The sequence below is a fragment of the Marmota flaviventris genome, chromosome 11 (genome assembly GCF_047511675.1).
Source record: "Marmota flaviventris isolate mMarFla1 chromosome 11, mMarFla1.hap1, whole genome shotgun sequence".
In the NCBI taxonomy this organism is placed as follows: Eukaryota; Metazoa; Chordata; class Mammalia; order Rodentia; family Sciuridae; genus Marmota; species Marmota flaviventris.
In genome coordinates, this window is record NC_092508.1 from 25,458,761 (window position 1) to 25,720,104 (window position 261,344).

General features: G+C 35.9%; 2 protein-coding genes and 1 non-coding gene across 4 annotated transcripts; 2 read left to right on the forward strand and 1 right to left on the reverse strand.

Annotated features, from left to right (window-relative positions):
• Nucleotides 1–21,573: 21,573 nt before the first annotated feature.
• Nucleotides 21,574–135,185, reverse strand: Cps1 (carbamoyl-phosphate synthase 1). The gene is made up of 38 exons (XM_027941798.2): nt 135,060–135,185; nt 120,210–120,319; nt 117,145–117,289; nt 116,141–116,230; nt 114,022–114,078; nt 111,283–111,375; nt 108,211–108,300; nt 106,286–106,414; nt 105,608–105,714; nt 104,635–104,773; nt 103,881–103,958; nt 101,725–101,823; nt 100,605–100,700; nt 97,507–97,696; nt 96,378–96,535; nt 94,486–94,614; nt 91,335–91,479; nt 89,481–89,691; nt 87,855–88,053; nt 84,360–84,536; nt 80,887–81,005; nt 62,458–62,599; nt 60,948–61,013; nt 60,417–60,480; nt 58,182–58,363; nt 51,612–51,806; nt 51,123–51,190; nt 49,468–49,543; nt 44,854–44,931; nt 42,386–42,493; nt 40,681–40,770; nt 39,183–39,353; nt 36,674–36,748; nt 33,951–34,049; nt 24,703–24,762; nt 23,858–23,970; nt 22,420–22,549; nt 21,574–21,672 (listed from the first exon to the last, which is right to left on the reverse strand). Exons 1-38 carry the CDS (start codon nt 135,183–135,185, stop codon nt 21,574–21,576), a joined length of 4,503 nt encoding a protein of 1,500 aa, XP_027797599.1.
• Nucleotides 80,476–80,582, forward strand: LOC114098002 (U6 spliceosomal RNA). Its single transcript, XR_003583664.1, has one exon. It is a non-coding gene; the product is annotated as a U6 spliceosomal RNA (small nuclear RNA).
• Nucleotides 135,186–210,492: 75,307 nt separating the features above from the next.
• On the forward strand, nt 210,493–244,669 carry Lancl1 (LanC like glutathione S-transferase 1). Of its 2 annotated transcripts, none has more exons than XM_027941907.2 (10): nt 210,493–210,614; nt 210,832–210,928; nt 214,073–214,190; nt 227,187–227,394; nt 234,870–235,005; nt 235,568–235,714; nt 238,401–238,583; nt 240,224–240,400; nt 240,830–240,902; nt 241,518–244,669. In XM_027941907.2, the coding sequence occupies exons 2-10, from the start codon at nt 210,848–210,850 to the stop codon at nt 241,592–241,594; spliced, it is 1,200 nt and encodes a 399-aa protein (XP_027797708.1). In that variant the 5' UTR covers nt 210,493–210,614; nt 210,832–210,847; the 3' UTR covers nt 241,595–244,669. The 2 variants fall into 2 exon arrangements, with proteins under 2 accessions (XP_027797708.1, XP_027797707.1); XM_027941906.2 differs by having other exon boundaries at nt 210,493–210,588.
• Nucleotides 244,670–261,344: the final 16,675 nt, after the last annotated feature.

A 261,344-nucleotide genomic window follows, 5' to 3' on the forward strand; every position in this document is an offset into this window, starting at 1 on the left:
TTACTTACACATGCAGATATTTTACTTACCTCAATATGAATTTCTTTTAAGACTAAATTTGATTAATTATTTTTCTAAAATTATGTTTCAAAATAACACCAAAAGAGAAATAAACTCTAAACAGAGCAATTATTTTAAATAAAATATTTTTCAAAGGCTTCTTTTCAACAAAAGCATCAGTCCTGGACAACTCCACAGGGAATTGATAGCATTTCTTAATTTTTTTAACCCCCAATATCTCATAGGTTCTATGTCATAGCAAAATAAACATAAAAGAACAGGCTGATCTCATTTATCAATGTGGATATAAAAATTCTAAATAAAAAAAAAAAGAAACCGATGCACAATTTCTTAACATGATTGTGCTGAATAGGAAAAAAAATAGAAGCAACTTTTTAAAATTAGCAAAACAATGAATCTATCAGTTCTCACTACTATTATTTATAATTCTTTCAGGAAAACTAGCTGAAACAAATCAAAGTAAAACATAAAAAGGAAGTAAAAATTTCAGCAGAAAAAGGAAAATAATTACTTACAGATGAAATCTTACAAACGCCAAGAGAAACAACTGAAAATAACAAACAATAAATGACTTCAGTAAAATGTCTGGGTACAAGATCAATCTATGAGAATAATGGCTTCAATACACAAATAAAATGTAAAACTGGGAAAAATATGTTATTTATAGAGGAGATTTTGAAAAAATAACCAGGAACAAACTTAGGAAAAGTACAAAACCTGTATGCAAATTTCATACTTAAGGTTACTACATTCTACCTGTGTGGAGTAATATTTAAATGTTTCTGAAAAACTCAAAAAGACTAGAGTAAATGGAAAACAATTCTGGTTCTTCGACGCCAAAGCTTCATGAATTAATTTATAAACTTAAAGTGACTCTAATAAATTAAAAACAAGCACTACAGTGGAGAAAGGATAGTCTTTTCAGTAAACAGACCTGGGAAAGCTATAAATCTTACCTTATACTTTGTACCATGTGCAAAAATAAATTCTAGATGGATTGCAAATGTAAATGTGAAAGAGAAAACTGCAAAGTTCTTAAATGAAAAACACAGGTGTGCAATTCGTAAGCAGGCAAAATTTTCTGAAGTGTCCACAAACTATGCTCTCCAAAAAGTAAAACCACTAAAATTCTGATAAAAGGCAAACTAGAGAATGTAAGACATTTATTTGTAACAGATACACAAAGATTCAACTGCATTCAAAAAAGTGTTCAGATGCAGAATAGATAAAAACAACTACTATCAGTAAGGAAAAAAGAAGATCACCTACTGGAGGACAGGTAAAATATTTAAGCAAGCAGTTCACAATAGTTATTTCCATGACCAGTAAACACGAAATGATGTTCAGCTTCGTCAGCCAACACACACATGCAGATTTAAACAATATTGCATTATCACCAGCTTCGAGTCTGGACATGAGGTGTTCCCCAAAAGCTCCTGTGTTCACATGGGAATATTGACAGGTGAAATGACTGGATTATAAGAGCTCCAACCTAATCAGTCTATCCTAGTTCCAATGCACTGACTGGGTGGTAACCCAGGAAGGTGGGGCACGACTGGAGGAGGTTGGTCTCTGGGACCTGGAATTGTGCAACTTCCCTGCAGTGCTCTTCTCTCTCTCTCTCTCTCTCTCTCTCTCTCTCTCTCTCTCTCTCTCTCTCTGCTTCCTGACTGTCATGAGCTGAGCAGCATCCCTCCCCCCTATCCTTTCACCATGACATTCTGCCTCATCTAGGGCCTGGAGCAAAGGAGTCAGCCAATCAGGGACCTCCGAAACATGAGCCAAAATAAACTTTTCCTCCTGTAAGTTTTCCTTTTGGGGTATGTTGGTGACAGCAACAAAAAGTTAACACGCCACACTTCTGCCACCATAGCTAAAATCCCCCCCCCCCAAAAAAAAAAAAACAAACAAACAGAAAAAAGATAATACAAATGTCAGGTGAGAGTATGGAGTAAATGAAACTCATCTGATGCTAGTGGGAATGCATGCCGGCAAAACAACTCTAGCAGCATCTACTAATCTGATCACATGTGCACACTCTCTGACTCAGCAACTCTCCTTCCAGATAAACATCCCACAAAGATAACACATATTCCCCAAAGGCCATGTTCAGGGATACTCATGGGCACCCTATTCAAAAGAGCCAAAAACCAGTAACAATCCAATGTCCATCCATGGAAGAATGGATATATAAAGGATGGGATATTCATACAAAATACTGTGATTTGACAATAAGAGTAAACAACCTACAGGTATCCACAACAGCATAAATGAAATTTATGAATTTTTTGAGCCAAAAAATAAAAAAGCCAAATGTAAGAGAGTATATCATGTATAATACTGACCTCTGAAAGAAGTGACAGCTAATCTAGTGCTAGAGCAGGATAACAGTCAATCACCCTTCTGAGGAGATGGGGACCACAAGGGGCTTTCCATGGAGCAGGTGACTTTCTGTTTCTTGATCTGGGTGAGGATTTCATGGTATTTTCACTTTGTGAAAATTCATCAAGTGGTACAGTATTGATACATGTATGCCTCTGTATGTAATTATATTTCAAAAACAAATTTTACTAAAGCAAAATAAGATAAACTTTTGATAGAAAAACTAACAGTAAGAATTTACTGGTAGCCAATGAAATTTGAAGAACAATTCCAAGAACCAGTCTTTTTATGAAATCATTTTTAATAGGTAGAATAGTTTAAACTGGTCACTGTCTGTTTCTCCATCAAGATCAAATATCTGCCTATGTCTACCCTGCTCTATTTTCCTAGGAGATTGAAAATCTCTGCATTTATCATCAGACAAGCCAAGGATTGGGTTTAACAATGCAGGCACCAGCCAGAGCATGGCAGGAAGGAGGAGGAGTAAGAGGTCAGGAATGTATTCCCAAGGCTCATACCCCTGCTGTGCGGAGGCTGTGATTTTGCAAGTAGTTGCATTCATCAGTGGAGCTGTGTCTAGCCTCTTTCCTGGCTACAGGCTCCCTGGATTATGGCAACATGAGTCCCTCTCTTATCTCTTCAGGGCTACTGGTATCAAGGTCTTCCCACTGTTACTATTGCCTGGGTGCTTCATGCATGGCCCCCCATTCCCTAAACTTTGCTCAGTCCTGTGCGTGTACTACATTAAGTCCTCTTCAAATAACTCTTTGACATTACTATTTCCCACACTGAAGTCTGACTAATACCAGCTATCAATATGAATAGAATTGGAGTTCTCATGAATAGAGAGAATATTGGAACAGATTCAAAAACTTATAGAAATTTAGGATGCTATAAACATGGCATGTGCATCAGGGAAGTTACAAAATGCTATTTCAGTTTTTCCATCTTTAAAATATCATTCTAAGAAAAATCTCCAACATCCCCCCATCCCTGCTGTAAAATTATACCAAATTAAAAAAAATTACTAAAGACCAGTATGATGTTTCCTGAAATCAGGTGGAGACCAGGGCTTGAATCCAGGCCATGGATGTGTTAAATAATTACATTGTAGTCTCAATAGGATGGCTGGATCTTCGCAACAAATACAGAAGTCAAATCTGAAATATTATCGATTTTCTGTTTGGAACAATGCAGTTAATATTTTTTTCCCTTTTAGTGAGATTGTCAAGCAGCTTGAGGAAACCACTGTTGAGAACCTTAGAGGGAATAATGATCAAGCTCTTAGTCCCAAGGCAAGCCCTCTCTTAAGAAGGTCCAAGAACCCAGGTCATGGAAGACTTTTCTCCTGCGCAACTTGACGATGAGAAAAGTCAGTCTTCTTCCTTCCCTCAGGAAGAGACCAAAGAGGAGAGGTGACACATCCTCACACTGATCTTATGTTGTATTGTCATCAACCAAAAGTGGCCTCAGCAGATTATTCTGATCCTGTCACCTAATCACTGTCAGAAAGTATGGCTTAATAAGACCCACTCCAAAACTTTAATAATCATTTTGGCAGACCTCCAAAACTTAATTAGCTTATACTTAACGACTTTGTATCATAGTTACCAATTCATTTAGTTACCTAGGTGTATCTTTTATAACCAGTCTATCTTGGAGATGTACTAGGAAATGACTTTGACTCATATCAGGCATTCTGTTGTTGCCTTGATATTTTTATGCTACCATGAACAATTGGGAATGCCTGCTTTGACTATTCTTTTTCAATATAAAATTATTATGACCACGTTATATAAATTTTATATAAAACTTGACTCTCTGGCATAGAATTTGGGGAACTTGAGTGCCCTTATATTAATTTATTGGAATAAACCTGACAGAAAAAAAAAAAACGCATTAGAATCACATGGCTTGTCAAATGTGCTACCCAATTTAGATAGCAATTAGAGGTGAAGTGCCGCAGTCTGGCTGGGCACAAATCACGAGCCACTGAAGCAGGAACAAACTTTATTTTTAAAACGCAGGAAAACACTTCACACAGCTCCCGGGGAAATCCTCCCGAACACGCCACGAGGCTTGTCCAGGAACCCCCAGCCGGAACTATATCTCCCGGAAATCCCTCCTCCTGCACTTCCCCAACCAATGGGAACTCTCGGGGAATCCCCGGAAATCCCCACGAGAACTCCAAAATAGTGCGAGAACTCAAAAGTTGCGGCAGAGGCGGACAGGCAGAGGCGCCTGTCAATCAATACTCAGCCGTGGCTCTCAGCATCTCCCCCTTTTTGTTTAATTAAACAACAAGCAATGTGGCTTAGGGACCGTGCCTGTTAGGCAGTCCAATTCAACATATGGTCCTTACCCGTCATCGGATGAACTGACCTCTAGGCGTCAGCCTCCTGTCTTAGGTTGGTACCACTGCAATTGGATCATACCCGTCACTGACTACCGGTCCAGCATACAGCCATACTTGTGGATAGGTCTATGCACCAGTGGGGGGGTGAGGTTCTTTGCCTCACCTCTGTTGGCCCCCAAATTTGGCCTTGGTGCCAGTGGGGGAGTGAGGTTAATGTGGCTTAAGGACCGTGCCTGGTAGGTTGTCCAATTCAACATATGGTTCTTACCCGTCATCGGAAAACTGACCTTTAGGCGTCAGCCTCCTGTCTTAGGTTGATACCACTGCAATTGGATCATACCCGTCACTGACTACCGGTCCAGCATAAGCCATTGGCCCCCAAATTTTAGACCATCACTAGCAGAAGGGAGGAGGATGCAAAATGCCATGACACTAAGCCAATTGAGGGCTCCTTTGAAAAATTGTACCACCGGTGACACCATCAACAAAAATACTCCAGCACTACCACAATTCGCTGTACCAACAGATAGTTCACAATGCATACAAGTGATACATAGTCCAGGCAAGGTCTGCAAGCAATTCAAAGCAGAGGAATCTGTCAATATGTCCATTTCCTCCCAAAGTAAATCGACTCCTTGATTGAGCATTACTTGTGGAGTTATTATTCATTGATGCATCAGTTTTTACAGTTTGTTGTGATAACTATCGAAGAAGCTGTAGTTTGGTTTTATCTTTGTCTTCACCGGCACTGGGATGAAGATAGGAGTTCTGGCAATGATGCTAAGAAAAAAATTATGTAACATTCCAACAGGCACTAAGAAAACAATTTTTTGAACAATTTACATTATCCTGAACAGAATTATGAAATAAGTGATTTGAGTTGATCTACTCGTATTTGAATTTTTGGTGGACGGACTATGGTTGAGGATAATAGAACTCCTAAATAATTAATTGGAAAATTTAATTGTACTTTATCTATTGCTATCTCTAGATTATAATTTTTTAATAAATTTGTAAGTGTGGCATAACATTCTAGCAATGTGTTTTTATCTTTGTGTGCTAACAATACATCATCCATATAGTGAAATATTTGTAGTTTAGGATTTTGATTTCTAAGTGGCTGGATTGCTTTGTTAACATAAATTTGACACATAGTTGGGCTGTTAGCCATCCCTTGAGGGAGTACTTTCCATTCATATCTCTGATCAGGACCTTCATGATTCAGTGCAGGGATAGTAAATGCAAAATGTGGACTATCCTCAGGATGAATTGGAATTGAAAAAAAACAATCTTTAATATCTATAGCTAAAACGTACCAGGTTTTTGGCAAAGCAGACAATTGAGGAATCCCCGATTGAGCAGGTCCCATAATAACCATCTCATTATTAATGGCTCTTAAATCTTGCAATAATCTCCATTTACCAGATTTCTTTTTAATGACAAAAATGGGAGTATTGTAAGGAGATACGGAAGGTTGTATATGTCCCTCCGCTAATTGTTGTTTGACCAGGTCATGGGCTGCTTGTATCTTTTCTTTAGTCAGGGGCCACTGAGGAACCCATACTGGTCTATCTGATTTCCAAGTAATTTTTATTGCCTCAGTGACCCCTTCTGAAAACCCAGTCCATGTCTATTTATTCCCTGATCTATTTGAATGGGTGCTGCTATGCCTTGTTCTCCTAATCTTTTTTCTTTCCTGAAACCTTGTCTAGCCCTAATAGTGGGCGCATTTGGATTGATGTTATTTGTTAATGTCAAACCTAATTGATCTAGGACATCTCGTCCCCATAAATTTATAGGAAGATGATCCAATACATATGGCTGTATAGTTCCTTCGCATCCTTCAGGATCCTTCCAATCTAATACCATTGCACTTCTATGGGGATTAGTTGCCACTCCTAGGCCTCGAAGCGTTTGAGTGGCTTGTTGTAGCGGCCAATGTTGTGGCCATTCTTGACGAGATATGATGCTAAGGTCTGCACCTGTATCCAGCAGCCCATTAAATACATGTCCTTGAATATTTAGTTTGAGCATGGGGCGAGAATCTAAATTTAAAGACAGCATAGCCCAATCTACACCTGTGGAGCCTAATCCCCTGGAACCTCTTTCTATAGTACTACTGGAAAATTTATCATGTAGGCTGGGTATTATTAATAACTGTGCTATTCTATCTCCTGGTGAAATTACTGATATACCCTTTGGAGAACTAGCTATAATTTTTATTTCACCTTCATAATCGGGATCAATTACCCCGGGACTTATCATAAGTCCTTTTAGCGTAGAAGAACTGCGTCCTAACAATAAGCCTACTGTTCCTTGGGGAAGAGGTCCTTTTACTCCTGTGGGAATGATTTGAACTCCCATCTCTGGAGTTAGTACTGCTCTGGCGGAGGCGCAGATGTCCAACCCTGCGCTCCCTCTGGTTCGTCTGATGAGAGATCTGATGGATAATGCGTCCTGGGCACTACCTTGATGGTGTTTCTGGGTTCCTCCAGTGCCCCGTACATTTGTGGTCGTGGGCCCCGGAGCATTGGGCCCCCCTGTCCGTTTTTTGGCAATGGAGCTCGATGCCTTTCTCCACGATATCGTGGGTAAACACTTGGTCCTTGTCTGTTTTTTGATAACGGAATACCCTCTATGGTGGTTTGAGAACGGCATTCATTAGCCCAATGTTTCCCTCTACGGCATCGTGGGCAAATACCCGGTATTCTATTCGTTTGATATCTAGCTTTGTTAAACCCTCCTCCTATGGGGCAACTCCTTTTAAAATGTCCTGTTTGATCACAATTATAGCATGTTTTTGGCCTGGCATCTAAAGCCTGTTGTACTGCTGCCAAGACTTGCCCTTGTTCATTAACGTCTCTACATAATTTAATATATGTGTTTAAATCTTCATGTCTCCATGGTCTAATGACCTCTCTGCAACAACGATTTGCTTGGTCATAAGCCAGTTGTTTTATAAATGGCATTGCCTGTTCTGTATCCCCAAAAATTCTGGAAGCTGCTTGAATAAGCCTATCTACAAATTCAGCGTAAGGTTCATTAGTTCCTTGTATTACCTTAGATAATTGACCTTGTAAACCTCCATGCCCCTGTAAAGTTTTCCATGCCCTAACCGCATCTACAGCAATTTGTGCGTATACGCCAGGATCATATTCAATTTGTTGCCGTTGACCCTCATAAGGTCCTTTTCCTAACAACATATCTAGATTTCTTTGAGGGTAACCGGCTGCTGCATTTCGCCTAGCTGTCTCCCTGCAAAATTCCTCATTGGCAACCTTCCATAACAAATATTGTCCTCCATTTAGCACAGATTTACACATACTAGCCCAATCTGCTGGCGTCATGTCCAAGTTGGTAATGGATTCGACCATGCTTACAGTGAACGGTGCTTGAGGACCATAGGTTGTTACAGCCTCCTTTAACTGCTTCACTGTTTTGAAATCTAAAGCACGGTGAATTCGCTGCCCTCCTGCCTGCTCAAGTACAGGGCATGCTAATCTTTGAGGTCCTGTCTCAGGATCCCATCTATCAACTACGGGGTTTGAGGGCCACTCAGCTATCTCCATAGGGGGTGCTGTTGGTTGAATTACGCCCTCTGGTGATAGAACGGTGTTAGTAGCAGCCTCCTGTTGTAGCTTTTTCCCTAATACCTGTTTCTCCTCTAAGCTTTCTTCCTTTAAATTTTCTTCCTCTGTCTGACTAGCTTGAGAGACCTTCTCTTTTGCTTGATCTAAAATGTCTTTCTCCATGGTCTGAACCTCTAACAATTTACTTAACACTCTTTCAGTTTGTTTTTTACTAATTTCTAATCTGTTATAAAGATAACGCAACCCAATAAGATAACACAAAACAAAACCGAAACAGAATGAAACAAAAACGGAACAAAAAATCGTTGTATCAATTTTCCTATTTTCTTGATATGTGCATTTGTGGTCTATTTCTATCTCTTCCTCAGGGGCGAACAACTTCAAACCTTGAGCCAACCATTTTTCCCAATCTGCCTGATAAAATTCTAGGGATAGGCAGCTTGAAACAAACACAAAACAAATCAAAACAAGAACACATTGTTTTTTAAAATGGTCACCCATTCTCTCGCCTTCCCTTAGGGGCAATCAATTTCACTTACCCCGAAGCTTCAGACGTTCCCCGTACGGGCCACCAAATGCCGCAGTCTGGCTGGGCACAAATCACGAGCCACTGAAGCAGGAACAAACTTTATTTTTAAAACGCAGGAAAACACTTCACACAGCTCCCGGGGAAATCCTCCCGAACACGCCACGAGGCTTGTCCAGGAACCCCCAGCCGGAACTATATCTCCCGGAAATCCCTCCTCCTGCACTTCCCCAACCAATGGGAACTCTCGGGGAATCCCCGGAAATCCCCACGAGAACTCCAAAATAGTGCGAGAACTCAAAAGTTGCGGCAGAGGCGGACAGGCAGAGGCGCCTGTCAATCAATACTCAGCCGTGGCTCTCAGCAGTGAAGAACAGTCCTGACCTGAATTGACTTTCTTATTTCCAGGTTTTTGCCAGAGAAGATATTGTCAAATTATTGGATTTTCAATATTTTAGAATTGTTTCACAGGAGATGAAACTAAAAGGATTTCGGTTACCAACATTGTGCATCAAGTAACCTGCTTCCTATTGCCCTTAGAACAGCATCAACCTGGTTACTGAATCCAGTTCCGGCCTCAGCTTAGCATCTCTTTATTTCATTCACTGTGCTCCAGCCATACCAGCTTCTTCACTATTTCTCCAACACACTCCAGTTCTTTCCTCCCCTGAGATCTTATGATATTGCTGTTCTCCACATCTGTAAACCTTACTTCTGAGTCTTGTATTGACATCTCCTTGGTGTCATTTAAATGTGCCTGCAATGCCATCTTTCCAAGAGGCTGCTCCCTCCCCACTGTGTGATCCTGCTGCACTGTCTCCTCTTCAAACCAAGGTCAGATATTTACTCATCACCTATTTTCAAAACAGGCTGTCATCTAGGACACATTACCCATCTTGTCCCCAAGTCTGTCTCCAGTATGAAAGAATCCAGCACATAGCAAGTTCTCAATATACATTTTATATATTTCTTAATTGAATAAATAAATGATGCTATGTATGTATGTATGTATATGTATGTGTATGTATATATATATATATATATATATATATATATATATATATATATATATATATATATATCTTTGTTTATTTGTTTTTTTGTTTGTTGTTGTGGTTTGTACTGGGAATTGGACCCAGGACTATTTTATCACTGAGCTACATCCCAGCCCTCTTTATTTTTATTTTAGAGCAGGGTCTCATTAACTTTCTGGAGGACTCACTAAGTTGCAGAGGCTGGCATCAGACTTTTGGTCCTCCTGCTTTAGCTGCTCAGGCCACTGGGATTATAGGTGTGCACCATCAAATCCCCCTTTTTATTTGTTCTGTTTTTATCATGTTGTGCTGTATGCTTTTCTGTAAATCATCTCAAATCCTATGTGAATTGACCTAAATTGCAAAATTTAACAACTGCATAAAATATACATGTTTGTTTATTACTTACAGGCAATATTCTGAGGCACCTCAGGATCTCTTCTCTGTGAATCTTTCAAGTGTTTATCCCCAATCAAGACTAAGGTAACACTTAAAGTCCTTTGGCTACCATTCAGCATTGATAAAAATACTATCATATGGTATGTTCTATTTATTTCATAACATAGATCCTGTAAGATTTTCGGCCCTTATGTATTTGTATATGTTCTCCACAGCACTCAGAATATATCTGCCATATAATAGATCCTCAATAGACTTTTGTTAAATTAATTGATAAACAAATAGCTAAATTCATATGGCTCAATAAAAGGGTGAAACTGTGCTTAAAATGTCTAGATAAAATCAAAAATAGTTCAATCTTAATATTCTGGAGATTCACCTATCAAATGAACGGGAAATTAGGGATTTCTTTCTTTCTTTCTTTTTATTTTTTGTACTGTAAGGGGAAATTTTTTGTTTTTCATTTTTTTTTTTTTTTTGCAAGAACAAAGAAAGCATTGATGATGTTCAATTACATAAATATTAGGAGACAGTCTATGCCATGCTTTCAGGATGCAGAATTTCACTAGGCACAGATTCGTCAACTATGTGAGGCTTTTGTATTGATTCTAAAGTGCTTTTTGGATGAACTTTGAAAGCCATTTGCTGAGTGTGGGATTTTGTAGGCTTGAGGTTGTCAATAAATGTGTTTTGCTGCAATTAATAACTATATGCTCTTGCACCTGTGGAGAAGATGAAGTGTCTTTCTAATTTCATGTTCAGCAATAAACATGAGCAACTGTCTGCATGATTCCTCTTTTGATTCCAGCTGCCAACAGCTTGGAATGCTTTGAGTCCGGCTACCTCTTCATTCCCTCATTAGCTGGTGTCCCCATTTATTTTTCTGCCTAAATGGGTACAGAAGTCATTTTGTTTAGCTCATTCGGATCTGTTGAGAAAGATACCAGCAAATCAACACCTGTCACTTTTCAGTAAATCCTAAGAGGAAATGGGCTTTGTAGCAGATTTGCCTTGGCAGGGAACAAAATGCTCAAGGATTGCAATAAATGACTTGATTCTATGAAACTGCCATCTCCTACTTTAAAGTGGGGAATAAGCATCAGTCTATTATGGATGTAATTAATCCAAATCACTTATAAGACAATAAAATTTAATTATGGGTTCCTAGAATATAAGAACCTACCAATTATTGTTAATAGGCTTTTCCTTGATTGTGGCTAGTGAGTCAAAATTGTTGAAGGCTATTTCTCCAACAGTTAATTTTTTTTTTAATAAAATCACTCTATTTTTAGTTAAGTAGCTCTGGGTTAGCATTGCTTTATAGTGAACCAAATACTTAACTAACCTCGGTTTAGCTACTGTATTTTGGAAAATAATTAAAGATCTAAATATATGGATGGTTTTTATATAATTGGCATTTAGATACCTTCTATCTCTATTATCTGTGAAGAGAAGTATTTCCCTCTTATCTCTGAGCACCTGAATATCCGTTTCTGCATTGATTTTTATATATCTCTGTGTTTGAATGTGCAAACGTCGCAAAATATTTCAAAGTTCATTCTGATTTTATCAGATCTTACAGTAGGTCAGTTTTTTTCAATCGCTTGAATGTGTGTTAACAAGAATATTATGGAACTAAAGACCCTTGTGTCTACAAAGGGTTAAGTTGTGGTCAGAAATGAGTAGTTGATTTTTTTAAAGTACCTTTAAGATTCAATATTTATTGAGTTTTTGCTATGTAACAGGTACTTTTCTATAGCAGTCTACATGCATTATCTTGTTTATCTGTAACACAATTCTATAAACTAGCTGTTACTTCCCCCAACCTTATCACTGACAAAACTGAAACAGAAGGTTTTTGATAGCTTGACAAAAGTTATGTGGCAAGTCATTGTTAGAGACCAACTTTAAACTCAAGAACTTGGATTTTAACTATTATATCGCAGTCTTCTTCCTTGACACCAGGGTGAAAGAAAGTGTACACAGCATACAGGCACTCATTTCTTGAAGGCATGTCACATACTCATTGTCGCAAAGAGCTCTGTGATTGATACCCAAAATTCCTATCTGTGTGCATGCTGTGTATGGATGCCTCTTTAGAAGAATATGTCCAAGGTGATTTTTAGAGCCATGAGTATAGTCTGTTATCTAGATCTAGGTATGCAACTATATCAGAAATGCCCACCTATCTTCTAAACCTCATCCAAATAGATATTTCCAGTAATGATTCTGCTTTGCCTTTGAGTCAGTCAAAATTATTATCATCATAGTCCTTGACCCATGTTGACTTTAAAGTATCACCTACCCTCTGATAGCAAAATATTACTTTGTACTCTGGAGGATCTAATGTGTCTTCAAATGAAGAAAATGCTGTTCTTACACTGCAGATGAGATTTACACTGTGAATGGTGTTTACAGCAAAAATGGTGAGTATGTAAGGACGACTTCAGGCTCTTGGATCAATTGTTATTTGCAAATGGTCCATTTGGAGTTACCCGTGTGTGATTAATTGAATATGGCTATTAATTCTCTGCGATTCCTCCAATTGAGAGATAGAGTTTAGGTCCTCTTTCCTTGGATCTTAACTGTCCTTCGTGATTAATATATCTAACCAACACAATGCAGAGAAGGATGCCATTTCTGGGAGTTCTTAGACCACAGCATAAAAAGACTTCCACTCCCACCTGGGTCCCTTGACATGCTCACTTGAAAAGAACCCAATTGCCATGTCTCAGCCTTGAGGCAGACATATTAGAAAGATGAAGGGAAGGCACTCTGGTTATCATGGTAATCACCACGGCTGGGCCCAGGCTTCCACCGACTCTTTACCTGATGGTACAATACATCCCAGTGAAGAACCTTGGATTCTCCAGACCAGCCAAACTACCAGCTTAGTACCACAAAATGACCTCAGCCAGTGCCACAAAAGAAGAAGAATCAAACTGACAAGTCTGGTCCAAATTTCTAATCTACATAACTATGAGACATAATAAAATGGTTATTTTAGGCTAATAACTACTGTGGTACTTTGTTATGCAACAGTGGTAACCACAAAAGAGTATGGTATATGGTTTTGTCTCAAGGAAATCAAACCTGACATTCTGATCCTATCATCACCCAAACACAAAGACAAAAGGCCCATGGAGGTCACTTCATATTTATAGCCAGATTTCACTTCCGTGTTTGGATCTGCCTAAATAACTCTAGGCCTCTGACTCTAACTGGACCCTCAAAATACATCTCCCGCATATTCAGGAATGAGCCCGTGGAAGCTGGCCACTCTCTGGTTTATCTCTCTATCCTTGGGTCCAGTAAAAGGCCTTCAGCTTCCTCTGGGTCCAGCAAAGGCCTTCAGATTCTGAGTGTCACTTATATTTTCATGAACATCTTCACAAGGACCCCAAAACCAGGTCCCATAAGTCAATGTGCAGAGCAGCCACCTCTTCCTTCCGTTTGTGCGTCTCTCCCACATTCCTCCTTCTGTGTGGCCTCAGGCAGTCACTGCCCCTCTCTGAGCCTCCACCTCGCATCTCAATACTGTAAGCATTGAGAACACATAATTAAAATAGCAGCTTAGTATAAATAGAGTAAGTGCTAAACACATATTCACCTTTATTTTTTGTTATTATCATTTAACCTAAAGCAATAAACTCATACCAATAAGCACCTGTGTGACTGACAATTACAACACCCTATCACACATTCCCATTCCAATCCACATTCCCTTTGAGTTCATTCAGGACCACATCTGCCACAACCAAAGCCTTCTAATAAAAGTAACCACAATGCCCAGAAAACCACAGCATATCCTGGACATGGTATAATGGCCAGCCCCATCATGCTCAGAGACTCTTACCAAACTCACTAAAGCCATTTCTGTGATCCAATTGTGCCAATGAAATTACTCTTTACAACATTATGACTTTGTTCCATAATATATTACGTTTGCTGGACATATCAAAGTTAGTTTTATTTTATAGTATATTGGAACATTTCATTTTATTCCAAGTAGTATAATACTAAGAAAGCTCTTATATATTCAATGAAGAGTCATAATAATTCATAGTTTTATATCCCTAGGATGCTTTTATATATAATTGACCCCTAAACATGTCATTATTCCATCAATTTTACTTTTATATTGATAGGAAGTCAATGATAACTATTAGGACTTCCTTTGTTACAGTTCATTTATTTACAGTATCTAATAGATACTTAATAAGACACAAACATACTGATAAACAATCTCTTTCCAGTCTTTAAACCTAAACATACAGTTGTCTACTAGATATCTTCATTTGAATATCAATAATAATAATAATAATAATAATGGCTAGCATTACTTTTTACACAGCACTGTTCCAAGTTCATAATTTATATTTCCTCTGTCTAAACATCACAATGCCCTTATGGGTAGGAGTTTTTCTTCTCACTGTAGAGGAAACTGAGATATTGGAAATTTAAATAACCTGCTCAAGATTATACAACTACCAAGTGTCAGAGCCTGTATTCAAATCCAAGAAAACTAGCTGTAATATCTGGCATTTAATGACTGACTGTGTACCATTTCCATTCTGCTATAATGAACACTGAAATGTACAGGCCCAAACATGACGTCATTTTTATCCTACTCTAACTTCCAGCTCTCCAGGGCCAAAAAAAAAAAAAAAAACAATGTGACCTCTCACCTATTTTTTTCTAGTCTATAATGTGAAACTTGGAATTTGAATACCCACTTTCACTCATCCAAGTACATCATAGCAGTTCTTCCCCTGAAAACATCATTCCTCAAACTGGATTTCTCTTCTCTCTCTCTCTCTCTCTCTCTCTCTCTCTCTCTCTCTCTCTCTCTCTCGCTTTCTCTCTCTCTCATTGGAATAGCCTCCTAGTTTCTGTGACTCCAATTCTGGTACATTCAATCTATTTTGCAGTCAAAGTGAGTTCTCCCAAAATGGAAACACACCTTCTGACTTAAAACACTTCAACAGCTTCTTGTACATTTAGTGAAATGTCCTAGCTCCTTAACGTGACCTACAAGACCCTTATGATTTAGTCCTGTTTCCCTGGCCTCACCATCAAGCATGTATGCTCAATATTCCCATTATACTCAGTTTCCTAAAACTAAAAAGAGAGGAGAGAAATATAATCCTTCTGATCAAACACTTCTCACCACAATGATATTTTAGTATCAAAGTGTGTGGGCTCAATCATTTTGAACAGCAACTATAATTTAAGTTCTGCAAACACAACAGTCAATAAGACAAACATGTCTCTGCCTTTCATGAACTTGTATAAATACCAGGGACTTATGATTTGCTCTCAGCAATAGGTGTCAATTTGAAGAAAAGGGATGCTATGATATTTGGAATAGTGACCACCTTAATAGAGCAAAGAAAACTGTCATTGATTAAAACCAACTCATCACATTAGTATTAATATTATGAAGACAGTAACCAAAAACAGTAACCAGAATCTTTGTGTCTCATGTATTTCTGAGGATATCAGTTTGAAAGCAGCTTTCCAGAGCCAGCATAGTAAAACCCAATAGGGCAAGCCAGGGACCATTCCAGGAGGAAGCAGTTCACAATGTACCACATGTTTGCATTCTTAAATTGCTGGGGCCCCCAGATCCACAGATTTCAACAGAACCAGACATTAGACTTAGTGAGGCATATCTAAAATGAACAGGACTTTGCGCAGGACATAAGGCACGTAATGATGTAGCACAAGATGATTGTTTGCTCTGGAGGCCTCCCCAATGTTGAGAAAGTCAAGTCAATGTTGTTTATCTCATTTTGATCCAATGAATAAAATTTAAGCCTAATTTACATCAAATACTTACAACCTATGCTTTCAAAAATATCTACAAATTCCCACTCACATTTTAACTGGAAAACACCATTTCCCCTGCAGCTCCCTGTATATTTTAATGAGGTGTGGAAAAGGAAGTGTACCAAACATTGTACTTTATGTCCCCATAATAGGAAGCTATTTTTTTTTAAAAAGAATCCATATACAAATACTCTTGAATAAAAAGATTAATATTACAATCCAATTAAATTATTCCATATTGATTTCACTTGCAGTATTCTATCAGGAAATGTTTAAAGCGCTATGGAAAGCGCTTAGGATACTTCTGTTACATTAAAGATCCCAAAATCCTGCCATATTTCAGCCTTCCAGGGGCTTCATAGGCAGGTAGAAGAGAGATTGCTAAAGAAATTACTGAACTCCCTTAACTTTCAGACAGGAAAACATAGTTATCTGGGCTCTAGATACTAGAATATATCCTTGATTAACAAAATAAAAATTTCAAGTTACTCCTCTCCTTTGATGACATGTTTTAAACTTGTCCTTTATTCCTTTTCTGCATTTCGAGGATATCTTGTCTCAAGGTTTTCATTATGGCTGCCCAAGGGCACTGAGCTTTGTGTGGGAAATTGTCTACAGAGGACACAAGCATCTTTGACTGTTTCCTGAGATGGCTGGTGTTGCTGCTTTGATGAACAAAAGCTCCTCCCTGTGGTTTGTGTTTCTTCTAGGAAATACCTTAAAGAAATAATTTGGTAGGCTGGTAGTTTCAGGAAAAAATGGACCTTTACTGATGCTGGGAAAAGCCCTTTTTTGTGAGCAATTAATAATTTCCTTTATGGATTAAGTCCTTTATAAAATAAAAGTTGCTAAGACTCAAAAATCATCTTTAAGCAACAAAAAGCATGCACAAATGGTACTAATTTGGGCTTGCAGAGAATTTCTTTTCCATTGCTGGATTGATCTCAACAGCTGTAGGTACTTAAATTCTCTTTCAGGAGCCCTTGCACCCTACATTATGCACAAGAGAAGAAGTAGAGACAATTATTACTAATCTTTCACAGAGCCCCGGGAGCCACTCAGAGGGAGCACAGACAAACTTCTCCTGCCACATTCCCTCCATACTCACCAGCCTCAATAGTGTCTTATAAAATAGCATAGTAATAGTCGTAGGAAAAATAGAATTTTTATACATAAGAACAAAGGGGAAAAATGGTAAGAGAAAGAAGGGAGAGAAATAAAGTTGAGCTAGTCCTTTTCAAGTTAAGTGTGTTTCAAATGATATGTAATGAAAGGTCTTTGTGGGTTTGATTGGGTGTGTGTGAGCATTTATGGCACCTGTGCCCGCAGGGGGCCGCACCAGCAGCCAAATGGTAAGGCTGGTGTGTAATTACAGAGCACTTAACTGCATTCAGACATGGTTTGTTTCTCTGATAATTTCCACTTTCATTGTTCAAGAGGTCTGTGGACACTGTAGAAGCTGAGGTTCAAGTACCTGCAGCTGTTGAGATAAGTGAATGGTGTAGCCCTTTCAAAAGTTTCCAACAGGAATGCTGCTGGCGAGGAAAGTTTGACAGAAGTACACTTAAACTATTCTACTTACCTTTCCAAAGTCACGAAATCCTCAATCTATAAATGGATTATTCTTCATTCCTCCTCTTCTTTCAGAACTGGCAGAGCTCCTGCTCCCTACCCAACCGCACCTATCTTCCTTGCATGCTGTTAAATGCTCCTAGGGGAAAAGCTTCTTGGATTTACTACTGGGCTTTACAGACACAGTGGCTGTGTTGTCTGCGCTGGTGATATATTACAGATTCAGACATTTAAAAACACGTGTTAACCTGTTTATAGGAAAGAATAAATGTATTCCAAAAAGGACAGTGCCTCACCAGAACTGAGCACAAGTATGTTTCTTTCTACTTTCTTGCATTCATTTTTCACCTCTGACCAAAGTTCTTGAATGTTTTATTATTTTTATTGAAGTCTTTTTAAAGTTTGAAACATTAGAAGACAGAAAGGAAACAAAAACAACAATTAACATAATTCTATTTTCACTATCATGAAAGGGGTGTATCTGGTCTTTGGTTTCCCAAAGATTCTTGATTACAGCCTCAAGACAGTGTTCGTATAGAAACCAACCAGGTTGCTGATTAATTATTATTAGCTTCTGATGTTACTGAATTTTGCAAATATTCTGTTCAAATTAATATAAAAGGTAAGAAACTTTATTAAATCCCCACAATACAAAAATTAAATATCACTTCAGATATTTGGAAGTTATTTCAAACTGAGTTGCATTTCTAAATTTGTCCCTACCAGCCTGTTTACTTTTGGTCAAAATGCAATCTTTATCTTTCTCTGTGAGTGTGAGTATGTGTGAGAGTATGAATTTGTGTGTGTGTGTGTGTGTATGTGTGTAAGAGAGAGAGAGAGATACATAATTATGACAGTGCTATGGTTTGGATATTATTTAAGTGTGTCTCCCCAATGGAGCATGTGTTGGAGACTCGGTGTCCAGAATGGTAGTGGTAGGAAAATGGTGTGGGCCTTTAAGGGGTGGGTCTTAGTGAGAGGTCCTTGGGTTAGTGGGGCCCTTCCCTTCAAAAGGAGTAAGGTATTTCTTGTGGGACTCTGCTTGGTTCTCTTGAGTGTGAGTTGTTATATAAGCCTAATCCTGACCCTTGGGTCTCTCTGGCTTCCTATTTGATCTCTTGCTCACATAAGCATTCCAACTGATGCACAGAGGCCCCCAACAGAGTCTAACTGATTCTAACATCAGGTCCTTGAACCCAGAACTGTGAGCTAAGAAAATCTCTTTTTTTTAAAATAAAGTTAGCCTGCCTTTGGTATTTTGTTAGAATAAAAAAACCTGTACTAGAGAAAGAAAAAGAGACACAATAAAGCAAATAAGGTAAAGTATATACAAACTAAACAACAAAATTAAATACTTTAGTTCTGAAATTTTTAAGTCCAAAATGTTTTTCCAAAATAAAAAGATTTAAAACTTTTATGTTGTTTAAATATGCACAGCTCGAGAGTCCAGCCCCAAATTCTATCTCTAGCCCTTTATCTGCACGTGTATCTTGAGTTCCACTCACATCAGATTACTTGTATTTCCCTTAAATGAATGTCCTCACCCTGTAGTTTTCAACACAGTGCAACACATGAGCTCATCTCCCCAAAATGCTTTTGTCTGATATCATCAGGCAAGATTTCTTTTTTTGCTATGAGAAATTGTTTCTTTTTATTTTTATCTGATCAAAATATAAGTTACCCAAAAAAGGCTGTATTTTGTGTGATATTAAGCATGTTACTTAACTTCTGTATGCCTAAGTTTCCTTGTTCATAATATAGAGATAACAGCACCTACTCATAGGGATATTTTGAGGATCAAGTTCTTATACTGTACTTAGAACTGCCTGAGAAATAGCAGGTGCCACATGTTAATTATTACGGTGGTGGGGTGGTGTTACTGGTGACAAGTAGTATAGTAAGAGAAAAGTATTAGAAAAATTGGAGTAGGAGGGACATGGCTATCCTACATAAAGCACATCAGAAACTCGTTAAGTATCTTCAGGCAAATGTATGAATAACCAGGAATTACACTTTTACAATTACAAGGAAGAAGCCATTAATTTCTCATCCACAGTGGTAACAGGGAAGAAATGGAGAAAACAAATTTGAAATAGTGTCATATAGATCTATTCAAAATGGTCAACAATTGACTTTGGGATGAGAGACAATGAATAAAATCTATATAGCATCACTATCTTAGGACTGTCACAAAGTCACATAGCCTGATAAGTCCAGGATACAGCATCACTGTGCCCATTGGCACTGTCTCCATCAGTCAATGTGTGTCAGCCTCTGATTGGGTTCAGTCACTCTTTTCTGTGTTACACAAAACTTCTTATAGAAGTTTGTTATACATTGGTGACAATATTTAGTCAGTGTATGGGCGAAACTACACATTTTAAAGGATCCAGATCAAAGGTGGTGTATAACAACATGCCTACATTATAAATTTTATATTGACACCAGAGGGATAAGAACCAGGTATGGTGGCACATGTCTATAATCCCGGCTACTCAGGAGGCTGAAGCAGGAGGATTACAGGTTCAAGGGCAGCCTAGGCAACTTGTTGAGACCCAGCCTCAAAAACGAAACAAACAAACAAAAATTTAAAGGACTGGGCATGGAGTTGAGTGCTTTGTCTAGGATGTGTGAAGTCCTGGGTTCAATCCCCAGTATTGCATTAAAAAGAGAGATAGATAAGGAAAAACAAAAGATGGAAAACTAATAACAAAAGCTCCTCTATTTTCAACATTAATTTGCTCATATCCTCTATGAGTTAGTATAGAAAAAAATAAGCAATGTGATCCTGGCCCTAAGCTCTGTGTTATCATTGAAACGAATTGATTTGTATATATCAGTGTAATTAAATGAATAAATACAAGACTATACTGGCAATGTCTCTTAAGAGTATTTTATTTAAAAGTTCACAATTAGAGCACTTGTAATAACACAAAACATTTAAAAATGACAAAGGCTGCCCAGAAGAAGGACTTTTCTAGTATGTAAAAGGAATGGTGTCCCTGTGTTTAAAGTGTGTGGAATTCATAGTGCACTGTGGGACTCAGTAGATCGACAGAATCCATTATCTGAAAGGAGTAAGCAAGAATTCCAAGTCATTCCAAAATCGGATGAGAGGGTGAATGACACAAATCTACAAATTTCATTTTACCCACGTAAAACTCCAATGTAAAACAAACAAACAAGTACTTAACTATCTCAGTGTTCTCTACCATCAGTGAACGTACTCCAAAGACCAAAACAACTAACCAGTATCCTGGAAAGAAATCCTTAACCTAAAGGCCTCTGTCACATTTCTTGAATTCAGTCACATGAGAACGGAAAATGGTATTTGTGGATTAGTCAGATAGGTGAGAATTATTATCAAAAAGAAGCAATACATAACATCATGATGAAGTGGCTCATAAATTAAACCTACATTTTATGTTACCAAATTTTTATAGTATTCTGCATTATTAATGTGTCCTGAGTGTGGCAGATACTATTTAAAAACAATGCCAAGGGTATGTTTAAAGTACTGAGAATTCAGAAGATAGAACGGCAACTTTTTCCTGCCATGATTGTCATTAATCAGCACCATAAAATGTTAACTGCAAATAAACACATAGGTGAGCCTAGCCCACCCAAAACAGGTGTTATTAAATGGATGAAAATCTCACAAAGAATGAGTTACTTAAAAAGGACTCTAATCAAGTTTTGACAATTAAATTGTGAAAGATATGAAATATTAAGGCATAACAGGGTAAACTGAAATAAAGTCTGGTATCAATATTCATCTCTGGAAAACAAAGTTGGGAATCAGTTCATTTTGATAAAACAGGGCTCAGGTTGATTGAAGAATGGGACCGGGCTTCTGCTTCCTTATGCTGCTTTCCCAGCACTGTACTGCCTGTAGTGGAAAAGACTCTTGGAGTCCACATTGCGAGATTTCTGAACAGCTTCAGCAAAAAGTTTGGTCACCTGCAAATAAATGATAAGAATCTTAGCAACCCACATGCAATGAAAGTGAATGTTCAATGAATAAGAAGTGAAAAGTCACAACTGTGTGCTCTCAATTTCTAAAGGGATATAGGATGAAAGGAATAAAAAATTTTATTTCATGGAGATTTTTCCCCATTTCTCAGATGTCACTATGAATAAGCTTATTTCTCCACCCACCCCCAGGGATTGATATTGATTTAGTATGTGTGTGTGCACACACACGTTATGTATATGGTGGGCAGGAGGTTAATGAGTCTCAAGTCTGTGAGTCTACCTATGATAAATTTGGTGGGTCATGTCTAAGTAAAACTGAATGGACCTTATGCAACCATTTTCTGTGGATTGGACAAGCACTTGTACCTTCAATTATTTATCTGTTGCTTACATGTGGTCACTTTCATTGAGAAACAGTGGAATAAAATTTCAACCTTTATTCCATACCCCACTGTCACTTTTTATTCAAAGGTTACTTGTATAAGGAATGAAGTAATGAAAGAGCCATGGTTATTCAAGAATTTTAATGATCTCAATTGCTTGACCACCAACTGTCCCATTAAAGCCATGACCTACCATGTTACTACCATTATCTAAGCTCTATTAAAAATTCCAATCTATTCTGAACATTGCAAGGAGAAGGAAAGAGATGTGCATATACTGATTAACATTCTTAGTGTGGGACCAAAAATAAAACCTATGTGCAGCCTATACCCAAAGGAGAGAACATACCTGAAAATTAGTGAGGAGAGCTATTCCACTGTCAACAGCTGTCCTCCGAATCACATAATTATCATGGACAAACTTAGTGTTGTTGTTGGGGAGGTTAATCACTAGGTCAATGCTGCCATCTTTAATAAGTCTGGAAGAATAAACAAAATAAATTAAAACTTGCAATGTATATTGTATAATTTGTTTTTAAAATACTAACATAAATGATTCTCTTGGTCATTTAAGTCAATGTCATACTGAATTGACTGCCTCCTGCCTTCCTCTATTCCTAAGTAAATTTTCAAACTCATTTGGGGATTATAACTCTTTTATTGTGTTCTTGAAAAAGTTCAATTGAAATTTTAATTAATGAGAATTAAAATCTGTTTCTATTTAAAAATGCTATCTGACCATAGTAAGAATTGATAATTTGATACATATTTACTTTTTTTTTTTTTTTACAAAGTGGTGATCTCTGCATCAATGAAGGCCTTCCTATCCCACAATCCAAACTCATATTCCATCTACTTCACTGCCTGCTTCCCAGGGCCTCTCAGCAGATGGTGTAAAAACACAGGTAACCTGATTTTGAATTAAACTATTTCACATTTTGTTATGGTGCTGCTACAGACACTACTAGAGAGTTAAATACCAAAAGCATAAAGTAGTACTGATTATTGTCTTACAAAGCTCTAAAGAGAGGAATTACATTATCTTGGGAAGCCTGTGACGGTCTGTACATGATGCCATTTTTTATTAATTTGATAATAATTTATAGATTGGCTTTCTAAAAGCTTGGACAAATAGTAGCATGTATAAGATTTGGTATTATGTAGCCAGTGGGTAGGTTGTAATATCCTGAAATGGTCTGCCATGCACTTAGACCACATAGTTTAGTATTGACATGCTGGTATTCCTGAAGGCTCACACAATGTTCTGAAATAATATCTTACAAAACCTAATGGTGATGTGGTCTAAGGCATGATAACAATGTGATCAGGCAATGAGCACTTTAGAAATCTGACGGATGACATTACTACAATGCTCACTAAAGTATTTTTCATGAAGCAAGGGCTCAATAAATTGATCCACTGATGCACAACATCAGTGAAATGTAGATGATTAACCTTACACTTAATATACATGAGTTTGACATGAAATAAAGTACTGCAAGACATTCATTCTTGCTTTCATTTTTCTGTCAATAAAATGATCCTACCAAGAAGTATTTGAAAGATGTTTCATAATACCATGCACTCAATAGACAAAGTGTGTTCTATAGTATTTGAAAATTTCATAAGTGAAATTTTACTAGCATCCACAAATATATTCATTTTTAAATTGGTTGATTAAAAGGATTTTTCATAGGCTTATAATTGTAAAGTAACTCATTCACATTATACTCATTCCCACAATTAATCCTCTATGTCACAAACTCAGAAAATAGTTCAGTTCTTACTTTCTGATGGAAGACAGGCTGGGATTCTGTCCTTCCTGAGATGGCCATGCCACTGGGGTGGCGGGGACATTGTTGGCATTGAGCCAGTCTGATGTGGCTTCTGTGGCAAAGAGCTGCATTCAAAATGAGAAATCAGTTACTGTGTCATAGTCAAAGTTTTTGTAGATCAAGGAAGCCTACTAAGATATATGTATCATTTAAAATATAAAGAAGAAATTGATAAGCAGGAAAAGTAATATGGCACCAGTAGTAGAGACTGGGACTCAAAATCTAGAGGCATAGACACTTTAAATACTTTTAAAATATTTGCAGTAAAAAAAAAAAGAATCTTAGCTGTAACTGTTTTGTACAAGAGAAAAATATAGAATTATTCATGGCTTAGGACTTATTTTTATCAGGTCAACAAAGCCCCATGGTCACAGACCCACCCTGAGCCATGAGAATAATTTTGCTTTACTGAAACAGGCTTTGTGTACAGGTATTCACTGCAAAGAAGTTTTGCCTGTAACTATAACAGCTGGAAACTATGACCTCAGATGGAAACAGGAAAATAAAAAAGAAAACTATGTGGAAATGCATTGGAACTTTGTTCCAATTAGGCTTCAGCTAAACTTGCTAAGATTTTAGCTGACAACGTCTATTGAGTTTGTGGTAATTTTGTTAAAAAACTAGTCTTTCTAATCTTTTCCTTCTATTGAAGTTTGGAAACTACCAAGTGAGTTAAACCTATCAGGTTGAAAGGAAACATCTTAAGTGATTTATTTCCCTCTTTCTACCGTATTTGGTTTTGTGGGCAGATATCAATGCAAACCAAAAATACTGAAAAGAATAATAATATAGCATACCTTGAAGCCTTCATTGTGTAACTGCTCAGCCACACCAAGGAATCTTGGACGGAATGATTGCTGAAATGGAATTTAATAAGATTCACTCTCTAGATGCATATGCTCTTTATTTAAATATATTCAATATGGCAGTCCCTCACACTGTCAGAAAAGACAAAACCACATGTTGCTGGGTACTTTATATTAAAGATGACAGGGTTTTTTTCCCCTTTTATTCACCTATACTGAGTATAAGTTCTTATTAATTTTCCAACAGATGAAATTTCAACCTCACTGATTTGTTCTATACTATTACAAAGTCTCCCTATTGAATCCACTTAGTCTTTGACTATAGGTTTAGATCCCCCCAATTCTACATGGATCCTTTCCCATGTCAGGGGCATGTAAAAGACACCTGGGTTAGGATATGAACACCAAGTCTTCCTCTTGAGTTGTTCTGCCTGTCCAGCCTGCTCTAATTGCTAAGTTTTAATTCCATGCTGCCTTCAATAACTCAGCCACTGTCCTGGTAGCTCAAGTACAGGTCCTGGAAATAGCTCAATCATTTGTAACTCAATTTTGCATTTACTCTGAGGCAATAAAATTTTGTGATTAAAGAATGAGCTCTATACCACACATACAGAGAGAGAAAAAAAAAATAGAGCTCTGGAGTCTCTAAGCTGCATATCGAATTTTAGCTTTACCATTCACAAGTAACATGTGCTTAGAGAAGTTAATATCTTTGAGCACTCATTTCTAAAACAGTGATGACAATAATATTTCTACTTCTTGTGGACTTACAACTTACTAACAAATTAAGCCCAAGTTTTCAATTCTGCTTATATTATAAGAAAACCAACATAGGTATATTAAAATAGGTTGAAGTCATAATCTAAAGCTTATATATCCTTTATATTTTTTCATATATATGACACATATTTTTAAATGCTCTAATCATTCACCTTTTACTTTTCTCAAAAGAACAGACCTCTAAAAATATAACAATTATTCAAAGTTACCACAAGTGGTATATTTGTTGCTCAATTTAATTTTTTAAGTGCCTCAAATATGGGACAATTGGACAAATGTGCTAAACTGCACGACCTTGAGCAACTTCACCTCTCTATGATATATTCTCCTCATCTCTTAAATGGAAATAGCAACAGTACCTTGTCACAGGGTTAGTGTTGTTTTCAATAAAGTAATTGTAAATGGTACATAAGTGCTAATACTACAACTTAGCACAGTGACAGGCCCAATAATATTTCTCAATAAATATTTATTATTATTATTATTATTATTATTATTATTATTATTATTATTGAAATCATTGTTTTTTCCAGTTTCTTATATGTTAGATTTCTTCATCTACCTCCTCGTTTCCAAGCCTGGGATCTTAAAGCAGCTGTTATACTAGTAACAGTTACACTGCTACCCAAACGATATCACATATACACATTTTACTTCCACACAGGTTTCCCTAATGTTCCAACTCACTGTTCAAATACTTACTAGTAGTCCATTGTCCTTTCCTTCCCAGGACCCGAGATAGTTTCCAGGTCCTACCTTCCCTGGACTTCTGCCCATTACCATCAGGGCATTCCCACTTCTAAATATACCACCCGTGTTTAAGAGCTAATCTTTGCAAGACAGTAGTCAGGATGAAAGGAAACAAAGCTAAGTGACATATCTAAAGACCAGTCCTTGATCTTGGTTTCATTAACATGGATGTCTGAGCACCTGTCCTATATTATTTAAAGTCATATTTAAAACATATCCATTCTTTATTTTTTATTTTATTTTTTAAAAAAAGAGAGAGAGAGAGATTTTTTTTTTTTTTTTTTTGGTAGATGGACACAACACAATGCCTTTATTTTTATGTGGTGCTGAGAATTGAACCCTGGTCCCACGGCTAGGCCAGCGCTCTACTGCTGAGCCACAATCCCAGCCCAAATATCAATTCTTAAATGGGACCATTTTGCTGGTTTCCCTTGAAAAAGGTTTTAAACAGATGATGTAATTTGGTTACCTCAGTAAATATCTTAAATCATACTATAAATGGTTGAAAATCATGGACATAATCTTATTTCAGAGAAACTAGGAATTGCGATAAAACCTATCAAGATTCTTGTACAATATTGATAATGTTCAGTGGATAAAACCTTCTCGTATTTATATGCAGAGGTTCTCTGAGAGTATATTTAAATCCTAGGGAAAGACTCCAAAGATTATATTCAAATACAAAATTCTTTCAGATTCTGATGCTCTCAATCCCAGAACTGAAGTTTTATGAAAGGAAACTATTGGCAAATAGAAAAGATAAATGCAACAGGATGTATCTCAGCTAAGGCAGGCTAAGGGGTTATTCATGACAGTCTTCTAGAATATGAATTGAAACTATGCCCAGGACAATCATTTTCCATATACAGTTGGGACCAAGCAGGAATAAATGAGCTTGGATACAGAATCTCATGGCTAAACATTTAAAAGAGTAGAATAAAATTAGACAAGTAAAATTAGAGAATAACTCTTAGTGACATTAGGACTGTTTAATGAGTTATATGGCAGACTCATAAAAAGAAGTCAGGCAGAAGAAAAGAACAATCATATGCTAAAGTATGATCCTTCTGGTAAAGGAAGGAACTGAACAGATGACATATTTAGTTTTGTTCATGGTCTAAAGTCTCTTGATTTACAGGAAATATACATGAAATATTCAAAATGAACCTCTGAGTTTTGTTAAACTCCTAATATGAAAACTTATATTGTGAACTCTGGCTAAACACAGACCAGATGGAACTTTGCCCAAAATCAGATTAGGAGATAAAACATAAAAGTGTTCAGCAAACTTATTGAATAAATGATACATTAATCATGAACTTAACTATTAATCCCTTAGACTTCCTTAACAAAAAGTCACTGAAAATATAGTGATAATAATAGTGAATAATGACTTTATTTATTTATTTATTTGAAATATTAGGAATTAACTCAGGGATACTCTACGTTAAACTACATTCCAAGTCTTTTTTTTAAGACAGGGTCCGTCTTTTTCTTCGATTAGGTGCAGGGTCTCTGGTCTAATTCATATGTCCTTGATCCAATTTGAGTTTTGTGCATGATGAGAGATAGGGGCTTAATTTCATTTTGTTGCACAGGGATTTCCAGTTTTCCCAGCACCATTTGTTGAAGAGACTATCTTTTCTCCAATATATGTTTTTGGCAACTTTGTCTAGGATGAGATAACTGTATATATGTGGGTTTCTCTCTTTGTCCTCTATTCTGTACCATTGGTCTATAAGACTTCCTTAACAAGACTCATATAGGGCAAGTAATATAATCAAGAATCAATAAATGGGATGCATTCAGACTAAAAAGCTCCTTCTCAGCAAAAGAAACAATCAGTGAGGTGAAGAGAGAGCCTACAGAATATCACACACATTAGATAGAGTATTAATCTCTAGGATATATAAAGAACTCAAAAAACTTAATAGCAAAAAACCAAATAACTCAATCAATAAATGGGCCAAGGACCTGAACAGACACTTCTCAGAAGATGATATACAATCAGTCAACAAATATATGAAAAAATGTTCAACATCTTTAGCAATTAGAGAAATGCAAATCAAAACTACTCTAAGATTTCATCTCACTCCAGTTAGAATGGCAGCTATCAGGAATACAAACACCAAGGGGTTAGGGTTATGGCTCAGTGGTAGAGCACTAGCCAAGCACATGAGAGGCACTGGGTTCAATCCTAGGCACCACATAAAAATAAATAAATAAAATAAAGGTCTTGTGTCCAACTATAAAAACTAAAAAATATTTTTAAAAAGAATACAAGCAATAATAAATGTTGGTGAGGATGTGGGGAAAAGGGCACAATCATACATTGCTGGTGGGACTGCAAATTGGTAGGGTCAATATAGAAAGCAGTATGGAGATTCCCTGGAAAACTGGAATGGAACCACCATTTGACCCAGATATCCCACTCCTCGGTTTATACCCAAAGGACTTATAAACAGCGTACTACAGGGACATAGCCACATCAATGTTTATAGCAGCACAATTCACAATAGCTAAATGTGAAAGCAACCTAGATGCCCTTCAGTAGATGAAGTAAAGAAACTGTGGTATATATACACAATGGAATATTACTTAGCATTAAAAGTGAATAAAATCATGGCATTTGCAGGTAAATGGATAGAGTTGGAGAATATGATGCTAAGTGACATAAACCAATCCCCCAAAACCAAAGGCTGAACTTTTCACTGATATGTGAACGCTGATCCATAATGGGGGTGGGGGTGGAACATGGGAGGAATGGAGGAACTTTAGATAGGGCAAAGGAGAAGGAGGGGAAAGGTGGGAAAGATTGTGGAATGAGATGGACATCATTACCCTAAGTACACGTATGAAGACACGAATAGTGTGACTCTAATTTGTGTACAACCAGAAACATGAAAAATTGTGCTCTGTATGTGTAGCATGAATTGAAATGCATTCTACTATCATGTATAACAAATTAGAATTTAATTTAAAATTAAATTTAATTTAAAAATAAAAAAATAATGACTGAGTCCATCTTAAGACAGAGTCTCACTAAATTGCTAAGGCCAGCCTTCAATTTTCCATTCTTCTACCTCAGCCTTTGTAGTTACTCACATTCTAGGTGTGTGCCACCATGCGCAGAAAATAACTTTTAACTATGTTTCTAGAAGGCTATTTCACCAGTAAAGTGGTTCTCAAAGCAGACTTTGAGAATAGCAGCAAGCATTACCTGGAACTTATTAAAAATATGAAAATTTAGGCTCCACCCAGATTTATTGAATCAGGAACTCAAGGAGTATATCCCAACAATCTGTAGTTTCTGCATATTAACATTTAGAAGTGGAAAAGAAGGGAGGCTGAGTGGACGATCCTTCACTCATTTTGCAATTTAAGGTCAAGATGCATTAACCTCAGCCAAAGTCACAATGAAAAATGTTGAGGGAGGAGCACTAGAATGCAATTTTTTTCTTTGTCATTTTAAAGTAAAATAAGTCAGCAAGGCCTCTAAGGTCTGCAGACACCAGGCAGAACCTCATTATGGAGCTGTTTCAGTGCTGTCCCCCAAGTGGAAAAGATAAATATCCAACATGACAGTATTGGCAGTTCCCAGCCAGGGAACCACTCTGCCTTCTGGTCTGGGGTGTTGGCTTCCATAGACACATTATAAACTTCTATCAAACATGTATTGAACACTTGTGACACATAAAACAGCCTCTCTACAAAAAGAAATTACAGCTGTCAGCTTGCATCTGAGTAGCCTCAGATTTAAAAGCTGATTGAAAATACCTGTGTAAGAAACCATTTGTTACTAAAGGTGAAAAGTACAGGCTGATTTATTTTCTTGGAAATGTTTATAAGAAGGAATCCCTTTAAAAGTGAAGCACATATATATTTCCTCCAATGATCATTTTTCCATTAACCCAACTGCTAGCTGAAGAAAAGAAAGCCAAGTTAATACTAAGTAATGCCTACAGATTCTCCAGGGACATGGGGACTGACAACTCTATGGTTGTTCCTAATGATGCTGTATTGAAGATAAAAGGTTATTCATGTCACTGGAGTTGTCCTTTCAAATAAAATGCTTGCTTTGTGTTTCTGAGCAATGCTGAAGCGCAGATGTCAGGTTGGTGCTTGCCATTTCACAAGCATCAGTGAATAGCCCAATCAGAGGGGGAAAAAAGCAAGTGCTCTTGATCTACTCCAGAGTGAATCATTTATTGTTAAAGGGTGTTCCAGAAAACCTCAAAACAAGGCAGATTGCCTACTCATAGAAACTAAAAATAAGTTCTGATGTGATGAACAGTGGCTGGAACTACTGCAGGAAAACCAAGCATGATTTTGTTGCCACATAAACCTATATTAAGCCTTTCTAACTTTTGAAATGCCTTGGAATATGACAAGTCTTGGTAGAGACTTGAAACAGTTAAGTTGGCGAGGATCTCTTGTCAATATGTGAATCCTGACTTTTTCTCTAAATCCTCGTTAGGCAAGATTGATATGATGATATTACGAATATTTCATACTTCCCAGGCAATTTGGCCCATGGGATTTAATTTGGAAGGGCAGAAAGAAATAAAGAGTTTGTAAAGGAGTAGGGTGGAAAAGAGGTGAGAATTTAATATTTAGGACTGCCACAGATAATGTGTGTGCACACACGCGCGTGCACACACACACACACAAGCACACCCAATCTACTTATTAAATATTGAGAAGCGGTTTTTGAAACCTGCTAGTAATAAATGCCTATTTAAAACATGTAATAAGTTTAAACACTAAAAAAAAAAATGTTTCCTGGCTGAGAGACTCTTTTTCCTCTGCTTCATGTTTATCTGTTCCTACAACTATCTCTTGAAACCTGCAGTAAAATTAATAAGTCAAGGTACCTTCACTAAATCCTTCTACCCATACCAGGAATTTGTCGGGGGTGGGGGAGAGGAAGACAAAGGAAGCCCTTTACATCAAATGGGATATTGATCATCTTCCCCATTAATAATGAAGAAATAAATTATCAAATTAACTGCAGCAAAGTTGGGTACCAATGTTCTTCTGTAAGTGAAGTTCACAGAGCTTCATATTAAATGAATGATTCCCTTAAGAAATCAAAATGTAATCATGAACTTGTTCTCTCAGAACTTTATTACCTAACTCATCTTCAACCATATACTTTCCAATATATTCACTAGGCCCAAGCTCCATTTACATTTTAGCAGTAGTATTTTATGATCTTTTCAGTTTTGACATTATATGTTTGAAAAAAGTTTATATATATATTCTCTAACCAAGTAAGATCATGGTCAGTAAAGTGCTTTCTAAAAGGAACAGTGTATCCTGAAATATGAAACTTGGATTACTTTATCTGTATCTGCTATGAAAATTGGATAAAAAGATGAGATAAGATTTGGTTCCTTTCTAGCTAAGAAGATTTCTGGTGAGTTTTATGGCCATTAACTTTCTGGTTAGAATATTCTGTCATGTTTTTCAGTTTAAATTGTCTGATTAAGCACTTTTTAAAATCACTATGAAAGAAAACCCTCGATCTAGCAATAAAGAGACTATACATTAACTGTTGGAATGGAAAGTTTTCCTTGCCTCTCATATAAAATAAGTTAAAAAATGAAACTTGTCTACCTCTAGAGATTTACAGTCCAGTCCTGTCAAATTTTTCCACAGTTGTAAATATTTCATTAAATATAATTTTAGCAAATATTTCCTTAAAACTTGGTTTTTGACTTTATACTTAAGAACATATTTTTAAATTCCTAACATTTTGTATTTATACACAGACAGAAGGTCCTTTATGACAATTCATGTAGATGCTAGAATACTGATATTCTTTAAAACTGACATCCTTTAAAAAGAATGCATTGAAAGGTAGAATTCCAATGGACAGAATCATACTGCTTTAAGAAAACAATTTTTCCCCTTAAAATAAAAAACTCCCTTTTTTCCTACAAAGCAAAATTCTGTTCACTGATGCCAAAATCACACAAATACTTCATAGGGATCAAATTAATTTTGGCTTCACATTTCCCTGCAGCGCTGGAACCAAACAAGGCACAATTTTTTACATCACTGCCTTCTTAAACTGGTATTTTAAAATGTTAGCACTATTATGATTAGTCTGAAGATCAGGGCTAAGGGCATGGTCTCCTTTGAATGCCCCCAGGTCTCACATTAAACTTTAAGCCATAACTGGAAGTTGGGCAAATATTCTCATACTTGAGACTTAATAATACTTAATATGCGTTTATAACGTGATGAGTCGCTCAGATGATGTGATTTGTCTCTAAACTGCCATTAAGCTTCACAATTGCAAGTCATCTTGTTAGCCTCTGCTCTAACTATTCACCATCACCCTTCTGGCACCTTTTTTTTTATTTTTTATTTTTTTAAGTTCCTTCTGGCACCTTTATGAAGCAAAATCGCAAGTTACTCTTTGCAGAAACTTCTCTAAAACCACTACTTGTCCAGTCTCCAGAGTCTCATTTACTAATATTAAGAAACCCTAATGAGACGGCATTTATAATAATCACCTACTGACTTAAGAATACCTGTTACTGTTCTAATTATATTTTTATTGATTTTTTTAATGTAACCACACAGGGTTTGTACTTATTAAAAGCATAGTGGGAATGTTATATAAGGCCATCCATCATTTTTATAGGACCCAAGAATTACTAATCTCAAAAAAATGACCATTGAGAAGCATATAGTATTTTTTTCAGGAAATTTGCAAACATAATGATTTGTGCACTTTTCCAATAAACATTCCAAGGGATAATAGACTTTTCTGTGTGCAATTTTATCCTAAGATTTACATTTGACTTGAAAAAATAAACTGATAATGCCCTTTTCATTGTACATGATATTTATAATAATTTCTCCCTGATTTGACCTTGAAAGCTTATCAAATACTAATATTTTAAGAGCTTCCACAATATACTATGGAGTATTTCTTAAGTTACTGCCCTGTAAGAATGTTCAATCTGGGAAGTTAGAGTGAGAACATTTCTCAAATAATTTTCCTTTCTTCAAACTTGAATCTTTGTCATTTAGCAGACATTGAAATATGAAGGACTGGGCATATGCAGGACTGAATGAGAAAGGAAAGAAGGAGGGAAGAGAGGAAGGAAATGGAAGGAGAAAGAAAGAATATTCAAGAAAGAACAAACATGACTTCAATTTGATAAATGTTGGGTTTGAAACATCCAAAAGAGGTAGACAGATTGTTGGAAACATGAGATGATGGAAGAGAAAGAATTAAAGGTGTTACTTACAGCTAGAGAATAGATACTATAGACACAGAGGAGATGGCAAGGGAGATGGTCAAAAGAGGAGAGAATGGAGTGCACTCTATTGAAAGCCTATGTTGAAGGGCTAAGAAGGAGGAGCCATAAGCAAGATATACAAAAAAGGCCATACCAAGGAGTAAGAGAGATTGCTGTTGTTTTAAGGTACCTGAGTGCCTTTTAGAACAAATCCTCCTTCACTACAGACATTTCCTTTCTTTTTATCCTATTATTTTATTTTTGAATTGGCTACTGTAACAGGAAAAGGCAAAAACCAGAGAACAAATAGAATAACAAATGTCCATTTTTTTCTATAAGTTGGTATTTTCTTTAGTGGAATGTGAAACAAGTCTCCTCTCTTCTATGCCACAATTAATGTCCCAGGCACTCTGTGCTACCCCGGGAATGTGTACAGCTGCACACCCTTACCTGGATTCCAATGAGGATGCCTTTCTGAGGTATCTTAAACCCTGTGGAAAGCATTGCCTTCAGGAAGGCTGTATGAATACCTTCACCAAAGCAAGCCACCTGTTTAGGAACAAAGGAAAAAATAAAACAGAAAGAAAATAAGGGTCAACTGCACTTACCAAAACAAAGAAAAACAAAACAAAACAAAATACAAATGGAATGCAATTTACTCATAGACTTCTTTCTTAGATTTTTATCAATGTTGCCCAAAGACCAGGCAATCTGAATCCAGGGATTAAAAGGCTGGCCAAGGCAGATGTATCTTATGTTTTTAATTAAGCATAATGAATGAATAAGCAATTCTTTCTCTATTCAACAACACTCAGTGGTACTGGATTCTACTGTGAGTTATTTGGATACAAATCATAGCTTCTGGTCCATAATGTGGTGAGTTTCCAAATGTTAATATGACTTAATGTTTAAATAACAGTATATGTCATATATACTACCCAGCAGCGCATGAATTCACAGGTCAGTAGTAGAAATGACTAACTGCTGATCAACTGGTTAGGAGTCATTTCATACAGCTTATAGAAAAACCTCCTAGGAAATTCAATAGCAGCATGAAAATCTCAGAGGAGCTTGTTCGTTTTTTTATCATTTTCATAGAATGAACCAAAATACCCTGCAACTAGTCCTGAATGCCACAGCCATATGTTTAAAAAAAGATTCCAAACTAACACGTATTAGGACGTACAGAGGTTTCATGGAGGGTAACTGTGCTACAATCTAGCTACAAGTCAAATAGCCACCATAACTAGAGGACAAGTGGTATATTTCAACATGATGGGAGTCATTTCTGCCATGAACATCATCATTTGGCACAGGTACAGAACCACCATTATAGTAAATAACACCAATGTCTGAATTCATTCTTTAAGCAAATGACTCCCTTACTGGGCAAGGATAGTGCTCATAACTATAACCTTCACTGACCACAAGTGCATGCTGCTTTTCACTCCACAGTGAATATTTTAATCAGTCGTGTACTGACCAACTATCTTAAATAATATCACCCTAAGTTAACAGATCAGAAATTTTATTGAAATGAATTGTGGAATCAGTCATAAAGTACAGGTAAAATGACACAGGAGTGGTTTCAGCAATTTTCTGTGAAACAATACAAAGTAGTGAATATTCCAGTAAAGATTAAGACTTGCATCCCCAGTTTACAACCAAGAAAATAAAATGTCCTTTCATTCATCCAGGAGCTGGAGTCTTACATGAACCTGGAACAAGCCATTTAAACACCGAAAAATCTCTCTGAAACATAATCAAGATTTCAAAGCTAAAATTATTATTCTGATTTTAATTATAAAACAGACCTTGAAACATGACACTTGATGGCACTTGGAAATATGACTTTTTCTAATAACAGAGGAATTTTCTCCTTTTTATACTTAATTAAAAAAAAAAAAGGTACAACCAAGAGCAGAGCTCAATTTCTCGTTCAATATTTCAACAATTCCAAAAATGTATGTAGGGAGGCGGCAAGGACATTAGCACTGAAACCAAATTTGTCACACTGGAGAAAATGCATGAAGGAATATAGACCTCTCCCAGGCTGACCCTGGAAAACAGCCCTACTACTACTGACCATAGGATCGAGATGAACCTGAAGTCTCCTTTACCTGACCAAAAATAGAATGTAGTACCTGGTCTAAAGTTAGATTTTTCTCCCCTATTAAATTAAAAGAGGTAGCAAAGGAGCCAAAAGTCCCCTCTTCTAAGAATTCATGTAAAAACAGGATAGTCATTTATTCCTCATTGCCTGCCTTCTTGTCTCACTTGGCTTCTTCTCACATATCTTGCTTGTAACCAGGCAACCATATAAAACATCACGTATTTGTTGTAATTAAATATTCTCCTCTTTCAGGCTTTCCTTAATACCAAGAGAAACAATGACGCCTCACAGTCTGATGTTGCCACTCCGATGTGCACTGATGAGGATCTGAAGGTTGTATCTAGTATGTCTGTCAAGGGCTAGGTGATTCATAAAATGTCCTGACACTGACATGTAGAGAACTTTCCAGAATCTGACAGCTCGCTATGAGAAAACACATTTCACATTCTCAAAGAAACCTTCTATTGACACAGTCCCAACACAAGTGAAGAGGGACATCCAGTGGCCAGTCCCATTATAGTTTATAGAAAATCCCCAAGAGGTTCAAGTTGCTTTAAAAGTGGTCCACAGATTTTGCATGTATTTGCAGATTTTCACACTATGTAGGTCTATGATCTCGTTAATGCTGTCATTCTACATGCTGTCTGTAAAAATACTATGATCTGATTTCATGATAACAAAGCAGGGGATGAAGTGCTGTTACAGAGAAAACTGAGAACCTTAAAATAAAAGGAAACACACAGGGTGCATTTACTGAGAATGCAGTAAACATCTAGAGAAATATTTGAAATTTTTGTAATGTGGAAATAAATGTGCAATGTGGAAATGAATCAAGACTACATATATTATTTTCCCACGTTGAAATATAACTGAGAATTTTGAATGTTACAAAAGAAGTGATTTCTCTTTAATGCAAAATTCTTCAGCACTTTGAGACTCTGCAAGTAGAAGTTTGTGTTTCTCTCACTACTCAGTATCTTGCTTTACTATATTCACATCATAAAACCATAGATTTCAAAGTAGATTTGATGAAAGTACTCATGGATCATTAACTAGTTACCTCTCCAGTGGAAGCCATCTCACATCTCAGAATGGGGTCAGCATCCCTCAACCGGGGCCAGGAAAACATTGGCGCCTGTCAGACAAAACAAGGAGGAAAAATATGTGAGGGAAAGGTACAAAAAGATAAGAGAGGCTAAATACATTTAGTGGATCATCTCTCATAGAATTCATTTAGGCTATGGAAGACATAAAAAGAAATATCTTTGGTCCAAGAATCTGACTTGAAAAATAGCTTTAAAATTCTGTTCCAAGAATTTGTTGAGCTCTTGGCCAAAAACTAGGGTTAAATAATCACAAATTATTTCTGTAAATAGGTCCCCTGTGACCACTCCAGACCAGTGCTTCTAATCTGGACTACACATATTCTTATTGGAGTGATTTCAAACAAAGTCTACTGGGCATTGGTTTCCCCAAACACAGAGTTCAAACACATTTTCTTTTCCTTGATAGGCTTTTGGAACATTCTTCTTCTTTTTCAGATTATTTGAACTTGTAACAAGCCACCTTGCCAGCATTGGCTGTCTGTAAGCTGACTTCTGAGACATTAAACTGTTGTTGACACCTCTTAAAAGCTTTGAAAACATTCTACTTGGGAACACTTTTTCCCAGAACTTTCATATGAACTGGAACATAGGAGTGGTTCATTTTCTTTTATTTTATCAGTGAAATTCACTAAGAACCAAGTTTTTGTATCTTGCATATATGTCCAATTATCTGATCTAGACTATTTCGTCACTGATTCTGTTACCCTTCTAAGTTATCATGGGAATTCTACCTTGGGCTCATTTCACTGGATCATCTAAATCAAATTAGTATATATTCCTGCACTCCAGCTTCCCTATTCTTCTTTCTGTTGATGTCCATCAACCCACTAGGGCTATTAACTATATAAAAAAAAAAATTCAAAATTCATATTATACAATGATAACTAGGAAAAAAGCAAGCTGGAAAATACGGTGCATTTTGAAAAAAGTTTACCCATAAATATTATTTTTAGTTGGAAATTATGCATGCATATTCATATATACACATGATATTTATAAGAAAAATAAGTGACATATTTCTATATCTACAAGTAAACACAAATTTTAAAATTTATATACACTGAAATATAGTTTAAAGTGCCTACTACCTGTTTGTCTCAAACAAAACCACATCTCACACACACACACACACACATGCACACGCACATACAAATAAAATTTTACCAATTTATGTTTATGTCATAGTCTCTAGGAACAAAATGCCACCTTTCTCCCCACATGAAGTAACATTCCATCTTAATGCACTATAAAATCCACAGTATCCTAAGTTGTCAACTTAAGCAAGTTTAATAAATACTCTGATTCATAGCTTCAACTTGAAGTTCCCACTATAAAAATCAGAGGGCAGTCACTTAGCACCCTTAGAAAGAGAAACTTTTTGAAGACATCCAAAATACGTCAAGAGGACCTAAATAAATCACAGAGTATAAATTAATTTTATTGTATGCTTCATTTAATAAATGATTGAATGCTAATTCACAATAATGTGGGGGGGGGCACTAGGGAAGAATAATGTTACCTTTGATTAGGTAGATGGAGTTTATGGGAGAGGAAGGGAGAGGATGTGGGGATAGGAAAGATAGCAGAATGAAACAGACATTATTACTGTATGTATATATAAATAATTACATGACCAATGATTCTGCAACATGTACACTCAGAAAAATGAGAAATTATTCCATTTATGTATGATATATCAAAGTGAATAAATGCATTCTAGTGTCATGTATAACTAATTAAAACAAATTTAAAAATTTTAATAAGAAATTAAAATATACTTATATATTTATATAATATTTATAAATGTTTATGTATCACACTAGTCCTCATGCCTGTCCATCAAAGAAGTTCAAGACCACAGTTATAAATATTCCATGCATGAACATACTGAGGCAATTAGAGAAGTACCATGACTTTATTATTAAAGTACTTTTAAAATATAATTTTAATCCATTACTCTCATAGCATCTCTATAAATATCAAATTCTATCTCAGTCTTTCAAAAGGAAAATTTATGCCATTGAAGAAAATACAAACTAAGAAAGGTGACCAAGGTGGTAAGCATTTAACCATCTCCTCAGGGTAACCACTTTTACAGAAGTCATGACACAATTTAAAAGTGGCACAATTCTACCCTTATCCCAACAAATTATGTCTAGGATTTCTATTTATCATCTAAACTGGTACCATCATGTGTCAGCTGCATAAACATAGTTTATACTTTACTTGCTAGTTAATTTTGACTTTAGGAATTCTAGATGTTGGGGGAATTCTGTAAAGGCACAACAGTTCACATGGAATTTTCTACAGTACAATTGCATCTCATTATTGAAAGGAAGTATAAATCCTCAGTCTGTCACTTTAGTTAGAAGGTTCATAAAGTCACTAGATTTTTTTTATGTCAAACTTCCTTTTACTTCACTGGAACTCATAAAATGACTACTGGATTTTTGAAAACGTTACCTTGATTGCAACATAGTCAGCAGGAATTATGGGACGCTCCAGCGTTGGAAGATGCTGCTCATCAATGTTCTCTCCAATCATTACCTTTGTGGCCACATCAATGAAGTCCACCCCAAGGGTCTTGGAAACAAAGGGGAAAGATCGAGAAGCTCTCAGGTTGCACTCAATCACCTGAAGAGAAAGGAAAATTCAACAGGAAAGAGATGATGAGAACCAAAAATAGAGTATTAATATTCTCCTTGCCACTTGATTCCAACTGTTGTTAACTAGAGCCCAACACTTGTTTAGCTAATCCTGTCCCTTTCTCCCCATTGCTTGGATTTTTTCTAACTGGTTTCCTCTTTGTTGACATCTTGGGATTTTTCCTTTGGACTCTGACTTTTCATCCCATTTCCCCAATTGAATCCCACACACCGCTGATAAATTCAGTTTAATGCAGAGCTCAGATAATGCCAGGCCTCTACTGAAAGGCCTTTTTAAAAATTTCCGCTGGCATCAAAGACTAGTCCATGAGGACCTTCTATCCTCTTGCCTCAATACACCTCTCTGTTTTATCTTATGCCACCTTCCTGGCTCCAGTCCAACTTCAAAGTTTACTTCCCATTTTTTACCTAGAAAAATACCCCACTAAGCTGAACTACTTACTATCTCATAAAATATACTATCTTCTCACCTTTGTAGATGATCTATGTATAATATCCTCTCTAACTTCTTTAATTGTCAGAATCCCAACTATTCTGTAAGGTCCAGCTCATAAGACAAAACCTTCCTGGAAGCCTTTTATGATCTACGCCAAACCAGGCAAATGATATTCAGGCTCATGCACATGTGTGTAAATACACTATCAATTATAATCTCTCTGTTCTTTAACCCCAAAACTACTTTTATTTGTATAACCCCCCACCACAACAACGAGCAGCTACTATACTCTTATATTTATTTACAAATTTCTTTTTTTCACAGTCCTAAGTTACAAAGTTTTGGAGAACAAAGATTATACCTTAAACACTTTTTGTAGCCATCATGTAATGGCATAACTTATTTAATTGGTTATTAATTGGTTAAATAAATAAGTTACTTAGGAATAACCTGGTTAATTTAAATTTTGTCTTACATGTTTACTTTTTATAAATGGATTCCAAAATAGCTTTCTTCTCTGATTAAGGAGAAAGCAGAACTTTAATGAATACATTTATGAATACTCTCTGCATTACTTTAAGATAGCACTGTGTATTACTGTAGATGGTAGAGTATACAGTGATCTCCTTTCCAATGGATCAGAGTGCTTCACAAAGCTGTGACTGACATATCAATGTCACCAAGAGCCTCTGGCTTCAAACAAAATCAGCATTGTAAGCTGTGCAATGTCACTCTCAGACAAGTAGCTGCAGGGGTCTTGGTAGCTCTCTGGCTGGTGCTCAGAGTCTACCAGAGGGACACAAACCAAACTGATCAGGCTCTATGGAAGTACCCTTTCATGGACGTTGATATTTCTTACCAAAACATCATTTCCTTTGACAAGAAACTGGACGTTGAATGGGCCAGAGATGGCAAAAGCCTTTGCAATCTTTCGGGTAGCATCCTTCACCTAAAACAAAAGACCAATGACATGGTGATGAAGAGCATAGCTTAGATTAAAAACCAACAAACAAAAATGTGTAATACCTTAAATTTATATTGCTTAAATTTCTCCTTATGGAGATTTATATCTATATTGATGATGATGATGATAATGATGATGATGACGATGGTAGTGGTAGTGATGGTGATGATGATGATAGGGAACATTATTTGGCTTCTATTAACAAAATAATATGTACTATATAATCATAACAGGCTAGCAGTGGAAAAAGACAAATAATATCACAGGATTATCTGCCTGTCAAATGCCCTTATCTCCTACAATTATATACCCTGATCTTACATACAGGGTTAAATGAAATCCTTTCTGTCTACTTGCTTCAGCGCAGAAACTGCAGTCCAAACTCTATATCAATCTAATGACCTACCTGCTGAGAGGTGCAGGCCCTGAAATTACATGGTACTGCAAAGAGACCAGGGAGATTTCTTTTATGTTGCTTTTCTGTTGCCCTAAACTCTACAAGGGTAGATATTATGGTCAGAAGGAAATGGTGTTTGCCTGTAGGGAGGCCCTGCATGTCTGCATGTCACATATAGGAATTTCTGAACCCAACCAGAGCCAGAAGGTCCCTATGCTAAGAGGGGGCACTAATTTCAAGAAGCCAGAGCACCTTGCTCATTACCATTACAGGAGTAGGTCAGCAACTTAATTGGGTATGAAAGGAAGTGGAGTCTGTGGCACAGTGACCTCTGAGAGATTTGGAAAAAATCTGAGTTTTTTAAGTCATTTATCCTGACATGAGACAGTGAAGCATATTAGAATTTCAGGGACTTTTTTTCTTTTTTACTGCTACTATTAAAACTCATCCTGCTACAAACACATTCTAGAACAAAGTAAAGCCTTCAGGATACAGCCCAATATACAACAGGCCTATGTGGATTCTGATGGCAGGATTGTTGGAAAAAGCCAAGCCTGACTTAATGTACCTGAGATGTATTGAGAGCCCCCCTAGGTGAACACCAGCCATGCATACTGAGTGCTGAGGCAGAGTTTACTTTCTTGGAAAGTTCTTTAAAGAAGTGGCTCTCAAAGATGGGTCAAAAGAGACATATCGGGAATTGCTGATTGGAGATGAGGGTAAGGGTGAAAAATGAAAGCATAGGTTCCAGAAGTTTCCCAAGTCAGACTGCTGCACACCTGCTTTACCACTCCTATCAGCATCACTTCGTATGCTGCTAATCTGTAAGTGGCTCTTAACCACTAAAGTCACCTGCGGCAGCCACTCTCTCAATGTGGTCCCCAGATCAGCAACAACAGCATCACTGGAGGATCTGGTGAAATTGCCAATTTAAGGGTCTCACTCAAAACTACATGATTACAAATGTCAGGGTAGAGTCCAGCAATCTGTATTTTATCAAGCTCCCTAGGTAGTTTGAATGCACACTATGGGCAGTGAAAGAAATTATCTTTAAAGTATTCAGCTAAGGACAAGGAAGTTCCCCTCATTATTAAATTTAACCTAAAGCATGTCTTACATTGCTACCTAATTTTTTTAAACTGAGCTTTTTTATTTTTCTTCATCTTTTGCTATTGCCCTTCACTTTCATTTATAAATGATGACCTTTTCAATGGCTCCTTGGCTGATGGTTTGTGTGGGCAGCATCAGAGTTGCATCTCCCGAGTGGACACCTGCATCTTCAACGTGTTCAGAGATGGCATGGGAGATAACCTGGCCAAAAGAAGATTTTAGAAAGTGCTGTCAGACACCTACTCCAAGGAAGCTGCTCCCTTACCCACCCCTTTGATCCTAACAGATGCCTCCTCACCTGGAGCATTGAACAGTTCCCTTGCTAAGTTTTTTATGAAAACAGGAGAATGAGGTGCACACACACTGTCCAAAGCCCCTGCTCAGTGACAGTTGCCTCCAGAGGCAGCTGAGAGTGCCTGAGAGCTACCTTCCTCTTACACTGCTTAACATGGATATAAATAAACATAAAATAAAAACTTAAACCAACCCATCCTGACTTTTGAGAACAGGACAAGAAGCTACAGCATTGGAAAGGCACAGGGGATACCTTTTTCTTTTAGAACTAGCAAAGAAAAGAAGATAGGAGAGGTGACTAATCCAGCTAGAGGAATGGCATAACTTAGGTGGACTAGAAAGCATTTTAGATCTGATCAAGACATCTGTAAATTGAAGTCTGAGAGAGAAGGAATGCAAGAGGAAAATATTCTTGTCTTCTTTTAGAAATACAGAAATGAAAGCAATGCAAGAATAAATAACCAAGTTCATCTAAGGAGTAAGTGACTGAGTTAGGATTTTGAACCCTTATCTGTCATATTCTAAAGTCCATGGCCTCAATCACTTTCCTGGACGTTAATAATATGTGTATGGGGTGTGTGTGGGGGGGAGTAATGAAGCTGAAAGTGAGGCAGAATAATAGGGTGACTGTAAAAGACTCACATAAATTATATGGAAGATTTGCTTATCAGATTTATAAATGACTTAAATCGGAGTGACATGGAGTCTCCATCTTTCTGTTGTGGCTTTTGAGCACTGTGACCTGGGCAAGGTGCCTTATCTACTTAACTTTGGTTTCTGACAAGAGATAACAATCGTTTTTGTCTCACATAATATTTTTAAAGATAAAAAAATACATATACAATATCTGGCTTGATACTTGACACAGAGGAAGAGTTCATGTTGTGTGTGAGTGTGTGGTGTGTGTGTATGTGTGCACGCGTGTGCATGCACTTGTGTGCGTGCATACACATGATTGTATGGAAAATGGGAGGCAATCATCCCACTTGGGAATAATCATAATGTACTTGAACTTCTATGCCCCATTTTGAGTATGCTAGTTTAAAAACTGTGTGAATAACCTGGAGTATATATAAAACAGAGAGTACAAGAGATACAATAGTCAGCAGCTGAGAGAAGCTAGGTGCTCAATATCCTAGCATCCTGGAGCCAAATTGGATCACCTGAGCAGTACGAGCATAATAACTGAATAAATGCAAATGTCTCTAGGACAGTCTTACAGTCTCCACTTTCACAGTTGTACAATCATATTCCTCTTGTTTACATCTGAACCTTCAAATATTTAAAATGTTGAAAGAGAAGAGATTAAATTTATGCTCTGAAATTCAGGAGGTCAGGAATGACAGAGAGTTCCAGTAATAAATAAATAAATAAATAAAAATAAATAAACTATATATATATCTCCTGACCTTAGGGGAGGGAAGCTGGAATAAATTATCTCTAATAGTGCTTCGAATCAAGATTCCATGCTTCTGTGGTAAATAGACATTAGATGTTTAAAAAGAAAAATAAGAAAACTGCTAATCAGGACCAAAAAAAGAGAGAGAGAAACAAAACATTTAACATCTTCAGTAGTGTTTTGAAATATTTGCAAAACAGAAGATGAAGGCTTTTTATTTTTCCTTGATGACATAGACTTCTAAAACATAGCTTCCTATATTTCAAGATAAATCACAAATGCCTTATTAACACAACTGGCAAGCTTAAGTGAAACATTCTTCATATTTTCATTTCTCCCTGAAGCATGTGTTGCTCTATTAGGGATACCAGATGTGATATAATAAAGTAATTTTATATTATTATCCTATCCACCTTCCTCTGTTTTGTTTTGCCTTTATTAATTCAATAAAAAGGGGGGAGGGTGGGAAACCAAAAGAAAACCAGGGATTCAATTAGAAACTTCAGAAAGAAAAGTATTGGATTTTTTATAATATTCATTGAGACATAAAAGGAAAACTGCAGACAAAAGAAAATGAGAGAGGAAATCTATTCAAAAAGAATGATGAGAAGAGGATGATAATTAATTTTGAGTATCATCAAAGAAAAATTCTAACAGTATGAAACAGGAAATATGATACCCATGACACATCAACTGGTTGTCAGTGAATTTCATTTTTTTTTTTTTTGACTGAGCAACTTCTCCACTGTTGTCAGCTCTGTTTTGTAGAAATTGTGAATTCTTACCTGTGAATGTTTCAAGACTGCTAAGGAAGAAAAAAAATTGATGGGAAGGAAAGGGATAGGGGAGATGAGGATAAAGCACTCACCCTTCCATCTTTCCCAACAGCATCCATTTCTACTTCCCGGGCCCCCTCAACAAATTTTGTCAGCACTACTGGGTGTTCCTGTCAACACAGAAAACACAGAAGAAAAGAACCTTAACTGAAATTATGTGCATCATTGCAAGTAAGTCCTGTAGTTTGAGTAAATATGAAGAAACCTTGCAGAAAACATAAGGCTGAAAACACCACATAAACTCATTAGCCAGTCTGTTTTGTAAGAACAAGGTCATTCTCTGCTTAAGATGAGACCAAGGGTCTTTCTGCAAACTGAACATGTGTTTTAAAATCTCCAATACTGACTTCTAGGCCAGTTAGAGGAAGCTAAGAAGGATACAAAAATGTGGCTTCCTTCTCTGTTACCAGAATCGTGAAAATTTTTCTACTTTATCTATAATTATATATAACTATTGCTTCCAGTTCTTTGTCTCTTCCTACCCTCATTTTTTTGCAACCACTACAACTTTCTAAAAGTTCCTTACATGAGAACTGTGAACGAAATAAGAAGGAGAGTAACATTTACTTTTGTTTTTTATTGAGCCAAAGATGAAATCCTTTGCCTGATGTTGATGTGCCTTATCCAGCTTTCAACATTGCCAGAGGTAGAACCAAACATATTCTTCACTAATTTTAGCACATGCTTCCTTTCCTGGCTGTTTCACATTGCCACTCATTTCCTCCCACACTCATTTTCTCCAGGACAGTGTTGACCATCATTTGCTTTTTCCAGACTAAATGAAGATATTGCCTGATAATCTCCCAAGTTTAGATGCCTCCTACTTCCTCAGTAGAACTCCTAAAGCTCAGGAAATAACATCAAAAACTAATATATGAAATGGCATCAAATTAAAAAGCTTCTTCACAGCAAAGGAAACACAAGCATGAGAGGAAAGCCTACAGAATGGGAGAAAATCATCGCCAGCCTCTCTGTGTCCCATTCTCCTGCAGCCTGGACCACAAGTTGGTTCTTACTAGACTCTGAATCTACCTGTCTCCAAGTCCGTCTTTCTCTTGTGTCTTCTACCTTTTCTCCTCAGCTTCGGCTTTTCATATCTCAACTTGTTCCTCAGGCCCTAGCTTAGATGTTTGCTCTTCCCTACAGCCTGCTCTGAACATCTTGTTTTCCTCTTGAACATAAACACCTTCTGGCCGCCATCATGGGACACATCCTCTTGTGTGTGCGCTAAATTTAACATATCTTGTCTCCTTGAACACTTTAAACAGAAATGAATTTTGTGAAGAAGACATAATAAACAATGTTTCATGCCATCAATAAGCTTCTTCCTTCTTAAAATTTATTATTCAGTGAGGTAAATTTTAATACTGTCTTCTTTTCTGAAGATTATTGGACAGGCAAGTGTTTATTAGCAAAGAGAGAGATTTTTTTCCCATGTTTTTTCCCTCTTTTTAAAACCCTGGATGTTTACTATAGAGGGCCTAATTGAGTTTCGTTGAGACAAATGAGGAGTTTTTTGTTGTTTTATTTTCTATGCCATACAATAACATTAACTCCAAAAGAGAGAGAGAAAGAGACACACAGAGAGAAAAAGCAGAGGGAAGATGTTTTTTCAGTTGTTTTGTCAGTCAGATCCTCTAGCTAAGCCTGAGATGGAGATCCATGTTCAAGTGATTTACTGAAGGAGTTCGAAAGCAAGGTAGGGAAGCAGGAAAAGCTAGCATGTTTGTGGTCTCAGTGAACATGAGACTCAGCCTTACTCCACAGGAAGCTCTGCAGCATGAATTACACCACAGGGTTAAATCCCCTCCTGAAGCCAAGTGTGTCATTGTCTAGGGTTTTGATGGTGGACATGAGATGAGGCATCTTGCCTTCTGGTTGATGAGGCTCTCACTTGAGAATAGTTTCCCAGTGAAGAGTGTAGCTGGGAAGTATGGTCAGCTGTCACAGCAGTGGGGGACAAGAGCTCCCACAGATAAAGGGATTAGTGGGAGCAGGCAATGACATCCACCATCCTGGACAACTGCATAGATTTGTGAAAGAGCCCTATGTTGAGAAATAAAATATCCTAATAAATTTTAATCTAATAATACACATTGTTGCTAGGCACAGTGGCAAACACCTGTAATCCCAGCAGCTTGGGAGGCTGAGACAGAAAGATTGTGAGTTCAAAGCCAGCCTCAGCAAAAGCAAGGCTTTAAGCAACTCAGTGAGATCCTGTCTCTAAATAAAATACAAAATAGAGGTGGGGATGTGGCTCAGTGGTCCAGTATGAATAATAATAATAATAATAATAATAATAATAATACACATTGTTGGTCTTTTTAAAATACTTTCTTCCTTTGGTATCTGGAAACTACATTTTCATGTTTCTTTCTCAGGATCTGTCAGGGTTCTTGATTTTCCACTAAAATATTGGCTTTCCTCTTAGATATTCTCCTTTCTATAGTCCCTTCTTTAGTAATTGCTTCCATCCCCAAAGCTTCAATTGAAATGATAAGCTATTTATTTTAAAATCTATATTCATATCTCCATCTCTAGTTGTGATCTTGATCATCAATTCAAAATCTATATAACCCTCTGCCTTTAAATCATCTCCACTCAGATTCCTCACAGGCGGCGCACATTCAAAAGGTCAAAAATTAAATATATGATTTCCTCCTCTAAAACTTTTTTTTTTCTCCAGTGTTCCCTATCTCAGTAAGTGACACTACTGCCCATCAATTGTCCAAGATAGAAATTCAGAAGTCATCCTTTATCCTCATTTACCCTCAACCTCCATCCACTCACTAATTTCCTTCAATGCACATCCTCAATATTTCTCTCTCTACCTTTACTGCCATTCTTCTGAGCTAAGTCATTGTGTCATTGTCATGTCTACCCTGAGCTACAGCAACAGCCAACTAAACTCTTTGCATGAATTCGGTTTTGCTATATAATTCACTTTCTCTGCACTACAGCAGACTAATCAATATAATCACCACATATTTGGCATCCTGACCATGTAACGAATGCTTTATCAGTTTTGAGAAATTCTATACTCTTTCTCATCTTCAGATCTTTACACATGTTGTTTCTTTCTTCCCAGTCACATGTACAATATAAAACTTGCACCCAATTAACTCTTAACCAACAATCAGACATAATTTTAAAATTCCTTCCTCAGGATCTGGACAGCAGACTTTTACACTCTGCTTCTGAATCCTGTATTTTGTCCATTACGATGCTCATTGATTATCATATTTAATTATAATTACTTGAAATTTTGGTGTTCCTAGCAAAGGGAGCAGAGACCATATCTTTCAACGAGTATATCCCCTGATAATGGGAACAGCGCCAACAAATAGCTTTTACTATATATGAAATGAATACATAAACAGAAATAATGATTGATAGGGGCTGGTTTTACTCTACACATATTGAATTGAGGAACTCAGATTCTGCTGTGGTTTGATGGGGAAACTTGAATTAGAAACACTTCAATCAGGATATTTGTATTATAAGACTTTGGTTCTGTGTGAGTTCTATCAATAAAACTGAGAAAAATATTTTAAAATAATCTAATAAGTAGAAATCCTATGAGATTCAACGTTTCAGGCAGAAAAGAGGGGAACCCTGCTTATCATATACATGAAATCAAATGGTTATAGTTACTGGTCTCTCAAAAGGGGAGAGCTGCAGGACCCCTGGCAAGGATTAACATAGAAGGAACAGTTTGTGTCTCACTCCAGACAGCATTGACAAAAAGTGGGCATTAAAGAGGTTCCCTTCACAGTTATCTGACTTTCACACCAATGTGAATTCTAAACCCACATGGTTTTCCTTCTTTATACTTTTAGCCTCTTCTCATTCTTCATCCTTACCCACTCTCTTCATGACCTAAACATCCATGGGGAGCAACTATCACAGAGAAGAGGAATCTGGCTTCCTGTGTGCAGGAACAATCCATGCCCTTTATTCTTCTTTGAAATGACTCTGATTTCACTTTTCAGCTCCCTCCAAATTCCACTTGCCTAACATGAAACTCTTCTGAGTTGTTCTTTTTTTTTTTTTTTTTAACCCCAAGTAGCTTTTGAAAGCTTTTAAAAGGAAAACATTACTTTCATCCTCCACAGTACAAGGTCTGCAGATCAATAACCCCACTGGGTAAATCTTAAATGGATCATGCCAAGGTAACACCAAGGGAAAAAGCAAAAAACTGTGGGCAGTGAAGGAAGGTGGTGGAATCACAACAAAATTATAAACATTCTTATTAACCCACAAATAAAATGTGCCAAAATGAAAAAAAAAATTTACATAGGGGAATGAGTGAACTTACTGTTAGAGTTGCATGGTTGACTTAGACAAAATCCCCAGGTATGAGAATTAAAAATCAGAAATCCTTTTATTGGTTAGTGATGAGCTGGTTGAGTAAGCCTTGAGGCTAGGAATCCCAGGAATGACTTTATCTGGGTCTAATTCATGAGATCAGGGTGTTTTCCAGCATCCAGCAAAGATGCTTACTTTTATAGATTCCTGAATTCTAAAACTAAGTCTGTTTTGAGGGAAATCATCCCAACAACATTGTGTGAAAAGATAAACAGCATACAAAATAAGATGGCCATTAAAGGAAAGGACAAAGTCACCGGGAAGAAATTGGACACTACCTGAGAGACTCTAGTGGCCTCCTCCAGGAATCGTTTCATCTCATCCTCGGAGAATACCACATTCATGGCGGATCCACTGGGGAAAGAGGGAGTGAAAAGCAGTTAAGTTCTTTTGCCACTTTGGAAATAAAGCATGCTAGACTTGATCAAAACAGCTCCAGACAATCTTCTGGTTCCAGTCTGGACTAAGGTGACTGTCTAAATTAAGACTTTACTACATTGAATTATTAAGCAAAAGTGAAAAGTCACCAGAGTTGGGGATGGGTCCAAAGGGAACCCTGATGGCTCTAAAGGTTGTATTTCCCCAAGGTTCGCTCTGTTTGACTTATTAAAGTTTTGCTGGTTCCAGGTCATTATTAAACCTTAGAAGGATTCAGCCTAGAGCCTAATTTCACTAATCCTGTTTCTTCAGTCAGATGATTCTAACTCACTAGCAAGCTGTCAAAGCAAACCACTCTACTCTCTCTATCATTAAAGAATCAATTTTTAGTAACATTTTCAAATATAATATACAGTACCTGATAGAAGCTTATTCATCTGTGTCCTTCTTTCTAAATACTTAAGAAATAATGTTATCTGAGATCAATTTACACTGGACTTTTGACATTTTCAAAATGGGATGGGAGGAAAGAAGGGGCACTAAAGAATAAGGTGGATAAATCATTTCCCACTTCCTTTTTTTAAAAAAGTGGTATTTATTTACCTTTTCTACCCTGTTATAAATTTTTGCATAAAAAGCTTTAATTGCTTCATCTGCTTAAGACAGGAAGGCTAAGCAAATAATGCTGATAATCCAGAGTATATAAAACTGGAACAAAGGTATAGATTGCAAAATGGGAAAGGAAATGCAATTGTTAACGCTGGTTATTTTTTTTCATTTTTCCCAATCCTTTCTTAAATGCATGTTGTTTAAATTAATTCCCTCAAAGAACTAGTATTCTTAGACTCTGGTTTACACAAAATGACATTTCAATAAAAAGGAAAGTTTTCCACCTCATTTGAAATTTTTCATTATTTTAAAGGATCCCATCTCAAATTCCATTTGCACTTTCAAATTGTGCACAGCAAATTGTGTTTCTCTTATTATCCTCTGTTCGGTGAAGTGGCTCCTTACATGTGGTAACATCTGAAGAGAGGAAGTGATAATTCACAACTTCTCCTTTGATGATAGAATTTAGTTTCAAAGTTTAATATGAAAGATCCTAACTGCCCATGTTCCTCGCTGTTCTAATTCATCTATTTAAAAAAATCTGATCTCAAAAACTCAAAATTGCTAAACAAAACAATATCAAGAAGGTGCTGAAATAGTCAAAGAGAAGCTGTCATTTCTGGGTATCAGAAAATAGATGCTTGCAAGAGACCTTCTAATTTTTGTTTGAATTGTCCTGTTTTCTTATTTGACACTCCCCTCCCCTCACTCAGTTTGGCGAGGAGATGCCTGAAGCTATGCTTCTAGGTATAGGACTGAGGTCTCTCCCTGAAGGAAAATTGGTAAACTGAAGGAACACATGTTGGTCCTCAAGCTGGCTGTGATGGTTTCGAGATTGTGGATGGATTCACAAATTACAACACATCAAAGTCTAGTGCTATCAGCATACAGCATGCATTTCTGTATCTCCCAATGTTTAAATCTGTTTCTGAAAACAATACATTACCTCAATACATAGGAAGGTCTCAACAAGCAGGGGTAGCCCACAGATTTTGCAAATTCCAGTGCTTCATTCTAATTAATAGGAACAACAACAAAAATGTGTGAGTAGCTAAAATATGCAATCAAAATGCAGACTTGTATCTTAGATCAAGGGATAACCTAACTCTTTTTATTCTTTCTCTCAAAAGACTCCATTAAAATGTAAATTGAGCATTGAAATACATAAAATTCCTAGTTTCTAATTCTAAATATCAAGTCTAGTTCAAAAATAGTTTGAACTTCTTTTCATTGTCTGAATCTTAATGAGAATACTGCTATCTATTTATAATCAGCATTTAGAGTGCAATCATGGAAATACAGCAACTTTACAGTAAATTCACTACGCATAATGTGCATCCTGTCTGCCCTCTCCTTAGTATCTTCAGTAGTTAACATTCAGATTACAACTCTCCACAAAAGAACCTTAAAAGGAGACACTTGCTTCTCTCCTTACCAAAGTATTAACAGCTTTCCACGGTGCCTGGGCCACATTCAGTTCATCCAAGATGGCTGAGAAGATGGAGCGATCCTCGGCCCTGTCGATCTGCAGAGGGCTTGTGCCCATGATTTTCACACCATTCTTGTACAGAGGGACTGCAAGGTTGTTTGGAATCTGGCCTCCAACGGATATGATGCAGCCACTACATGCCTGGAAAAGACATTCACATCATCAGCTGCGGCAGTAGCTTCATCATGAATGGACAGCTGTGCTCATAGTGCCACCATTTCTTTACTGACAATCTTCAATCTGAATTTTATGTTTCCATCCCTCTTATGAAGGGATGATATTAAATTATGTCATAAAGAGATAAATGAACTTAGTTTTTACTTTTCAGGCTATCACATCCTAAAATCTCTGCAAGATCTCCACAAAGTTCACATGGTATATATCACTGGCAACATTTGCACCTGTGACGTCTGGAAAAGAAAAACAAGTTGATGAATTTGCACTCTATACTACAATTACTTTCTGGACTACTCACATAATTTCCTAAATGGATACCAATTTCTTCTTCCAACGTGCCTCTCCTGCAACCCCTTCATCCAATCCTTTACATTCAAATTAAACCCCCTACAAAACTGCTTTGCCAAGTTAGTCCTATACGCAGAGTTCTCCAGAAATTCCCATTGCCTAGAGAAATAAAGTACAAATTCATTACCTCAGGTCATTTAAACCTTCCACTCTTGGCTATCACCACCCTTCTCAGCCCCAGAGACTCCACTACTCATTCCCCCCAAGAACGTATATTCCCACTAGCAAACTCTCTGTTCCACCAAAACTTCTTTGACTGTTACTCCTTTCTTCTCTCTTATAGTTATCAAGCCTCTAACCACTTCGTGTTCTACCTCCATCTCCTCTCCTTTCCTGCCACTTTAGCATCTATCCCCACTACCCAGTAGCTGCTTTTAGTTCCTATTTCCTTCCTACTTGCTTCATAACCAGTGCCTGAATCATTGCCCTTCATTCAGATGTTAGATTAGTTTAAATTTTCCTTACTTAAAACCAAATCTCCTATTAGCAGTCTAAAGTTAAGGATTAAAAGATTGAAGATTAAAAAATATTAGCCCACCAAATCTCAAAGTCTCTTAAGATTGATGTTGGAATAATAAACATGAGCCAGTGTGTGATGGTGGGGATTGGATTTGCAGATACAAGACTCTTCCCATCTTGGTTCCCTCTGTTTACTACCATGTTCAACCTAAGGTTCAGTCCTTGTATATAAAATTAGGGTTAGAATACCTTCAGACTTCTTGTGTATAAAATTGGAATCAGATACCTTCCTGCTTCACAAGACTGCTATGTGGATGAAATAGGATAATAAACATTAAAAATCCTATGTACACTTTACATTTATGAATAAATAAAATATAATTATTAATATTTAAACTATCTGACAGTCCATGGATCTTGGCATAATTTATGTTTGCCATAATGACCTGCTAATAAATATTAGTAGAATTACTGAAGTGATAGATATGTGCCAAATACATCTTATCATTATTTGAAATTGTTCTGAAACACTCTTTTAAGGGATAAAGCTAATTTCTCTCTGATGAGAGCAATTACAGTACTGCCTAAACAAACACCCTGCAAGTGAATGCTTTAAGGCATTGTAAACAGTACTGAAAATAATAATCCAACGTTCTGCATATTTATAAGTGTACTTAAGATACTTTTATCATCATTTTAAAATATGTTCAACATACATTCTTGCAAAATCTTTAAAAAGAATTATTCTCTTTACTATAATAATCTTTTTTCTTATTATCATCCTTGGTTTATTAGCAGTGTTGTTAAGATTTTGAGGCTTGAAAACAAATTCTTCAAGTTTTTTATGTGAGACATTTCAAAATAACTTTTAAAAAATAAGAAAAAAGTAGCAAACACTGTAGTTACTTGGTCTAAATGGGAGCTTAAAATTGAATGAAAAGGCCTTCATTAATAAATACATGGATATTTTTTTCAAAGTGGCATTATTATACTGATTTATATTTTCTAAACATCAACTTTCAAAATAAGAATAGGCTAATCGCTGATACTTTTTGTATTCTGGTCAATATGTTTTGACCTTCATGATGACCTTCTAAGGTGACTTTTATTATCCCCATTTACATCCAAAAAAAAAAAAAAAAAAAAACTGAGACTCAATCAGTTGAAATGATTCATTCATATCTCTTCCCCAGCAGTAGAGAGAGGGTGTGTGAATTCAATTCTGCAGACTGAACAACAGGTATGCTCAAGTAAATGACTAAATATTCCAATCTTAGGCTAACTCTACTTGGCTGGCTATTTTCAGAAATGTTTAATATTAGAGGATAAAAGAAAATCTATTGCTAAAGCATTGTTTTAGAAAAGTGATACAAAGAAAATCTTCCAGTGCACAACCAAATCCTCATAGTTGACCTCCAGATATATAGAACATCATTGGGACAATAAATCATGTCCACAGAAATGTTATAGAGTAACAATGTGAAGATGTAGTGCAGGTTTTGCCCACACAGCAAAAGGAGTTCAGTATGAAAACATGCTTATTAGATGAAGTCAAGGTAGGGCAGTTTCATAGGTCTAATCTTAAATTGTCCCTAACTCTAAGAACAGGGCTTGTATGGACATTAGGACAGGAACCTGGTATCCCACACAGGTAAATTATCATCATTTTGATCACTTGTGTCTAAATAGTTGTAAATAATTTACTAAAATAAAATATTCTAAAATTTATATATTGTTCCACAAATTTCTAAAATATTTAGACTTAAAATAATACATTAGGCTCCCAAAGCTCTTATCTAAATTTGTTCTGTGTTTTTTGTTTGTTTGTTTGTTTTCTGTGGGGGTTTGTTTGGTTGGGTGGCGATGGTGGCCCTTGGGATTGAACCCAGAGCATCAAGCATGCTAGGCAAATGCTGTACCACTGAGCTACATCCTCCATCTGTGTATTTTTTTGCTTATCTTTGATTTCTGTTCTATTAAATCTGATACCACCAAGAAAAGTAACACAAGAGTATTTCTGAAACAACATTCAAGCTGAAATCATAGCAGAAATCTATTTTAAGCACTAAAGAATTAAAAGAAAATGTCTTAAATTTATTTGACATCATTTTAATTGCTCCTAGCCACTAATCACTTTGGTCGGTCCTAATTAGATGCAGTATTTTAGGCACGATGCAGTATGAGAAAATTTATCTTACTAGTAGAAATAGCATTTCCTTCATTAAAAATGGCCCTGATTTTTAAAATTTCATGGATGAACTTCAATTTACAAAATTCCATTATTTATACATTTGCCAATGAGGAAGGATTGTGGTTCATATTTTAGTAATTTTAATTTTCTCTTCTTCTTTTGTTTTCCCTTTTACAGTGCTGGGGATTAAAATCACGGCTTCATGCATGCTAGGCGAGCACTCTGCCACTGAGACACATCTCAATCATTTACATTTTAGTAACATGTTTTACATTTTAGGCAGAACTTTAGGGTTATATTTAATTACAATTAAACCAAAAGCTAGAAATGAACCCCAATTCTATTTAGAGTCATACATTCCCTAATGAGTTTTGCCTACCACTAATTAATATCTGTAATTACTTAATTCATTTAACTCCTGTGCCATTATCTATAGGTATATATATATAGAGAAAATACGGCAAAGAAACCGTTAAACAGGGTACATGTTTATAGTCAGCAAAGTAAGCATTATACAAGCAAGAAAAAAATTATTTAAACTGTACTCTAACCAAACAGGGACATCAAAAGGTGTCAGATATATTATCTGATGAGGTTTTCTTTGTTGTTACTGTTTGTTGGTTAGATGGGGTCTTGCTATGTTGCCCAGTGCCCAAGCTGGTCTTAAACTGGACTCAAGCAATCCTCCTGCCTCAGCCTCCCAAGTAGTTGAGACTACACACGCACCACCGTACCTGGTTCAAATCTATCTTTTAATGAACAATGACAAAAGAGACTGAGAAACAAGGCTTGGATATAGACCAATATTATGATTGTTTGTGAACACAACTTTTTAACTCATGAATGTTCAAAGGAATAAAGGGGGGGGATATGAATTTAGGATCAGATCTATATGGTTCCTTTTTGTGGCCTATAAAGATTATTGAATAATTTATCCGTAGCAAATAGATAGATCTAGTAAAAGAAAAGCACCATGTAGCAACTTTACAAACAATGCAACAATTTCAAGCTATTGACCTCAAATACTTTGAGAACACCTTTATCCTTTGTAAGAAATATCCTAACCTAAACTGTAAACCAGGCAAAACATCATCTTACAAAGCATCATAGATGGTTTACACCAACTTCTTGCTTCCTTGACTCTACTCCACATACCAAACAAGCAAACAACAAAAAATCAAATTTAAATCTCTTCTCAGAAAGCAGAACCTATAAACATAACAACAAGGAATAAATGACTGTGCTTAAGGGGTCACTCTATAAAGCAAATGAATGATCTTATGGTCAAAGTGAGTGGCAGTAAGTGGAATTTATAACATTTTACATGAAAAACTAAGAATAAACAGGAGGATACCTCAGCACCTTCTTGCTCTACCTTCGATGAAAGCCTCTTCCACAACAGCCTGCTTCACCTCTGTGGCATGTTATTACTGACTTTCCCTTAATGCCTTATCCATGGTTTTTTCCTTGATACTATGCAAATGACCTTGGTCCAAAATTAGACTGAGACCCAGACCAGAAGACCCATTGTACCCATGGAGCTATGCATCCTCAGGAAAATAGATTGCCCAAGTGACTTAGATGTGTGCTTCTTCCTTGATCAGAGACAGCGGAGCAGCACTACAGAGCCTTTAATGAGGAAGTACACACCTGCCTCATAAAAGGAAGCGCACACACATATTACATGTGTGTATGATAAGGTGTGTACTGTGTGATTTACAACATTTCCTATGAGATAGTCTAAAGAATACATCAGTGGAATAATGTTCTTCCATTCCAACATAACATTGTAAATTACCTCATTTTATATACAGGAATATTACTTTAAATGCCAATTAACTTCAAAGAAAGGGCAGCTTATTTCTTTCTATAGTACTGACTTTGGTTATTCTAGAAGAATCTCATTAATAGTTATATGTAACTGTATCCAAAAGCAATTGTAGAAGTTTTTCATCTTTTCTTAGATGATTTCACAAGGAAATCACAAATCTGTTCCTATTGCCTGTGATGCTTTTTCATATTTTTGAAACAAATATTTGGTTTTTCACATATTTATATCATGAAACTCAGTTTTATTGTTAATATTTTAAAGATAGGGGCTTGATTTTATAGCTGTCCAGGTCTATATAAGGTACTCCAGACATGTTTGCAGAATGTATTTGTTTTGATGCCCACATATGTTTCTGAAATGAATATTAAGGAGCAACAAGAAAAACATTATCAGAAACGGGACTAAAAATAGCCTATATTCTGCATAAAGGAAAGTTGGGCCTAAACACAATTATGATTGTATATATATCATAATTCGGTTTCTCTTTATAATAATAAAATCATCACATTGCTATAGCATGTAGTTTACACTTTACAATATGACTTCTATCATAAACCCAATGTTATCTCCACAGTGCCTGAAAGTAGCATGTTTTACATGCATAGGATGCATTAATAAAAAGAGAGAGGGAGAGAAAGAGAGACAGACAGAGATAGAGAACAGAGAATTCAAATTGCACAAGTCAATTAGTTTTCAAATCAAAACTGGAATTCAAGCATTGTGACTCAATTTAGTACTTTTTTTCTCTAAATGACCATATTTTATACATAAGGATGATTCTCTGTGGTAAGGAATTAACAATAATAACTCAAGACATGACTATTGAACATCATTTTGGAATTTTCCAGTTGCTATTTTTTTAATTGTATGACAACTATTTGTTCTACAGACGCAATCATGTGAATCCACAGTGAAAACACACTCAATAAGATTGGCATGGAAATGGAAAAGCAACTCTAAGAAAAAGGCCTTAAAGGAAGCAAAATCATTCAGAATGGACTCATTGATCTTAAACTGAAGACTAACAACTTTATCAGATGGAACAGGCATTAACTGGTCCTTGGTAAACAACTTATGTCTCTCCTCTGGGAATTGTTCCTCATCAAAACACATCCCATGAACTAGAAAGAAGCTGTTTATAGTTTGTCTAGATGACCAATTAAAACATTCTGCAAAATATTTATGAAAGGCCACCTTGATAGCTAATATGTGGCTGGTACATCTTACCAAGTAAAGTTTTCAATACAGCCAGAATGCTTAGAAAGAAAGAGAATTTTACATGAAAACAATCACTTAATGCCAAGGCCTCAAGAATATAAGGCTGGACTGATTTTCTTTTAGAGTTTCACTAAAAAATTAGGCAACAGAAGACACTGGCAGAAATTTCTCCTAGGGGAAATACAATATAAATCTAGAGACATGAATACAGATATACATAAAATGCATTATATATATATATATATATATATATATATATATATATATATATATATATCCCTTTTTTTTTTACCTCCTGATGGTAGATGTCTAAGATTCTCTCCAAAGACAACTCTTCAAAGTATAGTTTGTCACACTCATCGAAGTCAGTGCTCACAGTCTCTGGATTGCAATTCACCACCACTGTCTTCTTGCCAAGCTGACGCAGTGTTCGGATACTGGAGACAGCACACCAATCAAATTCCACGCTGCTGCCTGCAGAGGCAACAAGATGGGCAAAAGGGGTGAGAGAAGCATGAAGTTGCAGCACAAAGAGAAGCAGAAAAATATATCACCAGTCAGTCCAAGCTAAGGTAGCCAATGCCTTTCAATTCAATTTTTCAAACTGCAAAATATAAATTTCAGACCTATGAGGTACACTATATTCGCAGTAGGAAAACCAAGCACTAATTAAACAATCATGAAAATTTTGGCTTGTTTTATATCCAGAATTCTACAATTGATGATCTCCATATTTGAGGAGCTCGATGTTAATAGGAGATAGTTTCAATGGTAAAAATAACCCTCATGTTCTGAAAAGAAATGTAAAATGAACACAATCGCCTCAATACACAAAAAGAGTTAAGCCAGTGATCAGAATACTTGTATGTTTGCTTCAGTTTTTCCACTTAATCCACTATTTGAGGGCTAAACCAAATAATCCCTGAGTGCCTTGCTGATCTGACATATCTTGATTGATTAGAAAGTCCTGTCCTTTCTGAGCATATCCTTTTAAGCCTGGCAAGGCCACCCCATGCAGAGTGAGTGACCTTCTGTGAAGCAATCTGAAATATAATAATGGCCTAACAGCCTCAAATATCACCTCTGCTGGGATGCCATAGAACTGAAAGTCCTGGTACTTGTCCTAATTCTTTGTATTAATACATTGTCTCCTAAAAAGTCTTGTCAAACTATAGTGTTCCAATAGAGTAATACATTAATTCTCACTATAGAGCAAGTATGTACTTGATTATCAGCTTAGCTAATCTTGCTAGACACTAAGGTTAATGCAGAATTGTTGAATAAATTAGATTAAATTTTAAAACAAGAAAAAAAGGTCCTGAGAAGTGAAAAGTTTAGGCCATTTACCTATAAGATAACTGCTATAGGCTGAATGAATCAAAATTCAGATTTGTGTGTCAGAAAGTTAATTCCTAATGCAACAGTGTTGGGAAAGTGGAACCTTTTGAGATGTGTTTAGGTGGAGACCTCATGAATAGATTAATGCCATTATAAAAGGCCTCAAGAGAGAGTTTGTCCTTCATGCTCTTTTTGCTTTTGCCATTGAGGACAGCAGTTTTTTCCAAAGGACACAGGTATTTAGGATGTGATCATGGAAGCAGAGATCTAATCCTCACCAAATAACTGAAGGGGCTTATTCCTTGATCTTGAACTTTCTACCCTCCAGAATTGTGAGAAATAAATTTCTGTTCTTTCAGTCTCAGGTATTTTGTTGTAGCAGCAGAAATGGAACTAAGACAATAATAGACTGATTAAAAAAAAAAACAGTTTTGGCCTATATCATATTTGGCCAAAGATTGGTAAATTAGAACACCCTGAAGCATTAATTAATTATAAAAACTCAAACTGTACTTAAAGAAATAGTAAGACTACATGTATTTAAATTGTATATTATGTAATTTCCATATCAGAATGCCTTTCAGGGACTAAATATGAAATGCAGTTGTTGGTTAACATCCTGCCCACATAATATACACCTTGTGTCATAGATTTGGAGTGGTTATTAAGCATCTAATTGACTAGAGAGGAAATGTCACCATCTCTGGTGAGTTTGTTTTAATTGGATTTTATAAATCTCTACCTTCCAATGAGACAAACTCTGCATTTGATGTATGCATCAAATGTTAAGTCAGAGACTGTATAAGCAATGTAATTTCTAGCTGATGTATAAGTCTTTGAGGAAAATGTAGATCTTTATGAAAAACTGTTAGAAGAGAAATAGCCAAGTCTAATTAACTCCCCAAATCCAAAGTAGATGTCAATTCAGTTGAAGAGAATGAAAATGATTCAGTAACATGGTAAAATGAAAGGAGATGGAATTTCTAGTTTAAAATCTGTGTTTGAATTCCACTTCTACCACTAAGTAGCTTTATAAGTTTGGGTTTTATTTCTCTGAACCTCAGTTTCCTAATTTTCAAAACATTTACCCTAACAGCATTTACTGTACACAGTTCTTAGAACAATGGTATTAACATTAATGAGCACTATATAAATTGTGAAGTTGTATATACATATGTCATCACTTTACCAATGTGATATGGACCACAGCCCAGCACCATCATTCCATGTTCATCAAAATTGATATCATGCTCCTGAGGATAGAAAACAACAGAAAATATAGAAGTTATTATGTTATTCTTCCATTTAATTCAACTATTTGTCCTGTCTTTTAAATGTGTCTTTCTCATTCTTTCTTTTGTTCACATGAAACCTCTATTAGTCTCTGGGAACCCAAAGTATGGTGTTCTCCAAGTTACTTTTTCATTAAAAAAAAATAGCTGTAGCTAAATATTTGTAAGTGTAAGTCATGAGAACCCAGCATAATGGTATGCTTGTGTGACCATTGTCTTTATCATATTTTCACTGGCTTGATTTCATTATCATAAGAGAGTTCTTAACAGACTATATATAGAAACACATCATTGCATATACCTCTGTGAGGCCCTTTTTATTGCCAAGATAAGTAAATAATCAAAGAAGGAAAAAATTATGTATTCCCAATAGTAGACCAGCTACTAAAATTAGAGCTCTCTGTGCATGGCAGTTAGGCAGTTCCTACCTGACCATTGTAGGTAACATACAGGTAGTTTGTTACTGATGGGTATTCTGCAGCCAGTGTATCAATCTGAAAGAGAAAAGTAATTTATTAGTTGATTGATTAACATGAATTTTACTCCCTATCTCCATTATAACCTTTTTAACAACTGTGGTTTTATTTTTTTGTATGTTGCATTCATATTTACTTAATGCCTAATGTTGTCAAATATAAAGACAGGAAAAGCTATGTATAATCTAATTGTTTTCTAATTATGCATTAAGAGAGAGAGAAAAAAAAATGATGTGATCTAGTTATCACTTGAGCAATTAACAGTCATATACACCCAGGGGATTGCTGGGTCACTACAGTAGTTCCCATGAGCACAACAAAATGATCATGTAGTTCACTGGTTACCAGGAAGATTTAACCTGTCAGCTATTTAAAGCAACTGTCTATGAAATCTAAAATCAGAGAAAATTGCCTATATGTAAGGATGCATTTGGTTGCAAATTAATGTGTAGGATTTGCATTACCAATGGCACCAAGACATGGACTGACACAAATACTATAAAGCATACACTAGGGATGAGAGACAAGGATCTCATTGAACATATTTGGAAAAAGTAAATCAGTTCCACTCTCAAGGGCTCAGCTTAGTGAGCAAGAATTTGAGGCCAACAGGGCAAGCTGGCATAAAGCAGGTGAGAAGAAAGAAAGATAATAATTGCTGAGTGGAAAATATTTAGTATCAAGCTTGAGACCGAAGAGTATACATGTGCCCCCTGAGCACACAGAGAAAAGTCAATGATTTTAAAGGGCAAAAATCAGCTGGTGGTACTTTAAGTGAACACATTCCTTCCATTAAAAACCAGAAAGGCACAACTATGACTGTTCATGTATGACTGTCATGAATACTAGAGGAACTCATTACACCCAGCCCTATCATGATGCATACTGAATGAACCATAGCAACAGGGTACCTGAAGTATCACCTTGTAAAATATTTTTGAGCCCAGCCTGGGCAACTTAGCAAGACCTTACCTCCAAATTAAATTTCAAACTGTAAAAAAAAGAGCTGGGGTGTAGATTGATGGAAGACTCTTGCCTAGTATGTGCAACCCCCAGTACCACCAAAAAAAAAAAAAAAAAAGGTGCCAAAGGAAATAACTATCTTTTCAAAAGGGTCAGCCAGCATGCTAAGGTATTTCAAATCCTAATATTACACTAAAGAAATTTTCTTATGACATATATATTTGAACATAGGTCAAAAAGCAAAGGAAATGTCACTTCTTTTTTATAAATTTATTTAGGTTATAAAAATCAGGTATTCATTCTTTTCTTTACATCTCACTGTTTACTACATCTTTTCCCTTTTAAGCATAAAATAAAGTTGAATAAAATTGATGACATCATGAGCATCAATTGGACAAGTAGGATCATTTTTCAAACCCTTCTTTTTTATTGACAATGACTTTTTGAGTGGTGCCTACATTTCACCATGGAAATCCTGGGAAAAAAGAAACTCCCTTACCTGTTTAACCCAAGGGTGGATATTTTTCTTTAATCTCAGCTCCCTTGTCTGAGTCTCAGTCAGTCCTAGACATTTTGAAATCTGCTTGTCCGAGAAGCCAATCTCCTTTGCCTTTCTCAGGGTTTCTTCTGTAATGGATTCACTGGAGTTGAATGTGAAAGCGATTCAAAGTTAGACCAAACACACAAAAAAAGCAGTAAACGGTTTAATTCCAAAAGCAACAAAGACTCCTTATTTTCTACTTTCAAACATAGTTCACTCATCTTGTGTTTAAAAAATATATAAATTACCCACTAAGTCGCCCAGTCTCTATATTCTTCTGCATTGGCAATGATGACCTCTCTGTGCTCTCCCACTTTCATAGCCTATGTGCCCTCTTTTCTGCTTATTTCCTTAAAAAAAATAGGTCCTGTATTTACTTTTCATATGAATTTTCTTGTTCAGTAATAGAGACCTCTCTGTCTAAATCCAGAGCCCTTTCTTAGTTTTCATTTTCCTCAACCTGTCACCATAGAACCCTTTTGAAGCTTCGTTCCTTAAAGAGACACCTTCTCTGGCCTCTCTGTTAAGTTGCTTCCAGCCTACTTTATTGCTCACAACTATTTGCTGTTTGGGGTTTTTGGGGTTTTGTTTCTTGATTTTCTGATTTTCCCCAAGCCTCTACCCTCTGTTATCTACTTCTCTCCCCCATACAGTCAGCCACTGCTGTGGCTTGAGTTCAGAGCTGGGTGATGACTCTCAAATCTGTGGCCTCTTCTCCAGTGACTGACATGTGCTCTAGGTCATCATGGATGTGAACTTGAGGAATCATCTTTACCCATGTCCCCATCTTGCTTCAGACTGAACTGCCTCTCTATAAACTGCCTCTATTTACTAATATCACACATCTTTCTATTTGAGAAAGTAGTTTGTGGCTTTATAATTATTTTCCTTTCAAGCTAGATTGTCTTCTTGTTTTTCTTATGTTCATTTATATCATGTAGAGCTTGAGTTGCTTCTCTTGGGCTGTAAAGCTTTTGCCATACCTTTTATCCACCCAACTTCTTCCCAACCCTCAGCTACTCCACAAAGGTCAAATAAAACCAGGTCTCATCCACAAAGCTTCTCAGCTTCCTGTCACCCAATGAGAAACTTGAGCTTTTCCTGCCTTTTTTGCTTGGAGCTATGAACACAGTCAGAACTATATGGTTTGGCATGTCAGCATTACCTAGTATTTATATTATTTCTTAACATTTATTGATCAATTAAATATTCCCTACTAGATTAAAATTCCAAGAGGGCAAAGTGTATATTTGATTCATTTTCCAGGTTATTCCCCAAGTCTGGCACATTATCTAGCCCACAGACAGCAATCAATAAATATTTACTAAATGAACAAAAGAAATTAAAACTATTTTTTCATTTTACAGAAAAGAACATAGATGTAAATTTGAAATCAACTTGTAAACAGATTTCAAAATATGCAGAAAAATAATTTGTAAGGTGCTAAGCTACAGAAGAATAAAATACTGCTATAAAACATCTGTAGTCAAATGCCTGTGGTTCACCAATTTCAAGCAATAGTCAATACAATAAAATGTAATTATAATAATTCAATAGTTGATACAATGAAACTAAGATATAATAGTTTGTTATCAGAAGACCTAACTTATACTAAACAAAACGTTTTTGTGGAAATCTATTAATAGAATATTACTGAACTAAGTCTCTTGCATACTTCTCATTCCAATCTTTCATCTTCTTTATTTAATTAATTCATATTCTGAGTTTGGAGGACAATCAAGCTGCTGTATGTAATGGCTATTTCCTGCCTTTCTTGCATCAGTATTAGTTTGGATTTTTGCAGCTCCAGCTCTTCCTAGTCAATTTGCTTGTTCTATTACATAATTCCCTTCTGTCTCAAATCAATGCATTATTTCTCCAAATGCATTTAATTTGTTCTTTTTATTCCTACTTTGAGTGTTCACCTTCTCAAGTTTTTGATAAGCATTCCCTGAGAGAAACACATTTTTCTGTCAAATTCTTGAATACAACCTGATATTATAATTAGTTGCTTATAACATGTGCCATACCCTGGGCTATAAGCTCTAAAACTATTGCTGTCCAATAAAGTAGCCACTAGCCTCAAAGGTTAATCAAGTAAATCTTTTTAAAAACTAAAAATTTAAGTTTACATTCACACTTGGTCACACTACAAATGATTAATAGTCACACGTAGCCAAGAGCTGCTGTATTAGTGTGGCTTACAGAAGATTTTATCATAGAAATTTCTACTGGACAATGCTGCATGAGAAGATACACAACAATATTTGGAACAATGACCTGATCAACTGTGAGTCAAAGCAATTTATGGAGGGATAAGCTATGTGGTGTAATGTAAAGCCAAAGAAAAGAGATAAAAGTGTGAGTGGTCATACTTGAGAAATACTGTGGCAGTAGAGGAGCACGAACAGAGCCATAAAGAAAGTTCAGCTTTGTATAGATGACAGAGTTGATGAATGCACTATAGGCAAGGGCAACTGTATTCACAAGAATTTGAGGGCAACAATGGACATGGCAGGTATAGGAAATACAACAAGGATTGTAGCTGGAAAAGTGCCTGGGAACGGGATGGTGAGAGTGGAATCTCATTCAATGTCACTCTTTCATTAGTGCTTTAATGTTTAGTGACATCAGGCCTGTGCTACCTGTGTGAATGATGGGGAGATAAAATATTGAATTCTTACGTCGTTAGAGTACATTAGGAGACAGACAGATAGCTATTGATGTGTCTACACTGTGAGAGCGCCGTGAGAGAAATGTAGACAAGATGAGGCTCTGGCTAATCTTCCCATAGGTAAGTTTAGAAATGCTTTATCCAAGTAGTGATTTCTGAGTTTCCAAGGGACTCTGAAGCACCCAAGTTTATGATTACCTTTAGTTTTACCAAAAAATAAAAATAAAAAGAAGAAAACAACATACAGGAAAGACTTGTTGTTGCTATCTGTTTTAGAAATGTATGTCTCTAATTTCCTTGCCAAGAAGACGACCCTAAACCCATTGCTCATTTGTTTATGTGCAAGTATGCATTTACTCTCAAACTGGAAGTACACAACAAGTAGACTATTTTTCAATTAGATCTTTGGATGAGGTTCTTTTGAAAAAAAAAAAAAAACTCTAATTTTGAGTTTTCAAATCTGAAATCATATTAATGTTTACATGCACCGGAAAAGGCTACTTATTTTCTCTGTGTTCTATTAATCTTAAAAACAAAGGAATAAAGTTTGGTTTAGATGGGAAAACAGTGTACATGTAACACAGAACATTCTTACCCACAGATATTTTTTCTACTGCTTGCTGAAAAATGTTCCCATTGTTACTGGATAGCAATGAAGAAGAGCAAAGAATAAGTAGATCTTTAATATGACACTGCAAAAACCATCTTTGGCAAAACCCATATCATGTTACTGAAGAGACAACCATTTAACTTAAATGACTAAAGTCTTAACCCTCAAAAACAGTGGTCCAGACACTAAAGACACCTGCATTCAGAAGACCCATCACACTTCTGGTGTAACTATGGACCAGCAGCACCCTAAATACAAGTTCTAGTCCAAGGACAAGAGAAGTTACATATTTTTCTTTAGTTTTTGTGGGATCATGTTTTTCTGTTTGTTATTGTGGGGTTTTATTTTTACTTTTTTTTTTTGGTCTGGTTTTGTTTTGTTTTGGTCATTAATGATTTATTTTAACTTCTTCTTATATGAAATACCAAGCAGTTCTTTAAAGGTTGTTATGTGGCTTTAAATGGACATTGTAATGATACTAAATAAACATAAAGGGAAAGATTAAATCCTTCATATTTCTATTAAGGACACAATAAACAGTCTTTTCAATTACTTGAACATACATAATTCCTCATTCCTTTTTACAAAAGAATTCAATAGATTATATATATGTAGAAATCTCTAACAAACAGTCTTCCTCCTCTACCCACAAAATAAAACTTTGACTCCTGTCAGTAAAGAAATGAAAGAAAAGGAGAAAGAAGGTGGGGGGGGGGACAGGAGGAAGGAAATAAAGATTGATGGATTGTATTGGCCTTCTACATAAAAAAAGTGAATTAATTTTGTGCTAAGCTCTGGTGCAAAAAAGAAAATAGCCTTCTGTCACTAAGACTCACTCAGTTATTACTTTTCCCCTGAGAATCCCCTACCCCAGAGAGCTTTCATTAGTTAAAGGGGTTGACTGAGAAGAGTGACGATAACACAAGGTAATGATCATGATACTTTAGAACAAGGGTGAAGTTATTTCTGCCTGGCCCCCTCAAGCACACCAAGTGAGAACCAGAAACAGATACATCAAGTTAGACCTTCACAGTGCATATTTTAAGCTCAATAACTGATTCTTAGAATATTTTCCTGATGAACCAAAAACTACTTTAACCTTGCCCAGTTTTCAAATAGCTAGATCAATAATACAATATCACATTTTGTCAGTGTCTTGAAAATCAGAATGCATTAAATCAAAATGGTTTATTACCACATTCATGTTCATCTACCTTGACATGGATGCAAACATTGGAAAGGTACATTCTTACAAAATTCAAAGTGGTATATTTTTTATAGCATTCCCCTCGTGATCTCTTTGGTTATTAATTTCTACTCTTTAGATGTATTTGTGAAATAACATAAAGCATTCTGGAACCCTCCTTACTGGGAAACTGACATTAACCCTGACCTATCATAGCAATTGCAAAGACAAGTAAGCTCCTTTCCCAAATTGAGTGCTATGTAATTCTGCAGGGTACACCTAACTCTAAATGAGAAACAGATAGACTCTCTCTGTATTTCCCTAATTTGTTTTCTCTTCTGTGTAATACAAGGATGGCTGGAATATCATTATACACAGAAGAAAATGGACTTTATTCCTGACATTCTAATACAAAATTTTATTTTGTGTCCCATTATAATAAAATAAGAGAAGAGACAGTTTGAAGACACCATTCATTAGCTTTGGGCCAGTGATTTAGATAAGGTTAAACCTCCTTAGAGTCAAATTCAAGATGAATAATCTTAAGTGAACATAAAGTTCACTTGTAAAGTTCACAATGTAGAGATTCAATACCTGATCTTCCTCCACATCTGCCCATATAGGGCAATTCTCCATTTTGTCTGATAAAAAGAACTTCCAACATAGTAAGTTTCTTGTTTTTTGTTTTTCAATCAAGCTAGGTAGAACCTTATTTTAGGGAACAAGACTATAACACTTTTATTTTTCTGAAGGAAAATGAATACCTCAATTTGGAACAAACTCAAAACAGAATAATTACTAAAAGAAATATAAATGTCAGATTTGTAATTCAAAACTGCTTTTTGAAGCATCAATAGGGAATGCACCATTTATATTATATTGTAAATCAAGGGAGCATTATACCAAACTAGTGATCAGATAAATGGAGCATATTGCATTAAAGCACAAAGTTTTTAAATACATATAATAAATTATCCTTCTGTTATGTAATAAGTATTTATATGTCTTATTATTTCATTTAGTTTTACTCTTTTAAACATATGCACATTAAATCCATACTTCAGAACTATATCCTCTAAAATATGCTATATACACTTTTCTTTCCCTACCAGCTTTCCTTGCTTTCAGAGTTCAAGGGCAAATTCTTCAAATGTTAGATATTCATCACTGTATAATAAAACCGAAACAATGAAACAGAGATACACCAAATCATTATTATGTTGGTCTTTTCATAATCTTTAGTTCTTCTCTAGTTAGCAGCACAAAATGACAGTGTGAAATTTTTAGAGGGGGGAGAAATGTCTTAAAACCAGGCAATCAGACTTTTACACACTCTGCCTGTAATCTTTTAACTTTAGACAGCATGGCTCAGCTTCTAGGGCAGGAAGTCTCTTGCGTGTTCTCTGGTTTATAAACAATACAAGCCTTTCTTTCTTTCTCTCTCTCTCTCTCTCTCTCTCTCTCTCTCTCTCTCTCTCCTCTCTCCTCTCTCCTCTCTCCTCTCTCCTCTCTCTCTCTATCTCTCTGACTTCCAATGTAGATTTTGTTGTTGTTGTTTAAAATTCCACCCTGTCACCTCTGAAACTTCCTCCACTCACACTTATTCTTCAATAATAAATGATAAAAGGAAATGGAATAAATTCCCCTTAATGAGGAAATTTTCACCTGGCACAGAGGAGCTGGGGAAATCTATTAGCCGACTGGAGGAACGCCTGCAGCATTGCAATTACCAGGGGAACCAGCGCACTTCACACAGTCCTCTCTTCCACTTGACTGGCTTTTATCTGATCCACCAACTCACAAGAAATACTAAACAAATTTCCCTCCAGATTGCACAAGCTCTAATGTGAAAATGAGCACTCCACTTGGCCTACAATTATGGGGTGGGCTTGCAATTTATTATCTTCTTTTTCAAAAAAAAATCTCCCAAAAGGCAGAACCTGAAAATTCACTAGGTCTGATGCTCAGTAATGACACCTTCTTTAATAAGAAAAGAGGCCTGAGTGAGATGTATGTTCTCTGCCTCACATAGCCCTTACCTCCCTCTCCCTTAAACATTGCATGGCTTCGCTGATTATCTGTGGCATTTCACAGGTTTCAGACCATGCCACAATCACAGTAATTCCATCAGTTAAGCAGCTACTTGTCTACTCATCCTTTCTTGCAAAGAGATAAGGTATAACCCACTTTCTAGTAGAAATGTAAAAGACATTAGTCAAAAAAATAAGTAATGTTTAGAAAAGCAAATGATAAAAATCTGTACAACTGGGTAAATACTACTTATTTCTCTTAATTTTCAAGAGCATCATGGCTTGGTTCTCAGGAGCAATGAGATCTTTGTAGGAATTAAAGGCCTTGAGTTTTTAGTCTACATTTTTACTATTGCATTATAATTATGCATAATAATAATATTCATTGTTACATATCTATACATGTGCATGATATAACAATGTAATTTTTTTCAAAACCATTCCCCAGTATTTCCCCTTTTTCTCCATGCCTCCTTCTCCCTGGTTCATTTCCTCTGCTCCATTCGAAGGCCTTATCATTTTATCTCATATACAGGATAAACAATACCTACACCAATGTTCATGTGAAAGTATGGTAACATGAAAATTATGTACTAGGATCTGAGTCCATTTAGCATCATCAAACAATGCTATAATAATATAAGAATCAGTTTTCAAGAAATGGCATACCTAAAACCATATTTAACCTTCAAGGCTATTAACGACAGTAACAAAATCAAAATGAAAAACAAACCTTATGAAAAGTTCATGTGTGATTTTGCTTTATGCATTTTCATTTGCCTGTAGTCAACTTCAGTTTAAAAATATTGAATGGAAAATTTCAGAAATAAACAGCTTACAAGCTGTCGATATTTTTAAATAAGTAATTTTCAATTTCGTGAATCCTATAGTCATTTTTTTTTTCCCTGTGGTTCTAGGGATTGAACCCAGGGCCTTGCACATGCTAGGCAATTGCTCTAACACTGAACTACATCCCCAATTCCATGTTCATTGTTTTATAAATCATTAATAACCCTAGTAGTCCAAAAATATTGTGACAGTATTTTCAATCTGGCAAAGCCATTTATATGCTATTGAATATAATATTATAATTATGTTCTATGAACAAAAAAATACTAATAATGAGGCAAATAACATAGTACAAGTTAGTTGCAATTTTGAAACTTAATAAATCACATTTTATTTATCCATGATTCTTAATTGAAAAGTGCAAGGACTCTTTCTGTGTTCAAGATTTAAGATGTAAACCACCTGACCAAAAGAATAAATTCTGTCTGTTAGTATATAATAGAGTTTTGTCACATTCAAAAAAAAAAAAGTATGCTTCATCCCCTTTATGTGTGATTTTGCTTTATGCATTTTTGTTTGCCTGTAGTCAACTTTAGTTTAAAAATATTGAATGGAAAATTTCAGAAATAAACAGTTTACAGATTAAAAAAAAGTATGCTTCTAACCAAATAAGTTTTACCTAATTAGACTGAACTAAAAGGCAAAGTCTAGATATGAAATGTTGTTTGTTATTCTTGATTAATATGTTTATTCACAATTCTAAATCCATCCAATGCATACTTGCCCAAAAGTAAAGAGAATGTATTCAGTAAATAAAACCCTGGGATTTCCATGAATATAGGTCCAGAATTTAAATCTCAAGATTAAAAGGCACACTTTATAAAGCCTCAGCAGAAAATTGAGACTGAGCATTTCCATGTGTTACATAAATTTATTTTAAAAAGTCCTATATTTTAAAGCCTCCCTATGATCTTTGTTTAAATCAAGTCATAGCTCCACAGAGTACTTTTCCAAACATCACATTTGTTGTCCCAAGCCATGGATGTATAATATCTGATACATAACTTTCTTTGACTTCTAGAAACTGGACAAATCCTAGAGTCTGGCTCCAACTCAACTGAGAGAAGAACTTGTCAATTAGGTGAAAGAATAAACACATAAAGTGCTTTGTACAAAAGTCAGCAGGTAATGTGTGCTTCGAGACTGCAGATGCCTAAGGAAAAAGGACCTAGAGGAAGGAAAAGAGGCAGAGGAGGACAAGAACAGGAGCTCAGCAGAACAAAACTGGCAAGTCACCTAAATTTAGCCCTGCACCTCTGTTCTTTCTCCTCCCTCTCCTATGTAGCACTCCTGTACCCACACCTCAAGGCAGGGAGTGCCCCCATACTTGTCATTCCTTGCAGATCAGAACTGATCTTTTGGAGAGAATGTGCTCTCAAGCATTTTCTCCACCCTCAGGAGACATGGCTGCCTCCTCTGCTCCTGGAGATGAAATCCCACACTCCATCTCCAAGGTCAGACCTGGGGACTTGCCCCACTACAGGCATCCCAGGTATTAAATAACAGGTTAAAAAAAAAATCTGGGAATCAGTGACTGCTTGGCTAACTTCTCTAGTTCTAGCTCTGGCAGCCTGTTTTGCCTGAATTTAATTTCCATTCTATGCTCAGTTGTTTTACTCATAGCCACATAAACACAGCCGGCAGGGCAGATACACTTTATTCAAAAGAAAAATATGTGTCCATATACATGAATATATATACATGATTTATTATAAATCAAGCAAAATTTTAAGAGGATATCCTATCTGAGGTCTCCATAGCCTTGAAAATTCTGTTTACATTTTCTAAAGGTGACCTGCTTCCTTCCTGCCAGGCTCCCTGTGTTTCCCCACTAGAGTTCTGGAAAGGGCACATTCCTCACAATGCTTCTTCTCTAAGTGGGGTCAACAATTCAGGCAGGGAAACATGCAGCTCACAACTTGACAGCTAAGGAGCAACTGATCTCCGACTGTCTGATTTAAAAGTCATATCTCTAAAAGGAAGCTTTTGAAAAGGGTTAGTGACTAGAAGTGAAGGCAGAAGCCCTGAGCAAAATTCCCTGCCTTCCTCTGCCTGGTGTGACATAAGTAAGACACCTGCCTCAGTGTGACTCAGTTCACCATCCATAAAGATAGAGTGGTATTTTTCACCTATATTATAATAGAAATGTGCTCTAAGGTCATCAGAAAATGCAGATATTTGTACTATAAATACTCTGGTTTCCCCTAGCCCTTTTTTTTTTTTTTGGTTCATCAATTCATATTCTTCAATACAATTGAAAATATTTATGAACATTTCTCACAAAAACTTTTCAGAAAATGCAAAAACTTGAAAACATGGATACTTTTTTCAGAAAAAGCATACGAAATGCGGGCTTGTTCTCAATAGGCAATAAAAGATCTTATAATGCACCTTTGAATAATTTAATGCTTACATGTATATAATCCCTATTTGATAATACAATTAGCTAAATCCTCTTTTATTAGGAAAAAACTTATTCAAAATATTCCTAGCTAAGAGAATATTATCAGAATATTCCTCTTAAAATGTATAACCACTCAACAAAATTAAAACAAAGGAATGCTGATTTATAATATCTTTCAACACAGAGTTAGTCTGTACCTTGAACTACATATTTTCCAATCAACAATTCTGTTCATCCCTTTGAGAAACTAGGAATATTTATGAACACTTTGCATTTTTATGAACATTATGCATTTTCTTCCTTTGCAATTCCCCCACCTTTGCTATGACTGAGAAATCATGATTTTCACTTTCTTAACAATATTTCTTTCTCTCTTAAAATGGTACATTGCCATACAAATATTGTTGTTACTTTACAATAATTCCCAAGAAGATATATGGTAAATAGAGAAATGGAAAACATGTCTGTTTCAGAATTAACATTATACTTTAGAATTATGAATTTCATTCTGGACTCATACAAATTAACAAAAGTTCTGATGAGGAAAAACCTAAAAACTAGACCTAAGTAAAAGTATATTAAGACATTATGCTATTTGGGATTTGCTCTAATGGAATTTGCAATTTAATTCAGGGATGATACTTCCAACTATGTAATAATTATAGAACAGTGAAAAGAAATTTTGTGGCTTCAACTGTTAGAAACAATGGCAAATAGGTAGATAACATGTAGTTTCATGACGGTACTTAAATGCCTTAATTATTTTGTAGTAAGAGTCTTACTTTTATAAAACATAGCATAAAGAAAAATATATGAACAATTTGTCATTTCTTAAATAGGATTCATACAGTTACCTACTTCCACATATTTGGTATTTTGAATCTCCTTTTCCACTCATACCTTCCTATAATCAAATTTGAATTTGATAGACTCATCTAATTCTCTTCTCTAAGCCATGCAGTATTGTTCTTCCTATTTTATTTATTGTATAGGAAATTCTCTCTTTCCTTTGCTCCCATGACAGGGTAACATATTGAAGAAAAGAATGCTTCCCTTGGACTCAGAAAATCCTAAAATCAAATCCTGGCTCTGACATGTACTACCTGTAAAACACTAGCAAGTTTACTTAACATCATAAGCCATCATTTCTGCCATGAAATATGGGGTAGGGACACACAAATTCCTAGAAACTTTTATGTTGAGACTAATACTTGATACATGTGCAAAAGCCAGTCTTCTTTTTAACCTTGGTTCACCTTTCATTTCTTTGTGTCTCTGTTTCTCAAATGTCCATTAATGCATCCTGTTTATGTATAGCTATTAGTATAAGAGTTTAAACCCATTGAAGGCAAATCAATGACCAAGAATTATTTGTGAACAAAGGGTATATACCCGATACAATGCCTTGTACATAATGAGTACCCAATATTAATAATTGACTAGCTAAATATCATATGGTCATGTAGCTCCTAATAAAGAGAAATACCATCAAGTAAATGAATCACTCATCAAGTTAAGATTAGAGATAATCTAATAATTACTGTCTATTAATAGATACATATACATATGAACATGTAATTATTTTAAGGCAACTTAAGATTTTTGTAGCTGTCAAACATAAGAATTAATATATAGAAAATTAAAAATACACGTTTTGTGAATAATCTAGATATCACACTGAAAATCTCTTAAGTAAAACATTAATCTTGTCTGTATCAGAATCATACTCTTTCACACTTTCAACAATTCAAAATTACTTGTCAAAACTATAAAAAAATTTTAAAAAATAAAGTTTCTCAGAATACTAAATATTTGATGTAAAATTTTATGTTATATCTAATTTAATAAATCATTAGTTTAAAAAATTAATGAAATCTTATCAAATATATTATATCACCTTAAATATCCTATCATATGGAACATAAAACTAAATTAAAAATAAAACATGTTTTGACATTAATTCACAGAGGCATAAAATTTCACATAGTAATACTCCTCTTTTGCAGAGGGAAAAAATAACATGTTTGTGTAAGCCTGAGTTTTTAGTTTTCTTTAAGAGCTTTATTATATAAGTAGATTACAGTATAAGTACAACCAGAGGATGGTAATATATAGTAACTGGTGGGACTGTTTTCCTTTAATGTAAAATACTTTATATGCAGTACATTATATATTTAGCTATTTGTATATAAGCCCAGCAAAATAAGAAGGGAGTTGTTTGGGGTTGTTTTTATCTTGTTTTGTTCTTGCTTTTTAATAAAGTGAAAATGAGACTTAAAAATACAGTGTGAGTTGGTAGTGAAACTAACAGACATAAGACCATTTTCTGCACATCAAACCAAGAAGACTCCACTAAAGTGTCACAGGATCTCCATTCCCATTTCTATATCCAAAAAGACAAATGGTATCATAAGCATGACACACTAAAGAGTCATAAAAGTTATCTGATGTGACTGTTATAATTGTGTGTATATACACACACATATTTTCCTAATTTACTTTCATATTTAATAAGGCTGAAGTTGTTAACTATTTCTATCAGAAATTACAAATAACCACCAGAAAGTAAAGGGCTGACCACTCTCTTTCTTATATCTAACAACTCTTAGGTGACAATTTTCTCCTGGAAACTTCAATCAAATATAAGCACAAAACGTTCTTGTCTGATTTTGCCATGCTTCGTGAGCAAGTTAAATAAAAAGTCAATGGAACTACCGTGTGTAGGAGAGGACGTTCAAAGGGAGTGTTCCAGCTAAGGTGACACCTGCATTATTACATCTGCCAGAAGTTTGTGGCTGCAGGGAAATGGCCAACTTTACTGAGCTCAATTTAGCACTTGAATGCCCAAGTGGAACTCGCCAGGCTTGCCCTAGATTGTTTTCCTAAGCAATAGGCATGCCTATGATTTTCAGCACTCACCAATGGGCATAGTTTATCACACTGAACACAGTGATGTTCAGATGGAAATCAGACCCTTCAAAACTCCACTTTACTCTTTCTTACTACATTAACTATAGCAGTAACTGCCAGTGAAGGGGGAAGAGAATATTATCAAAATTTAACAAAAATAAAACCCATGAAGTCTATAGAATATTGGATAAAAGAAATTTCTGCATAATTTATACCCAAACCCATTAATTATGTCAATAATTAATAGATAAATCCAAAACTTAGCTTCCAAACTTATGTGCTATAAACTTCATTTCATTGGTTCTGTGCCCTAGTTTTGAACATCTAAAATGGGTGAAAACAGATTCTTTTTAAACAGTCATCTACAAAAATACCAACATAAATAGCAGCATTGTGCATAAAAACCAGAGAGCAAAATGGACCGTTCCAGGAAAATTGCCCAAATTAAATGGAATGCAAAAGAAGAAACAATCATCACAAATGGCAGAAAATCTTCCATTTGGTAATTTAACATCAGAGGCTGGCTGTCTTTAAGCTAATCACTGGAAGGATTCGAAACTTAATGCAGCTTAGTTTTAGCCAGTAAAAGAGAAAAATTCTACAAGTTAGGCAGGTATAATAACATCCTTGAGCTGAATGTATCAGTCACAAATAGCTAAAGAACCCAAAAACCAAAATAAAATAATTAATTTTAGAATAACAGGCAAAGGATTTAACAGATGTTCAAAGCTAGCAATTAGTACTCTCACAATTTTTTCTTGACTCTGTGTGTGTGTGTGTGTGTGTGTGTGTGTGTGTTTAACATAATGGTTATCTTTCAATCTAAACTTTCTACTCCAAATTGATATTATAAATAAAAATGGAGTGTAAGTTTCTGAAGTCCTATTATAGACCACTCCCTTCCTTCCTTATAACACTAGCAATCCAACTGAGAAATCTTACACTTGTGCTTTTCTATTTATTATGAATATAGTTAAAATATTTATCCTGCGTTCTGGGTCTAAAGTGATAGGACTATCAGCCTTTTATTGACTGCTGTTACGATACTGGAAGTGCCTATTATGTGTCATCTGGTTTCTTCCGGATGTTATCAAATTTGCCTTTCCTTACCAATAATATATATTTTGTGTCTGTATACATATATAGGCACAGTTACATACTTAACATATCAAATATTAGAGGTTAAATATCAAATGTTCCAGGTTCTTGAGTCCTACTCAGATTTGATCTCAGTTTTGTCATTTATTAGTATGTGATACACAAGAAGCTGCTGAATTTATCAGTCATATTAAGAAATTGCAAACTTAATGCTGTGGAAATATTGAACAAAATAGTGTGATTGACACAGTACCTGATAGATAGTCCAAAAATTCAGTAATTATTATCTTACATTTAGAAGATATTTGGAATTACTGAATTGAATCAAAACTCAAGTTTCTATATTAACAGAGTTCTAAACCCATCCTGTTGTTACTACAGAGAATAAGCTATATCAGGAGAACCTAGTTAATGAAGACATTTGAAACATGTATTTGATAAGTGATACCTGTACTTCCATTCTCCAAACTGGGGTTTTTTGCAAGACTAAGGTTAAGTCTATGTGGTAGTGGAGAAAAGGACTATAGGAAATATTTTTATAATTGTTAATATCTCAAAATTAGCATAGTTTTCTTTAAGTGAGTATTTTTGGAAATGTTATACAGGAGAAGCATAAGGTATAGAAGTAAGGGCTGGAAGGATGAATGAGTACAGGAAAGGACAGTTAAGCAGTGAAGACCAATGGATAGAGCTCATGTACATGTTGCAGTTTCACTAAAAATTCTGATAATCTTAATCTTTCTCAAACTCCTTGCTGGATGATCTGTTAATGTGAAGTTAATACATCTTCAGTAAACATTAATCATCTAAATTCCAGGGTAAATGCATGAAAAACTGGAATCCTGCATGACACAATTCACACCAAGTTGAGTAAAGAGAAACTTCTGAACCTTAAAGAAGTCAACTGTAAATGTTATCAGCCTGGTTGACTAATGCCACTATACTAGCTTATAATTTGGGAGGACTACCTAGAATGGTCAACTTGTCTAGCCTGCCTTTGGGCAGCAATAAACAATTTAAGAGGAAAATGAAAACGTCAGTGAACTCAAGTGGGAAAGAGAATTTTTTTTCCTGAAGCTGTCTGAATAATGATTATCCCCTAAATTCTAAAAATGGATATTGCTCTGAAGGTCTCATAAGGGCTGCCATTGCTAAGCTCCTGGAATGGAGACTACAAACTGAGTTCTGGTGTGGGTTCAGAGCCAGGATACTAAGTTAATTATAATATTGCCTACCTATCTTGACCAATCACCCTGAAGAAGATTGGGGTTTCATTATATGTTTATCTCCATCCTTCCAGGAAATGAATCTTTTACTATAATTCCCACTTTTTTACAAGCATAGAAATTAGTCATTTCCATAATGCCTACCTTGCAATAATCATTATTTTATTTGTCCTATATCTGCCTATGGACATTCACATATATTCTAAATATGAGAGTATATTCATTTGGCAGTCAAATTCTAGACTTCATTTCAGATGATTATATGTAAATACAAGTCACAGATTGACCATCAGTGCAAGTGATATTCTCATCCTCTCCTGAAGAATGTTTATTGGATTTTAGAAGAACTTGACATGACTAAAAATTGTAGAGTGAGAATTTTGGTTCATTAGCATAACAGAGTGCTATTAATCTTTTGATAATAGTCTTTGTATCCTAGTTTTCATTACTTCCTTATAAAAATAGGTCTGGCATTAAAAATAGTGGCAATACTTCATAAAGAAATGATACATTTCAAAATAAATAAATAAATGCAAATTATGACTGGTAAAATGAGTCCTCAAATGCATATATTTGAAGTCATGAAATAATCTTCATAATATAAGTGGTATTTTCATTTTCAGGAGAAAAAAGGAAAAGTCTCAGGCACTCATCATGTGCCAGGACTGCTTTATAATTTTAACATCTAAGATTTACAACAAAACTATGAAGTAGACATTAGCAGAAAGGAAGTGAAGCAAGAGGAAGGAGGTAATGCATCCGTGACTCCACAGCAGGCAGGGACCTGCACAATGATCTGTCTGGCTCCATTGCCCCTTCCCCTTATAGGTACAAGGAAGGAACTGAACCACTGTCTAGCATTCTATGTTCATCCTCTAACTTTCTTCTCTTCTCCCAGTGAGATCCCCATTGCCTATTTCCCCAGGGACCCGTGTGAAAAGTGCAAAAGGACATGGGCACCTTAATACAAGAGTGCCCAACTTTGTTTTCCTTTCAACTTCAGGCCCCTATGTGCCATGGTAGGATTGAGACAACTAGCCTCAGTGGCCATCCATTCTTTCCATTTACCTAACACTTCTAAATAGCAGTCATTATCATAATGCTATGTATGCACCAGTGACTCTCCAAAAAAAGAAAAAAAAATGAAGTCAAGTATCTGTGAGATAATGAGTTCAGATATTAGGTTTACTAATGCCATGGATCATCTATTGACTTTCACTCCAAGTTATTGTCAGCTTTTGTTACATAATAGCATTTTAGCCTCCCTGAATCAAAACAAACTTACACAGCATGTAAATAATTTTTATAATCTTTTACATTATTAAAAGCTCCATATATAAAGTGTTTTAAATGTAGATCATTTTGAAGATACAAGAGAAAGGGCCTTTTTTACAAATAAATTTATGTCAGCAAATGGAAACCAAAAACGTCAAATTATCAGCTAATAAATGCAACAGAATGTGGAAGTCAGAAAGATATTATAAATGATCTATGACAGTGAACTGTTCTAATCCTCCAAGGACCTTTTTTACTATCAATATACGCTTATTTGTGCTTAGTTAGTATCTCAACCTGCCTTCTAGATGTAACAAAAACTATTTAATTAAAACATTAAATTTGTCCAAAAATCAGAATATACATCAAGTGGAAATTAAATCATGATAACATCTGTTCTTTTCCACCCCAAGTCTCTTGCACTGTTACATCTGGCACTCTGTAAGTTTCTAGCACCCTCATGTGGTTTAATTGGAGTGATCTCATAGGCATTTGAAATCAGGTGCCTTAAATTGAACAGTAGAACAGGCTATAATTCAACATGGAAGTTCTGCTGGCAGCATAAACCAGAAAAGGAAAACTTAAGTCAGCAAAATTCTAAGATGAATGTATAGGCTCAATTCCTAACTTATTTGCTATATACTGCTTATTTTATGTGATCTCTAGAAAGGATGATTTACAGGCAACTATAGTTAGTTTCATCTCTGTCAGATAGGAATCCCCAATGTTCAAAATCAAGCATTTGACATGGGAAATTGTGGAATAAAGAAATACCTAATTTCGCTTAAAAGTAAAAGCAGGTGCTTTTATTTCTCAGATAGTGTACATCTCAATGAAGCCAATACAGCAACCCAACTATTTTTGTAGTTGCTAAATAGATGAGTCACCCAAGCTATCAGAACTTCCACTGTCCTCAACAACATTGTAACTAATTAAACTTTCTACATTTTCATAAATCATTTGAGAAAAATTCAAATGCAAAAAAAATTTTTCCTTCTCTAAACATATCCCTAAACTGGTTCTTTTCAAAAAGAGATTATCTCAGAGACCTCTTAGAGGGGAGAAACTAAAGAAGACCATACTGTCTGTTCTTAATTTGGAAATGAATGCTCCTCTTATCAAAGATAAATGTTTGAAACATATCCAAGATGTCATAAGCTTGAGATGCCCCAGCAAGCAGTCTTCCCATGAAAAAATTTAGATTTTAAAGTACTGACATTATTAGAATATTCTCAACATGAAATAAAATTTTAAAATAATTGGCTATGAAGGAGATAAAAATGTAAATGAGGAAGAGGTAAGGAGTCTATCAACAGAAACTTGCATGTGGCTTATTTGTATGCTGAACTAGACATTCCACAGTTAAAAACATCAGTAGGATACGAGATGAAGGCATTTTCGCATCAATATATAGCAAATGCATAAGTTGATATCAAAAAGTAAAAGTAGGGGCTGGGTTTGATATCAAAAAGTAAAAGTAGCTCAGTGTTAGCTCACTTGTCTAGCATGTGTGAGGCACTGGTTCAATTCTCAGCACCACATATGAATAAATGAATAAAATAAAGGTTCATCATAGTTTTAAAAACTATTTTAAAAAGGAAATGTAGGCTTCATATCTTGAAAGAATTTATAAAAAGTAGGAATAATATTCATTTAATTGCTGATTAATAAAATTTAAATCTGCATAAGGTTTGGTAATTAAATAACACATTCAGTACTCACTTTGGCAGCATATATACTAAAATTGGAACGATACAGAGAAGATTAGCATGGCCCCTGCACAAGGATGGCACACAAATTCATGAAACATTTTATATTAATAAATAAATAAATAACACATTCATACATGTAACTGATTTTTGTAAATTTAAAGAACCTAATAAAATCATCACTATATGTGCTAACAAGAGTGGAGGTAGAAAATGACTAAAAATATTAACAGAAATCTTTCAAAAAATAATATCTGAAAATTTCCTACTTATCTTCTGGCTATGGCTATTATTTTCCAATGTCAGTACTACTTACCTCATTGAAGCAGAATTTTGGCCAAATGCTTAAGAGTAAGAAGACTATTCGGAAAATGTACAAAAGCCCTGTGGAGGGAATCAGAGCAAGACTGGCTTACCTGTTGAGCCCTTTCAGTGTCTTTTGCATGTTTAAAATGTCACGCATCTTGTACAAAAACCACTTATCAATGAATGTGAGCTTCTCTATCTCATCAAGGGACATGTTGTCTTCCAAGGCCTGCCAGAGGGAGAAGAGACACTTTCTTTGGCAAACATTTATAAATGTCTTATTTGGCTGGAAACAGAGAGCAAACCATTCCTGTCTGTGTTGTTTAGAGAGCCGGAGGCTAACCACCTAGATATGAAGCATGAAACTGACCTCATTGACATTCCTTCCAATAAACCTAAAGATGCTGCCAACTACATGTATGGAAAGCAGACAGAGCAGATGCCTGCCTTGAGCTGTTACAGTGGTGTGTGCTTAGGGCAGTCACCCTAACAAATTCTGGCTCCATATCCTCTTAATTCAAATGGGTTACCCATTATGTATGTTCCAAGTTTGGTACAACTCTTTGGAATTAATAGAATCTCTTGAAACTATAGTTAAATCAAATTGGTAAGAAAATCTGGAATTGATATAATGATTGTTTTGCTTGTGTTTACGATAGTTATATTCCAGCAAATCGCATATTTTTAAGCCCCCGTTCTAGATTCACACAAATATGCAAGAATCAGTGAGAATCCATGGGTTGGATCTGACTTGACATTATTTCTCTAGAACATTGCTTTGCAGAAGACTTCTAACAGAAAATTATTCTGAATCAGTTACTATGACTTTTGTGCTAAGACAAGCATTTTACAAAATCCTAACACTTTTTTTAGAACAATGTAGTAACAACTTAGGTTCTATAGGCAGCACAACCTTTTTCTCAAGTTCTCTTTAGCAATTTCTCAAAAGGAAAATTAGAACTGTGTAATTAAGCAGAGTAGAAAATGCATCTGAAAGAAGAGATAAACTCTTAAAACCAAAACTTTTATATGCAAAAGCTGTCTATTGTTATTTTGTGCATGTAAAGATATATATGTGCATATGTATACACACCAAATATACCCAATGAAAAATAATAACCTTGTAATACTTCAAAACCACTTATTTTAGAATCATATTGTATATTTTTAAACCTCACTAGGAACTATATGTAACTACTACATATAGTAATGTTGCTATTATATTCAACCAAGGAAGTTTAGTTTCCTTAGACCTACTTATTTCTAGTATCAGAGACCATGATTCTAAGTGGTGAAATATATCATGACTCACAATTCTATTGACCAGAGTATGACATCTAAGGGGAACACTCAAAGTCATGTTCATTTCCTAAGTTCATTTATGTCACTTTTACTTAACTTTTCCTGAAACTATAGTCAGAGTTCCCAGGACTACAATCTGTCCTATTTTCCAAGTGATTGAATGAATGATCAACACCATTATCAGGAGGGTAGAGCCTTAAGATCCTTATGCTTTTTGACAGATCATGAGATTGTCATCCAATCCTGAACACTGCAGGAGGACCTGGAATCCTGTTCTCACGGTCATTTTACTGTGAGAAAGAACACCTTCCAGTCACATCCACAGTTTCCAACAGAAAGTAAAATCCCATCAGTCTTGGGACTTCACACACAGCAGTTTTGCCATGTTATGCTGCTGAATGAAGTTCATATTGACCCCAGACACATTCGAGGTTGCTTTACTGTTCTAAAAGTAAAAAAAAAAAAAAAAAAAAATGATGCCCTGAATTCTCCCAAAATCAAAAGAGGTGATGATCCAGTCATCCTGAAATAAGACTCTGCAAAAATCAGACCTCAGAGCAAGTTGCCCTTTTCTAAAATCATGAAAGCAAGCGAAGATTTACACACTTCCTTCATTCTTTTTCCCCCTTCAGCTCTCCACAAACCTCACACTCTTTGTCAAAATCACCAAGTTCCTGGTTGCTGTGGAAATGAACAGTAATGATGACCTCTCACAAACAGAAACCAGTTCCTTCTCCTGGCACTCTGGCAGACAATAATTTATATCTTAGACACTGCACTTCTTGCTTGTACATAGGGTACTCTGTACAGGAACGAAACTCCACACATTTGCCCTGAATTCTCATCCTTTATAAGTCTGTTAGAAAAGAATGAGAGATTTGCTTGAGTTTTACAGCCTGTCTGGGAACTTGGAAATGCTTCCCTTTTTCATCTGCCTCATAGTGGCAGAAACATGATTGCTAGACTTAAAGGAAAAATCCATTTACTATCCTTTGCCTGAGTAAAAAAAAAAAAAATACACACACACACACACACACATGCATACACCCTCACATACAAGAATGTCACAGATTTATTTTTATATAAAAGATGAAAATAGGAACAATAAATGAAGGTGAGACGGCTTTTTAGAATAATCTCTTCTACCAGCACCCCAGAAAAATGCTAATTTTGAACCCCTAACACTGAAAAGTGCTCATCAAAAGATAATAGTATCTCTCAGAATTTCAATAGTACTTAAATATTCTGTGTGTAAAAACCATAAGATCGAGGAGAACACATATTAAACGCAATGAAGGAAGCATCCCTTCCTCTTCTTCCCTTCCCCTCCAGGACTCTCAACATATGGATATACTCATGAAGTGAGTTCAAAAATCATAAACAGCACTTTTCTGTTGCTACAAAGGCAAATTATCATAAAGTCGGACTTCCTCTTTAAAGGTAAAATTCATATTTTCATCAACTAATCCCACATGCACACACACACATAAAATGGTCAGCAGAGCTTTGGAGACGGGAGTATGGTTTGATACTGTTAAAGGATTAATGCCTGTGCTTCTTTAAATGTCAAAAAGCCATTCAGGGATTTCTGACCAGACAGATTCCAGCTGCCCAAGTCACCTTTTATAAAATCAGATGAGCTGAAACTCCAAAAATCTAAGCACAGTAAATATGAAAGGAGATTAATATGGCATTTAATTTGCATAAAAAGGAACTAGAGGATGGAAGTGAGAAATGTGGGGCTCTTTTGTTCTAAAAGTAACACCAATAAAATAATTACATGGAGAAGTCTATAATCATGGAGATTTTTTCATAGTCAGTTGTTGTAGTTGTTGTTGTTTAAACACAGAAAAAAAGCAAATAATTAGGATTATTCTAGGGTCTCAGGTAGCAAATACTCAATGATAGCCTTGTATACATCTTCCTTTCTAAAATACAGTTTTACACATTTTCAAGGAATAAGTAATGAAGGTGATAGGAAAGGACAAGTCAATATTGTCAAATCTACTTAAGAGCATAGCTACTATATATACTAAAAGGAAGGGACATTTTATCTATGTGATAATCCTTTAAAACTGCAATGTGCCCTTAAGTCCAAGCTTAAAGTCAAATTAACAAAGCATTATTTTTCATTAATTACAGAGTATTTCATGAAATCCATGTAGGACTCCAGTCTTCTTCAGAAGTCTCTATTAAAGACAAGTAAAATTTTTCCCCAAATCCATGAATTCCTGACCATATTCTAAAATAAAATAGCTCTGGACCCCTCCTAACATATCACCTTGGCAATGGCATAGATGCGAGTGCTGGATGGTTCTGCCAGCTCTCGTTTGAGATCCAGGTTCGATGGCCACTCTTTGTTCATTGGAAGACGAGAAGTGAAGCCATCTACTGATGGGTGGCACATTCGTAAAGCCTTCTGGAAACTCTCCTCAAAGGTGCGACCAATAGCCATGACCTGTAATGCACATATGAGATATCATAATGAAGAAAAGAACAACTATTTTTTAATTCGTTACAGATATGGGTGCAGAATATTTTTCCCAAGAGGCTTAAGAATGAAAAATAAGTGAGAACACTGCTCAAATTTGGAGGCATTTTTTTTAGTTCCTCTTCCCCTTTCTCCACGGTTTAGGTGTAATGAGTCTTTAACATTAGGTCAGTCTTCTGTCAGAGAATTTAGCTGTGTTCACCTGTACCTGCTTTGAACCAACAGACCTTAAAATAAAGAATAAGTGGCCAGAGTATACAGACCCTTCCTCAATAAGTTCTTGCTTTTATGCCAATGTCCTTTCTGATAGAAAGCAAATAAAGAGAAAACAGACGTATTAAAGCAAAAACAGAACTATTTTTAAATGAGTGTTAGCATTCATGATGGGTTGGCTTTCTTAAAAGTATTAATATTAACAGAACCTTGAGAATCATAACAAATACTAATAGATTATGATTTTAAATATAGATGGAGCCTAAATTCTCCATGACAAATTCAATGTGTCTTTCCACAATATTTACAACTAATAGTACACTAATCAATTAGAAAAAACATGTGGTGATTAAGTTTGAACAAGTTACAAGTTACACCTTGCAACCTACCCAGTAATTTTCATTGAATAAACACTGTTTTTGATACTTTCCATGGAATAATAGATTGCTATGCATTTTTGGACTTCAATTTAAAATAATAAAAGTCATAATGCTGCCTTCAGTAAATTTCCATGAGTCCTCAAATAGATTTGAATTCCCATTAATGTCAGCTTATGAATCATCAAATCAATTGTGTGACAAGATACATACTCAAAATACACTAAAGCAAAACAGATAAACTTTTCCCACTGTTTCAAAATTTAATTAGAAATAAGGGAAGATTCATGATAGCATGGATAAAAAAAAAGTGTTGGTTCAATTCAGATATCAAATTAGCAACTCATAATGATACCTTTAAAAATTAGACAATATATTTATACTCTGTATAGCCCAGGCATGGAAGCATAAAACCAAGAAAATATTTTTAAGGTATTTAATAAAATTTGAAGTATTATCCAGTTAAAATTTAGCCCTAAATAAGCTAGTCCTACAAATAATTCTCTCTATATATTTATTATTCATATTCTAATTTGTACAAAATGGTGTACATAATTCATTCAACAAGAAAGCATACCTATATAATAAAGGCATGTATAACTTTAACCTATTGCTCAAATTTTGTGCTTCTTAATACTTTATATTATTAAAATTTATTTTTATTAAGTAAAAATTTCACCATTTTTCAGTAAAATAATTATCATGGCCTTCCTTGACATTGTTCTCCTACGTTCTCACAGCACCTGTATGTACATACTATTTTTACTTTTATGACAGATTAATTCATATCATATTTGTTTCTGTTTATAAATTCTGAGCTTTCCAACTGAAGATAATGTATCACAATTATCTTCAGTTTATTCACTGTTGTATCCTGTCAGTGTCTTGCTTGTGGTAAGAATTCAGGAAATGTTTGCTAACTGGAATTGAACTAAATGTGAGGTGTTAAATATTCACTGGCAACAAAACTTCCTCAGATAATAAGTCCCAAATGAAAACATTACAAAATTCACTCAAATTCTTTGGCCTGCAAATTTTACTGTGAACATTTATGAAAAAGAGCATTTCCCATGAAGTGTAAACTAAATAACAGTTGTTTGTTTGACTGAAACACCACCAATGCAGTGTTTTCATAAAACTGGAATTCTAATTCTATCGGGCTTTGAGAAGCATGATAGGAAAAATAAGATTTAAAATTAATGTGGAGGTATGAAAACCACCACGTGGTGTTTTACAACTAGTAAGATATTTTAATTTAAAAGGTCAAGTTGTTCCTTATCTTTCATTATCTCAAAATCTTCCATTAATACCTTGAAAATTAAGGAAACCAAAATAGCAATAATTCTGTTTTTATGTATGAATATCATAGACCAATAAAATGCCTTTTTTTTCCTTTCCCTAAATTGGTGATAGACGTAAACTTTATTTCTTGTGATTAGTGGCATGTATTTCTGAATGGCTTTTCTGAGTTGAGGCTACACTTTGTGTTATGTAACAATGAATTCCTATATGGAAGTATATATCATAAATAATCATTGTTTCACACTCAAACCAGCTTAGATACCTAGACATAGATTGTATTTCCACATTGCACAATAGATGAGATAGACATAAAGTAAGACAGACAGAAAGATAAAAATTGAAGCATATGGTTATTCAAAAACTCTCCTCCTATATAACATTTATAAATATAATTTAATGATGATATCAAGGATGGATTACATTTGGGGGCTTTAGTATAACTCTACCTTAAAAGACATCGCTAAATACTTTACACATACTAATCCCAAACCTTAAAAGAACCCTACACCTTAGGTATTGTCATCTCCATTTCATGGATATGATCCTGAGCCTCAGAGTCTTGCCTGAGAGTCTCTAGCTACTAAGTGACAGCTTCAAGAGCTCCACCCAGTAGATTTGGTTTTAAGGTTCCTGCTTTATCCACTATGCCAAACCTCCTCCATGCAAAAGAGAGAAGGCCTTAGTTGGGGGAGGCAAGGGAGTAAATCTCAGAAGCAAGCATCTGAATTCCTTTCCTTCCTTTCACACAGAAGAGCACTGCATCTTTGATGACAGAATAATCAAACACTAACTTCAATTTCTAGTAGTCTAACACAGAACATCATGAAAATTTTTCTAAAGATACTAAAAGGTTAGAACTTTTCCATGTAATGAAAGGAACCTTAATATTTCACTATGCTCCTCTCCATTTATAATGTTTGATCTGGGAGGTCCTTGAGACATCATTTGGTCCTACCCTCTGCTTTATAGATGCGTAAAGTTGAGGTCCAAGGAGATAAAAATACCAATTCATAAGACTGGACTAAAATCAAATTCTTAACCTCAGCTCAGAGATCTTATCAGTGCTCTTTGTTGTCTTATATGTCATTTAACTTTCTTGATTTGGTTATAAAACATATTGTAACTCTGTTTTATTTATATGAACATGCATGTGTATGTATTATATACCCAAAGGCATGGTTTGCCCCTTAATCCAGCAAAATGAACATGTAACAAATGTTTCATACTAAGATCAAAGAGAGAGATGCTCAACACTAAAGACAGAACAAAATTACTGTGTGTTCTCCAATCAAAAACCCAATCTCCAGATAACCTTAGGACTTTCAATGGTGTTAAGGATTTAACAAAATCTCTGAGAACAAATACAAAATAGAGAAGAACACCAAGAACTCACCTCTCCTACACTTTTCATAGAGCTACCAATTCGGCTAGATGTTCCATGGAAACGGTCAAGATCCCAGCGAGGAATCTTGGTAACCATGTAATCTAGACTGGGTTCAAAGCAGGCTGACGTCTTCCCTGATACGACATTCTTAATTTCTGGAAGTGGGATTCCTAGGGCAATCTTTGCTGCAATGAATGCCAATGGATAGCTAAAAAGAGAGAGAAAAATTTTTTGAGGTTTTTTTCTTTTTCTTTTGAGCCATAAGTATTGAAAACAGCCCCAAATATTAATTGATCTTTCTTTAAAATTCTGGTATTATTCCACTTTAGTGCATAAGGCTCTCCTGATTCTATGCTCTGCATAAATATTTAATAACCATTATTTAAAATAATGTAAGTCATGATAAAGTACAGAGGCGCTGCAGAATCCACTTTCTATGCCTTGCAGGCACTTCTACAGCTCCCAGCCTTCACCTCTTCAACCCTAAATCAATAGCTTCCTTGATAAATAAGGTTTGACTTCCACTTGTGTTTAACCTCCACTCAGATGAGAATCTGCAAATGTCATTTTGAAAACAGTATCATACTTATCTGTAGGTAGGAAGACAGTATAGTTAGCTGGTACTAATAAGAACTCTAATGGTAAGGAAAATGGAGGAATTGCAAGTTTGGATCCTAGCTCTGCCTCTGGGAACTCAACTATCTTCATCTGTAATGTCAGTTTTTGGTTATTTTTATTTGAGAATATAATTCATGAACTATAGAATTTAATATGAGTTCTTTATTACAAACAACCCATCTAACAGATGAGACAATTATTGTGCCCAAAGTCAAATAGTCAATGGAAGGACCCAATGGAAACACAGGTCTTGTGACTCCTTGGCTTGTATACTTGGCTTGTATTACACCATGTAGCACTGTGTAGCTACATAAAAATTTATAGAAGTAAATATTTTTGTTCATTTAAGTTCCACATAATTAAAATGCCAGATGCTAAAGATATTAATAGAAACAAAAGGTTTTAATTAGCTTCACCTCCCAATTATGCTTGTTAGCAGTTGTTAAACAGAAGCAAATTTATTTTTTGGTTGCAACATTTACCTGTGGAAAAATCCTACATTTTCAAGTCTCGAGGAGATTTTTTTTTAATTCATTCATTTATCATTAAATAATAGATAGCATTGTATGCTTTTATCATGTTCAACATTGCTAAAATCAAAACAATATGTATCAAAGGCTTGAGTTGAGCAAACTATAATTTTTATATTTTTTTAATACTTGCTATAGGGCTATATTCCTAAAGAATCCAGTTGGACGCTAAAATTAAGGATCAGTGTGCACTTTGCAACAACATCTGCAAAGTGCAATTAAGAAGCAGATTTTTCACAGCCTGTTTTGACCACCCAGATTTGATTAGTTTATGATTAGCCAGCAAACAAAGCCAGCTAGCAATACTGTTTGCTTCAATCTGGCAGCAAGCTCATTAATAACCATGTCTTTAGGGTTCCATAAATGACTTGGAGCTAGCACACAGAAAGGAGGGATATTTATAAATGCCTCACAGTCTTCCACTAGGAGTCCATTTTTCCATTTCCAAAGAATCTGCAAGAGGCATGGTCAATCATTCTGATCTTACCCAGTGGCCTTTGAGGCCAGGGCAGAGCTCCGGGACAGTCTGGCATTCACTTCGATGATGCAGTATTCCATTGAGGTAGGATGAAGGGCAAACTGAATGTTGCATTCACCCACAATGCCCAAGTGGCGAACAACATTGATTGAAGTACGCCTCAGCATCTGAAACTCTGCATTGGAGAGTGTCTGGGCAGGGGCCACAACAACAGAATCACCTGTAAACCCAAGCAGCACGCATTATCTGGTGTTATATTTTAATAGCCAACTTCAGAGACTTAGCAAGCCACTTAAATGATGAAAGACACAGAACAACCCTGGGATTTGTTGGGAAAATAATTATCGTGTGTTTGTGTGTTTGTGTGTGTGTGTGTGTGTGTGTGTGTGTGTTAGAGAGAGAAAGATCAGGTATTCCTTCTGATTCTTGTTTTGTCCATATTATTCTGACATATTCCTCTATTTTTTTCTTGAGATACTGGGGATCAAACCCAGGGCCTTGCACATGTTAGGCAAGTACTATACTCTGAGCTAAACCCCAGCACTCCGATACATTACTCCGAGACCCTACTAACCTTGCCCAAGCTCATCTAGCTATTAAAGCTTTAATCATCTACTTATTGGATTGACATTAGCTTTTTCAACTTACCTTCTCTTCATTCATCTCAAATTGTCTCTCAAGTTCTTCTTTCTATAGAATATTACCTCTCTTTTATCCACTGGCTCATCCATCTATCTTTTGTATGTCATCCCTTTTCATTCTCATTGCTCTCCAATCATAGCCCTTGTGTCTTCCATCTCACCGTCCTTGGTCTCCATTCCTTCTGCCTACAAATATGCTCAGAGGTCCTCTGCTTCAGCAAGCCCATCTCCCAATATCAACCAGACACACAGACTCGTCTCATTCTTTATATGGCCAAACTTCTTGAAAGTTTGCCAATTCTCCTTATCCCTCATTATGATATAATTTCTTACCATATGGTTCTCAAAACTAACTTTGCATTGAAATTGCCTTCTTGGACATCTAAAAACCCAAATTAAATCTTCATGATTGACCTCGTACATCATTTGACACTGCCAAAATACAAAGCTCTTTTATAAAACTAAGTACTCACCTTGGCTTATTAGATAAAATTCTACCCTCATTTCTTCCTAACTCTTCATTTCTCACCTTTGTTTCCAATACTCATCCTTTTTCTCCTCCCCATAAATCTAAGTGTTTCCCACAGTTCAAAGTTGACTCTATCTCTCCTCTTTCTGTAACTATGCCCTTGAATACTGTGTCTCCAACTTACTTCCTTTGTACCAAATGACTTCCAATGACCTTATACCAGCTTTTTTCTTTCTGTGCTCTTGAGTTCCATTTCACATTCTCAACTCCCCTCTCAAAAGTTCCACCCACATCTCAAATTTAGCATTTCTAAAATCTAAGTCATCATCTTTGCCCTCTTGTCTAACTAGTTTAGCTTGCTAAGAAAGCTATTTTTGTTACTTGAGTCTATTTTCTCAATCACTTGGTGACTAACACCTCAATCTGGTTTAAACCTTCATCAACCTCTCTCTTTACCTGTCAACACTAAATTGTATAGATTTTACCTCCAGTCCGTTGCTTATATTTGGTTCTGTTCACAAATGAAATCAGAATAGTTTTTTCTGCCCTCCTTCAGAGGGATTTTATGAAGGTCAAATTAAATGTGACAATATTTGCAATACTACAAGATCGTACATGTGTTAAGTGTCATCATTAGTCTGTCAGCTAGGAATAGTAATTTAAAGAAAAGAAAAGAACTTCATGAAGACTGCTAGGGCCATCAAAGTCAGGAGCTAAAAGCATTACTATAATTCTTGAAGATTCTCTGCCTACCTGTATGAACGCCCATGGCATCAACATTTTCCATGTTACAGACAGTAACACAATTGTCATCAGCATCTCGGACCACTTCATACTCTATTTCTTTCCAACCCGTCACTGACCTTTCCACCAGAATCTGGTTGGTCATAGCAAATGCCTGGAAATTGGTGACACAAGTACCAAAGAGTAAGGAAAGGCACCGGCTTAACAAGGATTTTTAGCAAAATGCTCTGACCTAAATCCTGGTCAGGCCTGAAGTCTCAAACACAGTCTCCATATTCCACCACACTCCAGACGGCATAGTGTGTCAGAAAATCAGTGAGACCAGGAATAGCATCCTGCAGTGAATGTGCTTGATTTACATTATTGAGGCTTGCCATTCAAAGTGCTGATATGACATTAAATCAAACTAATTTAGGAAAAAGAGAAAATAATTGAGCAATCAGGCAGAGGGAAATGAAATTATTTCAGCAGCTAAGCTTCTGTGAAACCAGAAAATGTGATAAGTACAAATAAATGTGGAAAAATAAGTCTAAAGATTCTGGCTTTCTCTAAAATAGCTGAGGATGCTTTGTACAGTGACACACACAATAAAAGTTAGTTGATGTTGATGAGGGGGAGAAAGGAGATGATGATGGTTGTAGACAGTTAGGCAAGATGGCATAAGAAACTTGGGAATTAGAAGAATCATATGCAGCTATTATTATGGCTAATCACTGCTTAAGTGCTTAAATACTTGGAGTCGTATATCATGCATGCCTGATTAGACAGAAATGAATTAGTATAATTATCACTTCATATTTACTGAGTACCCACAGTTGGTAGAATATTGAACCCAAAATATGAAAGAGGCAATCTCTGACCTTAGGACATATAGTGACTGATAATATAAGAGAGAAATGTCCCTTTTTCTGCTAATATATATGATTTAGGAAGGCATGAAAGGGAAGGTACTTTGAATTTTTTTTCAAAATTATTAGTAGGTTGTATAATAACATAATAACTCAATTTAAAATTTTTCATAGTGTATATCAAACCTATTCTTTTTTTAACAACAGTCATTGCTACAGGATGTAGCTCATGCTACTGAAAATGTGATGTTTGTCCTCACAGCTACCCTTGATGAGGTTCTCAAAGTGGTCAGGCCACTCTGTAGCCATTGTTAACAATTTAATAATGATTAATTTGCCATTTGGGTTGCCTTTGAAAAGAAGAAATATAGAAAACAAAGGGTATGAATTTAGGAAAGCTTTCTGCATTCTAATGAAGTAGAATGGATATTTGGATACAAAGAAAATTGAGATGATTTTCACCTGTTTCCTCTATTTTCTTTAAGTCTCAGATTTTATACAAAATGTTAACTTAGGGACCTAAATGTGTTAATGAAGATCCTAGTTGTACTAAGTATAACCTCAAAAATATAAGGAGGTGACTTAGGATGTAAAGTTATGATTAATTAATTTCAAGGTAAAAGTCAGCTTTTCAACAAGGAAGCTCATTCAACAAGCTAGTGATTATTTTAGCAGAATGAAAATCATTGAAAACTATCTCATTCCAAAATTGCCTTATCTTCTGCATAAAAATTTTTGAAACTTAGAATGTTTTTTCATAAGTGAAAAATATATTTTGATAGAGAATAAGTATGTATTGCCACTATTGACAGTAATGATGAGATTGCTAATATTAAGAACATTTGGAACATCTGATAGGCTATAGAAAATTAATTTTTATATATCCACATAAATGTTTTTGCTTTAAATATATGATTCAGAACAAGAACTATTTATATGATTGTTTTCCTCTTTTTTTTTTTTTTTTGGTATCAGTGATTGAACTCAGGCACCTTACCACTGAGCCACATCCCCAGTCCTTTTTATCTTTTGTTTCGAGACAGAGTCTTTCTCAGTTGCTGAGAACCTCGAAAAGTTGCTAAGGCTAGCATCGAACTTGCCATCCTCCTGCTTCAGCCTCCTGAGCTACTAGGATTACAGGTATGCATCACCACACCCAGCTTTTTTGTTGTGGTGGTGGTAATTTTGGTAACATTAGAAAAACTAAATCCAAGTTACAGATTTATAAGCCTGTCATTAGTGTCATTTAAATATTATATTTAATTTTATTTATCTGTACTCAACATATACCATCAATAATTAATTCAAGGGTCTCATTTTGCTTCAATACCAAAAGAAAGTAATGATTAAGCTATAAATTGTTATAGAGCTATTCTCTAAGCACTCCCTAAAATAATCCTCACGATAATCCTGCCAGACTCGCCTGCACACTGCCATGTAAGTCACACAAGCTTCTCGGCTGCCATGTGTTCATTCATTCAAAGTAATTATTGAGCTCCCAGAATTGCCAGACACTGTCCTGTGGAAATAGAATATGGGCAGAATTCTGGAGCAATGTTTCATGTGTTAATTTCTGGATTTCTTTTGTTGTGGTTTGTTTCTTGAGCATATCTTAAGTTCTCAAGATATTTTCTTTAATACTCAAAAAGTGTTTGTCAATATATTGAAGTGATTTTGAGAGAAAATAAATTATAAATGATTAAGTCTCAATTTTGATTTTATGTGTGTATAGTAAGTGACAAAATCTGCTCATTTATTAAATTGAGAGATTTACAGTATATAGAGTTTAGTCATCTGAATTTTAGGTAAACTATGAAAAGAACTTTGCTTCACTTACCGGATATGTGAATTCACGTCACATTATTTTAAAAAATCATGGTAAAATGAGGCATTATATTTTGATTTTTTTCTTAACCACTAAAAATATTTTAGTATTACAAATACTAATGAGTTGGATTAAGATATAGTTGGATTAATTTCCAATCACTGAAGACTTTAAACTATAAAATAAAGACAGATCTTTAGGCAGAGCGACCGTTGGTTTACCTAGAGCCTTAGGGACTCTCAATGTGTCCCGGCATAAATATGTGCACTTCTGTTCCCTCTCAGAGTGTGGTCTTTTCAACCACACTTTTAGAGCATATGATAGTGATTTAGAAATTTTTTAAAAAGGGTCATTTCTCATTGCATAACTTTCTCCAGTGAAAAGGGACTATCAATAACCAGTTCATTTTTTGTTTTGGTTTTGTTTGGGATTTTTTTTTCTTTTTCTTCTTTTGGTTGGTAAGAATGCCATCTATGAAATTACCTACCTTTGTGCTAAGGTCCAGTAAGGTCTCCTTATTGGGACAGATGCCTGAGCCTAAGCCACCCAATGCATAAGCAGAACGAATCATCACGGGGTAGCCAATGGTGTCTGCTGCCTTCAGGGCATCCTCAATCTATAAACAAGAAAAAGAACACCAAACTTGAAAAGATACCACACTCTCACGAAAAAAAGAAGAAGAAGAAACACATCAAGAGCCTGGCAATTTAGGTGAATAAATTGATCTGGGGTGCATGAGTATGGAAAGGTTCTATTATTCCCTCATCTCCTTCTGAAAATATATGTTGCAATGCAAATGTTAAGTGGATTTATAGAATTCTAGGAGACTTCATATGTGTGTGTGTGTGCGTGTGTGCGTGCGCACATTCCATTTTAAAATGTTTATTCCATTCAAAAAAAATATTTTAAAATATTTTAAATCCAATCCTATTTTAAAGGCATTTGCACATAAATGATGTATTACTGATGTCAGGAAGAAGGGAAAATCATTTCAGTATTGCCAGTTTGTATGGTTCTTAGTTTCAGTTGAGGAGATTGAGATGCCTTGGCACTCAACCACTGATAAACCACTTCATCTCTGGCCTTGTGTTTCTCTTTACACACACACACACACACACACACACACACATATATATATAAAATCTTCACTTTTTCTGATAAATCATATTTTGTTCTCTAAAAATAAAACTATGGCCAAATAATCATCATTCATTTGAAACTGGGAAAACATATTGAATTATTGAAATCTTAAATTTTGTGTTTAAATGAAACAAGGTTTTCTACTGCTGAAGCTAAGTTGGTATTACTCCACAATAAGCCATTAAGAACACTGTATAGAAAGAGATTTTTCATTTTTCAAGTTCAGACTGAGAGTAGTCCCAGAAGCTTGGATTTTTTTTAACTTACAGAATACAACATATGGTGGTTATATTTTTCTGTCATGGAATATTATTACACTACCAATGGGAATGTAATTACACCTTTCCCATATGCCTGTTTCTCATCCTGGGGAAGCAAGGACATAATTATATCTGGCAATGGAAGAATAAATGTATGGCAATAGCTTCCCAAAGTGTTCAGAAGAGCTTTCCTGGGATTATTCCTGATTGACAGTACTTGGTAGCATTCTTTTCTGAAACACACATACCCAACTTTTGTTTTCCCAGTTGTGCCTGCCTTATCCCTAAGAATTTGCCTATTTCTACATTGGAAAGTTACATTTAAAACTTCCTGTAGCACCTCCACTTCATGTAACATGTGTCCAAAATAAAAAATAAAGTTTAGGACAAAAACGGATGAACAGCTAATTGATTATTTCCTGGTAACTGGTAAAACCCTATTGATAGGCATAGCATACAATAAAAAAATGAGTAATAGAAAAATCAAAACCATCCTCTTTAAATATCTAAGATACAAATTTCTCAGTCATGAGTCTTACTGACTAGAGACATTTCATTCTAAAATTTTATTCCATTCAAAAAAAATACTTTAAATCCAATCCCATTTTCAGGGCATTTGCAATAAATGATGTATGACTGATGTCAGGAAGAAGGGAAAATCACTTCAGTATTGCCAGTTTGTATGGTTCTTAGTTTCAGTTGAGGAGATTGAGATGCCTTGGCACTCAACCACTGATAAACCACTTCATCTCTGGCCTTGTATTTCTCTTTACATAAAATAAAATATTTATACCTATCCCTAATATTCAACATTGAATGCTTCCAGTAATATACAATGTCTCTGAAGTACTAATACATTTCTGGAAGAAAATACATGCAAGTATAATAACTTTAACTGTTATTACTACACATGACAAATCATTCTCCCTACAATCCAAAATAAATAATGCCTGTTTCCCCAGACAGAAAGATTCCTTACTGATTCCACTGCAAAACTTGGAGCAATTTTCTCATTAATCTCATTTAGCTTGTCTGAGAATAGCTGTCTGTCTTCTGTGGCCATAATGGATTCAACCGAAGTTCCGAGGACTTTCACTCCATATTCCTTGAGCACACCTCTCTTGAATAGTTCCACTCCTACAGGAGAACCAATTATGATTAGTTTCTATAATCTCATACTCTATGTCTCCTTTAACTGATACCTGAACACAATATTCTTAAAAAGAAATCTTAAAATTAATTCCAAAATCTTAAAATTAAACCCAAGCAGTCACTGCAGTCCACAATATAATTGCACTTAGAGAAAAAGTTTGAAATAAAATTTCTGATGCTGATATTGCTTTTGCCACTACTACCCTTCACATTAATTTTAGTGTCCTTATTAACACAAATCATAGAAGTACACTAAGCCTTAAGACTTCAGTATATTCCCATTCCTTCAAAGGTATATTTAGATAATGAGATTCTGTTACTTAAATAATCTCACAAACATGGGTTTCTATCTAGGTTGAAAATATCATCAAAACTGTTTTTATTTCTTTTACTTTGCCATCTAATTTTGGATAAGTCTTTTATGTTTGACATACAAATATATTCCCAATTGTTCACCCCAACGTCATTAGAGATCTTCATTCATGATCTAGCTGCAAAGATTTGAAGCACCCTAAAGAGACTAAGTAGTAAACTCAGCTGATGCCTGAAGAATGGTAGGAGCTGATCTATCTCACCATGAACATATATGTAAAAGTCAGATGTTTCAGGAACAGGTACAGAAGAGCACTTATTCCATGTTGAAACTCATTGTTCATTCACAATACTTCTTACAGCTTCATGATAACAGAGAAAAAACACATCCTAAGATGGAGGGAAGAAACCCAGGAAACCTATGAAAGCTAAAGTTTTCTGTATTGCTCAGCTGTTTTGTGAAACAAATGAATAGTACTCGTCATATCACATTTCCCAGTGGCTGTTTCCTAACTGCTTTGTCACGCATTAAGAGGAAAGGTTTTCAGAGTACACAGAGCACAATTGTTAGATGAGTTCAAACAAAATATGTCACAAGTAGGTATCAGGGTCAAAACTCTGCAGCTGAACTTAAAAGAACTCACCGCAGTTCAGAGCCGTCTGGCCACCCATGCCTAGAATTAACCCATCAGGACGTTCTGCCTTGATGACCTCTGTGACGAACTGAGGGGTGATGGGGAGAAAGTAGACAGTATCTGCTTGCTTCAAGCCCACCTCATTGGTCTGCACCGATGCGATGTTGGGGTTCATCAGGACAGTTTTGACATTTTCTTCCTAAAACAAAACCATCAAGTATTTGAATATATGGTCCAAAGACAATGCTACCCTCAAATGAAGGGTTATTGGGGAAAGAAGATTTGGGGTTATTTTGTGGGCTTGTTGTGGCAATCAGTAACAGTACAAGTGAACAGAAATAAAAGAAAGACAAGCATTTGGTCAAAGACAAGCATTTGTTTATTTAACAACAAAATAAAACCATTTTTTTTTAAAAAAAAAAGTTCTTCACAACGATTACCACAAGTTAGAGGTCTGCAAATACTATTGAGCTTTATGGCTCAACTGACCTTAAAAGAATAAAATAGTTCAAAAATTTTAAAATGAGTAAATAGAACTGGAGGCAACAATGAAGCTGCTTCTCCTTCTATTATCTGTCTGAAAACAATGTTGAGTATACTTTTTAAATGTAGGATAATGTGTTCTCCTCTTGTTAGAAGCACTAGGAGCCATTTGCTGGTTCCCATTGTTTTCTAGATTTTTTTCGCCTGCTATAGTACTTTAACAAAGCACACTATACAACTGTTCATACATATTATATAAAATGAAAATAACTATAGGGCAAAAAACATAAAAACAAAAACCATGTTTATGTTCATGAATGCATATGTGTGCACACCCTCATGTGTATGCATGAAGAAAGTATCTATAGGCCTAACCATTTCTTACACATGGAGGCCTTCAAAACAATTCTTCATTTAGGCTACTAAGAATGATATGTTTATAAATCTGGATGAGGGCAACAGTTAGCAAATTATTATGAAATATGGCCAGATGGTTCTTATCATTTCATGAGTTAGCATGTCAATTTTAGATTCTTCTAAAACGTTAACAAAATATTCAGAAGTATAGAAATCATCCTTGAAAGCCCTACATACATACCTTAAGGGGAGGATCTGAATAAATATTAAGTATATTTTCTGCAACTTTAAATTCAAATAGTCCCTTGATGCATGTAATATACTTTTGATTAATTTATTTAATTTTTATACAAAGACCATGGGAGATATTTCTGCTTTTTAGATGAAGAAATTAAGATTCAATGAGGTTAAATGGCCCACCAAAGGTCATGGCTGGAAAGTGGCAATACTAGGACTCTAATCCAATATTATGACTCAAGTCCTATGCCTTGTCTCAATATGAGTCACCCTTTAGGATTTTAAGAAATTGTTCAGAATGAGAGCATTATTAGTAACAGAAGGTTAGCATGATACATATAGATAAGCAAATATGTCTTGAATGTGGGTTGGAATTTAAATAATTGAATCTGGACTGAGAAAACATCATCAACAGGAGTTACAAAAAGTCTCTCTACTAAAGAAAAGTTCCACACACACAGAAGTATATTTAATTATTTTTCTGAATGTGCTTAACACAATGAATATGATTATTTTCATAAAATTATAAAAAAAATCTCATGCATACATAAGTATTCATTCATTTTAAAACAAATAATTTTGAAATATTTTTAATTAATTTTATATCACTTTTTCTAATTTTTTTCTAATTTGGGTTATAATACATGTGCCATAAGATTTTAATGTTTTTAGTTTATAAATTTATCTCTAATAGCCTCCTAAATGATCATAACATGATAACTAAGAATTCCTATTCTTCAGCTACAGATAGATATAAAATACATAAAAACCCAAACTATAAGCTATTAAATTTTTATAAAACTCCCAAATAGCATAAAAATTGTAAACCATTTACAAGTCTTCTAAAGCTTGAACACACTCAGATTGTATTACAATCAATCTAAACCAGTGGACATCCTCTGATTATCTATCTAATAAGAAATTAAATCATAATACAATGAAGCAAGGCATCTTTCTAAAAATATTAACAAAAAATATGTGCCTGTGCATATACATCCATGCATGCGTGGAGAAGAGTATAAAGAAATGAAAACAAATGGGAAGAAGAATAAGGTATTTGGGGCTATGTTCTACCTCTCTTCAACAGACATCTATCAGAGGAAACTCAATGACTATAGAATAATAAGAAAAGAAAACAAGAAAAACTTTAGCCAACTGCTTTTCCATGCCTCCTGTCCTCTGCGGCTGACATCTCTGTGCTGTTTTCCACTGGCGGGTCCCTGGTGAACACCTCTACACTGCAAAGCCTGAGGCAAAGTCACGGAGAGCTCACATTGCCTGATTAGCACAAGATGCAGACCAAGTGGGGAAATAACACCAAAAAGGGGCCAAGTTTGCTCTCCAGTAGAAATTCCTCAGATATATAATACAATTTCTCTAAAGAGGTATTTTACTACAATCATGTTTAAAAATATTTCAAGAAAGTGAAGAAGTAAGGACATATGCTTCCCAACTTGGATATCAAATGCTCTTTTTCACTTGAAAATGCAGTCATACCAACCAGTTTTCCAAGTCACTGATGAGGAAATTGGGTCCCCTGGTGACATGTAAAACTTTCTAATACTTGAACAAAATACATTGTTGTCCTTGCTCTCCCAACTAGAGATTCCATTGTCTACCATAAAGGTGCCTGAAGCATCTTGCAGAGCATTTGAAGTATCCTAAAGCACAAAGGATGCCCATATTCCCTCTTTCACATGAAAGACAAATATATTTGCAACATTCACTGACTCAAAAGAAATAAGCAGCTTCTATAAACATAGTTTTGTATGCTTTCACTATGAGTAAGCAATAACATAATTTTGGAAATCAATCTAACCTCCTTAATTGACAGGTATGCACATTTGAAAAAGTTAAAAATTTTGTTCATGAACAAATGTCTTTTAATATAGACATGTAAGTAAGTATAGTTAAGGAAAATAATTATAGCCACTTTGAAAAGAGGTAGTGTCATAAATCTAAATTGTAAAATACTAATTAAACTCATTAAAGAGAGCATATTAATTCTAGCAGAGCTCATGTTCTCTCACCTTCATGGCTTTTACAGCTTGAGATCCTGAATAATCAAATTCACCCGCCTGGCCAATGGACAGACCTCCAGACCCTAGGATAAGGACTTTGGAAACCTATAAACAACAGGATAAGGACATTAGTTTTATTATTAAATTATGAAAAGAAGGCATTTTCAAGAGTGAAAAAAACAAGCCATATTATCTACTTTTATGTAATGGTTTTAAATATGATGCTTCAAAAAATATATGAAACATGAGGGAAAAGTTTAACAATTTAAACATCTCTCATTTCAATGCACTTCCCAAAGTTCATAAATATTTTTTTCACTTAAGTAAAAAATATTTGGGGGCTGGGGATATAGCTCAGTTGGTAGAGTGCTTGCCTCGCATGCACAATGCCCTAGGTTCAATTCCCAGGACCACCAAAAAAAAAAAAAAAATTGGAAGAGGTTTTGTGAACACATATACATATCTAAAATATCTATACAAATATATTAATATACATAAATACACATCTATGTATATATGCATATATCATATTTTTTAAAATACAAGTATATCCTTCTAAATTTTGTATAATAATGATGTGGAGGAGATGTATAGTTTAACTACAAAGAAAATTATCATATTAATATATATTCAAATAAATAATTCTTATGCCTTACTAATCTTAATCCAGTTGCTATCTAGAAGTAAAACTATATTATTCAGTTTATGATACTAAACAATAATTTAATAGTTGAAAAAAAAAGAGTTGTGTTAACTATAATGATTTCTGTAGTCTGACCTGTATCTCAGGCTTTACATAGTTCTATAATAGTTTGGGTAAAGAAAATTTATCAAAATACAAACTAAATTAACACTATTCATTATTAAATTATGTTATTTAAAATGTTATAACATTTGAAGAAGTAAATAGAAGTAAATTTTAATAGATATATTTTAAATCTAAACATGAAAAGTTCCAATGAATATCATCAAGAGCAAACCAAATAATTATTTGTGAAATTCTAAGTGAATACAATGTTACCAGTCATCTTTCATAAATACTAATGTCATTTCCACCATTTGCTTTAAAAAATCACATGATAGAGAAAATCCAAAATGCATAAACCAAAAGAAGCCCATTCATACAGACCTCAATTCGAGATGCAACTAGTGCTGGCTTTGGTAGAACTGATGTAATGGTGGTTCCTTTTCCCTTCTTTATCAGTGAGAAAAAGGAATCAAATAGGTACTAAAAAGAAATATAACCAACTGGTTAGAAACTTCAAAACATATATGCTTGCCAGTAAAATACAGGATGCTCTATTAAAGTTGAAATTCAGATAAGCAATAAATGATTTTCCTATGCAATATTTGGGGTTTTGTCATTGTTTTTGCTTTTTTGCCAATAACCAAATTATCTACTGCCATAAAAATTATATAAAATAAACACTTCTAACTGTTGCCTTCAAATCCTATGAAAATAAAGTTTTCAACAGACCATAAAGATTTCAGATAATGCCTTCTGAGAATATCAAGTTTTCAGCCTCTTAGCTGTAATTCATTTTCTTCTTCTAAATTAAATCCTAACTAGACCAAAAAAATTAAAGTTATATCACTATGTACCCTAAAATAAAAAGCTGAGAATTTTCTTTTTTAAGTTTCTGTCAGCGCTAAAATAATCTCTAAAAATTAATCTTAAACTTTACCAATGAGTTTAATTCTCATTGTTTTAGTAGTGTTATGGTTTTGGTGAGGTGTCCCCTAAGAGTTCCTGGTGAGGTATCCCCTAAGAGTTCCTTCATTAATGCACGAATATTCCAAGGTGAGACGGTTAGATTATGAGAGCCATAACCTAACAGTTCATCCTAGTTTGAAAGGACTACTGGGGGAACAACTGTATTCAGGTGAGGAGTGACTGAGGAAGAACTGGGGGCATGTGCTAAGAGGGTATATCTTTCCTGTGGCCCCTCTCCTCTGCTTCCTGGCTGTTATAAATGGAGCGGTGCTCTTCCACCACACCCCTGAACCTCTACCACCATGATGTGCTGCCTCACCTTGAGCCCAGAGCAATGGAACTAGCCATCTATAAACTGACACCTCTGAAACCATGAGTCCCAAATAAAGTTTCCCTCCTCTAAGTTGTTCTTGTCAGGTATTTAGGTCCCAGCAAAGCTGACTAACACTAATAGATACAACGAATTTCAACAAAAATATTCATTTTACAATTATTTGGCAGGACCAAAAAAAGGATTAAATCATAGTGTATTTGATTGCCTATCATAATTGCAATGTTTCTAATCTGAAGTACTAACATAAGCTAACAATTTAAATTTTAAATTTCAAAAACTGCTTGTCATGTGTTACATGATATATGTAGCTGAATATTATTTATGAGCTTCATTATGAGTAGGTTAATATCATACTGATTTTGACTATTAAGAACCAATATTCTCCATAATATTAAAACAAGAATAAAATATAAATGTCTGAAAGGGCAATTCAGGGATGAGAGAGAGGACTTTATAGAGGGGAAATTGTTATTCTGCTCCTCATTTTACCTGGATGTCTTTTCTGAGGGTTTCTGCTGACAAAGAATTATCATCCTACTCACTACTGGAGGCCCCTGGGTGTGAGAGAGAAGAGTCACCTGACACTTCCCAGATTTCCCTCAGTGCCATTGTGAGCTCTTTTTTGTAAAGATGTGCTTGAACATTGAACCAAGAGCTCACATAAAAAAGTAAAAATATTTAGCTTGGAAGCAAAGCTCCTGCAAGCATTCCTTATGGTTCTTTTCCTAAGCCATCTGATCACATGAATGTGCATGCAGCCCTCTCTCTCGCCCTCCTCCCTGCCTGCCTTCTTTCTCCTGCTGCTGTTTATTCTCCCTTAGTGGCTACACAACCAGTTGCCATAGGGATTTTTTTGAAGTCACAGATGGGGGATTAAAATTTCATTTCAGTTATGAGAAGGAGTGAGCAAGAGGGAATTCATTTGCATAGTACAACAATTGTAAATTTCAGAACTAAATATATTAGAATGATAATGGGTTTAAATAAAAATAGCATCATAGTGTTGCTGCAGGTTTCTTAAGGGCTTTCCCACTTTAAATTTTAGAAAAGATTAAAATTGACTCCATGATATTCATGGAGAAATTTTAATACAAAATGTGTGTTACCAAAGCACCCTTCTTGAGAATGTCTGGCACCAAAATTATCTACGGTGATTATTTTGGTTTCTTGAATTTTCACATAAACACACCTCTGATTTATTTTAAGTATATTAATAGGCCCCATCTTTCTGACATACCTCAGTGTCTGTTGGCCCTGGGCTGACCTCTGGGTGGAACTGCACAGCAAAGAATGGTTTGCTCTCATGCATAATCCCCTAAAGGAATAAGAAACAGGAAAAAAATTCCTTCTGTAACAACAAATGTCAAGAGTGGCAATGTATTATTCAATAGACAATATTAAGTTCAAATTAAAAATTGAACCGAGTGCTTAATAACATTCTGATAAATACCAACACCATTAAATAACCTGATTGGAGATTTTTAAGGACTGACATACCAAACCATTTCCATAAGAATAGAAAATGGACCAAGGAAGACTCAACCAACTATGATTCCATAATTTAAAAAAAAACCTATAAATTTGATCCACAGCTTTTGGGGCCCCTCTGGGCTCTGTTCAAAATATACCCAAATTCTCATATTATCAGCAGTTTCTAAATTGTTTCTCCAAGGGTCTTCTCAAGGCTACTGCAGTGCTACAGAAGTGCCCAAGACTAGCCTGGACTGGTCCCAAACAGATTTGGACCAACTGCCCATAAACTATGAGTGTGTAAGATGCTGTTGAGTAAGAACACATATACTGGATCTTCAGAGTCAACTGATGAGAAAATAAAAGAGAAATAACTTTCAAAAAGGAGACGGTTCTGGGAATAGTCTAGAAGAGTTCTTTCGCACACCAAAAATAGGAAAATAGGGAAAAGGAGCATGCACCACAGGATTAACACCTGAATTTCTCATCACCCACTGAACAGGCTTATTGAGAGCACTTACCTCATTTGTTTGATCATTGACATTCACAAAAAGTGGCTTCCAGCCAGCCGGGAGGGCGTTGTCCAGAGCATAGCCATGATTCTGAGCAGTGATGAAAGCCTGCCTGTTTGTGATATTCAAAACAGGCTGATTCTGCCCTCTGGAGATCAAAGGAGAGAAGGAATAGGGACAAGGAAAAGAAAAGAGAATGCAAATGCATTAGTTGTGAAAAAGAAAAACCTTTTACAATTCAAAAGTTTCAATTGCTTAGTGAAAATCACTTTGTGAGAAAAGTCACAGATTGTTAATCCCAATAATTTTAGCAACAAAAATCAATTCGGTAAGCTTTGTTGTGTGTTAAATATCAGGTCTATTAAACTTCTATAATCGGTTTTAGAAAAGCTCTCATAACCAAAAGAGTTGCTCACTACCTGAACAGAAACAGAAAAATAGAAGCAACTGATTTTAAGTAATTTTAAAGCCCAAGGAGAGTTCTTGAGAGATACTGAGATAGGTGACTGATCAGACCTGAATCATTTTGAATTATACTTTCTGTGGAGGGTGGGCTGTTGGGGAGCACCTGGCATTGAATAAATTAGCATCATTTGAGGCAAAAAGTGAAACCAAGACATTCTGAAGATTTCTCGGTTATTAAGTCATACTAGCTTCATAAAGTATGATCAGTGATTTGAAATCAAGCTTAAAATCAGAACAATTTCCCTCGGAATATCATTTGATTGAATATTACAACCTCAATCTATGCCAAGAGAAGGAAAATGACTTTAAACTACAGCAAAGTTATCGTTAGAGAAGGCTGCCTTTCAGAAATGCAATAGAAATGGTACCATGTAGTCTGGTGACTGTGAACTGTGGAATAGGATGGTTGTCTATTGATTCTAAAGAAAAGGCAGGTGAGTTCTCTAAGTTTTTTATGTTTGGTTACAGTTAGTATTTCAGAACTGATTTGGCCAAAAACAAAATAAGACAGCCTTACCTGTTGGCCATAGACATCTTGTAGGATTTGGCCCCAGCAGCCAGTCCTGTTATTAAATTTCCTGTACTGATGCCAAACACTGGCTCCTTGCGATCACTTTCCAAAATCTAAACCAGGAAGAACTTTTATTAGCACAGTAGTAGCACAGGTTCCAAAAGAATGCTGTCACTGAAAGAATAAAAATGAAGCACCCTTTTTTTTTTTCCTCTCTTAACAAGGTAGTTTCTCTCTTAACAAGGAAATAGTAACTAAATTAAAAAGATAGAATATAAAGAAGGACATGGTTGACAAATTGGTAGCATTAGAATTCAATAAGACATACTTGACATTCAGACCCAACTAAATCTAATTTAATATTTCTTTAGCAACTTGAAGGTCTTATAGGCCCCATGGTCATTGTAAGGAACATGAGTTGTCATTTTACAATCATAAGGAATAATACATGTGAAGATTGGATTCCAGCTCTTTCAACTGCAGGACAAAAGCCCAAGGTTATTCTCCCTGAAGAAAAGCTGTGTTTCCTCTGGTATTCTCTCCTCATGGTTTGCCTGTATAATGTCTACATTGATATTGCCTGAGAGGTCCCAAATACAAGTATTAAAACATAACTGAATAAGTTCAAATTAGAAGACCCTCGCCTGACACACTAATATTCACCACCACCCAAGTTCACTGCACCTTTTTGACGTTCTGAATTAGTGGCTGTGCAAGAGCTGGGTTCCCAGGTCCTCCAGCAATCAAAAGTCCATCATACTCCATCTGGGTGAAATCATGATTCCAGGGAACTAAATGCACTTCAGCTCCTCGCTGGAAAAGAAACATAAGAGTGATGAATTTAATTACATTTCCGTTGCCAAACTCTAATCTTGCTGGATCTTCTTTTGACTAGCCACTCCTTAAAGGGAAGGAAAACGTAGTATATAATTTAAACAAATACGGCTAAACAGAAAGTTCTTTGTGTGATTCAGTGTGTTTTAGGTGGAATAAATGGAAGCAATGGTCAATGCAAAAAGGGAGAAAACACTTTTGAGGTTTTGACTCTGAAAAGATAGATAATGCACTTTCCTGTTCTTCATTTCAGGGTATGAAGGCTCCATGATTGGACTCCCAGGAGCACAGGTACCTTTACCAGCTAGAGTTGCAAACAAAGGTAAAACCATTTTTGGCAGAATTTTAGTTGCTCCATCTCTCTTCCCTTTTTCATTTATGCCTTTTTTTGTGTGACTTTTTTTTTTTAAGATAGGGTCGTGCTAAGTTACCTGGGGCCTCAAACTTGCAATCCTCCCTCCCAAGTTGTTGGGATTACACACTTGCACCTCTGTACTAGGCCTGGGTGACAAAACTTTAATCAACTTACTTTCTTAGGGTTTTCTCATGTTATCTATGATATTTATATTCTGAGGAGAAAAATAGATCTTTTTGTTGTAATAATATATAGAAAGGTACATTTGAGGGTTTCCCTAAGCATTTCCTGAGAGAATTTGAGAGAAATAAGCTTATCTGGAAGGATTTAAAAATAAATATCAATAGAATAGAGAGTAACTAACCCATGGGACACGCCAATTAGGTATACATTATCACCATGGACAATTGAGACTCATGCTCTTTGGGGAACTCTGAGAGCCAGTGTGGAGTTCATCCATGGGGCAAAGGAGCCACATACTGACTCTCTGCTCATAGATTGTGGGATGCTCCAGGGAAATTTCTTATGCAGAAATTTCTTGACTGCCAGAAACCTTGAACCAACCAAAGAGATGTAAGAAGCTTGCAATTAGAAAATAGGTGACATGAATTAAAACGGGAAAATGAGAGTGGAATATGGATAGGCCACTCACAGCATCTGCTACTGAGAAATCCATGCAAATTTTGTTAATTAAACTGACAACAACCTGAAATCATGATTTGGATATTTCTGATATTCTCTAACTTCATAGGTGCACTGAAGGATCTCCAATATTCATGCTAATTTGGTATATGAGTGTGTGCATGTGTGAGAGAGATAAAGACAGAGAGACTATGCTTCTTAGAGAGGCATGGAAAGACACAAAGATATTGGGAAAGGAGAAGTGATCAGGAGAAATATCAAAAAAAAAAATAAGGAACACTTTTACAAAAATTAAATTCTTCTTAATGATTTTCAAAGTTTAATTTTAATTGGTTACATAAGAGTTAATATAAGGCACTTTGAAAGTTTGTACTATATCAGAGCATAATTCCTGAAAATATATGGTGCATAATAAATGTAGGCCAATAGAGGAGATATCAGACTAAATTTGGCTTTCTAGTCATCTCTAAACTTCAATGAACATGAATGTGGCATGTGTCAGAATGTCAGTCAATAAATGATAAAAAAGAGTCATCATTCTTTTTTGAATTTTAGTGGCCCTGGAGAGTTTTTTTTTTTTTTTTTAACATAGCAGTCTATATCTTTAATTTGAACAAGGATAAATGTGCTATTTTATAGATCAAAGGCAACAAGAAGAGTGTTGATCCCTGACATTCTGAGAAAATATCCAAGCTTTCTCTGAAACACAGGAAATCAGCTGAACACTGACAACCAACATTACCTACCCTCACCCCGGAGATGGGAATACATTACTTACCTTCACTAGCAGGCGGATGACATTGTTTTTGATCCCACAGTCTACAGCTACCACTTTTGTGGGGTTTCCTTTGCCATACACCTTGACATCCTGCCATTGTAAAAACCAGAATGTAAGAGGAAATCCCCAGCTATGAGCATTAGTCAAACGCAACTGAAGTCGCTGTGCACTGAGATTATAACTGATTGCTAACTACTAGAGAGTGACTAGAAGGTAATCAGTTTGTAAGAAAGGCACAGCAAGTGCTATAGACTGTATCTTTTTATGAGAAAATAAAGTACTCTGCTATTTTATGTAACCTGTTGATTAGAGTAATAATAAAACTCCCTGAGAAATCAACGCTTCCATAGTTAAAACCATCTTTCCCTTGCTTTGCCCCATTAGCAATGGAATTTTCAAATATCATTGTCTGATTCAGCACTAAACAGATGAGGTGATAGATAAATCATGTTTTAAATACCACTTGATCCTAACTTGCAATAAAGATCAGATGGAGTAGAGCTGAATCACTATTTATTGGGCTTGTACAGTGAAGCCAGATGGTTAAAATTTGTATGAGAGCCACAGGAATTACTAAACTCATGTAGACCACTGGTCCTTTTAGGTTGCTGCAGAATCATTTGCATTTAAATGGTAGATTTCATAAAAGGATCCCAGAGCATATCATAATCATTACCTATGTCTTAAACACTGCTTGGAGGCAGATCGATTTTCAGAGGCATTTATCCAAGAAACAGTTCTCCAAACTCATAAAAGGGAAAAGCAAAGAAATGGAGAGAGGGAAGCCTGGAGGACTGAGTGGCCACACTGGTTCCAGCTTTGAGAGTTAGCCAGCACATTCTGAATTTAGGATGAGTTCAGAGTTTGCCAAAGGTTTTACATGAAAGGTACAATCTGAATATTTGAAAGAGCATTTCACTTTAGCTGAAATGTCTCTCCGCAAAGTTTATATGGAATGTGAAATTATAATCCTTATTAGACTGTACTTGAGGAGAAAATATAAGAAAAGTTTGTCATTATATTATTTTTTCTCTTGCTAACTACTCTGGAGGAAATATATATCCTAGTCCTTCCATGATCTTGGGAATTACTTCTGAAGTCATCCATGAATACAGGTAATCTCTCTCATAAGATAATTTGAAAAAGTACAGATTTATTCTTAACCTTAGCCTTCTGCTATAAAATAAAGCAATATTACCATCTAGTTGTAGCTATACCAAATTGCAATTACAAGACAATGAATTAAGTTACCAACACTTCCAAGGCTCATATAATCAAACAAAACTCAGAAAACATATGTAATCTGAATCAAATGGGTGTTTTATCATAGCTGTAAGAAATTATTTAATTTCACTGGCATTAAGAAACAGGAACAACTTTCTCCACAATCTTTCCCTTGATTAAATATAAACATGCAGATATGCTCATATTTTGGTGATCTCTACATAAACTTGCTAACATTAGCATGAGGATAATATGAGAACCCCCCTCATGTACCAAAATCTGCAGACATTCAAGTCCCTCACATAAAATATATAGTATTTGCATACAGGCTACACACATCATCCATTATACTTTAAATCATTTCTAAATTACTTAAATACGCTATTGGACTATATTATAGGTAATAATGGCAAGAAAAATAGTCTGTATGTTTTCAGTACAGACACAATTTTTTCTTAGCATTTTCAATCCACGGTTGGTGAAATCTACAGATATAGAGTTTGCAGATATAAAGGGGGACAACTATATACACTTTTCACATATAGTGACAGAAGTTATGTAAGACATCAAAACACTTGAATATGTGAATTTGCCTGACACATCTCTCTGGGAGAGATAGATCTATCATGTAGTACTTTCCAAACTTGTTTGACCACATAATTTTTTTAAGGCAAACTTTTCTAGGCCTGTGTTCCTCACATTTGGAAAATGCCACACTAACCTAATTATTTGTTCCCTTGTCCATTTATGCTTTGCTCCAACATTATGCTGAATGAATTCCCCCATAGTTTCCAGTAATGCGAGTCAGTCAATGATATGAAACCCTCCAGATCTGGCCCCACTGCATTCCCACTCATCTTTGGCAAACTTGTGAACTGACATGCACAAACCCTTTGGTTCAACCATATCAAACTACACTATCTGTTCAAACATGCCCAATGCTTCATCCCTCTCTGCCTCTCAGGGCCCATTCTTTCTGCCCTAAACACAGTTCTCTTGGTTCTCCATCTACCTGTGTCCATCAGCTCTCTGTATCTCCTAGAAAGCCTGAAATCTCTGCAGAGTCCTCTCTGATGCACCTGCACACTTTCAGTGCTGCTCTACGCATGCCCTTGTGGCATCTTGTGCACAATCCAAGGACCATATTTACAACTGGATCTATGTGTCATGATTTGGTTGTTCCCTTTTCCCACCAGACTCTTATGTTCCCCAGGGACAGAGACAGTAGGTAGCTCCTGGGATTCACTCATACCTGAATCTGTAGACACTCAACCAAAAACAAAAGATGACTTTCTAAAATGTGTTTCTATACATACACTAAGCATATTTCAATTTGGGATGGCACAGTCATCATTGTGAGCATTAATTTTTTAACTCAGCTATAATCCAATAAATCTTCAATGTGAAGAAATATTTCCCTTGTACAAAATGACCCCAGCCTCTGATTATTGTGTCTGATTTCTATAAAGTCCTCTGGGATCTCTGACAGGTTACTAGCTCTGATTCCTTATCATTGCTATGACTGTCTTTGGTAATTCACCTTTATTTGATGCTGTTAAAGGCTTAACCTGAGAAACAAGAAAAGGGGGAGAAGGAAGTTAAAATAAATGTTATCAGTCTCTAAATCATGGCATGAATGTTTCTATGAATCCTGTAGGTAAAACTTATTAATTTTAAATGCACTGATTTTGTAATATGTATTTTAGCTACTGAGGTACCTCTTAAACCCTCAGCTCTTGCACTTCCGGAAGATGACTTCTGCCTCAATGAAGATTTTGATACTACAGAAGAATGTAGGTCTAAAGTGAATGAACCAAAATTACAAAATACAAAGGGAAAATCTCTCACCTTGGTTGAAACCTCAGCAATCAAATTCTGCTTATTTGGATCCACAAAATCCACAGGCTGACCTTCAAATTCAATTTTCCCAAGCATGGTACCCTATCAAATTAAAAACATTAGACAGTTAAAAGGAAGCAATCAGGAAGGTGCTGACAGGATAAACTCACAGGGACTTTGAACATCTGCTCCAAGATTTAGATGTCTTTATAACTAACTTGTAGCCATCATCAGAAGATCTTCATCTTCTCAAATGGGAAAATGAAGCAATCGTCACAAATATTTTGAGAAATACTCTGGCAAATTCAATTAGTTCTTTTAGGGCTCAGATCATTTCCCAGATTGAGCAGAGTCAAAGGGAATCAGAATTTGGATGTTCAGATTCCAGGCTGATATAGATTGAAGTATTTAGTGTGCCTGAACTCCTTAGTGCATATGACTTAGAGACATTTTCTAGGAAGGGACAAAATGATCTATTGAAAAGAAAATAAGTCATCTGAAAACTACAGAAGATTTAAAAGAATTGCTATATATTTTGATATCCAAACATAGTGAAATGCAACATAAATCATAGACTTCTAGAAGTTGCAATAAAATTATTCACTACTTTTTAATGTCCAGGTGTCTCTAAGAGCCTGAACTTTAAAGAGTATTTAATTCTCTTTTTAAGTTTTCACTAATCAGCTTTGCTGATTAAACATAGTTCCATTTCCCTCTTTTTATCAGCTGTATCTTAAGACTTATTTATTTGTTTGAAAGTCTACTTGGAACCACTTAGGAAAATAGCATTCTATATTTAGTTATAATGGTTTTTCTTTAAAAAAGAAATAGATCCTTTCTTTCCCTTTTAAAATTATTCCTTGGAGAAGTCATTTGGTTAGTAAGGGTAGAAAATGGTAGCCCACTATGCAGGCATGATGGTTATTTTAGTGCTCTATTTAAAACCAGCCTTGACATCTGGGAAAACGAACCAAACACCATCTTTCATCTCCACACTGGATTGCTAAAGGTCATGGTGATCAGTACTTACTTTGGGAAACCAAGTTCCATAATCCCTTGATTATGTCTATGAATCCCTAATTTTGAAATTTCATTTTCTCCTTTTTCAAAAAGGATGTTGATGAAATATGATCTTACTTTCCAACCTGAGATTAATATATATATTTTAATATATATTTTAATTGTGATCCACTGTTACTCATAAACAGGCAATACTACTATTTGATCTGTGCTAATCTTTTCAGTCAAAATTTTAAAAAAACAAATTACCTGTGGTGAAATAAAAGTTTGTCTTAACCTCACACATCACACAAGAGACACAAAGTGATCTTCTAAAGAGTTTTACCCAATCAATAGGGCTAACTATACTCTATTCAACCTGCCAATTCTGCAGCCTGAATTGAATTCCCCAATTTTATTCCCTTTTCATCCTAGAAGCCTCATCATTGTTTACTGCTCCCACACATTATAGGCTAAGAAAACATGATAATTTACCTGGAATATATAATTTCACTGGTGTCTATTCCCAGGAAAAACATGGTGGAGGTAATAAAATCAGAACTAAAATAGAATGACTGCATAAACTCTCACTGTCTTCCTTCTGGTCATGGAAATGTAGCCATGTTCTTATTTTCAAACCTGTTTTTTCTTTCTGCTTGTGGATAGCCTGTGTCAATATGCAGTTGAATTTTAGTATGTGCAACAGATTGGTTCCAAGACCCAGTGGATTCTGTGTGTGATCTATGAACATCCTCCCATATACTTTAAATCATTTTTAAATTATGTATAATACCTAGTGCTATGCAAGTAGATGTTATATTGAATTACTTAGGAAAAACTTGAAAAAAATATGTTCAGGTTCAGTACAAACATTTTTTCCCAATTGGCTGAATCCATAGATGCATAACCCATGGATACAGAGGACCAACTAGCCATATATTCTTACAAAGGATCCACAAACATTTTCTTGAAGAATCTGTTTCACACATTTACTCTTAAATTGTGTTGTTTTTAAATAACATTCAATAAGAAAATTTTGGTTGCATTTAGGGAATATAGTCAACATTAATGAGGGAATATTTTTCTCTGGTTTGGAATATGAAGGATTCATGTAGGATCAATCTCTTACAGCAAGAAGAAGCAAGCAGATGGCAATGAGACCTTCTCAGATCTTGGTGTCACTGCAATCAGACAAAAAAGCAAAAGCCAACCTTTCCTTTTACCACTTGATCAACAATATAGTCTCAAGAAAGGCTACATAATTAAGGTAATCCATGCAGGGTTACTTTGGCATACCCATGAAATACTACTCACTAATTTCACAGATAATTCTTCAAAGGGAACTAAATAAAGATCAGCACCAATGCCACATACTTTCTGATTTGTATTCTCAAGTTTGTAGGTACTAAGTTTAGGCAAAATTATCATGGCCTTAGTTCCATTCTCCACTTGCTTTACCAAAGTCCTGTCATGTGAGCTGAATTACAAATGCCTTGTCTTTAGTGTAAACAACACATAGTGGTAACCCCATAAACTCCTGCCAGGTGAATTAATCCCAAATCCAACCAGTTACAAAAATGCCAATTAATTTTCAGCCTTGAAAATTACATTTAAAATAGGAAAGCAAAATAACAGAGACTCAAATAGTAGAAGCTGGCCAGATTTGTTCCTTTCCACATTAATAGGTCTCTCAGACACTGGGAGGAAAGCATGTGAAGAAACAGATTTGGCTAAAGATGATGATCGTACCTTATCCCGAATTATTTTAGTCAGCATTCTTGTATCCACTCCATAAATTGCAGGAACCTATAAAAAAAATCATAGTGACAGTGAAATTGGAGGAAATTAGATTCAGCATATTGTTTTCAAGTTACAAACTTAGCCTCATCTATCTTCCTGAGCAGTAAATAATTTCCCCACTCCTTCTTTTCTTTGACCCAGGGTGACTGTGTTGTCAGAATACGGTAAATTGCTGCTCCATTTGGGCATGGGACTCTTACTTTCTGGGCCCTTCCTCAGAGTAAGAAATGAGAAATTCTGAACATCAATCTTCTGCTACAGTTTTGTTACCTTTAACCTAGGATGTTTTATATGTATACACACACACACACACACACACTTATATATATGTATATGTAAGTATATATATATCTCTCATACAATATTTTCATCATATATATGCATGTATATATACACACATATAGTTATTTATTTTTTTTTTAAATTGGATATATTTGAGTACAAACACATAAATAAAGTTTAATATACATATATATTTTGTATGTACAAATATATTCAAAAATATGTATTTTAAGATAACAGAATCAGTGAACTTCATAGGCAATAATATGCAAATCTTTGATTTGAGCCAAACATTCCTGGCTCACAGTAAGTTCTCAATACATTTTTCTGAAGGACTCTGTTTAGTAGCCATGCTGCACTAACATATGCCCCATTCAGGCAATGCTTCCATTGGTTTTAGTTTCTTCGGCTAGGTTGGATAGAGACAGATGTAATATATATAATGAAAAAGCAATGGATTGGGAATTATGACCTGTGCAGATTGTGTAATCATCCCATACAATAGTTTCATCATCTTTAATCCTTATAAGTATAAACATATTCCCACTGAATATCTTTCCATAAATTCCAATTTGTTTTCTTCTACCAGTTATCTAAGAGATGCTTAAACAAAATGCTTATCCTCCTCTGATAACAGAAGGGGTGAACTGATTATTATCTTAGAACCTTGTCTACTTTATGTATCTGTGATCATAGAAGATTAAAAGCACATTTTTTAAAAACTAACAAACTGTGGGTTAAATTTATGCTAAAAATATTAGTTCTGATATGGAGATGTTATAGAATCAGTTGTGCTGAATAACACAAAGAAAACACTAAAAGAGAATATCCAAAATTACCATTATAGGAATTAGCTGTCTAAAAAATGAAGATAAATTCAGAAAAGAGTTGAGAAGAAAACAGCAGTGGCCCACAATATCATACAGATGTCTTCTCCCTTTTAAAAAGGAATAAGATCTCAGAGATTGAGGTTTTTAGTTTGTCAGAAAGAGGCAGCATTTAGCACCAGTATTTAGACACTTATTGGAGAGGCAGAGTTTTCTTGGAATAGTACTCTATCAATGACAGGCCCAGCAGCAGTTCAACAAAAAACAGGAATTATAACACTAGAGGTGAAGCTAAATATAGTTAAGTCCTCTAATGAATGTGAAGTGAAGTACTTCCAACTTCAAACAAAGTAAATCCTCCTATTCGATTAGAAATTAATATTTAAGGTATAGAAAGTATAATGTAACGTTTTATTATATTTTTCCTATATTACTCAAATGAGATTATATCCAGTTATATGTCATATTGTTTAAAACCCAAAGATACTTGATGAGAATCTTAGTTTATACACACAAGAATTAAAGGTGATAAAAGTATTGTATGGAATGATTACATGACCTGCACAGCCAGTTAATCCATAGAGCTGGTATGAGAACCCATGAAGCAAATTCGTGACTAGATCCTAGATAAAAGGGTGGGAAGAACTTAGATTGCTCAACAGTATAGAAAATTAAAAAATTTCCCCATCCCTTTCCCTAATGAGAAATGCTACCAGGCATTCATGGGCGCCACCTAGTGGATAAACTGAAAAAAAATGGTCCTAGGCCAGGAGGAGGAAGAGTCCAGTTTAACCTGTTTGTAGTAAAGAAAAGGAATCACTCTCTGAAATAAAAAGATCCCAGACTTTACAAACTCCCTCATATATTTGGCCCCTTCAGATCTGCATACACCTTCCCAACTTTCCTTATATTCACTAGAAACCCAGAGGTGATTCTGGGCACCCCAGCAGCTTTCTCACCTTTTCTTCATGTAGCCATTGCCCTAGACTCTTGGTAGCTAGCCAGTGATTGTACTCATTACTATAATTCAGCACCAGCAAACCAGCAACCTAAAAAGACAGAAATCCTTTTAAAATGGTGACTACGGAACTTTATCCAACTCTTGTGATTCTTCTTGAGGATCACTTTACATGTTTAAAGAAAAGCTTTACTCTCTCCACCAAGTGAGACTTAAAATGTTATAGACATAGAGCAAAAAGGGTTCTCTATACTTTGATTTTCAAATATATAATTGTTTCCTTAATTATCATGCAGGAGAGAAGATTTACTTTGCTTGCCAAATCCAGAAACTCAGCTAGTACACTGTATTCTTTTCCTGTTAGACTCATCAATAATCTAATTCATTTTTACCTGTTTAATGCACATGAAAAATAAAGTAATTTCTTAATCTACATATAAAGGAGACTGTGACATTTGGGGAAATTGTGATAAATGAGCTAAACTAAATGATAAATCCAAATCATTCCAAAATAGAGTGGTGAAAAAGTGGTAAATTTGAAAAGTAAATTTTTTGAATTGTTTTTATAACCCATATTCCTAAGATATTACCCCAAATTCCTTCACTAGAAGTTACTAATGCACTTACTTTTAAACTGTCATATATTATTCATCCCTCAAAGGAATAAAATTAGATGAAAAATAAAATAGGTAATAGAGCACTGATTATCAGGGTCCTTTTAAAAGACAATTCTTCATCAATCATATAGCATAGTTGTTATTTGGACTTTTAACAACATTTTCTCAGATTAAGCTGTTTTTCCAAGGCATTAAAATCTAAAGTGGCCTGAAAAATAAAACTCAAAATAATGTCATTAAAGATTATTCTCATTTATTTAGGAATAAGGTTGAGTACATGAATTTATTTTGTGTAATGTTGAGGGAGAAACTGCCCATCCTAGATTCTTCAAAATGTCACTACACTGCTACACATTGAGACTGTTTAAGTAGTCATCAGTAATACTACCTTGATTCCATCAGACTCCAAATATTTGCTAAGTCCCAGTTCATCCCGTGCAGTAGTATCTGGGGCTCCACCATTTCCAATAATAGGGTTGGCCATTGTTAGAATCTGTCCCTTGTAGGCAGGGTCCGTTAGGGCTTCAGGGTACCTGGGTAAACATGCAAAAACATTATCAACAACAACAAAAATGTGTATATCTACCAAAATTACAATTTACGTATATACTCTGAATTAGTTGATCTTTAAAAATTGAAGAATGGGAGATTAAAATTCTACAGCCTGTCTCAAGAATTTAGCAAACCTGGGGAAATTTTGTGATAATATCAAATTAGTATATGGTACAATTAATATGAAAAGAAAATCTGTTAAGTACTACCACATATTCTCATATAATTTTATTCCATAAAGTTTTTAAAGTGTTTGAATTCTTGTTAAAAATCATTTATAACATTTTGATTTTAAAACTATCGCTGCCCTGTTTAAAGTTTGCAAATAATCTGAAGATTTCCATAGCCTACCAGACATCAGTAAGTCCAAATTGATATTTACTGTTGAGTACTGCCAGTTTCACCAAGATATGAACTGCCAAAAATTGAAAAAAAATATATGGATATCTTTTGGGATAGCAAAGAGTGTCCCGATCATGTTAGTGAAAGTTGCATGAGTGTGCATGTTTATTAAAACTCAGTAAACATTAAAAATGAGTTAATAGGTGCTGGGGATATAGCTCAATTAGTAGAGTGTTTGCCTCACATGCACAAGGCCCTGGGTTTGATTCCCAGTACCACGCAAAAAAAAAAAAAAAAAAAGTTAATTTACATGAAAGAAGAACTCAATAATATTGAATTTTTAAAATATTTTAGTTTTAGAAAGAAATATACAAAGATAGCAGTTTTATCAACTTAGGAAAAATATTCAATCTCACAAAACCTAACCTAAAGCATTTCTGACCTCTGAATTAAAATATTCCATGCAACTATTTTAAAGTACTGATTTAGAATTAGGGATGCAGGAAGCTTATATTTTAAAGTTGGGGGCTAAGAATATACAGATATATTCCTGATATGTTATCTATAAGAAGCATCATGAATAAGAAACATCCATCCCTTCAACAACAATATTGCAATTGAGTTTCTTCTCTACCCTGTTACATTTTCTCTTTCTGAAGACTAAGTTAAGACAAATCTTTCTTGTGGATTTCTACTGAAAGTGAATTTACGTGCTGAGGGGCACAGAATCGACAACCTTGAAACTAATAAAATTCCGCTCAGGCAGTAGTCAACATAAATTCTTCAATCCCATTCAAACTAACTCCTACCAGAGCTAACTTTGCCAACAGAACCCTCTGTCTTTCAGCTCCGTGATCCCTAGGGTGACTCAAATGTTGTGGTATTAGCCACCATCTGCTAATTTTTTGAATGCCTCTCACCTGTCAGGAACTGATACTTTTTAACCAAGACTTACACACAATATAAATGTATTTCTTGAAGATGAAAAACAAAATAACCCCTTTAATTATCAACCACATTACTGAGTGGGCCATGTCAAGAATGAAAGCTGCATTTCTCAAAGGAAAATAGGATCCGTGAACTAATCTGATAAATGAATGCATTTTTCTACATCACAAAAAAATGTTTAATTAATTTGACTTTTACTTCCCTTTCTGTCTTTCTATAAAAGAACTAACTGACCATTCCCTTTAAATATACACTTACAGTATTCTCTAGTAAATGAATAAATATGGCTTGTTCCAGAGAACTGCAGTGTTGGAAGCAAATTAATCCATCAGGTCCTGTTTGACTTTTGTGATGTGACAAGATTTATTACCCGTAATCTATCACCAAGAAGAAAACTCTAGTGCCCTCCATCATTCTGATCTATATTAAACAGTTGTTTGTTGGCAGGTATATTAACACAGCTAGTAATTAGTGCTGTCGAAAAGCTTAAATAATTGCCTGGTGAAGCAAAACTTTGCAAACAGGTTTCATACACTGTAATTTAATGTTCTCACCAGTGGAAGCATTTTTAAAACACCATCTAATATTCTTCATTTCACACAGAGAGGCAAGAGTTTTTTAAAAAATGTACATTAATAACATGATGGCTGTTGGGTCAATCAATATCTTCAGTTAACCAAATGCCCCCATGTCTTTATGAGGCTAACTTGAACTTCCCTTAAAAAAATTAATCAAATGTTTCATAGAAGGTCATTTGGTTGAATTTTCTAATGGAAACCTTTTGAAATAGTGTAGTAATGTTTTTTTTAAGACTCATAATGTTTAAATCCCTGGCTATAAATTACCATCTAATCCAGCCCCCTTACTATTTAAATAGGGAAAACAGAATTCAGAATAATTAAGCAATGCTCTCACTATCACATAATCAGTTATCATTAGAACTGAGACAAGAACTTCAAGAACTTCAGCTTCCTAGATAAGCATTTTTGACTAGATAAGCCCAGCCACATGATTTCTGTAGCCAATCTTATCTTCATTGCTATATATCACTTAGCAGTTCTTCGTAAGAACTGTTAATTATTTAAAATATTAGAGCTGTGCACCCACTCTCTCACTGATTATTTTTAAAGCAATAAGTGTATCTGTCAGTTTGTCTTTCTTATTAAAGTGCAAAATGATAAAAATACCCAAGAACTGCCATATTTCCTTTTACACATGCAAGGTTGAGTTTTCACTAATGGAATGGCACTGGAGTGTGCTATTCCCTGGTCCAGTCTTCACCTTCATCAGATCCAGACCTTCCCTTCCAGAAGCATATGGTAATTTCACATAACCCATGTCCTCACAACATGTTCTTAGAATTAATTTTCTTCTCTGCCCCCTACCCCTCACCCAGGTGCCACCAGAGTGTGCATGTGCTCTAAGAGGAGGTATGTGTCTGCCCCTCCTTTCAGGGATGGCTGCAGTAGGCTATGGGCAAGACACTGTGCGACTACAGGGCAATCTATAGCCTGTTGGTGCACGGATTTCAATTTACCACTAGGAGGAAGATTGTCCAGTTATTTCTCTACATAGTGGAAGGATAAAACCTTGAAATGAAGCATCACTCACCCTCCCAGGCCAGTATTAAAAACCACTTCACCAGCAACTGAGGATGGATGGCCAAAGGAGTAACCTTTCATCTTAGTTCCATCTTCCAGGACAATATGTGCTGTCTGTGCCTGAAGAAACAGTGGCATGAATCTTAGCACAATGTTAAATACAAAACACACACACACAAAAGAAAAAAAATCCAAAGAAAAAATATACAAGCATATTAAATAAATGCACAGTATATTTAATGAAACTATGTTGCCCAGATTTGAAATTTCACTTCTGTTACTTGTCACTTTTTCTCTTGTCACTGGTAGGTGTTTTGTGTTGCTTCAAAGAGGAACTGAAGCATGTCGATATCTTGCCTATTCTAAGTCCACTTGTAGAGTTGTTGACACGCCAGAAATATTTCAATTTAGCTAGAATGCCATGGTCTATCTTTTCCTCCTTAATATTCCCTAGCTTTGCTCAAGGATAGCTGTAAGGGAAGCCTATGCGTTTGCAAAAACATTGTGAACTGTAGCATACAACTCCTCCTTGCTCTGAGGTTTAGAGCTAGAAGGAATCTTCAAGATTATCTATCACTGTGTTCCACGGAGCTCTTGTGTTTGATGGAGTTGTCCCAAGGGCTGCCCTCTCCACACCAGCTTTATGGTCATGAAGAAGCTGAAGCTTTATCACTCTATTAATACTGATACAAAAGCAAGCACTGTGTAACACTCTAAATGCATAATGTATTTTGCTTTTTATTAGAGTTAATTATATCCATGTCTGGTTCCCTCTTAAGACTACAGGCATTCTGAATTTGATTAGTTTGCCATATTAATCTTTGAACCAGCTTCTATAAAATTCTTGGCTAAGAAAAAGGGACAATTAGAGAAGCTTATCTAAGAAGCAGACATCATCCACTCCTCATAAATACTCTAAATTCTATTGTTGAAACAATTCAAATCTAACCCTCAATTTCCATAAAATTCAGGGGAGAGAAAAATGTGTTAACACATATCTTGAGAGGCAAAATCTAGACTCTGTAAGAAATGCTATAGGACAAATTAATTGGAACATGGATTTTAAAAACAAACTATAAAAAAAATCTTTGTAATAATTGAAGAAATTTGAATAATCAATTGCTGTTTGACTACATTGGTATAATCATTTTTTGAAAAGATTGCAGTAGCAACATGGTTATATTTTTAACAGTCCTTATATTTTTAAAAGATAAATAATGGAATGTTAAAGGATAAATTAATATGATGTCTGAGATTTGCTTCAGATAATCAGGACTTAGGAAATAAATAGGAATATGATGAAACCAGTTTGACCTTGAGTTAAACTGTTGAATTAAGGCTTATCATTGGGTTGTTCTTTCTGTAAGGTAAGTCATTAGAGACCTAGACATATTAATTCTCTACTTCCTGTCCCCTACAGTTTTAGGATTAGTGTCATAGTGACTAATCATTTAGTATATACTCCCAACACACACACACACACACACACACACACACACACCCCAACTTTGGCAGGCACAGGAACTCAAAAATGATTTCTAGATTAGTACGGAAATTATTGTATTTACATCAAAACCTACTGTAGCATTTTCTACTAAAATTGAAAGAATATGTTTAATATGTTCTTCTCAACAGGTAGTTTTATTATTTTTCTTATCAGAGGTATGACATGCAGGTTTCAAGTTTACATTTCAGAGAAAAAATTTAAAAGCTCTGTATTAAGCACTATAGATATTTATGTGTGAGTGTGTGTCTGTCCATGGGAAAGATTAAATATTTTTGCCCTTTTTTTGGCTTATCAAATTATCTTTGAAGTAAACTTTTATATATCGCCCTGGAACCAGTGTATGAGATTGCAAGTTTGACACTATCTTTAATTTAGTTATGGTTTGTCTTCACAGTCACTACTTGGAGTTACTTAGCATAAAGAAAAACACATGATTAAATTTAAAATGAGTGACAACATGACATTTTGGGCAGCGATCAGCTTAACACAAAAATCTGAATTCTGCTTCTGTACCCAGAAAGTCAACTTTGCATGTATTCTACATTTTTTGTCAATTACTTTTGTCTAATTTTAATTCAAGAGAGAGGATAATTATTTAGGAACTAAAAGTGATAATGTCCAGTGTATCTCCAAAGATTACTATAAGCCCTTCTATAGAGATGGATCTCAACAGGGATGTGTTTATTGAAAAAAACTCCCCAAGTGACTCTGACACGTTTCACTAGATGGAACCCTCTGGTTGTAATGAAAATGCACTGTCAAAAAAGTTTTCTATTGGAAATACTATTTTATGTTCTTGAGGAAGTCATGTGTAACCAACATGCTTTCACAAAATGGAAGTAAAGAAGGAGACTTTTTTTTTTTTTTACATAATATGTAACTCTGATAGAACCTAAGATTTCTTAGTTCACAAAACTGGGGTGTAAACTGCAGATTTCAATTATTTTCTACATACTAATTTATTTGCCCTACTCTGAGCCATGACTGCTTAAAATATCACACATAATTTTTTTTTCCTCTATCCTCTTCTCATGCAAGAACATCAAACTGACATCTGGGCTAGACACTATTCAAATATTTTAAAGAAAGTAAAAATTAACATAAGCAAATCCAACTCTTGTTAGCCTGTTCCTACAATTCTGTTTGGTATTTTTTCTTCTTCTCTCCAAGGAACTAGTTTTCTACTTTGCTTTTCTTTCTCTAAAGATATATTTGAGGAGACATTTACTACTGCCTGAAATAGTTCCTGAGATTGTGTTCAATATGTCTTTTGCTCCTTTAATTATATTTTTTGTTCTTTTTGGCAGTTTTTATAGATCTTCCAATTCTCTTTCCCACTACGCATTATATTGTTACAAGGCTTCTGTTTATTGCCTACAGTACCCTTTATATTCTTCTTAACTACACTGGCCTCCAATGACTTTAAAATGATGAGTGCCAATTGACTTATCTATGAATTGATGGAGGACCTCTGAACAAAGAGCTATTATTTGGAATCCCCTCTTCTAGCTAACAGTTCCCCAAATGCTATTTCATTCCAATGCATCCAAAAGAAATCACCTTGTTACCATCATAAGATATTTTAGTAGCCTCAGTCCTAGCAGACAGAGGTGCATAACCTACAAATTGGATGGTAATATTAAGTTCTAATTTAAGTGCCTACTGCCAGAGCACTTTGCCACTTTGAAAGCTGAAAAGTGCAAAGAAAACCTTAATGAAGGGAAATATGCACTGGAATATCAGGAAATGTAACCAAAGGATTATGTGAGTTCTACAAGATAAAGAGCATTATCATAACATGATCCCTATGTATATAATAAACATGTAATGCCAATAAGATGTTTTAGACATTCAAGCCACAAACATCAGTGAGCTCCATTCATGTGCTAAGGACTTCATTCAGTTCTAGAGACACATGGATGAATGTCCCCAGTCTCCCCATTTAGTTACAGCTAGACAAGTGCATGTATTGTGAAATAGAGGAAGTCTCAAGAAGACTATTGCTTAAGTATCACTGAAACACCTGGAAGTACACAGATAGATAAGTTAGTATCCTTTCCTTTGGGGGATTTTTCTCTTTTTTGACATATGTCATTTATTTATTTTTTCTACAATTTTCATTGGCATCTACATAATGGTGGAATTTCTTACTACATATTCATACATGCACAGAATATAACAATATAATTTAGCCAATATAATTTGGTCACTCCCCTGAACTTCCCCTCCTTCCTCACCTCCTCACATTCCTCTGTTCAACTGATCTCCCTTTGATTTTTCATGAGATCTGGGGGGTTTTTCTTTAATAAATAATTTTCTTTTTCCACCTATGCTTCAAGTAATAAAAAGTTAAAACTTCAATAAATGCTTGTTAAATTTTGAATTTAAAGTCCAAAATTTAAAGATTTCCTCAATTCTGTGATCAAATGTTGTTTTCTTGGCAAGGTCCACCTTGACTGCTCTATTTAAAATTACAATATGCCATGGGGGAAAATTTTTTTAAAAATTAAATGTAAAAAAATAAAATAAAATTATAATCTGCTGCCCTAGTCCCCTGTCTCCTTGGTCTGCCCTTTCTTCATTGCCCTTGTTGCTTTCTACCACAGCATGCGGTGCCTTACTTATTATCTGTCTTATACCACCAGAAAGGAAACTTCATGTGGGCAGTGCATTGGGTTTGTTTTGTTCACCAATGAGCCTCCAGCTTACATCAGTTCCCAGAACAAGTAATTAAGCCTCGTTCACACTTCGGTGAAATTACTTTAGAAAGAAAGCCTACTAATTGTTTGGCAGAGTATTGCTAAATGACTAAATAATGAGTTTGGTCAAAAAGAGAAAGTTCCTATAGAGAAAAAATTTATTTAAATAATACTCCAATTAAAAATAGTTCTAGCTCAGCACATAGTGTCTGATATTTAATAATACAGACTATAACAACTAATAAATAGCCACCCACTTGCTTCTAGAATGAACTCTAATTAACATGAAATTGTGCCATCACCCAAGAGAAAACTCTTGTCATCATTTACTGCTGCCTCCTAATTGCTTTGCTTGCCTCTAGTTTCCCCTGCTCTACCCATCCCAGCCAGTGCACTTAAGGGTTTCTCAACCATTTAGTGTTCTCAAACTCTCTGTTAGCATGTAAGATCCCTTCATTGGTCCATTCTCTTTAATACCTTAGAATCTTACTCTCTGTGTCAGTTCTTTGTGCCTTCAGTGTTTCCTGGTGTCCTGTTTATACTCTGCTTATCCTTACTAGTGCCCAGCTTACACCCTCAAAGATCACTCAAGTCACAACTAATCGCTGATTATTTTATGCTCCTGCCCCGATCAGGAGCAGTTTATATGTTAGCTTCTATGTTAATCGCTTAAGGTATTCTTTCCCCCACTAAGTCGTGACTTCTCAAACAAAAAGCCCAAATCCAAATTTAACATTGTGAATATTGGCTTGTGGTTTACACAGTACTGTGGTTAGCACACACTCTGTGAATATATAGAAAAACGGGGCACAGTGGGATGTTGGGATATTAGCATGCCAACACTATGGTGCTTCAAAGTAATTCTGTGATGCCTACTGACTTACGGTTATTTTTACTAGCTTTCACACTTTTCTCTTGAAAGCAAAGATGGATATCCCATATACCTATAGTTTGCGCTAAAGGATAAAAGGAGAATCAGTTGAAGCTGAGCAGCAACTACTAACTGCAAGTACTTTTAGGCATTCCATACTAACCAAGTGTCATATAAGTAATGTCTTCAGAAGATTCTAGATGATTCCAACATCATTTTTTTCATTATTAATACTAATAATTGACTATTTTATTTAGAAATCAAATCCTCCATCATTAGCAAAAGAAATAAAACTGGATTCCGTATACATACCCCAAACATTCTCTTTTCTCTTTTTACTTTTAACCTAAAATGCTTGACAAATTTTACTACATGTCTACAGTAGTCTACATGTCACTGGTTGTAGACTCAAACTTGCAATTTTACATGTTTATACTAAATTTCCAAATATTTTGTAATAATTGGCCCATTTTCCTCCCTCCCCAACAAAACTGAGGCTGTTGTTTTTATCATTATTGCTGTTGAGATTTATATGTTGTGCTGGTACATCCAATAAATATTTGTATAATTATACACTCAATAAATATTTGTATAATTCATTTTTAAAATAATGATAATATAATGTTCAAATACTTCAAATTTTCTTTAGCAGGAGTCCTCATATAAAGGCACCTCCCTCTTTTAAAAAAATTGAGTAATACATTTGAATAAAGTAAATCATTACATTTCTTAAATGAGTCTTGTAGAAGTCAATTAACCAGTCCCTGTCCTATTTAGACCCTTTGTCATAACTTTAATGAAAAGCTGTTAAGATATAAACTGGTTTACATGTATAGGTATCTATGTTGACTAAAATCCATATGCTTTTGCACAGAAAATTAAGTTTTTGGATTTGAACTAATTTCCACTCTTCTGGGAAAGGTATGGTATTCCAAATAGAATCAAGATGCTATCTATGTTGGAAAAATAGGAGAGCACATGACATCAACAAGAATTCTGGACTAATCTCCTCCCTAAAACATCCTTCCTAGCTAATAGTTAACAGAAATATACAAGGAACTGCCTCTAAAACTATTAAGGGATTTTCTCATCTAATCCTCACAAAAATACAACGAAGTAGGTAACATTAAGACCTCCATTTTACACTTGAGCTAACTGAGCCTTAGGGAAACAGAGATCATTCCACTAGTAACAAAGGAGCAGCAATTCCTGCAGCCAGTCAGTCTAACATATTACCCCTTTTTCCTTTTCTAAGCTTATTTCTATTTCTGCTTTCCAATTTTTTTAAGTGGAGACAAAAGGCAATTCAGTCATGAACTCTAATTGATTTATAAGAACTTTAATTCAAAATTGCCATGGATAAGCCACAACAAGACCCAGGTCAACTAAGAATTACCTGTCTATAAATCTGTAAGCTGTCATAGTGAAATGTCAAGTCATTAATTATATTTTATAATCTGAAGAGAGCCCAACAGGTTTGGAGAATTGTTCACAATGACTCCAGGCCCTGAGTAATCAAGCTCACGAGACTTTTAGGACCAAAGATGCTGAGGCAGGTAAGGAGATGCTCCCTCAGATTCTCCCTCCAGGAAAGACTTGCTGCCTGCTGTCTTGAACCAACGTTTAAATTGTATCTGCAATTAATATTATTATCTCCACCTCTTCAGAATTATGTTTGTCCTCTCCTACCCATATAAATATACCTACAAAACATACTAACAAGCTACAAACACAAAAAAAAGTTAGGCCAAGGATTATAGCAAATATGACTATTAAGGAAAATGCAGTAAAGCCAGTTTACATTCTAGTTTGTTTCTTTTAGCTTGTATGTATTGTAATCTGGGAGTCAGTGGGATTATAAAATGTGTACTCAAAAATTGGGGTTCCTTGTTACTTTGTATGAATTTAAAGATTAAAGATTGAAATTAAAAGTCTCTATAACCTACTAATATTAAATGTTACTTTAATCTGCAAAACTTTAGGAGGAATATCCATATGGTTAAAGATTTTCCCACTCACAATATTTAGATGGATTAAAACCTAATTTTCCTATGTGTATGTAATTACTCCATTTTTAATCTCCTACTTTATAACTTTTATTTAATATGCTGTTTCTAAATTAAGCTGAGTTACAGAAATATCTATATAATCACCATTCTTATATTACTTTTAAAATGAACATTCTAAACTGAGTTTAATATTGGTTACTAATGTCTGTAAAACCTGAAGAATCTTTCACAAATTGTAAGAATTTTTTATGAAAATATACTTTTGCAGATAAGTAGATATTATAACAAATTCTCAATGGTTATTTTTTGGTTTGTCTGCTGAGGCATGTTGTTTCACCAAATAATGAACTATTTTATTTTTAATGATATTATGCAATGTGATACTGACATTTTTCCCAAATATCTTGAGGGTTTTTAATTTTTTTCAAAATTAAAATTTATCTTAAAATTACGTTTTGGGGTATATTTTCATTTTCTGGTAAGATGATTGATTAGCTTTATGGGGCCACAAACAAATGACCAGAATTTTGTACTTTAATACTCTCAATTTGAAAGCATGTTTTGAAAGGGTAAGTGTTGCAAAAACTTTTTTCAGCATAAAAATAATTCAACAGGTACTAATGGGAGTCATAAAACTAAATTCCACTTTTAAAAGGCTTTGAAAATGTATTCCTTGTGCTATTCTCAACTGATTTGGAGGACTTAGTTTTTGGAAACAAAGTTATAATCTAAACATAATGTATAATTAATCTATAAAAGTTTTTTAATTAGCCTCATGATTATTATTGTTGAATTTTTTCTTTGTATTTGCTATTATGTTATTAAAACTCATCTAATTGTTGTTTATTTATTGTTCCACATCCCAGTATCAATCTGGACTAACTTTGAGGATGTTGAACTTTTAAAGGAGTTTTTGTTTGTTTGTTTACTTGGATTCTTTATTTCAAGACACTGGAAACAAGTCAAAATAAGATTTTACTTGCAGGCTAAAATGATATTAGGCTTTTGTGCACATGGAGCTTAGAGAAATAGATGAGAAAAAAAAATGGAAACTAAAGCAGCATTCTCTGTTATAAACACATGGGAATATTTTGGTTGAAGTGGAAGAAGTATGTCAACAATAAACAACATTGTCCTAAAATGTTCTATTTATGTAATCTCTAACAGTCATTTAAAAAGTAATCTTTACTTATTTTTTATTTAAACAACCTGTTCTCAAAATTCAGCAAAAGAAATGGAAAAATGGGATTTATCTTGTATTGAGATGAAATTCAGTATGTAAATAGGCTCTTGAGTAGACAAATAAACCCCAGAAGGAGAAACAATTCAGAACATTCTAAACCCAGGTTAACCTACAACTATGGCTTCAGGTTCCTGAGCATAATAACAAGAGATCAGATTTAAAAGATCCATCTGATATTTGGGGCCTAATTAAAGTTCTGACCAGATTTTCTAATGTTTATTTCACTCTACCTACAAAAGCAGATATCCCCATCCTCGTGCTGACAGTGGCACTTACATATCTGCAAAATGGGAAGAACAGCACATTTCTTCCCCTGGGTTCCAGAATTCACCAGCAAAATGTTCTGGATATAAAGCCATAAGCTAACTCAGCAATAAACTCCATAAAAGATTTTAATATAAAACATTATAGAGATAATAATCCCCTTAAGCTAATAGTGGAAATGAAAATGATTTACTCTGGAAATCAGACCATACTGCTGTTGAGTCATTTATCTATGTTAAATTATTTGCATATCAGAAAAAGTAGAGGCCCCATGTGTTTATTTCCATTTCCACCAAGGCCTCAAGCTACATAACATATTTGATTTCCGGCCTATCTGATGTTTCTTAGCTATTGGTTTGCCTCAGTCCTCAGTCTCTTAAGAAATAAATCTGAACTAGGCTTTGGAAAGAAGGAAGCCTAAAGCCAGAATTTATTTCAGATAATTATTGTGTAGATAATGTGGTAAAAAATTAAAATCAAGAAGTGCTTTTTTTGGTCAATTAAATCTTATTTTATATTCCTGACATTATACTATCAAAACATGGATATTTTGAAATTCAGAATGTAATAATTTGTTACATCTTTAAAATGTTTAATGAGACTTCTCTGTAGCTAGGAATGCCTAACATCAAGATTTCTAAGCACTTCCATAATTGATTAACCTTACAACACCCAAAGTCATCTTCCTTTGGTTAAACATAAGCCAATACAGGGGCAGGGGCAAGGTGGAATCACAAGGTTAATTTACTTGAATAGTTCTATGCTCTGGACATTTGTAAACTAAATGCACAGATCAATGAGTAATTTTATTTTAGTTATATTTTTCATCATAAATAAATATAGTATTTATAAAATTTGTTTTGCAAAATTTTTCATGAAGTTTTAGGTCTTTTTACAAACATTTAGTGAGTGCACGCTATGTGGTAAATTGGTCTGAATCTGAGAGGGATCTCCTTAAATATTGTAAGTTAATTCTTACTTTATGGTAATAAATTATATGATCTTATATTTAGCTCTACATCATAGAAGAAACTTAATTAGTAAAATTCTATAATGAGGCAGCAACATCATTGATTCATTTATGAGAATTTTACATTAGCCAACCATCCTACAAAATTTAGAAAATCAATGTGTGACATTTAACAAGTTGTAAAAAAGAAGAGTGTAGCCTTGAAAATATTTTCATGAGTTGAATGCATTTAGAGCACATGGGGAAAAAATCAAGTGTAAATTAACAATCTAATACCTAGTTCAGAAATAAATCTGAACTAGACTGGGAAGTCTATTCAAGTTTGACCCTGGAGCCTTCTTCAGAGCTCAGCCACTGTAAAGACCCTGAAAAATATGAGTCAAGTCATAGATGGTCAGTCTTGGATAGCAAACTCCTGTTGAAGCATGGAAGTGAGCTCTGGCATGACCATCACTTAAGAGCTAATGAAAACTCTATTGCACCCCTCACCTTTGGAACAAGTCAGAAATATGGAGAAAGTCTAACGGAGATCTAAGGGCACAGTAATGCTCTGCATATTCATAGCAGTAAGACCTAATCTCACCCCTAGATCACTGGAAAGTGTCCATACATAAGCAAATCAGGACTCCAGAGGGACCAGGGAAACAGGTCACAACTAGGCTAGACCTTAGGCAGTTCCCATAGGGTATTCTTAGCTTTAGACCCAGGCTAGAACTAGGTAGGGCAAGGCTAGTGATGCTTAGGGCACAAGACTTCAAGAGACACACCCTGACTCAACCAGAGAAAGCTTCCTTAAACTTTGCACCATAGGTGTCTGGCTCACTTCTCTCTAATGTATGCAATTTGTTCTATAACTTTTTCAAAGGTTTTTGTGTCAAAAAGCTCAACATATCAAGGCATGTTGATGGCAAACAAATGAATCAATATGTTAAAAAGGGAAAGATAAAACATAGAGAACATACACCAAAATATTTAAGAGGCCACCATCCAACTAGAAAATTAATGCACACCAAAAGTAAGTAAAGTTGTCCATCATACAGACTAATGATGTAATTGCTCATTTAGGACTGGAACATAATTTATCACTGACAACTTCAGATTGCCACAGATAAAATCCAGCCCTAAAATGTATCCATATGTAATAAAGTCTAATAAAATCCTTAGTCTTAAAAGTATGTGATAACCTTTCCCCTTCACCTACCCCTACCTCTAATATGTACAAAGATACTCCAATATTATAATGAATGCTATTTCCTATGAATGACTATTAAAATGACTACAATGTAACTAAATGGTCATAATTGTAGGAGTTTTGTAGTTGCCAATTTCTAATCAAATGACAATAGACCTCCAATTTAAGCTAAATAGACACTTCTATGTTGGAATCAGAATATAAAATCTTACAAAATGAAAGTCTCTCAAAGGGAAAAATGACTCTTGGGGCTCATTCACATCAAAGTATCAGAGAGGACAGTTGGACCATTAGGTTCCTGGCTTAATTGTAACACAGGTCATCGTTTCTAAAAATGAATGGATTAACATTAAAGCCAGTACTTACTGAATCCTTTTCTATTCATAGGGAATGTAACCTTTTCCATTTAATACTTTTGATTTCCAAATTCGTTTGCAAGTAAAAATAAAACTACTTAATCTTGGTGACTTTCCAAGACTTGTGAACTCAGAATTTCTAAGAAATCAGAGACTGTAATCTTATTTTCAACTTATTTTACCTATTATTCTTCATATAAACTTCCATGATAGAGGAGTCTTTCATGGTTATTTACTACATAATGAATGAATGAATGAATATGAATGAATGAAATAACATATTCTGGTGTATGTTCCACCTTTTGGAAGTGAATATTCTATACTGAAGTTTTCTTTCTTTCTTTTTAGATTATTTGCTTTATGGTCTTTGAGTTTGATCCATTATAAGAAATATCTTCTTAGAAATATTTTTAATATTGGAGCAAAGGTGAAAGAATCATTGTTATATGTGAGAATTCTCATCAGATATCTTATCATTATAATAATTTGTGGTACATAAAAAACAGGAGGACACTGTTCCAACCTTCTGCCAGGTCTTTCTGCTAAAATGGTTAGAACAGAAAAATTTTAAAGTATCCACTTTTTGTTTTAAGGGGTTTTTTACAGGTCTTAAGCATTAATCATGTATGATGACCACACAATTCTTTGAGTAAATCAAAAATTGTTTCCACACTACAGATGACAAAATTTAGGTTCCGAGAATTCATGAATGACCAAGGTCAGAGCACCAGGAATATATGCAGCAGAGGTTAGAATCCAGATCTTTTTATTCCTCATCCACAGTATTTTCACAACCCTGTTACAACTGGCTGAATGTAAAAATAAATGCTGAACATTTTCAACACTAGTAGAAAAAGATTATAGTCTCTAAAACTTCATATTTTATGGTTGTTGCTCATTTTTACTTTGGATAACAAGTTCCTTTAAAATATAGAACACGTTTAAACTCTTTCCTCTTCCCTGTAAGTGAAATATGACTGCATCTGTTGGACAGGCACGTTCTATAAATATTAGCCACAAGCAAATAGGATAGAAAACACCACAAAAAAATACTCGTGCGTCAGCGCTGTCGTCAAATCCATCCTTTCCCTCTGTAGCCAAGGGAAGAGGAAGAGTGACCTCCAAGGACACTGAAAAAGCAACCCCATTTGCAGGGCAAGTCTGACAGATCTGACCACAGGGTGTCTTTCACAATTCATTTACTAACTGTAACTAGCTACCAGGCTACTAACCTTTAGAAACTCTTCTCACTACTCTCCACTGACCATTGTGCAACTACATCCTAACAATTTTAACTATCATTCAGATACAATGCCCATAAATTTGGACATATCTTTCTTAAAGAGTTGAGTTTTTCAAGGGGAAGAACTGGGGGTAAAGTAGGTGGAGGATTATTTCAAAATAAGCAAAAATAACTCAGGTCCTCTTAAAATGCCTGTGGAATTTTAATTCACTATCGTGAAGTTCAAGAACTTCTATTTTTCATGGCTGGCACTTTTCCAAAACTCCGGCCAGTTATTACTGAGTGTGAGTAATGGCTTTTACACCATGAAATGATGGCTTATTCCTCCAACAAAGTTGTCCTTCTTAGAGTGCCCTGAAGCAAACCCTTAAAACAGATCTGCAAGCTAGAAGACCTGTTTTCCCAGTGGTCCATCCACATAATTAGATCGCTCTGCTGTGCTTGGGGTTGGAGTGGTTGTTGTATAGAACACTTATGGTGATCTTCCGGAATGGCTTCTAAACTCGGCCACATCTACCATTTTAAGTGGTCACTTCTCTTTCTTTCTTTAATATTTTATTAGTTGTCAATGGACTTTATTTATTTATTTATTTATTTATATGCAGTGCTAAGAATTAAACCCAGTGCCTCACACATGCTAGGCAAGTGTACTACCACTAAGCCACAACCCCAGCCCCTGGTCATTTCATTTCTGTTTCTTATTTCTGACAGAGACACACCTGTCCTTACCTACCTGCTTCTGTGACAAGAAAAAGATATTCCATGTGACCTGGCTTTGAATTCTTAAAAGATAACCTATAACCATAAGGGATAATATTTTCATTACTATTTATTATCTCTGAGTTGACAGGTAAGCACCCCTAAGATATTACTAGTACTCAGCTAAAGCCATATATTCACCATCATAGTTTTTATATAGTTACTTTATCTTGGAAGATAGTTTAGGATATTCTCCTTTCTGGCTCTCTAGTTATAATTAAACCAAACTCAAGAAAATGGGTTTCCTCGGTTTCAAATGGTAGTTTCTTATCCTCCTGTTAGAATTTTCTCAACAAGGAAGGCTGAAGTTGTTAAGATACCACTAATGCTACCTTACCCATCCTCTCTGCGGAAGGGGATCTAGTCTCCCTCTCCCACCCACTTTTCTCTCCCTCATTCTCTAGCCTACCGTCTCTTCCTTTGCCATGTCCCCCTGTCCCTCTCTCCCTCTCTCTTCTTCCCCTTTATTGGCATTCCTTTCCCACATATATCCCTGGAGACTACAAAAACCTATGACATTGCTTGGCCCTGCAGTTGTCTAAGTAAAACACACTGGATCCTAATTTGAGAAACCTAAGCAGTAGAAGCTATGGAAGCACCTGGAAAGTTTTTAGTCAACCTAGTGAACACATAAAATATAAGCAGAACACTCAAAACTATTCTAACCAATCTTGACAACAACATATATATGAATTTTTTTCTCCTACTTCACATTTTACAGCTCTTAAAAGAAACAGTACATTTAAAGCTACTGTGATTACTTAAACTTTATATTATGTAAAGATGTTTTTCTTTGGCAAGGTGTCAATGGAGTAATTTCAGACTCCTCTGGCAACAAATGTCTTCATAAAATTATAGGAAAGGGACCAGGTCCCTACAGAATTCCTAATCCAGTGGTGGGGAGGGGGCAATGCAATGCTCCTTTCCTGGATTTAGCCCTCAGTCATAGATACACTTGCAGAATATGAATTATCAGCTGCTGTTTGCCTTAGCATCTTTATGTACAAAGTGAAAACAACAAATCTGACCTTCTATAAGAAGGGCTATGAGGAAAAAGAGAATGCTAAAGGCGTATCTACATGATGACCTGAAAATACCCAAATCATATAGATATTTTACTTCTAAATTTAAAAAAAATATATATTTCAAAAGGGAAAACTTTCCAATGAGCCATTACAGAATAGGGGCTTAACCCACTATGTACTGTGCATGGCTCACACATAAAAAATGACTCCATTTTTTTTTTTTTAGACCCAAACTGAGCAATGAAATCTAGGTACAGACAGAACTATAAAAGCTTTTTTAAATAATTGTTTTTTTTAACTCTATGTGCATATATGATTACATGACCACTGTAATTCTACATCAGAAGAATGAGAAGTTCTACTCCATCTATGTATGATGTGTCAAAATGCATTCTACTATCATGTATAACTAGAATAAATTTTAAAAAAAGAGTATCAAAATTTTAAAATATTTATTTATTTTCTAGCAGTCCACTTACATTTTACACTTTCCAGGAATTGAGACCATTTTTTATTTGGGGTAACAATTATTGTAATATTACTCAGAGAAGATAAAAATGAGCATTTGCTAAATCAATAGATTCCACAGTAAAACAAATAGAAAAATAAAATAGCACTTTGGAACAAGTTCAAATCTGTAGTCACCTTGTGAGAAGCACCTCTGCTTTGGTCCTAAACTGTGACCCAGACAATGATATCAGAAACAAGGAACATGGAATTACCTTGACAGAAAGGAGCCTGATACCAGGTCTGGAAAACTTCCATTGTTGCTGGGCAGTCACACGGGTAAAGCCAAAGCCATTCTTCAGGGTCCTCACCACTTTGCAAGCTGTCAAAATCCTCGTCATTTTGAGCTGAATTGTGACTAAAATTCAATGAAATCACGTATATTTATGAGATTTTAGTTATAAGATTTTCTTAATTGAAATGAAAAAAAGCTGGGGGGATGGTGCAGACAGGGCTCAAGGCTGACTGCACAGCGATATCTGAGTTTCCATTCATTCTGCCATTAAATGTCTTTAGCCACAGCTCCTCCTTCTCCTAACTCCTCCTCCCAGGTGATGTCCAGAGATGTTCCATGGACATGTAATACAAATTGCAACACATCAAATACTACCTTCTCCTGCTGAAATAATGCTAGAGTTGTAGAAAGCCAATCATCCATCAAAGGAATTGCTTATGCAGCTGAATAGAATGACCTAGGCACAGTGGACAACCTTAGGAATATCACTTACGCTAAAGAGCAGCAACTCTCCAGTGATGCTAAAGATCAAAGGCTTTTACTTGTGTTACATGTGGTGCCTAATTTACCTCAAAAGAAACTTTGGAATCCCCCCTCAAAAAAAAAAAAAAAAAAAAAAAAAAAAAAAAAAAAAAAAAAACTTGAGTCCTCACCATTTTCTGCATGGAAAAAGGTAATGAGAACCATAAATGGTGAAAAAAAAATTATCAGAATAAACGTTTCTCCACAAAGTAAACCCATCTTCATTGTTTTGTAGGTTAGTAGAGTGGCATATTATATTCTTACTATTGGTTTCTTCTGTGTTCCAAGTTTCAAAGCTATCATGTGGGACCATGTCTTAAAGGATGCAAATGCTTCAAGAAGATGGAATGGGAAAAGAGACCAGAAGGAATAGCATGAGCAATACCATGGAGGCATGAAATCATGGTCTTTTAAAAACTGAGCCTGGTGAAACCTAGATCCTGGGTACAGGATAGGAAAATGAGTGAGCACCATGTCACAGATGACTCTGGGCTCCATGCCCATAAATAGTGTTCCTGGTAGTCCTGGAAGTGCTGTGAACAAGAAATAAAGGTGAAATCTCTATTAAAGAAATATCATAGAAAATTAATTAGAATAGGCTGAAACTGGCAAAAGAAAAAACCCCAACTTAGAGAATTGAGAACAGAACCAGTGCTGTTGGTTTAGTCTATTTTAGCTTAGTCTTCAATCTCATCTCTGGTCTTTTAATAGTTATATACACATAAATACCTATATCTGTATGTGTAGTGGGGGGAGGCCAAGAATTGTCTTTCTTAACTAGAAAAATGACATGCAGTCCTATAGAAAGTGTTTAAAAATAAATAAAATAAATCAAAATGTGTTATGGTTCCATTCCCCAAAGCCACCCATGCAGTGGACATTTAACTATGAAAGTTAAAGTGCTGAGGAATCCAGAACTTGACCATGAGAAAGACTTAATGCAAGCCACAGCTGTTGACAAAAGTATGATGAACTGAGTATGGTTTTCCAGAGAGATTTTAACAACTGTGGGGTCAAAATCCTGCAACTCTTAAACCCAGAGAGAAATATAGGTGTCAGAGTTGTAGTGAGCTTTCATTTTTATCAGTAAAAGTTTCATTTCATGTTTCCAGTCACCAGAATAATGGGAAAAGAAACAGAAGATTTGGAAAATTCTGGATTAGAGAAGGAAAATCTGTCTATTGTGATTTTACTATTGTCATGGAGATTTGAAAGCCTCATAAAGTAGTGGGTAGTTTCAGGATCATGTGTTTAGATAGACTGAAATCAACAACCCAACTGCAAAATAAATCTCACCTGAATGAGGGAGCTTACCTTAGGATAAATCAAAGGGGCAGGGCTCTAAAAGTTGATTGATAGAGAATATTAAAATTAATATTTAAAATTTAGAAATATGCTTTAATACAAGATGCTTTTCAAAGCATTTTAAAGAGTGCCTTTCAGTTTGGAATGATTTTGTTTCTCTGATCACACATCCACAATCCTCTCCTCCCATAAGCTGCCTACACACAACTGAACAGGGAGACAGACACACACACAACCACATACGGGAGCCCAGGGAATCCACATAACAAAATGCCTTCTTTGTGAGCCAGGTAATTAAGAATCCCCTAAACATAAACCACTCACTCAGAAATGCAAATTATTTTGTATGGATTTAGTCCTATTTTCTATTGATACATTGACCTTATTGTCACTCCTTCCAGCTCTGGGCTATTTTCCTCTGTACAATCCCATGTAGAAAATTTAAAACTAAGCACTTCTCAAATTTGATGGAGTGAGAAACATCCTAGTACCTTTTTATTCAATGCTGACTAAGTATTTTATTTCTTCCATAAATTGGAAATGTTTTGATGCATATGTGTATGGAAAATGCCTCTCTCTCCCCACCTCTCTCTCTCTCTCTCTCTCTCTCTCTCTCTCTCTCTCTCTATTTCTCTCTCTCCCTCCTTCTCCTCCTCTCCCTCCTTTTCTTTCTCTCTAACTATTGTGACTATTTCAATAAAGGTTTTAAAAGAACTTGGAAATGGCATACATACTTTTTCAATGTAATACTACCTCATATATCTATATGTCTAACTATGTCATTCAAGCTGCATGCACGTGTGTGTGTGTGTGTGTGTGTGTGTGTGTGTGTGTAGAGAGAGAGAGAATTTTTTTTAACTAATACAATTACTTATGATTTCTTCAAAGGAATAGAATCATTCAGTATTCCAAATCCCTCAGAGCACTTAATATTTTAAATTTTACACAATTGAGATAACTGGTATAAAAATAGTGATATATCAAGTACTAAGTTATTTTCATTGCAGATTATAAGAAATTTTGAAAAACAGACAATAGCCCACCCTGCCAAATGTAACCTCTGTTAATATTTTAGGGCATTTTTCCTAGCATTTATGTCTATGGACAGGTCACAGTTTTAAAAACTGTAATAAACTTGCATTATGCTATTATGAAGTAATGTTATATTAAAAGTATGTTTAATGTTGTTACAAAGTTCTTTTAAAACCTTAGTTGAAATAACAGCAAAAAATTCTTTTTGTTGCTTCTATTGCTGCTGTAATCATATCAGTACTGCCATTTTTATCAATATTGGCAGTATTTCTTTCCAGAAAGAACAACCTATCTACCAATTGCAATACCTGAGTGTCCCTTTCAATATATATTCAGCAACATTAAGTATTATCTTTTATTTTATTTGCTCCACTGAAGCAGGGGGTGTTTTGCTTTCTTTTAAATTTAGTTTCTTGGTGAAGTTGAACACTTCTATATGCTTTTAATTAGTGCTATTCTTCTTTTGCCAACTGCTGTTTTCATCTTTTTTTTCCTCCATCAATCCATTTATGTTAATGATCATAAAAATTCTCTTTAAGGGAAACATAAAGCAACACTGATTACCAGCCTGTATGTGTACTAATTTTGAGTATCTTCTTCATTTGGATAGTTCAAAATCAAAGATAAGGGAAGGCTTGCTGATTGGGAAAATTGAGAACAGCTCATTCTAGAGAAGAAAGACCTCAGGTTCTGGAATGAAGAGAAAATAATAGTGTTAGTAATTTTTTTTTTCTTTAAAGGTAAGGAAACTGCCAACTGCCATCCTGGAGTGTGCTAGATAATGAATCAGAAACAACTCTAAGAAAGTGAGCATCTTTCAAAAAGTCTTTAATCAGCAAGTTTGCAGAGGTACTTCTGGAAAAATGATGGAATGAGTAAATGGATTCCTATATCCTGAATTCCTGCCTGATTGGCAATGATTATTTAAATGGGAACAAACAAAATTATGTCAGAAGAACATAAGAGGGAGAAATAAAAATGCTTAGGAATCCGTAGAGGGAGCTGCCAAACAATGATTCTTAAAAGACGATTTTGAAGAGATAAATTTAAAACAAGAAGCAAGGTATTATAGGCAAATAAATTCAGAAGGAAAGGAAATACAATAAGTCTCTAAAGAAAGTTCCACTAGTATGTGTTTGAGCAGGAATACATGAAAATAGAGTGTCAAAGTTAGAAGTGATTAGATTCAATTCTATGATTTTTATCATAACAAGGAACACTGTCACAAGTAAGGATAGGGACAAAAAAAGGCCATGCTTTGAAAGAAAGTGATAAAAATTTGTGTCTATGTAAAAAAAAAAAAAAAAAAAAAGAGATGCTTTCTCTTAGCATATAAACTAGGACAGCTGGGAGAAGTATTTAAGTTTGGCCACGAAAAAGACTTAAAGTTACCTTAACACTTAGCAATATAAGGATCCATAATGACAGTAGACAGATATTAGATGGTTAGAGGGTAGAATAACCAGTGACTTTGGAAACCCAATCAAGTAAGACATGTTCATTAAGATCCAGTTGGCATTGTGAAGAATAGAAAGTGAGGAATCAAATATGATGAATGTGTTTATCCATCTAACATTTGATAACATAAACATTGAAGTGATACAAAAGAAGATGAAAAATGAACCAGGAAAAGAGACCTTGTAAATTTGGTTTCACACAATAAAATCCAAGGCACATGTAATTTATATCCTAGGATAATAAAAAAGCAATCATTTATAAGACCCAGTTTTGAAAACACCTAAAAGAGAAGAGGTTTGTCAGTACACGCAGCACATATTTTGTATTTATAAAGAGTAAACCTTGTCATACTAATTTAAAAATGATATTACTACTAAATGAAGTAGAAACATTAGATGCAATCTACCTTAATTCAATAGCTCCAAGGTTATATTCTAGACCAACATGAGGTGCATACACATTAGCAAGAGAATGTATATAAACAAGTTATCACAAACCTAAGAGGACAGAGTGAGTCAGCCAATGAATTAACTGAGCTTGTCAAGCACTCGAGATGAGAACAGAGTGGGCAATGCTTTAGAAAGTTGATTCAGAATTCAAGTGACCTTGGAAAATTGAAGACATAGCCAAACACGAACTCGGTGAAGTGAAAGCAAAGTGGGCTCAAGTGTGAGTCAAAAAAGGAGGAAGAAAAACAAATTGCTAGTAAAAATTGTAGAGGGTTGATTGTAAGGAAGTGAGTCAAATCGCATATGAAACGGTCATAATGCACAACAAGGGGCCCAAAGTTAGTCATGAAAAGCTGTAGTTATAAAAGCCACATAGATAAAGTAGGATTTAGAGTGGAATTTTTAAAAAAGAAACTGGAAGTTCAGTAGCAAATTAAATATTAAATAAATTAAAATTCAAGTGTTATTTTGACCATAGATGACTCTGAAATTTAAAATGATGTCATAGAGGATTCCTAATCAAATTCTTTAATCTTCCTAAAAGTCAAAAAAAAAAAAAAAAAAGAAATTCTTGAATAATAAATAAAAAGAATCCTACAATAGAAGTTAAAACACTGGAATTTATAAGCACATATATTAACACATTATCTATATCACAAAGAGAGACAGATATATACACTTGGAATTATGCCAGTAAATGCAAGTAGGTATTTAAACAAACCCATTTTTTTTAAAGAGAGAGTGAGACAGAGGGAGAGAGAGAGAATTTTAATATTTATTTTTTAGTTTTTCGGCGGACACAACATCTTTGTTTGTATGTGGTGCTGAGGATCGAACCCAGGCCGCACGCATGCCAGGCGAGCGCGCTACCGCTTCAGCCACATCCCCAGCCCCTAAACAAACCCATTTTAATGGCTCCAATCTTGTTTAGTGTGATTCTTACTGAAAGTTGAGGTACTTGCCATCTGTCAAACCCTTTGATTTAGTAATTAGCATGCGATATTTGCTAATAGTAAGAGCAATCCTTGAGCAGGGCATGGTGGTGCATGCCTGTAACCCCAGCAGCTGGAGAGGCTGAGGCAGGAAAATCTCAAATTCAAAAGCAACTTAGTGAGACCCTGACTCAAAAATTGGGAAAAAAATTTTTTTTAAAGTGCTGGGAATGTGGGTCAATGGTTGAATGCCGGTAGGTTCAATCCTGGTTAAAAAAAAAAAAAAAAGTAGCTAATGCTAGCACAATTTATAGTGGTTTGTGCAAGATCACACAGCTAATAAGTTGCAAAGCCAAGATTCAAACTTAATTCCTAGCCAATGCCTACCCTCTTCCAGCATGCCAGTTGCATCTAGGGAAAACAGAGAGAACAACACAGGATGACTTGTAAAAGTGGGCTAGTTAAGACTCAATGTAACAGAAAGAATATATAAGTGTGAAGGTTACAAAGGCTAGATTTCTGTTGTTCAAAAGTATTTATGACACCAGGTGAAAAATGAGTACATAAATTCAGTAAAAATGAAATAAGGAGAGAAAAGGAAATAAACATAACTTATCTGATTTGTTATTTTTTAAATAAAAATAATATAAGAAATGAAGAAAATAATATGGAAATAAAGCTAACAATCACTTTTTCCAGTAATTTGATTAAAATTAACTGGCCTGGGTGCTGCACTTCTAGCTGGCTAAATGATTTGGTTGGTCTCACCTAAGCTAGCAAAGGTTACCTTATATTTCTCTAATATCTCATTGCTTGGAGTCACTTATTCTAGAACCATGGAATCTGGGTATATTAAGGCTGTTGAATATTTATGATTTTTTTCAGAAATAAAATATAGAATTTTTAAAAGAATAATCAATTCAAGAAAGATTTATTGATTAGTTTCTAAATCAAACACTGTATATCAAGAAATAGGGTTGTCTCTTGCCAACAGATGCTTTGTAGAAAGTTATAAACTTTTGAAATGCTAAATTCCCATCAGACAGAGTATAAAAAATATATAGACAGTCTGATGTAGCTGGAAGGAATCTTCCAAATTGTTTTTCTAATTCCTTTATTTTATATAAGTAAGAAACAGTTATCTATGTGAGCCAAGTTTATCCATTATTCTTAATTATTTAATGCTAGATCCCAAGCCTTTAGTAGAAATTCACATAGAAACTTAAGTTCCAAACAATAACTACACTTCAAATAGAAATAATTTTACAAATGATGAAACAGTTAGGAAGAAACTAACAATTACATAAATCAAACTAATCTTGGCCAAAGCATTTTCTTAAAACTTAACTTAAGCATGTCTACAACATAAACTTCACCAAATAGGACGACTAAATCATTAGATAAGTGTTCATTCTTAATTATAAAGTATTTCTAAGAAAAAGTTAACAAAAAAAAAATGGAAAGAAAGAAAATTCATCAGCAGGCTTCTTTGCACAATAATTATCCATGAAAAAAAAAAATCTTCTAATGTGCTAAACAGAACAAACTGCCCTGATGAGCTTGTTTTCTCAACTTGTGACAAAAGTAAACACAAATGATTTTGCAAGATTCTAAAGAGCAATCCTGGCCATGAGGAGGGGTTATCAATGGTAATACCACTCATGTTCCAGAAGAGTACTGGATCCTCTTTAAATTAAACATTTTTGAGGATCACAGAGAAGCTGGTTGTGCAATGGTCTTGCAGTTTGCCAACTTCATGAAATAAAGGGCAGCAGTTTACATTAAAATGACGTAGAAGACATTTTTTTTAACAGAACACCTACGCACATTCCTACTCCACCCCTTTTATAGAACATTTGTTATATTAAATCTGATTCTTTCTATGACCTCCTATTTCCAGAAAAATTTGGTCCAAGTAGAAGATGTTTTCTACCCTCCTATAAATGGGGCCAATGCTTTCATAGACATTAAATTCCATCTTCCCAGAATCTTAGTGCAACTTGCCCTGAATGGACTGCACAGCTTCTTCCTCCAGACTGGCAGATTTCTGAGTTGAATCATTCTAGTGCAGGAGTGTCTATTTTTATTTTATAAAGGCTAAAATTGTTTGAAAAAAATTAATGCTCTGGAGTTGGAAAAAACAACAAAAAAGAATAATAAGAAGTTGAAGAGAAGAGGGATGGAGAAGAAAAGAAGAAAAAGAAGTCAACCTCCTGATCCTCGAATTCTACAAACTGCTAACAATGAATCAATGAGTGCCTTCTTGGATTCCAATTCCTGACATGCCTTTGAGAGTTGAAGAATTAAATGTTGTATTCTGGTACTATTTATTTGATGTCACTTATTTTGAGACTATATTTATTCTCTGCTAGTAGGAAGAGGAAAATATATAAAATTGTTCTGAATTGATTTTGGATTAGGGAATTAATTATTTAAAGAGAACGCTCTTGGAAACTTTATGAACTACAATAGCCAAGTATCAGAAAAACAAAAAACATGTCAAGATTTAAAAAAAAAAGTGTGTGTGTTTAAAAGTTAATTTGGATTAGATGCTAAGGTCAAGCAGTACTGAAAATCCTATGAAAAAGTGATTAGATACCTTGCAAGATGTAAGACAAATGAGAGAAACCTTTGGATGACAGGGGTAATATTGTTACTACTGTGCTAATTACTGTGGATGATACACCAGTGCATGACTTGGACAAAAAAAAAAAAAAAAGCTCTTCAGGTCAGAATAAGATATGAACTAAGAATGACAAGTGTCTTCACATTTCTAAATATGCTGATCCAAAAAGTCACTTGTCCATAAGTGTCTGATGTTTTTAACTATCTGGATCAATTAGTACTTAACTAATCCATTAGTACTTAACTAATCAATCTTTCTCTTATTATAACTCACCTTCAAAACAAGGAGAGATATAGAACTTTCAGGGACCTGGGCTATAATAATATAGTAATATGAAATCCCAGTTATAAAATATTGCTACTCTCAACCCAAACTTAGGATTCTCTCAAAAATATCTAGTTCTTTGCCAAAATCTCAAACACATGAAATTATACATTCTGTAAATAAATTGCTTAGTTGAGAAACCTTTAAATAAAAAACAAAAATACTTTTAATAAAAACCTTTTATTAGATAGTAATTTTTCTTATTTTTCTTTCACATGATAAGATTAGAAGACTTAAGATCTAATGAAAGTTATTAATACCTTCAACTAAGGGCTTTTCAAGGGTGTAGTTTTCATATACAAGTAAATCAAAGTTCTTCTAATTATCTCTCTGTGAATATGATCCAAAAATATTGCTTTCATTAGACTATATAATTCTTTCATTTTAGTTTCATTTTTGATATATGGGGTAAGAAAAGTGAGAAATTTATTATGAAGATATCCCAATATTTGTCTTGATAATATTTAAAAGCAAATTGAAATATTACATTAAATCAAGAAAGCAGGATTCATATATGGGAATATAGTTTTAAAATTAAGTTTTGAATTGTCTACAAGCAAAATCGGCCTCTGTAGCCAATCCTCTGGTTATAAACCAGAATCAGTTTCCACGAAAATCATTCTTCTAAAGAGGAAGTGCTTTAAAAAAAAAAGTTTATCATGTTAATGGACAAAAAATGTGTCCACTCAGATAAAGTCAGGATAAAATACATTTCAAAATGCATTCAGACGAGTATGGATTGCTGTAAAGACATAGGCATAATATGAAAAACAGCAAAACATGCAGAGGAGGCCATCTTTTTTTAATTGTTATTTCAGCCCTTGAGATTTAGAGGTAGAGTTTGGCTTAGATTTCAGGCAAACAAAAATGTGTGGGTCAGAGAGGGTGAGGGCCAGATGACTCCTGAACAATGACGGTCAAGCCTGACTCCTGGTAGGGCCTGGGCCCTGGGAGGTCCTGCTCTACAGCCAGGTTCTTTCACCACCCATGGCCACTGGGTGGAATCCAAGTGTCTTACACTCCACCTCTCTGTCTACTCTTTTTTTCATCTTTTCCTCATTCTGCCACACAAATTTCACCAGAGAAGATATTTAGGAAATAACAGGAAGGGTATAAATGAGAGAGGAGTCAAAGCAGGAATGCATGATTATTGAAGGATATATTTAAAAGATAGAACTGAATCTCACAGCTTCAGGAACCATACAACTTCTCTTTACTAAAATTTTCTCCTTATTCAAAGGAGTTATTAGAGGAAAAAGTAATAAAACAGATTAGGAATTATTTACCCAACATAAAATGATACAATATTTATCTGATGAAGAAATCTGAAACTGAATGTTAATTAGATTGAATTTCTCAATTTATCTATATCCTGTCTGTCCTCCAAGCTACATGAAGCCCTATTCTCGCTGTCCATCCTGTATGTACCATATAGTGAACACACTATAATAATACTTTTACCTCATACACTGATACTCTCCTGATTAAAATCATTAAATTAGCACCACACTGGTTATTGGCCTCTGTGCAAAGCTAAAAATACAATATGTTCACTTTTCCAAAGCTTCACACTCTTCTTTGCCTCATTTATGTTATGTGATCCTAAATTAATCTGTTTACTGTCTGTTTATATCAACAAATTGGAACTAGTAGCAACTATTTCCTCCCATAGGCAATAAATAATAATTAATTTTTCCAATTCCCCCAATTAACATTTCTTAGCGGCCTTTTGTGTGTCAGGCATGGAGCTAAATCCAGAGAACAAAAATAAGACTGGACCATGGGCCTGCCCCCACTAAAGCTCATTCTGAAAAACATTTCAGGCTTATCTTCAAAATAGACAAAACCAATCTTTTCTACTCTGAGATTGAACAAAAAAGAATAACAAAAAAGAACTGAAAACCTAAGAAGCCCAAGACCCACAAGACCCATGCAGAGGAGGCCAAATCAATATTCCTCCCAGCAGCTCTCCCAGGATGAAGTGCCAGCACCTGTTTATGCACCTCACAAAATAAAAGCCCCCATGTCATTGTTCATATTCCACAGGAGTTGACCCATACCCTGGGAGGCCCTTCAGATCCCACACCTTCTCAAGTAAACAAAAAGAATCACATTTTCCACCAGCCAGTGTTGTCTACAAGGTCTGGTGATCAACACTAAACAAATTGAGTAAAACTGTAAATATCCACTGTAAATATGACTACACAGACAAGGTATAAATTCTGAAATATAACATTAACAGCTTTAAAAAATTGCTTTCTGAGAATATGTGAAAGATAAAGTCAGGATAAAATACATTTCAAAATGCATTCAGATGAGTATGGATTGCTGTAAAGACATAGGCATAATATGAAAAACAGAAAGTCTTAAAATAAATACACCCCAAACACTCATTAAATTGTAAATCTAGACTTCCTATCCCACCCAATAAGAATACCACAATATAATTACTAGATCACAGAGAGAAAAGTAAAGGCTCATACCAAAATTATAGTAAAGATATAAGGGTTTTAAAACTCAGGAATAATAAAATTTCTCAAGAACTCCTCATCAGAATCCAATGAATTACTCAGCTCACCACTGTTCTTTGTTTTCCAAATCTTGAATATGAGCAGCTAAGAAAAGATGAGCCACATCAAAATCAAAGAAAGCACACTTTTGACTGTTAAAGCTTAGACACAGGATGGCTGGAAACAGGATTGCCATGTCCAGGCCCAAGTTAGCAAAGTCCTTTTTTTAAGGAGATTAATCTTTTTCTTCAGGCTTGAAAACCCTGTGCTATGTCTGGGAAAATAACTACTCCACTACCTTGATACTGCACTCCGTGGTTCTTCCAGACCTAAGATAAGACACTTTTCCTTATCTTCTCTGAAGAAAAGAAATGACTTCAAAGTCCAGGAGACAGGTCATACTGTAATACCAATAGGATTAGAGGCTTTGCCAGATCACCTGACTTTGAACTAGTGTGAGGGGGGAAAATGTACTGGACGTTTTGATTCAATAAAAAAAAAAAGCCTCAAAATTAATATACTTCCTCAGTAAACATATGTCACAAATACCTTGATGAATTTCAAGATTAAATATGATGGGTATACTTTCACATAACTAATATATTACACTTCAGCATGCCATACCTCATTTTTAATTAAGTAGCAGAAACATGCTTCAAATTTTATTTGTAATTATATCTCAAGCCTAGTATAATTTTTTATTTCAAGGAATATCACATTCTCAAAGTAATATAAGGAAAACTAATTAAATACAGTTTAAAATAATTTATGGCTTTAAAACTATTTTAAGTAACATTTACATGTATAAATGATACATAGCATAAGTAAAATGTTATTAAAATGTTTCTCTTGAAGAAAGCAAAGCATCCTGGTTTCTATTAATCTTCTTTTGATATATTTAAATCCTTACAATCAGCAGAATTAGAAGTTTTTAATATTAAATGTATAAAATGTTCTTCAAATGAGTATGAAAAGCATAGTTGTGTGTTCGTACAAGTCAACTAGAAACCCCAGAGCTGAGCTTTATCATGAATTCATTCTCTCACAATGGCTGAGTTATTTAACCTTTGTATGCATCATTTTCACATAAGAAAATTGAGAAAGATTAATGATCATGAGAAAAAGAACTCTTGGCCTAAATGTGCATCTCTTCAAATGTTCTCTGTGCAGAGGAGGAATATTTCCAGTCATGCATTTCAGAAGGCAGTTTCCAATATCTCACAACCACTGACATGAATTCATTCCCAAATATTTTCTGTAACCACTAACATGTGCAGCATGTTAAGCTGGTCAAGAAGCAGAGGTTAATTCTGTCCCTGGCTCTGTCATAACCTTGTCCTACCCTTATCCAAGTCAATTAATCTTCTGATGGCCCAGATTTTCTAAAAACTGGGAAAGTCAATGAGACGAAAATGACAGAGACGTGCAAGAGTTAATGAGAGGATATCTATCAAGCTCTATAATCTCAGAAGAGAGCACCAAGAAATGCCAATTTGATTAAACCTCAGAGGGCCCAATCAATATTCAGAGCCTTCATGGAATTGTTAAGGAATAAGGGGGAGGGGGATTCTGACCCCTAATTTTGTATGTTTGACTTAGTCATTGTTTATTCATTCATTCATTCATCCATTCAACAGTTGATTATCTTTTACTACATACCAGAAATTCCAAGAGGCAATGGTGAAATAAACTGACATGGTCCCAAATGTCATGATATCTCACAGGAGATGCTTAATTAGGGTGCCAGGGTTTGTAAGATTAAGTGTGCTCCCTAATTCATATGTTAATGGCCTGGCACCAGTGGTGCAGATCTGTAATCCCAGCCTATAATCAAAACCAGCCTCAGAAACAGGAGGCACTAAGCTACTCAGTGAGACTCTGACTCTAAATAAAATACAAAATAGGGCTGGAGATGTGGCTCAGTGGTCCAGTGCCCCTGAGTTCAATACCTGGTACCAAAAAAAAAAGCATTCATTCATGTGTTGGAATCTTGGTCTCCAGTGTGGCAATGTTAAAAAGTAATATGACCTTTAAGAAGTCAGTGGTGCTTTTTGTCCCCTCCCTATGTTCTGGCTTCCTGTCTTGCCAAGTGTTCCCTCTCACACTCCTGCCATGATGCCAATCATATGAGATCCTTACCAAAGCCAGTGCCAACACCAAGCTCTTGAACTTCCAGGACTGTGAGCTAATAAATCTCTTTTTGTTACAAAGTGCTCAACCTTTATAGTAACAGGCAACTAATATAGAAAATTGTTGCAAAAGAGCAGGGTCATTACTGTAAATATACTTGAAAATGTGGAGGTGACTTTGGAAGTGGATAATGGCCATAAAAGTCACAAGAGTTTAGAGGGGCAGGCTAGGAAAAGCCTAGAATGCTATAAATAGAGCAGTGATATTCTGGTGAGGGCTCAGAAGACAAGGAAACTAGGGAATTAGTCTCAGACCTGAAATGATGATCATATTGGAAAATGAAGAAAAGGCCTTTCTTACAACCTCCACTGCAAAGAATTTAGATGCATAGTGTCCATGACCTAAGACTTTGCAGAAGACCAAACTTAAAAGTGATAAACTCATTTATTTGATAGAAGAAATTTCTAAACAATAAAGTATTCAGGCAGCAGCAAGGGTATTATTGGCCACTTTTACTCAGAATTATAGTAGTACAGGAGCAAAAGGAATAGAATGGAAATATTTGGAAAATTCACAGCCTGACCAAGGAAAGAGAGAAAAATTATGTATGCTCAGGAGAACAAAATAATGATGCATTCTAGTTATCCCCTTGCTACAGAAATTAGTGAGATAAAAAATGTACCAATAGCTTTACATCTGGACAATTGTGAAAAGATCTCAAGGGCATCTCAGAAATCTTCAAGGTTGTCCCTCCCATCAACAGAACCAGAGTCCTTCCAGGGCACAACTGTTTTAGAAAATGCTCTGAGGCAACTTCCCTGGGCATTTAGCCCAGGAACACTTTAGAATATGTACCCTGGTTTCCTGGAAAAGTTCTCCAGAGCTGCAGCTATGGTTCAACAGGTATAAGCACTGCTGGTGCCTGTGGAAGACCTTGATAGCAGCCACTCAGTGTTGACTAGCAGGTGCACCAAGTACAAGAGTTATGAGGCATGACAGTTTGCACGGAGATTTCAAAGGAAACCTTGGTAGCCAGATGGAAGTTTGCCACAGATCAGAACCCCTGCAGACAGTCCCCAATGGGGAGATGCCTAATGTAGTCATGGAAGTGAAGCCACAGGAGAGAACCCAGGATGATAGACCAATCAGCATGCTGCCATGATGCTATTTGCCATGGGGTCCTCACTAGAACCAATACTGTGCCATACCTTTGAACCCTCAAGGACAGTGTGTTCAATAAATTTATAAACTACCCAGCCTCTGGTATTTTGTAATAGCAACATAAAAATGAAGTAATGCATGCGGCTTTTAGTGTATTAAAGTAGTTTAATAACTTCACAATACATAGTTACAATACACTATTACAAACTGCAGAAAAAATAGTAGGGTATTTTCTGGGGAGTAAAATTCAGGTGAATAGACATGGACAATCTGAGGAAGCTGAGATATAAATGATACATGTTCTGTGAGTAATATTGGAGGGAAAGCAGCCCACTCAGAAGGAGCATGGTCTATGGACTTTGAGATGGGAATTAGTGGCACTTCCAGAAATTGCTTGGTGGAACAGGAGAAAGGTGAACAAGGCAGGGGATGTTACCAAGAGAGATCTGAGAGGAGAGAGATTCTATAGAGGTGGACAGGAGGTGTTAAGACATTGATTTGCATTCACAGTGCAATAAGATATCACTGAAGGATTTGAACACAGAAAGTGAAATTATTTATAATGTAAAAGATTAATGTGATTGCTGTCTAGAGATGCATTGAATGCAAGGGGTGTTCATGTAATAAGCCAGCTGTGGTAGACCTGTTTAGGTGCCCCAAGCAGGTCCCTTTACTGGGCCAGTGCACTCATGGCCCAACCACTGTGAGCATTGGCTGCTAGTCACTCACCCCTGACACCCTTTTCAGAAAGTTGTACCGGTTAGGAGCATTTCCTTGCTCCATCATAGAAGCATGAAAAACCAAACTCGTTTATCTCGAGGGCAAGCAATTCCGCCATGTCATTTGTATTCCACGATCCTTTGCCTGTGGATCATGCCAAGGCTAGACTGTAGTTGAAACCAGATATTCATGTTATTTAAGTGATGAAGGTAGATGTCAGTTTGAAGTAGATCAGAGTAATGGGACTTTTTTTTAAAAGTGGAGATAATATGGGAAGAAAACAGTTAAATAAAAGAATAGAAGCTGGATGAGAATTCAGAAGTAGGAGGTTTTATTTGGTGTGGGTTTGTTTTGCTTTTCAAGTTTGAGGGGATAGGCTGTTGTTTATTTATTTGTTTGTTTTGAGATAAAAGGTGATCTGTACACATTTGGAGGCTGATAAGACTATTCTACCTGAAAGGACGTTTCCATGGGAGAGAATATAACGAAAAATTGAAGACTATGAAAAAAAGAGAAAAGACGAGAGCCAATGAGCATGGAGAAGGATTCATTTTTCATAGGAGGAACAGGAGGGTAGGAGGAGTAGGTGCATGAAATATCCCTTCTCTTGATGAAAGCTTATAGATTGAGTAGTATGAACATAAGACCATGGCCACCCAGGGGTTTCCACTTTATAATGAAGCAGAATGTCTTTCATTCAGTTTTCCACTGAAGATGGGATGGTTTAAAATAATTCCTTTGGCCAGGCACAGTGGCACATGCCTGTAATCCCAGCGGCTTGGGAGGCTGAGGCAGGAGTTCCATAAGTTCAAAGCCAGCCTCAGCAATTTAGCAAGACCCTATGCAACTTAGTGAGACCCTGTCTCTAAATAAAATATTTAAAAAGTGGCTGAAGATGTTGCTCAGTGGCTAAGCAACCCTGGGTTCAATCCCCAGTATCAATCAATCAATCAATCATCAAATATTTCCTTTGGAAAATAAGATCATGCTCTCCTTAGAGCACTACAGCAAGAAAGCCAGTAATATTAGATTTCCATTTGAGATTGGTGATCATAAATAGTGACAGCAGAATGGCCATGAATATTGTTTTCTCCAGCCATTTTCAAATGCGTGGATGCAGGCATAGAGATGGAAGACTGTTCACAAAGGTTTGAGCTTTGCCAGGCCAGTGAAAGAGGAATGGGAGCATGGAAGTAGAAAGCATCGGAAGGAATAATTATAAGGGTAAACCCTAGATTTTAAAGCAGATAAGAAGTGATGCTCAAATAACTCTTTTTTTTTAAATTTGTTCTAATTAGTTACACATGACATGACACATCATACATAAATGGAGAATAACTTCTCATTCTTCTGGTTGTACATGATGGAGAGTTACATTACACATGTTGAGTAATCATATATCAAAGCACTCTTATAGCTCAAAGAACCATCAATGAATATACAAGGTCAAAAAATACAGGAGGGGAGAGGTGGGAAGAAGAACACCGACATTCTAAGGAGGACTAGTTTCTCATAAAGAGAGGTCTAGAAGTGACGGTCAGAGTTGTTTGCTGAAGTCAAAGCTGAGGCACAGGATTGGGAAATTTACTAAAGATGCTTTACATCAACCTATTTGATTCACACAACTGGGGTACTCTGTGGTCCAGCCACATCTGCCTAATAACATTAATTCTCTTTTCAGAAAATAATTATATGCCTTGTATTACAAGGCAGCCCAGATGAATAAGTTGTATCCAATAAAACAAATATTCTCCCAGTTTTTCCTTTGGAGGAACCTAAATTTCACATCACAGAAATATTGATTTAAATACAGTTCTAAAACCAAAATTCTTTCCAGGGGTTAATAGTACTAATGTGGCCTTGGACTTCTCTAAGTCAGCACAACTGATCAATCAGCATTTCACTGATTGCTTAATTCCTCCTGCTCTACATAAGAGGGGGAAAAAGCCCTTGCAAAACGTGTTTGTTCTGTTTGTTATTCTGGACAAAGCCGATAACGAGTTGCAGCTGCTGTACAGAGTGTACTGCTTGTGAGGCCATTGCTGTAACTTATAGATAGAAAGGAGCAGCCAGAGATGTGCCTCCGGCTGAAGCCAGTGCTACAAATAGGACAGCACTCTCCAGCTACCGTATATGCATTTCATTATCCGACAATTTGTTCTGGGAGGACAGTTTGATTGACCGAAGAAGAGACTCAAAAAGAGAGATTTTTAAATATCACGACTCAGCTGAAAGAGTTCTTCTGTTTTTGCCAACCCAAAGAATTCACTACTGTCAGTCTCAATAAAGATGCCCATAATTGTAGGTGAGGCAGACTATGAATATAGGTCCCTCTGGACAGAGAGCATCCCTGATGATTCGAGCCTTGGGACTATGCCTCAGGCCTCACAATCCCTAGTGGTGAGATCACTTGTACTCCCAGCCTTAATCCACCCAAGTTCTGTCCCTTTCAAGGGTAACTAATGGCTGAGTCAAAAAGATGTGAGGTCACTATTCTTGACCATCAAATAGATATTGAAACTGAGCTAAATAAGAAAGTAACATCATTTGTCCATTATCTGTGATACAGTTTTCTATTTTATCGTAGATTATTAATTAGGATATGAAGAAAAAATGGCAATCAATATGATCAATTTTTATTCAAAATAATGACATTTCTAGAGTGGAATAATAAAATAGTAGGCTTGGTTTGAGTAGATTTCCAAGTTAGCCATTTACTAACTATGTGACCTTGAGCAAGTTGCTTTAACTTTTTGAACCTCAATTTCTTCATATACAAAATGGGAATAAAAACACCTGCTATAGATAGTTGTTGAGATAATTTCAGTGAAATAAATTATGTATAAAGCCTGGCATAAAGGAGACTATCAGCCACTTACAGCGAGATTATAAATTGGTCTTGTCACTTTTTAGCACAATCTGTCCTTCTATAGTAATATGTAAAATGTGCATACCCTATGGCAATAGCATTTCTCCATATGTAACTTAGATCAATGTTAAAATTAGGTAGAAGGAAGTGATGGGAGGAGAGGGGAGTGGATGTGGGGATGGGAAAGATAGTAGAATTAAAAAGACATATTACTATATGTGTATGTGTGACTACATGTATATGTCTGAGCGCAACATGTACACTCAGAAAAATAAGAAATTATTCCATCTATGTAGGATATATCAAAGTGCATAAATGCATTCTACTGTGATGTATAACTAATTAAAACAAATATTAAATTTTTTTAAATGCGCCCCAAATGATAGCTACATATATGGATAGACATTAAAAGCACCATAAAAGAACCAGTGCAAATAATATTTAAAAGTATTCATATAATTTTCTCTTTTGAAATTCTTTTTACTGACCTTCTCTAGATACATACTCACTTGTTTTATTAGAGTGGTTTAAGATTATTACAGGAAAACAAGAGAAATAAAAAGTTAATGTTCATTTTCCAGTACACCAATGTGATCTTTTTCCAAGACAATAGTTCTAAAATGTAAGATTTATCCAGGGAGAAAGAATTTTTAATCCTTATACTGTTATTTATTTATCATGACCCAGCTTAGAGGACATTCAGATTATATTGCATATTTTCATATCAAAATGAGGCCAAGCCTTCTTATTATGATTGTACAATATTGAGGTAGAAGGTAGGAGATGTGGCACAGGGGAAATAGATAGCCCAAAGTCCACCACTTCTAGAAAGAGGAGTGGTAGTAAGAAAAATAGAGATGTAGGAGTCAAGATCAGCATCCTTTATTTCCATTCCTACACCCAAACTTCAAACAAGAACCACTCATCAAAGAAATAAGAGTGATATAACAGAAATGACAGCAGCAGGTCAGCAGACAGAGCCCATGGCATCCCAGAGCCTGGACACTGAAGACCCAGGATTATCCACACTGGGGCAACCCAGAGTTCTAAGTGTATTAAAGGAATGAAGAGCCTGGAGTGATGATAAAAATACCAGTGAAAGCATATAATTTCAGACAAGCTACAGCTGGCCAAACCAATATCACTCCAAAGAATAAATGAAATGTTAACATCACACCAGAGACCAACACAAAGAGCAGACCAGCTCAGAACCCTCTGCGGATATCAAGGAAGGTCCAGAGGTCACCACATCAATCCAGGCACTCTTCCCTTCTCCACCACCAAATCATGTAAGCCAAACAACCAGCAGCCATCCTGAAAAAGGACCCAAGGGAAAAAAAATTGTCATATTGAACTAAAGATAAGTCTTTTGTAGATGAAATAAACCAGATTAGTTATTTTTTTAACAGTTACATCTTATTTGCACATTTGAACCTACTGTGGGCAATTCAAACCTTGCTTCAAAGTAATCTTATAGAGCTAAGATTAAACAAAATACAGTATGCCAGTTCTGTGGAATATTTTTCAGCAGCTTACAGCATTAAAGCAGAGAGTAACAGCCAACACTGACACAGCATTTACCATATGGCAGACTATGCTGAGTGCATTACAGATGTTATATCATCCTTCAATAATCCTGTAGGTCCCAGCTGCTCAGGAGGATCGCAAGTTCAAAGACAGCCTCAGCAACTTAGCAAGGTCCTAAGCAACTTAGCAAGACCCTGTCTCAAATAAAATATTTAAATATTTTTGGTGATGTAGCTCAGTGGTTAAGTGCCCCCGGATTCAATTCCTGGTACAAAAATAAAATAAAATCTTGTGAGGAAGTTTCCATTGTTTCCATTTACATGTGAAGAAACTTGTTGCATAGAAGTTGTCTTCTCTGGTGTCCCCTAGTACTTAGTGATGAAGCCTAAATGAAAGGAGCTGTAAAGTATTCTAGAGAGTGAGAAAAACCATTTACAAGACAACGTGCATAGTATGACATTAATAAAACACAAACACACATGAGCCAACACTATAACTATACAACTTTTATCTGTAAGTGTCTAGAAGAAGGTCTGAAAGGATATTATAAAGTTGACAGCAAGATGAATATTTTTTCCCATAGGGAGATTTTAGCCTTATTCCTAATGTTTTCTTTTTTTCACATTGAGAATATAGTAATAGAGTACTCATTTTACTAAAACCTGACAAAATATATGATGCTAAAAATGATGGCCTGAAGTATGGACATATGTAATATTTTTATTTTCTACTTTATTTATTTGCTTGTATTGCCGAAATTATAAGAAAATATAAGAAATGAATTGCATAAAGTTGAAAGTTAATAAGTTGCACACAGTTGCTCTATCATCCCCACTGGGTGTCAAAGGGCTGATTTTTAATTATGCAGTATTTATTAAATAGGGATCAATGTCATTCTCTCATGAACACTAACAAAAACAAAAATAGTTACTGTAGACAAGATAGTTTTCATTAAAAAGTAAAAGATTGGGAAGTAAATTATTGAAGTTAAAACACATAAAGATGTCTCATTTAATATATGAAATATGGTTTAGCTACCATAAAAATCAGTTTTTCTGATTTCTCTTAAAGACCACTTGAACCTTATTCTGGGATATTGTGCAATCTGTAATATACAACAGTAGAACGTCTCAATTGGAGCACTATTTTTATGCATATACATGCACAAAAGCATAAGAAATAAGGATACAGACTTTATTATAATTGGAAATGTAGGTTCTTGTAAAGTTTATAATGGTTTTTAAAACTTGGATAACAGATCTGTGAAAATGGCACCTTATTAATTTTGAAAATAATTTCATTACACAATTATGTAATCTCTCTACTTCAAATCCTGCTTAGACAATCAAAAATATGCTACCATAGAAAAGATAATGAATGACACAACCCTCTTGGAGGCCATAAGCTTAAAAAAAAAAAAAAACATATTAAATGGAAAAAGAGTCCTTCATTGCTCATTTCCAGGAAAATACAGTTAACATAAAAGATACATATTAAATTTTGGCATTGAATGATCTCATCTGTATAGTAGAGAAAAAATATAGACAGAGATATGTAGATAGCCTATATTTCCATGTAATAGAGTACTGTTCTTTCAGCCTGAGAGGACTAGTAGTACCAGGAAGTCATGTGGAAGAGGGAACAGCAAGTGTTTCATAGGAGAACAAACTGCTTTAGTTTCCGTGCAAGGCCAGTCTAAGCACAAGCACATCATCTGTCAACAGTACCTGATGAATCGCATCACTGCTGATCCTAACATAATCACTGCTGTTTCATAATTTCCATATAAAATGGCACACTGTTTAGGGAAATGTGGCAGCTTACTAGAGATTGCTGGTCTAAGGCACGCACCCTAGAATCAGGGTATCATATTTGATTAAGACTGCAATTGAACAGCAGTTGAACAGTGTTGCTGTAACACCACGAGAACACTCGACTGTGTCAGCACTCAATACTTCAGAGGGCTATTTTGGCAGGTGTTATTTATGTTATTTATGTGTGGCAGACATACCCCTGGCAGAGGATGACAGTTCCATGCTAGAAGGAACTCGTCATCCTGTGCACAGTCTTTACCCATCACTCCAACCAGACTGAGTTAGGCAATTGTCATTCCTCCAGAACACACAGAAACTGCAAAAGAGAAAAAATGATTCACTTGGAAAGAGTTTTTCCAATTAAAATTGCTTTTTCCTCTTCCCTTAACATTAGTCCTCCTCATCGCTCATTGGTTTGAAAATTAACCCCTTAGCAATGTACTGTAACTGAACCTGGTAGTGATTTGAGGAAATAGAAATCCAAAACTGATAATTCATCTTTAGATAGTATATAATACACCTCAGTAGCTTATCAGTATTTCAAAGTACAAAAGCTAAAGAAATTCCTACTAAAATGCATCTGGTGTAATTAAGGAGGGAAATGGTGAACTTTATATCTTTCTGGGTCTTTGGTGTATTCATAAATGTGATATAAATTTATCACAGTCTTTCAATGGCTAATATTTCTACCACATGAAATAGTGAAATCATCAGATGGGCTTTTTTCTTTTCATGTTTATCTTGCACTATTTAGCTTTAGTTTTAAGAAGTAATCTAAAAACCCAGCCAACAATTTATTCTTATGTCCTTTCTCCCTTATTCTCATTTCCCTCTTATTGGATATAAGACTTATCAGGCAGATTAATTTGTTCTATACAAAATTGTTAGACAGTAGATACCCACAGGTGGTTCCAATGTTTTGAAGATCTATTAGCTCATTATGGATTGCTAACCCACTGGGTTTATATCAAAAGAATATTTAAATGCTATTTAAGTCAGAATATATATTTTCTTTCTTTATTTACTTATTTTTTATTTATTTACTTATTTAATTTGGTACCAGGAATTGAACTCAAGGGCACTCAACTACTAAGCAACATCCCCAGCCCTATTTTGTATTTTATTTAGAGACAGGGTCTCACTGAGTTGTTTAGCACCTTGTTATTGCTGAGGCTGGCTTTGAACTCGTGATCTGCCTGCCTTAGCCTCCAGAGCCACTGGGATTATAGGTGTGCACCACTGCACCTGGCTGGATATATATTTTAAATCAACAAAAATTTTAAGATTACCAATAACAGTAAATTGATTTTCTCTCAAATTTAAAAATTGTATGTATATAAAACATGTCTATAAAACTCTTTTTGTAGAAACTTAATCACCATGTAGTGTACTCAGGATGGATTTAGCCTACTTCTTGCATAAGTGTGAAACTTTCATTGAAGATGGCAAGTCAATGCCAACAGACCTGGATCTGCAACCCAGCTTTGTCACTCACTAGCTGAGTGAACCTGTATGCAATCTCTCCAAATCAGCTTTCTCATCTTAAAAATGAAAGTCATGCCTGGAGCAGTAGCACATGCCTGTAATCCCAACAGCTCCAGAGGCTGAAGCAGGAGGATTTCAAATTCAAAAGCCAGCTTCAACAACTGAGTAAGGCCCTAAGCAATTTAGTGAGACTCTCTCTCTCAAAACAAAACAAAAAGGCTTGGGGCTGTGACTAAGTGTTTAAGCACCCTTGGGTTCAATTTCTGGTTAAAAAAAAAAAGCACTTCCCTCATAGTGTTCTCCATAGGTCATCTATAGATGGGCAGCAATCTGGCCTGGTGGAACAGGCGCCTAGCTCCAAGCTCCATAACTTTGCTCCATTAATAAGGAGGTTTCAATGTCATCAAAGAATGGAGAAGGAAAAGAAGAGTAACTTAACACATTTCTCTCTCTCTCTCTCTCTCTCTCTCTCTCTCTCTCTCTCTCTCTCTCTCTCTCTCTCCTGAATGCAGTAAAAAGAAAAGGTGTTATGGCTAGGATAATATTTTTTGAAATATTAACTGATGTGTTTTCTTCCACAGGGATCCCTGTGTTTCCTATCCTACCCACTGAGTCAAACAGCATTCCTTATTTCCTGGAGGGCAAATAGAACAAAGAACCACATTCCTCACCTTTGGTATTCAAACCTGGCTTTTTTAAAACCAGTAACTGAGATAATCTGGAAATTTAAGGTATTATTATAAGAAAACAATGAATTTGCAGATTTCAAACCCCTGTGAGAGAGGTTGGGCATTTTGCCACCTGCCCACAAGGGTAGACACCTGTCTACTCTCTACCCATTCGCCCATCCCGCCATGGAAACCCCAGATTCAAAGATCAGTTAATACACCTAGAGCGGGGATGCTAATACTTTTTTTCTCAAAGCACAGCCAGAGAATGCTGCAGCCTCTTAGGTAAACCTTTCACTCAGCATGGTACTAAAGTAAATGTGGTCCCGACAATCACTGTGGAAAGTTCTGGACAGAGGAACCAGAGAAAGCCTCCTAGAGTTCCAGAATTCCCCTCCTGCACAGAAAGCAACCACTTCAGTTCCTGAGCATCCAGTAAGAAAAGACAGGAAAGTGCTCAGAGTACCTGTTTTCTGAGAGCCAGAGCTAGGGCACAAGGCGTAACCCAGACACCTAGTCCAGAGAACTGGCCAGGCCCATATATACCACATGCGTCAGATGCTGCAAAAGAGGCCCAGGAGCTACAAGAAAACTTTTATGGCTCTAGGAAACCAGCAAGGACCAGGAAAGAAGATATTCTTCTCCTAATGCCAAGATGACCCGTAAGCCACCGAGTAACATAGATCACCTCGAGAGACAATCAAAGAAAGGGCAAGAAAGAAACCCTAGAACTTGACCAAATAAACTGAAAGTCACTAAATTAAGTTGAAGTGATGAGAATAACTATTTTCAGCCAACCGAGCAAATAGGGGTTTGACCAAAGTTCAGTTCAGTATCAAAAAAAAAAAAAAAAAAAAAAAAAAGTCTTACTTCTCTATCCCTGAGTTATGGTTGTAAATTTTAAATCCACAGGCTGGGTCTATAATTCAGTGGTCAAACGCTTGCCTAGCATGTATGAAACACTGGGTTCGATCCTTGGCACCACATAAAAACAAATAAAATAAAGGTATTCTGTCCATCTACAACTACAAAAAAATAAAATGAAAAAAATTAAAAATAAAAAAATTTGAATCCACTACAATATCTTATCAATTGTATATTTCCATGTAAAGCAGATTACTGAGACCTCTCAGAACCTTAGTCCCTACTCCTTCTAAGACACTTTCCTTACAAAAGCATGCAATCAAGGCCGTACACTAAAGTCAATCATCGCCATAGTAGAAAGATCGTAGAAATGTATAAATCTGGCCCACGGCAATACAGAGTACTGGTTTTTAGTAGTTGCTACAAGAGTGGACATTCATTTATCCTTCAAGAATGAATTTTCATTAAACAGAAGAAAGATGAAGTGATTATTACAGTCCCTCCTCTTTCTAAGGTGCCCTTCATGCCTTTCCCAGTACAAGTGAAAATACTCCTGAAGGCAGCAGAGTATCCATCAATCACTACAGGGCTGGCTGCGTGCCTAAGCAACGTGTGCATCCATGGGCAGCTCCTCTGCAAGCAGTCTCTTTGCCATCGAAACATTGCTTATTTCCCCACAGGATATCCTGACACTTCTTTAAGAAGCTGTGTGACAGCAGCAGCAGAGGGCTAACTCATCAGAACACATGGCAGGAACATCCAACATGGCTCTGTCACTCAAATCACACTTTGACTAATCAAGGAGCAGCCAGAAACTGACAGCTAAGGACACTGGCTTAATTGAACTTCCCTGTCTGATTAAACCAGGTGGAGAAAATTCTAGAGGTTGATGATCATGTTCCCCAACAGCTTTCCTTAAAAGAAAAAGAACAGAGGATCGTCATTTATTTCTCTGAAATGAACTTGTTCCCACAGTGTTTATTAAAAAATCATTTGATCAGTTCGCCTTAGTAGGCCACTGTCTGTTGCATGATCATCCGGGTTACTTCTAGAAATAGATGTAAAGGCCATTCAAGAAGTCCCTGGATTGCAAGACAGTTAATAAAATGATTTGTTTTCAAAAAACATACAAATTGTTCTTGTTTTTGGAGAGTCAAATACATAGCCTGCTACCACCACTTCCAGCCCCATGAATCTAAATGTACACAGCTTCCACTGATCCACCCATGTTTTAACGAACTTGATTGTGAAAGTTGCTGAAAACGCATCCTCAGGAGCTCAACTCTCTGGTCCATATCCTGGATCCACTGTTTATTAAATGCACAAACTCAGGAAAATTGTTTAATTGCCATCTGCATTATTGGCATTACTGATGTCATAGGGTTTCAGAAAAGATTAAAGGAGTGATTTCTAAAAGAGTGTTTAAAACAGTATCTAATGTATAGTAAGTTCCATGGGATTGTTAGCTACTATCTATTGTTGTCTTGTTATTTTGGCAATCTCAAAGTCCTTTGTTCATGAGGTTTGTTTGCTAAATCTCTTAGCTAAACTTACACATTCAGAAAACCAGAAACCCTTTCCATGGTTTAGGGTCTTCTTTGACTCCATAAGACTCCATTCATAAGACACAGCTTGAGGAAGATGGTGACAAGCCTCAGCAGGACACCTACATGTCTATCACGGTCATGCAGATTTCCCATGAAATCTTACAATGGAAAAGTGACTTTCTTCTCCTCTTGCCATTGCTCTTCCCTGCTTTTCTCTACTTAACTAACCACTTGCTCTCATGGTGTTGTTTCCATTAGCTTGATAATAACAGAAAATTAGTTATTGCAGCATCCCCTTCTTGAAGACCCTTTCAAGCTAAGAAATCTAGTCAACCTCAAATAATGAGATCTTTAAAACTTAGTACTCTGGACATATATTCCCATTTGGACTGTGGATCAACACTCAACCAAGGTGCTAGAATGGCTTACTAGATATAAGTCGCTGTGAATAGTAGTAAACTCACTGCAAAAAAAAAAAGATATATATATATATATATATATTTATATATGATATATATTTATATATATACACACATATGTTTATTTAGAAAGAGTTATCTACTAAATTAAAGTTTTAAATAATTAATGTCAAACTAAACCTAAGGAATTAAATTCTGTAGAACAATTCCAAACTATAAACATCAGAATATACACCACTGGATGAAAATCTGAAGTATTTTGTTATCTTTTTTGACCTAGAAAATTTCAATTTGAAAAGGTAGACATAGCTAATAACTTTCCCCCTCTAATCACCACTCTAGTCCTAAGAAGAAGCAGGGGAGAAAGACAGAAAAAAAATCTACATTTATTTAAATTTGTGTATGATCATTTCAAAACAAGAAAGTAACTCCGAATTTATGCGTGCCAAGTGTAATACAGCTTTTCATTTAGCATTTTATCAAGTGCTCTCTCCATTCTTCAGAATAATTTTTAATCTAAGACTTTCCAAGTAACAAATTTCCCTTCTAAATGACTGTAAGGTCAAAGACTAATTAACCTCTTCTCTTGAAATCTGGCAAAGATACAGACCTTGCTGCCTCATTTTAAAATTTGGAGCTGTCTTACTTCCCTCCAAAATTATTTAAACACTCTCAAATGCCTCATAGTTCTTTGTGACCTAGTCAAGATTAATGAAATGTTTAAACTTTCACCCCAGGGGCCCTTCGTGAAAACCACAAAGAGGAAATGTAGAGTTAATAAGAGATGTAACTAAACAAAAAATACAGAAGAATTGTGGGATTTTCTGAATTAGTAGAACTCCCCATCTTAGGGAAAGAGTGTCCTGTGAAGCAATAAGAGAAACTTATTCCCATTGACCTCAGTACATTGAGTTCCCAACTTAATGTGAAAATAAACATTTTTCCTGCAAATGATAGGGAAAATTATATTGGGGGTATCCAACTCACAAAAACAATGCAGCCAGGCTGGAGCTGTGGCTCGGTGGTAGAGCACCTGCCTGGCATGTGTGAAGCACTGGGTTCAATTCTCAGCACCACATATAAATAAAGAAATAAAGATCCATTGACAACTATAAATATATATATATATATATATATATATATATATATATATATATATATATATAATGACAAATATATATATATATATATATATAATGACATTATATATATATATATATATATATATATATATATATATATATATATAATGACAAATATATATATGTACATATATATATTGCAGCCTAAAAATCCATGAACCAGAGGAACAGAAAAACAGGGTATGACTATTTATGTTTAAATTTTAATATTCAGGAAACCATACAACTTAACTAAAACTTCACCTCATACTGAGGCCAAATTATAATCTTGTTCCCCAATTCTCTTTGGCAGTGAATTGTAGACAATTCAAGCAAACTAGCTACTCAAGGAGCATTCTACTGTAAACTTCTCCCCATCAGCAACCTTTTTTTCCTGTAACTCTAAGTTACCAGAAATTCCCGAAGCTCTTTTGTCTTTTCTCATTGGCTATGCCAAATGAAACAGAGCTTGTAGGCATAGCTTCCTCAAATTTGAGCAAACATTTGAATGCAAAGCTCTGGGTTGAATTGCCTCATTACAATGTTCCCAATTGATTACTTTTATTATTCACTTTTTCAGTAGGCATGGGATGATAAGTACCAAAGAAATAGAAATTCTAAAATAACTTGACAATTGAGAGACCATCACACTATGTTACATAGAAAACATAGGAACTAAGGGGCTGTCAGAAGAGTACTGTTCAAATTACAAACAGAACACAGAATTATCTGTTCTGCAGAGTTCTTTTTTTTTTTCTCTTTGTCTTTGCCCACTATGGCTGAAATTGATTCCCCAAGGCTCTCAGCCCCAAGGCCATGATCTTTCAACTTGTGGATAAGTTACTTCTTCTGTCATCATTTTTTCTATATCAGAAACCAGAAATTTTAAGTCACATACAAGAGTTTTTAGGCCTTATAGTTTTATTCAGCTAGTGACATGGCAAGAGTTTCTAGAGCAATATTACCACCTGTGTTTCAAAATACACACACAAGGCTTAAATTAGAACAAACGTTTTTTCAAGGCAACATTTCTTTTATGAACATTTTCCTGATATTAGCAAAGGTGGTTATCATGCAAGCTTATTGTGTGTAACAACTGCAAAGATGGATTGTTAAATATGCAGATTTTCAGGCCACATATTTACTGTACTGAATCTAAATTTCTACAGTTAGAGTCGGGGTTCCTCATTTGCAACTAGCTCCCTTGGTTGATTCTGAAGTAGGTGATTGCCAACTACGAATTCATAGCACTATAGTGTGTGTGGAGGTTGGGGTATAAACTAACAGAAGTATTCTGTTGTCAAAGATTCCTTGCTTGACCAATTTTTAGTCAGGTTTCTAGATGTTCTGATCTTCTGCTTTCTTGTGAAATCCAGTTTTAGCTACGAAACCTGCTAAGTCAGTTTAGTAAGACATCCCCATCCTTGTTATCCAAACACCCTGATACCTGACCAGGGTCCTCTTCCTCAATCCCTACTCATATAAAGTCATCTTGGCCTATCTTCAGTATAAATACTATTTGGTCATTTTAGCCAGAATTCCAGTTAACTAATGTTTTCTCCTATTAATTCTCTAGATAATGGCTCCAACATTCCTTCTTAGCTGCAAATTTTACTTGCCCATTCCAATTTTGGAGTTGAGCGCAATTCATCTCCTCCACCACAAGACATTATTACAGTGGACCCTGTAGCCATTGCAATGATCTTGAATAAAGCATTCCTTACTATGCTTTAACAAGTATCATTGAACCATTTTTACTTTTAACATATGTGGTGCTGGAGGAAGTTTCTGGAACTTGGTTTCACAGCTGACCTAACAACTCCCACTCACAATTTCTATCTTAGGTTAAATTATACAATTGTTCTAAGCCTTCACTTCCTCATTTCAGGAGTGAAAATAGTAACAATTACTTTAAAGCATTGTTTTATGGATGGGTTTCACTCTAATTGGACACCCCTGTGGCAAGCCAGAATTAAAACAAAATTCTAAAAACTTACTTTTCTCAGAAACTCAGAAACTGTGATGTTTATCCTTATGTCTTCTATGTATAAATTAAACATGAATATCTCAAAAATATAAGCAGTTGTGGCAACAAAAAAAGCATTCTGGGGTTAAACCATTTGAATTTAAATGCTCCACTTATTTGAGCAAATTAATTAATGTTTATGTCATTTGTTTCCCTGCTTTGCAAAATCAGCATAATGAGTGGACTTGTCTCATGCACAGTGATCAGCAGAGTTCTAGCAATGCTCAATCTTTCCCTATTATTGCAACATAAAGAACAAGGTTCTATAAAAAACACAGACTTGATAGAAAAGAGTGAATAATTTTATTTTATCATTGAAAATGGAAGAAAAAGAGTAAATTATTTTATCAAGGATCAATAAAATTTTAGAAAAGCAAATGGTTGGCATTTTCCACAACTTTGATTCCATATCAGAAGTGCCTCATCAATTTTAAGAATCCAAAAATTCTACTCATCAAAAATTATATTACACTTAATATAACAACCCATTTTGTACAGGGATTTGATCATTTTCACTCAACTTTTAGCAAAATCACATCATGCCTTTATGCAGGTCACTAAATTGCCTTCAGAATCAATCCTTCTTGTCAATGAAAATAATTATAAAGCAGTAAGCCTTATCAAAATATTATAATACTACACTTTTAATAAAATGCTGAAGTCTACAGGTTGAAAGCAATTAGGAGTTTAAATCCACTTAGAATTTACTACAGAAAATTTGAATTGTTTAAAAAGAGAGAAGACTTAGCTGATGACAAGATCTGAAAATGCTTTTGACTGAAAACATCTAGCATTCTATTATGTGTATATCTCCAGTTGAAATAGAATTGAGCTGACATGGAACAATGAATGGGCAATAAAATGGGGAAAGAATAAATGCAGTTAAGAAGAAACCAAATAGAATCTATATTTTATCCATCCCATCTATCTCTACAACACCGTCGCTTATTATCAGCATGTCTAACCTATTGCTACTTCCAATGTGAGGGAGGACATTCTGTCTCTTGCTGCTGGTGTAAGTATTGATTAAGCAGTGAAGAGTAAGTAAAGGTATTCTGGGATGCTATTTTTCCAGATCTTTTTTGTTTTTGTTTTTGTCAGAGTCAAAAAAGGAAATCAGACAAAAATATATCCCTTATTGTTTTCTTTCAAGATGCAAATTTTAGGGTTGGAATGCAATAAGTTCAAAAACCCAAGAGAAGCAAATGAAAATCCTATTCCTAAACAGTATCAACCTGACTGAAGAAAATAAATGATGCACGTAGACTCTGGTTATCAAAAGAGGTTGACTTTAAAATAGGTTTATTCTGACAGAGCCAGTTCAGTTCAAAATGAAGTTTAAACTAGTTCCAGTAGCAAATAGAAATTATCCTTGGCACACTGCTCTTTTTTTCCTCAAGGTTTCAATTCAATTTAACGTCACAGGTACATTTTTTGCACCTACTAAATGCTAAACCCTAGGAGACTTAAAGATGATCAACACACGAATGTTATGTTCAAAGAAACAAGGGATAGAGATGTACAGAATTAACTTCAAGGTGAGTTTTTCTATTCTGATGACTGTCCTAACACTGACTTTTTCAGTACTATTTTCACTATAATCCCCTTTAAAAACGTGAACTTGGACAATAATAATAACATATGATAAATTAAAATTTAAAAAAATAATAATAAATTAAAATTTAAAAAGCCAAACATAAGAATCCCTTCTTGGGCTGGGGATGTAGCTCAGTGGTACAGTACTTGCCTACCATGTGTGAGGCCCTAGGTTCAATGCCCAGCATTTAAAAAGCACCGATTCTCTACCAAAAACACTCTGCGGTGGCACCACCACTATTTCCCCAATTATCCAAGGCTATAAAAGTTAGTTTTCTTCATGTATCTTTTTTTTCTTATCCCACATTCAATGAGCCACCATGTTCTATCAAATTTTCCCAAGGAATTTACCCTATAAAATTACTTTACTCCCCATTTCTCCTACTAATGCATCTCATTTCAGATTCCCTTTGTATTCAGAAGTAAACAGGATTACAGAATCTGCCTCACCCACATCTGTGAACCTGAAACTAATGAATAACAATGTAACAGACAGAATTGGAATGACTTTCTTGTCCTCAGGTTCACCATTGAGGTTCCAGAGCGGAACTGCGCCTGGCTTTCCTGAGCACCTTTGTTTGCTTGTCCTACCATCTTTGAACAACCATGGTGTATTTCCAATAAATTACCTTTTTTAAAAGTATCCGTTTCTATTGCTTTTAATCAGAAGAAACATAACCAACACAAAGGGAGATAAGATTGAGAGTTAAATGATTTAAATCAACACATAATAAGAGGAATTAGAAAATCTCTCAGATCTATAATATTTTTGCTAAAGCTTAATTGGTGTTGACACAAAGAAACTATGTATAATAAGTGGAAGCTACTGTTAAGACACGTTTAAAAGGGGCGAAAATAATACTGTGTACATGAAAGAGACTGACATTCAGACTTTAAGAAAGTGTTTCCTTTTCTGCTGTGGGGTAAAAATGTTTTATCTGGTTCCATGGCAACCTAGACAAAATATGCCTCAAGATTATCACAAATGTCCCTTCATTCTATGTGCCCATGAAGCAATCAAATATGACTTAAGTATCCCCATACCACAACACAGGCACAGGGTGACCTGTGTGCAGGATGTAAGCACTTTAAAGGGTCTAGTCTTGTTTTAAAATAATAATATTCTATGTATTTATTTTGTCACTCTGATCTTTTTACCAAGAGTCTAATCATTTCTGAGAATACCATTAAAGTTAGTTTTATGGTCTTAATATGCCAAGGAATATAACATTAATTTCCAGGGATTCACAGGGAAAATACCATTCTCCAGCTCCAATGCCAACTTCTCATCCCTCACTCCCACTCCATTGCATCACATTCCAACAGCTGGGACTGCCCCTCCACCACAAAATCCCCTGCTCATGGATTCATTCTCCTCCTTTTTAAAAATGTGTCCAGCATATATTAGGTAGTAAAATAAATGGGCATAAAGATGAAAAACAACTAGTTTATTAACGACCACTGATCATGTAGTGAATAAAACGAAGAACCAATAGAAGATTCTCTTAGGAAATATAAGAGTGGGACTTATCCTAGTAAGGGCTATCAGGGAACTTCCCTGGGGCAATGGCATTAAAGTTAGTCCTAAGAGATAGTTCCTGATTACTCCCTCAAAATCTTTTTTTTCCTTCTACTATCTAACTAATATTTAATAGCAATTTCAAAATTTATTGTATGTCCAAAATCTCTACCTACTAGGAAAATAATTAAATTGTGGAGACTTATCTTTGAGAGCCACTAGTTTAGGTGAACTGTATGGTCTCATGTAGATCTAAAGCTTCTACGATTATTTTTCAGTATAACATTGCATCTCATGAGAGCCCTGCAATTGGCTGGATGTCCCTTATGTATATTTATGTAAGAAAACTAAGTTGCAAAGAAATGTGTGGTTTATTCCATTTTTAGGAAAATAACAACTTAATATAGATGTTTTTTGTTTATACAGGGTTTTATGAACATAGAGAAATATATGTAGGGAAACACACCAAGCTATTAACAATGGTTAATAAGTTAATGGCTAATGGTTCCTAAGGGGAATATAAAAGGCAGGAAAGGATACAGCACAAAAAGGCTGTCAGATAACTGAAAAATATCATGGTTCGTTTTTAAGTAAAATTTCAAATGTATACATCCCATCTAAACCATGTTTGAAAATCTATAAAAATTGAAAATAGATAGTTTAGTCTTTCTTCAATAGAAATATCATGGTTATATGACAATATTGTGATAATTTGTATCTTTGGTAACTGTTTTTGTTTTAATACTATGTTTGCAATTAAGTAATATTTAGATGTTTTTGTGATTTTTAACTACAATCCCTCTACCCAGCTTCAATGGTTCTCTTTAATTCAGCTTCCTCCTCTCTCTTCATTCATTTTCCCAGCACTTCCCAAATGCATCCACCAAGCACTTTTTATCAGAAACCTTCAGCTTTATGACTTTCCTGATAAACTTCAGGGTGTGGGAGGCAGGAGAGGGAGGGAAGGGAAAAAAGAAAATTTTTTTATTCTTTTTATGTGACAGCACCATGTAGGCACTTTTCATTCATAAACACAATTAATTCTTTAACTAATATTAAAATGGAGATATTGTCACCTTCTAAGTCTTTTACAGATAAAGCCACAGTTAAGTCACTTTCTTGAGCTCACAGAACCAAAGGAGCAGTTCTCTCACAGGGTGGCCTGATTGTAGAGTCTTCCTTTCCAACTGAGCTCTGTCCTCTGCCCACCTTTCCTTGCCCATCTCTCATAAGCCCCGCAGTGGACTCCACTGCAATTGGATCAGGCATGTTGTCCAACTTGCATTTTTTAGCACAAGCCATTCTCCTCTCTCCCTCACTCCCCTTTTTCCAAACTCCTCCTATTCCTTCTCTTCTGCCTGTCTCTTATTTCCCTCCACCTCCTATTCTCTCTCTCTCCTCTCAGTTTGGAATGTTCTACATCTACTGATAAGTATATAAGCAAACTCTGTTTGCTCCCTAGGTCCAAGCCCACCTATCCTGTCCTGCAAGCCATCTCCAGAATAACATCCCCAAACAGATGGGAGACTTGTTTAGGCTCCCATTATGCCTATTTTTATACCTCTATTGTGGCACTTATCATGGCTACTTGATGATTTAGCTGCCATCTCACTAACCCTTCCTCTTCCCCAACCCAAGATGAGTCATTGTCAGGTGGAAACTATAATAAGTTCTTTGTCATTTGAAAGCCTGAAATAGGACCTGGATTAGAGGAGAAACTTAATATGTGTATGCTAAATGAATGAATAAAGTAATTGTTCCCTAGAGTTTAATATATAAATCCAGAGTAATTTAAAGATAGGTGAGTGAACAAGACAGAATGAACATGATAGTTTGCCCTCTGTTCATAGAAGATAGCAGACACTTTCAGATAAGTTAACTGTCTAAGGGAGATTTTGCATCAGAGTAATTAGCTGGAGAGTACAAAGTTTCAGAGAAATTATATAGCTTTACCTACCCTAAGGTTTGCATGGAACACCTGTAGAAGCTAAACTCTCAGGGGTGACCAACCCCATTAGATTTCCTTGTATAACACAAAAGCTGCAATAGTAGGTACTTCAGCATGATGATGATGATAATAGGAAATCCTTAGTTTTTATACCACAGAGAAGGAAGACCTCCAATAAGAATTAGATTTAGTTTTTTACTAGCCCAGTGAATAAAAGCTGAAAGTTGAATTGGAGGGAAAATATTAAACCAAAAGAAATGTGATACTTCTCACTTCATCAAATTTCATATTAGGGTTAGTGGATCCCAAGCAACACAAAATTACGCTCAATAATTTAAATGAGAAACAATGCAAATTTTGCACAGAAGCAATAGCTAAAGAATAAGGCTTTTGGAACCAACAAGAACTAGTGAAGCTCTGAGGTTTTAGGTAACAGGAGGCATTGGCCTTTGTCAAAGGGCCATCTTTGGGCAGAATTCAGTCCAATCATTTTCAGTCTTTTGTTACTCAACCTGACAGAGCATCTGATTGGTTGAATGTAGTCACGTGTACCCAGATTGGCTAAGGGAGAGAGAGATTAGAGTAATTTTGGGGACAGTCCCACCAAGATTCCAATCAAATAAGAATGACAAATTTCCCACAGAAATATCAGGGTACAGAAAGAAGAAAATGAGGAAACAGATCAATAGAATTGGGGAGAACAAAGATAGAATAGCCACTACTTATTTATGTCCCTACTTTTCATTAGTGTTTAGAGTATAAACTTCATGGAGACAAAAGTTTTATTTCTATTGTTCCTTACTGTACTTTTATCACTGGACTGTTACCAAGCATGTAGTAAGAATTCACTTAATTTCAATTAATTGAATTCTAAATAAATTGCCTTTTGGTTACACCAGTTAGATAACTAGTAGATCCAAAAAGGAAAAAAAAAATACCATTAGTAAATTTTTAGTAAAAGCAAAAGTTTAGAAAAGGATCAAAGCCTGAGTCAGATTGCAATTGAGAATCCTAAATGTCTGGAGAACAATAGGAAGGTTCCAGAGGCTTATGGAATATAAATGGTGTAGTACATGCAGGGGCAAGATGTGGGGAAAGTAGGGAAAGGAAAGTCTTGTTCATGAATGCCTATGTTCTGACAGCTATAGTCAGCAGTTATGCTTATGCTCTGTCATTAAAATGGTGTACCAAAACTTCAGGGAATGTGCAAAGATAATGACTACCACAGAATGTGGACTTCATCTACTTCATAATCTTGTGTACAGCTGGCCCTTGACCTGAAGTACCCTCCACTCAGCACACATTTAATTTGCACAATGGGGCCATTGGCTCTGGTAAAGAGCAAAGGGTCAACATTGCTGGTCAGGGAAACAACACTCTTTGCAGTCCATGTCTGCCTTACCTTCAAACACACTCACTGCAGGAAATAACACGAAGCTCTATGTACCTACATGAACCTTCTCTCTAACATGTGTAGACAGTATGACCAGTTTGCTTTTGGGGGAACTTCTTTCTCTTCTATCTTCCCAAGTGGATGGAATCCAGCTCAATATGTCCTAGAATACTGCTGTTTGAGGTGGAAAATAAGAGACTATCGAACATTTTCCATACTGATGGTTAGACCTAGAAAGGGTCTAAAGAACTCTACAATATCTAGTCCATGTTTACTTTACAGATGACAAAATGAAAGCTCAGATAAGAAAAGAGAGTTGCCTAATAGGTCCCTAATATGAGACCCAAGACTTTAACCTGGGTCTCACATTTTCTAATTCAGTTCTGTTCTTATTCACCAGAGTTTGCTCATATTCCATGGTAGCTTTAAATTGTCTACAATATCCTTCTCATAAGACCCCTAGAGATAAAAATCATAGATTTCCTTGAGAAGTTTAAACTTTTTCTATCTGAGATCTCACCCAACATGATGGTTTGCTCTTTCTAATTATATAATATGGCAAGGAGTTCCATGAAACAAGAAGCAACATCAAGTGTCCACAATGATCTCTGAAGATTTTTGAGATGAAAACAACTTCAAACATCCAGATAAGGAAGCTCAGTGAGCCTCAGAAGCTGAGCCAATAGCACCCTCTGGTTGACAGAATCAAAGACATGTAACAAAAACTTAATAGTCCAGAAAAAAATGTTATGATTTCAGAATATCTCATTCCCATTTTGAATTCAAAATCTTGAGAATGTAAATATAATTCTTCTTGACTCCTTCCTTAATTATCATATTAGCAGTGGTTTTTAGTTGCACACAAGAAAATTCACTCTTACTAGTTTAGATAGAAAAAAGATTTCTTAAAACAGTAATACTCTTAACTGTACCAAGATATGATTCATAAAATTTAAAAATAAAGTATTAAACTTCATCAAAATGTAAAAGTTTGCACTTCAATGACACTATTTTCTCTGTTAGGAAAGTGAAATAATAAGACATAGACTAGCAAGAAAATATTTGCAAATAATACTATTGATAAGATATTTGTATCCAGAATAGACAAAGAAGACAAATAACTAAATTTAAAAGGGAATATATATATATATATATATATATATATATATATATATATATATATATATATATATATATCTGTATAGCTATTTTACCAGAAAAAAAAATATGAAAAAGGATAACAAGTACAAAAAAACAATGATCAACATCAGAAGTCACCAGGAAAATGCAGATTAAAACCACAATTGGATATCACTTCGTGACCCCTACAAAAACTATAATCAAAAAGACAGGTAATAAAAGTGTTGATGAAGATACAGAGAAGTTGGAACTTCATAAAATGCTGATGGGATTGTAACATAATGCAGTTGCTTTGTAATCAGTGTGCTGGTTTCCTAAAAATGCAAACATAAATATACTATATGATACAACAATACTACTGCTACTGCTAGTTATCTACTTGAGAAATGAAATGAAAAGAAATATGTTCTTACCATGACTTATACATGAATATCCATAGAAACATTATTCATAATAGCCCAAATGTAGGAACAATCCAAATATTCATCAATTGATGAGTGGATAAATAAAATAGGATATATTAATACAAAGGGATACTACTCAGTCAAAAGAAAGAAGACTCTATTGATAAATGCTATCACATGGATAAACCTAAAAACTTTCATCCTAACTAAAAGAAGCCAGATGCAAAAGGCACTATATTGTCCAATTCCAGTCAGATAAAATATCCAGAAAAAACAATCTATAAAGTTGAGTTTAGCTGTTTGAACTGGAGGTAGGAATAAAGATTGACAGAAAATTGCCATGTGTTCTTTTGGAGATTGATGAAAATGCTCTAAAACTGGATAGTAGTGATGGTTGCACAACTGAACATGTATCGAAAATCATTGGATTGTACATTTAAATGCATTGATGTTATAGTATGTAAGTAACAACTTAAGAAAGCTCTTTATTTTTTTAATTTTTTTTTGCTTTCTTTTTTTTAAATTTTTTATTGTTGGTTGTTCAAAACATTACAAATTTCTTGATATATCATATTTCACACTTTGATTCAAGTGGGTTATGAACTCCCATTTTTACCCCATATACAGATTGCAGAATTACATCAGTTACACATCCACTGATTTACATATTGCCATACTAGTGTCTGTTGTGTTCTGCTGCCTTTCCTATCCTCTACTATCCCCCCTCCCCTCCCCTCCCCTCCCCTCTTCTCTCTCTACCCCCTCTACTGTCATTCATTTCTCCCCCTTGTATTATTTTTCCCTTTCCCCTCACTTCCTCTTGTATGTACTTTTGTATAACTCTGAGGGTCTCCTTCCATTTCCATGCAATTTCCCCTTCTCTCTCCCTTTCCCTCCCACCTCTCATCCCTGTTTAATGTTAATCTTCTTCTCCTGCTCTTCGTCCCTACTCTGTTCTTAGTTACTCTCCTTATATCAAAGAAGACATTTGGCATTTGTTTTTTAGGGATTGGCTAGCTTCACTTAGCATGATCTGCTCTAATGCCATCCATTTCCCTGCAAATTCTATGATTTTGTCATTTTTTAATGCAGAGTAATACTCCATTGTGTATAAATGCCACATTTTTTTATCCATTCGTCTATTGAAGGGCATCTAGGTTGGTTCCACAGTCTTGCTATTGTGAATTGTGCTGCTATGAACATCGATGTAGCAGTGTCCCTGTAGCATGCTCTTTTTAGGTCTTTAGGGAATAGACCGAGAAGGGGAATAGCTGGGTCAAATGGTGGCTCCATTCCCAGCTTTCCAAGAAATCTCCATACTGCTTTCCAAATTGGCTGCACCAATTTGCAGTCCCACCAGCAATGTACAAGTGTACCCTTTTCCCCACATCCTCGCCAGCACTTGTTGTTGTTTGACTTCATAATGGCTGCCAATCTTACTGGAGTGAGATGATATCTTAGGGTGGTTTTGATTTGCATTTCTCTGACAGCTAGAGATGGTGAGCATTTTTTCATGTACTTGTTGATTGACTGTATGTCCTCCTCTGAGAAGTGGCTGTTCAGGTCCTTGGCCCATTTGTTGATTGGGTTGTTTGTTTTCTTATTGTCTAATTTTTTGAGTTCTTTGTATACTCTGGATATTAGGGCTCTATCTGAAGTGTGAGGAGTAAAGATTTGTTCCCAGGGTGTAGGCTCCCTATTTACCTCTCTTATTGTTTCTTTTGCTGAGAAAAAACTTTTTAGTTTGAGTAAGTCCCATTTGTTGATTCTAGTTATTAACTTTTGTGCTATGGGTGTCCTATTGAGGAATTTGGAGCCCGACCCCACCGTATGTAGATCGTAGCCAACTTTTTCTTCTATCAGACGGCGTGTCTCTGATTTGATATCAAGCTCCTTGATCCATTTTGAATTAACTTTTGTGCATGGTGAGAGAAAGGGATTCAGTTTCATTTTGTTGCATATGGATTTCCAGTTTTCCCAGCACCATTTGTTGAAGATGCTATCCTTCCTCCATTGCATGCTTTTAGCCCCTTTATCAAATATAAGATAGTTGTAGTTTTGTGGATTGGTTTCTGTGCCTCTATTCTGTACCATTGGTCCACCCGCCTGTTTTGGTACCAGTACCATGCTGTTTTTGTTACTATTGCTCTGTAGTATAGTTTGAAGTCTGGTATTGCTATACCGCCTGATTCACACTTCCTGCTTAGCATTGTTTTTGCTATTCTGGGTCTTTATTTTTCCATATGAATTTCATGATTGCTTTTTCTATTTCTACAAGAAATACCGTTGGGATTTTGATTGGCATTGCATTGAACCTATTGAGAACTTTTGGTAATATCGCCATTTTGATGATGTTAGTTCTGCCTATCCATGAGCAGGGTATATTTTTCCATCTTCTAAGATCTTCTTCTATTTCTCTCTTTAGGGTTCTGTAGTTTTCATTGTATAAGTCTTTCACCTCTTTTGTTAGGTTGATTCCCAAATGTTTTATTTTTTTTGAAGATATTGTGAATGGAGTGGTTGTCCTCATTTCCATTTCAGAGGATTTGTCGCTGATATATAGGAATGCCTTTGATTTATGCGTGTTGATTTTATATCCTGCCACTTTGCTGAATTCATTTATTAGCTCTAATAGTTTCTTTGTAGACCCTTTTGGGTCTGCTAGGTATAGAATCATGTCATCTGCAAATAGTGATAATTTAAGTTCTTCTTTCCCTATTTTTATGCCTTTAATTTCTTTCGTCTGTCTAATTGCTCTGGCCAGTGTTTCGAGAACTATGTTGAACAGAAGTGGAGAGAGAGGGCATCCCTGTCTTGTTCCAGATTTTAGAGGGAATGCCTTCAATTTTTCTCCATTCAGAATGATGCTAGCCTGAGGCTTAGCATAAATTGCTTTTACAATATTGAGGTATGTTCCTGTTATACCTAGTTTTTCTAGAGTTTTGAACATAAAGGGATGCTGTACTTTGTCAAATGCTTTTTCCGCATCTATCGAGATGATCATATGGTTCTTATTTTTAAGTCTATTGATGTGGTGAATAACATTTATTGATTTCCTTATATTGAACCAGCCTTGCATCCCAGGGATGAATCCTACTTGATCATGGTGCACAATTTTTTTGATATGTTTTTGTATCCGAGTGGCCAGAATTTTATTGAGGATTTTTGCATCTAGGTTCATTAGAGATATTGGTCTGTAGTTTTCTTTCTTTGAAGTGTCTTTGTCTAGTTTAGGTATCAGGGTGATGTTGGCCTCGTAGAATGAATTTGGAAGTTCTCCCTCTTTTTCTGTTTCCTGAAGTAGCTTGAAAAGTATTGGTATTAGTTCCTCTTTAAAGGTTTTGTAAAACTCTGCTGTATACCCATCAGGTTCTGGGATTTTCTTAGTTGGTAGTCTTTTGATGGTTTCTTCTATTTCCTCAATTGATATTGGTCTGTTTAGGTTGTCTATATCCTCCTGACTCAATCTGCGCAGATCATATGACTTAAGAAATTTATCTATGCCTTCACTATCTTCTAATTTATTGGAGTATAAAGATTCAAAATAATTTTTGATTATCTTCTGTATTTCTGAAGTGTCTGTTGTGATATTGCCTTTTTCATCCCATATGCTAGTAATTTGAGTTCTCTCTCTTCTTCTCTTCGCTAGCATGGCTAAGGGTCTGTCGATTTTGTTTATTTTTTCAAAGAACCAACTTTTAGTTTTGTCAATTTTTTCAATTGTTTCTTTTGCTTCGATTTCATTAATTTCAGCTCTGATTTTAATTATTTCTTGCCTTCTACTTCTTTTGCTGTTGTTTTTCTCTTCTTTTTCTAGGATTTTGAGATGAAGTATGAGATCATTTATTTGTTGTTTTTTTCTTTTTTTAAGGAATGAACTCCAAGCAATGAATTTTCCTCTTAGAACTGCTTTCAATGTGTCCCATAGATTCCGATATGTTGTGTCTGTGTTTTCTTTTATCTCTAAGAATTTTTAAATTTCCTCCTTGATGTCTTCTATAACCCATTGATCATTCAGTAACCTATTGTTCATTCTCCAAGTGATGTATGCTTTTTCCTTCCTTCTTTTATCGTTGATTTTCAGTTTCATTCCATTATGATCAGATAAGATGCATGGTATTATCTTTACTCCTTTATATTGTCTAAGAGTTGCCCTGTGACATAATATATGATCTATTTTTGAGAAGGATCCATGTGCTGCTGAGAAAAAAGTGTAACTGCTTGATGTTGGGTGGTATATTCTATATATGTCAATTAAGTCTAGGTTATTAATTGTGTTATTGAGTTCTATAGTTTCCTTATTCAACTTTTGTTTGGAAGATCTGTCCAGTGGCGAGAGAGGTGTGTTGAAGTCTCCCATGATTATTGTATGGTGGTCTATTAGACTCTTGAACTTGAGAAGAGTTTGTTTGATGAACATAGCTGCACCATTGTTTGGGGCATTTATATTTATGATTGTTATGTCTTGTTGGTGTATGGTTCCCTTGAGCAGTATGTAGTGTCCCTCTTTATCCCTTTTGATTAACTTTGGCTTGAAATCTATTTTATTTGATATGAGTATGGACACTCCTGCTTGTTTCCGAAGTCCATATGAGTGATATGATTTTTCCCAACCTTTCACCTTCAGCCTATGTATGTCTTTTCCTATCAAATGCGTCTCCTGTAGGCAGCATATTGTTGGGTCTTGTTTTGTGATCCATTCTACTAGCCTGTGTCTCTTAATTGGTGAGTTTAAGCCATTAACATTTAGGGTTATTATTGAGATATGGGTTGTTCTTCCAGCCATATTTGTTTATTTCTGTTACTAAACATGGTTTGTTTTCCTCTTTGATTATCCCCCCCCCGCCCCCGTTTACTGTCCTACCTCCCACTGTTGGTTTTCATTGTTATTTTCCATTTCCTCTTCCTGTAATGTTTTGCCGAGGATGTTTTGAAGAGATGGTTTTCTAGCTGCAAATTCTTTTAACTTTTGTTTATTGTGGAAGGTTTTAATTTCATCTTCCATCTGAAGCTTAATTTCGCTGGATACACAATTCTTGGTTGGAATCCATTTTCTTTCAGTGTTTGAAATATGTTATTCCAGGATCTTCTAGCTTTCAGAGTCTGTGTTGAAAGATCAGCTGTTATCCTGATTGGCTTACCCCTAAATATAATCTGTTTCCTTTCTCTTGTAGCTTTTAAAATTCTCTCCTTATTCTGTATGTTGGGCATCTTCATTATAATGTGTCTAGGTGTGGATCTCTTATGATTTTGCACATTCGGCGTCCTGTAGGCTTGTAGGATTTGGGATTCTGTCTCATTCTTCAAGTCTAGGAAGTTTTCTCGTATTATTTCATTGAATAGATTGCTCATTCCTTTGGTTTGGAGTTCTGTACCTTCCTGTATCCCAATGACTCTTAAGTTTGGTCTCTTAATGTTATCCCATATTTCTTGGATGTTCTGCTCATGGTTTCTTAACAGTCTTGCTGAGCTGTCTATGTTCTTTTCAAGTTGAAATACTTTGTCTTCATTGTCTGATGTTCTATCTTCTAAGTGTTCTACTCTGCTGGTAGTATTCTCCATTGAGTTTTTAAGTTGGTTTATTGCTTCCTGCATTTCTAGGATCTCTGTTTGTTTGTTTTTTATAACCTCTATCTCCCTGTATAGTTGATCCTTTGCTTCCTGGATTTGTTTGTGTAATTCATTGTCGAAGTGATCTTTCATTGTCTGATTTTGCTGTCTAATGTCTTCCTTGATACTCCAGATCATCTGAAGCATGTATATCCTGAATTCTTTATCTGACATTCCATCTGCTGCAGCTGTTACCGCTTCTAAAGTTGAGTTGACCTGCATTGCTTGTGGTCCTTTCTTTCCTTGTCTTTTCATACTGCTTGCGTTTCTTTCTGCTTGGTGAAACTGTTGTGTTTTTGAAATGTTTTTTTCCCCTATATATTTATATTGCTCTTGTATAGTTGAAAAGTCTCCCTTGCAGGGTCGGGCGGCGGTCTGCCTACCTTGCATGCACGGGCGGAGGCTCTGCTCTCTCCTTACTCCAATTGGTGTGTCGTGACTACCACGCTGGCAGGTCACTGGGCCTGTTCCGGGCGCGGGCGGCGGCTCTGTTCTGCCCCTACTCCAATTGGGGTGACGAGTGTACCACGCTGGCAGGCCACCGGGCCTGATCCGCCGGTCGGTTGCAGGTCTGCCTACCCTGCAGGCGTGGACGGCGGCTCTGCTCTGCCCCCCCTCCAATTGGTGTTACTTGTCTACCACACCCGTGGACCGCTGAGCCTGTTCCGGGTGCGGGCAAAGGCTCTGTTCTGTTCCGACTCCAATTGGGGTGACGTGCCTACCACCCCTGCCAGCCGCTGGGTCTGTTCCACCGGTCGGTCGCAAGTCTGCCTACCTTGAGGGCACAGGCGGCGGCTCTGCTCTGCCCCTACTCCAAATGGGGTGACGTGTCTGTCGCACCGGCAGGCCACTGGGCCTGTCCCGCTGGTCGGTCGCAGGTCTGCCCACCTTTCGGGCACGGGTGGCGGCTCTGCTCTGCCCCTACTCCAATTGGGGTGTTGTGACTACCACGCCGGCAGGTCGCTGGGCCTGTTCCTGGCACAGGCGGCGACTCTGCTCTGCCCCTACTCCAATTGGGGTGACGTGTGTACCACGCCGGCAGGCTCCTGGGCCTGATCCGCAGGTCTGTCGCAGGTCTGCCTACCTTGCAGGCACAGGCGGCGGCTCTGCCCAGCCCCTCCTACCACGCCCGCGGACCGCTGGGCCTGATCTGCAGGTTGGTCGCAGGTCTGCTCACCCTGCGGTTCCGCTGTGGCGGTTCCGCTCTGCCCCCACTCCAATTGGGTCACGTGACCACCACACCAGCGGGGCCTGATCCGGGCGCGGGCGAAGGCTCTGCTCTGCCCATACTACAGTTGGGGTGACGTGTGTACCACACTGGCAGGCCACTGGGCCTGACCCGCCAGTCTGTCGCAGGTCTGCTTACCTTGCAGGCACGGGCGGCGGCTCTGCCCTGCCCCTCCTACCACGCCCGTGTACCACTGGGTCGCGGGTCTGCCCACCTTGCGGGCGCGGGTGGCGGCTCCGCTCCGCCCCCTCTCCAATTGGGGTCCCGCGACCACCACGCTGGTGAGCCACTGGGCCTGCTCTGGGCGCGGGCGGCGGCCTGGCTCCTCCCCTCTGGCTCGAGGACAAATCGAGAGAGACTCGGGTGTCTGTGCCTCACCCTCCCTACCAGGAGACCAGCTGTTTCTGTCCCCGCTGGTATTGATGAAGTTCTCTCCTCCACCGCTTTCTGATGACATCAGATCTCTGCCATGTTGGTATCCTATGCGAATGGCAGCATTTCGTTCCCTTTGCCGGGTAACCAAAGCAACGAGTGACTCCTGACCGGTCCTCAGCAGGACCTGGACCGAGAAGCAGTTTCCGCGGGCTCCTTAGCCCTGGGCCAGGGCAGCTCCGGGAGACGGAACTCGGCCGCTCCGTGCTCCGTGTATGCTCTGATAAGAGCAGGCTCCAAGAAGCACTCAGGCACTGAGCCTGAGTAATCTGTCTGCAAGCCGCAGGCGAATGGCAGCCTGAAATTACCTGTTCTATGGCTGAATGAGCTGCGGTCAGTCGAAAACAAGAGAAAGCTCTTTAAACAAAGGGTAAAACTTCCATTTTTTTGCTAACAGGGGCTGGATATACTTTCCCACACAAAACAACCAAAAAATAGCATAAATAAGATAATAGTTTTCAAGACTCTAAGAAATAGGTAACCAAGGATAGACTTCACATACTGCATACAAATGGTTGCCACACCTTAGTGTCTTGAAGATTTTTCTGGCTTTAGTTGAGGGAGAGGGGACTGACACAATGTCCAGGAGACCCATAAATTTCAGAACATGAAACTGGGTCCAAGGGACAAAAGCAAGTAGAGTTCTTAGCAGAGTTATCACCATAGAGTGAGTTATCCCAAGAGAACTTTGGAGGTCTACAGAGGGTGTTTTTCAAGTATTCAACATTGACATGTAAGGAACTTTCCCAAAATCAGGGGGGAAAACCACCTCAAAATATCAGAGGGTAGAGATAGACTAAAAATTTTTATAATCCACTTGAGTTTTAGACATAGAAGAGTCATTTTTCAGTAGTGGGGGAAGAGCTAACCCTAGACTCAACGTAGTTAGTTTCACCTCAGACAATGTAAGAGCAGCACCTGTAAGAAGTCAAACTGTTTTCAGGTAACTTCTATGTGTTCTAGAACAAAGCTCAGGAATAATTATATGAATACAAACATCTGCAGGACAAAATAAGTCACAACATCTGACACCCAATCAAAAATTACCAGAAATGCAGTGAAGCAGGAACACATGACTCTTCCAAGGGCAGCACCCACAATGACCTAAGGACTTGCCATCAGGCCCTACCTCCTAAAAGCTCCCCCCACTTTAGTCTTACCATAGTGGGGAACAAGCTTGCAATACATGGACCCCTGGAAGACAAACCGTACCCAAACCATGACAGTCAAGAAGGGTCAACTAGGGACAGCAAGCGTGGGCAGAAAGCAGAGTTTACAAAAAAGGCATGAAATTTGAGTTTATAAATTAACAGAAATAAAAACATAATAGGAGCAAATTTAGAGGAAAAGTAATAAATTGAATTTGGAAAATTTATGTTTGAAGGGCCTGTGAGTCATCCACAAGGAAAGGTTTAGTAATCGGAAATTTTGATCTGTTATTTAGGAATCAAAGAATTACTTGTTTTGATTCTTGACCTTTATTTTGTTTGCACATTTTAATAATGAGAATTAGTTCAAAAAAATTAGATTGCAGTGATTTAAACAAATAGTGAAACTCATTTCTCTCTCATATTTGTTAAGTCCAAAAGTTGGCTTGATACAAGATTCCACAGAATCAGCTTCCTTTCCCAAAAGTTACCTCATGGTTCAAGAGGGTTGCTGGAGCTTCATCCATGGTTATGTTATGATAGTTGGCATTGGTAAGGTTCTCTGTTCATGATTTCCTGTTGTGATCTGTGTGTCTTTCAAGAAATTTGTCACTAATAATTATTAAGGTACCAAAGATTGTGAATGCCTTCCTAATTCTATTCAACAGGAAAAGAGAAAGAAGAAGAATAAAAGTCTTCCCTCCCTCTAGAGACACTTCCTATAAATTGAATGCTGTTCTACCTCATGGCCATCCATCTATCTGCAAGATTGGATGGGAAATTCAATCTTTAACAATTTTCTACTCACCTAAAAATCATGGCTTATTTTACTATGGAAAAAATTATTACCTATTGGGTAATAATTAGCACTAAGCATAAGTACCTAGAAGAAATGGCTCCAGCAGTAGACTCTCTTCCATTAAACAGCATGTAGTAGTAACAGCATCATCATAGGGATCACTGTGAATGCAATCTAATTTCTAAAACAGGAAGGCATTCACAATCTTTGGTACCTTAATAATTATTAGTGACAAATTTCTTGAAAGACACACAGATCACAACAGGAAATCATGAACAGAGAACCTTACCAATGACCAACTATCATAACATAACCATTGAAAGTCTAATGGTGCTAGCCATTTTTTAAAGGGGTGCATAAATAGATTCCATCACATAAATGTTATATTTAATGGCCTGATTCTGATATATAATCATGATACAAAATTACAAAGATGATTTTTGTATGTATGTACAAATATAAAACAACAAATCCTATCATTATGTACAACTATAATGCACCGACAAAAAATATGGGAGAAAAAAGCAAATGACAAAGGTGGTTAACAGTCACCCAAAAAATGCAAAACTCTCATTTTTAATGAGGGCTGGGTTGACTGCTTCCAAATACAGCATAGATAGAACGAGTTCCAACAAATAAAATGATTGAAGAATTCCATGTCGTTTTTTTTTATATCACATATTCCTGTAGAAAAACACTGCAAAGCCATATGTTCTTATTAGTCAGATACAAAAAAGCAAAAAAAAAAAAAAAAGAAAATAGGAAGAAACATCAATGAAGAAGAAAAAGGCTAAACTGTGTAAATGGAATAACTGCTATCATTTTTCTTTGCCATTACCTTGACAATAAAAGGTTCCTATGGAAGCTGCTGATTTATGGTCCTTTCAGGCAGTCACTGCTGAACAAAGCCACATTGATTTCCCAAGATCCAAGGTGGGGCAGTTCAAGGCCACTAACAATTGCAGCTCACACTTCTATTGGTTGATATCTGTGAATTGAATCTGACCCAGACCAAATTTATGAATGGGGCTGATCTTGGCCTACCTGTTTTATCACCAATAAATAGAAACTCTTACCTTACAAGAACTCACACCTGGGAGTGTACCCTGGACTTCTGACCCAGGCATGTATTACCTCTCTGGTTTGTAGACCTTAAGACTCTCTTTGAAGATTATGCACCAATAAAGTTCATTAATCTTTGATACAGCCAAATCTGTAACCGCTGAGAACAGTGCTATTACAGCAAGAAAACTAACTTAAAGGAATTAGGTAGAAAAGTCCAATGTGTTTGCTCCCAGATTTTCCTTAGTTTAATGTTATTAACAAAGTGAGATTGGAAATTTCTTAATGAAATATTTTCTCCTTTAAAAAACATTGTAAGGCAAATCTGCAGAGAAATAACAGAGGGACATATATGAGAGTAGGGAAAAATAGGTGCCATGGACATGCATTAATTTATTTACCAAGAATAGAGAGAGGAAAAGAACATTGAAGAGAATGAAAGTTAATATTTTAATAAATAAGTGATAAAGAGGAAGAAAAGCCTAATATCAAAAAAGATAGTAAAGAAAGAAACTGAAAATATATTAGAGAAAGCAAAATCAAAGTCTTTACTATATGGCTGATGTGTATAATTTAAAAGTTTTCTGGATGAGGTGGCTTGAGTTGAGTTTTGAAGGACAAGTAAGAGATGAGAGTGAAAAGCTCATGTGAAGACAGAAAGATGCGCATAACAATCAAAGGGTAATAATGGTAGAGAGGTAGCCAGGGTTGGAATCTCCAAGGGCTTTCTGCAATAGAATTTTTCTTTAGCCTGACAGCAGCTGAAGAAATGTAAACAGAGAAATGATACCAGATATGTGTTTTAGAAAAAATCTCTAAACCAAAAAGGAGGATATATAGGAATGTGGTCAGAGAGGAGCAGAAAATTATATAGGTGAGAACAGACAATGTTGAACTTAGGCACCGAGAAAGAGGGAAAGACAGTAAAACCAAGATGAATGAGGAAACAGATACTGTGGGCCTTGTAATTGACTCGATGAAGAGGGGGAGGGAGGGGGTGTAAGATATGCCATCTATGTGTCAGATTTGAGCTGGTTTTGTTTTCCTAAAATATGATCATCAGAAGAAAAAAGAGGTCCAGAGAGAAGAGAATATGTTCAGTTTTGATTATGCTCAATTTGAGCTGCCTGAGAATGAACAGAAAATATCAGAAGGCAATTGATGGGCAAATCTGAAATTCACCTTAATTCATGATGTAATGAATCACATAGAATAAGACTTTGAGAAATTCTTAGCTGAAGGATTACATTAATGGACAAAAATTGTTAAGAATTATTGAAATTGCAATGTATAAGTAATAATAATATACAAAGTAAGATATATAACCCAAACTATAAGAGTTATTAGTCAGTTGCAAGTTTAGCCAACAGTTCTTCCTCTCTAAGGAATTGATATTGACCCTTGACCAGTATGGCTCCAGGAATAGCCTGTCTAATAGTGTTTATATGTTGTCCTAGGTATAGCCCATTATTGCCTTTTTCTCATTAAGTTTGACCACAGTGTGATATGAATTTATTTCTAAACCTTAAGTTTTGCTTACATAATCATAAAGATCTTTGAATACTGAGCCTCCCTTCTTCAACTCCCCTGGAAGACTGTCCTGATTCTGCTGTTTCCAACCTGAGCCTTCTGGCTCTTGGGTAACTGTTCCATTGATATTATCATTCTTCTCTAGCAAAAACTGTATTCCTTCTCTCTTTTTAGTGGCTACAGTCTCTTCATGATTTATTTTTTGAAGCCCTAATGATGGGATGAGTTTCTTCCTTCTAGATTCCCCATTTGCAATATTATAATATTCTCCTAGAAAGAGTTTCATTGGAGAATGGTTTCTGTCTTCTTTCTTCATACCCCATATCACATGAATTACATTAAGAACATATTGAACTAGGCAAAATGAATAGTTGCCTCTTTCCTCTAGCCTTTTCTTGGCCAAAAGAAGTTAGGATATGGCTAATGGGGAAAATCTCCCAAATACCATCTGTTAGAATTTAATATAGTGTCCCCTGTCCCTGACCCCTTTCAGGTAATTTACAAGTGAATTTTTTTTTTTAAAAAAAAAGGCTGAATACAGTGGCACATGCCTGTAATCACAGCTGCTGAGGCAGGAGGAAGCTGAGGCAAAGGATCACAAGTTCAAATTCAGCCTCAGGAACTTAGTGAGGCCCTAAGCAACTTAGCAAGACCCTGTCTCTAAATAATGTATTAAAATGGGCTGGGGATGTGGCTGAGTTATTAAGCACCCATGGGTTCAATCACTAGTTCCAATAAAAAATTAAAAAGAAAAAGACAAAGATCATCATTCTAATTGTTTGCTTCCCCAACTTATTGGGACTATGTAGTCACTGATGCCTGTCACAATTAGGAAGGATGTCCCCCCCCCCTCCTCTTTATTGTTTCACCAATAAGAAGTAAGTATTCCACAATACAAAGATCCTCCAGGATGGGAAAGAAGGTAACTTAAAGCATCTGCTCAATCTTATACCAAAAGAAATGCAATGCACTAAAAGGAAATAAATGCTTTCTTAATGATTAGTCAAGTGGAGAATCTATTCTTTATTTGTATGTGACTTCAATCCCTAACCTTTTAGAATCTAGATGGAGGGTTAAGATGTACTGCAATCAGATCACCTGGACTCAGAGGTTTGGCCTGGTTAATTATCAGCTCTATGACCTTGAGCAAGTTACTTAATTCTGGTTTTGCTCAGTTTCTCATCATAAAATGGAGGTAACAATAAGACCTAGCTTGACATTGATATGAGGATTAAATGACATCATATATGCCAAGTGTTTATGGCAGTACATACAGTAAGCATTTGGTATATAGTAAGCACTGAATAAACCTTAGCTATTAGTATAGAAAACACTTTTTCTTATAGTTCTTGTTTTTTGCATGATTTGGAGTTTGAGGTCGGTTGTTTTGATTTTTAATAAGAAAGGAACCCAAGGCTTCCAGATGGAAACCAGAGAAGAGTAAACAAGGGGTCTTCACGGGTGGACACACACCATGCTTTGCTCCTCGTTCCAGGCAGTGACCCATCAGTATATGTCGCTTAGGGAGGAAGTAAACACAGTGGTATGTCCTGGCACCAAGAGCCTAGCATCTCCCTGAACCACAACAGCTGGGCTGGAGCAAAGCCAAGGAAGGAATGTAATCTCTTTGGGGAAAAAAAAAAAATCACAACACATCTTCCTATTTTGATAGTCGCAGAAAAGAGGCTGCTTTATAGAATAAAGCAGCAAGAGTGCTTTGAGATCTTCCAATGAAAGGAGCAGAGAAGCACACCCTATTATTGTGCAAAACCCCTACTTATGTGTATGCTAAGAGCTTTGGCCCTCACCCCAATTGTACTATAAAGAGGAAAGGATGCTGACTGTTTTTCCCTGATAGGGCGTAAAATTCTTTCTTTCTTCCTGGATTTGGCTGGTGCTGCTTCAGCTATTAAGAACAAACATAACATTGCAGTGCTAGTCCCCTGCATAAGAATTTCCCATTGTGACCTGAACATGTTCGCTCTTCTCAGAATGTCGTTTTGGAACCCATGCTTGGATTCTTGACATTTTTATCAACCAGATAGTGAAATAAAAATTTACCTACCGTTAGTTCATTATAATCAGATTATAAATATTAATTAGAGGCAGAAACCAAAAGGGGAGAGAGTCCTTCAGTAAAGAATAAGGGAGAGAGAAGAGGAAAGGAGTACACACCTTCTGGAAGTAAGAAGAAAAATGTGAACTAATATTTATGCAAGGGGGTTCACCTTCTCTCTCCCTTCAGACACCAAAACGTTTATTTAATGAGTTTCTCTCTATCAACTTGTCAAGCAAAACAGCTGCACCTTCTGCGTTAAAGTGTTATGTCCCCACAAAGCTTCCTAAACTGGGTATCTCAAGTATATTGCACAGGGAAAAGAAAATTCACAAATAACCAGAATCTCCTCCCTCCTAAGAAATGCCTGCGCCATCTAGTGGTAGAAAGTAATATAACCCCCGATCGGCCATCAATGTAATCTGCTGACTTTCTCTACAGAGTTGGGAAGACTTAAATCAGCCACCTCCTCACAGAATGTCAGAGCTAAGCGAGACCTTAGTGAAACCAAACGATCTTCACTCTGGCTTCACAAAACAATCGAATGGAAAGCTTTTTAAAAAAACATCAGAGCCTGGGTATCATGCCAAATAAAAGAAGTCAGAAATTTTAGGAGTTAGCCAAAGAATTGGGATCTTTCTTTCTTTCTTTCTTTTTTTTTTTTTAAACTCTTCGGGCCACTTAAGTTTTGAGAAACCCTGAGCTTCAGCTCTTTCCTGTTTTAAAATGTAGAAAGGAGGAAGGAGCAACACACTACCTCCATCCTTTGCTGGAGGAACAGAGAAGGGAACCCAGTTCTCACTCAGATCATGAATTCTTATTAAATCAAGGTGGAAACCATGAGACTGTGAAGGGTCAGGGAAGGAGCCAGGAAAGAAGCACCCTAGACCCAGAAACTGTGACTTCCTTTTAGAGTGGAGTCCCTTTGTTCTTTTCCTTTTTTTTTCCCCTATCCTGAAGTCTACCCCCAAACTGTGAAATTGTTCAAATTTTAGTTTGATTTATCAACATATTCATGCTGTGTTCTTAAAAAAATGTATATTATAATGAAAAAAGTATAATCCTCTCAAGATGAAGAGAATGCAGGTCTTTGGGGAATATGTTTTTCATCTTACACATTACACTTACTTTTGACAGGTTCTATGTGCACAAATTTTGCTGGAAATAAGAGGTATAAAGATGAATTCTTGTTTATAACTTGCCTCAATTCCAAAAAAGGCTTAGAAGAAAAGTAGAAATAAAACAGTACTGGACTGGGGATGTGACTTACAAGTGGTTGAGTGCTCTCCGAGCTTGCATGAGGTCCTGCGTTTGATCCTCAGCACCACACCTATAAATAATAACAACAGTAAGAATGACAACACCTTTTTAAATTTTTAAAATCAGAGTGAAGGGTAATGATGACCACATATAAGATGAAATCAAGAAGAGTTAGGATACAGGAATATATTCCTTTATTAAATCTTACACATATTTTGCTGAGCTTATAAGAGCTAATGAAAAGAAAAGGGGAGATATCATCAGTTGCAAGATTTTCATTCCCTATTTGGTAAAAACATATCAGTTGCTCAGAACAAGAGTAGTTTTCTTTTGCAGAAAGTAAGATAAATAAGTAGCACGTAGTATCAGATAGCGATAAGTGCTATGAAGGAAAATAAAGCAGGGAAGATAGAGTTTAAGCATTAAGTAGAGTGACCAGGACAGATATTGCTAAGGGAAAGTGCCGAGCCATGTTGCCTTCTGGAGGCAGGCATCCGATGCAAAGAATAGCAATTATCAAAGTTCTGATGAAGGAACATGCCTGATATATTTGGGGAGTAGCAAGGAAACTAGCTTGAGAGTACCTATAGCTAGGATTAAGTTTTATTTAGATTACATCACTTCTGTGTTCAGAATCCTCCAATGGCTTCCTGTCTCATTTGGGGAGATAGACAAAGTCCTTCCAATGATCTGTAGTGTAGGGTCCTACATCATCTCACCTCCAAGAACTCATTGTCCTTATCTCCTGATGGTATACATGAACTGCTTACATTCAGACATCTTTGCACCTGGTCTCCTTGAAAGGACTCATTTCGTCTATTGGCTCTTATTTGTAGTCAGAGGATGAGTAAAGTCTTATTCGAGGACATCTGAATACAGAAGCAGGAAATATTGATAACAAGATGTCAGCTGCTCCTACACAAGAGTTTTTCTGAGAGAAGGAAGAGCAGAGGCACACTCCCAATTACTCACTTCCTCCAGCCCACCCTACCTGCCTGCAGTTACCACTCAGTTAATTACTATCAGGGGATTAATTCACCAGTTGAGTTAAAGCTCTCATAACCCAATCATTTCACCTCTAAACTTTCTTGCATTGTCTCACACATGAGTTTTGGGAGGACACCTTATATCTAAACCATAACACACATACCTTGAGCGAGTAGTGAATTCTACTCTTAGTGAAAAAGAAGAGAGGTAAGACAAAAGCAAAATTAAAATTGCCAGAAATATTAAAACGCTATGTGAATCATCTGGAAATTGTTTTCCTCATTTAATAATGCATCTTTAGATCTATCTATGTTCCTATTTACAAATTTGCTCATTCTTTTTACCCATGTAATGTGTTGCATTACATGGATGAAACTTAGTTTATTTTTTCATTCCCCTTTTGATGGATATGTAGGCTGCTTCTAAACGTGTAGTATTCTAGACATTGATGTATTTCCTTTCACAAGCTTCCTTGTGCATTAATGCAAATATTTCTTTGGTGCAACTAATACAAATGAAATTGCTAAAAAAAAAATGAAAGTTGCCTGCTAAACACTTCTTCATATATTCTGTTTCCAAAATTCTAAGCTTGATTTAGGAAAATGAAAAGACCATTCTCCTGAATAGATTAAGTATGCAAGACAGAAATGTAAAGGAGAAATATTTTCCCTGGATTGAGATTTCCCTCAAGTAGAAGAGACAGGCAGAAAAAAAGATGGTCTGTATATTGATAGAAACTGTTTCCAATCACAAGGAAAGAAGGTGACTACATGTTACTAGAAACTTTTTTCCTACCACTACTCTCTGGTGATGTAGGGAGTTGTCATCTTATTATGTAAAGTTAAGATATTTTGTGCATTGTGGATTTTTTTGCATCAATTTGAATTTTGGCAATTCTACATTAAAATACAAATTATGTGATCACTGAGTTCTGTAGTAACTGTTAGTCCCAGCCCTATTCCCCAAGTAAAGACACATCACAGGAAGATGCTGGTTCTCCAAGTATGCCACTCTAGCGGACCCAAAGTGCCACACTAATAGAAGGACAGACTCCTCAATGGAGACATAACTTACAAAAAAAGAAAAGAAAAAAGGGGCTGGGGTTGTGGCTCAGCGGTAGAGTGCTCGCCCGGCACGTGCGAGACCCTGGGTTTGATCCCCAGCACCACATTAAAATAAAGGAATTGTGTCCAACTACAACTAAAAAATAATTTAAAAAGAAAAAAAATCATCTTCTCCCCAAAATTTTACACTGTGGTACAATTTAAATCTGAAATGATCCCCCAAAGGAAGGCTTGGTCTCCAATGAAGCAATGTCCAGAGGTGGGCTTTGGGGAATTGATTGGATCATGAGGGTTCCAACCTCATCAATGGATTAATCCATTCATGAATTCATAACTAAATGGACTATTTGGAAGGTGATAGAAACTATAGCCACCCCATCTCCCTCACCTTCCTGGCTGCCATGAGGTAAGCTGCTTTCTTCCCCCACACCCTTCTGGTGCTGGCCCGAAACAGTAGACAGCCAAGCATGGTCTGAATCTGTGAGACAAAATCAATCTTTCCTCCTGTAAGTTGTTCTTCTCAGGTACCATCACACACAATCTATAAGAACTTTACACTATGGATTTAAGTGAATCATAAGAAAAAATGAGCTTAATAGCAAAATGAGGTTAGTAATAAAAAAAAATGAGTTGTATTTCTTGCCAATCTGAGTTCATGGTCTAATATTTGCATTTATCTTGCCAATAATTTTAAACCCTAACTACACATAGAATCCCCTGGAGTGCTTTTAATACTTGGCAAATACTGCTTCAGGCCAATAATAATAATAACAACAGCAACATATACCAAAGATAGAACCCCACCCAGAGAGACTGCAACTTAACTGGTATATTTTAAAACTCTCGTACTTATTCTAATGTAGAGCCAGAGCTAAACTTCGTTGCCTTACGCAATCAGACATCAATGCTGCATGCCATGTACACCCTGACAATTAAGCCCAGTAGAAACCCAGCCATTAGGGCAGCTTCCTTCACTACCTTCCCAATCTTCCCTTCTTATATGATTTCAAAATAAATCTCATTGCATACTGCAAAGAAATATAAAGCAAAACTGAGTTCATTCCAAAAACTAGAGAGCATGGAATATATATAATATAATATAATCCATTCACCTATAACCCATACAGTGTCAATTCTTTTAAAAGTATGTTTTCATTTATGCGATCATTTTTTTTTCAAGATGCCAAAACCATTTTACAGTCAGAAAAATTAGGGAAATATGCTTTTAGAATAAGATAGCACAAAACTTATTTTAGTTCTTTATTGTGAAATTAACTTATAACTTGAATGTTTCCTCTGGCTATTCAACAGCATGAAAGCAGCAGACCCTCTTTACCTCTCAAAGCACAGAAGGAAAGCATTCCTTTCCATGCTGTGTGGCTATGGACCTGGTTTAGATTAGGTTTAACCCTGGTTTTCAAGGTGCTTGTAATCTAATAGACTCTTAGTAGTTGAGTATTCAGCATCATGACACCATGATGGATGTCCCTTAAAGAGCCTGTGAACCAGTTTACAACTTCTGACAGCTTTATTAACCCATCTGTTCACTCCTATGAATGAAACCATGCCTCTATAAACTACAAATGACTATCACCTCAAATGACAACACTGCAAATGAGATGTTCAAATTGAAGGAATAGTTGCTTGCCCCCAGGGAAATGTTACTGCCAGGATAAGTAGAACCAAGAGCAAACAGAAAAAAAACCCACTTTTCCTATTTGCCAAATAAAACCAACAATTGACTTATGATAGTAAAGAGAAACAGTTAATCAAGAGGTGATTCAAAGGTTTCTGCAATAGCTCAAATTATTCTTTTACCTATTAACCCAGGTGACAAAGAGCCCCAAATCCATCATTGGTACTGGATTCCTTTGTTTTAAATAGTGCTATCTCCCAGTAGAATACATGTAAATATACATACTATGCCCATGTGAAGGCAAAAACATTATCACTTAACAATTACATCTAGTTAACTTGTTCATAATACTCAAAAGTATTGAAAACCTGACTTAGAGGAAGGTTACACAAAAAGTATGGTGAGTGTAACAGAAAAAAGTTATCACTTCATAATTTGTTCTAGAATTTATTCAGATAGTGTTCTTGCTAGTTTTCCTCCAAAGAACCCACCAGTTTTCCCCCATTTGAAAATCTATTTGAAACCACTATTAGAACACTATCTGAAAGAAGCAGTTTATGAAAAATGACTTGGAAACTCAAAAAAGGAGTTCTTAATATTGAACTCACAGAGAGGGATCCAGTGATAGAATTCAAAGAATCCATAAACTTGAATTTAAAAACAAATTCCATCATTTACTTTCATTAACAACTGAAATTTAGTATTCCATTCAAACATAAATGCAAGGGGGGAAATCTTGATAGTATTAGCTGTTACTGTGACTTCATCACAGAATTTACAGATATTTCTATTTCTAATTGCAGTTATACACATTTTCAAAAACTGTAAGCACTATTACTTTGGGTTTATGATGATTATTAGATTCTATTATGTAATGTGTAACACTGGATTCTACAAGTAAGCACACATATACTATATCACAATGTTTTATTTATTTTTATAACTGTTTCAATGTGGTATTTTTTTCTTTGAATCCTTCATATATTATATTGTGAATTTAAAAGCATTCTGAGAAGAATTGATACACTTCAGCAGACTTGCCAATCATGACACAAAAAGTTTAAGAAAATTTAATTTCAAAAGACTTCTCTTTTCATCCTCGTTTGTGCTAAATTTTTGTGTAGTCTTAATATATATCCTAAGTACATAATTTTCTCATTGAGTTTATAAATCCTAAAATTCATATTAGGAAGATAGGAAAGAAACCAAAGTATCTTCTACTACATTCTGTGCTATCAATAGCCCTCTGGGCTTCATGATGAGTTACAGAAGACAGATATCCTTTATGCTTCATTCCAAATAAAACATTAAAATTTTATTTTCTGCAGATGATCAAGCCTCAATGACATGAAATGCTTTCACCAACATTTCTTTCAAAAGAAAAGAAATTATTCAGTACTCATATACAGTAGCTATCTCATTTCTAACTTGTATAGTGACTTGCTAAAGGACTATGGCAATTAACTTAACCTTTTGGAACTTCTCCTCCATATATACAAAGCATAAAGCTGTGTGTCATAAAACTGTATAACTATAGCCAAAGGCTCTTCAGCCATCAAATGCTACTATCGCTTATAACATCTTTTGAGATTTCCAAATGATGAATGTTATAAAATTACAAAATGGTATTATACAGAAAAAAGAATTCTGGAAGTATAGTGAAACCTAACTCTTGTCTATTAGTATATCATATCTAAACTCGTATCCATCAACTGAACTCATATCCAGCCACTTTGTGGTTCCTGCACTGTCAGCAAATTCTTGGAATATCTAGTAACTCTCCATACCATAATGTTGGTGTAGCCAGTGGTTAGTGGTATGCTATCTCCTGAGCCTCAGTGCTAACTAATTAAATCTCCCCTCCAGTCTCTGATAAGTGAAGGAGGTTAAAACAAAAGAGTGGAATGATATCACCATTCCTCAGGTTAATAAGCTCAAGAGAAAACTTGGTTCTCCAACTGTCAGAAGACCACCAAGCTCCCAGCAGAGGATTCCTAAGACAGAGGCACCTGTGCAACTCCCCAGTGCTGACAGAAGCACCTGCAACTCATTTTATGGGGAAAGAGGTAGCAACTTAATACCTTAATAATGGAGGTGAGGCGGTCACTTTCCATTATCACAGGCCACTTGTAATGTCAGGGAGAACCATACAAATCCACAGCTATCAAATGCATGCTTTCACAATGCTCACAATTCTAAATATCCAACATCTAAATTGTTCCTGCAGGAACTCAACACAGGCGATAATTACATCTTACAAAGAAACAACAAAAACAAAACACTGTCTTATAACTAATTAAACTCATTCAAGTCAATTATTCAAACAATCTCTGCCAATATACAATTCAAACCTTCACTTCAAAACAATTTGTTTACAAACCTACTAATCGCCTCCAGAAATTAGCATCCTAGAAGCATCTGTAGTGTCTCACTTTGAAGCACCACAGCCCTGGGTAGAAATGTCCATCTTTGTCTCCAGAGGAATCTGCATCCGACAGATGAGGAATACAGGAACCATACAGTTTGAAGGGACTCTTCTGAGACAAAGATTTCCATGGTTGAGACAGAACTAGACTACCAAGCTAGGAGTCTCTCGACAATATTCTTATCTTTCACACAAAAAGTATAAACTAGCCTTTTCAAAAACTACATAAATAATAAGTGAGGGTAGAGGAGGCATTGTTGAAAATGTATGAATGAAATGTCTGGGGCAGATACTGTACTTGGGAAGAGTGAAGAATAATTAACTAGGAAAATATAAAAAAAAAATGATCCTTTAATTCAGGAAAAAAGCCATTTTATGGTGACCCCAATGTAGCAAGTCATAAAGAAATATACTTTATATACAGTAGTAGCCAATAGCAGCAAGTTACTGATATAAGAAAATGTGGGGTTTTGGAAAAGAAGGATATTAGAGAAGAACAGGATTGAATAGATTGAAATTGTAGAGTGTAGAATCAAAACCACATAAGTAAGGGGAGAGAAGACAGTACAGGATTGAAGAATCAAGAATCTGGGTATGATAGTGCATACCTGGAATCCCAGTGACTCAGGAGACTGAGGCAGGAGGATCAAAAGTTCAAAGCCAGCCTTGGCAACTTAGTCAGGAAAAACAGTAAAAACCCATCTCAAAATTTGAAAAATTTTACAAAGTGCTGGGAATGTGGCTCAGTGGTTAGGTAAACCTTGGATTCAATCCCTGGTACCAAAAATAAAATAAATAAAATAAAGTAGGAGATCTAGGAGTTATTTTGTATAAATTATTCAACAGACTATGAACTAACTTAGAATTGGGATGACTGTACATTTCAGTTTGATTCAGTGGTTAGGTAAACCTTGGATTCAATCCCTGGTACCAAAAATAAAATAAATAAAATAAAGTAGGAGATCTAGGAATTATTTTATATAAATAATTCAACAGACTATGAACTAACTTAGAATTGGGATGACTGTACATTTCAGTTTGATTTGGAAATTTTTAGTCATCAATACTGAAATACGGTTAATGTCCCCTTCTGTCTTCTTTTGGCAAAGCAGATGCTGGTCCATTTGATGGTGGCCCACAGTTGTTAGGCCCTGTTCACTGTCCTCATTCTTTTTTCTTTCACTCCATAGACTGGAAGATATCATATGATCTAATCACAAGTTCCCTGATTCTACCTTCTGGCTTTCAAATCTGCTGTTGATTCGTTCTAATGATTTTTTAAATTTTTCATTTGCTGTATATCCATCACCAGAAATTCCATTTAGTTCTCTTTGAAATTTCTATTTCTTTGCTGATATTATTATCATCATTATTATTATTTTGTGTATACACTATTTGCCTTTTTTTTTCTTCAGGTTCTTTGTCCATATTTTCCTTTAGCACTTTGAGCATATTTAAGGTAATTTTAAAATCTTTGGTACTCTTCTAATGTCTGAACTTCTTTGTGGATGGTTTCTGTCAAAACTGAATGGGCCAAATCTTCCTGTTTCTTTGTATACTTTGTAATTTTTGTTGAAAACGGACATTTGAATACTATGATATGGTAACTCTAGATATCAGATATATCCCTTTATACAGAGTTTTCTATTTTACTTTCTTTGTTTTAATTGTTGAAGACTAATAATCCACCTCTCTATTGATTTTCCTAACTATATTTGAAGAGACTATATCCCTTGGCATGTGTGATCACTAAAGTCTGCTTCTTAGTTTATGTTCAGCTAGTTATTTGACAGAATGTCCTTGGATGCTACAAGCCAAAAATAAAAATAAAATATATTTCCCAAGTGTTCAAGAAAAAAAATTATGCTAATAGACCAACAAGTGTATATGTAAGTATTTTTGTACTGTGTGGTCCAAATCTTAGAGCCAATTTCATGGTAAAAACTGAATAATACTATTTATAATGTTTCAAGAAATACAGATCTTGTTAATTGTAGTCATGGCTCACCACTAAAAGAAGAGAACCTGTCTTCTGTTCCCACTTTTAATATGCCCTGTCAACATTAAATAGACCAGTAATTTCCCTTACTGGGAAAATTTTTTTCTTCCCACCACCTTCCACAAGTATGTGGAAACCCTCTTTGTCTACAGATGAATGCACTTAACTTCACATCTGAAATGGGAGCTCAAGCTGCAGTGAACATGTCAGTAGTAGCATAGTTTTTAAATTTTCAATTTTCCAATAACATAGTATCATAAAATCACCTAGGTCATAATTCTTGATTTATTTGTTAAGTATATATGCATGTATGAGATGCAAAATTACTTCATACAAAACTGAAATCCACCTACTAAAATTGTGTAGATTTACACTGATAAACCCATCATGGCTGTGCAAGAAGGGAAAGAGGGGATTATGTCTAATTAAAAACTATGTCAGATGTAAATTTAGGAGTATATGTATATTTCCATAATCTTGCAGAATATTACTGCTACTATTAATGCTCTAGCTCTATGAGATTTCCTAAATTGTGTTCCTGAGTAGCCACAGATAATGTTGATAACTCTTGAATCTCCCCCCAAGTGTGAAATGTTTTTTTTTTTTTCTTTTCTGTTTGTCCCTGCCTTCATTCTTTCCTTTCCTCTTTTATTCTTAAAATAACATGGATAAAAGTAGGTATGACTTATTTGTGGCTCTGTCTCCCTATTTTATGATTTTTTTGGGGGGAAGGGTGCTTCAATTGCCATATCTTTGTTTCTTACTTAGTATTAATTTACTTGTTTCTATGACCTCCAAATTGGAAATGTCAGAATGCCAGCAGGTATATGAATCAGGGAAGGGAACTCCCCCCCGCCTATTAACACATAAAACTGGGGTAGCCTTATTTCTGGGTCACTCCCCTAGAATAAAGTCAATGTGTAAGGTGGAAAGCATTAATTCCCAAGATGTGTGGGGGAGGACCAAAAACCAACAAATATCCGCCTTTATTACACCCAACATGAACCATGCTCTGTCTTCCAAAGAACTCAGTAGACAAGAATTCTAAACAAAAGCAGTAGCAGTTGACTACCTCGTCCATCAAATTGGACTGATCCTAAGAGAAAAGGGATATCTGTTGGGAGATAGAAAGAAGAAGCTCTTACCCTTCAAACCCTGGAATTTACACCCTTCAGAACTAAAAGGTAAGCCAAAATCACGATTACTTTCTTCAGGGTTGTTTTCACTGACCCCTTTGAGAAAAGTCTTTCCAACATCTACAAATTTGCAGTATAGGTCCACCAAATAATTTTTCAAATATTAAAATAAATAGTTTTCTGCCTGAGCTCTCCAGTGAACAAATTTAAATAATTTTTACACTCTCTTATATCTCTAATTTCCAAGATTTATATAAAAGTAAGTATATATATATATTTGTATAACAGAAGGTGTTATGGTTTGGATGTGAAGTGTCCCCCAAAAGCTCACATGTTAGACAATGTAAGAAGGTTCAGAGAAGAAATGACTGGGCTATGAAAGCTTTAACCCAATCAGTGAATTGATCATCTGATGGGATTATTTGAGTGGTATTTGAAGGCAGGTAGGGTATGGCTAGAAAAGGTGGGGCATCGGGGGAGTGATTTGGAGATATATATTTATTTTGTATTTGGCAAGAAGAGCGCTTCTCTCCCTCCCTCCCTCCCTCCCTCCCCACTCCTCTCCTTTCTGATCATCATGTGAACTGCTTCCCTCCACCACACTCTTTCACCATGATGTTCTGCCTCATCTTGAGCTGAGGTATGAAGCCTGCGGTCTATGCATTGAGACCTCTAAAATCATAAACCCCTAAAATAAACTCTTCCTCCTCTACAATTGTGCTGGTTGAGTCCTTTAATCATAGCAGAGAAAAAGCTGATGTTAAAAATCTATTCATAAAGTGCATAAATCTGCAGTATACTAAACTTCTGGACTTACTAGAAAAATCTCAGTAAACCTACTAGGGAAAAAAATTCACTTTTTTCCTTATAGTTTATTTAAAAATAAGCTCTTTACTATTTTGCGGGGGGGCTGTGAAATGCAATTATAAATCAAAAATAGGAGGAATAAGAGAGTGGGAAAAGGGAGATAGGCAGAGTTGTAAATGTAAATTTTTAGCCTACAATTCTAAGAAACAAAAAACTACTTTCCCAAGAGGGATTTTTCAGTTATTGTCCAAAAGATGGGTAGAATTTGTATAGTTGCTGATAAATCCATTGGTTTATTTCTGCTTGCAGTGAGCCCTTAATCTCTGAAGGCAATGGTACCTATATACACAAAACATTCACTATCAGAGCAGGTGCAGTGAAAGCAGATAGAGGGGACAGGCAGCATGCTAATAAGGAGACAGCTGAAAAACCACAATCTGTCACGCCCTGGAAAAGAAATGTGGTCATGAGCAAATTCAGCCTACAATCAGACAGTTTTTACGGTATGGGTCTGAATGATAATCATGAGCCCAGATGTATGTTATCCTCCCTCGCTTTTGAAATAAAAAGGATGTTTTAGCTTCAACTGTGACCTCAAAGATGTAATAATACTTTGCATTGACAACTAGCTTTTCTCCCTTCTATACCAGTGGAGGTGTGTTCTCTCCTCTAACACAAAAGTAAAAGTTACACCCAGCATCTGAAAAGTATGATTCAGTTCTAGTTTTGTCTTCTCTTTTTCTTTCTTCTCATTTAAGCTTGGAGAATAGCCAATTTGTGCAGCTTTAAAAAAGAATAATGCAAGCAAGGCACAGAGAAAGGTTGTGGAGCAAAACAGAGATTTAATAAAGAAAAGAAAAGGCGATTGCAATGCAGATTCAATTAGTTTTAAGTCCAAAGGTTTCCCACAGGTCCCCACCACAGAGTTGTACTGAGTGAGATGCAGATACCATTTTTTTAAAGAACTAGGACACATCCCCATAGTCCATGACACAGGCAGGAAAACTGATTTAGTGGCCTAATTCCATTCTCAAAATTCGAAGCTCAAGTATTGCAATGGTGCCTTCTGGGCATTTTCCTGACATTTCACTGATGCTAAACTGTTCTCTATTTCACTTTCTACAAATTGATACATATGGCTGGGAGCACAAACATGTGTAAAGGTAAAGTTACTATCCAAATGCTTGAATGAGAAAAACCAAACTGTGGGGAAAAGAATTCATAAAAGAGAAGGATTAGATTTAGCTTTGAACCAAAAAGGAGTATCACAATATAACAAGCAACCAATAAAATAATATCAAACATAAGGACAAGAAGTCATTCAAACAATACCCATGTCAAGGGGTGAATTGGAGGAACAATCCTGTAATTTCCATCAACCTCCTCTCTTTTCATTCCTTAATGTGCACAACTGACGCTTTTCTGTCTTAGTCAAGTGTTTTGCAAATACAGGTTCAGACAACCCCATTGTGTTCTCCACCCCATAGCAGCTGCCTGAGTCACTCCCATTTGTAAACTACTAAACTGCCACAAATTCAGATGAATCAGATTGAATCTGTGACATATGAAGTTCATCTATCATTTCTACTGTCTAGCTATAAGATAGCAGAGAGCAGCAATTCCTTCTGCTGAATATCTAAATGATTGAGGTCAAAAGACCACAGGGTAACACGGAAAAATATCTCACCACAGATAGAGCCATGTGAATAAAAATCAGTGGCATGTGATTAAGTAAACCCTTCCAAGAAAATTATATGTAGCTTATTTAAGGAAATGAGAGGGTAGAAATTTAAGAGTATTCTTGAGTTAGACTTCATTTTCTAGAAATGATAGTGAGGGACAAATAAATATGTGCTTCTGTATACATTCTTCTTTGTATAGAAGAAGTGATTCATATACAGAGTGAAGATTTAAAGCAAACAAAAATAGACACAAGTCAACATTATTGGTTTGGTTCCTGGAAACTGACTTGAGGTGGAGGCTTGCATGGAAGAGGTCATGGTATAGCGTTCTCTGGAATGAGAGCCATGCAGAGATAGATCAAGTGGATAGAGAAGTTGACCCTCAATGCATTTGCACAAGAGTTGTCATCCCATCCCATGAAGAACTCTAGACCTAAGTTGTTCCTTCAGAGTGGTTCCAGACTGAAGCAAGGGACCTAGACACTTGTTCTTCTATGGAGAACAGTCAGTCATTACATGCTCTTTAAAGACGTGGTTAATCAAATGAAAAGACAAGCCCCGCTTTGGAAAACATGTACAAATTATATGTCCTAAGACTTGTGTTCAGAATGCTATTACGGAGACAAACCACTATTTAAAAAGTGGAGCCAGGGTGGTGGCGCACACCTGTAATCCCAGCAGCTCAGGAAGGCTGAGGCAAGAGGATCACGAGTTCAAAGCCAGCCTCAGCAAAAGTGAGACACTAAACAACTCACTGAGACCTGTCCCTAAATAAAATACAAAATAGGGTTGGGGATGTGGTCAGGTGCCCCTAAATTCAATCCCTGGCACCACCCCCCCCCCAAAAAAAAAACGGGAGTGGGAGGGCAAATGATTTGAATAGACATATCACACAGCAAAAAAGGACATGTGGTTGACAAATAAGCATTAAAAGGTTTTTAATAGCATAGGAATATAAAAATTAAAACCACAATGAGATACTACTACAAATCCACTAGGTGGCTAAAATTAAAAGAACTGAACACATTAAGTGTTGGTGAGCATGTGGAGGAACTGAAATTCTTAAATCCTACTACTGGGAGTGTAAAATGGTACAATCACTTTGTTAAACAGTTTATTAGTTTCTTAAAGTTAACACAGTTAACATACTACCCAGACTTTCCTCTTCTGAGAGAATATGAACCTCAAGACAAACAAGATCATATAGCCATGCAAAGGCTTGTACACATTACAAGAAGATTTGTTGGTAATGGCCAATGACTAGAAACAACCCAAATGTTTAGTAATGGGTGATGAAGTAACACTGTGATATAAACATACAATGGAAAACAACTAAACAATAAAAAAACGATGACTGTCTTTGTTTCTTGACTCATTAGGTGGGCAGTTTTATACCATATGCTCCTGACATGATATGTTCTCTCCAGAGGCCTAATGCTAGTGCATTCATTTAATCATGGATCGATCTCCAAAATTATGAGCCAAATAAAGCTTTCATATCTATCAGTTAAATGCCTCAGGTATTTCATTATAGAGATAGAAAACTGAATAACACAAGAAACTGGTACCAAAGAGAGGGACAATCTTTGCTGTTATTATATACCTTGAGATATGGAGGAGGCTTATGGATTTGGTTTATGGAAGGAGTTTGGAAAAGTTTGGAGAAGCAGGCTACAGGAAAGCCAAGAATGTTGTAAACAGAACTTAATGGATGATTCTGATGAGGGCTGAGAAGACCACAATGCTGAGAATGTGAACAGTAAATGTCTTCAGATGGAAATGAGGAATCTATTGGAAACTGGACTAGAATCCAGCAATGCTAAACCATGATCAAGAATTTGTCTGCGTTCTATTTATGGCTTGAGACTTTATAAGAGGCAGGAGTGAAGATGATGAGTAATTTTACTGGTGAGTGCCACTCCACTGACCTTCTTCTTCCAACTAGGCCCCACTCCTAAACATTGTACCACCTCCTTATAATGTCACAGGCTGAAAACCAAGCCTTTGGCACATGACATTCAGGGACATTTCAGATCCGAACCATAACAGTCGTGTACATCTCTACCAGTTTATTTGAATTCTACTCTAATATTCAGAGCAACCTAGTGTGTAGGAAATAAAGCCTTAGAGCAGAAAGAATTACTTAGGAATTTGTTTGGGATTTGTGAGAGGTCCTGTGCAGTGGCCCAAGAGCCCTAATGTCAACACGGTGCATGGATAGAGAAGAGGACATGGAAGGTTGGAGCCTTCTGGGCTAAGATAGGGGGATAAGGGCTGTTATACATACTAGCTCTCAAGTCAGAAGTTCTGGTGTCATCACTAGTATGATGGTGACATCATGTGTAAAGGTAGGATGATGCGTGGTGCTACTCAGAGGAGACTATTCCAAGGACAAAGGGAATAATGATAAAGTGCTTGGTGACTGTGAAGGCCCTCTGAACAGCAGATGCTGCCAGTAGGAACAGGCTATGTACCAATCTCCTCTTCTAGGCCTTTTTATGTTCCTACCACCTACCTCAAATGCTCTGGACAGTTTATGAACCTTTGCACACAGAGTGAAAGCAAACCTCTGGGTACCCACAGCATCTGTCTGAGTAGCACCTGGCTTAACAGTGTGGAGTTTTATTAAAGAGCTTTGGCCCATTAAAAAAAAGGTGTAAAATGAAATTATTCTGTCTGAAGATCAAGTGTAAGTTTGAAAATTTATTTAAAAAAAAACACCAAATGGACCTTGAGAGCTTGTTTGGAGGTTCTAGCAGGGGAGTGCAGCTACTCTTGACCCTTGACCGAAGAACGGTCCGAGAGCAGCTTCAGGAGGGAGGGACACACATGGAGCGGTGAGGGAGGAAGGGGACACCCGCCTAGCCAGCCAGATCAGCCGAATCAACCCTGGCGATCAATGGGGTGACAGATGTCGCAGCCAGATTGCCCTCACATCCAAGAACAGAGCAGGGAGGAAGAGCAGGAGGAAAAGATTAACATTAAACAGAGATATGAGGTGGGAGGGAAAGGGAGAGACAAGGGAAATTGCATGGAAATGGAAGGAGACCCTCATTGTTATACAAAATTACATATAAGAGGTTGTGAGGGGAATGGGAAAAAAACAAGGAGAGAAATGAATTACAGTAGATGGGGTAGAGAGAGAAGATGGGAGGGGAGGGGAGGGGGATAGTAGAGGATAGGAAAGGTAGTAGAATACAACAGTTACTAATATGGCATTATGTAAAAATGTGGATGTGTAACCGATGTGATTCTGCAATCTGTATTTGGGGTAAAAATGGGAGTTCATAACCCACTTGAATCTAATGTATGAAATATGATATGTCAAGAGCTTTGTAATGTTTTGAACAACCAATAAAAAAATGGAAAAAAAAAAACACCAAAAACTTTCCTGACTAGTTGCTCATCCTGCTCAATATATGTTTAAACTTCTATTTGAGAGACATTTAAGTCATCTCTAAGAAAGAAATCCTGGGGAAATAAGGGTATATAAAACATCCTAACTGACTGCCAAAAGTAGTTATGAATGTTCTTTCTCTGAAAATATGTGGGTAAAATAACTACCTATAGGTACACATTGGCATAGGTTAGAGTGGACAGACATTTCTTCTTATTTTCTTATTTTTTTTAATTGTAGTCAAAGAAATATTTGACAGACTACAATGCCCTAAATGTACACTGGAAGACATAATAATTCACAGAATTTCAGTCTGTTACCATTTAGAGCCATGTTTCTATATTCAGGATTTTTTTCTTCTCTCACTGAAACCAACATATATCAAAAGTCTGCAAGAGAATCATACAAAGATTCAACCTAGTATGTTGGACCCTAATATGAAATAGATTCATACATTCATTTTTAAAATGCAGATTCAACCCAAACCTTCCTAAATCAGAATCTATGGCAGTGAGGTGTGCAAATCTGTATTTTGAATAAGCTTCTGAAGCAAAATAATGTGTGGTAATCGGTGGTCTGGAAATGGGGAATTAACCAGGCAACAGTTTTGTCTGACCTAGGACTACAAGTTCTAGGCCTTCAAGGGTTAAGAAATCATACCCGAGAATTTCATTCTCACTTTCTCAGCCATTGCTGAAGACAGTTCCAACCCAGACTTTGACAGAGTCCAGATGTAGTAAAGGCAAAAGGCCCAGTCCTTTCCTGCTGGTATGGCCTGGTTGTCCCTCCACCTCCCTGCACCACAGCCAGACCAGTAATGTGCTCAGTTCAAGATGATCCCACAAGGTGGTAGCAGGCTGAACCAGCTAGATTCATAGCGTCCTTCTAGGTCCATAAACTCTACTGCTAAGTCCATATTACCCTGGTGAAGCAGCTTCTCCCACCTCTTATTATAAACTATTATGGATGCACAGTTACCCACCTATACATTTGAACTCTTGCCTCTTGTGGCCAATGGAAAAGAAAATGAAGTACAAATACCGTGGCTACCATGCAAGTTGGAAATTTTTGAAGACTTTATTTTAAACAATTGAAAATTACCTATGTTAGGCAATTCCAGAGCTTAGAAGAAACATCATAAGGGCCAGGGTCTCTGTTGGATGCTTTGCCCATCCAGAAGGCTGGACTTAAATGCTGAAGAACGCCTCAACAGGGCTTTGCTAAGACATCATCTATTCTGTGGGTGAGTTCCGTGTGGTTGGGTTGGGGAGGAAACAAATGAATCTACCTGATCAATGACTTCTTAAGAGGAAGACCCCAGGTAAGAGGCCATCCTCACCTTCACCATGAATTTCAAGCAGACAGAGAATGGAGGCTGCACAATTTTAACACAATACAGGTTCATATTTTCAACATTAAAGGGGAAAGCCTCTTTTTCATTTTGCCCACAAAGATGTAAACTATTCTGTTGACCAAGAGCCCTGCTCAAGTGTTAAATAAGTATAGGGAGGAAAAATAAACAGTGTAAATGTTTGTATATCTTTACCAACTTTCTGTACTCACAATCTTTTTAGTCTCCCAAGGAAACCCCAGATCACCTGTTTCACCTAATAGTGGCTTTCACCCAGCAGGTACATTTAGAGAAATGAATCTGTCAGCACACTAATCAGAATCCTGAGAAGGCAAGGAGGAAATGTTGCCAATGCCATGGAAATACAGTCTCCAGAATATTAAAAGGGTACCTTAGTGTGCCCAGGCTATATCTGTTTCCTCCACTGGAGATAGCTCAGTCAATTCATGAGTTTTATACCATGAACAATACATAAAGTTGCCTCATTAGTACACAGTCTCAACTAGATGTTCAAACAAGATGGTGATATTAAACTCAGGCTCAGATAACACCTTCTTTAAAATGAAAAGGAAATACAATACCCTCTACAAGAAGAAGACATGATACTCAGAAGTGTGTATGATGGGGGGGTGGGGGACCTAAAAGGCATTTGCCTGGTGTGTGTGTGTGTGTGTGTGTGTGTGTCATGTGCATGTTTAAGAGAGGAAAATTTTCAGGAAAAAAGAAAGACTATGTAGCTTCACGGTCTATCTTCTACCATAGATCAATGATCCAGCTGCTAAAATAAGTTAAAGAGAATATACTGGAGGAAATAGAAGGTGTGGTTGCTATGAGGTTGGGGAGAAGGAAAGACCACAGTAACATAAGAATGTTGCTGTTTTGCCAGCAGGCAGGTAGTATCCACTACTGGAACTTCCATTATGTGTTAGAGACCACTAAATGCCCATCAAAGTCAATCTCCGCTTTGTTCCACCATAGCTAGACATGCAGTTGCTCAGAAGATTTCATTTCAAAGCCTTCCAGGCAGCTAGAGATGGTCATATGACTTAATTCTCACCTGTGACAGAGTGAGATAAAAGGAAGTTACAATTCTGAATGGTTACATGGAGCAAAATCCACCCTGAACTAAGATAAATACATTTCTACTTCAAGGATTGTGTTCGGGGGCTTCTTTATAGCCATAATTTAGATTTTACCTGAATGCACCTTATAACATTTTGAAATTGAGGGGTCTTAGAATGGAAATAAAGGGCCCTTAAATGCTATTTATTTTCTTTGTTTAATATAAACCTTCCTAAATTTCTAGAAGTATTCTCTTTTAAAGACAGTAATACAATTTTTATTTCCTGAGAGATCACACAAGACTGCTTCACAAATTAAGAAGAGGAATGTTTTAGTCAGCTATTTCACTGCTGTAACTAAAAAACTTGACCAGAACAACTGTAGAGGGGGGAAGCTTATTTGAGGGCTCATGGTTTTTGGAGGTCTTAGTCCATAGAAGGCTGGCTCCATTCCTCTGGGCTTGAGAAGAGGCTGAACGTCACGGTGGAAGAGCGTGGCAGAGAGAAGCAGCTCACATTGTGATCAGAAAACAGAGAGAGAGAGACTCTACTTTCCAGATACAAAACATATACCCCAAAGCCACGTCCCAAATCCCACCTCCTCCAGTCACACCCTACCACCTTAGTTACCACTCAGTTAACCCATATCAGGGGATTAAATCACTGATTGGTTTAAGACTCTTAGAACACAGTCATTTCTCCTCTGAACCTTCCTGTATTGTCTCACACGTGAGCTTTTGGGGGACACCTCACATCCCAACCGCAGCAAGGAACATCATTAAAATCATTCTAAATTTATCAAAAGTGGAAAGGTTCTTGAGAAACTATGACAGTGAAATCTGTGTTAATCACATATGTGTTCCACCACCATGACTATAGGTGAAAGCATAGACTTTTATGGACCACCTTGTTGCCCCCAAATTTATATGCTGACGTCCTAATTCCCAGTACTACAGCATCTGGCTATATTTGGAAATGGGATCTCCAATGTGGTAACTGTGGTTAAGAAATGTCACTGGAGGGGATTCTAATCCAATTATGATCATGTCCTCTTGAGAAGAGATTTGGAGCCAGACAACACAGAGTAAGGAAAACCAAGTGAAAACAGCCATCTACAAGCCAAGGAGAAATGCCACAGAAGAAATCTACTCTGCCATCATCTTGATGAGATCAATCTTGGTAGAGTACCTCTATCCTTAGCCTTGAGAAAATAAATTTCTGTTGTTTATGCTATTCAGTCTCTGATACTTGGTTATGGCAGCCCTAGTAGACGAATACAAGTACTAAATGTCAATCACAGGTACCAAAGAGGGATTCTCGGGATTGATTCTCTAACAAAAAGGAAGGGAGGAAGAGCAAGATCACATGGTTTTCAAAAATTCATATTTCGGGGTTTTCACAACAAACAGAGGACTTATTCATGCTTTGACTACATCTGAACTTTCATCTGAACATGAAGATTCTCAAATCCCAGTGTCAAAATTGATGAATTCAGCTTCAGCAAAATTAAGGAGCTAGGGCTGGGGCTATAGCTCAGTGGTAGAGGCACTGAGTTTGATCCTCATCACCACATAAAAATAAATAAAGATATTGTATCCATCTACAACTAAAACAAAATGAAGGAGCTACCATTCAATGAAGGATACCCTAGAAAAAATTAGAAGACTAAAGAAGATATTTGCAAAATCTAAAGCCAAAGGAAATTAAAATCTGAAATATGCCTTTCAAAAGAAATCAAACTCCTGCAAATTGACAAGAAAATAATGCAATAAAGAATGTGGTCAGTTAATCCCAGCTGTTTAGCCAGTCTATATATAAAGCTCAGTACCATTTGCAACAAAAGAAAGGAAACTTTAAACATTTATGAGATTCAATGTTACCTACTAGAATGAAAAAATTAGAATTCTAAATAATACAAAGTGCTGGAGAGGATATGGTAATGACAGAAAATATTAGAGACTATTGGAGGGAAGATAAACTAGTCCAGTGGTTCTAAAAAGTAATCTAACATTGTTGGGGGAGAATGAGAATGTTCTATGATCTGGCAATTAGTTTCTGGATGCATATATCTCAGGTGTACACATACCCAGTTCTATAAGAAAACATACCTGGATATTCCTAGCTGTGGTATGTTAGAAATAATGCCCATCACTCAGGAAAAGGATTAGTAAAATGAGATAGAAGCTGCTATGGTTTTGATATGGTTTCAATGGGTTCCCCAAAACTTCACGTGTTGGAATTTAATCCCAAATGTGAAATAGTAAGAGGGTGAAAACTTAATCTACCTAAGGTATATTAGAGGTGAGCCTTTGGGAGAGATTAGAATTGGATAAATTTGTGCGGGTGGAGCCCTTAGAACGGAATCTTGGTGAATTTATAAGAAGGAGCAAGAAGAGAACACACACATGCACACACACATACACACACACACACACACACACACACGGTCACACACGTGATGCTCTGTGTCACCTCAGGACCCTGCCGTCACCAGTTGTGGTTTCCTGACCTTGAACCAGAAGCATGAGCCAAACAAACCTCTTTTTCATACCTTAATTAGTCTGTGGTATTGTGTTATTGGCAACATAATACAAACTGATATAAAGGTATATACTATGAAACTTTTGTACAATTATCTAAAAATAGCAAACTGTACATAGAGTAATCCAGATAGATCTAAATATAGGTTATTGAGTATTTCTTGCATGATTTCACTAAACATGACATTTTTTCAAAGGACATATGAGTTAAACATTGTACTAGTTGCCTTCTGGAGGAGAATAATGGGCAGGAAGTAAAGACCGGTAAGGAGACAAAAGAGGGTCTTGAATGCACTGATGATGCTGTACTAAATCCCAAGGATATAGTTAAACCAATTCTGCACCAGCGTTTTCAACACATACGCAAAAGTTCCCTGAGAATTCACTAACATTATTCTAGCAAGCCATATCTGCAATGGGGATACTGGAATAAAATCATATGATCTTATTAAACATTTTTGGTTATACCAATTGGGTTATACCACCCCCACAAAAATAGGATCAATTTTGTCGCGCCCTCACCTCCCAAGGAACAGATATTTGTCACCTGGAAGAATCATCCCCAGCACCACTTGGGGGGCTGGAACTGGAATCTAGTGGGTAGTGGGAAGGAATACTGCTGAACAGTGAACAAGAAAGCACCCCCCAAAAAAGAAGCATTGTTTCAAAACATCAATAGTGTTGAGGCTGAGAGCCCCTAATCAGTCTCATGTTATCCATTCAGTCTTGGGAGGCTGCCCTCCAAGATAACATGCTCTTTCTTCCTTCTCTCCCTGCCTCCTTCTGCTCTTTCCCTTTTCTTATTTCATGCTTTCATTTGCTTAAGTACAATCTACTTATGCTAGCTGCTGTGATATGATGCCTTGCTCCCCCTATGAATCTTAAATGTACTTAAATGTTGAAGAAGGAGAAAGGGTTAAAGTGAACAGGCAGGAAACTTGGGCTCCTTCAGGTCAGGTTTCTATTCAGCAGGGATGAGAAAATACAGACACAAAAGAGGACTCATCAAGGTCAGGTTGACTCCTGTGTAGTCAAAAAAAAAAAGAAAGAAAAAAACTGATACTACCCAGCCTGCTATCTGGTACCCAGACCCCCATCAAAACAAGGGGGGAGGGCGCCACGGGTAGGAGTGACTCAGTCATCTGATTGGACCAAAGAGCAAGTGAAGAGTTTCATAGACATTAAGTGTCTTATCCAGGATTGGGGAGGGGGCTAGCTCCATTAACCCTTACAGACCCATGTAAACCCTTAGACAACAGCCATTCTTTGGTATCCCTCTCCTGGGACTCCTCCCCTTTGGAAGCTCTGTTCTTTTTTATTACTCCAATAAATCCTGTTAATTTGGTATTACCCTCGTGTCTGTGTATTTCATTCTTCGAATTCACAAGGAAAAAAACCCAACCCCATGCTCCATGCTACAATATGACACTTCAATATGATTTTAATTGCTCATATAAAGGCCATGAGTAAGATAAAAATTCATACTAAGTTCTTAATGATTAATGAAAGCAAATTAACAAATACCTCTAATTCCTTTTCCTTTTCTCTAATATGAGTTGCTTCTCCAAACAACCATTTTTTAAAGATAGGAACAATGTCCAGTTTCAGATTCACTAAAAGTCTCTACTAAATCTTCATGAATTTGGTGAGGTAAAGGAGCTAATGTTTTTCTGAGAGAGCAACAGTTTAAAAAAAAAAATCTGAGAAAGCTTAGGATGGCAACCACAGAGGGACAAACTTGGTCCAGGGTAAGCATAACTGGGGTAGGAGCTGAACTTCAACAATTGAAAGTAGAAGGCTAGGATCCTTCACTAAATAAGGGGAGGAAAAGGAGTGACTTTGCCATTTCAACTGGAGTCCAAAATTTTCTGAACCAACAGAATGGGCCTAATGTGTTCCAGGTAGGATTTAAGGGTTTCTTTCTCTCTCTCTCTCTCTTTCTTTCTCTCTCTCTCTCTCTCTCTCTCTCTCTCTCTCTCTCTCTCTCTCTCTCTCTCTCTCTCTTTCTATACTGAAATTGTGTTTTGTAAATCTTTTGCTCGGTTTGCCTCATTTTTTAAGGGCTTCAGTATCTACTGTTATGGTCCCATTTTGGCTATAACAAATTCAATTGTGTAAGAGTTGTGATTTAGGTTTTTATAAAGTCATTTCCTGAAGTTTTATCAATTGTCATTTGAGTATTCACATGGCCTCTAGAATGCCCTTAAGTATAAATTATCCCCAAAGCACCTATTATCCCTCTTTTCAGCATTTCCTTGTTTTTGTTAATGGTGGTCCTGTTATTACTTTTGTTTCTTTTCTTTCTTATTTTTCTTAAACAAACATAAAGGTTTAAAGGTCTGTAGAAAGTCATTATAATGCCAATTTTATTTCCTCAGAGCAGTAGTAACACTGATATATGTTCAGATCTCAAAACAGTCTGTTTTTCCTTCTCCAGATTTTTTTAACCAATTATGATAAATATGGATTTGAATTCGCATTAAAAGAAGAGTAGAAACTATTGGGCACATTTTTTTTTTTTTTAAGATGTCCTCACTGCTGCTACCTAGAAATTAAATTACCTTGCATTATCCTTTAGAAATCACACTCTTGCCCCTTTAATACACTGAAAGCAAGGGGGCGGGCCTTGGCCGCGGCGAAGACTCTGATTGGTCCTGCTGGCAGGAAGTGGGCGGTGATCGCGCCGCCTCTGTTGTTGTCAGCGGCTGCGTGGTGTGAGGCCCAGGCGGAGGGAAGCTTCAGGCCTCAGGATTCTCCGCTGGCTTTTAACCACGGGCTTGGGGAAGTGGGGTGCGAAACGGGTCCTCTTCATTTCGGTGGGTTTCGGGCCCTGGCAGCCTTTTCGCGAAGGTGCCGTGCCCTGGCTACTCGACCGGGGCCCCTGTGTCCACTCGGACCGCTGATACCGCCCGTTTGCCCCGGAGCTGCCGGGAAGAAGCTGCCAGGAAGGGCTTTCACGAGCGCCGGCTGCCGCCCTCGCAACTCGCGAGGCCCCTTACTCAACCTAGGATCTTTTTTTCCCCTGTTCTGCAGGCTCGCTTCCGGCAGCATGGCTCAAAGGGCCTTCCCGAATCCTTATGCCGATTATAACAAATCTCTGGCCGAATGCTACTTTGATTCTGCTGGGAGGGTGAGTTTGGGGTGTATCTGCCTGCATCCCTACCTGCCCGTTACACCACCCTCCAAGCGTTCGGAAAGGAGCTCAGTTTTGCTTTAGGTGGATGCCATTCCCATTTTAAAAAATGTGATTTGAGGACAAATATAAAAGATAACTTCAACATATATAAACTATTTGTTAAAGTGCATTCTTTGAACATGTTGGCTATAAGATAAAGTTATTAATGCTATTAATAAAGAAATAACCTCAGTCTCTGGGATATAAATTATTAAAATTGGCGGTTGCACAGTTTGCCCTGTGTTTGGCACTTCTGATACATTTTGGTTTGCTTCTCAAAGAGAGGTGAGGAATCCTAATGGTATTCATGGTGCCATGATGTGTCTCTTTTGGTTCCTCCCTTAAAACACTAGTTATTATAGATTAATTTGGGTCAGTAATGCAGGTAGGAGGGATAGAAAGTGTAGTATAGAAGGCTACCCATATGTGTATGGAGTTAGGGTCAATCTGATTATTTAAAAGCCATTATTAGCTGCCAACAAGGCTTTTTTCCATCATTATCTTGAAGTTAGATGGATTCCCGTTGGCCAGATGGGCCTGCATTCTGCCTAGCCCTGCAGATCTGGAAGCTGAAGTATATGCCTTGTCTTGTTAGAAGAGGATGTGTTGCTTCATGCTGGCTTGGCAGAGAAAACACTAGAAGATGTGTCCCAGTGATAGAAGCCTTTAATAAAAATGTAACTTGCTATTTAGGCTACTTATCAATTACATATATAAATTAATTCATTTCTGAGGGGAAAAACCCCTCAAATCTAAACTCTGGCCCCCAAATCATGATGTAATTTATTGTCTTTCAGTTTTTGGACAGATCCTACAAAGAAACTAGCATACCAGTTCTAAAATTGTTTAATGTTGAACACAAAAGATCAGACAGACCCTGGAGATCTGTCCTCCTTCGTTTGTAAACATAAAGATTTCATTCAGTAAGAAACTCTTTTATTTTCTGGCATCTGTCAGGAATAAAGGACTTTTAGAGACTTTTCATGTAATTGCTAGAGTTTGAATAATTTGGTGGTCTGCCACATGTAATCGATACTCTCAGGCAAGTCACCTTTATTAAATGCAGCATGTGCAAGTAGAAAGTAACTTCCCTTTCTCAGGCTGAGGCAGTCTCATTATTCTTGGCCCCTCAATGTAAGGCCAGGCAAGATGATAAATTATACATGATCTATGTACAGAAGGTGGTGTATTCTCACACTCTTCTATCTACTTGAGATTTATAGACCTTTTATAATAATATTGAAGTATATTTTATCATAATAAACTTAATTCTCAAGTCTTGTTGAAATCTTAACCTTTTGACAGAAATTATTAAATAATGGGAATATGTCTGTCAAACAATGCAGTTTCATCTTCAGAGCCTAAAGTTAAGAATCATAGTGGTGCTTCAGAGTAAAGCCAGATGTGGTTGAAAATCTGATCAGCCTTTTCAATAGCGCTCCTAAGAAGTGAATCTTAATGTCTTAAGTTATTATTATCAACTTTATACTGCCTTTTTACCCTTTACACTGTTAAGATACTCATTTTTAAAAAATGGGATTCTGATGACAGTAGGCAGTGGTTCGATTTGTTTGTACCATACTCACAAGGTAATATAAAATATTTGGATCTTTGTGATGTTCCTTTATATTGTTTTGAAATTATATTGATTTGTGAAATCCAAGTCTGAGAATCACAGCAAGTTCCTAAAATGTTTGATAATTTAAAGTGACTTTTTAAGACACTTAAAGATTCTATATATAGAACTTTAAAAATATTTTTCATATGCCCAACATCTGTAGGCCTTCATATGGATGTTATGTTTAACCCCAGATCTCCAACTTTAGTGTACTTTCAATCCGTATCCAAGTTATTACTTGTCATATACCCTTGGCCTACTAAAAAAAAAATTGTAAAAATGTCAACATTTATGTCTGAGAAAAAATGTAACACACAATCTCATTTAATCCTCAGAATTCCTTTTGAAATTGGTAGGGCAGGTGTTATTGTCCTGACTTTATGAAGGTTATTGAAACATAGAAAAATTATGAGGCGGACAAGATCTTTCAACTAATAACAGGGGAGGATATAGCCAGGTTCATTGATTCAGCAGTATTTATGAAGCCCTTTCTTTTTGCCAGGCACTTTCCTGGGTATGGGTTTTGATGGTAGGTTTGACAAGTTCTTTCTACTCAGCTTGAGGTTCCTGATGTGCATGAATTTGTTTTGCTTTCTTTATATTTTTTGCCAAATTTTTTTTTTAATTTTCCATTATTTAAAACAACAAAAACACAAGTTTCTTTTGAAATATGTTATTATAACTGCTTGAGTCCAGTGTTACTGTTAAAAACAACACCTTTAATTTATACTTAATTTAATAATGACTTTACATTATAATAAAAATATTGTTTCAAATAATAGATGATCGCTATTAGGTGGAAAATCTTAGAAAACATTTAACTTAAAACAATATTTCTTGTCTTGAGTAGAAAAATGTAGTGATACTTTTAAGTTGTGTTAACATGCTGTTGTTAATTGTAAAGTTCTCCCGGTAGAAAAATGTGGTCTAGGTGGAAATGAAGTGCCTTCCAGGAGGTTGGGTGGCCCATGTTTTAAAATTTTTTAAAATTTCTCTCCCCATCTTATACTAGAGATTGAACCCAGGGGTGCTCTACCACTTGTCTACATCCCAGCCCTTTTCTTTTCTATTTTGAGACAGGGTCTTGCTGATTTGGCCAAACTATCCTCCTGTTTCAACCTACCAAGTCACTGGGATTACAGGTGTGAGCCACCACACCCAGCAGACCACGTTTTTTCTTTCTTTCTTTTTTGTTTGTTTGGGGTGGGTTTTTTTGTTTTGTTTTGGGGATTTTTTTGGAGGTGGGGGGTACTAGAGATTTAAACCAGAGCCACATTACCACTGAGCCACATCCCCAGCCCTTTTTATGTTTTATTTTGAGACAGGGTCTTGCTAAGTTGCATAGGGCCTCAGTAAATTACTGAGTCTGGCTTCGAACTCATAGTCCTCCTGCCTTAGCCTTCCAAGTTGCTGGGATTACAGGCATGGGCATCCAGCTCAGACCGTGTTTTTTAATATTTGTTTTCCCTTAATACCTACAGTTGACTCCTGAGTTCTCACAGCGCTTGACCAATAAGATTCGAGAGCTCCTTCAGCAAATGGAAAGAGGCCTAAAGTCAGCAGACCCTCGGGATGGCACTGGTTACACTGGCTGGACAGGTACAGAGTGCTAATGAGCTGGCATAAGCATTGTATATGAGATCCACTGTGTTACCTTTCAAGTGCTGTCTGGCTGAGTGGCACACCTTTCAGTGCTTTTTGCATTTGCCTGTGAGTCACTGCCTTTAGGAGATGCTGTGCTCTCAACTCAGGCTTCTGGGCTGTTACCAGTTCCCAGAATTTATGGCATGGTAAGCATACTGCCCATATTCATGCCTAACATTTGGATGGCTAGTAGCTTTCTGAAGTAAAAAAAAACAAAACTGATTTTAAGCATTACATAATAAGTTTGGAAGTGGAATTCAGTGGAAAGAGGTTAAGAAAAGTTTCAAAGCATAGTACCTGTAACAGATAAGAAGGATTTATCCTCAGGGAATAAAATATATCTAGAAGTATCATTTATCAAACAGTTGTCCTGTAACCAGCGCACAGGGTAAAGTATTGAGTTCATGAACTAATTCATATGATCATTGCTGGTTGTTTTACATTTGCTGTGTACCTATGTCAAACACCTAAAGCTTGGGAGAAAATTGGGAACAAATAGTACATTGGTGTCAAAAAAAATGAGAGAGAAACCAAGAAGGAAAATTGAAGAACTAAAATTAGTTGACCTAATTTAGAGAGACAAAAAAGACAAGCTATGTTATAATCTTGGAGAAAGCATAGTCTTAGAGACCCAGTGTTTCCCATTTATTTTGATGAATGGAGGAACAAGTTTGTATTCTAGAGCTTTGCATTTGAAGACACGATGCTTTTCATTAAAATGTAGGTTCCTGGGTCATATAGCAGATATTTTGATTTCCTAGGTTATGATTGGGACCCAACTTCCATTTTACAAGCATCAGTTTTCCTGTTGCAGATAGTGATATATGAAGTGAAATTTAAGGGCTTCTTTATGAAAAAAATGTACAACAGCAATTTCTTAGCAATCCTTTTTAGTAATAAGTGATTCGGTTTTTCCTTACAAGGATGGGGAAGGCAGGTAGAGTCAGCAAAGTTGTAATTTTGGGGAGCTTTAAGATTAGTATTTTACAAAATAAAAAAGAATGGACTAGATAATGTTGAACCATTTGTCTTAAGTTTAATGATTTTGTGGATTTTAGAAGCTTAACATTGAAACTGTTAAGATGAGAATAAAATGAAAGTATTTTGCTTTAAGAAGGAAGTTACCACAATTGTCATTTGTTATCTGCTGTTTTTCATATGTGGTGTAATTAGTAGATTAATCTCATTGGTGAACAATACTGTTCTTTATTTAAAATTATCAGAATTTGAATAAAATAGGACCAATACAATGCAAGTTGTCTTTAGCTTTCCTTTTGATTACCACATGGTAATAATATGTAATGCCTAGACTTCAAATCTTTTCCTAATATATTTGGAGTTTCTGTTATTATCCCTGGCCAAAGAGAAGATAGAGAGAGGCTGAGACAGATTATTAGACTTAATTCTAGGACTGATTACAAAAGAATGACTTAACCCCTAAATCAGCCATTCAGATGAGCTTATATTGTTACTTATTACAAGATATCTTGCTTTAGGGGGAAAAGAAGTGGGGACTGATTTCAAGTAGTTGAACAGTGTTAGGAAAAGCTATTATTCAGACTCCCTAACTACTAGAGCTAGTTGAGAAACTAATTGAAAGTTATACTTTCTAGGCTGGGGATGTGGCTTAGTGGGAGAGTATATGCATAGATTGCATGTGCAGGGTCCTGGGCTCAATCCCCAGCACCACAAAAATGAAAAAAAAATGTTAGGCTTTCTGTAGAAAAATAAAATAAATTTCACTCCAAAATAAAATGCAAGTTATTTATTTTCTTGGCTGTCTGGCATCATCTCCTTTGAATGTCAGTGTCTTTTATCCTTGAGTATCTATAATGCTCATTACTGGCTCCTGAAAGCAGCTTATATGGCAAGTATCTGAAGCAAATTGGCGTACTAAGCCATTTAGGGTATCTTCAGTTTCTTGTTGTTTTATGATGTAGTATAAAATCTTCTGGATAAATTTGCTAATGGCTTTCAAGGCAAGATTCCTAATGTCCCCTGTTAGGAAAACAGACTGTCTCCTCTAGTGTTTTGTTAAGTTAAATGCTGCCCTGTTTCAGTGTTGAGACAGTCTGAATGACATAAAGCTCTGAGTTGCACAAGAAATTAAAGTTGATTTGACCACAGAAGTTCATAATATTAATGCCTTTTCCCATTATTTTGTAGTTTACCAACTACTGTCTATTTGTAACTTCAATTTTATTACCAGAAAAATGCATCTACAAACAACACAATCAAAATACTTGATGTTGGGTGTCAAAGCAATGTTTATATGATGATGTATTTGTATGTTGCTTTCTACATGCCCATGTTCTTTCTAAAAATGATACTTTTTAGAAATCAAGAATTATAGCTTTTTAACTTTGTGCAGCAATAACTTTTTACCATATTTTTATAAATATTACATTATTGTTTGCACTTATTTTTTACTTGTCAAAAATTCCATTATTTGGGCTAGGGTTGTAGCTCAATGATAGAGTGCTTGCCTTGCATGCATGAGGACCTGAGTTCGATCCTCAGCACCACATAAAAATAAATAAATAAGAGAAAAGATATTGTGTCCATCTACAACTAAAAAATATTTTTTTAATTTCATTATTTGGGGAAATTTTAGCTTATTATAGAAAACCTTTACAACTTCCTTTCTTCAACATTGATGTTGATTGAGCATTTGTTGTCAGTGTGCAATGAAAGCTTTTGCAAGTTATCATTAAATATAGTTTGTGTGAGAAAACTACATGATTATAATTAGGATTTTAAATTATTGTGTTAAATTTTCTTCTCCAGTAGAAATACTGTTTGATACCTATTGCTGGTTCAGGTGGAATTTGAACTGGAGATACATTTGGTTCAACTGCTTATACTCAAAAAAATTATGGTGGTTTAGATAAGGTTTTGTTTTTTGTTTTTCTTTCATGTAAAAGGAGGCTGAGAGAGGGCTAATATGATAGCCTTAGGATGTTAATGGGAATGCAGGCTTCTTTCTGCTTCATCATCCCTCAGCCACTAGGTCTGCCTTTTGATTAAGATGACCACTAAGCCAGATGTGGTGCATGCTTGTAATCCCAGTGGCTCAGGAGGCTGAGTCAGGAGGATTGTGAGTTCAAAGCCAACTTCAGCAACTTAGCAAGACCTAAGTAACTCAGTGAGACCCTGTCTCTAAGTAAAATACAAAAAAGATCTGGGGATGTAGCTCAGTAGTTTAGCGCCCCAAGATTCACTCTCCAATACCAAAAAGCAAAACAAACAAAAAAAAAAGGTGACTACTAAAAATCCAGCCATTATATCAGCTTTTCAGACTCTTGGAAGGAAGAAAAGTTAAAGAAAAATACATTCCCTGTCCTTAAAAAGACTTTGTGGAAATCCCACTCATTATTTCAATTCTGCTTAGCTTGCCTTGGCTGGAATACAGTAACACAGTCACTTTTGTTAATAAGGAAAGACGGTAAATGTAGTCTGTTAACCAAGGTTTTGTTACTTAAAGGAGAGTGAATTTTGAAATAAAATGCAGTCATCTCTGCCGTAACTCCTCTACATAGCAAGAAAAGTGATCCTCTCTTTTATTCCAGTGTTTTGCACAAACTATTTAAATGACAAATCTCAATTTTTCCATCTGCAAAAGGATCTCTAACTTCTGTCTACTTTGTTGGGAGGGGAATTTTTGTAATAAATTTATCAATATCATGAAATAGTTTGAAATGTGCTAAGCAATATTTTGCCAGCTGTTTGTTTCCTGGCAGATTCATTTTGTTTCAGAACACCTTTATTCTTTTTTAAGTCTTTTTCTTCATTTCAATTATAATCTTTTTTGTAAAGCCTAGAACCAAAACACCAAGTCATGAATGATTTTTCTAAAGGTAGGTATAACTTAAGTCTAGAAGGAATTGCAACTGGTTCCAGACATAATACTGCAAAACATTGCTCTTTTTGCAGCTTGATTACAGTTGTCCATTGTGCTTCCTCTCAAACTCTTTGCTGTTGTGGGATTCTAAAGTCCTTAATTTGTTTGTACCATTGCATCAGTCCATATTAAATCCAATGGTTACACACCTGTATTTCTACTTCATAACTCTAAAGAAAGCTACGAACTAGGCTGCCCATCTTCACAGTGCTTTGTTCATGCTGTGTCTAGATTTATCTTCACTGTTTAGTTGATCTTGGAGAGTTCTACTGAAGAGATGCAGCAACATTTGGGCTTAATATTAACACATACTTAAAACCAAAAGCCTTTACTCTTTTAGTTTTTCCCATTGTCTGTCTTTTGAGCAAGAAATGAGGTCAACAATGATGGGGTACTTATTAAAATTTCTTCTATAACATCTCTTTATGCCATATGTGCTTTGGAAAATAACCATTAAGATTAGAACTTTACCATCTTGTTTGTTATGGTTTACTTCCCAGTAATATTGTAGTTCCATAGCCAATGCTGGTTTAGTTCAAGAAGATTAAGATTTGAAATAGAAATATTCTAAATAATTCACATATACAAAATATTTGCTTGGTAAGGGTGATATGTACAGGTTTAAACCGAAATTTAAAAAAAGCAAATGATCACTTTAGAAAGTACTGTACATTCACTTTGCAAACTATTTGACAAGTGAAATTAACTTGGCTTTTATTCTTAAATGGAAGCAGAGAATGAGATATAGTGACAAAAGTAACTAACAAAGTAAGTTATTAGAATTCAAACTTTTGCTACTGAAGCTTACATATTTATACCTATAGGTTATCCTTGTGCAGTATCACAAGCTGAGTCAAGTTGACTTGCAGATAACCTGACTCTTACCTTTTTCTCTTTACAACAGAGAAGTAAAAATGCCCTGAACTTAGGAAAGAGAAAAGGTAAAATGTTTTAAAACCCCAAAGCTGTCTCATATTTTCAAGTGAGGCAATTTTTGCCACAAATCCCCCTGATCTCTTTCATTCTCATCCAGGAATAAGACATTGTGATTAATCAAATTTTCAGACAGTGTTGAGAGGTAACAAGATTATTACTATACATTAATGTTCAGAAAAAGGATTCAGTAATTTAATAATGAACTATGTTGAATGAATTTTTGTTTTCCAAGGGAATGAGGGTCATTGGTATGCAGTTTCATATATCATTTGATTATTGAAGCACAGGAGTAAAGATCAAAACGTAATTCATCTTAAAAGTTACTAAGACATTCGAATGATAGGAGCAAAAATGTGTGTGAATGTACACCAATAACTAGTATTATATATTAGGTACAATCCTAATTGTTTGCGTTAATTCATTATTCTAATTCTCAGAACACCTCCATGGCATGGGTCCATCTCACAAACAAGAAAAATGAAGAAAAGCAAGGTCAAGTACCTCTCAAGGTTACACAGCTAGTAGGTTACACAGTTAGAGTTCAGCCCAACAAACTTGGCTCTTGAGTCCTATTATTTAACCTTTGAATGAGTGTATGTTTGCATGTATTTTCAGCTTCTGCATTTTATTCTGTACATTTCATAAGCAAAGATTATTTACTTAAGCTATGAAATGGAATAATCTGAGCAATGACGACCCGATAACTCATGTTTTACAAACATTTTAGAAATGGCTTATGACAAGTCAGATTTAAGTGTTTTATCTAAAAATAAAAATAAGAATAATTCCTGGTGAAGCAAAAAAGGGATTTGGAAGGAAAGAGGAAAAGAAGCCTTATTGAACAGCAAGAGGAATTCCTGTTAAGTCTACAAGAAAAAAGGTTATTTAGTAGTTATTTACATGAAGTAAATCCTGGAAAAACATATGGGCAGTTTGCAGCTAGAAAAATGAAATCTCCAGCATTCTTATATAGGTGTTTTTCCCCGTCCCCTAATCCTATGTTAATATATTCAATGTGGTCTCTGAATATAAAATTCATTGGTCAAGACTTTCCTCATAATTGCTTGTATTTGAAAAGACTTGTTTGATAAATGCATTATCATCCATAACCTGAAATCAATCAGTAGTTTGTACAGCTGTTAATAATTGATATTGTAAAGAAACAACCTCAGTTCTTTTCACCAGCATCCTCTCTTATAAAATTTAGTACACTGAAGTATAATCTATCATTATATTGATATATGACATATGCCAGCAGTAAGCATGAGTTGTTCATTTTTACCCTAATTCTCCTCCCAGTAGATTTACAGGAGTTCTTTACAGTATGTTCTTTCAGCTAGAGCAGCAGGGGAAGCATTTTGGTTATTTAGGTACTCAGTTAAGAACTTCTATATGTGACTACATATAACAGCACACAGTGCAGAAAAATAACAGGTGTGGAGGCCCTGTAAAATCAAATCCCATCAGCTACTTAGTGGTCCTTGTCCAGAGATCCATGGCATCTGTGGCACAGAGACCAGAACAATAGCTTGTCATTGGACTGGGTTTTGTTCCAGATTGTGGGTTCTGGGGAATATCGAGGAGAATTTTTAAAATGCTTTATATGATGGAAGGCACAAAACACTAGTAAGGAATTATTATAAAGGATTAAATGAACAGATGAAGTGTTCTTGAGTTTAGAAATAAGCATTTTCTGGGAAAGATTGCTCCCGTTGCAGATAACTTAGTAGAAAAGTAAGTAAACCCAAGGGGTGTCTTATCTCACTAGGGTCTTTAAGGAAAAATGAGGGAAAGTACTAGCTCACATTTAACTTCATTTTTCCCATAGTCTTAACTATGATGATTCCAAAGGGAAATGGTAATCAGCTCGCACTTCAAAAAAAAAAAAAAATATCCAGGACTTCAGGGGTTTTATTTTTAAAAGGCATGACCCATGTTTCTGTAACCAACTCACAAAATTAATGAGGCTAAGATTGGCATATATTTCCTCTTTTCAAGTATTAGATAACATTTTAAATAAGAGGCTGTGCAGCACAATCCCTAGAGTAATATTAACTTGCAAGTCATTATAGTGTTTCAAGATGCTGTTTCTCTGATCTGCCAAATGTATAGCCTTTGAGCTATGGCTTTAGCATGTGGCTCTTAGTTACTGCTGACACCATATTTATTTGAAAGGAATCACTCTGGCCAGGTGTCTTCTATTTGTAATTTGATCTTATAAGTAGCTCTGCATCAGAACCAGCATTTCAGTGTCTAATTTGAGCTCTGAGCAAATGTCCTTCACCTTCATGAGAGGCAACTATCCGTCCCAACCAGAGCTGGTAAGGCACATGGAGGGAATCAAGGGTGTGAATCCACACCGGATTTATTAAAGCCCTTCACAGCAGCCACTAGATAGATGACTAGGCCAAGAGCATTGCCTGCTGTCTTTCTAGCTGTGCTGTGTATAATGTTCATATCATTGTTCTGTAGGTTACCTTAAATTACTAAGACAGAGGCTTGAAATAAGTGTAGGGTTTAAATCTCACCAGTGAAGCACAAAATGCAGGATGAAAGTATAGAGAGATCAAAAGAAGTGGTGGGAGGGAAGGAAGACATATCTAAGCAATTTGACTTTTACAGACAACCCAAAGAAAGCTACAGCTGTGTCTATGTTTTTCATCCCAATAACTTCAGCACTAAGTGCCTTGCCAGGTCCATAGTCAGTGTTTAATAAATATTTGTTGGATGGATGATGGATGGATGGATGGATGGATGGATGGATGGATGGATGGATGGATAGAGCCCTGTGATTGCTACCCCAGCTACTATCTGTGCAGACTAAAAAGAGTGAAGATGTGCATGACAATGTGGGGAACAAAAAAGAAGAAAGTGAGAGCCTGAAGAAAGCACAGACTTTTCAGAAAACTAATGAGAGAAGCCAGGTAACATTTGTGTAGGGAACACTATTCTAGCCTCATGGATAAGAGAATCTGGGAGGGAGGAGAGATACAGGAACATGGGAAAAGAGAGAGTATATTTCCTCCACACTCTCCCTTTAAATCAGGGATTGGAAAGAGGACAATGTGACTTAACATTAATGGGGTTGGGCATTTATTGTTATTATATGCCAGGGACTATTCTGAGTGATTAGCAAGATTCACAGTCATTCTGTAGAATAATTACTATTATTTACGTTTTACAGATAAAAATGCTTGTATATAGCAAGTTTTTGTAAGTGGGTTGAGATCATACAGCCAGAAGATGGCAGAATGCAGGCTTCAATACCAGCGTGGAGAATCCATGCTCTTAACAGCTGTTAGGAGGAGGGATTTATCACCTATTATGGCAGAATAAAAGACCTAGTGCTTCCAAATTTGACATTACAAAGCAGTGGACTTCAGTCACCAAAGGAAGGAAGAGGAAAGTTTGTTTTCTTAAATATTTTCTCCTGCTGCACAATTCGCTCTGAAAATAAATGACACCTCTTCTTTGTCCTCATTTGCTTTTACACTCCTTTGTTTTGCATAATATTAAAATAAAGACACAGAGTCATGACTAGTTTTTTCCCAGCTTACCTGTACTTAAGTACTGGAGTGTTTGGAAAGCCAGCAGCTCATATTGCTCAGCTTTAATCCAGCAGTTGAGCAAATGTCCTGATCATTGTGCAGTGTTCACACCCAGGCTTGGTGGCAAGTACAGTGCCCAGTATCAACAGTGACAGGGAATGGAAAGCTGCCCTAATTGACAGCTGTAATTTTTTTGACGAAACAGAAATGAACATATCCATGCATTCACACACAAAATTCGAAAATAGTTCTAAGATTAGAAAGTACTAACCTGATGTAGAAAAACAGGTGATCCTACTTCATACTTATATGCCACCCCAATGCAAAATGAAGAACACATAATAATTAATTAGCTTTTAAAGTTTCAACAAAGGAGCAATGCATTTGAATTTCAGTTATAACCTCCCTCTCTTAGGAAGTATCTTTCTTTCAAAACTATTAGGTATTAGTTGACCACCACCGGTGGCTCCCACAGAGGTTAAATCTAACCTGATTTTTCCTATCAGAGTACATGAGGGGAATTTTTGAAACCTCTTTCTTGCAAGGAATTACCTTGTAGAGCTGAAGTACCTTGGCAAAGGTTTTTATAGCACTATAGGCAGGTTGTAAAACAAATGGAAAATGTTAAAGAATGATCTGTAGAATGCAGAATTAAAGTGTTTTGAGCGATTCATCTATCTGTGGGGATTTTTATCATCTCCATATCATTTGAGATACAGCAAGGTCTTTGATTGGTCAAGATGAATAGTACTAATGATTCCTCAGAAATTCAAAGGCTTAGTATTAATTACTTCCCAACAGCTGGCTGTATTTATAGTACTGCTAAGGATAAGTAGCTGAGTAAGGATATTGCCGATTTAGAAATGTCCCTAAACAATTTACCCTCCCTTCCCAGAGTAGTAGCTGTAGAAAGAAATGGAAGGTTCAAAGCTTCTATCCTGACAACCAGGACTGATGCCTGTCAACAGCAGTTTTACTTGGTCCTCACAGTATTTTTTTTCTTTCAAGTAAATTAGTTAACAACATTTCAAAATCAAGAGATTCCTAGGATGAACAATGAAGCAGTGCCAGACTTCATGAACTTCTTGTACAGAATTTCTTAGAACATTCTGCAGTGGTGGAAATGTTCCTGTGCAGCAGCTACTAGCCACATATGGTTATTAAGCATTCAAATGTAGTTAGTGTGACTGAGAAACTAGATTTGATTTTATTTTTTACTTTTTTTGATAAACTGAATTTTGTTCACTTTAAATACCTGATGTTTCTATAGCCACTGATGAGTAGGACCATTGACATTGAACACTGCAGTTCCAGGACAGCCAAGCAGGATCCAGGAGTCCTAACATCAAAGTAATAAGTATATGGGCTTCTCCCAGCCTCTCAGATCACAGAGGAAATGATAAGCAGGTTTTCTTTGTTTTGTCTTGTTTTGTTTTTAATGAAAAGCAACTCCCACTTGCACTGTCTTTTTTTTTTATTCAAGCTGCTTCTAAATTGCATTGGGAATCATTGAGTACTTCAGTTAACACAGAATTAAGATGGTATCCCAAATACTTTATTGATCACCTTTAATGACTTGAGGATTGATGGAGAAATAGTGTCTACTTAGATTTTGCTTTACTTATTTCTCAGCATATCTCTCTTCTTATGGATTACTTTCTCTTTTAAAATATACCCACATTTAAGTCACATATGAGTATATCTAATAAGATAATGAAAATCAGGCAGAAAATCTTAGTTTTCATAGCTTAATGATAGTTAGGGAATAGATCAACAATAACAACAACAGAGAACAATATTTAACTTAAATTTTATATTAATGAAAATTTCAAAACATCCAGGTTCAAAAAAGGAAGGCTTTTATTTTTTAAAATAAAAATAATTCTAAAAATCTTAAAACATTTGGGAGTATATGTTTATAATTAAATGCATTCAAAATTAAACTCATATAAATCGTTTTTGGTCGAGAAGAAAAAGTGTAGATAGAAGAAGGAAGCATATCTCAATTTTTCAAGTTTTTGTTTGACAAATAGTTCACAAGGAAATTTTATCTGACATTCAAACTTAAGCTCAAGAATTTACTTAAGTTGGCTGTTGGCATATTTTAAAGAAGTAGAATATTCTGTGATTAAAAATAAAGAAAATATTAGGAAGATGAATCTCTGTTCATCATCCTTTGTCAAACCTGGTGATGACTGTTGCCCTCTTTGGGGCACATTGGTCATTCAACTGTGGAAAGTAGACATTTGGGAAACAGCATGGTGTCTCCCTCTTAGTTATCCTACCAGGTGCTGTTGATTTTTTACTTTTCAGACCAGTACCTTCTCAGTTCATTCTTATGACATCTCTCCTGCACACCCACCTGCCTATTGTCTCACTCCCACTCCTGAAACATCCTCCTAACTGCTTCTCCTGCATCCACTGTTCCAAGCCTTACAGTGCAGCTACAGTGAATTTAAGAGAAAACTAATCTATTTATGCTTTTCTCATGATTTAAAATGGTGTGTTTCAAGAAACACCCCAAATCTTTAATTAGCTAAAAGATCCTATATGATCTGATCTAGCTTCTGCTACCTTGCTAGCTTTGAAAAGAGCCATATTCTTTAGGGTTAGTAGTAGTGCTCTTAAAATAACAGTAGCTTTAGCACAGAAGTTTGTATCTTAGGTTAATGGCAATCCAAAGACTGGTATAGTAAATTCATTGTTCTCTGGGATCTAGGCTGCTTTCATCTTGACATTTTGCCATCCTCATAACACAATTTCCAACTTTAAGGTCGAAAGTGGCTGTTCTAGCTACACTATCACACCTTCATTCCAGTCAGCACAAAAGCAGAAAGGGAAAGAATTGGTAAGTCCCTTGAAAATGGGATACATGGGATGAAAAAATATTAATAAGACATGAAATGTCTTTGACTTACACATTCTGTCTTATTTTCCTGACCTTGGCTGATTTGTAAGTATGTCCAAAATAATTTTTCTAATTGGCAACATTCATCATTTAAAATCCTTTTCACCCAAGGGTGCTTTGTGACAGAGAAGGTGAACACTAAACTGTGGCCTGCAGAAGATCAAGTCTAACACCAGGCCCAGAACAAGAAGAGGAGAAATTAAACCTGTGTATATGGAATCTCAGAAACTTAGAAAATTCTCTGCTGTTCAGAAAGAAAGAGAATAAGTGAAATATTGTGAGACTCAAAAAATGACTACATGTTTGTCGTGAGAAATACTTCAAATCTTAAAATTGCATGCCTTAATACATTTTATTTGTTAAGTATTGAGGCTAAGAGGAATTGTTGCTCATGAGAGACAAAGGTCTGAAAAAGAAAACAATCACTGGACTTGTATTTAATCACTTTTTATTTTCTCAGATCTCGGTCATGTCATTATCTGGCTTTTGTGCTTACATAACTTAATTAAGCAAGTTCAGGCATCAGTGGGAATAGGAGAGCAAGATGAAAGGGTAACAATTTAAATGGATTGCCAGCAGATGCGTGATATGGATGGAGATGAAGCCTATTAAGGACCTCATTCAGGAAGAAGCTCTTGACATTGATCATTTGTGAAAGGGAATTTTTTTTTCTTACCCACATACTTGGTTTTGTACACTTGTCTACAAACCTTAAGCAGTAGTACATCTGATCATCAACTTGTGGAATTACTAACACGGAGCCACTTTGAAAGAGCAGACAAGGTTATTAACTTTTGTAGGAAATGAAAATTTGGCCTTAATATACATGTGAAATTGAATTGTCTGTAGCACAAAGCTTTGGAGATTACCCATGCAAAATGAGAAAACTATCTAAATTTAAAATTGTCCTCAGTACAGTGAAATGTAATTTTGCAAACCACATTTTTACTGCAGTGAAATCTGTGAAGAGATTGGCTCTATTAATTTAGATTTAAACAGAGGCTCCGTGTCTTCTAAAAATGGTAAATGAGATGGAAAATGTACTTTAAGGAGAAAAAAGAGTTTTTGAAAATGCTGCAGGCAGGCTCCATACTCCACATCTTTGAGTCTACTCTGAGACCAGTTGGCTTCAGAAGAAGGTCTTGATATACTGTGACAGGTAGTTGGAATAAGAACATGCAGACAACACCTCAGTTACATGTAGCAGGCTTCAAGAATAGGATAAGAAGCAAATCAAGTAAAACCCAAAGCCGAAGTCACTGACAGCTCTTACTTAATAGTAGGTAGCTGAGTCCTTGACAGAAAAAGAAAAGATTAAAAAGAAATTGAATGTATTTTCTCAAATATCAAATAACTTTCTTACAATCCCTGCCTGAAAAGATAGTGTAGGTAGGGGATTTGATGACACAAACTACCTTCTCACACAAAAGTTTTTTGTATGAAAAGAAATTAAGTTTTCCATTCCCTACTTTGAGTTTCTTTAGGTTACAAGGACAAAACATGTCTTATTAATTAAATCATTAATTAAGTAGATTACTATGTTTTGGGGACCATGATTTCATAACTTATTGTTTAGCTATCGAGAATACATACATGCCAGAATAATAAAATCAGTTGTCCTTTCCTCATCTTTACATTGTTTTCTTTTTGCTTTCAAGGTATTGCTGTGCTTTACTTACATCTCTTTGAAGTGTTCGGGGACCCTGCCTACCTCCAGATGGCACATTGCTATGTGAAGCAAAGCCTGAACTGTTTGACCAAGCGTTCCATTACCTTCCTTTGCGGCGATGCAGGACCCCTTGCGGTGGCCGCTGTGCTGTATAGCAAGATGAACAATGAGAAGCAGGCAGATGATTGCATCACACGGTAATCATGTTTCTTTGTAAGGATTATTACCTAAACGTATTGCATTTTGCATATATCAGCAAAAAAACATTCTAGTGAATACTTTTCTTGGCAGATAAATTTTATTCCTGCATTTGATCAGTTCTTATATATTTTTCCTGTGTTGTAGTTAAGAAACAACCATTGTAATCCCTATTTTATTGCAAGATACAAGACATCGTCATGTTCCAGATTAAACATGAGTTCAGTAACATTTGTGAGATCAAAAACCTAATCATGTGATTGCTAATCCAGCATCAGAAATTCAAAGAAATGCATTTAAATTCTTGCATTTGAGCCTAGAAAGGCATCCTAAGGGGCCACAACTAATTCAAGACTGCCTTTCTCAGGGACAATGCCATGTAAATCCAGATTTCCATTTTTAATACAAGTCATGGCACTCTACTGGAACCTTATGAATTATGAATTACTAAACTTTTATATTAATAAAGTTTATTTGTTGCCTTATTAGAGTTTATTGAGCATGCCTTTGAATTTACTGAGGAATCTGACTGCCATGCAACTCCGTGTAGGGCTCATAGGCTCCCACTGAGCATGTTTACACTAACAGGAGAGTTGCAACTCAGCAGCATTTTAATCAGTGATTATCACTGAATTGTCCATGGTTTTTCATTCCCAGTATTCTCTATTATAAATTACCACCCAAATAACATTATCATCACCAGTAAAGTTAGTTAAGGATCTCTTAGTTAAACAGTTGGCCTTCCATATCCACAGGTTTACATCCATAGATTTAGCTGTGGATCAAAAATATTACAAAAAAATTTTCTTTTGTACTGAATAGTACAGACTGTTTTTTTTACATATTGTTATTCTCTAAGCAATACAACTATTTACATAGTTTTTATATTGCATTGAGTATTGTAAGTAATCTGGGGATGATTTAAAGTAGATGGGAAGGATAAGTATAGATTATATGCTACTATGCCATTTCATATGAGGGTCTTGAACATTCACAGATTTCAGTACCCACCAGAGAAATGGGAACCAATCCCTATGAATACCAAGGGGTGACTGGTACTGTGTGGTGGTGTGTGTTTCATCAACAGGCTTTTTGGACATAATTATGTTGTATTTAAAGAAATAAATATTCATGCCCATATTGTTTAACCCCACATGTACACAAATTGGCAAAAGCATACACAAACAAATTCTCCCTCTTCCTTCAATTTTTCTTTATTATATTTTTCTATTTTTTTCTTATTACTATTTTCATATTGTAACTTTCACTGGAATTTTTTATTTTTTACTTTTTTTTGGGGGGGGGGGGATTGAACCCAAGGGTGCTTAACCCCCAAGCCATATCCCCAGCCCTTTTTTCATATTTTATTTAGAGACAGGGCCTCACTAAGTTGCTTAGGGCCTTGCTAAGTTGATGAAGCTGACTTTGAACTCACAATCCTCCTGCCTCAGCCTCCCAAGCAGCTGGGATTATAGGCATGTGCTACTGCACCTGGCTTCCACTGGAAATTGTAAGAGAAGGAGAAAATGAGTGGGTCAAGGAGTCTTTTACTCTATAATGCTTTGTTAATAATTATATTAAATAATCCCCTGAATTGACATATGTTTTAGTGAGCTCTTGCATCACTGTGACCAAAAGACTTGACAAGAACAATGTAGAACAGGAAAAGTTTATTTGGGGGCTCATGGTTTCAAAGGTCAGTGTCCATGGTTGGCCAACTCCATAGCTCTGAACCTGGGGTGAGGCAGAATATCAGGGTGGAAGGATATGTCAGAGGAAAGCAGTTCAAGACATTGCAATCAGGAAGCAGAGAGCTTTGCCCACCATCAACAAAATATAAATCCTAAAGGCAAACCGAGCCATTGACATATCTCCTCCAACCATACCTCTTACAATTACCACCCAGTTAATTCATAACAGTGGATTAGGTTAAGGTTCTCATGACCCAATCATTTCATCTCTAAAAATTCTTGTATTGTCTCACACATGAGCTTTTGCAGGACTCTAAACCATTTTTTTATGTATAACTATGCTACATCTATTAAAGGCTATAAATTATGTAGTACAACTTATTTAGTGTATATGGAAGAAAAAACTCCAAAATTGTATTTCAAGGCTGGGAAATATTTAGGATAAAACATATTACCAAGCTTGATCAAAATGGCAAATGGAATGATTGCTTTAAAGTTTAATTAAAATATTTTCCTTCCATAACAATTGACTTGTGTGAGACTAACCAATACAAAAGCTATTCCATACTTAAGTTTGAAACACAGAAACTACCTTTTTTCTTGGGCAGTTTAAAAAACCTCACAAGGTTCATAAGATAGTCTTATTCAGTGAATTGCTCTTAAATACCATCAAATTAAATTGTAGTGCTCCCATATTTTACAGATGATGCCGCCATTTCCCAATATATGCGCAGCCAAATAGTAAGAGTTTGCTGTGTGAGGAATGTTAATGGTATTCGGTAAAAACAGGGTATTCAGATTTGGGATTGTATTCAAACACTAGTTAAACAAAATTAAATATACACCTCTACTGGCTGCTCAGAATCTTTAGTAGTTTATGTGCATAGAGAAACACTGCAACTCTAGAGAGCACCATTTACTAAACTTACATAGACACCTGTCTTCGCACATCTTGAAGACCTAGTCTAAGAAACATTCTTTGGGAAATAATACCAAACATCAATGTTGGTTTATTAAAATCAGAAGAATGAGTTAAGATTCTGTTTTTTCTTGGTAACAAAATTTTTTATATTTTATATCTTTTAATATTTTTTATGAGATTTTCAAGAATATAACTGGAAGACTTATTAAGGTTAAAAATTAGGAATACAGATATATGACAGAAAAATACACTATTTAGATTTTTAAAGTTCATGGTAGAACAGAAAGAAGAATTATTTGTATATGCTTGCTTCATCTTTCAAATTTCCTCCCTTTCAGTGGAATAATTTATAATTCTTTATGGTTTGATTTTAGAAAATTCAAAATTATTTGGTATCAGTAGGTATTAAATAAACCTACATGCTTGTTTTACTTTTTTACCAACCTCCTTTCTCTTATCATACCCCTTTTGGGATTTGTTGTAGAGGCTGTGTTGTGTTCCACTGCCAATATCAATCATATTCTAGCTCATCTTTCCATTACATTTCTTTTATGTAATGGTCTTTCAAAATCTTAATTTTGAGTTTTAAAATCCAAAAGGACCTCTGAAATCATCAAAAACCTAATTCTTCAACAAAGAAACTGAAATTCAAATAAATTAGTTTTTTTCCTTGGGTAGAAATCTTAACCTTGGGCCTTTGAGAATCTTGTGTTTTTGTTGTTGTTGTTGTTTTTTTTTTTTTTTTTTTTTTGGGGGGGGGGGGTGTGCTAGGAATTGAACCCAGAGACACTGAACCACTGAGCTACATCCCCAGTCTTTTTATATTTTATTTTGGGACAGGGTCTCACTAAGTTGCTTAAGGACTCTCCAGGTTGCTGAGGCTGGCTTTGAATTTGTGATCCTCCTGCCTCAGCCTCCTGAGCCATTGGGATTACAAGCATGCATCATCATGCCTGGCTGACCATTTTTACTTCTCTGGCAAGGGTTCCTGACTCCTCAAAAGGAGTGTGTATGTGTTCTTGTTCATATTGTCCTGCTGATGACCAAGGGATGGAAGAGTGGACAACAGTACATAGTGGTACACAGTGGTAGTTCTTTCTACTGCCTGATATATATCATGTCCACTTTTACCCTTCTTTCTACACAGAGGTATTAGTACTACAGCCCAAATAGAAATCATAGCCTGTTAGGTACCCAATTAGGTGACAAACCTGACATATATAGTGCTTTAGAGCCATACTTAGACTGATGAAGAGCTTTAGCTTTCTAGACAGGAAATGTATCAACTTTCTGCTTTTGTAGTGTGATGGGTCAGAAAAGAACTACTTTTTTTTTTTTTTTTTTTTAACTTACAAACCTTTTGATATAATACAAAACCAAAAAACTCTCCCAATAACACCCTGAGGAAATACTGCTAGTTCTGGGATAGAAGTAGCCTATTTCTAAATGTCTTTATTTTTCCTTCAGTGACATTTCAGTGACTTCCTTATCTCTCTTTTAAAGATTGGGTGTTATTAATATCAACATAATCAAAACAAATAAATGGAGCTGGAACAATATGCTTGTGGGTTTGAGAGTTTACAAAAATACAAAATAACCATTATGATTTATGAATGCTATTATTATTTTATCATAGCATGTGAAACATGCAGTCAAAAGTCCAACTGTTGCTAACCTCTGATTCAACTGGTTTAGTGATATGAATTAAAATCCAGGGAAAAAAATGAAATACTTCCCTTGTTACCCTAAAATCCATTGAAGAGATACTTTGAGCATATTTTACTTTTAAGTATATTAAAAGTATTTGCTACCTGCTTTGAACAACCTAAATTAATTAGAATACTAATTTTGTATTGCCACCTAATGGTAGTATGAGTGATAACATTGGCAAAGAGAAAGAAATGGCAATTTCTAATTTCAAGCATTTTATTTTGACAGGAACCTCATTAGCAGTAAAAGAATAATTGTTCTGAGTAATATATCCATAGTGCATGTTTGCTTTAAAAAGTATCCTAAATTCTCCCTTTTGAATAGTTCTTTGATTTCCTTTGCAAAAACAAATCAAAAATGCTTTTTAAAATCTAAATTCTATATAACTCAATGCATTTATATTAAAATGATAATAGGTTCTTATCTAAGTGCAAACATTCATTCTGTTTACTACAACAGTTTTAAACAGATTTGTGTTCTTTATAGTCTCAGTGATACTGAGGTACCATATCTGGTTTGAGGAAAAAAAGAGAATTCTTCTTAATAAATGCTTTTGAATTCTTTTGAAAATTAGGGATGTATATGTGTGTGAATGTTTATACATATGTATATGGTACTGAAATAAAAAACATAGTGGCCCATAATTCTGCCACCCACATAGCCATGAATGATGATGAGCAAAGGTTAAACAAAGTATTACGAAAAAATACAAAGAAACATCTGACCATGGTGACCCTGTTTCTAACATAACCTCTGCTCCACTGTGAGTTTATTGCTTATTTTTTAAAGGAGAAAAAAATTACATGAGCCAACATTTGCATATTAATTTGAGATGCCTCAGTTCTCAAGGTGTAATGTGAAAAAGTTGTAACTTTTGCAATAACTGCATCTAGCCATGCCCTTTCAAACTCTTCTTTCCTATTGAAAAGGAAGTTCCCTTGAAATCTCCTTTATACCTTTTTCTTTGCCTTTGTTTCATCACTATTAGCTGCTTTCAGTCACTAAAATCATCTAATTCTGTCTTTTTAAAACATGTCCTCTTCATTTTAAATGAAATGAAGAGGACATGTTTCAAATCTTTCCCCTCAAAGCTTATGGACGTAGTAAAGAGGGAGGATTATTTTCCTTTTCACAGGTATGCTCCCTGTGGAGCTGAGATTCTCCACTCTCCCTATTGGTGTACAACCTGGTGTTTACTTGGGTTTCTTTTATTCTTGTTTTTTGATAAATATGGGTGGCCCCCATATATTAGCAGGGGGGGTGCTGTATACCTTCTCAGCTATACCCTGACCTCTGAGTATGTTAAAATGAAAGCATAAGTTAGTTGTACATTCTGCCAAATGTGCAAACATTTGTTAGAAAGAAGATCCACATACATACACACATGCAGATAGTTTCCTACTCTGTTCTTATACCTCAGAGAAAGCCACATCATCCTCAGACCCTTCTTAGAGTAAATATAAAACCTATTTCAGTCTGTAGCTAAGCGAGTATATACAGCCCCCACTGCACTTTCAAAATTCTGTGTGAATAGCAAAGACATTTCTCTATCACATTTACTCCTCTACCCCCTGCTAAAAGGAAAAAAAGTTTCATTCTCAGAGTTTAACTATCAAATGTGATTTCTTTTCCAGTCTTATTTACCTCCATCTTTAACTTCCTCCTATCTTCTGATTCCCTGGGGCTTCCCTCTCTGGTCCTCTGGGAAGAAAACTTCAGACTTTAGTTATCCTGCTCTGTCATGTACTTCTCATGGCTGTCTGCATCTGGGGCTAGATGATGTGGAGGATAGAAAGAGGAATAAAGTGGTGAGGTTCACCCTTCCCCCAGGGAAATACAGCTCCTCATATCTGTGAGAAAGTTTTCTTCCTTTGGAGTTCTGGCTCCTGTGAGTTCCATTGCTTTTACTTCTGCTGGTAACATAAGATTTCCTGTAGACTGGAGCACAAAGAAAAAATTACCCTCCCTCTCCAGGTATTAGGCTCTCCCTTTCCTGTTCATCCTTGAGACAGAAGTAAAGGACTGCTTTTAGGGCTATCAGCCCACAGGGAGCCACCTCTAGGCTTTGGGCCAGGGGCATACCAGAGAGGAAAATATGACAAACTTACCTTTAGTTTGATGGATCTTCAAATTATGGTCTTTTTCCCCATTTTGCCTTCTTATGTTTACTTTTCAGGGTTCTCAAATAGCTGCTTCATGTTTTCTGTCCAGCTTTAGGAGACTATATTTAGTGGAAGAGGTATGATTGAGTGTGCTTACTCCATCTTACCTGGGACCAGTAACAAAAATAACTTTTTGTCTGAGAAACTGAACTGAGTTTGTCAATAGAGACCTAATAGATTATAATACATCCACTTAGATCAACAGTCCTCTGTAACTGTTATAAAGAAAGAATCTGTGCCAGTATGTAATGGTTGTAAAGATGTGTTATTCAATAAAGGTGCAGAACATGGTGGGATATATTTATATTTATAAATATGTGTTTTTTATGTCTGTATGTACATAAAATAAATTTAGGAATACATACCAAAAAAAAAAAAATTGGTCACCAAGGTCATTTCTGAAGATAAGAACTAGAAGGCTGAGAGACTGGAAGACAGGGACATGATACTTTTGTGCCATCTACATGTGTTGTCAATTGCAGTAGATCAGGCTGCCATACAGATTATTCACATTAAGGAATAAACCAAGGAAGGAGATGAGTGGGATGCAGCAAGCCTTTCATTTTAAGGAAATAGTGGTCCTTTGTGTGTTCATGTAGTCCTTTCTCCAGGCTGCATGCTCTGATAACCAGCAGTTTGGTTTCTCTGATGCGAGCTGCCTAAGTACTAGTCTTAGGGTATAGTTTCATGAAGAACTAGGAGGTTCCAGGCAGCCTCAGCCATTCACTTGTATTCTTTTCCTTTGATTTTTTTTTTTTTTTTTTTTTTTTGTATGCTCCATTATAAACTAAAGAAAAAAAAAATTTAATTGAGGGCTAAATCTTTGAACCCGGATTGTATACATATATATCTTTATACAAATGTGTTTTATATGCATAAAATATCTATACAGTATGTATGTCTGTGTGTGTGTGTTAATGTAACATTTTTAAGTATTCACCAGTAGCAATCCCTGTCAGATTATTTTAGGCATGCGTTTCTATTCCTAGGCTAATTCACCTAAATAAAATCGATCCCCATGCTCCAAATGAAATGCTGTATGGACGAATGGGCTACATCTATGCTCTTCTTTTTGTCAACAAGAACTTTGGAGTTGAAAAGATTCCTCAAAGCCATATTCAGCAGGTACCACAAATTGATGCTTTTTAGAAGTCTTTTTGGGAGCCCATTTACTTGCTCATTGCCGAACCTATTACCTTTGTCTCTCCAGTTAGCACATCCTCCTACTTAAGAAACCGGGTGTATCTTGACCTTTAGAAGTCAGACACAGAGGACCAACAGTAATTCACACTAAATGCTGCTGGAAACACTGGGGAGGGACTTAAGTCAGAAGACCGCCTGCTCCATTTGAGAGTTTAGAGACTCTTTCAGAGGGAGGTCAGGGCTAGATTTCACCCCCCAGATGCAGATGTCTCCTTTTGTGCCTGGAGGAGTTTATGCTTTCCTTTGACAAGTGAATTCTTGTAGCACTAGTAAAAAAAGTTCAAGATCCTCCTTGTCTTTCCTCACTTCATTTCTCACTTCTCTGAGACACTCACTTCTCTTCAGTTGAAGTAAACAGTGCCCCTCCCTGGCAGAAGTTTAATGTACCTCATTTTTCAGTACCTCATAGCAAAAAGCTCCTTGCCTCCACCAAAAATTTTTTATTCTAATTGTCTTGTTATTTCGTTTGGCTTTCTCTCTGTAGATTTGTGAAACAGTGTTAACCTCTGGAGAAAACCTAGCTAGAAAGAGAAACTTCACTGCAAAGTCTCCACTGATGTATGAATGGTACCAGGAATATTATGTGGGGGCTGCTCATGGCCTGGCAGGAATTTATTACTACCTGATGCAGGTAATGGATGAGTATGATGAGACTTTAAAATTTGCCTCCTGACTGACACATGCACTGTATTGGGTAGGAACACAGACCCTACAGCTCTGTTTTATCCTTCTGGCAACTACAGCATCATGTCAGTTGCTTGACCCAGACAAACAATGGTAACTTTGGCCACAGTGCATTTTAAAGTGTATAAACTTAAAGACACTGTGCTTTGAGTTGACATTTGATTTGTAGGTGACTATACCTTCCTACCTATTGCCACTCATGATGACTAAAGAATTTTGACCTGTAATTCAATATGAAGTGCCCTTTGCTCTTCTCTTTCAGCAAATGCCTTTAATTAACATATTCCCGTATTATAAGATAAAATCCATTGAAACAAATTTTCTAGGAGTGAAACTAAAATCAGTAGAAAACAAATGAGTATGTTACCTGTAGCTCTTCAGTGAATTTTGAATAATATACCTGAAAAACAGCTGAATGTATTCTGCCCAGCTAGGCGCAGTGGTGCACACCTATAATCCCTGAACTAGATAGACGAGCAGTGAAGGCCAGCCTCAGTAACTTAGCAAGACCCTGTGTCAAAATAAAATTTAAAAACTGAGGATGTAGCTCAGTGGTAGAGTGCCCCTGGGTTCAATTCCCAATATTATAACAACAACAATAAAGTGCTACATCTAACAGTTCTTGGGTCCTGTTAATATTGGGAGACATCAACTAAAGTCAGATAGACTTAGAAATCACTGTAGAAACATGACTTGAAGAGGTCAGAAAAAACTTCTCAGAGAATGTCATTTTAGGGGACTTAGAAGCTCTCCTTAAAGATGAATAAGAATTTATGTTAAAAGAAAATAAATTCTTAATGGCAACAGAGGGTACCCCTCATCTTCCCAGAGCACAGTGTGGTGTAAAGTGCTTCATTAATATGTTCAAAATGAGTGCTTGGATATACATATCATCAGCTGGTTGAGTAGCCAGCTATAATAATACAAAATGTCAGGCCTGCTTTCTCTGACTCAGTAATGAAAATAGAGCTGAAAAACTCAAGGTTATTACTGATTTTTGAATGCAAAATCACAATTTGTATGTTAGTGCCAATCAGATGTCAGCTGTAGTAATTATTCTGCACTTCTCAATTAGAAGTTTTATAATTAGGATTTTTGACAATTTAGACTTGAAGTTCCTTTGTTTTTCTAGCACACTCCCTCAGTGGCTCTTTTTATCCAGAAGTACATGTAAATTATTAAAAAGTTTTCAGGGAAGGAGAGTTCATGTCTTCTGAAGTTCAGGGTGAATTAAAATCATATGTGTCAGTGACTGGATTACCTCACTGACCTTTCTCTTTTTTATTATTTTTTTTTAAATTCATATATGGCAGCAGAATACGTTACAATTCATATTACACATATAGAGCACAATTTTTTGTATCTCAGGTTGTATGCAAAGTATTTTCCACCAATTTGTGTCTTCATACATGTACTTTGGATAATGATGACCATCACATTTCACCATCATTTCTAACCCCACACCCACTTCTTTCCCCTTCCACCTCTCTGCCCTATCGATATAGCTCAGTTGGTAGAGTGCTTGCCTCATTGACCTTTCATTAAAACAGGTAATGAGAGGACATCTACTCTGCCTCTTTTTCGTTAGTTGTAAAAAGAAATCTGAAAATCTAAGTACTGATTTTTTTCATTTTCAGGTTATTATCTATTTGAAATGATTTCATTTTTAATCCTGAAAGTTCATTTAGTAAAAGCCTCTATATCAATAAAATAAAGCAATATTATTTTTAGGCCATGTTGGACAAGTTTACTCATTCTACACTAACACTTTAAATTGAGCTTTAACACTATTTCTTATGTAAAGTATAATCCATATATCCCCTGAAGAACTTTAAAAATCTTGTGAAAGATGTTTCATCAATATTGCTTCATTCCCAGCACTGCCTCCTGCCTATGCTTCACACCATTGCCCACCCCACATGCCCCACCCCCTGCCTGATAAAACAACACTTAAAAATGATTGTTTAAGTAGTGAGCAGTGCATTGAATTAAAAGGATCAAAAAGGGAAGCTAAAAAATTGTATCAAGAGTTGCCATTCATATGCTTTATATCAATATGTCCTATAACTCTGTATATCATTTTGTGAGATAATGCTGTATATAGATGAGTTTCAAATCCTCTACAGAAAGATATGATTTAAAGTTATGCTATAGTTTGGTATCAGATTCCTTGTCTCCTAACTTGTAAGTGTCCTTTTCTATTGAAAACATTACCTGACATTTCTCTGAATATAATAGTGAAAGTTGTCCTTGCTTACCTAATGAATCTCTTTGTGAATTTTAGAGCATGTTATAGGTATTGAAACTTTAGGAAATTTCTTCTACACTCACATTCTCAAGTGTTTACTTAGGAAACTTACTTATATGTATGCAGATAACAACAAATGCTGAAAAATAATACATACAGAAGACCATAACCATTAACTGATGGCCTAGTTTTATTTTGATTTAAAAATTATAAAGTGAAATCACAAAAGATTAAAGCAAAGTGATGCACTAGGTGAAATTCAAAGCTTTTTAATGACTCTTCAATTCCCTTTGGTCATGTTTCTCTACTGGTTTAAAACTCATACTGAGTTCTGAGAAAGTCTGTTTGCTTCAGCAAAACTAACAAATTTCTTTCTTATTTTTAGCCCAGCCTTCAAGTGAGCCAAGCAAAGTTACATACTTTGGTCAAGCCCAGTGTAGACTTTGTTTGCCAGCTGAAATTCCCTTCTGGCAATTATCCTCCATGTGTGGATGATAATCGAGATCTGCTTGTCCACTGGTGTCATGGAGCCCCTGGGGTAATCTACATGCTCATACAGGCCTATAAGGTACTGTGTACTTTCTCATTTGAGAAAAAAATGGAAAACATAACCAAAATTTTTTTATTTAAAATGACTCTTACAGTCCTTAAAAGAGTAATATATAATTCATTTGTTAGACTTAAAATCACTTTGCTAAATAAATTATTGTCACAGTATCCATTGTTCCACAGAAGACATTATTTCATAGAACAAGAGACTGCTTCACTGACAGAGTAACCAAGATTATGACATCAGTGACAGAGCCAAAATAATATCCCAGAGGCTGAATTAAAAATAGAACCCTCATCCATTGCTGATGGGAATGTGAAATGATATGGCTTCCATGGAAAATGGTTTAGTGGTTCCCTCACAAAATTAAACATTTAATTAACATATAATCTAGCAATTCTACTCCTAGGTAAAATACCCAGAAAAAACTGAAAACAAAAAATTCAAACAGATTTGTATGCACCAATCAGTGTTCATAACAGTTCCTCAGCCAAAAGATGGAAATTATCCAGGTACCCACCAACAGATGAATAGATAAAGAAAATATGCTATATATGAGTCTTAAAAAATATTGAAATTTTAATATATACTGCAACATTCATAAACTTTGAAAACATGCTAGGTGAAACAAGCCAGATACAAAAGGATAAATACTTTATGATGCCATCTGTATGAAGTGATGCTGGGGTCTTGGGGAAGGGAGTAGGGAATGGGGATTTATTGCTTATAGGTATAGAATTTCTGTTGGAAATATTAAAAAGTCTTGCACATGGGTAGTAATGATGGTTATATAACAAGGTGAATGTAATTAATACCACTGAATTATATGCTTAAAAAAGTGTAACTGATAACTTTTATTATTTGTACATCTTACCACAATAAAAAAAACAAATATCACTCCTAAAAAGGCTGGTATGGATGGCATTGCCACAATCAAAGAAAAAGTTTTTAATTGAGGGGGAAAAAAACAGAAGTAAACTAAGACATGTATAACCATTGGTCCAAATCAAATATAAGTTAGGTCTGTAGGCTATAAATAGGCATTGGCATCTCATAACTAAGCAAGCTTTTAGTATATCAAATTCAACATTTCAGAAAGTCAGATATAATAGAAGAGCTTTTGAAACTGCCTTATTCTGCTTTTAAGGATTTGCAATGGGATATTAAAAATACCTACTCAAGAGTATTTCTTAAGTCTTTGTTCAAAATATAGCAGGCAATAAAAGATTATGAAGGTCTACTTGTATTGTTCTGATAAAGTTGTTATATAATCAGTTTCTTCCCCAGTATATAAACAAACTTCCTATTTAATAGTAGCAATATTACATACAAAAGTTAGCATTTGTACTTCTGAGAGTGACTCATGATGACAGCAAGTTTCAAGTTAAATAATGCTGCTTAAATGATCACACCCCTATACACAGACACATGCACATAAAACAAGACCATGTAGACAAGGTCAGGCCCAGTTAATTAAAAAAAAAGCAAAGCCAATTTTAATAGTTTTTTACTACCGGTATAACACATCTCTGTCACTAAATCCCTTGCCTTTCTTGTCAGGCCCTCTCTTTTCTTCCCCTACTACTTCTTTTTTCATAGCAGGAAGGAACCTTCTTTTATATTCTGTATAAGAAAACTCATATTCCTTGACTCTTCAGGTGTTCAAAGAGGAGAAGTATCTCTGTTGTGCCTACCAATGTGCAGATGTGATCTGGCAATACGGTTTGCTGAAGAAGGGGTACGGGCTGTGCCATGGTGCTGCGGGGAATGCCTATGCCTTCCTGACTCTTTACAACCTCACGCAGGATGTGAAGTACCTGTACCGGGCCTGTAAGGTAGGGTTCAGACTGCCAGAAGCAAAGTAGCTTCAAAAAATTGAGGGAAGCGCTTTCGTTAGTCTCTTGATATTAATTTACTTTTTAAATCATGAATCATCTGTAGGTAATGAACGTTGTTTAAGAAAAACCTTCAAATGCTGTTTGGTTGAATTTAGTATTCCTTTTAAAGGGCATAATTCTACTCAAAAGTATTTATGTGAGAAAAAAGGTATAGGGTGATCTTGTTGCTGCTTCTTCCATAACCTTGATAATCTGTGGCTCAGACCACTCATTATATTTCCTTCTAAGCTATGTATGAATGGCATTTATCTCTTTTCTCCAACTTGAAAGTTTTTGACTTTTCAGAATAACATTTAGGGGCAGTATATCAACCTCTAGGGTCACTGAAACAAATCATTCTAGTAACTTAATTTGGTCTCATTGCAGTTTGCTGAATGGTGCTTAGATTATGGAGCACACGGATGCAGGACACCAGACACCCCCTTCTCCCTCTTTGAAGGTATTTTTCACACATTACTTATATGCCTTATAATATCAGCAGCTACTTCTCTGCTTGGTAATGTATTTGAATTTGAGGTGTATCAACAAATTAATTTGATGATCATTTCTTATAGTGCTTACTAATACAAGAAGTCAGTATTAAAAATCACTACATGTACTAGCACAGACCTAATAGTGGTAGTCATAATGGTGACCACCATTTATGGAGCCAGGCACATGCTGAGCATTTTGCAGATGCTGTCATAAAATCATTTCAGCAAAAACATAAAAGCATGTTATTCTTATGTCACAGTTAAGGAGACTGAGACTTAAGAGAGGTAAGTGGCCCATGGTGCCATGGGGAAGGAACTCACATGTGGTAAATGACAGGGCAGAGACTTGAACTTGTATGGTTCCATTCTCTCCCCTGTCTTCCCTCTGGATAAAAAGACTAGGCACCTCACAGGGATCTCCTGTAATATAGAACTGTAAAGTATATAAATATAGACTGTTTCCATTTCATTTAAATTTTTGCCATTAATACTCTAATGTTGTTAATGCTAAAAAAAAAAGTAACTCTATAAAAATGGGAGTCATTTGGTGTAATAACTTTTATCTCCTTCTCTTCCTTCAGGAATGGCTGGAACAATATATTTCTTGGCCGACCTGCTAGTCCCCACGAAAGCCAAGTTCCCTGCATTTGAACTCTAAAAGGAAAGCATGCTCACACCCTGCAACTTACAGCATGACCCTTTCTGTATATTCAATCCTGGTCTAAGTGCTTTCATTGCTTTTCAAGGAAACAGAATCAAACTATGTGCTTGATTGAGTTGGGTTTTGTTTTCCAGAATTTGTCTCTAGTTGATTTTTTTTATTATGTACTTTTATTTAAAAGTATGCAAGGACATCTGTTAAATTTCTTCCAAAAGGAAGGATGGGTGATAAATACAGTATTTTGTGGTCATTTACATGTATTTTAGAATTTAGAGGAAAATCTTATTTAAATTTATGAATATAACCATCTGTTACTGTTCTAAAAATATTTGAAAGAAACTAAATACAGATAAACAAGGTTACATACATGACCATGATTGAATATTGCCCTCACCTCTTCTGTGTCATATATTTCCTCCAACAGGAGGGTGGGCAGCTTTATGACTTGGTCTTTCTCTAAGTGGTTGATTATAAAAGGGGACAAAATATAACTGTATGCTTCCAGGTGAAAAACTTGCAAGAATTATAAACTAGACTTGGGACCTTACGTACCGTTTTTCAAATTCCTGATGTCTTTTTGGTCTAGAAACATACTTTCAAATCTGCCTCTTTATCAAAAGGCATCTGGATACTGTATGCCAGCCTTTTTATAAAAAACGTAAAATGCGATGGTTATCATGAACTTTCTGATGTGTAAATTCAAGATAAGCTAATAACAGCTGTTTTATTGTTTTCTCTAAATGAAAAAATCTAGTGTATTTTCAAACTATTAAATTTGTTTGCTCTTTGGTATTCAAATTAATTAGATCACAAAGCTGATTTTCTGTGGGAGTGCTCAGAATCTAGTCTGCTATATTTGACTGATCTTCTAAACTTTGACTTGTATTTTACTTACTTCCAGTGACTGTGCTTTAGTGCTGGTTGTTTGGTACAAGCCATAAAATATATTCCGTTCTATTAGTTTATCTGAACATTGGTCTTTTCACTGAAGAATACAGCTTCTGCTTCTGCTTTAAAAAGGGTGGGAAGGGCATTGCTCTGTAGCCAGTAACTTCAAAAAGAACATAAGCTTTTGATAGAAAATTGTGTTCATTAAGAGAAATTACCAGAGGTCATGCTTATAACAAGTTAATCTTTTCATATCCTAGGCTAATAGTTCATATTTTTCTGAGATACTAGAATCAGGTTTTACATGGCAAATGAAGACTCCTGGTGCTTCAGAGTTCTGTACAATTCTATTGACTGGAATCCTCCTTCTCTCTCCCATAGCTGCCTTTGCCAGGCCTGCTTAGACTCCTTGGGACTGTTTTGGGAACATTTTGTAGCTTTAAAATAACAGGGTCTGAGAATTTTTAGTGTGCCTATTTCGTGGCTTTCTTGGTCACAAAAAAAAAAAAATGCTATTTTGCCCGGGGCGTGGGGGCAGTGGGAAGAATCCCTACAGAGTGTATGCTGGTTCCTTTTTGTAGTAGTCCCCTGTTACTTTCTGTTAAGCACCACAATAACTAATATTATTGGAAATTGTCCTACTCTGTAAAGGCTACTTGACAATAGGATCTAAAAAGTAGCCCACTGCTCAGTTTTTAGGATTAGGTTATTCCCTCCATGACTGGTGTAAGTCAAGGGACTTGTGCCTCTTAGATTTCAGAAGTGCTCTGGTAAGTTCGTGCAAGCTGTGCCTTTCTTGTGTAAGTTTCAGACCAAGGGTGTCAGCCCTTCCAGGAATAAGTACCGTAGTGCACAGCAAACCACATTTGCCTTGGCCTGGGGATCCAGCTTGAGAGAATACAGCTCATTTGGCTTAATTAAATGTCGTATCATATTGTGTCTGTACTTTTAGCTACTGGAGTTACTAACTAAGGGGAAAAGAACCAAACACTCTTTCTGTGAGCCAGGGGAGACTTGATCACAGTTCTTAGTATCTTACTATAATTTGATCCCAGTTCTTAATATCTTACTATAATTTGATCCCAGGAAGATATCAAGGTAGGGAGGAAAGCATTTCAAATAAGATTCTTGTTAATATTTGGATTATACTTTAGCAGTTGTTATCCATTAACAAATTCATCTATTCAAGTTTTTTCTTTTTTTTAAGCGTTTTAAGATTATTATTAAACTGACAGGATGTTTGTGCCATTGTTTCAGTTTTGATAAAATTTTAAATTCAGGCGGAAGTCACAAAGACAAGATCTTAAGACCGTGGTGGAGACTGAAAGAAATTTTTCAGTAGCTTTCTTAGCTACATGGCATCATTGTTTTAGTTCTATTTCTATTATATTTTGACCGCTGATATTTTTCTTCTTGGTTAAAAACTCTTCCCAAAAGTTGCTTCCCAGAAAACTGAATAACATCAATCTCCATGTGAAGACTAGGTAGTAAAATCCTCAGAGCTTTCCAAGCGGTGTCCAATTTATCCCAGCATACACTTCTGTTATTGTAGTGATGAGAAATTGCACTGGTTAACTTTTAATCATGAAAAAATGTTAACATCATCAAGACCATTTCCATAGGCCCATTGGACTTTGAGTTGTAGGTCTTTAATCCTTAGAATTACTTGACTCCTTTTTCATCTTTTATATAAGTTTCAATTATTTGGCATCAAAAACCTTCATGGAGGTAGAATTTTAGTTAAAAGGGGATCTAAGGCTATTTTCTCTCCTTACTATATCTTCCCTAAAGAACTGAATTGAGAGAGACACTCTTTTCCTACATTCTCAGGTTAGTTTGTGTCTGATTTTATGATGCCCTGCCTCTACCAGCTGATTTTGAAGTAGAAAATGTGGAGAGTGAACATTTATTTATATACTCCTTTGGCTACTAGAACTCATCTCTGATTTCTTATATTGAGTTCTGATTCCATTTTCTGCTTCCCTGAACTGGTGAGAGCACCCCGTTTTGATGTGTTTTGTACTGTTGAGTTGTAGAAGAAATGTTTCTCTCCTGTAGGTAGAAAACCATATTTGGGATATTCAAAAAGTCATATTGTCATTTATTGGGAAAGGCTGAGATCATATTTATATGTTGTGTAAAGAATTTGACCTAATGGCTCACAATAAAATTTTACTAGGACTATATAGTCTCCTGTGCTGCTTGTTTGCTTCAGTTTAAACTTGAAAAATATTTTTCCTCAGTGGTAAATGCTATATATATATATATATATATATATATATATATATATATATATATATATATATATATATATAAATATATATACATACACACACACATACATATACATACATACACACACTCACACACACACACACACACACACACACTTATTCCCTAGGGTTCTTTCCTAACTTTTTCTTCATTGTTGGGTCATAAAAGATTTCCACTACTCTCTAAAGATTTATAAATCTGATCATCATAGAACTAAGAGAAGTCTATAAGGCTTCAAGCAGAGGTGGGTACTATTCATGGCATATATATGTGAACATATCCCAATTCTAGAAATTCATTTCCTTGCTGACCAGTCCTGAAAGGAACTTTGAATAGAGAAAGGGATTAAATGAGTCATAAGTTTAAAATGTATATGCAAAGTTAGAAAGGAGTTCTGTGAAATCACCTGGGATGACTTAGTACCATTACTTTACAAGACACATCTAGTTTGTGTCATGTAGCACAAAAGAGATCTACCAAATTATAAAGTGCTGTTTTCATCTGTTAAATACATTTTGTCCTCTGGTACATATGATTAAAATGTCCTTCATCCCCTCTTTTCTATTGATTGAATGACTCATAATACTGAGGATAAATGCAGAGTTATTTTTATTTCTCTCCTTTGAAGGAAGTAAAAGTATGTATGGTGACATCAAGTCTTTAGGGCAGGCAATGAGGCATGGAGAGGATAGTGCCTTGCAGAGGTCACACAGATTTAACATTCCCACTACCTCTGAAAAATTACATTTCATCTGAGAAAGCCATCTGGTGCTGTTCTCTGCTTTACCTCTCGCCACTGGAAGAAAAATAAAGGCAAGCACATTAAATTAAGCCACAGTTTTAATTTCATCAACAAACAAAACTTTAAATATAATTTGCAACTTACCCATAGTAGTTTATTTGTTCTGCACTCTGCATTAGAAAAGACCTTTGCCTTCCTCCTCCTGATACTCTTTGATTAGAAGAGACTAATAATTTTCATGTAATTTCTTTTTCCCAAAATAGTTGCATCTGTGGAGTCAATGTCACTAAGTCTCATGTATTCAAGCATCACTTAAACTTATAAAAACCTACAAGTCAGTCAGCTGAAAATGTGCTGCTTCATTCTGTTTCACATCCAAACTTAACTTCCTTCTAAAACTGTGGGTCAATTAACAAAGCAACAGAACACTGGCGTTTTTACAATGGAGAACATATTGGCTTCATATTTCCCATTACAAAACTGTCCAAACATGATTTTCCAGAAGCCCTGTGCTAGTGCATCCTCAGGGACTTATTTTACAATTTTGTGAGTAATGAAAGAAAGCAGCAAACACAATAAGCCAAAAGTGAAATAATGAAGATAGAGAAATGGATCTGAGCAAGGCCACTGCTCAGTCAGTTTAATTTCACATTTTCTACATTATGTTAACTTTTCATCCACATGCAAATTACAACCCTGGTGACATTAAATATGCCGCTAACGTTCTATCACTTTGTACATAAGTGTTAGTGAAACCATTTGTGAGGCCCTTAGTCATTCTGTAGAGGAAGGCAGCAATCTTGGTAGATCAGCTTATAATAGTGTCAAAATTGCCTGATTTCTCTGTTAAAGCTAGATATCAAGAAAGGCATTTTTAACCTGAAGCATCGATGTGGCTCACTGTTTAAGTTGATGACTAATAGTGATTGTTTTCTTGAGACTGGGCATTCTGAAATTCACATGCGCTCTCTTGCTGATACACTCTGAACTAGTGGCACTATCAGCTTCTGGGCTGCAGACATGCTTTTGTGTTAGTCCTGCCATTTATCTCCAAATTCATTAAACAGGTATGTTTGTGTGCAAGGTACCTAGATGGGACTTCTGAGTGCATAAAATAAACATCCCTACTCTGGCAACTCCACTGCAGCTCTTAGTTCAGTGAAGAAGACAAGTGACTGGACAAGCAATTACAAGGAAATGTAATGTAATGTTCTTGGTAACACTGCCAACTACTCTTTCCCTTGCTTTATAAATTTAATATAAGTCTAGGTCTCTCATGTGCCCTGTGGTTTCTGTCTCTATTTGGAAGTACTAAAGTTAGGTATCTTTCAGGGAGAAGACACTTAAAAAACCCAGTCAGCCAGCCCAGAAGCACTCAGAGTTATTACATTTGGACTACCTTAGTGATGAGCAAGGTGGAGGGAAATCTGAAGACAAAAGTCACTTGCCCCCAAAGTCCCACTCATTTGGTCAACTTTGGAAAAGCTCCCAGCATTAATAATTTAGGTTCAATTCATTTCCTTCAGGAATACTCTCAAGATGCATCCAGTTTAGGAGAAACAGTTTATTGATCCTGCTATGTCATTAGCACCTAATAATTGGTTCATGACCTTCGTAGCTATCATGTTGTTAGCATATTCTAGTTAGAGCACCTAGTTAGGATTAGAAATTTGTATTATCTGCACACAAAAGATTTTTTGAGGTGGAGGTGAACATAAGCAAGTAATTGCAAGGTGATATGGAAGGATACAGAACTGGCTTTTAGTACGTTAATAGAAATGGAATGATAGAAGTATATGAGAATCAAGGAAATGTGTTAAAGAAACCTTGAAATGAGGACTTTGCTCAAACATAAATGTGCATAAAAATCATTGAGGCTCTTGTTAGTGATGCTAAAATGCAAGCGGGTGGACCTGAGATTATTGTGCATTTTTAACAATTTATCAGATAATGCCCATGCTGGCCACAGAGCCTACTTGGAGTACCAAGGCATTAGATAATCCGTCACAAATCCCAAATAGGTGGAGAAAAAAAAAAAAAGGAAGGCCAGGAGTTGGCTAATGGGTTGAAAGAACTGACTGAATACATGTGAAATCAGATGAGATCAGGCACATTCAGGGTTAGTTATAGCTGTCTACAATAACATGTGAAATCAAAGGGTTCAGGCAATAAGTATAAGCAAGAGCATGGGCCAGAATGATGGGGATCTGATTTCCAATGTGACACAATTCCATATAATGTCAAAGCAAAGGCCATGGTCTTGAGGTGGCCATTTTTTTTTTTTTTTTTTTTTTTTGTACTGGTGATCATAATGAGTAAAAGAAAAGGATCTGAAACAGGTAACATATTTGATTTGAGTGGAAAAATTGCTAAGAACTTGGAATTTTCTTCAAAGAGTTATAAGCTTCAATTAATATAAGAATTATAAAGAAATACCTCTATACCAAAGAATTAAGTCATCTGGAATTATTAAGGATCATATGGGAAATACTAGGTCTTTCTGTCCCTTATTTAGAGCTTATAAGGAGTCAACATTAGCCAACCAACTCTAAATGATGTAAACACAAAAGCAGAAAACTCTCATTTCTTTTTCCCTAACAGTTTTTCTCAGCATGTTATGAGTAGGAAATGTATAGTGTAGGTATCATTTGCCTTTATTTGCTGTCAACTGCCATTTGCCATGATTGCTATGTAAGAATTTTATATTAAGTGATGTGAGTCTGTAGTGCCTCCGAAGCCATTTATCCAGGGACACTTCAATACTTAAGAACAAAGCTGACCCAGGAAACTTGAAAATGTAATTAGAAATAAGAAAAACCTATCATTTCCTCAAATCCTAACTTGAAAGTCTGATGCAAATGAGAGTGATCATTAATACCTCTATACTCTTGTTCACATAAGCATATATACCCTGAGTACTTTGTACTAAGAATTGACCCAAATTTATATGCTCACAACTAATGCATTTTCTACCACATATAATAGTAAATGCTAGGCATGTTTCATCGCTTACAAGTTCTTACCTGCCCAGTTTCAAAAGTGAGTTGCTGAGTAGTGACATCACAAGTTGGTGGGACAGAAGTTCCTGCCCTTCTTCCCCGACAGAAACACTGATTTAACCGAACATAGACCAAATTACCTTCAGAATCCACTTAAGAAGTTGTTAGGATTTGGATCTTGAATGACCCCTCAAAGGCCAATGTACCCAAGTCTTGGTACCCAAGGTAGCAATGTCAAGAGAGAGGGCTTTTAGGAAATTGTTAAATCGTGAAGACTTTATCAGTGAATTAATTCATCTGATGGATTAATAATTTGAATGGATTATTGGGAGTTAGGACCTAGCTGGAGGAAATAGGTCACTGGAAGGGTTTATCTTGTCCCAGGCCCCTTCTTCTCTCTCTGCTTCCCAGCTGCCCTGCTGTGAGCTGATCAGATTACCTCTGCCATGCCCTTCTACTATGATGCTCTGCCTCACCTCAGGCCCAAAGCAATGGAGCCATCCAACCACAGACTGAAACCATGAGCCAAACTAAATCTTCCCTCCCCTAAGTAGTTCTCGTCAGGTATTTTGGTCACAGCAACGGAAATCTAACACAGATGATGAAATCCAGTAAGCAGGGAAGCACAAACCCAGTAACATCTACATTAAGATAGATAAGCCACTTCATTCTATCCCACCTGCACAGCTCAGCAGAGAACACTCCATCTCATGGCTTCTCCAATAGAAAAGAGTAGAGCATGAGTCCAACATTCAGTCTTTTGGGAGGGTTGCCAAAGGGCTGGTTCCTGTCTTGCCCTCTTCACAGAACTGATAGAGCTGGCATAGTTAGGATGCCTGGAGACCACTGAGAAAAAAAAGATGAATGGAAGGAAAGTTGCTACAACCAGTAAACTTTCAGAATGCCTGGGAGGAAAGCATACAAGTTGAGATTTGGGTGGGGAGGAAAAATAATGGAGCTTACATCCAGCATTCTGGTTCTATCAAGGGCTCCAGAGGAAATGGTTTCTGCCTCTTCTCAGTGAGAGTTGTAACTGACCTAACATAGTTTGAAACCCAAAGACCTCTGAAAACAACAGAGTGGGACAGTTTGATGCAGTTGGCATGGTACACAACTGAGATTTCTCTCCCAGGATGAAGAAAAAGAAGTGGACTCTATGCCTGGCATTCCAGCTTTGGGACAGACTGCCTTTGGCCCTGGTATGTCTTTCTAGACACAGAGTATTAACAGGGAGCCAGCATACTTTGGATGCCTGGTGGCTAATGAGAAAACAGAGTAGAGCAAATTACCATGGCAGAACCAGAGAACTTGTAATGTCCAAGATAGACACCAGAGGGAGCAAGAGATTATAAATTTCTGAAAAAAGAAATTTCCCCACCCCCAAATGAGAAATTGCAGATACAGGCCCCAAAAAGTTTCATTCCCCAAAATATAAACCCCCCAAATATCTAGCTTGGCTGATTGGTGAAAGTCATTGCCTGAATGAAGCCAGTTTGTAAACACCAGGAGAAAAGTGACTGTTTTTACTTTTCTTTTTTGTTGAGATATAATCTTACTGTCTCTTTATGGGGCACATTATGGTTAATTCCATACATGTATACAATGTGTGATAATCAAATCAGGACAATAATCATTTCCATGTCTTTAAACATGCATAGATCCCAATACAAAGTTATGAGTGACATGAAAGAGCAGAAAAATATGGCCCATGCTATGGAACAAAATAAATCCACAGAGCAATCCTAACAGTGATATGAATTACTTGACAATTTATAATAATAATTATAAATATGCTGTATGATAACTCAAGAAATAATGAATAAATAAAATGAGGATATCAGCAAAGATAGAAAATATTAAAAAAGAACCTCCCCCCAAAAATACACACACACACACACACACACATCACCAGAAGAGTTCAATAGGCTTTATTAAATAAGAGTCAATGAATTCAAATGTAAATCACTTGAAATCATCCAGTCAGAGGAGCAATAATAACAAAAAGAATGAAGGAGTGAAGAAATCTTAAAGAATTCATGGCGACCATCAAATGAACCAATATATGCATTAAGGGAATATCACAAGGAATTTCAGAAAGAGGAAAAATTGCAAAAAAGTTTAAAGAAATAATGGTCAGAATTTCCCCAAATCTGAGGATGAAAATAAACACCCAGAGTTAAGAAGCCCAACAAACTCCAACTAGGATGAACTCAAAGAAATCTATACTGAGACACATTATAATCAAATTGTCAAAAGTAAAAGAATTTTGAAAGCAGCAAGAGAAAAATATCTTGTACAAGTGAGCCTCTATAAGCTCTGTCAATACATTTTTCAGCAGAAACCTAGGCCAGAGTGGGATGATATATTCATAGTGCCGCAGGATGGGGACTGCAAAGCAAGAATCTTATATCCACGAATCTCTCCCTCAAAAATAAATATTTCCCCAGATAAACATAAGGTAAGGGATTTTATCACCACTAGATCTGCTTTGAATAAAAGGCTAAAGAAAACCCTTCAAGTTAAATGAAGTATACTAAACAACAGCATGAAAGCCATTTGACATATAAAACTAGCTGGCAAAGATAAATATATAAAACTTATGTAGACAAATACAGAATAGTATAATATTGTAATAATACATAAATCACTTCTAATTTTGGTGTAGAAGTTAAAAGGCAAACGTATAAAAATGATAACTATGGAAATTAATAGATACACTATATAAAAAGTATAATTTCTGACAATAACAAAAATATAGAAGGGGAAAAGTAAAAGTCTAGAGTATTTGTAAAAGACTGAAATTAAGTTATCAGCTTAAAACAGATTGTGATAACAAAATGTTTTATAAAAGCTTTATGATAACTATTAAGAAAATACCTCTAAACAAAAGAAAAGTAGAAAGGGATCAATAATATCACTACAAAAAAAATCAATGAAACACAAAAGAAGATAGCATAAAGAGAGACAAAAAAAACACAAGACAGAAAACAATTAACAAATAACAATATTAAGCCCTTCCCAATCAATAATTACTTTAAATGTACTTGAATTTAATGCTAAAATTAAAAGACATAAATGGCTAAATGAAGTTTTTAAAAAAATGATTCAACTATATACTGTCTCATTTTAGGTTGAAGGACACAGATAGGTCCAAAGTTAATGGATGAAAAAAGATATTTTGGTAGACAAAAGAGGGCAAGAATGGTCTTATCGGAAAAAGTAGATATTCTTATAAAATTTGCCAAAAGAGACAAGAAAGACATTATATAATGATAAAAGCATCTGTTCACCAAGAATATATACCGGTTACAACTATATAGCATCCAACTTCAGAGCATCCAAATATATGAAGGGAGGAATGAAGGGAGAAAAAAGCACCATATTAATAGTAAAAGATTGCAATATTCCATTTTAAATGATGGATAGAACATATGAACAGAAGATTAATAAGGAAATAGAAGACTTGACCAGCACTATAGGCCAAATGGACTGAACAGACATATACAGAATATTCCACAAAAGAGCCACAAAATACACCTTCATCACAAGTGCACATGTAACATTCTCCAGAATAGATCACATATTAGGTAACAAAACAAGCCTTAACAAATTTAAGAAGACTGAATCATACCAAGTATAATTTCCAACCACAATGGAATTAGTAATTAAAAATTTCCCATTAAAGAAAATCCCAGATGACTTCACTGGTATATTTTACCAAACATTTAAATAAATAATAATCCAATTCTTCCCCCAAAAAAATTGAAGAGGAGAAAACACTTGCAAACTATGAGTTCAGAATTCCCCAAAGCTGCTGTGAGAAAAAAAAAAAAAAGAACACACACACACACACACACTATAAACCAATAGTCCTGATAAATATAGATGCAAAATCTTTTAACAAAATGAATTCAAAAGTATATTAAAAGGATGATACACCAAGACCAACTGGGATTTTCCCCTGAGATACAAGAATAGTTCAATGTGAAAATCAATCAATGTGATAAGCACATTAACAGATCAAAGGACAAAGATCACGTAACAATCTCAAAAGACAACTTTTTTTTGAATTTAAAGCCTTTCTATGGTTAAAAAATAAAACTCAACAAACTAGGAATAGTAGAAAACTACTTCAAATTAATAAAAACTATGAAAAGCCCAGGGCTAACACAAAACACAGTGGCCAAGAGTTGAAAGTATTTCCTCTAAGATCAGAAACAAGACAAGAATGCCTGCTCCTACCATTTCTACTCAACATAGTACTGGATAAACTAGCCAGAGCAATTAGACACAGAAAACATAATAGATATTCAAATCAGAAAGGAAGAAGTCAAAATATCTCAGCAAACTATATAATCTTATTTGTAGATAACCTTAAAAATTCCACATCAAAAAAGTTAAAACTAATAAGCAGAGTTGTATTTATTCATCCATTTTCTGTTGCTACAACAAAATACCTGAGACTGCAGGAAAGATGTCTATCTTGGCCTATGGTTCAGAAGGCTAGGGTGGTGTCAGTATCTTTTCATCTTCTGGTGAGAGCCTTGTGCTATGTCACATAATGGCAAAGAAGGCAAAAGGAAAAGAGGCACATGCAGAAACCATGTATACAAAAGGGAAATCAAGAGGAAAGCCAAAGAAGCCAAATTCACTCTATAACAACACACCTTTATGAGAAACAAAACCTGTTCTCGTGAGTACTACATTACAGCTTAGCCCAAATCCCATCGACAGGCAATTTTGCCTCCGTTATGCCTCTGCACTTTGCTCATGCTTCCTCTCCTCCCAGCCATTAGAATACTCTTCTTGAGTGCATGCGCATGTCCACCCTTTCCCTTGGTTTGGCTCTGGTCTTAGCTCAGTTGTAGGGCTATTAAAAGATGATCATGAGCTCTCCCCATATCATCTCACACACGTTCAAATGTGTGCATATTTCACCTTAATTTTTCTATAAATATGTTTTAAAGCTTTAAAAGATTTAGAATTTTCCTTTGGACAATATCTGGCTGCAAATTATTATTTAATTCATTTAACAATTGGCAGTAATTTTCCAGATCTCACCACACATTACCAGGCATTCCTGAGGAGAGGAGGTGTCTCACCTGAAGTTCATAAACACTAAATTTTTTAAGATGGTAAGGTTCTAGACAGATGCCCCTGCTTGCCAAAAAGTGGATCCCATCACTACCTACTGGATGGAGTATCTCAGTGAACCAAGACTGCAGGAGAAAGAGATCTAGGGCTGAGGTGCTCAATACAGTTTGTCCTTTCGCAAAAAAAAAAAAAAAAAAAAAGAAAGAAAGAAAGAAAAAGAAAAAAAAAATAAGATCAGCATTATGCATTCTACAGATATTTAGGTTAAAATTTGGTGATTTCAAATTATCTATTGTCTTACTGTATTTTAAAATATACGCCCATGAAGCAAACTAAACTCAAGGCACCACATCTGTGTTGCCTAATGGACCAAATAATCCTGCTCTGATTTATTCCCTCCACAAAGTGTCCTGGGAACAATGGGTGCAGTACAATTCTCTGTGCTGCTAAGAGGGCAGAACACTTCTGAAATGATTGGTCTTCCCAACTAATCCCTTCTCTCCTACTGACCAGACCAACTGTGTATCTACAGCAGTTAATGCATAGGGGGCGTTCAGAAATATGTTTTAAACTGAAATGCAAACTTAGCAGATAGAGAAATGGGCCTGAAAACATTTTTACTAAGATTTATTAAATACTAACTAATGATCTTCTGTTTACCTTCCTTCTATTTTCTTTGTTTTCCAAACTCATCAATAGTAAAGCAGATGACTGGTTACTAGAATCATCTGCTTAGTAAAGCAGGGTTTGTCCAGCAGATGTCAGTAGAACTCAGTTAATAATTCGTATTGTTCATGAACTTGAAATATGAATGGAGATGTTAGGAGGAGGAAATACCTGAACACAGAATAGCAGATCTTTGTTGACATTTGAGAAAATGGCAAGAACATTTTTAAAAACCTCATAACTACTCAGGGGTATTGGAAACACTGCAAGTACTGGCTTTATAACAGATATGGTTTTGATGCTAAATTCCTTCTACTTCAAAGTTCAAAGCAGTTTACACTGAATGACAGGTTATGGTTAACTAGAGCCAAAATCTTAAAAGATGAGGGAAGTGTGAGGCTTTATATTTAAGAATATTCAAATGTGGGTTATGATGCCAACTGGGACTGTTTTCTGATGATCACTATTTTATTTCACTTTGCCAGTTACTGAAACCTCTCTTCTTTCTCCAGAGAAATATTAAACCATCCCTTTGTACTTTCAGGAATGCAAAGTCCTTTCCCTGGCTTTTCATTTAAAAAGAGAGAAAGCAAAGTAAAAGAAGACCAATTTTTTTTAATTGAAGGAAAATTCACTAAGCCTAGTGCTTTGAAAGGAGCCTCATGAAACCCTCACACTGGAAATCTATTATAATTGATATTGTTATTTTTAGGCCTTTCCTAGTTCTGTGTGTCTAATATGCTTATACTTGAGAAAATTTATGTCCTTCTAATAAGCCTTAAAAGGTGAGTCTTTTTCTAAAAGGTGGTATGGAATCAGGCCTTCTCATCTTTTGGCCTCTGAATCTGTGTCTAGGCCTCTGACCTCTTGCAACCCCTGGTATTGTCTGGGCACTCTGAACCCACTTTTCCTTTCAATCCCTTGAGGGCAAGCACAAAGAACCTTGGTAGGTGCTTCCAGAATGGTAGGTGCATCAAAAATCCTTCAGACTTTCTGCCATGGTTTAATCAGAAAAGTCCATTTTAATTGGGTAGCTATTATGATAGCTATTCCCATTTTTATTCTTCTTCCCAGTAAAAAGTAAATGAAATGGTTCCCCAAAACACACACACACACACACACACACACACACATTCACACACACCTCTGTCACAATTTTTTTTCATATCCTCCTTCTCTATTTCCCACCCACAGTCTCCCCAAGCCTCAGGTTGCCCTAAGAGTTCTTGATGTTCCATTCACGATAGAAAGGAACTTTCAAAAAAAATCATCTTCCTATGAAGCAGCCCATTTACTATCCCTTTAAATTACCATATCTTAATGGGGAAAAAAAGAAGTTTATATTCTCAGCAATATTAGAGGATAAAAAAAGACTAGAAGCAACTGACTTTTATTAATAACTTTGCTGGAAAGCGGCAAGGCAACATCTGGAATACTTATTACCCATTTGGCATGCTGTTCATCTCCATGGATAAGATTCAACATGACAAGCTCTGTCAAAAGGAAATAAGCTCCATCTAGTTAAATTAGAATGATTAGGGTCATTTAGACAGGGGAAGTTTAATTTGTATGGATCTAGAAATTTTATACAAACTGGAATACCTAAGTATTTAATCTTCCCTGAAGCTCAATTTAAAATTGAAAAGACTATTGCATAGATCTATAATGAGATGAGACATATTAGAAATTAATTTAACTATCATTGCACTGCAAGCATGTGGCCCTAGAAATCAAAGAATGTTTCATTTGCAGTTTGTACACAATAATAGAAGAAAAAGTTCTGCTACAATTCATTAACCATTCTATTATTTTACAAACTCTTTAAATAGATACAAGAGTAACCAGAGTGAGCTTAAATTTTTTTCTTCTTTTTTTTAAAAAAAAAAATTACGAAACTTGTACCACAAAATAAATGCCAAGACAACAGAATTCGATCCTGACCTTACCTACTTAAGTGATGATTCTTAACCTTTCTGGTATCACAGAACCCTTAAGCCCATTGAAAGCTATGGATCCCTTCTTAGAATAATGTTTTAAATATATAAAGTAAGATACATAGGATTTTTGTTTTAAATATTATCTAGTGTACTTAATACATGCTTTATAGGATCACAAAGAAAACAAAATATAATGAGATACAGAAACCAAACATTTAAATGGTGATATAATAGTATATGTGTTTCTTTATTAGAGTGTTAAACAACAAAGGTATCTGTTGTGATTTTGAAGTAATAATGGATAGTAATAACTGCTACTGTGTGGTGTAAAAAGGTGAACAATTTCTGTCAATGACAAAGTCTCAGGAACTGGAAATATAACTTGGCTGTATCAACGGCTGATGGCAATGCTCAGTGAAAATTAATGTGTGATTGTTTTTAATCCACATTCATAGACCACCAAATCTATTCCACAACTGTCCAGGATTGGTCAAAAATCCTGGTTTTACAATCAGTGGGTACATTGTGGTTAAGCAGAGTAAGGGTGGCCACTATAGCAACTGATACTTGCCAATTGCAAAAAATAGGATGCCAGGGTGGATTTAACCAGTTAATATCCCACAGAGGGAAGAGGGTGGAGTGTGCCTAGTGCGGGTCATAATAGAACTGCTGGAATTCTGTTTCATGTCATGCCATGTTGACAGACGACATAGACTCATCCCATGTTTGCAAGAGGACAGTGACTTGAATTACTTGGTTTAAATCAGTGATCGTTTAGCTAATTCCGTATCTCAGTCCTTTCTATTATTTAAAATAGTCTTTTTCACCTGTTACATAATAGTAATAAATCTTGACATGCTCTTAGAATCATCTTCCTCAAAGAACATACTAATTCCTTTGTAAAGTTGTGTTTCATTTAACAATGTTTATTCAGCCTTCTCTATGCTGGGTGCCATAAGAGCTGGGTGCTGTCATGCAAAGCTGAATGAGATCTTGGAACTTGTTAACTCCCAAGAGAGTCAAACAAGTAAATGATTAAATCCAGCACCCAGTTAAATTCTCAGAGTTATGTTGACCTCAGAAGAAAGGCAGTCCTCCTGAGACTAGAGAAAGAGGGAAGACTACAGAGAGGGGAGCCAGGATAGTAATCTGAAAAGTGTGGGGAAATGTAGGAGTCAAGGAGAAAATGGCAGACCTGTTGGATTAATATTTCCTGAGGTTGTGCAAGGACATGAAAAGAAATATCATGTTTGATCAAAGGGTGGAGAAACATGAGAGGTGCAAGACCTTCCTGTGAAAGAGTTTTGGTTGCTTGTTAAGCAGTGTGGATACCACCTTGTTGGACAGTGTTTATCTGAACCAGCTCCATCAGCATAATATTTTTGCAACTTTTTACTGTCTAAATTTATTCCAAAATAAAATTTTAAATAAGAAAAGCAGTGGTCATCATTTGGAATCCTTTTCCTACCCTATGGAACTAATTGTTCCAGAAGGATGAGCACCACCAAGATTCTCTTTCCTTGGGTGTCTAATTGCTATTCTTCACTACATGTTACCCGGGTTTGGGAACCCTAGTTTATGTCTTGATTCCCCAAAGAATTTAGACAGAGGCATATTTACTTTGAAATTTCATGAATCTTGAGCTTCAGGGCTGTTCACTTGCACAAGCCCCATTAAATTCTGGAAGTTTCCGGGAACTATAGAATCTTCTGCCTAGGTAAGAAGCCAAGTTTGGATCAGAAGCATTTCTATGTAAGCAGTTCTGATAAATTGCCCAAGAACTCAGAAGAAAGTAACTTAAATCTCTAAGCCTCCAATAACTTGTGATTTTCTTTCTGATTCTAAAAATATTTACGCTTATATATTCATTTTGCAACTAATTTTGTATTTATAAATTATCTTTTTTTTTTGTAAAGAAGTCTCCCAGAATTATAGAAGATTTTGTCCAACTAATCTGGATAAGATTCTCTACATAGCACAAGTGCTCATAAACATCTTAATTAAGTTTCCAGAAAAAAAAAATTATTCCTGCTTCTGTAAAATAGAGTTGATATTGATTAGTCATTGGACAGCAGAATTTGAAAATGTCTATTTGGGGAAGATTTTTTTTATATGCTAACAATTCTCTATATAGCACCTTTAATCTTTGAAGGTATTTTTGCATTTATACTTATAGAATGTTAGCACTTCCAAAGATTCTTAGAGATTTCTTAAACTTTGTTTTGCAAATAATGGTCCGTCCCAGAAAAGTTAAGTACAGACATCCTGATTTGCAATATTTCAACTTAATGTTTTTTCAGCTTTACCATATTTCCAAAGCAATACTCCAGTAGCAACCATGCTTCGAATTCTGATTTTTGATCTTTTCCTGGGCAAGTGATTTGCAGGATATGGGAATCATGAAGGAGCAGCAGCTCCCAGTCAATCGTGTGACCACAGGCAAAGCAGTCTATACTCCATTGTACACCATGCTGTTAAATTGTGATGTTCGGTAGGTTAGGTGTATCAAATGCTTGGGGTTTTTTTGTTGTTGTGTTTTGTTTTGTCATTGTTGTTTGTTTGTTTGTTTTTCTCTACTGGGGGTTGAACTTAGGGCTTCATGCATGCTAAGCAAATGCTCTACCACTGAGTTAAAAGCCTAGCCCTATTAAATGAATTTTTGACTTGGAATATTTTGTACTTACAATGTGTTTATCAGGATATAATCATGTCACAAGGTCAAACGATCTGTAATTTAAGGATACAGAGCTAGTGGGAGATCATTGAGGACTGGGGCACACACCCATTGATTTGGGGAAAGGTTGGGGAGGACTGTCAGAATTTCTATACACTTCCCTAGAACAATGTCATTCATACACACACACACACACACGCACGCACACACACACACACACACAAACTCACACACACGTATTCTCTTACTAGTAACTACTATCCCAGATCCTAAAGCCACAAAAAGCTTTGTCCCTCTTTGTACCCTCCACAACATAGTGCAGTTTTAATAGGCAATGATTAGATATTAACCTAGACTTATAGACATTAAGCAATTTCTACTCAGGAAATTAAATCTAAGCAACAATGTTTCTGTATTAAAAGAATAAGGTAGAATAATACAGGGAAGGAGTTGAGGCTGGGCTGGGTTTGAGGATAGGGAAATGTTCCTTCAGGGCTGGGGAATCTCCTCCAGGCAGTTATGTGCTCTGGGGAACACTTGATGCCCAAAGACTTTTGCAATGGCTGCAGTCTGTCGTAGTTTCACAGGGACTCCAGGCTGGAACCAAATCCACCGTTAGTTCATCCCCCATCAATCTGGAGCCAAGCCTAGAAATAGTTCCACTACTACCTTATTGGCATTTGGGACGGGAGCAAATGTTCTACACAGTGGCGCCTGTTGGCTCTAATCAGATAAATTAAGGAGTTGAGCATGTTTCCACCATTTGGTTTAGTTTTATTTTAGTCCCCAAGTCCCTTTGCTCCCATTTTAAGACCTGGCACTTTCTCACTGGCAAAGGCCATACTGCCTTATCACTGAGAGAAGCTTCCTCAAGTAGAAGCACCACATGCCATATCTGTCCTGAGGGACACTCAGTGTCCAGCAAACCAATTGTGCAGCTGTTCTGTAACATCACAAAGGCCACCTCTTTGTCTCAGCATGCTTAAAATCATTCCCTTCAAAAATAAACTAACTCTCAGAGAGAGTACAATAGGTTATATTTTTAGAGTGAAAGAGTCTTTTTCAAGAGCAAGACATAAAACTCAGATAAATAAACTCTGGCTTTATTTATAGGAACAGAATAAGGCTTGGAGTTGAGGAATGATACCTAATTTCACCTTTGAAGAGAATGACTACTCAAATCACATATTTTCTTCCAGTGTATTGATATCCAGTTAAATCATACATATTGCTTTGGTGATAGTCCACTGTTTTTGACCTGCACAAACTGATTTCTTTGAACCATTTTACATTTTTATCTTCAGATAATTTAGTCTCTCTTTATACTTCTGTGTACCTACCCCTTGGCATTTCTGCCGGCAGGAGAAATCCCATATCCATAAGGACTGTGAATGACATTGTCCTGGAGTGACTAGGAATCCTATCATAGTTGATCCTGTGCTGACACAAAGTAGCTTCTTTATGCAAGTCAGAAATTGCCCTCAAAAATGTAAAAAAGAATATGTACACAGGTGAATATTGAGAAAAATAAGAGGGCAATGCTGATTGCTGTTAGCTTTGCCCTCCTCTTCTTCCTATCTGCTGAACCAGCCATAAACTACGAATAAGAGCTATTGGCTGCAGAGAATTTATGCCAATCAAATTATTTTACCAATGATTCACTTGTCGAAAGCACTTTAGATCAAGGGAAAGTCAAAATAATTTCCACCTGGAAATCAGAATCAATTGCATTCAGAGGTGATGTGCAATGCTTAATTACCAGAAACATAAAAAATCTCAATATGACTGTGTATCATACAGGTTAGCACAGGATTAATGAACACAGTTGATCCCTCCCCAATTAGCTTAGAGTCAGTAACTCTGGAAATATCTCCATAAAGTCTCTACTTTTAGACTAGTTAAATAGATCTTTCTTTCCTGTTTAATGTAACTCCAATGTGATGACAGACCCATCAGATGGACGGGTCTGTGCCCACCCAAGCTCTTGCAGGTTATGCTGGTTTTGTCTAGTAACATCATGTGCATTTTTCAGGCACTGCACAAAGTGGGAAATCAGTAAAAATTTATTATATTAATGCCAAAAAGATAGCAGTGTTTTTATGAAGCATCTTTTTTAAGAAGGCACTAAGTGACATATTTTCATTTATTAACTCCTGCATTTACCCAAGAATTGAGTGAGAATTCACAACTGAGAATTTGTAAGAATTGTAAGAATTTTTGTCATGTGTCAGAATGTACAACTGAGGAAATTAAGTATTTGCATGATTGGGTGTTTTTTTTCCCCCCAAGGACACACAATGTGCCTGTAGCTGATCCAACGTTTAAATCTGATGGATCAAATTTCAAAGATTATCTATGAAGGCAAATTTTAGACTGAATTCTGTCACTTATATAAATATCCATTGACTGGTAGTCACAAAAGGTGCTATACAGGCACACGGCCTATTCTGGGAGCTTTATAAAGGCCAGACCT

Coding starts and splice junctions, on each gene's coding strand:
- Lancl1 (XM_027941907.2), top strand. CDS start 210,848: ATGGCTCAAAGGGCCTTCCCGAATCCTTATGCCGATTATAACAAATCT. Junction 210,929..214,072: donor ACTTTGATTCTGCTGGGAGG/GTGAGTTTGGGG, acceptor TAATACCTACAG/TTGACTCCTGAGTTCTCACA. Junction 240,401..240,829: donor ACCTGTACCGGGCCTGTAAG/GTAGGGTTCAGA, acceptor GTCTCATTGCAG/TTTGCTGAATGGTGCTTAGA.
- Cps1 (XM_027941798.2), bottom strand. CDS start 135,185: ATGACGAGGATTTTGACAGCTTGCAAAGTGGTGAGGACCCTGAAGAAT. Junction 105,715..106,285: donor TAATTCAGAACGTCAAAAAG/GTGCAGTGAACT, acceptor TTCCTGGTTTAG/ATTTTGGAAAGTGATCGCAA. Junction 36,749..39,182: donor CTGACTATGTTGCAATCAAG/GTAACGTTTTCA, acceptor TTTGTCTGACAG/GCGCCAATGTTTTCCTGGCC.